General features: G+C 35.6%; 3 protein-coding genes across 8 annotated transcripts; 2 read left to right on the top strand and 1 right to left on the bottom strand.

Annotated features, from left to right (window-relative positions):
• The first annotated feature begins 14,017 nt into the window (after nt 1–14,017).
• On the top strand, nt 14,018–42,376 carry LOC138691611 (zinc finger protein 860-like). 5 transcript variants are annotated; one of them, XR_011329928.1, is made up of 6 exons: nt 14,018–14,155; nt 16,765–16,859; nt 21,622–21,780; nt 21,999–22,075; nt 32,616–38,400; nt 38,483–42,376. XR_011329928.1 is itself a non-coding variant. In XM_069813770.1 (5 exons), the coding sequence occupies exons 2-5, from the start codon at nt 16,767–16,769 to the stop codon at nt 33,259–33,261; spliced, it is 957 nt and encodes a 318-aa protein (XP_069669871.1). In that variant the 5' UTR covers nt 14,018–14,155; nt 16,765–16,766; the 3' UTR covers nt 33,262–42,376. The 5 variants fall into 5 exon arrangements, 4 of the variants coding, with proteins under 4 accessions (XP_069669871.1, XP_069669880.1, XP_069669890.1 ...); XM_069813770.1 differs by having other exon boundaries at nt 16,765–16,841; nt 32,616–42,376; XM_069813779.1 differs by lacking the exon at nt 32,616–38,400 and having other exon boundaries at nt 41,936–42,376.
• A 25,771-nt stretch (nt 42,377–68,147) lies between these two features.
• Nucleotides 68,148–226,273, top strand: LOC138691605 (uncharacterized). Its single transcript, XM_069813742.1, has 8 exons — nt 68,148–68,220; nt 179,418–179,495; nt 199,580–200,888; nt 203,509–203,678; nt 211,804–211,996; nt 215,614–215,891; nt 217,024–217,163; nt 221,221–226,273. The coding sequence occupies exons 1-8, from the start codon at nt 68,163–68,165 to the stop codon at nt 221,377–221,379; spliced, it is 2,385 nt and encodes a 794-aa protein (XP_069669843.1). The 5' UTR covers nt 68,148–68,162; the 3' UTR covers nt 221,380–226,273.
• LOC138691593 (glucose dehydrogenase [FAD, quinone]-like) lies at nt 111,535–159,913 on the bottom strand. Of its 2 annotated transcripts, none has more exons than XM_069813722.1 (3): nt 159,758–159,913; nt 115,969–117,474; nt 111,535–112,305 (listed from the first exon to the last, which is right to left on the bottom strand). In XM_069813722.1, the coding sequence occupies exons 2-3, from the start codon at nt 117,467–117,469 to the stop codon at nt 111,941–111,943; spliced, it is 1,866 nt and encodes a 621-aa protein (XP_069669823.1). In that variant the 5' UTR covers nt 117,470–117,474; nt 159,758–159,913; the 3' UTR covers nt 111,535–111,940. The 2 variants fall into 2 exon arrangements, with proteins under 2 accessions (XP_069669823.1, XP_069669829.1); XM_069813728.1 differs by lacking the exon at nt 159,758–159,913 and adding an exon at nt 134,107–134,206.
• Nucleotides 226,274–288,358: the final 62,085 nt, after the last annotated feature.

Below are 288,358 nucleotides of genomic sequence, written 5' to 3'. Positions count from 1 at the left end.
GATAAATCGTTGAACGTATACCAGGGAAAAGCTGACATAGTGCTGGGACGTGTAAATGAAGTGCATTGCCTCAATTTGGGTACAGAGGCGTCGAATTCTTTCTATTTTGATGAGTTGTACATTTACGTTCCATGTTCTTTGAAATACCCTAGATGGAGCGGCATCTTTAGGATATTTACCTTCGATATGTGGATTTGTCTGTTTTCTGCGATGGTCTTCGCCTCTCTCACGATGAAGGTAATGGCTCGCTTTGCGTACCGCGATTCAGATAGGATTGCGTATCAGAATTTCAATATCTCATTGACGAATATTTGGGCTGTGATTCTGGGAGTTTCCGTGTCTGTAATGCCTCGCACATTGTCACTTCGTTTGTTTTTCTTAATATGGGTGTGTTTCAGCCTGGCTGTGAACGTCGTGTTTCAATGTTTTCTCACAACGTACCTAGTGGAGCCAAGGTATGAACATCCAGTTGAGAGCTTAGATGAAATTATTGCCAGAAATTTAAAGATTTGTGTTACTCCTAAGCTTAAAGAATACATGATTAGTTTTGATGGAGTCTTCAAATCTAAACATGAAAGTCTCTTTCATGAAGCAGCCCATGGCAATGATTGTCTCAAAATGGCTGTTGTGCATCAGAATGTAACTTTAGTTCTTAGTAATTTGTTAGTTAATGTTCTGCGTTCTGTAGGACTGCATACGGATGAGAATAACAAATTAAAGTTTTGCAAACTGGATAATAATGTTCTGTTCTTCACACGTTTCTCCTTGTGTATGTCGCATGGCAATGCGCTCGTAATCAGGATAAATTACATCATCCGTAGAATTATGGAATCGGGGCTCTACTCGCGTTGGGTGAATAATGTGGCAAGTGAAATTCCTTGGGTCTGGAGAAATATTTCCAAGAAGGAAGAGTATTACAGCTACAGTGTGGAACATCTTCATGCCGTGTTCTACATATTCTTATTTTGTATTATTTCTACTTCAGTGGTTTTCGTTTGTGAATTTGTTGTTCATTATTACACACTCTGGCGTCTAAGATAATAGTACATTATGCAACGAGCCTATAATGATAGTAATTAAGACGCAATGATGTTTATGAAACGAGCGCAAGCGAGTTTCATCATTTTCATACGAACGTCTTAATTACTATTATAGGCAAGTTTCATACGACTTTTTATGCTCGACCATATTTCTAACTTGAAATTATTCATAAGTACCGGTATTCAAGTTATTCTTATGTGACTGGGGAGCGACCTGCCTTGTGCAATCTCGTAAATTGTGAGATGTACGCAGGCGCGAAAGTATTGATTTTTTCCGGGCAACGAATGTCGACGACTTTGATATAATCTAGTAAGATAAACGTTAAACTTGATATAACCTTGAAATTGAATTCGACATTGAAAAACGAGATGACAAATTGAATTTATTTGAATATTATTTACAATTAACGCTAATTATTATGGTAACAGAACATAACCTTCTGCGATATGTATTGGATTTCCAGCCTGCATGACGTTTTGCTAGTTCTCTTTCGATTGCATATCCGTGAATAATCGAAAACCTGAACTTTAATGAATAGGTGTACTTTAATGACATGCATTAAAGGACTGCTACCAGGTGCCTGTTCCACAATGTTTACAATCTTTGTAAATTGTAAACTTTGCTTGTAAATTGTAAACTTCCGTTTCACGATCTTTGTTTGTAATGTTGAACTATACAAAGGAAATCAAATCTTTACAAATTAAATTGTGCTCACTTTACAAGTATTCTGTTTCACAAAGAAGAGTAATTTTACAAACGTGTAAATTTTACTTGTGAAATTAGCACATTTTCTACAATACCTCTGAGATGTCTAAAGTTTGATATTGCAACAAATTATGAATAAAAACAATAAAGAAATACTTATTTAATTAATTTTTGAGTAACTGGATAATATTAAGAATTAAACTAAAGCAGTTTTGATGTTATTAAGGACTTCTAATGACTCAGACGAAGATATTGAATTTAGGCCTAATCAAACGAAGACGTATACGTAAAATTCTCCGGGCAAGAATTAAGAATACCGCGTAAGTATTTATATACGAAGAATGTATTTAATAAATACTCGCACTTAATAAAGAAGTTCCCTGCACCAAAAATTAATAATTCAATAATGCAATAGCGACACTACTAACGCGGTATTCTAAAGTCGTTTGGAGTCCCGTTTCGCTGAATCTCTCCTACAAGATATGGAACATTATATATCCAACATCCAAATGAGAAAAGTGATGCCCTAACCTCAAAGCGAGAACTGTATAGTTTTGCATTGGATGCAGTCAGTTCCGTGGGTTAGCAGATAAACACGGAATTTCTAAGATATCAGTGTGCAAAAGTGCCCACAGTGTAGTTGATGTTGTTAATAGAGTTGAATTTGGGGCAGGGTTTTGATCACCAAAATGTTATTTACTATAGCTCAGAATTTGTATGCTGCTGATGGGATCACTAATGTTTGTGAGGTTATGGATGCAACATTAATAAATACTGATGGATCAACACGAAAAATTAACCTAATTTTGTGGTTAGTCATCGTAATTATTTTATCAATTGCATATTTGAACGTGAACCAAATCTGTTGTTATTTACTTATTATGCTGAATTTTGTGCTAACTTTGGTCATTTTAAGTAACAGACGTATTGGTATACTCGACCAATCACATCACATGAAACTCCATTGTCGCCAATATATAAAAATCTAAATACTTTTAATTTTAATTTTTTAAAACAATACTTTATATTTTCTGTTGATGAAGTATGAATCAGCAAGCTTAGAATAATCTATTTTAGTACAAAATATAAACATATGTATCGATAGTAGTAAAAATACAGCGACTTTAGCTTTGCTCCTTAGCGATTTTTGTAAACTGTCGTTGGCGATCGTGTGTAACCAATAATGCGTATTTGTATATTTCCTTAGCTGATTTTGTGAAGTTCGTCAGACTTTACAAACTAATAAAATAGCATTGTGAAACACAATTTACAAGCATTTGTAATCTTTTACTTGTTATTCGTAAATTGTTAATTTGTAATTTGTAAGGATTGTGAAACGGGCCCCAGGTGTATAATTACTACATTTCGGCATGGTCGAGCATAAAATTTATTAATTATGAGGTTCCTGATTTAATGACCTAACATACTTAAAAGTGACTTAAAGGATGACATAATGACCTTGAAATCAATGAAAAATGACAAAAATGACTTAAGAATTATCTTTATTTTGATTTTCATACGCAATTATCTCTCAGTCTGTTGCATTTTCCTTTGTCCTTGTGCTTCAAGACCTCGCGTATGCTTTTCTCTATTTACATATTGGTCGATGGTGAACCTCTTCTCTGCTGCCATTATCACATCGAAAATTTTTCAGTACAGAATATTACCTTCACTTGAAGATACAGTGTCATCGTACGCGAAACAATCTGTTTTAATTTCGAAGAAGTATTTCTTTTTACTTTTTGGCATGATTTAATACTTGACTGAGACACGGTCTGTGAAATCTGACTCGCGGATGCAGAATGGAAAGTGACTGGGTTGTAAGACTCTCAAACGTTACGTAGCAGTTAGCGACACCCTCACACTCTGCACAGTGAAAGTTTTGTCTCTCACTTGTTGACAACAGGAATAACCCTTGCAGTTGGACTACTCCAAGGTCGATCAAAATATCGAGGGGTGAAGATTTTCGAAATTGATTTACACTAATATTTTGATAATAATGCATTAAAACTAGCTAAAAATAACAAATGCGTTAAGATTTACTTAAATATAACTTTAAAATTGCATAAACTGCAAAAGGTGCCTTATTCTAGAATAAGAGCAAACAATGCAAAAAAAAAAAAATGACCTATAACAAAACTTTAATTTCACTCAAGATGTTATGAGTCACGTTTATTTTCAACACAGCATCGTCCTTGTGTCATGAAAAAAGATGTAAAATCATTCAAATCCGAGCCCTATTAATTATATACGTGGGCTGTAAACAGAGCCTTCTTCAGTTACGAGCCGGAGCCATACGTTGGCAACACTGTAATTAACTGTCAACCGGAGGCCTACCACACAGAACACGTGTTTGTGCTAATGCCGATTTTCAATGTAAATTAATGTTACAATATAAGTGTGTGTCGATGGAATTATGTTCGCGATCATTCCAAACGTTAATTGTTGATGTATTATAAACTAAGTGCGTGTTGGCGATAAAAACAAGACAACAAATGAAAATATAGCTGCAGTCTTTGGCAATTTGTACGATTATCAATAATGACAAAATGATTGACAATTCTTTTAAATGTAAAATATTGTATAAACTACATTTTTATAGTCTTATTCGTGGTTTGTGGTGTATCAGAATTCTAGCCAAATTGTTGGGTCTCGCCTGCTATATCAATAAAGTTACGCCGTTGATTTTCAAGTTCATTGTAAACAGCTGTTTTGTGATCCCATAAATGTTGCAGTTTTGTTGAAGATTCGGAATGCCTGCTATACGTCTGAGCTGTGTATATTTGTAGATGCATACACTCAATTTGTTGGTTTTCAAGGTTTGTTGATTAATATTATTTCTTTTGTAATAAATTAGTTATAAACATGTTTCCTTTCACTTCGTATTTACAGGATTTAAAGTCCACTGAGTTTACGCTAATAATTGGCACATACTTAATAGATAATGATGTGTTTTGTTACATATTATGTTGAAGGTATGTTTCTACATTTTTTCATATGTGACCTAACTGTATTTACATCCTCATATTTTATTATATTATGTCAGTAGTTTCCTCTATTCACATTTTTATTTTAGTTACATAACTTACATTCTTAGCTTGTTTTCTGTAGTTATATTTATTTAAAATTGTATCTTACAAACTTTATAACAAATAATTTAGGATAACATTATTGTTATAGTGACTGGCTAGGTTGAAACTAAAACTGGCTTCCTGGGCATCTGAAATACGGTATTTACAGAAAAGCACGATATATAATCGCATAATATAATAAAATATATCGTAGACCTCTCACGTTACAGGTGAAACACCATAAAGTCGCAAAACATTGTCAATTTGCTGGCCCACAAATTTGTTAATTGAATGGAACTTATGAATACTGCGGAGGAACTTACGTCTTTATTACATTATTGATTTGATTATATTCGGTGCAAAGAATATCTTATTTATTTATTTATCTTTGTTCTATCAATAAAAAAACATGTTTTTTGTACTTATTTTAAGTGGCAGCCTTTGTATGTAAGCAGTCTACTTACGCCGTATTCTCAAGTATAGCTAATTGATTGCAATAAAACACTATTTTCGAATCTGTAATAATTTACATCACTACTCTGAATCTTGATCTTACCTTTGTACATAAAATAATATTGAAAAAACACACGTTACATATAACGAAAGCAATGAGCAAACACAATTACATGGATATCACTTTAGAATCTCCCGACTCCACTCAGAGTTGCCAAATCTGCCCATGATCCGGCTTGCAACGTCTTGCGCATTAGCATGTGTTACGAGACAACTGGTGATCGTAGTTGGAGATATGTCGATGTATATAATGATAAATGTTGTTATTGTGCGTGGTTAAATGTAGAGGACTATTTTAACTGCTCTAAAGCATGTTCACTAAACTTTATATTTATAATACTAGCCGTACCCGTGCGCTCCGCTGCACCCGTTAGAAATAAATATAAAGTAATTACATAATTAAAATAGGACATTTGATCCAGGGAACATTCGTGTTTGATAGAAGGATAAATCGTTTAATATGTCACTTAATTTAAATTGCATCCAAATAATTAAAATGCGATCATTTTGGTCCAGAGACACTCATTTGGTGCAATGACAATTCCTTTAACATGTTTCTTAATTTTTATTACATTCAACCATAGTTTAATGAAGATTGACATCATTTCGATTTAATGTGTATATTTTATTTTACTTGTTATAGGTTTCCATTTAATTATGGTAATAACTTAATTTTAACCATTGTTTTCTACGTATTCAGTAAATGGCGCTTGGCCCACTATGATTGTGAACCCTTCAAATAACTGAAATTATATTATATTATATTATATTATATTATATTATATTATATTATATTATATTATATTATATTATATTATATTATATTATATTGTATTATATTGTATATCAGAAGTTACTGTAATAACATTATAGCATTATGCCCATCTAGAGAAACTACACTTTCCAATGGTGAAATAATAATTAATTATACAAATCGGTTAATTTAGCTTCCGATATTACTTCATACAAACACAGAAACATTCTCTGTAGGCTATATTTCATAGTTTTCGATTGTTGCTGTCCAAGGCCCCTTATAGACGAAGACATTTGTTTTTTAATTCATTATACGGCCTTAAATGGCAGTTATTTTAAGATTAAAACTCATTTATCTCATTAAATATCAGTCCTATCAAAATTTTTCATGGAATAAAACTTATCGGAAATTATTGCTAAAGAAACTTTTGTTATGTAATATTTTTCATGAAAATTAATAATAAGGGAGATATTTCGATTTATTTAATTGAAACCCCCTTATAACCCCCCTTTTAAATAAAATATTTTGAATGCCATATAGCCTAAATTCTAAGCTACAAGGAACTTAATTTATATTCCAATTTTCATATAATTCGGTTCAGCCATTATCGCGTGGAAAGGTAACAAACTTCCAGACAGACAGACATACAAACAAAAATTTCAAAAAAGCGATTTTCGGTTTCAGGGTGGTTAATTATATAATTATGTTAGGACCAATCATTTTTGGAAAATCGAAAATTACCAGAAAAATTTCGGCTACAGATTTATTATTAGTATAGATTTTATAGCTGTTTATTTCATGTTACGGATGTAACACACATTTTGTCACGGATGTTACGGATGAGTTAATGTCCTTCATTTTTCCAGTTTCAAAACAACTGTGACATTTCAAAGTCAAAATATTCGCTTGAAGTGTAAGATTGCTAATTGTTATTAACCCAATCTATTTAAAATAAATGACAGAAAGAATATACCACAGAGTAAAATGTTCCTTAATCCTGGAGCTCTGGAATTAACAGTGCAGACTCTCAAAATATTTCGACAATAGCTCCTTGAAAAACATACATTAATTGCTGATCTCTCTATGAGTAACTGCTGCAAACTTTTGGGAAACAAAAATTACCCATTATCTAGCCAAGACTACTTAGATTCAATGCCCTTAAAACTTGTAAAATATTTTTCTTTTGAAAATAAAATATTGGAATATTTAAATTTAAAGTCTTATCTATGTCTTATACTGATAATAAACAAATATTTCTGAAAAAAACCCGCTTTTTCATTGGAATTCCCAGTTAATTATTTGTCACACCCGATCTCAAGAAATTTGTTTTTTCGAGTTTGTCTAAGTTATAACTTAGTAACAAGCTTACAACAAAATTGTAATATAATCCAAATAATTATAGTTTAAGTATGATTTGAAACCTTCACGGAAAGAAACGTGTACTTTTTTATGATTGTTGTATTGTGCTTTAGTGTTATATTTTATCTTTGATTATATAGTTGTATTATTGTATTATTTGAATTTCAATAAATCTCAAATCTAAATCCGAATCTGTTATTGTTCCTTAACATAAAGATAATCAGTTTGGAAAACTGTCACCAATCTCTATGTCAAAAACCGAATTTGATAGCGTTACTAATCCTTGGGTTTGGAGGCGAGAATACATGTCCGTGAGATCTTGAAGATTATCTAATCGTATTCCCCGAATAAATGTTGTCAAACACCGCAACAATCAGTCGTCGGAAGGCGCAAGTTCTGAACTGTTTGTTGTATGAAATAGAATTTATTATATTTCATGCACTTTCGGGTGGCACAACCTTCTTCCTTGAGCAGGAGCATTGCCAGTGGGATTCTTACCGGACGGGAATTTACACTGTCTGTGCGATCCTTACAGTGTTACCAACAAGACGGAAATTCCGTCAGCGGACGGGAAAAGAATGGCTTTGACGGGTGACGGATTTTCTGGCGGAAATTACGATTTACATCGTATTTCTTTTAAGCTGCTGTCATTTTTAATTGTTTAATTTTTGAGTGAGGGAGGGTAGACGAAGCCAGCACATCAACTGTAGAACAAGAGGCAGAAGAAGTGGATGTATTATAATTATTTTAATTAAGATTGGTAAGGAAGTTGCGTTAATATTTCCTTTTACTTGTATATACATAATTCAGTGAGTATTATCTATTTTTAATATTGACTGATTCTGACGGATTTACAGGTGTTTAGACTTACTTACGTGGATACAATATTGTGTTTTCCACACCTGTAGAGTAACGGCCAGCGCGTTTGGCCGCGAAGCCAGGTGGCACGGGTTCGATTCCCGATCGGGGCAAGTTGAGGTTTTTTCCGGGGTTTTCCCTCAACCCAATATGAGCAAATGCTGGGCAACTTTCGGTGCTGGACCCCGGAGTCATTTCACCGGCATTATCACCTTCATCTCATTCAGACGCTAAATAACCGAAGATGTTGATAAAACGTCGTAAAATAACCTACTAATATACAGTACCTGGCCGCATTATTATAATCACTCACATTTTTACTATACTTTACATATTACTTCCTCATTTGAACTCTGGTTTCCTTTCTTAAGCAGAATTCACATTACATATTTAATTCTTAAACAATATTAAGTAAAATTACAATTATAACAATGTTAATTCAAGAAATATTGTTAAATAACCAACCACATCTCATTTTTACAGAAATTTCAGTATTTCGTTCTACCTCGTTTGGCTTTAATTACAGCTTCAATTCTCTTTGGCATGCTTACAATACACTTCCGTATTAGTTCCTGGATCCTCTCATTGTGATTCCGAACATGGATCAGCCTTTCAATTACTGATAAAAACTCTAAATTTTGTATTTTTAAATACAGTATTTAATACTTAAAGACAAAATTTAGAGTTTTTATCAATTTCTTTGACAATTTTTAGGTTTGCTTCTCTTATGAATCAACTTTTCAGTGTTTGATGGACAAAACAATGTTTGTTCTTCGACGAAAGGGAGAAAAGTTTTTGCTCCTGGATGCCTGGTTAACACAGTTAAACACCCACTATCAGCCATTATATGGTCTGTGATATCAGGCAAAGGTTCAGGACGACTCTACATTGTTCAGGGAACAATGAAACAAGATGAATATATCCAGGTATTGGAAAACAGGCTTAGCCCTCAGCTGAACGAATGGTTCCCAAATGGGGAGAAATATATTTTTATGCAAGATGGTGCACCTTACCACACTGCTAGGAGAGTCAAAACGTTTCTGGCTTCCAAAAACATTCCACTTTTGCCATGGCCAGGAAACTCACAGGACTTGAATCCCATTGAGAACGTCTGGGCACTCGTAAAAAGAGAGATGGCATAATAATTTATTACTACCAGAGTTCGACTTATTGAAAGGCTGATACATGTTTGGAATCACAATGAGAGGATCCAGGAAATAATACAGAAGTGTATTGTAAGCATGCCAAAGAGAATTGAAGCTGTAATTAAAGCCAAAAGAGGTCGAACGAAATACTGAAATTTCTGTAAAAATGAGGTGTGGTTGGTTATTTATCAATATTTCTTGAATTAACATTGTTATAATTGTAATTTTACTTAATATTGTTTAAAAATTAAATATGTAATGTAAATTCTGCTTAAGAAAGCAAACCAGAGTTCAAATGAGGAAGTAATATAAAAAGTATAGTAAAAATGTGAGCGATTATAATAATATGGCCAGGTACTGTATATATGTTGGCAACACTGGATTCTTATCAAATTCATACGAGTAACTGGAATGTTATTATTCGAATTCTGTTTGTGTATATTTACGTGTGAATATAAGAATATGCCACGCAAATGTTGCGTACCTGTCTCTAAAAGCAATTATTTAACTGGTTCGAAAGTCAGTGTATTTTTATTCCCTAAGGACGAAGATTTACCCCGGAAATTAACACGGCGCTACATCGAGATAATTTTCTCCGAGGCTTACCTTGCATCTTTTTATAGGGTAGATAGTTATACTACTAGGTTCAAAAAGTTCCCGGAATTTTACTACCATTTTTCGTATTAATATATAACAAGGGATATTATACATTTGTTTTGTTGGTAACATTCATGATGTCATTTCCTTAAAGTTTGTTGATAATGGCAATTATTGCTTTTGAGTTGTAGGCAATTGTTTATCATAGTGTTTTGTTTGTTCGTCGCATTTTGTAATTATGTCCACAGAGCAAAGTACAAACATCAAGTTCTGTGTTTTGCTGGGGACATGATCAGTATGGCTGATGAAGATGGTGATTTCTTAAACAAAATGAAACTGGTGCTACTTGTACGACCCAGTCCCTAAACGACAGTCATCTGAGTGGAAATCGAAAACATCTCCTCGGAAGCAAAAATTTCCTAGGGACACTTCCAAAGGCAAAGTTATTTTAAATGTTATGTTTTATTTAACGACGCTCGCAACTGCAGAGGTTATATCAGCATCGCCGGATGTGCCGGAATTTTGTCCCGCAGGAGTTCTTTTACATGCCAGTAAATCTACTGACATGAGCCTGTCGCATTTAAGCACACTTAAAGCAAAGTTATGTTGGAAGTTTTCTTCGACTCTCAGGGTCTCATGCACCATGAGTTCATTCCAGAAGGTCGTACTGTAACGAAAGAATTGTACGTAGAAACCCTCCGTCGCCTCTGGGACGCAGTGAGAAGGAAACGTCCAGAAAAGTGGGTAGAAAACAACTGGTTCCTTATGCATGACAATGCACCTGCTCATCGCGCAATTATTGTAAAGAATTTTCTTGCCAGGCACAACATAACTGCTTTGGATCACCCACCATACTCTCCTGATCTCTCACCACCTGATTACTTTCTGTTTCCCCGTCTGAAAAGTCATCTGAAAGGACGGAGATTCAATGCTGAAGAGGTTATCGCAAACGCGACGAGAGCACTAAGACGGGTTTCAAAAAATGGCTTCCAGGCCTGCTTCCAGGAACTCTACACGCGTTGGCAAAAGTGTGTTGTTGCGGAAGGCAACTATTTTGAAGGGATTGGTGTAGAATAGTGTTTAAGGTACGTTGTTTCTATAATGCTAGCAAATTCCGGGAACTTTTTGAACCTAGTATGTATATATTGAAAACAAGCATCGGTGTATGAGTCGAAGACTGGGAGATTATGAACAACAATTATAACGTCCCCGCCTTAAGAAAGGTAAGTTGCAGTTTGTACAAAGAGACACTAGTTAGGCTAGATAAGCTATAATAGCTTAATTTGTGGTTAAACGAGCGTTGAGGGACTTCCGCCGATTTTGGAATAGATACCGACCCACTTAGGTTAATTTCAATTAAGCAACACGCCAAACGATTTTTTTTTTTTCCCCCATGGTAGTAGACCTAGCACTTCTCTCAGTATTGTCGTGGATAGATCACCCAGGGTGATATCGACGGCGCAGTTCGAAAGGAAAACAACTCAAAATTTAAAGTTTTGAGAAACTTGCATTTCAAAGCTTTATGTTGCTGTGGAAAATCAAAGGATCTTTCAAATTCCGTTAATGATGTTTTATATACTACAATTGAGAGACAACAGAATACATGGATTCTGCCAGAAACAATACATTATTTTGGAGTAAGTATATGGGATTTTCTTTAATAATTGCATTTATTTGTTTTATGAACATAAGTTACGAATTTATAAGCGCGTAAGCATGTCTTTCTTAATAGCATGTTCCGGTATCCAGCGTTGTCAATTTAGCCCTTTTGGAGCTAAATCTAGCCTTTTGTACTTCTCTTTTGGCCACCATTTCTTGAAAAGCCTCTTCGGGCATTCTAGCTCTGTAGGATAAAATCTGGTGTAAAACCTAGGGTTTTTGTAATCTAGCGTCCGACTGCTTAACATTTTTAACGTAATGTGAATTTGTATGGCTCTGTAACTTACGTAACAATTAACATTTCTTAATAGTAATTATAATCGCCGCGGCCTCATGCTTGACATGCCAGCTTCATACAATAACGTGCGGTGTGCTTTTAAAACACAATTTTGCCGACCGATTGATTGTTGCTCTGTAGGTTTTACTCTAAGCGTCACGTTGTCACGTCTACTTCCTCGATAAGAATAATATTGTTAAATTATATGAGTACGTTGACATTCTTAACTCTTGGTAATAACTCTATATTAATAATTTTTAATCACATACCTTAATGTTCGTACTCAGCACAAGACATTGTAACTTCGGTTTTAGTCCACGTGGATTAGATAAGTAGGTGTCATTTTATAATGGAAGAAGCTTATTGGTTGCGACATTGAAATTGAGGCGAGTGATTGAAGCGGCGACATAAGAAATTGAAAAGAATAATACAAGTAAATTTCAAAGACCTGCCGAATGTTACGCACGAGGCCGATCAAAGACCTGCCGAATGTTTTTCTAAGCATGAGGCCGCGGCGATAATACCACATTCGTCTTTGTATAAAAAAAATATGAATAGTGCACTGTTAGAGTGCTGAAGGGAGGGAAGGAATATTTTAAAATCCACTGATTAGCCAATAGCAGGCGCCACGCGCCAGACTCCAACAATGTAAAGTAAATTAAAAGTAAATGGTAAGTCGAGGCTCGTGCGAGTATTTAATTTTTTAGTTCGCTGTCAGCCTTTGCGGCTTCGTGAATTGTGATATCGACAGACGACAGTTCAAGATAGTTTCAATATTGATGCTATCAGAATTTCAATAGTGGGTGTTTACAAAACGAAGTGTATAACTGGCTAGCCCCGTAGAAGGTGATGCATTGAAGTGTTATTGTAAATGTTGTGTTTTGTGGATGCCAAGAAATCAGCTTTGGCTAGGCATATTGGCACTGAAAAACAAAAACGTTATAGATCGCATAGGAACGAGTGTTGTGTATCAAAGTGGGGATAAAGGATGTGAAGCTGGACCTTCAAGACAGATTGAAACAATAGACGAAGAGGAGGAAGACGACTACATGGCAATATAAACATTTTAGGAGGAATGATACGCTTAGAGATGCATCAATTGAAGGTAAATTATTATTATTGCTATTATTCTTATTGATGATAGTGTTGCTGCGAAGGGATGCCGATGATAGAAAATATTCAGCCCCCTTGAGATGAGAGGGACTACCCATTTTCTTTGCTTATTCTGAAACTTTGCTCAGTATTTGAAATTATAAAAGTAGATGCAAATCTAGTCTTTCAGGTGAAGCTCCCTGTAAAGCAGATTTGAATAATTACAAGGGAAAAATTGTTCCGGGGCCGGGTAGATTTGCATAATATATACGTTACTGTGTACGTTAACAGAAAACCACAATTCCAAGTCACACAGAGATTGTGTGCACTCGTTGTGGGTCTCTGGCGTTTCGTCAGCCGACGCGAGTTATGTGGATATAAAGGGAAAAGTTGAGACGGTGTCGGGTGGAGTTCCCGGGTAGCTCAGTGGTAGAGCGCTGGTACGTTCAATCAGAGGTCCCGGGATCGATACCCGGCCCCGGGACAATTTTTCCCTTGAAATTATAAAAGTAAAGCTTCATCTTCTTTTTATCCTCTCAGATTCCACCCTTTTATTTACGTAAGATTCCAAGAGGCCTATGATTCGCTCTTTTGACTCCGGCCCTAGAAGAGGTATAATATTATGATCTAGGATCTGGCAAACACTTCATGCGCTCCTGGCGGTGAATTGGAAATCTCTTCTTGTGCCCCTGGCGGTAAAAAGAAGAAATAGGGAATAGGAAACAAAATAATGACTAACAGATATATGAGAGCTGTATATTCAAACTCTTACTGGGACTATCCGTTTGCTTTCCATGCATATTCTGAAACTTTGGTCATTATTTGAAATTACGAAAGTAAAGCGCCACCGTTTTGTTTACGTCAGAGTCGCTCTTTTGACTCTGGTGAATGCATCTTGCGCCCCTGGCGGTGAATAAAAAAAGCATCTCATGTATCCCTGGCGGTAGAAAGGAGAAATAGGGAATAGGAGAGGAAACAAATGACTAACTGATATCGGAACCGAAAGTTGTATATTCAAACACTTGGGCTGCCCGGTTTTTCTCTGCACATTCTGGAACTTTGCTCAGTGATTGAAATTACGAAGGTAGTACATTCCTTGTAATTTAAATATTCAACACTTGACATTGTGCTAATAGTGAACATATTTCACTCTGTACTTATTTATTTTACCTTTTCTTTTCTGGAAACGGCATGTGGAAAGGCCATGTGTTGTAGTGCCATAATATGCCTAAATAATAGTAACAGGTACACTAATGTACTTCAGACGTTATTGCACGTTCTCAAAAGCACGTAATATATTGAGTTGTAAAATGTGTAGTTAAATGTAGGTACACAATAAATGTTGCGTCAATACTTAAATCCAAACCAAAATTCATTTACTATGATAGGTTAGGGCTTACTCTATGCAATTTTAAAGGCTATTCAGAGTAATTGTGTTATTTAATTGTTCTAAGTGGACGAGGTTATTCTCTAGAAGAATTGTACCAAAGGAGATATGTTTCAATGGTTTCTATGAGGTCTGTAAACCTAGCTATATGTGTTTAACCAATCTTGTGATTTTAGTTTGCATTCACATGTACCTTTAACATTACAAGAGAAAGAAAGGGTCAATATTACTTATGTCCCGCCCACTATAGAGACATAGGCCAATTTTACACATATTTAGTATAACTTGTTGCTTCTTTGACAGGTTAGGTTTGGTTAGGTTAGGTTTTTGTTATAGCCTACCTAGCATATACGATGATAGCGCAACATTGGCAGTGATAATAGTGAAATATTCGTTCAGTGGGCGTTGGATACTCTACATTCACCGGCAGTTCAAGTGCGTCGGTGTCTATTCCAAAATCTGCGGAAGTTCCTCAACGCTCGTTTCATCCTACATAACACACGGCAGGTGCTGGACGTATTAGGCTTACTATAGAAAGGGATCGTTTCCCTAGTAATTCGCCCTGGACCTCTCGGAAAAATGCAAGTCCAAGAAAAATTTATTTATTCATTCATTCATTGTTTTCTGCCCAAGGGCAGATCTTTCACTCAAACTAGTGTTCTCTAATCTTTTATATTTTCCGCCTTCCTTCTCCGCATACAATCCATATATCTTAATGTTTTCTGATATCTTGTCCCGAACTTTTCTTGCGTTCACCACTTCAGTTTGAAATACACATGATATAATTATATCGCTGGTAATGTTGAAAGTATATCTGAACATAAACAGAAAAAAAAGTGTTTAATAATGTATAGACATCGCAGAACCCATTGAAACAAAAAAAAGTACCGGTAATTTCATAGAAGACGGGCACTTGGTTGAATATAGTAAGTATTACCAACTTTTTTATTTCAGAGTTAAATGTTAGTGATCTTTTAGTGACTTTTACATGTTAGTTCTAGGGTTTTTTTATACTAGGTGTCGCCGTGATTTTCTTTTAATTTGATTGGTTATAGTTGTCATTTGTTCTAGAATTTTCGTTAATTTTGATTGGATAATGACGTTATCAGTTGTTCTTGGTTGTTTGACGTGAGTGGTGTTATGTTGTGTCTGATGGCTAAAGCTATTGAAAGTTTGTCATTTTATGATTTTTGTGATTTTCTTTCGATTTGATTGGTTATAGTTGTAATTTATTCTAGAATTTTCATTAATTTTGAATGGATAATGACGTTGTCAGTTGTTCTTGGTTGTTTGACGTGAGTGATATTACATTGTAGATTTGTCTGCATTTGTCGAATGCGCATCATCATGCTTACGAAAAGGCACTTTTCAGTGCCAATAATTTATTTTGTGTGCACAAGGTTGGATTTTGAAGTAAGAGGGAAAGGAAGGAATCCGTGTTCTGAAATTATTTATTAAATTTTGTGTCGATTTTGGTTTAGTTCTTTCGCTGGTGAATAAGGACTGTGTTGAATGTTGAGGAGAAAACTGTTTTTCTGTGGTTTAAAGGAATTATTTACGTTATTTTCTGTAGATGTTAAGGTGTAATAAGTGTTCGAAGAGAATTTCATTTAGTGTAAAGACGTGGTTTATTTATGCAAAGTTGACTGTACGACAAAGTGTTGGTTTAGTTCTTTGTTGCTTGTATGGTTTAAGTTTAGATTGCCTTAAAGCCTGTGTCATTTATACTGGAAGTGAAGTGGTTGTCGATGAAGACGTCAATGAGAATTGAATTTTATTTGATAAGATGATAAATTATGTTTTGCTTTGTGTTTTCGTGATTTTTGGGAGTAAAGTGCCGACGAAAACTGCCAGAAAAGTACTATCAACTATGAAGTTCGAATGCTACGAAACGCCAAAAAAAAAATCAAAGGCAAAAAATTAAATATATTTTCATTTTTTTTTTTTTTGGAGGGCTTGTTCTTCTTTAAAAATATGAATATATATTCGATTTTTCGATGTTTGGTGATATTTGGACTTCATAGTTGGCAGAACGTTTTTGGTAGTTTTCGTCAGCCATGTTGGATTTTGCCCGTCTTCTAGGAAATTACCAAAGTACCTACTGTGGTACACTTATAATGGAGAATTGCCAGAATTGAATATGTCGCGTAACTAATGCATCATTTTCTGCTTCATTGCTGTGTGTTCAATATCATTTTGGTTCAAGAAGTTTGTAATCTAAGCATATAGATTATTAATTGTTTTATGTAACTACTGTACATAGGCTATTTATTTCTTAAAGAAAAAGAATTGTTTATTTTTTTTAGGTATGATGGATCATATGAAAGTGGAACTTAATGTACCGGTACGGCCATGGGCTGTACCACAGGAAGACACAAATGCAGTTGAGTATTTATCTAAGGTAATGTATATCAATTCCATCATTGTGCTTTGTGCAGTGGAAGCCCTATTTTGGGTTTTCTAGGAGACTGAATTTTGAATATTGTTCATTGTTACAGTTATATTCCTGTCATGGTCCAATCCCCATATCCATCTCATTGCTGAAAATGTGTATTATGTTTATATACAAATCTTTATCATGTGCAGACCAATCTACCAACCGAGTCTTTGCCCAGAGTGCACTGTGGGATGCTGGTCTACGCTACACTCAAATGATGAGATGATAGAGATTTGTTGGGATGCCACAAGGGAACTGGTGCAAATACCTTACTATAATAATACCGGACAGCTATATACTAGCAGCATTGACGTGAGTGCGAAATATCGCGGACCTGACATCTAGCGGAGCGGCATGGAATTACTTCCACAAATACAAATATTAACATAACAGGATTCGGACTATTGTTTAAAACGTGAGTTACTAATGTGGAATAATACATGAAACACTTAAAGAAATGTTGAATAGTATTTAATGTAAAATTATTATCTTATATCAAAGCTGCATATTATGAGAAATATTGCATACTTCATATTACTTTCCGTAATTAATTGTTACATATTTTTTCTTTGGCTTAGTGAGACAAAATCAATCTGATATTAGGAATGAATTTATAATAATGCTTTATATACGCATTGCTGACAACTGCAAAGATAAAATTGATAGTAATCTGATGCTTGTAATAATTGGTAAAGTAGCCACGTTCAATTAGTAGGCTAGCGGTGTCAAAGAGGATGGAAGCTTTGTAGTTTCAATAATTTTAATTATGTCGCTGTCCATTGTCGTCAAGTCTTTTGAAGGCCGCTCCAATACTCCACGCGGAGTGTATGGACGGAAGCTTTGTAGTTTCAATAATTTTAATTATGTTGCGCTGTCCATTGTCGTCAAGTCTTTTGAAGGCCGCTCCAATACTCCACGCGGAGTGTATGGACGGAAGCTTTGTAGTTTCAATAATTTTAATTATGTTGCGCTGTCCGTTGTCGTCAAGTCTTTTGAAGGCCGCTCCAATACTTCACACGGAGTGTATATATAAACCAGAGTTGCAAATTTTAGCAGTGTGTCTTGTTTCATGTTATATTAATATATAGCAGCAACAAACAAGACGTGACAACGTCGCATTTTCATTTTATTATCGGTGCATGCAGTAAAGACCTACAAATCTTAAAAGGAATGCCGCTGCCTAATAATTAAACGAGGCTACTATAAAGGCATGTGAACAACAATAAAACTTAATTTTATAAAACCTTAAAATTTCCAATACATTTTAACTTCTATTCATTTATTAGGTGTAAATAAAAAAAAGCTAATTTGTATTTTTCTATCAACACAAAGACGAAGGAATTAGGCCTACTAAAGAATGTTGTTGACTCACGTTTTATGATCCCTCGGAAATCGAAAGTACGATTTGGAACAATTTGTAATGCTGTAATTTTGTAGCAATTATAAACAGCACATATACACCCTGACATTTTAACACAGTACTAATTAATAAAACTATTAACTAGCCCAGTTGATTACAGCTTGTTTTGCGAGTATCGCCACACCGGCCACCTAGGTAGCAGCACCAGCGTCGTTCGCGCGCAGAACTGCTAGCTGTCCAGTATTATTATAGTAAGGTATCTGACCAGAGCTTCCAGTGATACCTGGACTGTAGGCTTGTCCAATACAGGTTATAACTTCGAAATATGTATGATAAGAACTTTCTTGTGTTAAATTTTAACGTACCTTGTTAACATGTTTCGACCTATTTTCGGTCATCTTCGGAACTGGTCGTTGTTGGTCTTGGCGCCTCTTGTTTCCTGTGTGGGTGCGTTCGTAATGTAGAGTCAAAGAGTGTATGTGTTTTGAAATTGAGTTGTGTGTTGAGAATATCATTGGGGTGTGTTTTCGTGTGTCTGTATATTTCACATTGTTCTACTGTGTTGAGTTTCTGGCTTTTTGGTTGGATATGCAGTATTTCCATGTCTGTGTTGATGTCTCTGTAGGTGTGGTTGGCATTTGTGATGTGTTCTGCATATGTGGAAGTTTTTTGTAATTTTGTTATGGCTGTGATGTGTTTCTTGTAACGTGTTTGAAATGATCTGCCTGTCTGTCCTATGTAGAAGTTGTTGCAGGTCAAACACTTACAAATCCGTGTCCTGGAGTTTATCCCTGTTTTGATATTATATATTTTCATGCCGGTAAGCAATACATCTGATATGGCTGCTTCTGCTGAGATACTGTCTCTAGTTCATGTGCAGTCATAACCTCACTTTGAAAAGAGATCTCATAGCAGTAGGCCTATTTTGTTTTGCATTGTAGAAAAATTTGGCATTCAAAATATTCCTGAAGAGCAGGCAATAATGGAAACGAGAGAGAGAAAATAATAATAATAATAGCAGTAATAATGTGTTTATTTCATTCTTTTGACTTCTATTCACTATTCACGAAAAAGACAAAAATGAAAATAAAGGTAATAAAGCGATATATCAATGTAACAATATAAATGAAATACACACACACACACACACATGCACTCCCACGCGCGCGCACACACAGAATTTAACCTACTCAGTCCAACTTAACCTAACTATATAAACCAATAGAAGATATGTACAAAATCTAACCTAACTATATAAATCAGACAAACGGATACATACAAAACCTAACTTAATGATATAAATCAATGAAAAAGGTATATACAAAGCCTAATCTAACTATATAAATCAATGGATCTGCTATGTACTGTACAAAACCTAACCTAATTTCACCAGCAGTATCATTACCTATTTAATAAAATATTAATATCTGAACTGACTGAAATAATCTAAACTATCGGCAACAAAAACTAGAAACTGAAATAAAACAACTTTAAATATATATTTTCTTTCTCGCGCGCTCAATTAGGCTCCTAGCTCAATTCACAAGCATTATAATCTGTGGGTTACACATTAATTTGTTATTGTTTGTACACTTGTTTTGAAAGGCATTGTGGGACTTCTGTTACCAATCAAATTGTAACTCTACACCAGTGTTGCCATATTTAGCAATAAGTCGCTAAATCTAGGGAATTTTGAATCAGTTTTGGCGAAAAATTTTGTAAAATACGATTAGTGACTTTTCTGCTGATTTTTATATTCTTCCACTTTTTTATTTATTTGAAGTTAAAACATTCAACTGGTCACGCGTTTCTTAGTTGTAGAAGAGGCATGGGTGCAAGACTGAGTAGTCTAATGATTCTTACGTGAAAACCCTGATCACATATATTCTTCCACTTTTTTTATTCCTTTGAAATTAAAACATTCAACTTCTGCACATGACGAGTCGCAAACTCCAGCTAATGTAATTTTGGTTCTTCCCCGCAACGCAGAGATTTTCCACTCCGAACTGACCCTGGCAGTTGAGCTTTGAAATTTTGTGCCAAAGCAAATGAGTCTGTAGTTTTGTAGTTTTTCTCATTGTGCAACTCAAACCAAGAAATGGATTCGGAACACCTCAAAATCTGTGCTTCAGTGGCTGACCATGATAATATCTTTGAAAAATATTGGAGTGCAAGAGGTCAAATGACTTTATTGTCAAACGCCTGGCATTAGAAAACAACAACAACATATATTTTAACATATATTTGAAAAGTGTTAGATTTCACAAAAAGTTTGTGGTCAAAGGCTTAGGTGAAAATTTCCACACTTACAATTAGCCAGAAAGTGTAGTGTCAATGACTGGATCAAGTGCAGTGTATTCACAATCAGCTATTCCCACACCTACCAACTCAACATCACAGCTGTCAACAACACAATCAGATTTCACAGAAGAAGGTGATGACGAGGAAATTATATAACTAAAATGCTCTCTCAATTAATATCACTCAATAAAAGAATTGTAATCCAATGGATACCATCCCATTGTGGAATCCTGGGAAACGGGAATGCAGATGCTTTAGCAAAGAAGGGCAGCACTGCTACTTACAGACCTGTTACTAAATCTACGTATTACTTTGTGAAAAGATTTATTAAATCTACATAGTTAGGCTTCAACAACCAAAATTTGATAACACAATCACAAGGGAAAAAATGGAACTCTCTGCATCATAATCCACAGTTAATTCCCGATTTACCACGAAAATTGTCTGTAGCAGCATTTAGATTGGCAACAGGCCATGATTGTTTGGCCAAACACCTGCATAGAATTGGAATATATCAGTTCCCTAACTGCCCATTGTGCAACTCAAACCAAGAAATGGATTCGGAACATCTCAAAATCTGTGCTTCAGTGGCTGGCCATGATAATATCTTTGAAACATATTGGAATGCAAGAGGTCAAATGACTTTACTGTCAAACGCCTGGCATTAGAAAACAACAAACAACATATTTTTCTCTGCATATGTATGTTTTTCTTATTTTTATTTAGGGATGTTTATTATTAATTTTTAGCGACATTTCTGAAGACTTTTTAACAAACTTCGGAGAAATTAAGCTACTTTTTGCTGAAAAGTTAGCGAGATTGTAGGGCGATATGTTGGCAACAGTACTCTACACATTGCTGGCGTAAAGTGCACTTCTTTAATCGTTTATGAATAGCACTAATATGGAAGAACCACTGTCACTTTGCAAAGTGGTGATATAAAGTGTCGACTATGAATACCAGCCTTAGTGTCTTATGTACAGATGTGTAATTTAATTTATTGTAACTGTTCAATGCCTAGTTTCTTCCATTTTTAAATATATCTGTATTTTTCTTTCTCATCAGGGTGGAAATTTGTTGAATGGAATGAAGTTGGAGTTTGAGGACCCCACGTATGATTTAGTTTTTGCAGTGAAAAGTGAAACACCTCCAATATATTCTGCAGTGAAAAGTGAAACATCTCCAATTCCTATTTCATTTCCCACAATAAAGTGCGAACCTAAGGTGAGTAATATTTATCATAATTTGACTTTTTCTTGGTAGAATTTTTCTTCCAAAGCTTATGATCTGCTCTGCTCTCTTCTACATTGACTCTCAAGGTAAAGGCAAATAAATGTGCCAGTGGTGAAGATACAAACCTGCAGCCTCCTGTCTGTTATCAATCATTTCTATGTTAGTTTCTGTTATATTAACTAAATGATGACGGAACTTCTGTGTTGTAGGATGAATTTACTGATGTGGATATAGTGGAGGAGGAGTTGCTGGACGTGACAGCAGAGGATAATGACTCAACTAATAGGTGAGTACAGTGAAGAGTGGGTTTTCATCTTCAGTTTTTCTCTCATATCTCAGTAAGGACTATGTCACAAAGTCACAACATGTTGTCCATTCTCCTTTATGTAGGAGGACACGAAATGAGTGGGCTTTTCTTGAATTGAGATATGCTATTGCTTCAAGTGGGAAGCATAGCAGCTTATTGATGAATTTCTTTTTGAACTCCGCTGCACTCGTTAGAAATAAATATAAAGTAATTACATAATTAAAATAGGACATTTGATCCAGGCAACATTCGTGTTTGATAGAAGGATAAATCGTTTATTATGTTACTTAATTTAAATTGTGTTAAAAAATTAAAATGCGATCATTTTGATCCAGAGACCACTCATTTGGTCATAAAAATTATTTTAGGAAATATAGGAAACGAATGTGCAGAATAGCCTATCAACTTTTCTGTGCATAAGAAGCTATTTTAATCTTACCTTGAACCGTCGTTGGGTCTGGTATAACTTTTGATTGGTGGAATAAATGATAAATATCATAATTATACCAAATAACCCTGCCATGAAACGTTATGATCAGGATGGTAATCAGTTCGCCAAGGTAATTAAGTGACAACACACATTGCCCACGTTAAAGACAGACATTTATTTAAAATAAACCAAATAATAGCGTCACACAGACTATATATATGTCACAGCGTAATGTTAAACCCAACTGGTTACCTTACATGGATGGTAATTCCTCTTTGTTGGCATCCATCTTGTCGACTCACCTCACTCATAACCAATACTTAACACACATATAATCGTTACATTGAAAATGGACACCCCTCACACGTCACACAACAATGAAAACCTCCATTTTGAATTCCATACTCGTACAAAGTTTATTGGTGAAATCTCTAAGTAAACGTTCCAGAATAAGGCAATAAAACTTCTAGTAGCCCGTGGTTGACTGTTAATTACATCACAGCTTGAGAGACCAGAACAGCGAATAAAATACTGATCGGTATTTAAACAGAGTTGACTGCCCGATAGCTAAGCAGAAAATCGCATCCAGTTCAATATAGGTAGCACATCAAATGACTGAGTATAACTTCCCGGGAGTAAACATTACCATCCTCTATCAGTTTTTCTTCCACGATCCAATCGTAGGTTTCCGCAACAACGCTGTACACATCCAGCTTGGACGCCGCCCACCACCAGACAGACACACTCAAAAAAATCACGAAACTGCCGACACACTCCCGGCCTGTACGCTGCCCACCACCAGACAGACGCTACTCTCCAAAAAATCACTGGCCACACCGGCAAAATATCAACTGGCGCCACCGTCTTAACCAATCAGCAAGCGCTATTATAAAATATTAACTGCTCCCCCGTTTTCAACTCATCACAGGTTATAGGAACAGAACCAGAGAAAACGAAAAACAGAAAGATGAGAGAAGTAAGCCATTTATATAAAAGAAATAAGACTTAGATCAGAAAGGAACGAACTACAGGCCATCTATGAAGAGTAAGAAGAACGAGAACAAACAGAGAAAGGCATAAGGATAGAAGAAAAGGAAAGAAATGGAAAGGAGAAACTGACGTGCTGAAATATAAACGGCACAACCTGTCCTCAATTCACTCAGAAGTTACTGTAATAACATTGTAACATTATGTCCATCTAGAGAAACTACACTTTGAAATGGTGAATTAATAATTAATTATACAAGTCTGTTAATTTAGCTTCCGACATTACTTCATACAAACACAGAAACATTCTCTGTAGGCTATGTTTCATAGCTTTCGATTGTTGTTGTCCAAGGCCCCTTATAGACGAAGTCATTTGTTTTTTATTTCATTACACCGCCTTAGATGGCGTTATTTTAATTTTGAAACTCATTTATCTTATTAAATATCGGTCCTATCAAAATTTTGCATAGAATAAAACTTATCGGAAATTATTTTTAAATAAACTTTTGTTATGTAATATTTTTCATGAAAATTAATAATAATGGAGATATTTCGATTTATTTAATTCAAGCCCCCTTATAACCCCCCTTTTAAATAAAATATTTTGAATGCCATATAGCCTAAATTCTAAGTTACAACGAACTTAGTTTACATTCCAATTTTCATATAAATCGGTTCAGCCATTATCGCGTGAAAAGGTAACAAACATCTAGACAGACAGACAGATATACAAACAAAAATTAAAAAAAAAGCGATTTTCGGTTTCAGGGCGGTTAATTATATATGTTAGGATCAATTATTTTTGGAAAATCTAAAATTACCAGAAAAATTTCGGCTACAGATTTATTATTAGTATAGATGAGCCTTATTCCTTTGCTGTGGTCATGCCAGAGAATCAGTCCCATTCCGAGGCTTAATGCTAGGTTTCGTAACAAGCTGTTTTTTGCGGTGATGGGTTAGCCCTTCGCCCAACCCCCAAGCTGGAGGACCACCCCTTATCGGCTGTCCACGACTGCTTATTCAATATATTCATATACATAGGCCAAGTAGAAATGTTTGGGACGAAATTCAAATACAAACTGCTGAGCCATTTATACCGGAAACCACACTTTCTGAAGTCGAAATTGCGATAGAAAATCTGAAAAAGTACAAGTCTCCAGGTATTGATCAAATTCCAGTAGAATTAATACAAGAGGGTGGAAGCGTATTATCTAGCGAAATTTATAAACTTGTACTTGCAATTTGGGAAAAGCAAATTGTACCAGAACAATGGAAGGAGTCCATAATCGTACCTATTTTTAAAAAGGGGGACAGGACTAACTGTAGTAACTTTCGAGGAATATCACTTTTGTTGACGTCGTACAAAATTTTGTCGAATATCCTTTTGAGAAGATTAACTCCATATGTAGATGAAATTATTGGGGATCATCAGTGTGGTTTGAGGCGTAATAGATCGACTATTGATCAGATTTTTTTGTATTCGACAGATATTGGAGAAAAAATGGGAGTATAAGGGTACAGTACATCAGTTATTCATAGATTTCAAAAAGGCGTATGACTCGGTTAAGAGAGAAGTTTTATGTAATATTCTTATTGAATTTGGTATTCCCAAGAAACTAGTTCGATTAATTAAAATGTCTTAGTGAAACTTACAGCAGAGTCCGTATAGGCTAGTTTCTAGCTGATGCTTTTCCAATTCACTGCGGGCTAAAGCAGGGAGATGCACTATCACCTTTACTTTTCAACTTCGCTCTAGAATATGCCATTAGGAAAGTTCAGGATAACAGAGAGGGTTTGGAATTGAACGGGTTACATCAGCTTCTTGTCTATGCAGATGACGTGAATATGTTAGGAGAAAATCCACAAAGATTAGGGAAAACGCGGAAATTTTACTTGAAGCAAGTAAAGAGATAGGGTTGGTAGTAAATCCCGAAAAGACTAAGTATATGATTATGTCTCGTGATCAGAATATTGTACGAAATGGAACTATAAAAGTTGGAGATTTATCCTTCGAAGAGGTGGAAAAATTGAAATATCTTGAAGCAACAGTAACAAATGTAAATGACACTCGGGAGGAAATTAAACGCAGAATAAATATGGGCAATGCCTGTTATTATTCGGTTGAGAAACTTTTGTCATCTAGTCTGCTGTCAAAAAATCTGAAAGTTAGAATTTATAAAACAGTTATATTACCGGTTGTTCTGTATGGCTGTGAAACTTGGACTCTCACTTTGAGAGAGGAACAGAGATTGAGGGTTTTGAGAATAAGGTTCTTAGGAAAATATTTGGGGCTAAGAGGGATGAAGTTACAGGAGAATGGAGAAAGTTACACAACGCAGAGCTGCACGCATTGTATTCTTCACCTGACATAATTAGGAACATTAAATCCAGACGTTTTAGATGGGCAGGACATGTAGCACGTATGGGCGAATCCAGAAATGCATATAGAGTGTTAGTTGGGAGGCCAGAGGGGAAAAGACCTTTGGGAAGGCCGAGATGTAGATGGGAAGATAATATTAAAATGGATTTGAGGGAGGTGGGATATGATGGTAGGGACTGGATTAATCTTGCTCAGGATAGGGACCAATGGCAGGCTTATGTGAGGGTGGCAATGAACCTCCGGGTTCTTTAAAAGCCAGTAAGTATAGTATAGTAGTATACGAGGCCTGTCTAAAAAGTATCCGACCTTTAGCCAGAAAAAAATATTTCAAATACCTGACGGGGTTGGGACCCTAATCCCCTTCAAAGTAGGCCCCTTGTGCTTGCACACACTTAGCCCACCGATCCCTCCACTGCCGGAAACACCTATGGAAGTCTTCTTTTGGAATGGTGTTCAGCTCCGTCGTCGCGTTCCGCATTATCTCTTCTCTACTCTCAAAACAGGATCCTTTCAGTGGTGTCTTCAATTTTGGAAACAACCAGAAGTCGCAAGGAGCCAAGTCTGGAGCGTAGGGAGGTTGGCGAACGGTTGTAATTCCATGTTTGGCCAAGAAAGTGTGGATCAATTGGGATGAATGTGCGGGGTCGTTGTCGTGATGCAAGTGCCAGTTGTTCGCTGTCCACATGTCTGGTCTTTTGCGCCGAACTGCATCACGGAGTCGCCAGAGAACATCGTGATAGTACTTCTTTGTCACCGTTTGTCCTTCCGGTGCGTATTCGTGATGCACAATTCCACGGACATCAAAGAAAACAGTCAGCATCACCTTGATTTTGCTTCGCACCTGCCACGCTTTCTTCGGCCTTGGAGACTCGGGATGCTTCCATTGCGACGACTGTCTTTTTGTTTCTGGGTCGTACCCGTACACCCATGACTCATCTCCAGTTATCACGGTGTTCAGAAATCCAGGATCAGTGTTGGTGGTGTCCAGAAGGTCCTGTGCAATGTTACGACGGAGGTCTTTTTGTTCTGGGGACAACAACTTGGGCACGAATTTCGCAGCCACTCGGTTCATGTTCAAATCATCACGCAAAATTGCATGTGCAGAATCTTTACTCACTCCAACCTCTTCGGCAATCTCCCGCACGGTCAGACGACGATCTGCCATCACCAAATTTCGCACCCTCTCAACAACAGCTGCACTCCAAGCAGTTTGGGGCCTGCCACAACGCTGCTCACTCTCCGCTGATGTGCGGCCATCTTTGAATCGGTTGAACCACTCCTTAATTTGTGTTACACCCATCGCATTTTCCCCAAACACCTGCTGAATCTTACGAATTGTTTGACTTTGAGAATCACCAAGCTTTTGACAAAATTTGATGCAGTATCTTTGCTCAATTCATTCAGTCATCTTGCGAGAAAATTAAATCCGACAAACACTTAGAACAGCACCTTACTTGGCGACCACCAGCCAGTAACTGGCACAAGCGAATGCGGTGAAAAAATTCAAGCATGCGCTTTACGGTTCCTCCTTCCACCATGCACAGTGGCGCCGCCTTAGAATCACTACTTTGCGCGGGAAAATTAAAGGTCGGATACTTTTTAGACAGACCTCGTAGATGAGCCTGGAATATATTTCCCAACAAATTTCTCTATTCCATTCATGTCACTGGGACATGATCTCTACTGTGGGAAGCAATTCTGTTCATTCACGTATCAGTGAGCTCATTGATGCAATGGAGCTGTTTGAAACAAATTGAGTATTGGAAGCAAATAAAGTCAGACATTAAAAGCCCACTCCAATGAAAAATCAAGTTTCCAGAATATGGTTCATTCTAATAGTCTCCATTTTCCTATGAATAATGGTGAAAACTGCAGATCGATGTGGTGATTAGGGACGAAGTTTCAGCTGTGTTTATATCATGTCTTTGAAGCATGTGATGTCATGCTTGGCCAACTTGATCTGAGCGTTACAATAAACACTTCTGTTCAGTGACTTCTGTCTGCCAATTGCCTCAGTTCATGCCAGTCAGTCACCCACTGTCTTTATGAGTCAGTCATACCAGTTCGAATCTCAAGAAAGCAAGAATGTTCATCAGTGTGGAGTAACAGTTAGCATGTCTGACAATGAAAATAGCAGGCTCGGGTTCAAAACCTCGTTGGGACAAGTTACGTGGTTGAGGTTTTTCCGGGGTTTTCCCTCAACCCATTAAGAACAAATGCTGGGCAACTTCCGGTTCTGGACCCTGGACTCATTTCGCCGGCATTATCACCTTCATATCATTCAGACGCTAGGTAACCACAGCATTGATAAAGCGTCGTAAAATAACTCGCTAAAAAAAAGTAGTTATGATACTAATAATAAATCTGATAATGTGCATTCAAAAGCCTTAGATTCATCTTTGTCAGTGCGAAATAATACCAACAAACTAGGAATTTCAATGTTGTCATGAAAGTGAAATAATGAAAAATATAAGGAGTAATGTAGAAGGCATATTGAAATTATTATAAATAGAACCCGGATGTTTACAACCTATAAAATTTCCTTAAAATGACCTAAAACAATAAAAAAATGACCTACTGGAAATTATAAATTTTCGCCTGTGGTGTAGGCTAGTCATTACCTACAAGGGTCATTTCATGTCATGGTAACTATGTTATATTTTCCGAATAATCGAAAATGTGGTTAGTTCAGTATATATGTTTGAAAATCTGTTGTACTCTGTACGGGATGCCATTGCCAAATTGCATCTGTGTGCATTGGTGGCTAGTTGACAGTACACACAAAAGTTAGTGTGCTAGAGGCTGTGCTCCAAGGTGGATGTAAGTAAAGTTGAACAACGGTCATACATGAAAATTGCAGTTCTTCGTGGCAGAAATGCTCTTCAGTGTCATACTGAGCTACAAGAAGCATTGGCTGCGTTGGAACATTCTTCCTACTCGCCTGATCTGAGCCCATGCGACTTTGATCTCATTCCGCAATTGAAGAAACCACTGTGTGGGAAGCAGTTTGCAAACAGGGAGGACATCTTAACAGCATTTCGACAAAAGGTGGTACTCAGACGAATCGCACACAGCCAATAGTATTCAACACCTGCATCATCGTTGGCAAATATGTGTGGAACCCTTGGAGGATTATTTTGAAGGGTGTTAGCTGTGAGTAATGTACTTTGTTCCCTTTTGTGCATAATAAAACAATGATTTCTATTTACGCATATTTCAATTGAAGAGTGTTTTTGCAAAAGTCGATAGATGCAGAAATCAAGATTTTACAGAAATTACACTAAGTGACAGGATCTATCTCGTTCTGAAAAAAAACCTGGAAGGTTTGGTAGTCTCTACATACGGTATGAATCAAGTTTTGGTAAATCTGATTTCATAGATCGATTCCGGAGGTAGAAAATATACGATATCCATATGTAACTCACTTTCGAAAAATTCTGCATCTATCGACTTTTGCAAAAACACTCCTCAATTTCTCTTACCCATTGCCTCCTGTACCTGAACCCAATTTGGTACTAACATTGCAAAGCACATTCCAGTGACCTTTAATTGCATATAGTGAACTTCTATTCCTACAGCTTTATTGGCTGGTATAATATAGTTGCCATGACTTATGAAATGACCCTCTTACTTTTTAAGTAACTCTATTGTAAAACAAACTTTCGTAGTGGAATTACTGTATTATTTACTGAAATAATTATTATCACTAGGTAATTTCCATTAAAATAGTATGAAAAAAATAACTGAACTCATCACAGTTAGCATTGGAATACATGATCATAGTCATCCTCAAGTTATCAAAAGAAAAAGATGGGCGTTTGTAAGCCAATACTATTTTGTACTTAGAGAAATTTCTTCCTATTTCCATAGATGTAATGGGAGCATAATTGAAAAAACACTGTCACTGTCTGTTAAGTCCTCTTTAAAAATGTGAATTCTGAAGTCTTCTCCTAAAAAAAATACTGGCTATTTGGCACAATGTCTTATACCCTTTATTTTTATTCAATACAGATTTTATTTTCTATCTCCTTGTGTCCCCAATCTCACCTTTTACATTTTGTAAACAATCTTCAGCATTTCTCACTAACTATAGACGTATCCAATGCCATTGCACTGTCTTCTAGGCAGGTTATGATTTCTGGCAAAAAAAAAAAAATTGATTTAATGCAAGTCAATTTACCTTCCATTCGAGCATCAGAAAACAGGTCCTGTTGTACAAAAAAATAGTGTATGAAACTCACTACATTCATTTCACAACATATTTCTTAATCTTTTCACTTCAGTTTGAAATAAGCTTGTCTTATTGTCTGTGTTCTCTCAACATTTAATTGGGATTAGGTTTTAGAGTTTATTTTAAATTTTGCAAGATTTTGTTTAACGTGAAATGAACATTGTTCATTCTTTGTTCTCGAACACAGTTTAAACAAAAAAATTAAATGGTATATTGTCTGCATTTTTTCTTGCGCATTGAAAAACAATGACCTTCAACAAGCCAGGTGAAAAAGTTGTTGAAAGCAACACAACTTAATTTGTACTGCCTGCTGGTCGCAGCATTGCAAGATCTCGTAATTCATGTATTTTAATGTATTTTAAAATTCACGTTTTTTTTTGGAAAACTATTCAAAATGTTGCAAAATAATATTTGACTTCGTTTGTTGCCCTTTACTCAAGGAATCACCCACCAGAATTAATGACATTATACACAGGGTGAACCTTAAGTGTGTGTGTGTATATATATATATATATATATATATATATATATATATATATATATATGTATGTATATATTTATAGACACACACACACACATTGTGATTCACGAGGAGTTACCGGCACTTACGGAGCATAATTTCAGACATTTTGAGCAAAACATGTTATATAAACATTTGTCCTAATGTCAATATTTTCAGAGTTACACTTATTTGAAGTTGTTTGTAAAATACCATTATTCTTTAGTTTTAAGTGTAAAAGAATATTACAGATAAATAATGAACTATTCAGGAGTATCATTTGTTTAGTTAGCTAGTATTCTGAAGCTAAAAATGTGTTGTGAATTCTATAGTTGCTTTGTACAGAATTTTTTTTTTTTTAATTTTTAACTACAAAATTAAATTTTTCTTACCCACTTATCACAATATTGTTACAAAAACACACCACTCTTGTACATTCTTCAGGACTGTACATTAGGATGCATAATTAAACTGTAAAGAATCAAGTTCCTAAAGTCGTATGATTTGTAACAATTTTTGTGATAAGTGCGTAAGAATGATGTAATTTTTAGTTAAAAATTGAAAAACAAAATCTGTACAAAGCAATAATTAGCAACACATTTTTAGCTTCAGAACACTAACCAATTAAAGAAATGATACTTCTGAATAGTTCATTCTTTATCTGTAATTTTGTTTTACCTTTAAAACTAAAGAAAAAAAGTATTTTATTAACAAATTCAAGTGTGTGTGTGTGTATGTGTGTCTGCGTGCGTGCGTCCCCCCCCCCCCTTCCTAAAGAAACATAGCACACAGCACCCCTGACTTCTTAACAGGAACAATGATGATTGAAAATTTAGTGTTTAAATTTTAACCAGTCAAGATCGAGACCAGCAGACCACCAACCTTGAAGGAAACAACTACTTTAAAATCTACACACCTAACAGAATTTATCTTATGGTATGGTCACACATCGCTACTTTTGCAGTGCAACTTTTGTACTGCAGCTGCAAAAGTTGCGTGTCGTGTTCACACGTAAGCCAAAAGTAGCGCGCTGCACGCTACTTTTCGTGCTGCGCAACCCGAGTGCAGCAAAAGTTGCAACTGGAGGTTGCGAGTCTGTTCACACACAAGGCGCTACTTTTGCAGCCGCAGTCATGCTGCAGGTTTCCATCTCCGTGTTGACTTCTCAATATACATTTTGTGGTTATGTTCGCATTATTAAGAAACTCATGCGAAAGCTTCCTTATCTATTATTTGCTTTTCTGTCGTATCTAGTATTCAGAAATTGACATTTTTACTATAAAGCTTTTAAAAACGCCTGTATACTTAAATGATAACCAACAGTATATTCATGTAATCAATGTTGGCAACTCTCCTGTTTGGAACTACGCTACGGGAGGTTTAAAAAATGAATTATATCGTCAGCAATTATGCTCAGACTGTGTTGTGTATTTAATAACTGTTACAAATAATTTATTTTCATCACATTTAACATTTAAATATATCCAAACAAAAAAAGTATCATTCGCACATTTGGGTGGTAACACTGGTTGCAACCTCATCAAAAGTTTCAACAAAACCGATATCAAAAATGCTGCGGCTGCAACCCTGAAAACCCTGCTCACACGTCGCTACTTTTAAGCTGTGCGCAGCATGGAAAAGTAGTGGGCAGCAGGTTCGGCAGCCGCTACTTTTCAGGTTGCACCCTTGTTCACATGTCGCAGTACAAGAGTTGCGCAGTTTTTTTGTATTGCAGCGCTGCGAAAGTAGTGACGTGTGACCATACCTTTAGTTACTGAAAAGTCATATCAAACTTAAATATAATATTGGATAATTCCGGGCCACTTCCTAAATTCATCACTGTTCATTATATGCGTCTTGTTTCATTGTACAGAGGTTCGAGAGTATTACATCAAATTTCATTCACCTTAAATGTGTTTGGCAGTCTTTTGTGCCAATGGTTAGTTTGTTAATCTAGCCTCCATAGTTATTCACACGTCTTCGTGTTTACAGGCCTGTGAAGCAGCATTGCCGCTATGATATGAGAATTCGAGAAGGTGCCAAGCGAAATATTTCTGCACAACATATTGGCCCTGCTGACTACGTACAACCTATGGATAACTCTTCAGGGAACGAACAGTTACAATTTTTTGGCAATAGCTTTATCCCTACTGGAGATCTTAAGAATCCTGAATCCAACGACATACAATTCAAGTCTCTCTTATGTAACTATTGTGGGAAGAGTTTCATAGGAAAGGAGGCGTTTCTAAAACACACATTAACTCACAAGGAGGATAAACTGTACATGTGTGAAATGTGTGGAAGGAATTTTGAGGAAAAGAGGTTTCTTGCATCTCATATGTTGTCACACTCTGCCGATAAGCCCTTCAAATGTGATACATGTGAAATGGCTTGTAAAACAAGAAGCAATCTGATGCGACACAAATTAACTCATACAGGTGACAAGGCAAATAAAAGCCAAATTTGTGAGAAGCTTTCTAGTCAGAAACATAATCTTGTAGCAACCGAGGGACCTTACAGATGCGTCATATGTAATACGGGTTTTAAAGAAAAACAGAAACTCAGGGTACACACTTTAATGCACCTTCGTACGAGTTTCAAACGGAGGCACAATTTTTTACGACAAAAAGTCTCATAAATGCGACCCTGGGGAAAGTTTAAACAAAGATAGAATCTCGCCATGCACTCATTATTGCACACAGATAAGTTTTTTCAAGTCACTGAGTTTTTAAGAAGTGTTTCCTGTTCATTTCATGCCCACGGAATGGTTTCCTTTGACCACATTTCTTAAGGGGTTAGGTACAGCTTACAGCAGTAAAAGTTTTGGAAATATTCAACATTTTTTTCCTCCATTACTGTATCTTGTACAATAATGAAAATTGGTATATGTAAAACATTGTCCTTCTGCTATATGAAAAAAAAATATTTTTACGACTTAAAAAAAATTATATATAATTATATATATATATATTTTTTTTTTTCAAAATTCGGAACGGTGGCAGTTCACTGTGCAGTGATGAAGCGTTTCCCTCATAACTCATAACCTTGTTAACTTTTTCATGTTCTCTCTCTTTTATTTTATTGCTGAAACTCATGTTTACAAAATCATGCTCTTTCACCTACATTCCTTAATAAATAATATTTTTTTTTTTTACTCTGTGTTAGAAGAAAATGCTGATAATTGACCATTTTTTAAATGAATTTATTTTTTATCAGACAATCTAACAAAGTTAGAGAAGTGATCTTGCATCATATTGTAGATACGACATGCATAAATACATACAAAAAATTTCATCACAGAATGTAGGATAGTATTTGAGTTATGTAGGAAACGCTTCATCACTACACAGTGAAATGAATTGGGGGGGGGGGGGGAGTAAATATTTTTTTAATTGTAAAAATATATATATTTTTTTCATATAGCAGAAGGACAGTGTTTTACACATACTAAAATTCATTATTGTACAAGATACAGTAATGGAGGGAAAAAATGGTGAATATTTCCAAAATTTTACTCTGTAAGCTGTACCTAATCCCTTAAGGATGTGTAAGGGTATCTTGTATCTCATATGTTATCACACTGCCCAATAAGCCCTTCAAGTGCAATAAATGTAAAATGGCCTTTAAAACAAGAAGCAATCTGATATGACACACATTCACACATATGGGTGACATGCCAAATTTATGACAAGCTTTCTGGTCAGAAATGTAATCTCATAAGTCACACATTAATACACACAGCCAAGGGACCTTACAAATGCGTTGTCTGTAATATGGGTTTTAAAGAAAAACAGGAACTTAGGGTACACGCATTAATGCACCTTATATTAGGGTGAGCTTTGTTAGAAAAGTTTGAAATGGAGGTGGATTCTTGTATCACATTCATTAACACACGGAGACAAGAAGTCTTATAAATTATGGGAAGACTTAAACAAAGATAGACTCTCGCCATACACTCATTATTGCACACAGAGGATAAGTTTTTTTCAGGTCATTCAGTTTTAAGAGGTGTTTTCTGTTTGTTTCATGCACACAAAATGGTTTCTGTTGACCATATTAAGGGTATGTGCTGCTGAGTTGTAAATCTTCCAAAAATTTTATATGATTTCAATAAAATTTTAAACATTATTCTATCATTAAGATTAACACAAATTTGTTTTTAAATTTGATTAATGAAAAGAGATTAAATAGAAAAATACTTACCTTACCAATTAATCGGATTATACATGAATAAATAGAGGTTTTTTTTCCTAGTTTCATTGTTTATCATGAAGCTGCATAATTGAGTAAATAATAATAATAATAGTTTTATTTTCCATGGCAGAGTTACAGCCATTAGCTCTTCTCTTCCACACAACCAGGATCAAAGCACATACAGGAAAATACACACGGGTATAAAAGTCTTAACTTAAAAAAAAAAAAATAGAATGAATACATATATATATATATATATAATATATAATTCGAACTGGTAATGAAAATTACGGGAAAACGGCTGAATGGATTGTAATGAGTGACCCCTCATTTTGAAGCTTGGCAGCCAAAATTTTTCAGAAAGATAGTAGTTTTCAGTGAAATGCCAATTTTCCTACACAATTTTCCTATTTTCCAAAATCCATCTGTTGTCAGTTTTGAGAACTAATAAATAAAACAAAACACACACTAGTAAACAATATTACACAAGGCCATAACCTGCACGATTGCTGACATAGGTAGAGCAAATCAAAGAAAATTCTGTGACATCATAATGACAACAATATGTCAATCTTCATTTGTGTAATTTTTATAACATCTCTATAATTTGTTTTTAAAAACTTTCAAAGCTTACTAAAAATAATTTACAAGTCTGATTCTGTTGTGTGTAACTTTCTGAGTACAGCTGTGTATTGGATATTAAAAAGTACGAAACTTGAGGTCGTTTGTTGACATTATCACCATTAAAAATGAAATATTATTATAGTTAATGCCATGACGTATTTGTCACTAATATACATATTAAGGATATAGCCTATTGATGATATGAAACTCAAACCTTTTGGGGTTTTATATGTTTACGTAGAGAACATCTTAAATTAGATCTTCATTTCTATAATTTATTGAGTGACGGCTGTATAATATATACATTATATGTTACTAAAAACTACAAAACTTTCGTAAGTTAAAATTATTGTTATTAAAAATGAAATATTTTTATAGTTATTAATCAAGTGGTGTGGGTCTTTTTCATATATTTAATGGCGGTGTGGTGTGGATATTTGTATGCGTGATTCTTTGCAGTATTGTCTGGAGAGAGCACAAAAATTACAGTTCCTAAGAAAAGGCCAAAAGGTATTACTTACTGATAAAATAAGAGGCCTACAAGATTTTGTAGTCTCCCGATCATTTCAGCAAAATCTCGTAGCAGGATAAAATGATTCTACCCTCTACTTTTCAATGTAGTTCACGAAAAAATGCAGCAGCTATAAGATGCTATGTCTATTGTTGGAAAGCATAGCAAACGTGACATTTTCTTACATCTCACCTACAATCCACAGTGACCTGAAATAGCTACTATTGCTTTACTCCCACATGAAAAATCCACTGGTCGTCCTGACATTGTTACTTCCGTTTTCGCTTTTAAACTGAAAAACTGAAGATGGATAGGTTAAAAAAAGTATTTGGCATGAAAAACATTCAGAAAGAGTATGTTTCATTATTATGGACGCAAATAACTTTTAAAATGACTGGTAGGCCTATTCTTCATTGAAAATAAATCTGAAAAATTTTTATTTGAACTTCTAATGCACTTAGTTTGCAGCATTTGCTGCACAAGCCACTAGTATGAATATAATCACAAAACTAAAGGAAGAGCATAATTTGTATAATCAGTATGGGTTACATTGTAACAGTGACTACTACCTAGAAATTAATGTTAATGGAAACAACAAAGTAATAACTGTATTTGAAAAATATATAAGAAAAAGTAATTGTGTACATTTGTTTTTTGCTGTCATTTGTGGTTTGTAATAAAAATATTTGTTGAATATTTTTTTTAATTTCTTTCTTAAAATCACGCATAAAAATTATGCTGGCTGTATTTTTCAAGTGGCATAAAAAATAATACACATTTCCATAGAATTCAGTGTTTAAAAATCTAAAAAAAATTTCAGGTAGCTTACCTTTAAAATAATTAATATTTAGGTTACCTTCAATTCGAATAATGAAATGAAACTTTGCACAAATATTTATCATAGACCAAATGATTTTTTTGTACGAAAATTGAAAAATGATAAATATTGGAATGTTGTACTAGAATTCAGTAGTACATACCCTTATGAATACTTGTACGCTCATTTGGGACTATCTACACTGCACACTATGATACATTTCAACAACACCAAAATTTCTATCGCTAGATACCATGGAATGTGCAGATGGGCAAAGTCTTCCTGTGATTGATAATACTTAAAGCCATGATTGTTTGGTGCAGTTATCAGATGTAGCAATGAGAGTTTCACCTTTTATGTTACGTCCTCTTCTAAATACTTTCTTATACAGCTGCCAGTTTCTTCAGACCAATAACCAGCGACATCGTCTGTCCAGACAAAGAAATGATCACCAGAAAAATCGCAAAGATAAATGCTTAGGTTGTAAGTCCAAGTCTTTTGTTTATAAATATAATAGCTTCGGTATTGGTAAGACCTGTTTCAGGTCAAAAAGTTTGTGGTGAGGTTGTAAGTCCACGTCTTACGTTTATAAATATGATAACTTTGTATCTGTAAGGCCTGTTTCATGTCAAAGGTTGTGGCAAGGTCGTAAGTCAACGTCTTGCGTTTATAAATATGATAGCTTTGTATCTGTAAGGCCTGTTTCATGTCAAAGGTTGTGGCAAGGTCGTAAGTCAACGTCTTGCATTTATAAATATGATAGCTTTGGTATCGGAATGGCCTGATTCAGGTCAAAGGTTGTGGCAAGGTCGTAAGTCAACGTCTTGCGTTTATAAATATGGTAGCTTTGGTATCGGTAAGGCCTGTTTCATGTCAGAGGTTGTGGCAAGGTCGTAAGTCAACGTCTTGCGTTTATAAATATGGTAGCTTTGGTATTGGTAAGGCCTGTTTCATGTCAAAGGTTGTGGCAAGGTCGTAAGTCAACGTCTTGCGTTTATAAATATGGTAGCTTTGGTATTGGTAAGGCCTGTTTCATGTCAAAGGTTGTGGCAAGGTCGTAAGTCAACGTCTTGCGTTTATAAATATGGTAGCTTTGGTATCGGTAAGGCCTGTTTCATGTCAGAGGTTGTGGCAAGGTCGTAAGTCAACGTCTTGCGTTTATAAATATGGTAGCTTTGGTATTGGTAAGGCCTGTTTCATGTCAAAGGTTGTGGCAAGGTCGTAAGTCAACGTCTTGCGTTTATAAATATGGTAGCTTTGGTATCGGTAAGGCCTGTTTCATGTCAGAGGTTGTGGCAAGGTCGTAAGTCAACGTCTTGCGTTTATAAATATGGTAGCTTTGGTATTGGTAAGGCCTGTTTCATGTCAAAGGTTGTGGCAAGGTCGTAAGTCAACGTCTTGCGTTTATAAATATGGTAGCTTTGGTATCGGTAAGGCCTGTTTCATGTCAGAGGTTGTGGCAAGGTCGTAAGTCAACGTCTTGCGTTTATAAATATGATAGCTTTGATATCGGTAAGGCCTGTTTCATGTCGAAGGTTGTGGCAAGGTCGTAAGTCAACGTCTTGCGTTTATAATAATTATGATAGCTTTGGTATCTGTAAGGCCTGTTTCATGTCAAAGGTTGTGGCAAGGTCGTAAGTCAACGTCTTGCGTTTATAAATATGATAGCTTTGATATCCGTAAGGCCTGTTTCATGTCAAAGGTTGTGGCAAGGTCGTAAGTCAACGTCTTGCGTTTATAAATATGATAGCTTTGTATCGGTAAGGCCTGTTTCAGGTCAAAGGTTGTGGCGAGGTTGTAAGTCCACTTCTGGGTAACGTAGTTGGTATAGTCCTGGCCTTCTGTGCTCGAGGTTGTGGGTTCGATCCCGACTCAGGTCGATGAAGGGAAGGCCTGATGGCCTTATCTCTACCAGGTTAAATAAATAAATGAATAAATAAAATAAATAAATAATAATTTATTATTGAAGTCTGCCTACAGTATTGTTAAAACTGAAAATATGGTAAACTTTACACTTGAAGAAATACTACAATCGAATAAAATGGTAGCCACAAATTACAGCTAAAATAAAGGAATATTTGGGCAGTGTTATGCAAGAATACATCATTTATAAGCATAATTCGTGTAGTATTGCTTAACATTCATGTATTTATTTTACTTTGCAATATTTATCAACTGCTGATCTGTTATTAAAAATTGATTAACCCTTTTTATTATCATTTGTGATATTTTTAATGGTATGAAATAATCAGATTTACTTGAATGGTCAGTGTCCGGAAAACACATTTTTGTTAATTGGTATTTTATCAGCTATTATTTTAATGTTATATAGTGAATAATAATGAAATTAGAATGAATTATATTATATTTTATAAATACCACGGTACCATAAAAAGGGGTGAATCCGATCTGATATAGTGTTGTAAAATCAATCAGTTATTTTTTATAACAAAAAAAATGGTGCAGAGATGTTGCTGGTAATTTGAAAGCATTGCTGACAGTCATGTTTCTAAGAAAGAAAATTTATTTGTCAGCAACAATTGATATTTAAATCACACCCAACTCATTGTGTTCTGTAGCAAGAAAGGTACCGAGGTGTGCTACATTTTTGTATTGAAAAATTCTTCTAGTAAACTTGTACTACACTACAGTACATAGGAGTCCCTTAAGTGTCAAGTGTAAAGTATTAGAGATAAAATTATTTTCGTTTTTCTTTTATGCCCTTTTTATTGTAGTGTTGTTGTTTTGGAAGGTGACTCTGATCATGTGCGTATATAAGCAATAAGCTGGTAATTCATGATTGGGGTTAATTTTGTTACAAAGTTATGCTCCTTTACCTATTTTTCGTTACGTTGTAGGTTAAATTCAACAATGTGGTATGTGCAAAGAAGCTAGGACCAACATGGAAGTGCAGTTCCAACTCTGTGTACCTTTGTAATGTAGCGAAAGCTTTAAAATTAGGAAATATAAGCATTAGAAAGGCTTCAGAAGAATATGGCACTGAATAACACATTAAGCTATTAGAAAACAATTTCGTTATAAGATTCCCCACTAAGAAAAGAATGAAATATTCATTGGCAGAGTGAATAGGAAAATAGGAGAAGAAATTTCTCCTAAAAAAGTTGGGAAAGGGTAATACATTTTTTATACGAGGGAGAGTAAAAAAAAGTAACCTTAACTTGTTTTATTAATTGAATATGTACAACAAGACTACAAACACTTCATTACTTTTCAACATAGTTCCCACTACTTTCAATGCAAGTATTCCTGTTATACTATGCCAGCTCCCACATAAAGGCAAAGGTGTTTGTACATTTGAAGAATGCTCCAAAGCCAACTTCTGGATCTCCTCTAAAAAGTGTCTTTCGTCCTCGGAATACATCAATGCCATCAAGATGTCTTGCAACGTCACCGCAGTGAGATCTGTCCCTGGCAGAACCTTCAGTACTACCCGTTGTTGCCATCCCAGCTGCAGCGAGACTGAAACACTTGGCCACGTACTGGGGTTCTGTAAGAAGGGAGAGCTACTGCGTAACAACAGACACCATCTTGCCCGTACAGCAGTTGCCAACCTGCTAAGAAACAGAGGATGGAAAGTACATGAGGAGATTCATTGTGTGTCTGAAGATGATTCTCGTAGAAGAGTCGATATAATTGCCATCAATAGAAGAACCCAGAAAGCGATGGTCTTAGACCCTAAAATTTGTTTTGAACGAGACACAAATCAAGCACTGCAGATAAATGATGACAAGCGAGCTAAATATGTACCTTGTCTTCCATACCTCAGTGAAAAATATGGCATTTCGCCCTACAACTGGGATGTTACAGGCTTACTATTTGGAGTGAGGGGTTGTTTATCGAAATTTACATGTAATATTCTTAAATCCTTTCAAATTCCCTTTTATGAGGTTCAGAAGATTGTAATGGAAATTCTTAAGGCCTCTCTTCAAATTCTACACATCATATATATGTTAACACGTAAATTTTTGTTTTAATGTACAAATCGAATCATTATTTTGCTCGTTTCATTTCCCTTTATAATTTATGTTTGTTAATTCCGGATCCCAGTGGTCAACCTCACTTGAGGACAGATGATTTGTAATAAATCTTAGTAGTAAACCAATTATTAAGGTTACATTTTGACTGTCCCTCGTATATCCTGCCACAGAAGGACAAGAAAGGCAGATAGTTGAAAGGTGGTGCGACAAACCTTGCGAAATTGAAAAAATAATATTCTTTAATATTGAAGTTTACGATACTGATTAAGTAATTTATGATCTTGTTACAATTATATGTTGTTTTATATATATATATATATATATATATATATTGAAATATTCTTTAAAAACTCCTTTAAAACTTCAATTAGTGATTATTTTTCACACATTCAGTTGTATGCAGTGCCTTTCTTCTTGGAGAAAAAGGCGGTGGAACTCTGTGTAGAATATTTCATAGTGGACAGGGAGATGGTCGCTGTCCAGTGCATGGGAATTTTGTCGTTTTTAACTTTTTTTTTTTTGTCTAACTAAGAATTTCAAAGTATTAAGCAGTATTCAAAGAAAAATTATATTAAAAAAAACATAGTTGTTCCACATTTTTTGGTTCTATGATTAAAAAATACAACAAAATGGTACCAGAACGGCATTCCGGTGCATTCCACCAGAAAAAAAGCACTGTTTGTATGTATCTGGTTTTAAATGATGAAATAACATGTGAATGGATTACCCCTCCTATTCAGGTGACACCAGTGAACAATAAAAATTAAAAGAAATGAAGTTGAAAACAATATAGAATATTTGCATTTGGTAAATATGATTCTAAAAAATATAAGATTATAAAATTAAATCGGTGCTTTGCTAAGACGTAGCCTTTTATGGCTGATGCTTAGAAAACTGAACATTTTGATTGGATTCACCTCTTGTTACAGTACTTATAAGGTCCTGCAGAAATATAATGGTGAGCTTCGAGCATTGGAGTCATGCTTCAAAGCAAACTTTGCTTTTGACTACTGCTTTAATTTATAACTCTTTGAAATTATTTCAATATATTGCTCCATTTCTTGATGTTAATCCATGATGAATTTGTAAAACTTTGTATAACTTGGGATTTTGTTGGCTAGGCTTAAGGATTAAATTTTTGTAGCAGAATTTTTGGATGATTTTTCAGTGTCACTGTAAATGTTGGCTTTAAATTTTCCAAGAACTCTTGTGGCAGCCTTGAAAGTGTTCAATTAGTGGGACAGATGATGGAAGTGTCAGAACAAAAGGGTTTACCTGTTGTTGTCAAGTACAAAAGTGTAGTCCGTGCTAATGAAGACTTGGAAAAAATGTGATCTTCTTAAAGGTGCTAAATCTATTGATATGAGTGTAGTGAGTTTGTTTTATATATGCTCTAATTTCTTCATTTGAATTGTTAAGGTAATTTTCTATTGTGAAAAGTATCTTTTCTGATGGGCAACTGTAAGTATGAATGTTGAGAACTAAAAAAAAAAAAACATGAGCAGTAGTTATGAGCAATCAAATGTACAATTAAAAGTAAGATGTTTCATTTTGTAATTTTCTGTTTTCTTGTGAAGAAGTATATAAATACAAAGTTTTCTTAAGAGTTTATTTTATTTCATGGAATGTTTTTTATGTGGAATTGTTTATTTTGTCTGTTTCCCACCCTTTTTTAGTGATTATTTTTCATATTTTTTAATTAAATGCCTAAACTTCTGGACTCTAACTGTAGTTATTGATCTCATAATGCGAGGTGTGATCAAATAGTTTTCGGAAAGGCTTTAGAACGTTTTTCTCACTGAGTTTTCTTTTATTTCTCCCAAAACTATACATGCAGCATTCCCTTCTGTTTAAAATGATGGGTCACGTGACCTGTTCCGACCCTCCAATGCAGAGTTACAAACTGTGAAGTGAATATGTGTGGCGATTTCTGTGTCTAACAAAAATGCGGACTTACGAACAACAGGAAACATGCATGAAATGTTGCTTCAAACTCGGAAAATGTGCAACAGAAACCTATCAAATTCTAAGAACAGCTTATGAGGAGGAAGCAATTAGCAAATCTCAAGCATTTCAGTGGTTTTCTGAATTTAAAAGTGGTGTGACGTCAGTTTAGAAGACCCTGTTCAAGTAAAACTAATGAAAATATCACTAGGGTGAGGGAAATCGTGTTAAATGATAGGTGTGTAACAATATGAGAAATTTATGATGTATGTATTTATTCACACTGCAAATGGGTAGGCCTGTATACCCAGTGGCAGTGGTAACTAATTACACTGAATAATGACAATAATAATAATAATAATAATAATAATAATAATAATAACAATGGGTAGGCCTATATACCCAGTGGCAGTGGTAACTAATTACACTGAATAATGACAATAATAATAATAATAATAATAATAATAATAATAATAATAATAATAATAATAACAATGGGTAGGCCTATATACCCAGTGGCAGTGGTAACTAATTACACTGAATAATGACAATAATAATAATAATAATAATAATAATAATAATAATAATAACAATGGGTAGGCCTATATACCCAGTGGCAGTGGTAACTAATTACACTGAATAATGACAATAATAATAATAATAATAATAATAATAATAATAATAATAATAACAACAACAATAATAGCATCCTAAATTAAATGAAGCACAATCGCTTAAAATAACATTGAAAGTAAATCTGATTTGTATCTTAACCCTAAGTTTGAACTTTTTTTTTATAGTAGGTTATTTTACGACGCTTTATCAACATCTTTGGTTATTTAGCGTCTGAATGAGATTACGGTGGTAATGCCAGTGAAATGAGTCTGGGGTCCAGCACCGAAGTTACCCAGCATTTGCTCATATTGGGTTGAGGGAAAACCCCGGAAAAACCTCAATCAGGTAACTTGCTCCGACCGGGAATCGAACCCAGGCCACCTGGTTTCGCGGCCAGACGCACTGACCGTTACTCCACAGGTGTGGACAAGTTCGAACTAAAACTCACGAGTATGATATGTTCATACCTGCACAAGTACCTTTCAGCACTACACTCATTTCACTGTCAACTCACTCACTGCACTGGAACTACGACACATTTCACTGATACTATACTGATTTCACTAACACTTCAAAAACATTTCACTGTTCATATACTTTGCACTGCCACTATAAAGTATGAAACTTCACTGACAGAAACACACTTCACTTACACAACACACGTCCAGTAATGAAATATGATGCTGCATGTTGTGATCCTTACAGATTAGAACATATTAAGACACTGAAAAAGATTGGTGGTGGTGGTGGCGGTGGTGGCGGTGGCAGTAGTAGTAGTAGTAGTAATAGTAATAGTAGTAGTAGTAGTAGTAGTATTAGTAGTAGCAGTAGCAGCAGCAGTTTGCCTGACAGAGTTTAGGCCATAAGGCCTTCTCTTCCACTCAACCAGGTTTCAGTAATATACATGAAATACAAAATTATGTGATAGAATACAATGCAACACGAAAGAAGATACCTTAGAGATTGCATAAAATGTAGTAGAAAATTTCAAATAATCAAGATCATTTATATAATATAAGGAGAATAAAAAATAAAGTGGAAAATTTCATATAATCAAAATCAGTTACATAACATAAGGGGTAAATATACAATTTATAAGACATAAACTGCTCGAGATAAATTCGACGATTAATTCATTTGAGGTATAATATACTAATAGGAGAATATATGTGGGTTACAAGATATAAAAAGTTGAATAGCAAAAACATACTATATAGCATGCAGATACAAAGGATTAAGTAATATATGAGGAGTTGACAACCAGAGTGGACCAAGTCCTTCTGGAATAATTTTGAGAAATTGAGTCTTAAAGTTCCTGGCTCACACTTAGCAACCTTCACCTTCCATAGGAAATGCTGCGCTTTGTGGAGTAACAAATGAGTTATGGACTTTGTTATGGTAATGAATAAATCTAAGTTTTCTTCATCCGAGATTGTATTAATCCACAAACTGACCACTGGTGGACTTGGTCCAGTCTGGTTGTGAATCCCTCATATCAAGATAATAAAAAAGGTGGGGAAAAAAGCGAGAGGAGAAAAAATAATAATAACTTGGTCGTTTAAGATTATTTAAAACTTCCGCAAGAGTCTAGTTCTGTTCAATAAAAACATTTCTAAGTAGAGTGTACTTAAAAGATTTTAGACTCTGACTACTCCTGATTTCCTGTGACAAGGAATTCCAGGAACGGGCTCTGTGTGTTGTGAATTAGAATGTTAAAAAAAAAGGCACCTACCAAATTTGAAGTGATTAGGATACATTGTTTTAGATTTATTGTAAATTTAAAAACATGTTTTAATAATTTTTAAAAGGTTTCTAGTGTCCTAACTTTTTAGTTAACTGAAACTCTTTTAGAATAGACATATGAAATACATAATTAAGGTGCACTATAGGTTTTCTTTTTTGTATTGGTTTTTGTAGTTGGTTATTTTACTACTCTTTGTCAACTGCTATGGTTATCTAGCGTCTGAATGATATGAAGGTGATAATGCCAGCGAAATGAGTCCGGGGTCCAGCGTCGAAAGTTACCCAGCATTTGCTCTTAATGGGTTGAGGGAGAACCTCAACCAGATAACTTGTTCCAATCAGGTTTTGAACCTGGGATCTCTAGTTTCATGGCCAGACATGCTAACAGTTACTCCACAGTTGTGGACTTGGTTTAATTTTAATAAAAAACAAAAAAAAAAATATATATATATATATAGGGTATAAGTGATTCAACAGTACAGTTTGAAGGGGGGAATATAATGCATTAAAATAAATTTATGCTCTACCATGCCGAAATGTAGTAATTATACACCTGGTAGCAGTCCTTTAATGCATGTCATTAAAGTACACCTATTCATTAAAGTACAGGTGTTTTCAGCCAATGACAACTCAGCTTACAGGTATTCAGCCAATGACAACTCAGCTTACAGGTATTCAGCCAGTGACAAGTCAGCTTTGTACCGTTATAAAACCGCAAGTATCGATTATTCTCGGATATGCAATCGAAAGAGAATTAGCGAAAAGTCACGGAGGCTGGAAATCCAATACTGTCGCAGAAGGTTATGTTCTGTTACTATAATAATTAGCGTTAATTGTAAATAATATTCAAATAAATTTAATTTGTCATCTCGTTTTTCAATGTCGAATTCAATAATCAAGGTTATACCAAGTTTAACGGGATTACATCAAGGTCAGTGACATTATTGTTCCTCGGAAAAAATCAATACTTTTGCGTCTGCGCACATCTCACAATTCACGACCTAGAACAAGGCCACTTGCGATCTTGTCAGATACAAATAAAATGTATACATCTGAATAATTTCAAGTTAGAAATATGGTCGAGCATAAAAAGTCGTATGAAACTCGCCTATAATGGTAATTAAGAAGATCGTATGAAAATTATGAAACTCGCTTGCGCTCGTTTCATAAACATCCATACTCGCTTCTTAATTACTATCATTATAGGCTCGTTGTGTAATGTACTATTATTATGCGTTTTGTAATTAAGTGTATGATTTATTAGAAAAGTTAGACTGAAAGTCTGTGTAGTTCGGCAACAGCACATCGCCGGCTCACATACAAAAGCACATAATACACGGTCTGAACGGCAGTGTTCCGTCCCTTAGTCACTGCAGTAGAGTTTCAAGACTTCCTAATGGTAGGAAATAACGATACGCGTAAATTTTATTATGTCATTTGCAAGAAACACGGCTGGCAAAATACTGACATCCAAGTATTTGAAATACAAATGAAGGGTTCGGCTGTAAAACATGGTAACCCTAAACAAAGTGAAAAATTGAGATTTCGATATAGGAGGCCTTGGCCATCTGTTATAAAACTATTGAATTACTCAAGTAGTTCAATATGTCATTCAATATTTCAGTTTCAAACTGACCTAGGGTTGGAGATTCACCTTGAAAACATATGATGCCTAAACATATGATGCCTTTTTCTCAGAAGTTGTTCTCTGTGGGTTACCATCTTTTACAGCCGAACCCTTCAAATATAAAATACTTCAACAAATTGTATTTTAAATACAAATACAGAGTGATTTATATAGAACTAACACATTTCTTTCTTTATTTATTTCAAAACGAATGATGCTAGCCACAATTTGTTATACCTCAAATGTAGAGTATCTTTGGGAGATTAAAACCTCTATATGAAATGTTCAAAATTCCTTGTTTTTGGGCTGGAAATTCACTTGACCAGTTTTTCACGCAAAATTAAGCAGGAGTTTTGATTCCCTGTCACGAGATGCGCAGATGTTTATTCTTTATTCTGTATAAATATTGTCATCAAAATTATTATTCTTTTAGAGACCCAGTTGTTTCCAATTTGTTTACCAGTCCCAGTATTGTGTTTCTTTGGGGGGGGGGGGGGTCACGAACACCAAATTCCCTCTGTTATGCCCTTTGAGTAGCTGTAATTGAATTCGTAATCCAGTATTGCTTCACAAGGAAGAGCCGTTGATTTAATGTGTACTGCATTTTCAGTAACTAAAACAAAATGTCGAAAACAGCTGCCAACAATAAGGAATAAAGAATAAACATCTGCGCATCTCGTGACAGGGAATCAAAACTCCTGCTTAATTTGACGTTAAAAACTGGTCATTAAGTGAATTTCCAGCCGAATAAATAAAGAATTTTCAACATTTGCTATAGAGGTTAGTAATCTCCCAAAGATACTCTACATTTGAGGTATAACAAATTGTGGCTAGCATCATTCGTTTTGAAATAAATAAAGAAAGAAATGTGTTAGTTCTATATAAATCAGTCTGTACAAAATACTTTTAAAAAATTAACGAAAATACATTTGTGTTTAAAATACTCAAAATACATTTGTATTTGAAATACTCGATACAATACATAGGCCTAAAGAAATAAGAATATTACTGAAAATCTAAAATATTATATTAACATTAAAAGTATTTTTACCTCGAAATTTTATATAAACACTGTAACTGGACATTCTTCCTTTTCCCAGTCAGCAATGAAATTATGCTACATATGAATAATTACTGCTCCCTTAAAAAAAAAAAACAGTTTCTCAAGAAGTTTATCAGATAAGGATCCCCTTGCTTGTGAATGAATAAATCCTGCAAAACAGAACAGTCTTTCTACAGGTGCAGAGGTACACAAACTTGTATTATACTTTATAAAAGCTTGTTTCACTGTTGGGTAATTCTCTAGAGTGCACAGGGTTGTCCCTTTGCCAATGAAGATGAGATGGCTACCTGACACTGCCTCACCAAATGATAAGAAGAGGACACAGAATATGTGTGTGAAACCAGCTGAGCAGTTCTCTGTTACACCTGTTTATATCATGTTTGAATTGCAATATTTGAGAGACTCAGTCATAAAGAGAATTCCATCGAGTTGGAAACTTTGATGAATATTTCAAGACATCTGATATAATTTCTGAGGATTTGGGTCTCCTAGAACGCATTCCATAATGCTGAACATTTAGCAAGTGTTGGGTGATGGATCCTTGATGTTGTTATGCGACAAGCTCATGTCAGTAGATTTACTGGCATGTAAAAGAACTCCTGCGGGACAAAATTCTGGCACATCCGGCAACGCTGATATAACCTCTGCAGTTGCAAGCGTCGTTAAATAAAACATAACATTTTGATGTTGTTGGAGATTTCTTTATGGCGTTAAGGGGAATTGGACGTTATCGCATGCAAAGTAATGGTAAAAATAGCCTATCTTCAAGCAGTCATAAATGTAATACTATTTATCACAGCTATTTCATTTTTTTAGTGATATATGTATACACATTAAACTTTAAAATGATAAAATAATGGTTAATCTAGTGTAAATCTTACCCTTAAATTAATTTTTGAATTTAAACATATGTTTTATATAAATTCACTACATATCTGTGATTAGGTACACTCTATTCACTTATCATAGCACACATTGAATTAAAATTTTGGCCACTTACTGCTAACAGATACTAAAACATACCCTACTAAAATTATTAAAATATCTGTAATATTATGGGCATAGGGCTTATACTAATCTCCAATTTTTTTTTAATTTATTGACGGTGATGATTACTATAAGCCCTATGCCTATAATATTACAGATATATGAATAATTTTAGTAGGGTATGTTTTAGTATCTATTAGCAGTAAGTGATCAAATTTTCAATTCAATATGTGCTGTAATAAGTGAATAGAGTGTACCTAATCACAGACATGTAGTGAATTTATAAAAAAAAATTGTGCTTAATTAAAAAAATTAATTTAAGGATACAGATTTACTCTAGAGTCACCATTCTTTTTCATTTTAAAGCTTAATATGTATACACACATAGCTAACAAAAATGAAAAACCACTGATAAATAGTAGACTATTATATTTATGACTGCTAGAAGATAGGCTATTTTTACCATTATTTTGCATGCGATAATGACCAACTCCCCTTAAGGGAATCAGTTGTGGCAAGAAAACTAGCAGATCTGAAATGGATAGGCAAATGAGACAAAAGTTCATTTTTAAAATCCAAATCCGAAACTTGAAGGACAAGAAAAAAAAAAGTATTTTAAGTATTTGAAATACAAAATACTTTCGAAAATCCTTACAAATTACAAAATACAAATGTATTTCAAATACTTCCCAGCCCTGGCAAGAAAAACTCTCATTTTATTGAAAAACTGCAAAGGGATAAATCATCCCTTAAAAGTTTCTCTAATGATAAGAATAAAAACCAGAATCGTACAGATAATACTTACTGAGTAAAACAGTGTTAACATTTAGGGAAAATTATTATTATTTTTTTCCGAGTAAAATATTCATTTGGTACTAATATGGTATTAGAATTTTTTGGTGTACTCTATCCAAGGAATGAACTGTTAAAATCTTCGCAGTTATATATTACTGTAACTCTGTACATATTATATGAACTTTTTAACTTAATATTTTTCGCTTTTTCAGAGTTAGACACAATTTTTTTTCAAGTAATGCATATTTTTATATTCATATTGAATATTAAGAATTTTATTACGGATATTTCGTTTCCTATTCAGAATGTTTGATTAATGACATTTGATATAATCTGACATGCATACATGAGTATTCTGCCCATGGGCAGGTCTTTCTCTGCAAACCCAGCATTCTCCAATCTTTCCTATTTTCTGCTTTCCTCTTAGTCTCCATCATATGAAGTGGCGAAGCGTCAGGTTAGGCAGGTTAGAATTTAGTTAATTAAAAACGGGAGCGTTTCCACGTTTCGTTTACTTTTTAGCGACGTAAACCACGGCCTAGATCACCATGCCTTCAGCCCAGCTTACCCAAAAATTTTGTCACACTTCGCTACTGCGTTGATATGATCCATATATCTTAATGTCGTCTATCATCTGATATCTTCTTCTGCCCCGAACTCTTCTCCCGTTCACAGTTCCTTCCAGTGCATCCTTCAGTAGGTAGTTTCTTCTCAGCCAGTGACCCAGCCAATTCTTTTTTCTATTCCTGATCAGTTTCAGCATCATTCTTTCTTCGCCCATGCTTTCCAACACAGCTTTATTTCTTATTCTGTCTGTCCACTTCACACACGCCATTCTTCTCCATATCCACATTTCAAATGCTTATTTTCGTTTCTCTTCATTTCGTCGTAATGTTCATGTTTCTGACCCATACAATGCCACACTCCACACAAAGCAATTCACTAGTCTCTTCCTTAGTTCTTTTTCCAGATGTCCGCAGAAGATGCTCCTTTTTTTAATTAAAAGCTTCCTTTGCCATTGGCATCCTCCTTTTGACTTCCTGGCAGCAGCTCATGTTACTACTTATAATACACCCCAAGTATTTGAAGCTGTCCACTTGCTCTACTGCCTCGTTTGAAATTCGCAAGTTAATTGTAATAATTGTTACAGTTAATATTGAATATTAATAATTATACTTTATTGTACGTTTAGTAGAATGAGAATACAGTAGAACCTGGTTAATCCGAACAAAATTATTTTAAGAAAAACCAAATTTATTGTGATAGTATAAAGTAGCGAAAAGAAAAAATGTATAAATTCACTCAATTTCTTTTACTTAAAAAATTATGAAAATAGCACATTCAAGGGTACTTACAGCAATTAGTGTTTTCTGTACATATTTACACATCTGTCACGCTCATAAAATCAGTAATTTTCTGTTGTCGTAATGAAGTGAACCTGTTGGTTGTGGTTCTAAAAATAGCAACAGGGTACTCCACCATCGTCTCTCAGCGCTCGTGAATAGCATGCATTGCATTACAGGAAATATTTCGGTTAATCCGAATAGGTCTTGGTCCCAATTAGTTCGGATTAACGAGACTGTACTGTATTTTATTTTTTTTAATTACACTTTATGCACAACATATTATATGTGACCACCGGTTTGGCTCAGTCGGTTAAGGCGTTTGCCTGCCGGTCTCAAGTTGCGCTCGGGTGGGGTTCGATCCCCGCTTGGGCTGATTACCTGGTTGGGTTTTTTCCGAGGTTTTCCCCAACCGTAATGTGAATGCAAGGTATTCTATGGCGAATCCTCGGCCTCATCTCGCCAAATATCTCGCTATCATCAATCTCATCGACGCTAAATAACCTAGTAGTTGATACAGCGTCGTTAAGTAACCAAATAAAATAAATATTATACGTGTGTATGTATGTGTGTATATTTTCAAGAATATCGAAGCAAAACTGAAGCACTTGGAACATTTTGTATTGTAAAAGTGTTATTTTGAGAAAAAGTCACTCTAACTTCGAGAGAAAGCCTAAAGGGCAATGCGCATGTCATATGCTGCTGTGGTTCCTTTAAAAATGGTCCCGCGCGAAAAATAAAAATATCCCCGTGTGGCGGTAGGGTTGGTTTATGATTTTATACCAAAACTCCAATTTTGGTTTCGGGACCATTTTAGGCCTAAAAACTCGGTAGGGTTCCGCTTTAAGAAGGAACAGTACCTACCGTTGCATAGCAACATGATTCAGCGTATTGTCCTGTTAGCAGAGCCCACGAATGGAGCTCTTGTTGAGACCTGCTGAGACAGGAAACGTAACCTGGAGAGTTTCTACCAACGAGTTAGATACTATAGAGAGGACAAAGACCTCAGAAAGTTGAAGACAATTGAACATTGGTCCGCCATGTTTCGGTTAGTCAAAACAAAGGGGCGTGGCTCGGATGCTGTAGGAAATGACTGTGATGAAGTTAGTATTATTGTGAAATGAGTTACATATTAAGACTATGTTAATAAGTAAAAAGTAAAATACACACAAAACTTTACGTTTTATAACAGCTGTAGGCCTATGTTTTATTAGTTTCACTAAATATAGCCCAGATATTAAATGACAAGCTACAGTATACTCGATGCAACCAAAGCAAAGCACCTAAAGACGGATGAATTTAATCGGCAGAAGAAAAATAAATAATTTTTTGACTTTGTCACAAATTTAATTACCTTACAGCTAATCTAACCTAATATGAAATTATGTAATTCAGTGCTCACCAGGTGATTTCAAGAGAGACGACGTATGTAACTAATAGTAGTAAAATACAGGAAATGTAGTGGCGAAAATTAAAAAAAAAATATCCAGTAATTAAGTTATTGAGAAAAATTCATTTGAAATTGGAATTAACACAGAGAACTTTTGAAAACTGAAATTATTAAAACTACAAATAACCTCTTAGCATGCAACATAATAATTAAAGAATGACACTAATAGAAAGTTACTCGTGATCATAACTCACCACATTTATTGAAACGATAAGATATTTACGATTAACATTGTTATCAGAAACAACAGGAGCCACAGCTAGCTACACTTCTTTTCGCGTGATGGAGACATCGTGTAGTCTAATATAGTTTGAAACAAGCATTGATCTCACACGTGTCTCGCAACTAAGCAGAGGCTTTTGCAGAATAAAACTGTTCTTACATTATTTTGAACAATAATGACAAATTGTGTGTGATGCTAGTGCTAACTTTCCTCTTTGGTAACAAAAAGAGCCCTACGCATTAATAAAAAGAAAATTGGAGTAGGCCCTATAAACACAATAAATACTAAACTCTTGATGGTACAAACTTATTAATACAGATACTTCGCTTATGCTCAGTCCGTCTTATCTTATAATTCTCTGGGGCAATGGTACCTGTATTGAGAGGGTTTAATTATCCAGCAACGAATATTATGATTTACGGTACATTTCATTTAAATCCGAGGTAATGAGACATTTTTGGAATTTTGAAAGTCTTAATTATTACTTTTTCATTTATAAATCAGCTTTTTACAAAACCTATAGCGAAATGTTTAAATTAAATATTGATGTATCTGAAAAATATAATACATGTACCAACTCGTTACAATGTACCTTCGATAAGCACTCCTTGCGGAGGCTGGCGGTACTATAAACCGCCATGTTTTTTAGGGAACGATCCATAGTACTGTTGGCCTCCGCAGGGAGCGCTTATCAGAGGTCTTTAGCCTCTCTATAGTATCTAACTCGTTGGTTTCTACACATCTACAGTCTTACTAATAAACCGTGTATAGTTTTTATACGAGACTTATGCAGAGTTGAGACAGAAAACGTTACTAATAAACTGTGAATAAGCTATGGACGTATAAACAGGCTGTAACTATACAATGGGAATTGCTTTGCAGTAGTTGTATACACGAAACCCCTTGTTTAAGCGTTGTATATAGGTAAAAAATGGCCGCCCCTTTAACAGCTGTTCGTATCAACTGTCATTTTATGATGATGTTTACCTTGTAACCACAGAAGAACAAACCAAAGATCATTGAATTATTAGAATAATATTGCTGTAGCTTGTACTCTTTGACCAAAATGTAGTGTGGTAATCGATTAGAGCCAGTTGTACAATCGATATTTAACACGCCACACTAGAGCGCTCTACCGGATCCAGTAGAGAACCTCAGATATTCTATTACCTTTCGTAACGAAGTAATGACGAAGCTATGACGTTGCTGTGTAACAGTTATACTGTTATACACGACGTATGTAGTGATTATTAGTAAGGAATTTACACACGACTTATAAACGAGCTACTCATTGTATAAGTATAAGACAGTTAAACGTCTGTATATAGAGTTTTTATTAGTAAGACCGCTAGAAGATAAACCACTTGCCTATCATTATTTTGCAAGCTACCTGAGTATAAAATCCCGGACATCTCATTTGATGACTCAGTATAGGCCGACTATGGTTTGAGTGGATTGAGTCACATCTGTTGTTGGTCTCGGTTTTTCCTACTGAGCACAGATATTCCCGCGTGTGATCACGAAAATTCGGCGACCTCCTTTCATTTATTATTCACAGCATCCTCCTGACAATCAGCCTTTCGGACACTTTAGAATAATCGAGCTCGAACACTCGCAGTGATTTTTTTTACTAAAGTACCGGAAGGAAAATGACTTTGGGGGAGCCGAGACTCAGATGGAGGATAATATTAAAATAGATTTGAAGGTGGTGGGATATGATTGTAGAGGCTGGATTAATCTTGCTCAGGATAGGGACCGATGGCGGGCTTATGTTAGAGCGGCAATGAACTTCCTGGTTCCTTAAAAGCCATAAATAAGTACTATGTAAATCCTCAATGTTTATACTGGAAAAGAAATGCACACGCAAGGCTCATCCCTCAAAATACACGCGCGCTATCTGTTGATGCTAGTTCAGGATATCTCTATGTTCGTGATTGTTGTTAAGGGTTGCCAGATAAAGGAATCGCAACCGTCGTACGAACTTCTGAAAATTGTCGTACTTCAGCATAAAATTGTCGTACATTTCTTAGCTTCCTGATATATATAATTCCAATTCATCGCTGTATAGCAATGGTTAGCATGTCTGACTGTGAAACGAGCGGGCAGATGTTCAAATCCTGGTTGAGTTGTTTTCAGGGTTTTCCCTCAACCCATTAAGAGCAAAGCTGGGTAACAGTTCGACGCTGGAGTTATTTCGCTGGCGTCACGTTCATGTCACTCACGCCAGATAACCATCGCAGTTGATAAATAATTTTAAAATAAACTATATACGAGGCGCATCCAGGAAGTAAGTTTCCCGATTTTTTCCCCTTGAAAGTAAACGTAATTAGCCGTGTCAATTGCGCATGCGTAACAGATCTATGACGTATCAATCATATGCCAGCCCGACAGGTCCCGCCTGGTGCCAGTAGCGTGGCAGCAGTGGTCCGAAATGGAAGCTCTTATTCCTTCTCCCGCCGCCTGCGAGGTTCGGTCGGTGATAAAGTTCTTTAATGCACAAAGCATTGCGCCAATTGAAAATCATCGGCAGCTCTGTCAGGTCTATGGGCCGAACATCATGAGTAAGCAGATGGTGCGTCGCTGGTGTAGGCAGTTTTCCGAAGGTCGTCAAAGTGTCCATGATGAAGAGCGCAGTGGGCGACCGTCCCTCATCAATGATGATCGTGTTGAGCTGGTGCGGCAGTGCATCATGGAGAACTGTCGCTTCACGATTACGGAGCTGAGCAGCCATTTTCCGAAGATATCGCGATCCTTGTTGCATGAGATTGTCACTAAGCACCTGCTGTCCAAAAAAGTGTGTGCCAGGTGGGTGCCGAAAAACCTGACACCCGAACACAAAATGCAACGTTTAGGAGCAGCACTGACATTTCTGCAACGGTATCACGATGACGGCGATGAGTTCCTCGACAGGATCGTCACGGGCGATAAGACTTGGATTTCGCACTTCACCCCGGAAACCAAGCATCAGTCAATGCATTGGCGGCATAGTGGATCTCCGGTCAGGACGAAATTCAAACAGACGCTGTCGGTACGGAAAGTGATGTGCACGGTGTTCTGGGACAGGAAGGGCATTCTGCTCATTGACTTCCTTCCAAGAGGTGAAACAGTGAACGCTGACCGTTACTGTGAAACACTGCGAAAATTGCGACGTGCCATTCAAAACAAGAGGCGTGGAATGCTTACTGCAGGTGTTGTGCTCCTCCATGACAATGCTCGTCCACATACGGCTCGGCGCACAGCAGCTGCTTTGACGGAATTTGGCTGAGAGTTGTTTGATCATCCACCCTACAGTCCTGATCTTGCTCCCAGCGATTTTCACGTTTTCTTGCACCTCAAGAAATTCCTGTCCTCCGGTGAGCGTTTTGGCAACGACGAAGAGCTGAAGACGTCTGTCACAAGCTGGTTCCATTCACAGGCGGCAGAGTTCTACGACAGAGGAATACAAAAGTTGATCCCACGATACGACAAGTGTCTCAATTCTGATGGTGGCTATGTTGAAAAATAGCTGAAACATTGCTGTACCTGTTGCCAATAAATGTTTTCCTGAAAATGTGTGTTCTTTTTTTTTTAAATGGGGAAACTTACTTTCTGGATGCGCCTGGTATAATGTAGATGTCTGCCAATAAATTTTAGTTCCAATTAAGAATACTAATTATTCGATGAAAGAATAATGGAACGAAGAAAAATTCTCTCCGGCGCCGGGATTTGAACCCGGGTTTTCAGCTCTACGTGCTGATGCTTTATCCACTAAGCCACACCGGATACAACTCCGATGCCGGATAGAATCGTCTCAGATAAGCTCCAACTCTTGGGTTCCCTCTAGTGGCCGCCCTCTGCACTACGTCATAGATGTCTATGAACGCAGGATCGAAGTCCACACATGTGCTGAGGTGCACTCGTTATGAGTGACTAGTTGGCCGGGATCCGACGGAATAAGCGCCGTCTTAAATCACGAAGTGATTTACGCATATCATATATATTATTTGAATGTACCGAAGTACATATGATATTTCCATGCAGATATTCTGCGTCATCATACGATGAAATAGTAATGGAACGGAGAAAAATTCTCTCCGGCGCCGGGATTTGAACCCGGGTTTTCAGCTCTACGTGCTGATGCTTTATCCACTAAGCCACACCGGATACAACTCCGACGCCGGATAGAATCGTCTCAGATTAAGTTCCAACTCTTGGGTTCCCTCTAGTGGCCGCCCTCTGCACTGCGTCATAGATGTCTATGAACGCAGGACCGAAGTCCACACATGTGCTGAGGTGCACTCGATATGAGTGACTAGTTGGCCGGGATCCGACGGAATAAGCGTCGTCTTAAATCACGAAGTGATTTACGCATATCATATATATTATTTTAATGTACCGAAGTACATATGATATTTCCGTGCAGATATTCTGCGTCGTCCACACCTGTGGAGTAACGGTCAGCGCGTCTGGCTGCGAAACCAGGTGGCCCGGGTTCGAATCCCGGTCGGGACAAGTTACCTGGTTGAGGTTTTTTCCGGGGTTTTCCCTCAACCCAATACGAGCAAATGCTGGGTAACTTTCGGTGCTGGACCCCGGACTCATTTCACCGGCATTATCACCATATCATTCAGACGCTAAATAACCTAGATGTTGATATAGCGTCGTAAAATAACCCAATAAAAATAAAAATATTCTGCGTCATCATACGATGAAAGAGTAATGGAACGGAGAAAAATTCTGTCCGGAGAGAATTTTTCTCCGTTCCATTATTCTTTCATCGTATGATGACGCAGAATATCTGCATGGAAATATCATATGTACTTCGGTACATTAAAATAATATATATACTAATTATTGTTCACATCAACAACAACTTTAGTCATTTAGCAATGGAACAAATCATCACCCATTTCTTCATTGTCGTAAAGCTTGCACGATGACACTTGGTTAGAAACACCTTTGTTATGCTTAAAGTCAGCAGAAATTTGATATTGGCCGGAGAGGTGGCAGATATTTTAATATCAATCAATGTGGCGGCTGAAAATTATACCAAATTAATTCATTTACTACAGTTGACTCAAATCCGACACCTCTATAATGTCGGCGCGTTTAGACTGCTGTAGTATTTCATCGCACAAACAAGTACTACCGATTTTAACATAGGGATGAGCAATCAAAAGTGTATGCGTGTGTGTTACATATTAATTAATTTTGTGTAAAATGCCTCATACTAAGAGAACATTGAGATCATTATTTGTAGAATTAAAAGAGAAATTATTTTCAGTTGGATATATGAAAAAATGTGCTTACAAAGATAGGCGATCGACACCACATTTACATATTAAAATAGCGGATAGAGGAAGGTAGGCCTATAGAAATTTTAAATTTTCATGGTGTAAGAAATATCCTTGGCGAAAGGGTGCTCTGAGACAAATAAGTTATATTGTATTCTGTTTGGAGGTGGAAATGAGTGTCATCATCTTCTTGAGGGATGTATGTCACAAAAATTGATAGAAAAATCGATAAATATCTACCCTATAAAAAGATACAGCCTACCCAGTATTTACACCTTAGCTTCGTCACTGGTCCCTGTGCACAGTTACTCGTACAATTGTGAAGCATGTACAGTAGTGGCAGCCGACGGAATAATCAAAGTCCCCGAAATGAGCCACTGCGCATGCCACGCCCGCATTCACAAGATAGCGAGTAATCTATTGAAATTGTAGTTTCGACTGCTGACATAGCCCATTTCGAAAGCCATAAAAATAAGCTGGTAAAATTCATGTTCTGGGAATAATAAATTAATTAAAATATCGCTGCAATCGAAAAGTACTGGAAATAAATCTGAATAAGGAACAAAAAAAGTTAATACAAATCTGGCTTTCAGGTAGTAGCTCCCTGTAAAGCATGTTTGAATAATTTCAAGGAAAAATTGTTCCGGGGCCGATTATCGATCCCGGGACCCTTTGCTTAGCGCGCGAACGCTCTTCCGACTGAGCTACCCCAGGAACTATACACGACACCGTCAAAATTTTTCCTTTGTATCCACATGATTCAAATGAGCTGACAAGACGCCAGAACTCAACTATGAGTGACTTGAGGTACGTTAACAGAAAGCCACAATTTAAAGTCACGCACGTATTTGCGTGCGCTCATAGTTGAGTTCTGGCGTCTTCTCAGCAGTGGCGCGCGGTGCTATTTCTCGATGGGGAACAGGTCAGAAACAACACTACTACTACTACTACTACTACTACTAATAATAATCTGTATTATGATGTAGCAACATTATCAATTCTTTTTTTTTACTTCATTTACAACTTAATTAGAAAAAGATTATGTTAATATAAAACAAATTAATGATATTATATTATCGTTATTATTATTAGACCTAAATATATAACACCGTTAACTAAAAATAAATAAACCTAAATTAAACCTACAATTTACCGCTTGACGAGCACCCAGTTAACCATTTCACAAAATTACAGTAACTATTTTGAAAATGTCTTGTATAAGATTTTGTTTTAGTTTTAAGTTCTGTAAGGAGAGGAGTAGGTTTTCCATTCAAAATAACCGCGTGTTTCTCAGCAAAATTGATCGAACTAAACGCTCTCGACTTCTGCTGATCGATAACACAACACTCGCTGTCTTGGTTCGCATCATGACGCTCGCTCTCTCTCTCTTTGAAGTTGGAACAGGCAGGAGTCTCCTGTTCCATTGCCAGTATTTCGTCAGATTTAACTCAGGCCGCGAATATGTAAATCGTACGGATTTTTTTTAGGAACTATTGTATAATTTCACACACATTATTATGTCACACGAAAAACTCTTCGAACTTAATTGTTTTCCGAATTATCACTATATAAATAAACTAGCTTGATGAAACAGTATATTGCACACTTCTCAATACTCCGCGAGGGAAAAGGTAACTTCACAGCTTCCAGCGATACTCGGGTAAGTTCGTGTCCACTCGAGCCTGCTTCGGAGAAAACATTGCTTGAGACTCCCACTCACATCATCACGCACAGCAGACGAGAAGGGCTCGAGTCGTTTACACTTCGTTGCAATAAGCCTGCTAACGATAGCTGTTTTCGCTTTTCGAAAACTGCAAGTAGGTCTATCCATTAGAATGAAGACATATCTCACAATCTCAGTTAAGGGGGCAGGGAGGAAGGGAACGGCCTGTTCCCTCTGTTCCATGGAGGAACCGCCACTGCTTCTCAGCTCATTTGAGTCATGTGGATACAAAGGAAAAATTGTGACGGTGTCGTGTATAGTTCCTGGGGTAGTTCAGTCGGAAGAGCGTTCGCGCGCTAAGCGAAGGGTCTCGGGATCGATACCCGGCTCCGGAACAATTTTTCCTTGAAATCATCAAAAAAAAAGTTTCTTTCCCAGGGAGGATTCGAACTACGAAAGTCTTAGTTACCAATCTATCGTGCTCTGGAGTGAACAAGGCTCTGAAATCAGCTACAAGGGTCGGTCCGGTTTTTTTTGCCACTACTCTACAATCAGTAGCTCTAGTAAAAAAGTTAAATCAGTGAAGATGACATTTCTTCGTTCTATGACTGGATTTACACTACTGAAAAAAACAGAGAAATAGTCTTACTGTTATACATAACTAACTAAACATTTTCAACTTAATAAGCGATTAAAAGAAATATTTAAATCGTAGGAACACTTGCAGACAATGGAAGAGAACAGATTACCAAAAATGTTTCTACTTCTACATTTTAAACTTCAATGGAAATGAAATCCGCAAGGCCTACTTCTGGATAATGAAGAAGAAGAAGAAGAAGAAGAAGAAGAAGATGGCCACTCTTTAGTATAACTTACTGATTTATTATTACACTTTACTCTCTCTTGTAACTTGTAAGATAAAGCGCAGCCATAAAAATGTTTAGAAGAGCAAACATATACTACAAGATTTTATTATAGATTTATAGACTTTGAATAGGCCTACTTCCGGGCAGGTCGCAGTTCATGTGCAGGAAAGCCATCGAAACATTGTCTTGCAGCCAGACTGGAAAGGACGAAGCGAAAAGGGACAGGAAGTAAAAACCGATGTCTAAAATTATTACCAGTGCGTGTATGGTCAAGGTCCCACATCTCTTTTGCAGTTCAATAAGTAGGTTATTGTTGTGACGCTGCTGTGGATGAAGTCTTAGCGAGCTGGTCTCCTGTCCAGATGTTCCGTGTTCAATCCCAGGCTAGATCGTGATGGAATTTCTGGTGGACAAAGCAAAAGTGGCAGAGGGTTTTTCTTGGGGTACTTCCGTTTTCCTCTATAATTTCATCAACACTGCCCACTTTCCTATCATGATGATATCGATCACCTGCAGTAGTAAAAATAGGTAGGGGTGAATTCTTGGTTTCCGGTACTGATAGAGAGGAACGGCACTGAGACTTAACCCTTAACTTGGCAAAGCTTCATTTCTCACACTAATTTATTAAACCTTGTCGGACCGTAAAGAAAACAACTATCGAAATGTTCATATTTTTATATGTTGTACAATATTATAGTCAAATACCTTACTATAATAATACCGGACAGCTGTATACTAGCAGCATTGGCGTGAGTGCGAAATATCGCGGACCTGACATCTAGCGGAGAGGGATGGAATTACGTCCACATATACAAATATTAACATAGCGAGATTTGGACTATTGTTTAAAACGTGAGTTACTAATGTGGAATTATATATGAAACACTTAAGAAATGTTGAATAATATTTAATGTAAAATTATTATCTTACATCAAAGCTACATATTAAAAGAAATATTGCATAAGTACTTCATATTACTTTCCGTAATTAATTGTTACATATTTTTTCTTTGGTTTACCGAGACAAAATCAATATGATATTAGGAATGAATTTACAGTAATGCTTTATATACGCATTGCTGACAACTGCAAAGATAAAATTGATAGTAATCTGATGCTTGTAATAATTAGTAAAGGCATGTGGACAACAATAAAAACTTAATTTGATAAAACCTTAAGATCCAATACATTTTAACTTCTATTCATTTATTAGGTCTAAATAAAAAAAAATTATTTGCATTTTTCTATCAACACAAAGACGAAGGAATTAGGCCTACTAAAGAATGTTGTTGACTTATGTTTTATGATCCCACGGAAATCGAAAGTACGATTTGGAGCAATTTGTAATGCTGCAATTGTCACAATTATAAACAGCACATATACACCCTGACATTTTAACGCTAGTACTAATTCATAAAACTATTAACAAATTAACTAACCCAGCAACAATATACATTGCAGTTGATTACAGCTTGTTCTTGAGTATCTCCATCCCGGCAGGTAGGTAGCAGCACCATCGTCGTTCGCACGTAAAACTGCTAGCTGTCCGGTATTATTATAGTAAGGTATTTGACTTAACCCTTAACTTGGCAAAGCTTCATTTTTCACACTAATTTATTAAACCTTGTCGGACCGTAAAGAAAACAATTATCGCAATGTCCACATTTTTATATGTTGTACAATATTATAGCGGGGGTTTAGAGTCATAACGACGTATCTACAAAATTCATGTTTTGAGATAAATGCAAAAGAAGTTTTGCAACAACTGAAACACTATCACTGTTACCGCCTATGTTATTGTGTGCGACATATGTGATAACTGGTTGTTATTAGAGTATGTTTACATCCGCTCAACAATTTTTTTGTGTTTAAGCTAAGTGTTACATAAGAAAAAAAAAGACTGTGTTGTAGATACGTTGTTTTGACTTTAAATAAATTGTTCTTTTTGCAAGTTACACTTGATTTTAATATTGATGACAATAGAAATAATGCACTGAATTATTTATATATTGTTGTGTAATTACATCTAATTATTGTGAAACAAACAGTTTTGTAAGTCTTTCTTCTAATATTGATTAGCAAGGTGCTGGATAATATGCCAAAATGCTTAAAATATAAAACTGATGGCAATATACCATAATTCACCATAACAAAGTGCAGTGACTTTTACACAAACCTGTATCACTGAAATAATAGTAAAAAATTGTTATACTGAAGAAGGAATAGTCCTCAGTAATAATAATAATAATAATAATAATAATAATAATAATAATAATATTCGTAGCGCTACAGCACTTTAAGGGTCCAGACCGACCAGCCAGCTGCTGGCCTCAAGTACAGATGCTTAAGCAGAGGTGGAATCTAACTAGAATAGAGGTATCGTGTGATTAGCACGATGGTCCCCCTACTAGCCGTTATAGCTGGATTTCTTAACCGGATTTCTCTACTTATCATAGCTCTCCAAGTACATCACAATGCTGATTATCATCATCATCATCATCATCATCATCATCATCATCATCATCATAATCACCTTCATTAACTTTCGCTTCTTTCCCGTCTGTAACATCATTTATTAATTACTTATAGGATTGTGGTGATACTGGTCAGGAATAATCCCTATATTGCGTAGATCCAGAAGATCTTTAAGTTTTTGTTTCTGAATAGCAACTGGAGAAGAAAACAAAGGCTGAAGTGTGAAAGAATCTCGCATTCTTGTTTTAGTTCTGCGGATTAGTATTCTTCTAAACTCAAATTCTTGAGAAGTCCTGTTGCTGTATTTAAAATAAATATGTTCTAAGTCTTCTTTCCTGTACTGAAACCAGGCCATCTTGAGCCAATTGACATTATTTACATCACTGAAAACTTTTCTGTCCTTTCTCATGTAGCGCCTCAGTTCTGAAAAGTTCGGTACATGCTGAATTTCAATTATATGGTATCTTTTGTTTGTCATTCTGACAATAGTGAATCATCCCGATGTGAAATAATTTTGTTCTTTTCTCTACTGAGACATGATCAGAGTCGTACTCTATTTGTGGCCTGACTCAAAGGACATATCGTTGATTAAAGGGATGTCAAGATGCCCAACAGTATGCAGAAACATAACAGACATATTTTATATTTATGGTTTGTCCACCGCATGTTTTGAAAAAGGAATTCCAATCCTTACCATCTGCATTTTTTGTAGGAAATTAAAAAGACATGAAACAACTTCTGCAGATCCACGTTTGGCAGTTCTTTCACTCCACATAGCATGCGACTTCTCTACAGAAAATTTATTGTATACAGTTAAGTTGTGCACAGCCAATCTTCGCCCATAAAATAATGCTTTAGCATCTGTTTTGCGACAGTAGCAGACAGCCTCCAGATCAAATTCTGCTAAATGGATTTCCAGTTGCAGCTTCCGCATCAATGTTGTCTTTTCTAGCCCTCGCTAAACATTTCTGTTCATTGTGAGCATCCTGATCTTGACAATGAATTTCTTTGCCTGTGGCATTCATATGAGAAAATCTGTAGCATCTATCGCACAAATCATTTTAGGCAAATGGAAGGGCAAGTTAAATTCTGTGTTGTGAATATATTTCGACAAAATTATTCTTTTCAGTAGTTATGCCATCATTTTCACATTTTTCAACGTACAGTTTGAATATTTTCCTACGATTTAACTAATGAGGCAAGTACACTTTCTCTGAATATTTTCAGGCATAATGTGATATTATTTTTGGAAAATCATTAATATGAAATGTAATTCCTTCCATTACAACATCTGACTTAGACAAGCTATTTTGTGCTGACCTCTATGATCTCTCAAAATTATATAATGTTCATTCCTTTTATACATACAGCATTTCATGTGTGAACGATAAAGGCAAATCGAGCGTTGCAAGAAATTATGCCTGACAAACTTGCCATTTTTCACCATCTACTTTTGGTTAAAATCTAATTATCTGTGTCATTTAAATTCCAAAATTCTTCATGAATTGGTAGCCACTCAGCCTCCGTAAATTTGAAGCTGCATTTCCTTATACATTTTGAGCAATATTTCAGTTTAACTGACCGTCCAGTAATTGATTTGTCTTTGGTAGATATTCTGAACTTTCAGATTATGGAATATGGCCATAATTTTCTGAATGTGCATAAAGGGATAATTTTGATTTGAAGTATGTACGTAGTGACTAATTTTTAAGTAAAATGGTTTATAAGCAATTATAATGCACTTGACATCTGTTGATTTTATCAAATTTCTAAAATTGAATATTAACGACGAGTAATGAAACAACATTACCGGTATATAATCGTACCATTGCAGGCTTCAGTATTGATCCTTAATGGTGAAAAGGCATTGCGGAAGTTAACTGAATCTGAATTCTCTTCAGTAACACATTTTTCATTTTTCAGGAGGTCAAGAATTTTTATTCCTCTAAAAAACACATCGATTGCTCAGCACAAGTTCATTGAACGATATCTTTGCATGACTGAAAGTACCGATAATATGTATAAATGTTAAATGTTATGTTTTATTTAACGACGCTCGCAACTGCAGAGGTTATATCAGTGTCGCCGGATGTGCCAGAATTTTGTCCCGCCAGTAAATCTACTGACATGAACCTGTTGCATTTAAGCACACTTAAATGCCATCGACCTGGCCCGGGATCGAACCCGCAACCTTGGGCATAGAAGCCCAGCGCTATACCAACTCGGCAACCAGGTCGACAGTATGTATAATTGGAGTGCACTAGAGATAACAATAATTTTTAAAATCCTTTATTTCAAGGATTACGCCAACAGTTAGTGAATATAAGGATGCAGATACTCTGTACTACGATTTCGTATCTGAAAATAAGTGATACGCATTTAAAGACAAAACAACGGATCTACACATACGCTGTTCTGACATTCAACACCATAGCGTAATATATGGAGCCAAATTAACGTATAAGGTGATACGTTGTTCTGACATTAAATAATCACGTGCATTTGTAGATACGCAGCACACTATCTCCGTAACGGTTAATGATAGACGTTCCGCTGTTTTGTCATTAAATAGATTGGTTCCCCAAGTCAATAATGATGTAGATATGTCAAAATGGCCAATTTTGTAGATACGCTGTTATGACTCTAAACCCCCGATAGTATTGTGAAATTTTAATTTTCCTACCAGTTTTTTTTCTATTGTTCTATTAAAATTATAGTTTATAGCCTATTAACTTGTTGTATCCTATAGGATACTTTGTCAATTTAAGGGTTGACAGCTCCTCTTCTCGACATGGTACCTAGCTACCAGAATTGAGGCAGTATATCTCACCTGTCAGCATCTCCGAATTCACGAATTCAACCCAGGCCCAGTGTTGTCCAGTCATTCGGCGTAGGGATATTTTCCCCCGAAAGTGATTAATTCATTCACACTTTTCTGCCCAACGGCAGGTGTTTCACGACTAACCACTGTTTCCCCCTTTTCCGCCCTCCTCTTAGTCTCCTCACATGATCCATATAGCCTATCCAGGGGCAGGTATTAATGGTGATTAATTTTATCATTTGTGTTTTTTAATATTGGTGTCGGCGGAGATTGTTGGAGATTGATTTGTACTCTTGGCGGAGATTAATGGGCATTTTGGAAAATACAATACTCTTTTTTCTTCCGGTCTCCCAACTAACACTATACGCATTTCTGGATTCGCCCATATGTGCTACATGCCCTGCCCATCTCAAACGTCTGGATTTAGGAGAGAGTCGGGTAGTATCGGACAGTGCGTTTTTTTCATCTACCACCATATGGTAGTCCTGAATGACATGGTTACGTTTCTCTATGCGACATCACAGAAACGTAACCATGTCAATCAGGTACTATCATTGTGTGGTAGATGAAAGAAACTCACTGTCCAATATTACCCGATGTCCGATACTACCCGACTCTCCCCTAATGTTCCTAATTATTTCAGACCTTTGGGGAGGCCGAGACGTAGATGGGAGAATAATATTAAAATGAATTGGAGGGAAGTGGGATATGATGATAGAGAGTGGATTAATCTTGCACAGGATAGGGACCGATGGCGGGCTTATGTGAGGACGGCAATGAACCTGCGGATTCCTTAAAAGCCATTTATTATTATTATTATTATTATTATTATTATTATTATTATTATTATTATTATTATTATTATTATTACTAGCCGTACCCGTGCGCTCCGCTGCACCCGTTAGAAATAAATATAAAGTAATTACATAATTAAAATAGGACATTTGATCCAGGGAACATTCGTGTTTGATAGAAGGATAAATCGTTTAATATGTTACATAATTTAAATTGCATCCAAATAATTAAAATGCGATCATTTTAGTCCAGAGACACTCATTTGGTGCAATGACAATTCCTTTAACATGTTTCTAATTTTTATTACATGCAACCATAGTTTAATGAAGATTGACATCATTTAGATTTAATGTGTATACTTTATTTTACTTGTTATAGGTTTGCATTGAATTATGGTAATAACTTAATTTTAACCCTTGTTTTCTACGTATTCAGTAAATGGCGTTTGGCCCACTATGGTTTTGAACCCTTCAAATAACTTAAATTATATAATATAATATAATATAATATAATATAATATAATATAATATAATATAATATTATATTATATTATATTATATCAGAAGTTACTGTAATAACATTATAGCATTATGTCCATCTAGAGAAACTACACTTTCCAATGATGAAATAATAATTAATTATACAAATCGGTTAATTTAGCTTCCGATATTATTTCATACAAACACAGAAACATCCTCTGTAGGCTATCTTTCATAGCTTTCGATTGTTGCTGTCCAAGGCCCCTTATAGACGAAGTCATTTATTTTTTATTTCATTATACGGCCTTAGATGGCAGTTATTTTAATTTTAAAACTCATTTATCTCATTAAATATCAGTCCTATCAAAATTTTTCAAGGAATAAAAGTTATCGCAAATTGTTTTTAAAGAAACTTTTGTTATGTAACATTTTTCACAAAATTCTATAATAAGCGAGATATTTCGATTTATTTAATTCAGGCCCCCTTATAATCCCCCTTTTAAATAATGTATTTTGAATACCATATATCCTAAAATCTAAGTTACAACGAACATAATTTATATTCCAATTTTCATCGAAATCCGTTCATCCATTATCGCGTGAAAAGGTAACAAACAAACATACAGACAGACAGATAGACAGATATACAAACAAAATTGTCAAAAAAACGATTTTCGGTTTCTGGGTGGTTAATTATATATGTTAGGACAAATTATTTTTGGAAAATCGAAAATTACCAGAAAAATTTCGGCTACAGATTTATTATTAGTATAGATTATTATTATTATTATTATTATTATTATTATTATTATTATTATTATTATTATTATTATTATCGTTATTATTCGTTATTCATAGCTTATTTCATTCCGTTCTTTAGCCACGCTTAAATCTTACAGCAATTTGTCTTTATTTATCTTAATTTCAGTGTAGATGTTACACGCAATCATATGGATTTCCTCAAATCCTTGTCACTTTTTTCTATTAATGTAGGTCAAATGTTGAAGTCATAAGACACACGTAACAAATTAGGAATACACAGAGATGTGGTCAGGGTTTTTCCATCAGCCGTTCCCACCCTCCGCCTTGCAACCCTTCCAAGGTCGCGGGTCGCCGTGTTCTTGACGGAAGTGAGAGTTGGCGGGTTAGGGTGCGGTGCGCTGGGGTGGGGTGGGGGTATTTTCACTTTCCGAGCCACAAGTGGGTCACCAGAGAGCGGGTCCGTCAGTTCACAATGTGCGCCTCATCTCTCCGCACGCGTCCCGGCAGCCACCGAGCCTTCTTCACTTTCGGTGAGTCACACTGTGGGCCGCGGCCCATGGGCAGCGTCAATTGTGATTTGTTACTTGCTTTGCCATTTATTGGCTGGATTTTAAATATGAGTGACCTGCTACTGTGTTAGTTTTCTGTATTAGATTATATTAATACAGTAATTTCATCGATCGCCAAATTTTAACGGAAAAATACACAATACCGTAAACTGGGGTTACTTTGAACACAGAGGAAACTTTTAATATTTTTTCAGAAAATCCTGTTTAGGTTTCTACATGCTGCACTTGTTACAGATGGAGGTAAATTTGGTGTGAGAATGATTTTATGATAATTTACCTCCATCTCTAACAAGTGCAGCATGTAGACACCTAAATATGATTTCCTCTCTGTTCAAAGTAACCCCAGTTTACGGTAGGTTATTTATTACTGACGTTTCTCTGTATGTATTCATGTTCGTGTCCGTGTGTGCGTATGTGAGAGAGGGAATATAACATAAAGTAAACTTCACTAAAGTGGTAAATAATTATGGCCGCAATGAGTATATTCGTAAAACACTAGTTATTTTCTGTGGACCAATAAATAACACAAGGGCGTGTTTGAAGGAACGAAGAACAATACATGAACTGTCTCTTCAATGAAAGCAAATACCTTACTGTAATAATACCGGACAGCTGTATACTATTCTTGTTTTTTTGAAAGATGGGACATGACAGTTAAGTGGCCGAGCTTGGAACTACAGTACCATGTTGCCAATATGGACTACCACGCTGCCAGCTGATGGAAGCTAGCAGTTGTCGTTAAGATGACTGACGTTAGAACATTCATTGACAATTGACGCGAAGGTAAGAAAACAATACAAAAATCGACAGAGAATCGCAGACGAAACGTACCAATGCTAACATTGTGTGGACAATAAATGTCGCCAAAAGAGCTATTAAGCACTCACCACGTGGAAACTAAGTTTGGCAACTCAACCGTTGTTACCATAGCAACAGGCCTACCACGCTATGTGACATTCAGTTGTTTTTCCGATCGCAACGCTCCTGTCATGTCCCATCTTTAAAAAAAAAAAAACAAGCATAGCAGCATTGGCGTGAGTGCGAAATATCGCGGACCTGATATCTAGCGGAGAGGGATGGAATTATGTCCACATATACAAATATTAACATAGCGAGATTCGGACTATTGTTTAAAACGTGGGTTACTAATGTGGAATTATATATGAAACACTTAAGAAATGTTGAATAATATTTAATGTAAAATTATTATCTTATATCAAAGCTGCATATTATGATAAATATTGCATACTTCATATTACTTTCTGTAATTAATTGTTACATATTTTTTCTTTGGTTTACCGAGACAAAATCAATCTGATATCTATTAGGAATGAATTTACAGTAATGTTTTATATACGCATTGCTGACAACTGCAAAGATAAAATTGATAGTAATCTGATGCTTGTAATAATTAGTAAAGGCATGTGGACAACAATAAAACTTAATTTGATAAAACCTTAAAATCCAATACATTTTAACTTCTGTTCATTTATTAGGTCTAAATAAAAAAACTAATTTGTATTTTTCTATCAACATAAAGACGAAGAAATTAGGTCTACTAAAGAATGTTGTTGACTCACGTTTTATGAACTGTCGGAAATCGAAAGTACGATTTGGAGCAATTTGTAATGCTGCAATTGTCACAATTATAAACAGCACATATACACCCTGGCAATTTAACACAGCACTAATTAATAAAACTATTAACTAGTCCAGCAACAATATACATTGCAGTTGATTACAGCTTGTTTTGCGAGTATCTCCACACCGGTAGGTAGGTAGCAGCACCAGCGTCGTTCGCACGCAAAACTGCTAGCTGTCCGGTATTATTATAGTAAAGTATTTGATGAAAGTAGCGCTGAGGTAGTTCCTGTGATTATGGTTTATTTAACCCTTAACTTGGCAAATCTTAATTTCTGACAATACTGTAGTTTATTAAACCTTGTCGGACCGTAAAGAAAACAACTGTCGCAATGTCCATATTTTTATGTGTTGTGCAATATTATGGTACCGTGAAATTTTAATTTTCCTACCATTTTTTTCTATTGTTCTATTAAAATTATAGCATATAGCCTATTAACCTGTTGTATCGTATAGGATACATTGTCAATTTAAGGGTTAACGACGCTCGCAACTGTCGAGGTTATATCAGCGTAGCCACCGGCGTAGCTCTGTCGGCTAAGGCGCTTGCCTGCCGATCCGGAGTTGCGGTCGGACGCGGGTTCAATTTCCACTTGGACTGATTAGTCTACCTGGTTGGGTTTTTCCGAAGTTTTCCCCAACCGTAAGGCAAATGTCAGGTAATCTATGGTGAATTCTCGGCCTCATCTCACCAAATACCATCTCGCTATCACCAATGCCATCGACGTTAATTAACCTCGTAGTTGATACAGCGTCGCTAAATAACCAAGTAAAAAAGAAAATATATCAGCGTCGCCGGTGTGCCGGAATTTTGTCCCGCAGAAGTTCTTTTGCATGCCACTTAAATGCCATCGACCTGGGCCGGAATCGAACCCGCAACCTCGGGCACAATCGTCGAATTTATAGACGATTGTTTTGTGGAGATGCAGTTGATGGTATATGCAAGATCTAATAAACGCCTAAACTAACCAAACCTAACCTATCACAGATTCGTATATGCAAAGTGTATAAACAGAGTATGAAGGGAACCACCTCAGCGTTAGTGTAGCCGTGTCTTCTACAACGACTTGTCTGACGTACTTTGCAGTACACTCCTGACTCAGAGGCAGATTACATAGATCTATTTCTATATAAAATCTTTTCTTTTACTAATGGCGGGTACTTGACTGTTCGTCATACACACATATGAAGCCAGTTCTGTAGAAAAATTTACCGACAGAGTCGTTGCTCAGGGTGCGCCTTAGCAGGCTGGTCTACGTTACACCCGCGATGAGATGATTATGGAGTGGAAACTTGTTGCGATGCCAATGCTCCCCGAGAAGTTCCCTGTGTTAAGGCTAATTGACAATAAACCGGAAATGGAAACGAGAACGAGAACGGAAATATTTTTAAAATAAATGTATTTAAATGTGAGCATTCACAATTAACTCTTGTGAATGCCCACATTTAAATACATTTATTTTAACATTATTTCCGTTCTCGTTCTCGTTGTCGTTTCCGTTCCCGGTTTGTTGTGAACCAACCTTTAATGGAATCACGGGCTTTCCCAACACAAGTCACTACTGCAGCTACTACTGCTGCTACTGCTACTACCTGTACTACCACTACTACTGCTACCACTACTAACACTATTACTACTGCTACTAAGTCTACTACTACTGCTACTACTACCATTAATGCTACTACTACTACTACTACTGCTACTACTACTACTGCTGCTACTACTATTAGTACAACTACTGCTGCTACTACTACCATTAATGCTACTACTACTACCACTACTTCTACTACTGCTGCTACTAATACTATTAGTACTACTACTGCTGCTACTACTATTAGTACTACTACTGCTGCTACTACTACCATTAATGCTCTACTACTACCACTACTACTACTGCTGCTACTAATACTACGGTATTACTACTACTGCTGCTGCTACTACTATTAGTACTACTACTGCTGCTACTACCATTAATGCTACTACTACTACCACTACTACTACTACTACTGCTGCTGCTGCTAATACTATTAGTACTACTACTGCTTCTACTACTACCATTAATGCTCTACTACTACCACCACTACTACTGCTACTACTGCTGCTACTACTACTACTACTACTACTACTACCAACACTACTATTACTGCTTACTACCACTACTACTACTACCACTACTACTACTACTACTGCTGCTGCTGCTAATACTATTAGTACTACTACTGCTGCTACTACCATTAATGCTACTACTACTACTACTACTACTACCACTACTACTACTGCTGCTGCTACTACTACCATTAATGCTCTACTACTACCACCACTACTACTACTACTACTACTGCTACCACTGCTGCTGCTAATACTATTAGTACTACTACTGCTGCTACTACTACCATTAATGCTCTACTACTACCACTACTACTGCTACTACTACTACTATTACTACTACCAACACTACTATTACTGCTTACTACCACTACTGCTGCTACTACTATTAGTACTACTACTGCTGCTACTACTATTAGTACTACTACTGCTGCTACTACTACCATTAATGCTCTACTACTACCACCACTACTACTACTACTACTACTGCTACCACTGCTGCTGCTAATACTATTAGTACTACTACTGCTGCTACTACTACCATTAATGCTCTACTACTACCACTACTACTACTGCTACTACTGCTGCTACTACTACTACTACTACCAACACTACTATTACTGCTTACTACCACTACTGCTACTACTACTACCACCACTATTATTACTGCTACTACTACCACCACTAATGCTACTTACTACTACTACTACTACTATACTACCACCACCACCACCACCACCACCACCACTACTGGTACTATCACTACTACCGCTACCACCGCTACTGGTGCTATTACTACCATAGTACTACTACTGCTACTACCATTACCGTTACTAGTACTGCTAGTAATATAGTCATGTACTGTAGCTTCAGTGTTTCTATTCGCCGCAGTATTAATACTGATATTTAACTAATAAGAGATAGAATAAATTTAATAGATTGTTAGTTTTGTGACAAAGTGACGTCATGTTCAAGGTTGACGTGTTTTGTGTATTAACGGCCGAAAATCTCTTTGCTTGGTGAAGCGTCACATGTAATAGTTTACTTCTGCGGGTGTGCTGAGGCATTTCTTTGCGCGGGACGTGATGGGCCGTTTTCATGACCAGCCCGGCTGGTGGACTTGTTGCTTGGTTTCCGATGTTCTGGATATTCTCTCTGGCAACGATTTCACTTCTCTGAATTCACGACAAAACTGCAGCCTTTGTTCCATTCGTTGATTTTGCTGACACACGCCGTTGTCATTTTTTATTGTTACCGTCTGACTTGATCCATTCTAAAATATTGCAGTAAACGGTATCAAGGAAAAGACACACATCTTGTAGGCCTATGTTTTGTGAAGGAAATGAAACGACTATTTACGTAGAGACGTTCTTTTCAAACTCCTACAACCATTTTATTTTTCGTAGAAGAATATTGAAAACTCTGTCCCACATTGATTCTTCAATCAATAGGACACACATCAGAAGTGGTTCTGATGCCATTCGGCTGCACTCACGTGATCGGCTTTTAGAGAGTCGGGCGATAACAAAATTGCAATTTTAGGCTAATATTTTCAATTTAACGTTCGTTTTAAACAACAAAGTCTGTTTAAAAGCGATTATTGCAATTCTTAATTTAACTTTGTTTTTAAACTACAAACTCTATTTGTAAACAATGAAATGATACCTAACCAGTGTTGCCAAGTCAGTGGTTTTATAGCTAAATCTGGTGTTTTCAGGACTATGATCAGCTACAGAATTTTACCGTCAGCGGCTAGCTATTTATTTGGCGTTTTTGATGATTCCAGCAAAGGGAGACGATATTTTTATTTTTTTTTTTCTGTAAAGATGTTATTTTTTATATACAGGGTGTACCTAAATTGGTGTCAAATATTTCGGGGACGTGTTCTTAACATCAAAACAATTAAAAAAGTTAATAATAACATGGGTCTGAAAACCATTCGTTAGGGAGTTATTGAAGGATTTGTCCCTTCATTGACCACTGATTGTTTTATGGTTTTTTGTTTGTTTGTATTTTGTTGAGCAAAGAAATGAGAAGAAAATGTATTCTGTGAGTGAACAGAACGAAATGATTTGCATAATTTAATTGATGATGTGCTTCTGGATGTCATCCAACGAATGTGTTTTAACACGATGCTGCTCCAGCTCATTTCAGTCTGATAGTTCGTAATTTTTTTAATGATCGATTTCCCCAAAGATGTATTGGTCGAAGGGGATTCATTGCATGGCCTGCTCGATCGCCTGATTTGAATCCAATGGATTTCTTCGTCTGGTTTATGCGACTCCTGTACTTAATGTTGATATTCTGAGAGCGTATCCAAACTGGATTTCACGAAATACGAAACACTCCAGGAATTTTCAACAGAGCACGCCAGAGCATGTAACGCAGGTTTAGGGAACACATCGAAGGCAGGAGGAGGCCACTCCGAGCAAATTTTGTAACATTAAATTTTGTCTTGTAGCTCTGAAATAAATTATTTTGAGACCAATGTTCATATGAACTTTTTGTAATGTTTTGGTGTTAGGAACATGTCCCCGAAATATTTTACACCAATTTAGATACACCCTGTATACTTCCGGACAACAACATTGGTTAACCCTAAACCAGAGATTAATATGATATTATCACAATTTTTCATTGGGCGAGTATAAAATATCAATGGTATGTGGATAAGCTTCAGGGCTTCTACCGCGTTGTCTTGGTGTTACTGGCTGACGTTTCGACCGCTGTGTTGTGCCATCTTCAGAGCAGTTGTCAGCCAATAACACCAAGACAACGCTGTAGAAGCCCTGAAGCTTATCCACACACCATGTATACCAGCCGCGGAAGCCTATGCGAACACATAAAATATCAATGTTTTATGTTAACTCGATTTCGTACAACCATGTCCATTTCCTGTCTCATCCCTTATTGTACAAATAAGGTATGCCACATTTGTTAAACTCTCAGTCTAATCATGTAGGCATTGTTTTTGTAATGAATTGATATGTTTAATCATAAAGAGTAGATAATTAACTGAATTATTATTTTCATTTATGATAACTTATATTATCATTCATTCATTCATTCATTCATTCATTCATTCATTCATTCATTCATTCATTCATTCATTCATTCATTCATTCATTCTGTTCTGCCCATGGGAAGGTCTTTCACTGCAAACCAAGCATTCTTCAGCCTTCCGTACTTTCTGCCTTCCTCTTTGTCTCATATGATCCATATATCTTAATGTCGTCTTATATTATATATTATTTAATTTATCATTCCGTATTGTAGTTTATGTAACACAGACATACTTAAAACTTAAAAACCAGACTCATTGTTGGCAGGCACGTCTCCAGCTCAGTGTGAAATCAGATTTCGAACGGACTGGTGTGATTGTGAATGTGAGTGTCCAGTATATTATTCTTGATCTACTTCATTCAATTTTGAAGAAATATGCCGCTTAAAACTCCATACGTACAAAAGTTTAGAGATGTGAAAAAAAAAAAAAATGTGTTGAAAGATTGGGTGGAAGAAGTTGCCGGTGATAGTTCGAAAGCTCGATGAAAATGATGTAAGGTGATATTGAATGCAAAATATTCAGATTTAATTGTCCATACGATTTTGCATAGAACATGGAGCTTACGAAGTGATAAACACTTTCCATAATTTAGTCTACATTTTTATAAAATTCTCCAGTTCCTAAAACTGTATAGCTTGTATTTCAAATTTGGAAGCGATGTGTTAAGAAAAATCTGGAGTTTTTCAAGTACAGTTTAGCGGGGTTTTTAAGCACGAGCAGCGGTAAATGGAATTCTTAGTTGGCAACACTGTACCTAACTATAATTTTAATTATTAATTTAACGGTCTTTTTAAGCTACCGGTGCTATTTATGGACATTTAGATGATAATTGTAATGCTATAGTTCTTAATTTAACTTTCCTCTTAAACTATAGATGTTATTTATAGAGAAAAGTATGATAATATTATACAGTTATATAGTAGTTCATTATTCAAAGTTGCTTTTAAAATACAGAATCTGTCTGTAGACAATATAATGATAATTGTAATACTGTAATTATTTATTTAACAATTCTTTGAAATTAGAGACGCTATTATGTGACTATAATGTGGTAATTGTAGGCCTAATCGTAATTATTTTTAAACCACAGATGTTATTCAAAGATATTAACATGGTAAATGTAGTTCATTTCATTTAGTGTTCTGTCCAAGGGCAGGTCTTTCTCTGCAAACCCAGCTTTCTCCAATCTTTTATAATTTCTGCCTTCCTCTCCGTTTCCTCATATGATCCATATAATAATGTCGTCTATCATCTGATATCTTTTTCTACCATGAGCCCTTCTCCCGTTCACCCTTCCTTCAGTAGACAGTTTCTTTTCAACCAGCGACCCAGCAAATTCCTTTTTTCCTTCCTGATCAGTTTCAGCATCATTCTTTCTTCACCCAATCTTTCCAGCACAGCCTTATTTCATATTCTGTCTGTCCATTTCACACGCTCCATCCTTCTCCATATCCACATTTCAAATGCTTCTAGTCGCTTCTCTTCACGTCGTCGTAATGTCCATGTTTCTGGCCCATACAATGCCACACTCCATACAAAGCACTTCACTAGTTTCTTCCTTAGTTCTTTCTCCAGAAGTCCGCAGAAGATGTTCCTTTTTTCTATTAAAAGCTTCCTTGGCCATTGCTATCCTCCATTGTCTTCCTGGCAGCAGTTCATGTTACTGCTTATAGTACACTCCAAGTATTTGAAGCTGTCCACTTGCTCTGCTGTTTCATTTAGAATTCGCAAGTTTACCTTCTTTATTTTTGTTCCTATGACCTTGATCTTCGCCTTATTTGCATTTATCTTCATCCCATACTGCTTACAGATGTTATTTAGCTCCAGTAGCATATCCCTTAGTATGATCTCCTTTTCTGCTAACAACGCCATATCATCAGCAACTCTTATACTCTTTATTCTTCTTCCTCCTACTATCACTCTTCCCATGTTTTGAAAACAGTTCTTCACTAAATCGTCCAAGCAGATATTGAACAGGGTATGTGATAAAAGGCATCCTTGATGTACTCCTCTCCCAATTTCACTTCCTTCTGACATTTCTTCTCCTAGCCTGACTTTGACTCGTTTCATATAAAGATTAATGAACAGCCTTGTCTCTTTCCAATCCACGCCAATTTTGTTTAGGATCCCCATCAGTTTATTCCGATACATTCTGTCAAAAGCCTTTTTTAGGTACACAGGTACTACATAAACTTCTTTATTCGATAGGATGATAATTTTAATTGCAAATAGTTAATATTCCTTTTCAATTACGGTGCTATGATGAGATAACAGTACTACAAATATACTCGTAACTGTAATTTAAACTCTATAAAAACTCCTCTTAAACTAAAGAAGATATTCAAACAAATTCAAACACTACTACTTAATAATTAAAGCACTGCAAGGCCTATTTTTCACAGTTATATTAGGTATTTACTTTACCGTCCTACAAGCTTATTTTGGTTTCTATAATTCGTAGATATGGTAATGATTATTTTCAATCATATGTTATATTACAATGTTAAAATTCAATGTTAAAATTTTTAATATATTTAATTTTTTTATCAACAGTAATCTCACGAGAGGTTTTGATTTTATCGATTTATCTAGAGAAAATCAAAACTCGAGTGGGATTTAATTGACTATTACACGATTAGAAGAAAGTATATAAAGATTATAAGTAACAAAGTACTCCAATACAATAAAATATTAATTGACTTACGAAAATAAACCTGTCTTCAAATGTATTATTGCACCATTACGCTAGATGGCAGTTGTGCCAACTATGGAATCTTCATTGAACTCTGTAGACGGTTACTAGTCAAGAAAGCTTTGTTGATTCAGTTTCATTTTTATTAAGACAGTTGCATTCCACTTCAATTATCCGAATCCCAGTAATCAACGTCACTTGACAGATAATTTTCAATAAATCTTAATATTAAACAATCTCTGATACGTGACTATCCATAATATCATATAGTAGAAGCTATAACATAACCTAACTAATATACACAAGTGTTAGAAAAGTTTTAATTAACGACGACGACATAAAAAATAAACATGAATCATTTTAAAAGGAATAATTATTGAATGTACAATTTTCAAATTTGAATGTGGTTGGTGGTTCAATTGATATTATATTGGACGTGTGCGTAATAGAAGTGGAACTCGTTGATTTAGGCCTACATGGTGTATTCAACCTATTCAGGATTTCCGAATGGTGCTCTTCATTTATTTGTAAATCGGATTTCAGAAGATGGATAGGTATGATCAGTGATTTTTATTAATTCTTGTTCTTGAATGCCAATGCGAGTCATATTTGAAACTGCTGTGCATCGACTGGAGTGGTTTGTAATTGTATATATATTTTTGACGTCCAGACCAGCGCAGTTTCAAATGTTGGCAAACAAAGAAACAAATGCTAGGGACGCGATAAAATTAAACAAATGCTAGGGACGCGATAAAATTAAACAAATGCTAGGGACGCGATAAAATCGTGCGATAAGCAGCCATGATTGGTCGAAATACGTCCTTTCGTACCGTTTTATTGGTCAAAAGTAGTATGACGTAGTAAGAGTGTAATAGTCAGTATAATCAAATATTGGGGAAAAGAAAATACCTACAGGGTAAAAAACGGAGCAATACTCTAAAATGTCTACTTTTTCACTACGAATCTTTGTGACCAGTGCTTTTCTTCTGGAGAAAAAGATGCTGGTACTCTTTGTAGTATACGGGGGAGATCATACGGGATATTTGTCGTTTTTAATGTTCATTTCGTCCAACTATAAGACTTTAAAGGCCTGAGCGGATTTCTAAGAAAAATTATGTTTAAATCATAGTAGCCTGTATTATTAACACATTTCTCGGTTCCATGATCACAATACAACGGTGGGGAACGGCGTTCCGGCATGTTACGCACTGTCTGTGACACTGTCGAACTTTTATGTTTTTCTTTGTTTGATGACGGAAGAACTAATTTTTTGTTCTTCTGTGTAGTTTGGAATCTGTCATATGTTAATCCTGTTTTATTTGCTGAAGTTTTCTTATCACATCTTTGCAATAATTAACACGACACGCTCGGCAACTCTGACGATGAAGCGGAACAATTCACGACACAAAGCGCGTCATGTAGGACAACATTGTTGCGGCTGGTCGGAAGAGGCGCTGCTTCCCGCTTTCGTGAGTCACTTTCCTTGACCTTCAAAATCACTCACACGCCGTGGAATTCAAAGCAACAGCTGATTGTTCCATGGAAAGGTTTCATATTCTTCTTCACGACGTGTTGACGGTGCGTTCCGATAAACATTGGTTTGGTTTGATTTGGTTTCACTCATTTAGCCTCCTGGGTCCTGAGACATTTATTGTTTTATTTTTAATGCAGAACGCTCTGTTTGAAGTTCGAGACTGTATATACTAGGCTGTGGTATCAGTCTTTATCACTCTAATGCATTTTAAACATTCTATGAGTTCAAGTTTTGAATCATGAATATAACGTGACACGCGCCAAATATGACGTCACATCAATATAGTCTATGAACAGCTAACATTATCTCCGTACGCCCTGGGACAAAATACGGTCCCTAAGTATTATTATTATTATTATTATTATTATTATTATTATTATTATTATTATTATTATTATTATTATTGACTCTCACTTTGACAGAGGATCATAGGTTAACGGTATTTGAGAATAAAGTGCTTAGAAAAATATTTGGGGCTAAGAGAGATGAAGTTACAGGAGAATGGAGAAAGTTACACAACGCAGAACTGCATGCATTGTATTCTTCACCTGACATAATTAGGAACATTAAATCCAGACGTTTGAGATGGGCAGGACAAGTAGCACGTATGGGCGAATCAGAAATGCATATAGAGTGTTAGTTGGGAGACCGGAGGGAAAAAGACCTTTGGGGAGGCCGAGACGTAGATGGGAAGATAATATTAAAATGGATTTGAGGGAGGCGGGAATGATGATAGAGAGTGGATTAATCTTGCTCAGGATAGGGACCAATGGCGGGCTTATGTGAGGGCGGCAATGAACCTCCGGGTTCCTTAAAAGCCAGTGAGTAAGTATTATTATTATTATTATTATTATTATTATTATTATTATTATTATTATTATTATTATTGACTCTCACTTTGAGAGAGGATCATAGGTTAAGGGTATTTGAGAATAAAGTGCTTAGAAAAATATTTGGGGCTAAGAGAGATGAAGTTACAGGAGAATGGAGAAAGTTACACAACGCAGAACTGCACGCATTGTATTCTTCACCTGACATAATTAGGAACATTAAATCCAGACGTTTGAGATGGGCAGGACAAGTAGCACGTATGGGCGAATCAGAAATGCATATAGAGTGTTAGTTGGGAGACCGGAGGGAAAAAGACCTTTGGGGAGGCCGAGACGTAGATGGGAAGATAATATTAAAATGGATTTGAGGGAGGCGGGAATGATGATAGAGAGTGGATTAATCTTGCTCAGGATAGGGACCAATGGCGGGCTTATGTGAGGGCGGCAATGAACCTCCGGGTTCCTTAAAAGCCAGTGAGTAAGTATTATTATTATTATTATTATTATTATTATTATTATTATTATTATTATTATTGACTCTCACTTTGAGAGAGGATCATAGGTTAAGGGTGTTTGAGAATAAAGTGCTTAGGAAAATATTTGGGGCTAAGCGGGATGAAGTTACAGGAGAATGGAGAAAGTTACACAACGCAGAACTGCACGCATTGTATTCTTCACCTGACATAATTAGGAACATTAAATCCAGACGTTTGAGATGAGAAGGACATGTAGCACGTATGGGCGAATCCAGAAATGCATATAGAGTGTTAGTTGGGAGACCGGAGGGAAAAGACCTTTGGGGAGGCCGAGACGTAGATGGGAAGATAATATTAAAATGGATTTGAGGGAGGTGGGATATGATGGTAGAGAGTGGATTAATCTTGCTCAGGATAGGGACCAATGGCGGGCTTATGTGAGGGCGGCAATGAACCTTCGGGTTCCTTAAAAGCCAGTGAGTAAGTATTATTATTACTATTATTATTATTATTATTATTATTATTATTATTATTATTGTAGGAATATTATATATAGGCCTACACACACACACAAATTGTAAACAATGAAACATTCATGCACATTCGCTCAAATTTATTTCATAAATATGAATTAAGCAGATAGTAACACAGTTTAGGATGGACATTGCTTTCCGTTGTAGCAAGAAATGAAATTAATTCTGAGCTTTTTTTTTAGTGAAACTTTTCCAACGGTTAGCAACGAATTTAGAAACATAAATGGCTCTCGGAAGAATGTAACCATGAAAGAATGTTTTAATTCGTTTATAAATAAGCATTACTTTATTAGTTACAGCCAGGGAACGGATTTATATGGACTAAAAATATATGAAATATGTAAATATATATGTAGTTATTTTTACCAAAATATGGAATTAAATATGGATTTTTACCAAAATATGGAATTAAATATGGACTTAAAATTATAAAAAAATGACTATGTACGTTAAATATTGGTACATTTTAATCAAACTAAACAAAAAATATAATGGACGTACCTTATCTTCCAATGTAGTTTCAACAAAACACAATTTTTATTGTCTGTTACCATAACAATAGGTTAAAAACATTTCTTTCAAGTGCTGAAAAGTGAATCTTCTTCTATTGTCTCTGAGGATAGATTTATACTGACTAAAAGAGCGTTCGACGTCACAAGAAGTAACTGGTACATAATTCAATTTCACAATGTCTGCTGGGTATAAGTCCAAGTTAATCTTCACTGTTGATTCACCACTCATCACAGCAACAACCTTTTGTAGTTCTTCATATCCAGGGTTTTTTGAAAGTACAGTGTCCACCTTAGCTCTTACTGCATCTGCAACTTTACCTCTACCACGATTCAGTTGTTCCACAGTACTATTTATAATTTCAAAACTTTCAGATAGTGAAAGGTGCCTATTTTGGAGACTTTTGAGCGTTTTTATGATGCATGAAAATGTATGCTGAATGTGAGCTAAGTCATTCTTCACACTTATGTCACAGGTAACTGTTTTCGCAGTATCAATTGAGACTGCATCTTCAGAGTCCAATGCAAGGAGAACATTGTTAATAGAGTCTATATGTTCGGCATAATATTCAACTGCTTCTAGCCATGTACCCCATCTAGTTAAAATTGGCTTTGGTGGCAATGGAATTTCAGGGTACATTTCTTTCAACACGTTAACTCTACTGGGAGCTTTGAGAAATACTTTTTTCACTGATGAAATCAACAAATCTACTTTAGGGAAATTGTCTCTGACCACTTCTGCCACACGATGAAATGCATGCGCCACACAAGTAAAATGAGTCAATTTAGGATATACAACAGATAATGCTTGTCCAGCTTTGACCATATAAGGGGCAGCATCGCTAATAAAGAATAACACATTATCGTACATAATACCCTTTGGCCACAGGATACCCATAGCTTCGTTGAACAGTTTAACTATAGTTTTGTTATTGCACTTTTCTAGAACATCACAATGTAAAAGAATTCGTTCAGAATATTGTTCACTTAACAAACCGATAACTACATTACCAACAAGTCTACCTTCTTTGTCGGGAGTCTCATCAATGGAAACCCAAATTGAACTATCTTTAATTTCATCTCTTATCTTCTGTATTGTCTCATCGTAGATGGATGGAGCATACGTCTTCCTAAGTGTTGACTCATCCGGGATTGTATGTTGAGTATATTTTTCAAGGAATTCCCTGAAGACCTTATTCTTTAGTTTGTAGAGAGGAATATCAGCAGAGATGAGAGAACGGCACAGGTCGATGTTAAACTCAGATCTTACATTCGATGTTGTTGGTTGTGTTAAAAACAATTGTCTCTGCTTGGAATTTAGTTGTTTGTTGGCCTGATGTTTACTAGTTGTAATGTGTTGTTGCACCAGGAACTTTTGTGTAGATGATACTGCACACTGACACAAATTACAAAATAATATTTTATTGTCAGTTGATAAACCATCTTCTTTAAATTCTGAAATGTAACTTGTTAGTTTTGATTTTAAATTGACTGAATGACGTACTTTTGGCATATTTACCGTCTTTATAGTATGATTTACAAAACTGAACCTATGTGTACTCTGACTGGCATTTAACTGTTGAGCTGCACAACTGAAGTCTGTTAAAAATTTTAAATTAAATTAATACAGTTTTGTAACTTACTTTCCCATTGTTGATAGGACTGCTAATTTTCAAATAACTCTGATGTTAAAGGGATTACTGAACATGTGTTTAAATCTCTATTGTTGAAATGTATTTTTAAAAGTTAATGGAATTTTGTTTTGTTTTATTGTTAAACCTAATATAATATGGACTGTTTTATATGAAATATGGAAAATATATGGAAATTAACGAAAATATGTACTAAACTCTAAAATATGGAAAAATATGGAAAATAAAAGTAGGATTTTTCAACCCTACACATTGTGAAACATAAAGATAATGCAAAATATAAATTATATTAGCTTTATAAGTAAATATGTATTTACATATAAATCCTTTCCCTGGTTACAGCATATAACGTAAAATATGAAAGTATGTGTCTTTCCTCACCGCTTTCTTAGTTTGTTATGAATTCATGTCCAGACTCGTAGCGAAGACTGCAGGTGGTCGTGACTCCAAGTGACAGTCAGTGGAAGCTATCAGACTGTGAAATTCTTACAATGTGCCACATACGTCTGAATATTTCATATAATCCATCACTGTGTGACTTCATCACAAAGCTATACTTCTGTTCTTCTTTTCTGTAAATAACTGAATAACTACAAATCTGTCTGATGTTCATCTGTTTACATCTCATCTTTACTTCGCCGCTATATCTATATAAATAATTTGAATTGGTAATGGAAATTACGGGAAAACGGCTGAACGGATTTTAATAAATGGCCCCTCATTTTGAAGCTTGGAACCTAAGGTTTTTCGGAAAAATAGTAATTTTCACTGAAATGTCAATTTTCCTCATAATTTTCTTATTTTCCAAAATCCATCTGTCGTCACTTTTGAGAACTAGCTAATTGTATTCAAGAGAAGCGAAGCGAGCATCAAGTCGGCCGTGTTGCATTTCAGGTTAAAACAAAACACATTCTACAGTAAACAATATTACACGAAGTCCATGGTCTGCAAGAATGCCGACATATTTAGAGCTCAAATTAAATTGGTTATTAAAAACTTAACTTACTAAAAATAATTTACAGGTTCGATTCTGTGGTGTGTAATTTTCTGGCTACAGCTGTGTATTGGATATTAAAAACTACAAAACTTGAGGTGGTTTGATGACATTATTACTATTAGAAATGAAATATTATTGCAGTTAATGCCGTGATGTGACTATTTTTAATTAATTATACATATTAATGCTATATTGATGATGTGAAAGTGAAACGTTTTTGGGGTTATATAAGTAGATGTAGAGAATAACTTAAATTAGATTTTGATTTCTATATTTTACTGAGTGGCGGCTATATAGTATATATAGTATATGTTACCGAAAGCTATAAAACTTACGTAAGATAATAATATTATTAAAAATCAAATATTTTTATAGTTATTAATCAAGTGGGGTTGGGTCTTTTTCATATATTTAATGGCGGTGTGGTGTAAATATTTATATGTGTGGTTCTCTTCAGTATTGGCTCGAGAGAGAGTACCAATATCTTTCATTATTATGGAAGCAAATAACTTTCAGAATGTCTGGTATTCTTCATTGAAAATAAGTCTGAAAAATGTTTATTTGAACGTCTAATGGACTTAGTTTGCAGCATTTGCTGCACAAGCCACTAGTGTATAGTATAAAAAGGAAAGCAATTATTGCAATGCTATCGTCATCCGTTTTGAGTTCTCATTTTGTGAATACTGAGTCGCTTAATGAACGAAGACAAGATTTTCATTAAACATTTGCACCAATATGATAATTTATCTGCCCGTCAAATTGTAAGGAACTGCGCTCAGCGAGAATGGTCTGTTTCAAGTGTACAACGATTGATTAGCAAGATACGGACATGATATCCCTCCTGAGAGATTATTGCGTGAAAGATCGCATTTCTCAGATTCTCTGATGGTTTCCGCTGGAGTTTCAAACGAGATCTTAATCCTATGGACTATTTTGTCTTGAGTCAACTACAAAAAGCAGTTTATTACAAAACAAGAATACGTAATATAGAACATTTAAGACAACGCCTTCTTGAATGTTGGGACCGGCTTGTTCAAAGACAGATATCCAGTGCTATTGGACAATGGAGAAGACGCCTACAAATGGTTGTTCGGGCAAATGGCTGTCACATAGAGCATCATTTTTAATTTTGATTATTTGAAAGATCATTAATTATTAGGCCTATTAATTTTACCAACATTCAATTTCTGCATTTTGAAGTAATACATTGTCTTCAAAAACCACATTTTTCGCATCATTGTGTATTGATCTCCATAAGATTTTAATTGAGCCTCAAAAACATAATAAAAAGTCGTGCTCATCTTTAAAGTCGACTCTTTCCAGTAGCGTATTCATTATAAATTAATGTTATGTATTTCCGAAAATAGAGCATTTCTAATTTTGTGCCTTTTTTTTGGCCCACTGTGTAGTTATCAAAATTATTATGGATTTTACAGCCACAAAAGTATGAAAAAATATGAACATTAAAAATATGTTTTATTTCAGGGTGGAACTTTTTTCTGTTATATGAATATTCATAATGTGATGAAAATAGCGGCAAATATAGTATTGGAAATATGCTTAAATTTTTAGGAACCTGTAGTGCAAAGTGTTTCTGAGAAAAAATGTTCCTAAGCTACTCATGTTTTTAACTTGAATTTAATTAATATTTTACAGGTTTAATTTTTTTTTTTTTTATAAAATCGAGTATATGAGGTAGGAAGGTAATATAAAAACCAAAATATACCTGAAAATATTGTGTGTATGCTGCAAAAATAGTAAATTAATGGATTCAAAACTTGAAGAGTAAAGGTTGGTTCACAATAAAACGGAAACGAGAATCGGAACGAAAACGAAAATGGTAAAATTGATAAAATGTGAGCATTCACGATTAACGAAAAGCTTGCCGGAGCCCGGGATCGGGAACGGAGAGTTGGCCAAGTTTCAACTTTGGCGTTCACGTTTCCGATCACAGCCCACTATAGTCCCGACGCTGTTATTTCCGGCGTGACTCCGCCCCTTTGCTTACGTCTTAGAAAGTAAAGGCTCTATAAAGTCTACCACTAGTAGTAGGTAGGTAGTATCGTTCGCCATTTTTGTTCTCACATTGCCGAGCTACAATACGAGGAATCTATTTGCCACACCGTTAAACATTATCATGTCGTAGCTCCTATGATAATAAATCAAACGCACTGTAATTCAGCAAATAATTGAGCGGCAAATAACGTCTTCGTGTGCTTTCTGCGAACGCCAAAAAAAGAGCTAAAATGGCGGGCGATTATATTAAGTATTTATCGAGCCTTAAGAAATGAATCAGCGAATCACAAGACGCACACGTTTAAATGTAGCCGACCTGCAACGCGATTGGCTGCCGGAAATTAGAGCGACGGGCTATAGATTCATTCTATTGCCATCTAAAAGCTATTTTGCCGTCGTATATTTCGTAGCAAGAAGACCGTGACATAACCTATGCATTATTTTCTTCTGTGCTGTGCCTCATGGAGCAAGTTTTATTTGATGAGGTTCTAATATTGAGTGTTGAGGAAAATCCTCACGTTTACGATAAGCGGCGCGCCTCGTATAAAGATGAGAAAATGAAGGAGAATACGTGGCTTTCAGTAGCTGCATCTTTGAACACACTACATATTCATGCTTCAATTCAATAACTACTGTTGTGTTCATTTTTGTTTTGTTACAAATGTTTCTTCTCTAATTATTTTACGTTATGGTAGACTTAAAATAGGTTGTGATAATAAAGATCCATGAGCATATTTATAGTACCGTACCTAATGAAATGTTTCAGTTGAAATTTCGAAGTTGGTTAACCTGTGTTTATGTTGGCTGCCTTGTACTCATGAGAGAACGCCATTGGTCAATTATACACAAATAACATCAGAATGCGTAATATCGACTTTACATATCGTCATTGACATGCATATCGATATGCATAGTCGTCTACGTTCTCGGTTTATTGTGAATAAAAAAAATTCATATTCACGTCCTCTGCTTCTCGTTTTCATTCTGGTTCTCGTTCCCGGTTTATTGTGAACCAGCCTTAATAGTAAAATTTATTTACTCATACACAACAAGCATTCGTCGAGACTACCCAGCCCCCTTAATCAAATTCCAAATTTTGGTAATTTTAGGAACATGAAAATATTAAAGAAAAGTTTAATGCCTTGGTTAAACAGAATATAGATTAAGAAATTAGTATATCCTATACTCATAATTAAGTTTAAAACGCTACTTATCTGTATTATTTATGTAAATGTTATAAATTATTTTGTATAATTGTGTCTAAACTTACGATCATATTTATTTTCTTATATAAAATTTGTTATAAGATTAATTGTACTATATTGACGCCGACTGTCAAGCCATACTTAGCATGACCACAAACTACATATTCAATAAATTTCATTAAAAAATGGCGGGACAGGACAAAACCGCACACTCGAATATTTACTTCCTGATAAGCAGTAGTCCTCAACCTCACACTACACATAGCTGCAACGCTCTGACCAGAACCGTACACTTGCATAACAAGATAAAGAAAAGGTAAGAAACGGTACTTACCTAAAACTGAAGCCTGTAACCTACGAGCCTCAAAAACTTAGAGAGAAATTTCTTTCTGCACGTAGGAAGCATAAAAAGTTCTCGTTTCTTACTTTCTGATAGTTACGTCACAACATTCTTCCATCCACGGAAAGACTTCTTTTTAAGTTCTATTTCAGTCTGTATTTATCTTTAAATTCCTCAATTTTGCGTGCACTTTTCTCAGAAGCTACAAAAGATACAAATGTACAAAGAATAGGGTACATGTAACGTACCTTTATGTATACAAGCGGCTAAATAAACTTAAAATTGCACTGAGCGGTTGAAAAAAAATTCATTGACTATTACACTTTTACTACGTCATACTACTTTCGACCAATAAAACGGTACGAAAGGACGTGTTTCAACCAATCATGGCTGTTTATCGTTACAATTTTATCACATCCTTAGCATTTGTTTATTTTTATCACTACCCTACCATTTATTTCTTTGTTTGCCAACACTTTTGAAACTGAAAATTCTTTACGGTACTATAAAACATGCTTTGCGGTCGTCATTTGTTTCCCTCTTAGGCAGTCAGCTGAAAATGACGGTTTCGTTCAAATGTTTTGGTGAAGCTAACATTAGTGAAACAGAATTTTAGTAAGTCAATTAATACCTATTTTATTGAATTAGAGTACTTTATTTCTTCTAATCTTTATATACTTCTGTTTTTATCACCTACATACCATTTGTTTCTTTGTGTGCCAACATTTAAAAATGCAAATTTTTTACGATGGTGTGCGATCGTCATTTGTTTCCCTCTTAGGCATTCAGCTGAAAATGACGGCTTCGTTCAAACGTTTTGGTGAAGCTAACATAAGTGAAATAGAAATTTAGTAAGTCAATTAATACCTATTTTATTGAATTAGAGTACTTTATTTCTTCTAATCTTTATATACTTTCTTCTGTTTCTATCATCTCCCTACCATTTGTTTCTTTGTGTGCCAACATTTAAAACTGCAAATTCTTTACGGTACTATAAAACATGCTTTGCGGTCGTCATTTGTTTACCGAATAGATAGTCAACTGAAAATGACGGCTCCGTTCAAACGTTTTGGTGAAGCTAGCAGTGAAATAGAATTTTAGTAAGTCAATTAATATTTTATTGTATTACAGTACTTTATTTCTTCTAATCTTTATATACTTTCTTCTGTTTCTATCATCTCCCTACCATTTGTTTCTTTGTGTGCCAACATTTAAAACTGCAAATTCTTTACGGTACTATAAAACATGCTTTGCGGTCGTCATTTGTTTACCGAATAGATAGTCAACTGAAAATGACGGCTCCGTTCAAACGTTTTGGTGAAGCTAGCAGTGAAATAGAATTTTAGTAAGTCAATTAATATTTTATTGTATTACAGTACTTTATTTCTTCTAATCTTTATATAGCTTTCTTTTAATAATCGTGTAATAGACAATTAAATCCTACAGGAGTTTTGATTTTCTCTAGATACATCAAAACCTCAAGTGAAATTACTGTTGATAACATTTTTTGCATTAAGAATTAGTACAAAATATTTTTTGTTTTATTTTTCTTGTAAATAGGGCTAAAAGCTGACAATTAGAAGAAATAAAATCATATTGTTATCTTACACATATTATTAAACTACCGAAAAACGATAAAAACCAAAATTTCATTTTTTGTCAAAATTCGGTGTACAAATTCCCTTTAAAATGGTATATCACGTACGTATGACTATGGTTAAATTGTATCCTTCTTAGTTTTTAGATTTTCCGAGAAGCTGTTTAAATGTTTTAACTTTATTTACTTTTCAATTTTTTTTTCAATTTATTCTTTTGACATTTCCTATTTAAATGATATATCACATAATTGTACTAAAATTATATCCATGTTAACTTTTCGTTCTTCTGAGGGGTCGTAGTATACGTAGACAAGTCTTATTTTAACGCTTCTTTTCGCTATTTTACTTTTTCCATATAGAACGAACCTTTCCTGAACTCCTATTTAATCTAGAGAGCTGAAATATTCAGGAATTATTTATTTGGACGTGTTACACACACTGAAACAATGTTTGTGAAATTTCTTACATTTTGGAGAGGTTAAAAGGGGCAATGTACTGCAAATCGTTAAAAAAAATATTAGGTACGAATTGAGAAAAAGTTATTTCTCAATAAGGAAACAAATTAAACAAAAACTACTGTTTGAGTATAAAGTCAAGTTATGTGTTCATTTGCTGTGAAAGAATCAGCTGTCTCGCTTCAACAGTTTTTTTTTTTAGAAAAAGTTCCTTATGTAAGACATAATTTAACATTATCAAGATAGGCAAATCCATGTCCCATTAAAATATTTCGTACCAGAAACCCGGAAGGGGTTGCTGCATAAAAGTGAGAGTTAAATAGTGTATGAAAACTTTGTGTACTGTTTGTGGTTGATGTGGCTTCCCTGGTGGTTGAGCCCATATTTATGTAGGAAATAGAGAACTTTCATCATTTATATAATTCATTGTCTAAAACAGTAGTACCGGTATTCAATCTTTTTTGTTAGCGTACCTCCAAAATGTATTTGTACTCCTAGATTGTATTGCAATTATATAAAAATTAACAAAAGACTGTGATTGATGTAGTAGTAATAATAAATTATTATTATTATTATTATTATTATTATTATTATTGTTATTATCATCATCATTATCATACAGTAGTTATTGATGCAATAATAATAAAAATAATTATTTAGGCTACGTAAAATGGTATTCAAGCAAGGAAAAACAAGAGATGATGTTACAAAAGAAACTAAAATATAAGTAATGCAATAATTATCAACAGGTATAATAAAATAAATAAGTTAGCATTTTTACATACCTACGTACAGAGGTATGAAAATTATTAGAATAATCTTAATTTTAAAGGTTTTTTAATAGTTCCTTCACAAATATTAATTGAATTGATGAATATTGGTATATAATGTTACTATACTGATGTAGGATATATTTACTACTAACAATGCCGGAAAGCATTGTTGTACATTGGTATTTTTCTTATTTTACAATTGTTATGGGAATTCAGAAATTATTATATTATGTTGGCGGAATTGGAAACATAAAAAATTAATTAAGAAATGCTTTAAACAAATTGTTCTTTGCGTTTACATTGTTGTGAAGGTTCAAATGAACGTATATATCTGTTTTGTGCATATAATTTTTTATGTTTCCAGTTCCGCCAACATAATATAATAATTTCTGAATTCCCATAAAAATAGTAAAATAAGAAAAATACCAAAGTACAACAATGCTTTCCGGCATTGTTAGTAGTAAATATATGCTACATCAGTATAGTAATATATACCAATATTCATCAATTCAATTAATATTTGTGAAGGAACTATTAAAAAACCTTTAAAATTAAGATTATTCTAATAATTTTCACACCTCTGTAATTGGTGGAATGCGTACCCCTGGAGACAACCTCGCGTATTCCTGGAAGTAGCGTATCATAGATCGAATACTACTATTCGGAAGTAAATCCTGAAAAGACTAAGTATATGATTATGTCTCTGATCAGAACATAGTAGGAAATGGAAATATAAAAATTGGAAATTTATTCTTTGAAAAGGTGAGAAAGTTCAGATATCTTGGAGCAACAGTAACAAATATAAATGACACTCGGCAGGAAATTTAACACAGAATAAATATGGGAAATGCCTGATATTATTCGGTTGCGAAGCTTTTATCATCTAGTCTGCTGTCAAAAAACCTGAAAGTTAGAATTTATAAAACAGTTACATTACCGGTTGTTCTGCATGGTTTTGAAATTGGACTCTCACTTTGGGAAAGGAACAGAGGTTAAGGGCATTCGTGCTTAGGAAAATATTAAGTTACAGGAGAATGGAGAAAGTTATACAACTCAGAACTGCACGCATTGTATTCTTCACCTGACATAATTAGGAACATTAAATCCAGACGTTTGAGATGGGCAGGGCATGCAACACGCATGGGTGAATCCAGAAATGCATATAGAGTGTTAGTTGGGAGGCCGGAGGGAAAAAGACCTTTGGGGAGGTCGGGGCGTAGATGGAAGGATAATATTAAAATGGATTTGAGGGAGGTGGGATATGATGATAGAGACTGGATTAATCTTGCTCAGGATAGGGACCAATGGCGGGCTTATGTGAGGACGGCAATGAACCTCCGGGTTCTTTAAAAGCCATTTGTAAGTTGTAAGGTGTTTTCTAAATGGTTCAATAGTTTGTGAAAGAGTAAGCCTATATTTTTGCCCCTGAACCTCTCGCACATTATGTTGGTAACTGGTAGATTAGTATGATCTAATATTAAGATGTATTTTGTCTGACAATATGGAATTCATTGCTTTGACTAAACAGTTTATGACTCACGAGAATCCCTGATTTTTTTTCGGAGTCGAACGAGATTCACAAGCAAGAAAGTGTGGGAAACACTGTTGTAAGGGTCCAATACTGTCCAGTGTGCTATTGTGAGTCACAGAGCTCAGCATTACAACGGAAGGTCTACACGCAGCTACAGGTGTGGCTTCCCCACACGGATTTCCGAGATGTAGACGCAATTTCGTAATCCTACCGGAGAAAGTTGTACGTGCTGATTTGCTGATGTACGGGGACACCATGCCACGAGTGGGAAAGCTTCGAAAAGGAGAGGGAGGCTTACCAATTTAGACCGATGTCGATGCAATTCAACAGAAAGAACCTGTTTCTGTCAGTGTTGTTGTCAGTCAGATATTTTTATTCGTGAGGAAGACATACATCAACGGATATCGAATTGACAGTTATGTAGTGAAGTGAACGTATTGAAAAATCAGTAGTCATTTCCCATAACTATGGTCCTGGAACACAACTATGGTCCACGATACAACCATTCAAAGAACATTGTAGAAGTAACATAGACCGTTCGTAGATAGCTGCAGTGACTTGACTTCAAACTGCAGTACAGCAAAAATATAGATAAACGAGCTACTACGTTATGGAGTACAAAATTTGAATGGTTGTATCGTGGACCTTAGTTGTGTTCCAGTACCATAGCCATGAGAAATGCCGGTAGTCATTGCGGTGGTTGCGTGATCAGCCCATCACGCAGGAGGTCCGGGTTCGAGTCCCAATTAGACTTTGGATTTAGCACCCTTGTGGCGGACAAGATCGCAGTTGGGGATTTTCTCTGGGATCTCCCGTTTATCCATGTTAGTCATTAAGGGCCATATTCATAGACATTCTTAGCGCGGGCTTCCGGTGGATGATCAGCGAACTAACGTTTTTCGTATTCATAAACCAGTGTTAGCGATATGATATGATATGAATCCTGTACAAGTAATCAGTCGATAACCGGGGCTAGTTTAGCACGCTCGTAGCGCGGGCTAGCGAAATGTCTATGCATAGCATCCTTAGATAATTCCGGCCGATTTCGAGTCCATTATCATATTTATAGCATTTACCATATCACTGATCGATCCAGATCCAGGAACATTTGAGTTTGCTACATGAAATCTGAATGCATAACGAATTAACACAGTAGGATGGTGAGGATGAGAATGTACCGACCCGGGGTTTAGCGTAGTAGTTCCCTAGAGGTTCACCATTTCGATGGCTGACTGTTCTTAAGGTACGTTTTCCTCGGTGCGACTATTGCGGTGATCGTTCAACGATAATCGTTGAGCACTATTTCTTTGTATTTCCTATGGAGCTGTTTTCCTTCGTGCGACTGCCGCTAGAGTCGTTAACGACGATCGTACGTCTTGAATAGTGGTTCAGGAAAAGGTTGAATATAATCGTCAGTCGCTAACGTTTATTGTGAGAAAGACGTGCATCATGGCTCCTTCGTTTTCTGACGCGGATGATGAAATTCTTCTAGAGGAAATGGCGAATCATCCCTCACTGTGGCAGCTGTCACATGCGTCCTACAAGGATCAAAGGGTCAAGGACAATTTATGGGCTCAGTTTGTCAATAAAATTGGAAAATTAAGTTATTAATTAAGTTGTTTAAATTTTTGGTAGTCTCTCTTCATTATTGAGCTCAAGCAGACGGTGTTTTTTTTGGCTCTTTTCATCCCATACATATGGAGAAGTATTTCGTCGTCTTCCATCTCCTCAATCAAAGGCATTTAAATAATCTTTTACGTCTACTCATTAAACTCATTCTGTTAAACACAATCTTCCTCTAGAACGATGCGATTGCCGATGAAAACACGCGACTAGAGAAAATCAACAAATCGTAGACGCTCCGAGCAAAATGGTAACCAATGATTATCGTTCAACGTTTCATCGTTCAACAATAATCGTTGAACGATCATCGCAATAGTCGCACCGAGGAAAACGTATCTTTAGTCCAACTTTTTATAAGAAAGAAATTCGTGTTTCATTGTGTCCCTGTTCTTGTCTGCATATCGAACAAAATTGTAAATATTCCTCTCCATAAGGTTGTTATGAAGCTATTCCAATTTGTTTTATGAAGCTTTGAATGTCAGGAGCTTAAAATAGCTCTTCTGAAAAAAAAATAGTAAAATGGACTTGGAACAGTCTGGATCTGGGCCATCGATTTGTCTTCATGGTAATAATAACAGGAATTGAATAATCTAAAAAAATAAAAACACTTCACTAACATTTTTTCAGATAGGCCTATTTATTTATTTATTTATTCTAGTGTAGTTAAGGCCATCAGGCCTTCTCTTCCACAACACCAGGAATACAAATACAATAATAGAAATAAACAGAAAAAAATACACTATATACAAAGTAAAGCTACACAAGAAATAAAGAGAGAGAGAGAGAGAGAGAGAGAGAGAGAGAGAGAGAAAACGCTATAAACAAAGTAAAGCCACACAAAAATATACACTGGTTGCAGTCACACAAACTTTAAATGATTAATTAATTGTATCCTAACTAATTAACTAACATAAACAAGAAACTTGCAATTTTAATCTAGATTAAAAAAGAAAAAGAAAAAAAAAACAAATCAATACTTCTAGCAATACCAAAAAACATTAACTAAGACAAAATTTTCCGATTTAATTTTGAATTGTGATAAAATCCGGCAGTCCCTGACGTCATTAGGTAACGAATTCCAGAGGCGAGGTATTTCTACAGTATAGGAAGATGAGTATAAAGACGTTCTATGATGAGGGATAGAAAGAAGCGCTTGATGTCGGTTTCGAAGAGTTGTAAGAAATTGAAAACGTGATAACAGATAATTCGGAGTAGAAGTGTGCATGATTCTAAACAGAAGAGACAGTGAATGTATTGTTCTTCGTTCCTTCAGACGCACCCATGAAAGTAACTGGAGGGAAGGTGTTATATGGTCAAATTTACGAGTATTGCAGATGAATCGTATGCACACATTATGAACATGTTGTACGATCACACATCGCTACTTTTGCAGCGCAACTTTTGTACTGCAGCTGCAAAAGTTGCGTGTCGTGCTCACACGTAAGCCAAAAGTAGCGCGCTGCACGCTACTTTTCGTGCTGCGCAACCCGAGTGCTGCAAAAGTTGCAACTGGAGGTTGCGAGTCTGTTCACACACAAGGCGCTACTTTTGCAGCCGCAGTCATGCTGCAGGTTTCCATCTCCGTGTCGACTTCTCAATATACATTTTGTGGTTATGTTCGCATTATTAAGAAACTCATGCGAAAGCTTCCTTATCTATTATTTGCTTTTCTGTCGTATCTAGTATTCAGAAATTGGCATTATTTTTACTATAAAGCTTTTAAAAACGCCTATATACTTAAATGATAACCAACAGTATATTCACGTAATCAATGTTGGCAACCCTCCTGTTTGGAACTACGCTACGGAAAATTTAAAAAATGAATTATGTCGTCAGCAATTATGCTCGGACTGTGTTGTGTATTTACTAACTGTTACAAATAATTTATTTTCATCACATTTAACATTAAAATATATCCAAGCAATAAAAGTATCATTGGCACATTTGGGTGGTAACACTGGTTGCAACCGCAGCAAAAGTTTCAACAAAACCGATATCAAAAATGCTGCGGCTGCAACCCTGAGAACCCTGTTCACACGTCGCTACTTTTAAGCTGCGCGCAGCATGGAAAAGTAGCGGGCAGCAGGTTCGGCAGCCTCTACTTTTCGGGTTGCACCGTTGTTCACACGTCGCAATACGAGAGTTGCGCAGTTTTTTGTACTGCAGCGCTGCAAAAGTAGCGACGTGTGACCGTACCTTTACATTAGTTAGCAAGGAATCGCAATAATCAAAATGGGGCATTACAAGCGTCTGAATAAGATTCTTTTTTAGACTAAGTGGTAGAAATTCTTTCATGTGGAACAGGCCTATGTCAGGTGAATAAAAAGTGTGAACACTGCTTGTAGCTTTCCTATTTTCTGTTTTGTGAAGAAACTGTATAGAGTTAACCGTAAGTAATGTCATTAATTTCAGGGGTGTTTCTTTGAGATATTTGAAATAAAAACGTTAGATATAATTTTGCTCATTTTTGCTTCCTTTCCGAGGTAAAAATTGTTTCATATCAAACATTTCACAACGTATTTTGGGAAAGCCATTGATTTAAATTCGAATGTGCTCAGTCAATTTAAGAGAGCAGTCTATTATGATAATTAATGATTGAAAGAATTTTAGTCTTGTCCTTTAAATACGCAGAAATTTGATCCGAACAAATGCGGCGTTTTAAAAATGCCTTTTCACAACGAAAAGTTACATTCGTTTGGATCAAATTCCTGCACATATAAAGAAAAAAACTAAAATTATTTCAATCATTAATTGTCATAAAACACTTCTGTATTAAATTGACTGAGGATATTTGGATTTAAATCAATGGCTTTCCAACACACGCTGTTAAATGTTTCATATAAAACAATTTTTATATCGAAAATGAAGCAAAAACGAGCAAAATTGTATTAAACTTTTTTGTTTGAAGTCCACACCTGTGGAGTAACGATTAGCGCGTCTGGCCGCGAAACCAGGTGGCAAGGGTTCGAATCTCGGTCGGGCAAGTTACCTGGTTGAGGTTTTTTCTGGGGTTTTCCCTCAACCCAATACGAGAAAATGCTGGGTATCTATCGTTGCCGGACCCCGGACTCATTTCACCGGCATTATCATCATCTTCATTTCATTCAGACGCTAAATAACCTGAGATGTTGATACAACGTCGTAAAATAACCTACTGAAAAAAAATTGTTTGAAATATCTCAAAGAATAACAACCTCAAATTAATGGCATTACTTACGGTTCATCTTGTATACTGAAGCATTTCTCCTTGTTATGGGATCTTAAATTTTAGTCAGTTTTTACAATATAATAATTTATAAATAATAAAATAAAATGAAAAGATTTTGTGGGCTCTGAGACCTGAAGAATTAAAAAATGGAAAGATAAGTACATGATGCAATTAAAAGAAGCATGCCCTTTATAAACGAAGAAAATATTTTTTTTTAACAAGTTCAAAATATTCCTTTTTTCACCGCATATTATAAGTCTTGCATATATAGTTTCTTCACAGAATTAAACATAGGAAAGCTACATACAGTGTCCAGTAAATTTTACTCACAAGATATTTGTAGAAAACATGTTCCGAAGGCATATATTCGATTCCGTAAGCATACTATCCAGTATCAGATGCGAAAGGTAAGTCAGCAGTCTACCTGACGCCATGGATTAGTCGGTTAAGGAGTGCGTGCAGTCAATAACGATTAGGTTGCCTGTTGTTTTTATATGAGTGTTTTCTATTTCGAATTACGTTACCACTGCCACCGGGTGCTTGCCCACTTGCAGTGTAAATAAATATATACATTAAAATTAGCAGTACAACCTAACCTATTATAAGTTTTTCCTTCATTAGCGTTTTTAAAACAAAGCATAAAGTGTCTAATATAAATTTATTTATTTATTATTTTATTTATTTATTTATTTATTTATTTAACCTGGTAGAGATAAGGCCATCAGGCCTTCTCTTCCCCTCTACCAGGGGATTACAACTACAGTATTAAGAATACAATTACAATTATAATTACAATTAATATTGAATTTACAAATACAATAAAAATCAAAGTACTAAAAGATTAACAGACTAATAAAAGCTAGACAGTTCATTGTAAAAATTAAGAAGAGAGAAAAATTTTTTATTAATTAAGTAAAAATTAAACTTACTCTACGCAGTAAGAAAATGCTTAAAAAGTTTGCTTTTGAACGCTACTAAATTCCGACAGTCTCTGATGTCACTGGGTAGGTAGTATGAGGCTATTTTGCGTGCGTGTGAAGAGATTATGATATGATGACAGGTAACTGAAACGGGAGGCAAGGTAGGTAGTTGTAGAGGTGTGAATGAAAATTTCTAGGTTCGTTAAGCCGTAGTCAGCTTAGAGTTTGGAAGCGTGTGAAGAGATTATGATATGATGACAGGTAACTGAAACGGGAGGCAAGGTAGGTAGTTGTAGAGGTGTGAATGGAAATTTCTAGGTTCGTTAAGCCGTAGTCAGCTTAGAGTTTGGAAGCGTGTGAAGAGATTATGATATGATGACAGGTAACTGAAACGGGAGGCAAGGTAGGTAGTTGTAGAGGTGTGAATGAAAATTTCTAGGTTCGTTAAGCCGTAGTCAGCTTAGAGTTTGGAAGCGTGTGAAGAGATTATGATATGATGACAGGTAACTGAAACGGGAGGCAAGGTAGGTAGTTGTAGAGGTGTGAATGGAAATTTCTAGGTTCGTTAAGCCGTAGTCAGCTTAGAGTTTGGAAGCGTGTGAAGAGATTATGATATGATGACAGGTAACTGAAACGGGAGGCAAGGTAGGTAGTTGTAGAGGTGTGAATGAAAATTTCTAGGTTCGTTAAGCCGTAGTCAGCTTAGAGTTTGGAAGCGTGTGAAGAGATTATGATATGATGACAGGTAACTGAAACGGGAGGCAAGGTAGGTAGTTGTAGAGGTGTGAATGAAAATTTCTAGGTTCGTTAAGCCGTAGCCAGTTTAGAGTTTGGAAGGATGGGGTAATAGTGGTAATTTAGTGGCAATATAATACAGAGTTGCCTATTTTCAGTAAGAAAGACACAGATAACACAACTTCGAGATATAAAAGTTTCACACCTGACCTTGCGTTGAAATCTCCTGTAAAACGCTAGCACAATAAATGATTATCAGGAAATATTATAAAATGCAGGATTGCATAGAGCATGATATATAATATGGACTACAGTTTTTAATTCAATATCGTATATCCTTATTAAGGCGACCAAATTTTGGTCCGAAGAACTGAGGTTTAATCATTTCTGTCCGAATGTGAGTTTCTAAGGTATTTTCAGCTAGTTCCATCTAGTTGACATTTTTTTTTTTCAATTTATTGATCGATCAGCGCATTTAGCGCTATACAGATCACTTCTGAAAAATATAAATACAATACATGACACTGAATTGAGGGCAGCCTAGATTGGGTTCCTCACTGAACAAAAATAATTGTTAATAAGTAATTGTTTACATAGGTTGGTGTGATGATAAATTTTGATTATAATGTGAGGTCCACTGGAAGTGGGCTCTTGATTCTGGTGGGAAATGTGGACTTCTTTCCGAGAGAGTAATGGACGGCGCCTGGAACATTTTCTAGGTTTTCATAGAACTTCTTAGCTCGTGAATGAATAAACTGTTTGATTGTGTCAATACCAGTTTCTCTGTGTAGTTGGCTGTTACAGACAAACCAAGGAGAATTGAGTGAAATTCGTAGGACTTTATTTTGAAATGACTGGATGTGTTTAATTTCACTTATTGCAGCTCCTCCCCAGACAGGACAGGCATAAAGCAGTAGAGGTCGTAATAGAGATGTGTAAAGTAGCATGCAATTTTGTAGCTTCAGAGATGATTTCTTGTTGAGGAGCGGATATAATTTAGCGAGTCTTGAGTAGGCCAATTTAAGTTTGTTGTTGATGTGATGTTCCCATGACAGACGGCGATCTAAGTGCACTCCAAGATATTTTACAGCTTCATCCTTTGGTTTCCACGGTATCACGTTGGTTGAAAGATTTATGCATGGAGGATTAGCAGGACGACACAAAGTAAATATCATTGCTTCGCATTTATTGTAGTAGTTGACATTGGAGCATAATGTCTGTAGAAGTTTCTTCTTTCTTGCCTGATAACCTACATCCTTACATTATACCGGGTGTCAGAAAACCATTTGTGTCAAAATAATACAGATTATAAGAGAAGTCTATACTAAGTTTTGAAATAGGAAACCAATGGTCGGAAATGCCTACGGCAGGCGCCACGAGATCTTGATCGGGAAATACATTTGAGAAATAGTTTTGTAAGCTGCTTTGGTTTTCATAACAAACAACTGCCTACCGCATAAAGTTTTACAAAACAGTAACACAATCGCCGCAGGTAACGTGGACCTTCAAACGGTGTGGCAGGCGATAAGGTCTTGTTAGGTGATTCTGTTCAATTCCACCAACACGTTGATGAGAATCGTTGCTGGTGAAACAGACCTCATCTGTGAACCGTACACACTGTAGGAACTACGTAAAGTTTAATTTTTGGTCCTACAGAATATATTTGTTATGGTAACAATGGCTATCATCATCATCATCATCATCATCATGAGTCACATGGTTTAAGCCTTGTTTGGCTCGTTCCGGTCTCATGAAGTACATAAATTTTAAAATTGTTGAAGCCATCTTTTCCTGGCTCTACCTATGTTTCGTTTACCAGTTGGTCTGTAGTCGAATATTAATTTAGGAATACGGTCTTGAGTCATTCTTTCAACGTGTTGCTTCCATTTATTCCTATATTCTGTGAGTTTTTCAATTAAATTGAATATTATTCAGTTCTAGTCTGATGTCTTCATTGCGTTTCTTGTCTAAGAGAGTATAACCTGCTACACTCCTCAAAAATCTCATTTCTATCATCTCGATTCTTTTTTCTTCGGATTTAGTAAGAGTCCAGAATTCAGAGCCGTACAGCTATATAGGGACTGCCATAACTTTATAAAATTTTAAAATGGAATTTTATCAATATTTCTGTTTAATCCTGTAGGATTATTTGATCCTGTTCAATCTGTTTTTTGATAACATTGTTGCTATTATAATAATAATAATAATCGTTGATAATATAATAATTATGATAATAGAGTATCTTTTTATACTTTCTCATATGATCAAAATAAATATTAATACTCTCTTGTTTCTTTGCTAGTTTATTTTAAAGTTCTTTTTATTACCCTACAGAAATAATTAAATTTGTTTATTTTATTTGTAAAATATTCTTTTTTTGCATATGAGATATTGCAGCCCAGATAATTAAAAGTATTAAAACAATGACTATCTATTAGAGGAGAAAAATTCGCTCCGGCGCCGGGGATCTAACCCGGGTCCTTGGTTCTACGTACTAAATGCTCTAACCACTGAGATACGCCGAAGTTCAATCCACAACACCGGATCGAATCCCAGTCCTCTAGTGTTTTTCCCTTTGTGGGCTGACTCCGAGTTTGACATATATATTAAGTCGTTATGCAAGGAGCCACTCAATTGAGTGACTTGGTGGCCAGGATTCCACAGTAATATGCACTGTTGGGCGAAGAATCTACCTAGAAATTAATTTTTGGTCCTACAGAATATATCCGTTATGGTAACAAAGGGAAAAAACACTAGAGGAGGGGGATTTGATCCGGTGCTGTGGATTGAACTTCGGCGTAGCTCAGTAGTTAGAGCACTTGGTACGTAGAGCTAAGGACCGGGTTCGATCCCCGGCGCCGGAATGAATTTTTCTCCTCATAAACTGTAAAAGTTCGGTACAGCAGCACAGCGCTGAATAACCATTGTCAGAACTGAATTCTGGGTGCGAAATCATTTCGCCCCATTATTTGCACCCGTAATAGCTAATTGCTGATTCTCCAGTACTCGCCACAGTATCCTTCGAAGCATGAATTTCATGAGTAAATTGATTCGTCTGAAAGGTCCATGTTACCTGCGGCGATTGTGTTATTGTTTTGCAAGCTAGCTCCACCAAACGTCGACGCGGTAGGCAGATATTTGTTATGAAATCCAAAGAATCTTACAGAAACGTTTCTCAAATATATTTCTCATTGTGAAATCTGAAGTAGACATTTTTCTATCTCAAAATATTCTATTTAGTCTCCTTTTATTTTTTTACTAGCCGTACCCGTGCGTTCCGCTGCACCCGTTAGAAATAAATATAAAGTAATTACATAATTAAAATAGGACATTTGATCCAGGTAACATTCGTGTTTGATAGAAGGATAAATCGTTCATTATGTTACTTAATTTAAATTGTGTTAATAAAATTAAAATGCGATCACTTTGATCCAGAGACCACTCATTTGGTCATAAAAATTATTTTAGGAAATACAGGAAACGAATGTACAGAATAGCCTATCACGTTTTCTGTGCATAAGAAGCTATTTTAATCTTACATGTCCTCGATTCACTCAGAAGTTACTGTAATAACATTATAGCATTATGTCCATCTAGAGAAACTACACTTTCCAATGGTGAATTAATAAATAATTAATTATACAAATCGGTTAATCCGATATTACTTCATACAAACACAGAAACATTCTCTGTAGGCTATGTGTCATAGCTTTCGATTGTTGTTGTCCTAGGCCTCTTATAGACGAAGTCATTTGTTTTTTATTTCATTACACCGCCTTAGATGGCGTTATTATTGTAATTTTGAAACTCATTTATCTCATTAAATATCAGTCCTATCAAAATTTTGCATAGAATAAAACTTATCGGAAATTATTTTTAAAGAAACTTTAGTTATGTAATATTTTTCATGAAAATTAATAATAAGGGAGATATTTCGATTTATTTAATTCAAGCCCCCTTGTAACCCCCCTTTTAAATAAGATATTTTGAATGCCATATAGCCTAAAATCTAAGTTACAACGAACTTAATTTATATTCCAATTTTCATATAAATCGGTTCAGCCATTATCACGTGAAAAGGTAACAAACATACAAACATCCAGACAGAACTTAATTTATATTCCAATTTTCATATAAATCGGTTCAGCCATTATCACGTGAAAAGGTAACAAACATACAAACATCCAGACAGACAGACAGACATACAAACAAAAATTTCAAAAAAGCGATTTTCTGTTTCAGGACGGTTAATTATATATGTTAGGACCAATTATTTTTGGAAAATCGAAAATTACCAGAAAAATTTCGGCTACAGATTTATTATTAGTATAGATTTTGACCCAAGAGGTTTCTGAAAAACTTATTTATCAAAAGTCTTTTCTAAGTCAGTGAGACATTAGGAATGACACTACATCACTTTAATGGCTTCCTTTATGTGTCGTACAATAAATACTGTATCTCAAGTAGACGTCATATTTATGCGATATCCGTGTTGTCCTTCACTTTTCCCTGAAGTCTATATAGCCTACCTACATAAAGCTGAACAACAATGTGTGCTAAGGTCGGTAGCGGCGATTGTGGTGAGCTGTACTGCAAATAACTACGAGGAATGTAGCCTGCAAGATAATTAAACTAACAACAATTTTACTTTCAGATAAATACGTGCATCCCATGCTGTCACTTTCTCTGAATGAAATGTTTGACCCACTTTTTTTAAAGCCAAGTAGCAAGAGAAATTGATTAGAATGTAAACACCTATTGTCAAGGTCTGTATCAGGATTCACTCATGTCTATATTAATTCATGTTGTTTAAAGTTCGGGGATCCACTCCCGTCTAGAACAATGATTTTCTTTACCATTACCCAGATCGTCCCCATGCAGTTATCAGGAGAATCGTTTCTGAGCACCCATGGTCTTTCTGCTTATTAAGCTGCCATATTTCATATATTTGCTTTTGCGTATTTTATTTTTTTTCTCTCTCTTGCGTATCCCAACATATGCAAGTAACTTTGGAACACATTTGCAATTTATCGCTTCTTATTAATCCCAGTGGCTTAAAAGAGGAGCTAAATAAAAAAATTACAATTATAGTTATCGTTCCCTTTCTGAATATCCTCTGTATTTTCAAAATTATCGTTAAATAAAGAATTACAATTATAATTATCATTTTTCGCCTATGAATAGCCTCTGGGTACTTCAAAAGAGACTTCATATAAAAAATTTCGATTATAAATATTATAATTTCGTCTATGAATATTCATTGTAGTGTACTTTAAAAATTATCGTTAAATAAAGAATTACAATTATAATTATCATTTTTCGCCTATGAATAGCCTCTGGGTACTTCAAAAGAGACTTCATATAAAAAATTTCGATTATAAATATTATAATTTCGTCTATGAATATTCTTTGTAGTGTACTTTAAAAATCATCGTTAAATAAAGAATTACAATTATAATTATCATTTTTCGCCTATGAATAGCCTCTGGGTACTTCAAAAGAGACTTCATATAAAAAATTTCGATTATAAATATTATAATTTCGTCTATGAATATTCTTTGTAGTGTACTTTAAAAATTATCGTTAAATAAAGAATTATAATTATAATTATCATTTTTCGTCTATGAATAGCCTCTGTACTTCGAAAGAAACTTCATATAAAGAATTCTAATTATAAATATCGTATTTCATCTATGAATGAATATCCTTTGTAGTGTAGTTTAAAAATTATCATTCAATAAAGGATTACAATTATAATTATCATTTTTCGCTTATGAATAGCCTCTGTATTTGAAAAGAGACTTACTTACTTACTTACTGGCTTTTAAGGAACCCGGAGGTTCATTGCCACCCTCATATAAGCCCGCCATTGGTTCCTATCCTGAGCAAGATTAATCCAGTCTCTACCATCATATGCCACCTCCCTCAAATCCATTTTAATATTATCTTCCCATCTTCCCATCGGCTTCCCCAAAGGTCTTTTTCCCTCCGGCCTCCCAACTAACCCTCTATATGCATTTCTGGATTCGCCCATACATGCTACATGTCCTGCCCATCTCAAACGTCTGGATTTTATGTTCCTAATTATGTCAGTTGAAAAGAATACAATGCGTGCAGCTCTCCGTTGTGTAACTTTCTCCATTCTCCTGTAACTTCATCCCGCTTAGCCCCAAAAAATTTTCCTAAGAACCTTATTCTCAAACATCCTTAATCTCTGTTCCTCTCTCAAAGTGAGAGTCCAAGTTTCACAACCATACAGAACAACCGGTAATATAACTGTTTTGTAAATTCTAACTTTCAGATTTTTTGACAGCAGACTAGATGACAAAAGCTTCTCAACCGAATAATAACACGCATTTCCCATATTTACAGACGTGGACAAATTATTAGCAAAATTTAAGATTTTTATTATATATTTTTACAAAATATGATTCTTCAATTTAGACTACAGTTGACATTTTTGTATATTTCCAAATTATTAGCAAAATTGAAGATTTGTATTGTATATTTTTCAAAATTTAACTCCTCAATTTGGACTGCAGTTGATATTTTTGCATATTTACAAATTATTAGCAAAACTGAAGGTTTTTGTTGTATATTTTTACAAAATTCGATTCTTCAATTTGTACTACAGTTGACATTTTGGATATTTCGAAATTATTAGCAAAACTGAAGATTTTTGTTTTATATTTTTACAAAATTTGACTCTTCAATGCAGTTGACAATTTTGCTAATTTACAAATTATTAGCAAAATTGAAGACTTTTATTATATATTTTTACAAAACTTGACTCTTCAATTTAAACTACAGTTGACATTTTTGCATATTTCTGTCTACTGTAATGATGGAAATATCCAAAATTGTCAAATGTAGTCTAAATTGAAAAGTCAAATTTTGTAACCAGAATTATCATAAAAATCGTCCATTTTGTTAATAATTTGTCCACGTCTGTATTCTGCGTTTAATTTCCTTCCGAGTGTCATTTATATTTGTGACTGTTGCTCCAAGATATTGAATTTTTCCACCTCTTCGAAAGATAGATCTCCAATTTTTATAGTTCCATTTCGTACAATATTCTGGTCACGAGACATAATCATATACTCAGTCTTTTCGGGATTTACTTCCAACCCTATCGCTTTACTTGCTTCAACTAGAATTTCCGCGTTTTCCCTAATCGTTTGTGGATTTTCTCCTAGCATATTCACGTCATCCGCATAGACAAGAAGCTGATGTAACCCATTCAACTCCAAACCCTGTCTATTATCCTGAACGTTCCTAATGGCATATTCTAGAGTGAAGTTAAAAAGTAAAGGTGATAGAGACTTCATATATAAAATTCTAATTATAAATATCATCATTTCGTCTATGAATATCCTTTGTAGTGTAGTTTAAAAATTATCGTTAAATAAAGAATTACAATTATAATGATCATTTTTCGTCTATGAATAGCCTCTGTACTTCGAAAGAAACTTCATATAAAAAATTCCAATTATACATATTATAATTTCGTCTATTAATATCCTTTGTAATGTAGTTTAAAATTATCGTTAAATAAAGAATTACAATTATAATTATCATTTTTCGCTTATGAATAGCCTCTGTATTTGAAAAGAGACGTCATATAAAGTATTCCAATTATAAATATCATTTTTCGTCTATGAATGAATATCCTTTGTAGTGTAGCTTAAAAATTATCGTTAAATAAAGAATTACAATTATTATCATTTTTCGTTTATGACTAGCCTCTGTATTTGAAAAGAGACTTCATATAAAGAATTCCAATTACAAATTTTATAATTTCGTCTATTAATAGCCTTTGTAGTGTAGTTTAAAAATTATCGTTAAATAGAGAATTACAATTATAATTATAGTTTTCCGCCTATGAGTAGCCAAAATAGGACCAAAAAATAATAATCTCCACGTAGACTCTTCCAGCAACGGTGCATATTACTGTACAGATTACTGTGCATATTACTGTGGAATCCCGGCCACCAAGTCACTCAACTGAGTGCGTTCCTTGTATAATGGCAGTTGATTTAATATAAAAATGTCAACATACATGCCTAACTTGGAGTCAGGCCACAAAGGGAAAAACACTGGAGGAGAGGGTTCGATTCGATGCTGTGGCTTGGACGTCGGCGTAGCTCAATGGTGAGAGCGCTTGGTACGTAGAACCAAGGATCCCGGTTCGATCCCCGGCGTCGAAGCGAATTTTTCTCCTCTAATATTAATATTAAATCTCACTAGAGGTTTTGATTTATCTAGAGAAAATCAAAACTCGAGTGGGATTTTAATTGACTATTACACGATTAGAAGAAAGTATATAAAAATGAGAAGAAATAAAGTACTCTAATACAATAAAATATTAATTGACTTACTGAAATTCTATTTCACTAATGTTAGCTTCACCAAAACGTTTGAACGGAGCCGCCATTCTCAGTTGACTATCTATGCGGGAAACAAATGACGATCGCAAAGCATATTTTATAATATCGTAAAGAATTTGAAGTTTGAAATGTTGGCAAACAAAGAAAGAAATGCTAGGGAAGTGATAAAACAAAAAAAGCTAGGAAAGTGATAAAATTGTAGCGATAAAAAGCCGTGATTGATTGAAACACGTCCTTTCGTACCGATTTATTGATCAAAAGTAGTATGACGTAGTAAAAGTATAATAGTCATTTTATGCTCGACCATGCCGAAATGTAGTAATTATACACCTGGTAGCAGTCCTTTAATGCATGTCATTAAAGTACACCTCATTAAAGTACAGGTGTTCAGCCAATGACAAGTCAGCTTACAGGTGTTCAGCCAATTACAAGTCAGCTTTGTACCGTTATAAAACCGCAAGTATCGATTATTCTCGGATATGCAATAGAAAGAGAATTAGCGAAAAGTCACGGAGGCTGGAAATCCAATACTGTCGCAGAAGGTCATGTTCTGTTACTATAATAATTAGAATTAATTGTAAATAATATTCAAATAAATTCAATTTGTCATCTCGTTTTTCAATTCTAAATCAATTTTCAGGTTATACCAGAGTCAAGATGAATGAAATTCGGCCTCGGAAAAAATCAGTACTTTCGCGTCTGTGCACATCTCATAATTCAGGTCAGTTCGCACATAACCATAATTTTGAATACTTTGAAGTTAGAAATATGGTCGAGCATAAAAAGTCGTATGAAACTTGCCTATAATGGTAATTAAGACGCTCGTATGAAAATTATGAAACTCGCTTGCGCTCGTTTCATAAACAATCATACTTGCGTCTTAATTACTACCATTATAGGCTCGTTGCATAATGTACTATTAAAGCGTTGTTTTCTTCACATACTTGAAAATTCGTATAGATGTTTCAACATTTTTATATCCTTTTTAAAATTGTTTTACGTCCGTATGGTGAAGAATTTGAACGTTTTGAAATATTTAATTTATAGATTGCCTAAATCTTACCAACTTTTGTGAAAGGTTTCAAGACGCTCTGACGTAGTATGGTTTCCAAAATATGTATTTTTAAATTCTATAAATATTATAACTTAAACTTATTTTTATATTAACTATTCAATAAAATATTAATGTGACTTAATATGTTAATGTAATTTCTACATTCATGAACTGTAGCAGAAATTTAGTGTTTATCGGTAGACATCATGCATGAAGTTTGTAAATTTCGATAAATAACCCCACTTAGACGGATATCTATTACTGGAGACACTTTCACCGTCTGAATCATCCACATGCTTAACACATGAAGAGCGCTGTTGGCTTGTTAGAATGCACTTTCTTCTGAGTAAGTCAACAGTTGAAAGTGTTCACGCGTATGTCATGAATAATTTACTCGTCGCTATGGTGATTTCAGCAGCTCCAACCGTTAACAACCAAATACCTCGGAAGATAATGTATTAACTAATGTGAATATGTGTTGCAAAACGCTTTTGTACCAAACTCAATAAACTGTTGTAACTTAAGTACTGCATACTGGATATTTAAGACCTGCACGCGTGGTCAAGGACATCATTCATTGGATTAGCCATGCGAAATGAGATCTTCTTAGAATCTTTACGAGGAAAGAAATTTTATCGAGAGACCGGTGTCCACCAGGCATCGTTAGGAATATGGGTATCGTAATCCAGTTTTCCAGCCATCTAGTTCCTATCGATCTAGTGTACAGCATCTTAAGCTTATAGCTCGTTTGGGAATGTTATCATCCATTCCTTCCACGTGCTCTTTCTATGGCTGATATCACACTATCAAAGTTCTTTGACAAAGAATATGATAAAATATTTTATCAAAGGTCTGTAATGAAAGGTAGAATTTTGCGTATATAACAGAATATTAAATACTGCGTGTTCAGTTCAAAGTGTGTCATGGCTCGCTGTATGACGTCATGTGGCTATCCGATGAGCCTAGACAATTCAATCTTCCTACACTTCCGCAGAGACGTATTACCTATGTGCCAGAGAAGTTGCCTATCAAGTACGGCGTTCATTCTGAAGAGTACTTACTGCCACGCACGGTAACTCCAGTAGTGGCAGGAATGTGAACTGTTTGGAAACACGTACTGGGGTGAGTTTTTTTCTTACTGTCGGGTTATGGGGAGAGGGTTAAGACGATTACTTACGTACAGTATTTGTTGACATTAACTTCGACGGTAAACATGGACACGGAGCATTTGATTTGTATTGTGGAACGTTGCCGTAAGCAACCGATGGTAACAAATACCCAGCGTACGACTTGCCCGCGCAAAACACAGTTCGAAAGAGGTTATGGTAGCACACAGACCGTACAGACCGTCATGTTGCTACGACGTTCAAGTTATACGCTACACGTTCTCCAGTTCAGATTGAACGCCTTGATTAATAGGCAACTTCTCTGACATAAAAGCTGAAACTCGCTTCAAATCGCTGACCCACAACAGTGACGTCATGACACACTTTGAAATGAACACCCAGTATTTTATCAAAGATAACCTAAAATTACTCTGATTTGAGTTTCTCTTTCCATTGATACTATTTTCATGCACCTCAGATTCATAGAACGTAAATTACCTGTGTTCGAAACCGGAAAGGTCTTTTGTAGGAGCCCTGTATATTATTATACAATTGTTCAATCTTATACATTTAGAATTCATTAAAGGATTAGGTACAGCTTACAGCAGTAAAATTTTGGAAATATTCAACTTTTTTTTCCCCTCCATTACTGTATCTTGTACAATAATGAAAATTAGTATGTGTGAAACACTGTCCTCTATATGAAAAAAAAAAAATATTTTACGATTTAAAAAAAATATTTACATTTTTTAAACATTCAGTTCACTGTGCAATGATGAAGCGTTTCCCACATAACTCAAAAACTATCCAACATTCTGTGATGAAATTTCTTTTGTGTATTAATGCATATCATATCTACTATATGATGCAAGACCACTTCTCTACCTTAGAGAGATTGTGTGATAAAAATAAATGAATTATACAAAATGGTCAGATATCAGTATTTTCTTCTAACACACAAAAAAAAAAATTATTTATTAAGAAATGTAGTTAAAAGAGCATGATATTGTAAACATGAGTTTCAGCAATAAAATAAAAGAGAGAGAACATGAAAAAGTTAACAAGTTTATGAGTTATGAAGGAAACGCTTCATCACTGCACAGTGAACTTCACATTTTGAATTAAAAAATATATATTATATAAATATTTTTTTTTTAAATCGTAGACATATTTTTTTCATATAGCAGAAGGACAGTGTTTTGCACATACCAATTTTCGTTATTGTACAAGATACAATAATGCAAGAAAAAATGTTGAATATTTCCAAAAATTTTACTGCTGTAAGCTGTACCTAACCCCTTAAAAGTAGGTTTAGGAGGGTAATCAATAGGTTTTTAAGTAGATTTTGATTATACGTTTTTTCGTAAAGCATTTACAGGATATAAGGAAATTTTTTAAGTTCCGTCCTACGCAATATGCATATTGGATGGTGGACTGAAAAACGTAAAATATTGGTGGGTGAAATACGACGAAGAATGACAGATCTATAAATTGTTTTACGTAATCTGCTGCATAGGTAAGAAATATAAGAATACCATTTCAGATGCTCACTAATGACGATACCCAGATATTTCACAACCACAGCTTCTTTCAAAGGAAGACGTTTATAATTAAAAACAGATGAAGTACGATTATATGTTACTAAACTTAAATTATTATGGTGATTCAAAGATTGTTGACCAATAGATGTTTTTTATACCTAACGAAAAAAAAATTAAAACCGAAATCAAGACTTAAAATAAATAATTTTTCCATTTAAGGGGATAAAATAGACATGGTGAAAAACCGATAAATTAAAATATCCTTATAATCTTTGATATGTATGTAAAAAATATATTCAGCAAATGTGATACAATTTTTAAAACTCTGGTGCACACGGTTTTTAAAATACATTAGACTTAGAATGCAATTTACAATATCTTCAATTTTTGTCTTTATTCCACACAAAACGTTATATATCTTAGGAACTATGAATGCTACATACATACACATATTCTTTAGGCTGTTAGGAAACTTTTCTCTGTAATAGAAATGTATCATTTTGTTGTATGTGATAAATATGCCTCCACATTTCTATAAAAGTATCTCTAAAATTCATTCTTAAAATGCCATTGTTTTTCTTAAAATGTTGATAGCAAATATCAACATCGTGCTGCAGATATTTTAGAGGGCGTGCGTTTAGGCGTAATATTTCGTAGACTTTTTAATTCATCTTCAAAAATTGCTGAGATATATTCATGTTAGTGAATTACTGTGTTAGGATATTTCTTTAAAAATTTGAGCTCAAAATTCTTTTTTTTAACTAACCTCGAATTGAAGGGTTCAGAACCATAGTGGGCTAAGCGCCATTTACTAAAACCGTAGAAAACAAGGGTTAAAATGAAGTTATTACCATAATTCAATGGAAACATATAGCAAGTAATATAAAGTATACGTAGTAAAACTAAATGATGTGTCAATCTCATTAAACTATGGTTTTCACTTAACTTTAATCCTTGCTTCCTCCATTTTTAATAAATGGCGCTTGGCCCACTATGGCTCTGAACCCTTCAATTTAAGTTGTTGCAGTAAATTACATTTCTATGGGTACATACAAAAAAAATAAAAACTGTGCAAATTTCAAACACTTATCTTTTACAGAATCATAATATTTTCTCTTCCTTAATATAATGAGAAGAAATAAGAAATGACCTGGTCACTCATCGATCAGCCATTCAGTCCTGATCATGTCTGCCGCCTTCTCGCCTATCATGATACATGCCGCGTTCGTGTTACCGGTAATAATTTTCGGCATGATGGACGCGTCTGCAACTCTCAGCCCTCTGATGCCGTGAACTTTCAAATGAGGGTCCACAACTGCGTCGGGGTCTGAAGCAGGTCCCATCTTGCAGGTGCCGACGGGATGGTACACCGTCGTCCCTATTTCCCTCACTGCACACTCCCAGTATTGCCTCGACTTCCATTCCAGATCCTTACAGGCTTCGATGTCAAGTTTCCTCTGCTCTGATTCCAAGGCTCGCATCGTTGAAGTATTCATCAAGTCCAAAGTGAACTGAATGCCTGCAAGCATTGTGAAAACAACGCCTGAACTATCTTCGGATAATGATAGTACCGATTTAAGGGGAGAGGATGGAATTTTTTTAAACTTTTTTCCTGTTTGGTGTACAATATTAATTTTTTGTATGTAGAGAGCTCATAGCTGTGGTAACTCAACCAAATAAAAATATTTTGAAATAAAAAATTATTTGGGGGCTCAATACTGAGGGATATGCTACTGGAGCTAAATGATAGCTGTGAGCAGTATGAGATGAAGATAAATGCCAACAAGACGAAAATCATGGTTCGTGAATGAAAAATAAAGGTAAATGTATGAATTCGAAATGAGACAATAGAACAAGTGGATAACTTCATATAGTTGGGTTGTAACATGAATAGTAACATGAACTGATGCCAAGAAGTCAAAAGGAGGATAAATTTAAAAGCCATGAGGGCCGATAAGCTGATACAGTAACAATAAGAGTTTTGCAGTGTAGGCTTTCACGGCCGGAGTCTATAGATGTAGATTCATTTTCCGGGCTGAGAGGCCGTGGTCTATTAGTTGGTTTTATACCAGACGTTTCGTCTGCAACTGCGGCAGACATCTTCAGTGGAGTGGTATCCGAGGTCGCAAGACTCTTCTCGGCGTACCTGAGGCAACTGATCCTGTGTCTGGTTGTGCGGGCCCGCACAACCAATCTATATAACAAATATTATTAGTTTACAATATTTGTCACATTTATTTAGTTTTTAAAGTTTTCGGCTTAATTAAGCCATCTTCAGAAAAGTTTAAGCCTATATACATGAAACAGTTGTCTTCCTACCTTCAATGTCTACAGGGATGTCTCCACATTACTTATGATATTGATTCACCCTATTTCAGTCAGATCTGGACATCACTACAGATGAACCAACCTGTTTCAATTGCAACTGCATCGCACATGTTTTAATTTAATTTTAGTATTTAATAACTTTTAATAACTTTGATTATGGCTCACACAGCCCTGTTTTAATACAGTAATGTTTTAATTCATTGTATGTTCACCTACTTCTACAGAGATTTATTTTAAGTTAATTGGTTTATTTATTTGTATCGCATACACATGTACTACTTTCATGTATATAGGCATACACTTTTCTGAAGATGGCTTAATTAAGCCGAAAACGTTAAAAACTAAATAAATGTGACAAATATTGTAAACTAATAATATTTGTTATATAGATAAGCACAGACGGATCCTGACAAAACTTCTATTGTTAAAAGGAGGATAGCAATAGCAAAGGAAGGTTTTGATAGAAAAAGGAGTTTCTTCTGCAGATCTGTGGAAAAAGAAGTAAGGAAGAGAGCAGTGAAGTGCTTCGTATTGAGTGTGGATTGTTTGTGGGGCAGAAAAATGGGATTACGATGAAGTGAAGAGAAGCGAATAGAAACATTTGAAATGTGGATTTGGAGAAGAATGGAACGTGTGAAATGGACAGACAGAATAAGAAATGAAGCTGCTCTAGAAAGAGTTTGTGAAGAAAGAATAATGCTTGGGAAAGTTACACTGGAAGAAAAGATGAAAGGGAGAAAAGTTCGGAGCATAAGAAGATATCAGATGATCGACAACATTAATTAAGATGTGTGGACTTACGCGGAGGCGAAGAGGAAGGCGGGGAGGGAAAAATTGGAGAATGCTATCTTTGCTATGAAAGGTCTGACCTTGGGAAGAAAGCTATGAATGGAAAAGTGTATTTTCCCTTGTATTGATATTTTGAAGACTCGAAATTTCTCTCCAGGTGAGAGACTTTTGGGCTTTTGCATCGAGTCATGAGTATATAAATTCAACGATTGAGAGTTACGTATCCCTGCCTAAGGTTTTTCCGTGGTTTTCCTAAGGCGCTAAGACAAATGTCGGGATGAGCCCTAAAAGAAATGGGCCACGGACCTGCACTCATATCCCCATGAATCTCCCTAATTACTCTAAATTAATTAACAATTACATCTCTCCCCCCCTCTTCGTAATTGAGCCATCATATAGCCAAATGGCTGGTCTCTAAATTGAGACGATTCAACAAGGCTCATGACAACAATCACCTCCTACATAATAGCCAAATTGGCTAGTCTCTTATATATGAGACAACTCATCCTGCCTAAGGTATTCCGTGCTTTTCCTAAGGCGTAAGACAAATGTCGGGATGAGCCCTATAAGAAATGGGCCACGGACCTATATGCCCTTCCCCATATATATTCCCCTTTAATATAAACGACGTATCCCCTAGTTCAGAACCTATAAATTGTCTATTAAATGTATGAGGTCACTCAACTAGTCGCAATTTGAAAGGACAGGGACCTCTCAAATTGCAGAATTAGATTTCACGGCGCTTCTTCCGACGGCCTTCACATGCTTTGTCATCGAACAACAGATGACAGCGTCTCGCCATCCTAACGGCAAACACCAGCCATCTCCTCCTCGCCCCGTTCCATGATCACTTGATCAAATCTCAGTCCCCCTCGCGTGTGTGGTACCTAAGAGGTTACGTCCAATTTCGGCTTCCCCTTCAAAATTTTCCAGAGCTCTTTCAGTGGAGCAGCGTAACCCGGAGTGAGACTAGTGGCCAACAGGCTTGGAGCTCACATATTTAGTTTTTTTATATATTTTTTTATTTTATTGGGTTATTTTACGACGCTGTATCAACATCTAGGTTATTTAGCGTCTGAATGATATGAAGATAATAATGCCGGTGAAATGAGTCCGGGGTCCAGCACCGAAAGTTACCCAGCATTTGCTCGTATTGGGTTGAAGGAAAACCCCGGAAAAAACCTCAACCAGGTAACTTGCCCCGACCGGGATTCGAACCCGGGCCACCTGGTTTCGCAGCCAGACGCGCTGACCGTTACTCCACAGGTGTGGACCATATTTAGTTTTGTACAGCCCCCAACCCCTTGCAAGGACGCGTTTTGCGTACCTTTTAAATTTGTCCTCCCAATTCTCTTTCGATTTTCGATTTTTCGAGTTACGTATCGATTCCTTCATCTGGAAGACTGGGAAACAAACGATAACCTCTCTGTTGAATCCGTTACCAAGAACTGTTTTCCACAGTTTAGATTCTTCTTTCTTTTCCAGCCTTCCTGATAATGGAGTCGATGCGTTAAGTGCAGTAAGGTACATTCGCATCCCATCGCACCTCCTCATACTCATCCTCTTTCAAAATAGCCCTGCCAAGACTCTGGAATTCGTTACCTGCTAGCATCAGGGACTGTCGAAATAAAACTGAATTCAAACGCAAACTTACTAGGCACTTGGTCAGTAATTGAGACTCGTTCAGACATGGTTTCTTGTAAATAGTTCTCTTAATCTATCACAAAATATCTCAATATATGGTAATTTCATTACTATAGATTTTTGTTATTGTAGGTTTAAGTTGTAATTCAGTAAATACAAAAATATTCTTTGTTCTTAACTTCTATGATAAAATGTCTAGCTTTCATTAATCAGGTAATCTTGTCGTATTTTAATTTTTATTGTAATTGTAATTGTAAATTTAATGTTAATTGTAATTTTATTGTTCATATTATAGTTGTAATCCCCTGGTAGAGGGGCAGAGAAGGCCTGACAGGTTAAATAAATAAATAAATAAGTAAATAAATAAATAAATAAATACATAAATAAATAAATACTTCGTTGTACTATGCATTACAAATACCTGCAATAATAGTGTCCATATCGTCAGGATGACTCAAGTATCCTGGGTTGATTACGGGTGCATCTTCTGGATATATAGATTTGAGTAAGATCCTGCCTCTACTCTTGGGTTGAGAAACAGTTGGGATTATCAGCGAAACGTGTGATTTTTGCGCAAAACTCTGGAGCGATTTTGTAACTTTTTCTGGGTAACCAAGCAAGTCTGCTATTTTTTGAGCACCTCGTGAATGTTTAGCGGGAATTCCCAAACAATGGAATTGAATATCCGGAGATGTGTTCTCTGTAGATTTTCCAAGATAGGATTTAGAGTTGATGAACCCACTGAAAGTGGCACAGCCAATCCCAGATAATTCCCCAGTTCTTCTGGTGATGTATTCATAGGCAGAATCTGGAAATGACAGATTCGTGAATTTGCGTATTGAGCTCTTAATTTTGAACAGAGAACCTGGGAACATGAAATGATCTTGAAGGTTTTCCCCAACATTCAAACTTTGTATCACTGGCTTGATTCCGAGTTCTCCTAGATGCTCCTCTTTCCCTATTCCTGATAGCATCAGTAACTGAGGTGAGCCGATAGCTCCGGCGGACAGGATGACTTCTTTCTTCACTTTGATTGTTCGTATGCCCTTATTGTGTAAAAATTGTACTCCTTTGACTGATTTGTTGTCAGGATCAATGATTATTCTGCTCACTTGAGCATGCTTTGCAATATGAAGGTTTTCCCTGCCTGTGGCAGTACTCAGAAAAGCCTTTGCTGAGCTGCATCGTGTTCCGTTTTTCAGTGTCCCATAAACAGGGAAAAATCCTAATTTTTCCTCACCATTTATGTCTTTTAGTATCGGATATCCCATTTCTTCAGCTGCTTTAAAGAGGTTGCTGGTAACATCAATTTCTGGAAATTTCTCTACTGTTAGAAGACCTCCTTTCCCATGATGGATATCATCAAAAATTTCTTCAGATCTCATATCTTCTGATTTCTTGAAGTAAGGAAGAACGTCATCAAATCCCCACCCTGTGTTCCCGGCTTTAGCCCAATTATCGTAGTCTTCTCGTGTTCCTCTGACGTACATCATTGCGTTGATAATGCTGGAGCCTCCGAGAACTTTCCCACGCGGCCATTTGCATACGCCACCTCTGAGCCCCCTGCATGCACCTTCTTGGTGTTCGGTTCTGTATTTCCAGTCAATTTCGGAGTCGACTAATTGAAGGAAGGCGTACGGGACTTCGGATAAGATTGGTGGGTCACCGCCTGCTTCGAGCAGCAACACCTTCCATTGTTGAACCTCACTCAGTCTGCTAGCCACTACGGATCCCGCAGATCCGGCACCGATTACGATGAAGTCGTACTCGTCTAGAAGGCGGTGGGAAGCGTCTTCCGGATATTCAGTACTAGCCAGCTGACGGTGTGAAGTCATGATGGTGGAGAGGAGGCTTGTCAGAAGCAAGGAAGTTGGCCCCGCCGCACAGGACTGGAAATCGCCTTCCGCACATGCTTGCTCCATTATACCTGCAACGTGGAGGAAATATTTCCTCTGTATCAATGCTGACTCAGTACAAAAAACTAACATTAAATTCTGAAGGTTTTATTAATTTTCAATGTAGAATGAGAAATGTATGGATTATTTTGCCCTGGACCGTGCGCTGTATTTTTAAATTGGGGAGATCTTTTGAAATCCGAAAAGCATACAGTAATTTGTTCATTATGGGGGCAGATACACCATTGGCCTGTGAAAATTGAGTGAAATTCATTTTCTTTATGTATGTATGTATGTATGTATGTATGTATGTATGTATGTATGTATGTATGTATGTACGTATGTAGGCCTATGTATGTATGTATGCATGCACGTATGTATGTATGTATGTATGTATGTATGTATGTATGTATGTACGTATGTAGGCCTATGTATGTATGTATGCATGCACGTATCTATGTATGTATGTATGTATGTATGTATGTACGTATGTACGTATGTATGTATGTACGTATGTAGGCCTATGTATGTATGTATGCACGTATGTATGTATGTATGTATGTATGTATGTATGTACGTACGTATGTATGTATGTAGGCCTATGTATGTATGTACGTATGTATGTATGTAGGCCTATGTATGTACGTATGTATGTATATAGGCCTATGCATGTATGTACGTATGTATGTATGTATGTATGTAGGCCTATGTATGTATGTATGTGTGTATATATGTATTTTTTTATTGAACAACATGCTCCATTATAGAGTAATACTACATGTTTAGATTTTCCCTTTTCTACGATTACATTTGGATTTGTATTGGTGAATACTCCCGATTTAGTCTATTTTGCCTATTTACATTGATCATACCTAAGCAAGATACAGAATTAATACACACACATATATATATGGCTTAACCTAAATAAAAAGAAAAGAAAGTATATATATACATGATTGGAATATATTGCAATTGTGAGTTTTTTAAACAAACTATTAATTTTATAAAGATTGAATGATAAGTATGTGTAACCTAACAATAATTGCATTCCTACAATTGTTCAAAATCATGTATGTATGTATGTAGGCCTATGTATGTATGTATGTATGTATGTATGTATGTATGTATGTATGTATGCCTATTTATGTATGTATGTATTCACACTGAAAATGGGTAAATACCCGGTGGCAGTGGTAACTAATTACACTCAATAATGATAATTAATAATAATAATAATAATAATAATAATAATAATAATAATAATAATAATAATAATAATAATAATAATCATAATCATAATAATGAAATAATAACAATAGTATAATAATTTTAACAAGGAACATCCTAAATTAAATGAAGCACGATCACGTAAAGTAACTTACTTATGGCTTTTAAGGAACCCGTTGGTTCATTGCCGCCCTCACATAAGCCTGCCATTGGTCCCTATCCTGAGCAAGATTAATCCAGTCTCTATCATCATATCCCACCTCTATCAAATCCATTTTAATATTATCTTCCCATCTACGTCTCGGCCTCCCTAAAGGTCTTTTTCCCTCCAATCTCCCAACTAACACTCTATATGCATTTCTGGATTCGCCCATACGTGCTACATGCCCTGCCCATCTCAAACGTCTGGATTTAATGTTCCTAATTATGTCAGGTGAAGAATACAATGCGTGCAGTTCTGTGTTTGTAACTTTCTCCATTCTCCTGTAACTTCATCCCTCTTAGCCTCAAATATTTTCCTAAGCACCTTATTCTCGAACACCCTTAATCTCTGTTCCTCTCTCAAAGTGAGAGTCCAAGTTTCACACCCATACAGAACAACCGATAATATGACTGTTTTATAAATTCTTACTTTCAGATTTTTCGACAGCAGACTGGTTGATATGCCATTCCCATCTAACCTAACCTCCTGTACTCCCACAAAGTCTATTCTGTATCTAGCTAGTTCTTTTGCTACTAATCTTGATACAAGTGTAATTACAAATTAAAAATGGAAAAGAGAAGAAAAAAAAACAAATAGATACCACCTAAATAAAAGACACAGATACAGATATAAATGAAAAACACCAAATAAAAACAAATCAAAAAGAGCCAAGTACAGACATCACAGCCAAAAATGAAAAATGTAGGCGTAGCTATAATTGGCAAATTGCAGAGCAAATACAACACCATGTTAATAAATTCAATATACAGCACTACACAGCAGGCCCAATAGACTCAATTCATTTATTAAAAAAACTCACCAACACAGAACATGTGTTTCACGTAATGCTTTACATAACTTTTCTTGTACATATTGTACGATAACGAAAAATCTAAATCCTGTTTATTTTATAGATGACTGTAAGTTCGAAGCATTAATAAAAGTGGAGACATTTTATGAGATAAGTGTTTTTGTTGTCTGTAAATAAAATAGAGATCACTTTCTCAAATTTGATTTACCAATATTGTACGTATGTGTGTGTATGTATGTATGTATGTATGTATGTATGTATGTATGTATGTATGTATGTATGTATGTATGTATGTATGTATGTATGTATGTATGTATGTATGTATGTATGTATGTATTTATTCTCACTGCAAATGGGTAAATACTCGGTATCAGTGGTAACTAATTACACTCAATAATGACAATTAATAATTAATTATAATTAATAATAATAATAATAATGAAATAATAACAATAGTATAATAATTTTAACAAGGAACACCCTAAATTAAATGAAGCACGGTCACGTGAAGTAACTTACTTACAAATGGCTTTTAAGGAACCCGCAGGTTCATTGCCGTCCTCACATAAGCCCGCCATCGGTCCCTAGCCTGTGCAAGATTAATCCAGTCTCTATCATCGTATCTCACCTCCCTCAAACCCATTTTAATATTAACCTCCCATCTACGTCTCGGCCACCCAAAAGGTCTTTTTCTCTCCGGACTCCCAACTAACACTCTATACGCATTTATGGATTCGCCCATATGTGCTACATGCCCTGCCCATCTCAAACGTCTGGATTTAATGTTCATAATTATGTCAGGTGAAGAATACAATGCGTGCAGTTCTGCGTTGTGTAACTTTCTCCATTCTCCTGTAACTTCATCCCTCTTAGCCCCAAATATTTCCCTAGGAACCCTATTCTCAAACACCCTTAATCTCTGTTCCTCTCTTAAAGTGAGACTCCAAGTTTCACAACCGTACAGAACAACCGGTAATATAACTGTTTTATAAATTCTAACTTTGAGGTGTTTTAACATTTAAAGTAAATCTAATTTGTATCTTAACCCTGAGTTCGAACTTAAACCCAAATACTATATACTATATACTATATATATATACTATATATACTATATAATATATATATATATATATATATATATATATATATATATATATACATATTATATGTTCATACATGCACAAGTTCGTTTCCGTACTATACTCCTTTCCCTGTCAACTCTCTCATGACACATTTCATTGACACTACCCTGATTTCACTAACACTTCAAAACATTTCACTGTTCAGATAATTTGCACTACCACTATAAACTATAAAACTTCACTGACACAACGACTTCTTCATTGATATAACACTTCAAAATATAACAAAACATCAATAATTGCACCCTTTTTATTCCATAGAATTGTACTTACTATATTCACCTCATTTAGCCTAGATCCTATTACAAGCTATTTCAGCACGTTCAGTATAATTCAAACGCTATGTCCCAACTACTATAAAAGCTAAATAAACAAACATTTTCATACTTAATATACATACATTACACTTTATAAAACACTATTCAGAATATTAAAATAGCTAATAATTGCCTGTAAAAATAATATCAAAGTTGTAATTTTTTTACAATCGTAAAGCAGCTACATAATAAAATATACAATTAATTAAATATCTGCATGATGCATTTACTGGAATGTTTTAAAGACCTATATCAACAATATAGTCTAGGATATTTTACCTATTCCTTCAAGAAATATTTTTTTCTTAATCGTTACCTTCAATATTAAATTTTCTAGAATTTTTTATTAAGAAAAAAGTGTTTCTTGAAGGAACAGGTAAAAGATTCTAGACAAAGTTGTTGATGTAGGTCTTTAAAACATTTCAGTAAATGAATCATTTAGACCAGGGGTCGTCAGCACAGAGCACGCTGGGGCTAGCCTCTCTTACCCGCGGAAAACGCAGTGCACTATAGTGCTCTCGTAGCTGCTAGCGGGTATGCTCTCTATCTCTCCCTGTTGCACGACAGTGCACACGGGACAGCACCGCTTACCCTTTGCACATTTCAGCGAGTGCTGACGACCACTGATTTAGATATTTAATTAATTGAAGCGTCGGCTGGAACAACGTTATAAGTTACATTTGGTAAAATTTACAGGAGCTGCAAAAATGTGTACACGTACAACGTTGTTCTTATAGGGTAGCAAACTTTTGAGTGGACAAATTTTACGTAGTACTGCATTGATGGACAGTTGCAAGCCAAGGAGTATAGCAAGGTAACATGACATACAACATTATTACACAGAAACACGCCGAATGAAAATTTTGTAACTTACAACGTTGTTCCAGCCGACGCTTCAATTGTAGATTTTATTATGTAAATCCTTTACGGTTGCAAAAATAATTAAGAACATTTCATATTATTTATATAGGTAATTATTAGCCATTGATTAGTGTTTTCTAAAATGTAATGTATGTAGACCTATATTAGGCATGAAAAGTTTTCTTCGTTTAGCTTTTATAGTAGCTGAGATATAAAAAAAAAAGAATTTCATTAAATTTTTCCAGGCCAATGGTGTACCTCCCTCCGTAAGTTATTTATTATGAACTTTTTCTACCCCCCCATAGATATACTAAAAATACAGATTAATTTATTTAGCAAGGTTATATGTTGGTGATATTGGCGATCTCCAATTAAATTTATTTAAACAATTTACATTGTTCAGATGTTGCTAAAAATACGAGGGTTGGATAAGAAGTCATAGCAACAGTGCAATAATCGCCCCCCCCCCATGTTTACCACATTCTACCACACTTCTGGAAGGCGTCGTGCACCATCAGCAATGCGTGTGCTTTTAATCACGTAAATGGAAACGTTATGAATTTAAAGACGAGCGCATTTAAATGTATGAGAAATATGCTAGCTGTTCAGTGAATAAAGAGGGTTGAGAAGGCGGTTTAAAAGTAATAAACTGTGTTTGCAGGTCATGTTACACACTCTTCCTCCTCCTAGCGTACTTGTGTGTGGGAACAGAAAGTAAAACAAATGACACTAGAATCAAGGTCCCATAGTTATCAAGATGGAAGGCGTCAGAACATGGCTGTCCAACTGATAACTCTCGGATCACATGCGGCCAATACTTGTTAGCCCGCGGAAATTTGCAGAACATTTAGCTGTTCATTTTAAACAAAAATGCTCTCAGGTGAATTATAAGTTTAAGAAATATCTAGTTTATTAAATACTTTAAAATGGGATAATACCTACAGATATTTAAGGAAATATATTCTGTCCACCTGTAGGCCTAAATACAGGGAGCTGTTATTGTCATTTCGGCAATAAACATTCTATATTAGTCGGCCTGGATAGCGTAGTCGGTATAACGCTGACTTTCTGTGCTAGAGGTTACGGGTTCGATCGCGGCCCAGGTCGATGGCATTTAAGTGTCTTTAAATGCGACAGGCTCATGTCAGTAGATTTACTGGCATGTAAAAAACTTCTGCGGGAAAAATTGCGGCATATCGGCGACGCTGATATAACCTCTGCAGTTGCGAGCGTCGTTAAATAAACCATATATATATTATATATATTGCTGGCATGTAAAAGAACTCCTGCGAGACAAAATTCCGACACACCGACAACGCTGATATAACCTCTGCAGTTGCGAGCGTCGTTAAATAAACCACATATATTATATATAAGTATATATATATATATATATATATATATATATATATATATATATTGCTGGCATGTAAAAGAACTCCTGCGAGACAAAATTCCGACACACCGACGACGCTGATATAACCTCTGCAGTTGCGAGCGTCGTTATAAAATATATATTCTATACGAGGATAGCAATGGCAAAGGAAGCTTTTAATAGAAAAAGGTGCAATTTCTGCTGTCTTACGGAAAAAGAACTAAGGAAGAGACTAGTGAAGTGCTTTATATGGCGTGACATTGTATGGGAGCAGAAACATAGAAATTACGACGAAGTGAAGAGAAACGACTGAAAGCATTTGAAATGTAGATATGAAGAAGAATGGAGCGTGTGAAATGGACAGACAGAATAAGAAATGAAGCTGTGTTGGAAAGAGTGGGTGAAGAAATAAAAATGGTGAAGCTAATCAGGAAGAGGAAAAGGAATTGGCTGGGTCACTGGCTAAGAAGAAACTGCCTACTGAAGGCTGCACTGGAAGAAATGGTGAACGGGAGAAAATTTCAGGATAGAAAAAGAAATCAGATGATAGACATTTTATGGTTCTTATGCGGAGACTACTATTAGAGGAATATGTAAAATAGGGAAGATTGAAGAATGTTGGGTTTGCAATGAATGACCTGCCCATGGGCATAAAACTAGGAATGAATGGCCCTTCAGCCTATGTTATCTGTCTATACTACGCAATATAAAACCTTTCTACACTCGATCCTGGGAAACTGAATTGAATTTCTGGCAGAGGGCACCACGACCTAGAAAATTTATTGCGTCAACCCAAACTGAATTCACTGAAGTTCGCGCTGCGCACCCAGATTTCGAACAGGCAACCCCAGTCATCCCTAGACCAGCCCTCTCCGTGCGTCGCCAGCTAGCATTCGGGAATTGCTTGTGAATATTTGTGGCCGAACGGTTGCGCTGTTTTATGAATAGAGCACATTGCACTATAAACTTAATTCAGACTATGGCAATGATGACAATAATAAGTAAACAAATGAAGGCGAAATAGTCCGACGTTCAACATCGAAAGTTACCAAGCAATTTCGCTTCGATTTGTTGAGGGAACATCCCAACCAGAACTGTTACTTAGGTGAAATGTACACACTATTTCGTCGGAAGTCGCGTTCGATCTCTAATAGTAAAGATCGACGGTATTTACTCTAGCGAAACATATTTACTGACTAACTTCCTATTTTACCTTTATAATCGCGAAGATGTTAATCTTAACCAAGATTAGAAATTATAAGCATCTCTTACAGTTTCGTGCCTTAAAAAGCACATCACTTTATTTTCACCAACATTTTTAACATTAACCTGGCTATACTCGGAAACACTGTTACCCCCTTCCATTACAGGAGTTTGGTGTTACGAGTGCAATATGTAAACAAACCATTTTACTAGCTGTAGGAGGAGAGAAAAGTAGTGTATCCATTTATGTTACAGGGAAATACGATATTACGATTTCCAGTTATGTTTATTACTTTTACGGTGTTTTATCAAAATGCAGTAGAGTAGTAACAGTTTTTTTTTGTCACAAACTCAACTCTTCAGACGATTGTATTCATTATATAATGGCTACTTTATTCAGCATATTACCGTACTTTCTGTAACTCTAATCTTCACCTCTGCTCAGTCCACACAGATAAAGTTATTCAGTTATGCTGTACACAGTACCTGTGCGAAATAAGCAGGGCCAGGTGTTTATGGAGATCGCGAAAATCATGACATAATAGATATACAATAGATTTTTACTAATCTTTACGAATTAAGGGATTCTGATTAATAATATGCGGATAAAACAATCGCGACAAATCGTGAAAAAGAGTTCTAATAGCGAAATATGAACACATTAGCGAATTATTACTATTGCGTCGTTTTATAGCGAATTTCATATTCTGAGTTCTTTTTTAGGACTTTTTTTCTTTTGAATTTGTTATACATTCAAGTAGGTTACATTACATGGTATTCCAGGTGTTCTGATTACAATAGTGAACTCAAAGGTATTCCAGGTGTTCTGATTACATTAGTGAACTCAAAAGACGGAGAATTCACCATTTCACCAATAATTTGAAAGTGTGAATTTGAGGGCTGCAAGTTTTTTTCGTGTTTAATGAATGTGTGTTAAATACAGTCTCAATCCAACAAATATTGTCAATTGGCCATACCGCACCTTTACCAGATTCCAACGAACCTTTCATGTTAATTATTTGGAAAGTAATATTCATACTGAGTTAATACTCCAATTTCAAAATAATTGTATTTTCCAAAATTTCCATTAATACCTGCCAAGAGTACAAATCAATCTCCAACAATCTCCGCCGACACCAATATTAAAAAACACAAATGATAAAATTAATCTCCATAAATATCTGCCCCTGGAAATAAGCTTCAATAATATAAACTCTTTCTTCTATAGAAAACGCAACCATATTTCTGAAACACACTATATTCTGTACTATTTACTTCACTGCTAGCAGACTTCGAATGCAACAGCGGCCGTAAGTTTGTGTGGCTGACGGGAGCAGAGACATTAGTGAAAGGGGTGGGAGTCAAGTACATTCAGAAACGAAGGTACAATAAAAATGCAAGTAAAAATAAAGTGATGTCCCTGTACAATGCTAACCTTTTCAGGACACTATTCTAATTTGTAAATTTACAGGCATAGGCCTATTATATTGGTCGTATCTAACAAAGTAACCTCATGCAAGAACGACATGTGCACGAGATTAAAACTAATATGTTAGCTTAAATACCTTATAACCAGTTCTGAACATGATGATATAGAAAAATCATGAGAATAGACCAGCTTTTCTTACCGAGAATAATCTATGAACATACTAATCTCAATGATTATTAGAGGAAAAAAATTCTCTCCGGCGCCGGGGATCGAACCCGGGTTCTTGGTTCTACGTACCAAGCAAGTGCTGTAACCACTGAGCTACGCCGAAGTTCAATCCACAGCACCGGATCGAATCCTTCTCCATACTGTTTCCCTTTGTGGTCTGACTCCAAGTTCGACATATCACCATCATACTTAGCAACACCATCATACTTAGGAAGGGCTGATCATATTAGGAAGTTTAAATGTAGAAAACAAAGAACGGACGTGGCAAAATTTTCCTTTGATAACCGCACAATAGTAGACTGGAACAGGTTACCTGCGGCAATCTTTCAGGGTGGTCCTCTTAAAATCAATACATTTAAGGAAAGGTTGAGAAGATTAGACTGAAAATGTAATTGGAGGTGCAGTGTAATTATTTAAGTTTGTCATGTAACTAATTGAGTTGATATATAATTAATTAAGTCGATATGTAATTAATTAAGATGATATGTAATTTAGTTGATATGTAAATAAATTAGGGTGATATATAATTAATTAAGGTGATATGTAATTAAGTTGGTATGTAATTAATTAAGGTGCTATGTAATTATTTAAAGTGGTAATAGTTGGGTGAAATAGAAGTACTTATAAGTTAGATTTACTTTTGCTTATCGTAGGCGTTATTATAGAATAGTTTTTATTTATAGTCCTAGGTTTATTGCGTCTAATATTTATAGATTTACGTTTATTTTATTTTATTTTATTTTATTTTATTTACGTTTATTTTATTTTATTTCTGTAATTGTAATTATTGTATATTATATATCACTGCCACCGGGTGTATACCCAATTGTAGTGTTAATAAATACATACATACATACATACATACATATTGTTGGCATAATACAGGGTGGGCAAAATAAAACTGGCCCGCGAAAAGTACAGTATATATGAAATATATTAATTTATATGTATAAGACTAATGCGGAAATGGTCCTGAAACCGTGATTTCGTTGCATCTTCTATGATGTTCATTAACAAAGATCAATCTTAAACAGTCTTATAACTATAAATATATATAAATGTAAATATTACAGATTTTCCTTGCCAGTTTCATTTTGCCCACTCTGTATATTAAGTCATCTGCCATTATACAAGGAGCGCACTCAACTGAGTGACTTGGTGGTCGGGATTGCACAGTAATATGCACTGTCGGGCGAAGAATCTACGTAAATTTTTGGTCCTACAGAATATATCTGTTATGGTAACAATTATTATTAGAGGAAAAAAATGCGCTCCGGCGCCGGGGATCGAACTCGGGTCCTTGAGGAGAGGGATTTGATCCGGTGCTGTGGATTGAACTTCGGCGTAGCTCAGTGTTAGAGTACTTGGTAGAACCAAGGACCCGGGTTCGATCTCCGGCGCCGTAGCGAATTTTTCTGCTCTAATTGTTACCATAACAGATATATTCTGTAGGACCAAAAGTTAATCGTAGGGGAGAGTCGGGTAGTATCGGACAGTGAGTTTCTTTATTCTACCACACGATGATAGTACCTGATTGACATGCTTACGTTTCTGTGATGTCGCATAGAGAAACGTAACCATGTCATTCAGGTACTACCATATGGTGGTAGATGAAAGAAACGCACTGTCCGATACTACCCGACTCTCCCCTATAATATGGAATCTCGTCAATTTTTAGTTATATTGTTTCTAATCTCTAATATGTTTCACACCTGAACGTAGGTACTCCCAAACAGTGTTGGTAACTTGGTTGTTTTTCGACTAAACTTTTTTTTCAATGCCAGTTTAGTTTGGAAAATAGCTATTTAGTTGCTGGTGGAAAATATGTCTTTTTAAAATATTGTCTAGTTGAAATCTATTTCTTTGTGTTTGTTTTTAGGTAACAACTCTATCAGTTTTTGGTGAAAGGTACTGTATTTAATTACCGTGATGTTAGTGACAAAATAGTATATTGCGATAGAAGTATGGTAAGCGTATTATAAGAGAATCGAGGAAACAGTTTGAAAAAAAACGAGACGAAGCAATTCCCTAGATTCTGTTAAGAACTTACCTCATGTGTATCGCACATTATTTTCTGGACGATCGTCATTTAAATAAATTTGTTCTTAAGTTTAAATATTGCATACATTTGTTTGATAAGTAAACATTTCTCTATAAGGAAGTTATGAACGTCGTTGCCAAGGCAGTGTGTAGGCATTTGTTTTTATTTACCGCACATTTGTGCAATAAGTACTATATTTAACCAGAGCTCGGAACTTTGTACCGATCACTATCGCTCTATACAGGGTACGACCAGCCAAGTGCGACGTCATCAACGCATCAAAACAGCTACTCGTAGAAATAGGAAGGTAAAGTGGAAAGGAAAACAAACTCGCCGTCAAGGCAATATTCCCCTTTCCGGAAAAGAAAACCTGTAGAACATTCGTAAATGCACAGCTAGTTACATATTATGTTTATGTACAACTACACAAATTGTTACATACATATAGACTGACATTGATACAATATTTCTCTTTACATATTTACATTTATGAAATATAACACAGGGTGTAACATTTACTGAAATTATGCAAAACAATAGGTTAATAAAAAAATAATACATTTCTTCAATACAGAGTGTAAGGGGTATAAGTGCCGTCCTTTTCACAGTCGTCTGGGTCGGTCTACAGGATCAAAAAATGTCCATACAACATAGGGTCGAAACTCGATAGTTTTCCCAGAAAAATATTTCTTTTCTTATTTTAATTGCGTTATACTGCTTATTTTTCCACCTCTTCGAAGGATAAATCTCCAATTTTTATAGTTCCATTTCGTACTATATTCTGGTCACGAGACAATCATATACTTAGTCTTCCCGAAAAGACTAAGTACCGGTATATGATTATGTCTCGTGACCAGAATGTAGTACGAAATGGAACTATAAAAATTGGAGATTTATCCTTCGAAGAGGTGGAAAAATTCAAATATCTTGGAGCAACAGTAACAAATATAAATGACACTCGGGAGGAAATTAAACGCAGAATAAATATGGAAAATGCCTGTTATTATTCGGTTGAGAAGCTTTTGTCATCTAGTCTGCTGTCAAAAAATTTGAAAGTTAGAATTTATAAAACAGTTATATTACCGGTTGTTCTGTACGGCTGTGAAACTTGGACTCTCACTTTGAGAGAGGAACAGAGATTAAGGGTGTTTGAGAATAAGGTTCTTAGGAAAATATTTGGGGCTAAGACGGATGAAGTTACAGGAGAATGGAGAAAGTTACACAACGCAGAGCTTCACGCATTGTATACTTCATTTGACATAATTAGGACCATAAAATCCAGACGTTTGAAATGGGCAGGACATGTAGCACGTATGGGCGAATCCAGAAATGCATATGGAGTGTTAGTTAGGAGGCCGGAGGGCAAAAGACCTTTGGGGAGGCCGAGACTTAGATGGGATATGATGGTAGAGACTGGATTAATCTTGATCAGGATAGGGACCAATGGCGGGCTTATGTGAGGGCGGCAATGAGCCTCCGGGTTCCTTAAAAGCCAGTAAGTAAGTATACTGCTTATAGGCCTATCGTTAGTAAAATTACGAAAACAATTGCATCAGTAGTTATATCTAGCAAAGAGTTAATATTAATGTAAATAAATATTTGTGTTCTACGTTTTCGTGAAAGTAAATAATAACGTATGCTTAAATTTGTTAATATTCTGGCGTGAGAGACGTGGCAACATATTGATTGAGCAAGCAGTACTCTGCACAGATGTACGTATGTATGTATTTATTCACACTGCAATGGGTATATACCCGGTGGCAGTGGTAACTAATTACACTCAATAATGACAATAATAAACTTATTAATTAAAAATACAATTAATGATAATACTAATAATTAATACTACTACTACTACTACTACTACTACTACTACTACTACTACTACTACTACTACTACTACTACTACTACTAATAATAATAATAATAATAATAACAACAGGGAATATACTAAATTAAATGAAACGATCACTGTCAACTGAGTTCAAGCTCCCTGTCCATAGGTCTACTGACGAGCGGATGACAGTTCAGTACAGGTATTCGATAAATAACTCACAATGTCGTTCACAGTTTAGTAATATCATTATGTGTTATTAATTTATGGGAAAAGTCGTCGTAATTGGGTTGGATCCCCCTTTGGTTGGGTTGGATCCCCCTTTGGACTTTGGTTTCTTCGGAAGTTTTCCCCAGCCGTGGGACTCAAGCCGGATGGTCTATGGCGAGTCCTTGGCATCAACCCCCTTGATTTGATTACCCCCTTTGATTTGATTACCTGGTTGGGTTTTTCCGAGGTTTCCCCCACCGAAAAGGCAAATGCCGGGTAATATTTTGGCGAATCCTCGGACCTCATCTCATCTCACTACATCTCGCCAAAATGTAAAAAAAAAAAAAATATATAAAAAAATTGTACAAAATTGTAAAAATGGTAGAAAATTACTAAATTGTAAAACTATAAAAATTTGTAAAAATTGTAATTGTAATATTGTAAAATGTTGACATGTTCCACATCTTAAAGCTTCATTGCTCATGTAAGATCTATGGAATAAAATAAATGAATGAAATGAATGAATGAATGCATGAATGAATGAATGAAATTCAAGTGAGGCAAGAAGGATGTACTGTCAACTTTTTCCGCAAAGAAGGTTACCTAATCGGTGAACTTTTGTAGCAGTTTCTCAACGATTGTTAGAATGTAGGAATCTCTTACCCCGTTTCGAAAATCATAGAACCAGAAATTTGTTTTAAAATGATATTGCTTTATAGAAGCGGGAGGGATAAAAATGTTGCATTAGAAAAATAGTTCGTATGATTTTGTGCAGTAAATCATTATTATTTCCCTTTCAGACGTATCTAACATACAAATTTATTTTTAATGTGCATTACATAATGCATTAGCATATTAAAATACAATTGCATTTATAATAAATGTTAAAATATGCAACTATATGCAACATAAAACCTGTAACTTTCAAATTTATATTTTGTGTATATAATTTATCAACACATTCAGCTCCGAATTTATAAATATTATGAACTCATGCGCTCTAGTTTATGATGTTTAAAGAAGGTTGCTTCAAACAAACATTGCCGATTACTTCCATAAAAACCACAATAAATTTAAATTTGATCCTCACGAATACCATACCAGACAAAATTACAGTTTCTTTCTAAATATTCCGAAATGCCACACAACTGCCGGATTAAAACACAGCAGAAGTTTTGGACCCAAAATATATAATGAATTAATTAGAGCTTAACCTGAGCTAAGTACACTTAACACACATAAATTTAAGAAACAAATCAGATTAATTATTTAATTGTTTAAGCTAATTGAGTTAAAAACTGATACTCTAATATTTATGTACTTTTGTATTTTCTATTTGTATATAGACCCTAGTATTACATGCTGTATTATTTTACCATTTATTAATGTTATTGTGCTCAATGAACTCTTAATTTTGTGATATATTTTGTATAACTGATCTGAACTGCGCCCGAGCACGAGCTTCTGCTCTTTCATGCTGCAATGCCTAATGTAGCTCAAGTGTAAAGTATTAAATTTATTATTATTATTATTATTATTATTATTTTTATTATTATTATTATTATTATAAACATAACCTAAAATTATTTTAAACACCAGAAAAATGACGTAAAATTTTATTATTTACTCAGAATCAATGTAGACAACTTTGTTCTTGTTTGTTTCCCTAACATAAGAAATAATGACAATTTAAACGGTATGGGCCGTTGAAAAGAGCATCGTTGTGAATTGGACAGCCTGACATTAAACAATGGAAAGGGAATTGCTGGTTATGCTTTTGTTTTTACATGTAAATAGAACGTAGTGTGAACTTGAGAGCGAGTAAGTGTGCGGTGCTTTCGTTTGGAACTATAACCGGTTCTTGTAACTGCTATGTGTTGGGAGAGGTTGTAAAGTTTACCTCAGTTTAATTGCTCGTTTACAAACATATAGCATCATTACTGGAATACTTTTCGCAGTTATATATGCAGTTTCATACCTTAAACACACAACCACCATCAGTACAGTAAACACCTATACAAATTTATTCACTACACCACCGTAACCAAATCATCCTATAACCACAATCATCGCCAAAACCACCAACAGAGCCACAAACGCGGCATTGAACACCATCACTATATCACTACTAAATCAAATTACTACCACTATCAAAATCACCATTACTACAATCATCACTAATTATTGCCATTACCAAAATCACCAGCATTACAATAATGATTTCCAATTACCAAAATCACCATCACCACAATAATCATCATCACTAAAATCATCGCCACTACAATCATCACCAAATACTACCCTTATTAAAATCATCATCAAACTAATCACCAGTTCACCGCTGTGGAGGTTAGAATGCCTGACCTTTAACGAGCGGGTCCGGGTTCAAATTCTGGTTGGGACAAGTTTCGTGGTTGAGGTTTTTTACGGGGTTTTCTCTCAATCAATTGGCATCATCTAATTCAGATGTTATATAACCATAGCAGTTGAAAAAGCGTCGTAAAATAACCAATTAAATAAACAACCACCACGAATTGCTACCATTACCAAAATCATCACAATAATCAATTCATCCACAATTACTATCATTACCAAAACCACCATCACCACTACTTATCATTACCAAAACCACGATCACCACTACCATTACCAAAACCACCATCATCACTACCATTACAAAAACCACCTTCACCACTACTTATCATTACCAAAACCACCATCGCCACTACTTATCATTACCAAAACCACCATCACCACTACTTATCATTACCAAAACCACCATCACCACTAACATTACCAAAATCACCATCATCACTACCATAACCAAAACCAACTTCACCACTACTTATCATTACGAAAACCACCATCACCAAAATCACCATCACCACTACCATTACCAAAACCACCATCATCACTACCATTACCAAAACCACCATCACCACTACCATTACCAAAATCACCATCACCACTACCATTACCAAAATCACCATTACCACTACCATTACCAAAACTACCATCATCACTACCATTACCAAAACCATCATCATCACTACCATTACCAAAATCACCCCCACCTCTACTTATCATTATTAAAACCACCATCATCACTACCATTATCAAAACCACCATCACAACTACTTATCATTACCAAAATCACTATCACCACTACCATTACCAAAACCATCACCACTACCATTACCATAATCACCATCACCACTACCATTACCAAAACCATCACCACTACCATTACCAAAATCACCTTCATCACTACCATTACCAAAATCACCATCACCACTACCATTACCAAAACCACCATCATTACTACCATTACCAAAACCACCATCATCACTACCATTACCAAAACCATCATCATCACTACCATTACCAAAATCACCGCCACCTCTACTTATCATTATTAAAACCACCATCATCACTACCATTACCAATACCACCATCACAACTACTTATCATTACCAAAATCACTATCACCACTACCATTACCAAAACCATCACCACTACCATTACCAAAATCACTTTCATCACTACTCATTACCAAAATCATTACAACAATCTTTACTAGTTATTACCACTACCAAATTCACCATGTCCATAATCATCAAATACTACCACTACCAAAGTCACTATCACCACAATCACCATCTCCTATTGCTGCCACTACCACAGTCAGCACCATGGACTATAATATATACCAATTTTTTATTCGACATTGTAATTAATTGCAGCGATTTGGATGCGACGGTGTAGGCTACATAATACGGATTACCTTTCTGTCTGGTACGGCTGGCAGAACGACCCACACCGCTGCGATCAACCGCGGAAAACGAAGTGCTGTCGAGTTCAGTGAGCAAGAACTAACCTGTTATGTGGGGAGCTGATTACTGTACTTTTACAGTTACCACAAGTCCATCATACACGAAACTACGTTCACACATATGTACATACATACACACACAGATGAGGAGGCGAGATCAGGCAATCAAGCGAGAGGGAAAAGAATAAGCCATCAGAAAGACAGTTTGTTTCATGATGGCTAATATGATACGAATCTACAGACACAGAAACTCATCTCAGACTAAAACCTACCTCGACCTAATTACATAAATGACGCTATAACTAAAGTTAATGATGACTTGAATTCAATATCCATATGGTCGAAAACGCACGGACTTAATTTAAATGCAAGTAAATCGCAGGCAATCGTAATAGAACATCAAAGATCGAAGTGTGACAAGCAAAATTTGCCACCGATAATTGTAAATAATACTACTATTCCATACAGCTCGACTGTGAAGGTATTTATATGGATTGTCACCTGGAATGGAATGAACAAGTGAATCACACTTCTAAAAAAATATTTTCTATTATTCACTCATTAAAGCGACTGAAGCATTTTCTTCCCGATAAATTAAACACTCGTGATGCCACACTTCGACTACTGCGATGTTATATTAAGTAACCTAAATGCAAATTTGAGCAGCAGGCTACAACGTGTGTATAATGCGTGCGTCCGTTATATTTGTAATATTCGTAAGTATGATCATGTTTCCCCGTCTTTCCAAACTCTGTCTCGGCTAAGGCTAAGCGATCGACGAGCCCTGCATTCTCTTGTTCTCTTATTTCAAATTCTGCGCACCGCTACCCCAATCTATTTGGCTTCTCGTTTTCAAAATTTATCCGCATATCATCAGCTAAGTACAAGATCTCATCAGAACAATTTACTCATCATACCCTACCACAAGACATCTTTATATTCTTCATCTTATACAGTTTCAGTTGCTAGAAATTGGAACTCGCTTCCGAGTGATGTAAGGGGTTGTTGGACAATAACTTCATTTAGGTCAAAATTACATAAATTCTTACTTAACAGATTAATTGCTGATTAATATTTGTTACTTATAATGAAACTAACATCTGTCCATTGTTATTATTATCATTAATTTCTCTAAATAGATTACAAAACCTCTAATGGCAAAATTTCATTACGTTAATATGAGAATATTATTATTATTATTATTATTATTATTATTATTATTATTATTAATTATAGAAATATATTTTAGATTTATATTTTTTGTTTCTGTAACGTAGTTCTAGTAAGTTTATATTAAATTAATTTTCGTTATTTTACTAGCTATCCCAAATATTAAATTAATTATAATTGATTGAATTAAGTTAGCTCATAAATTAAGTTACTACTTTACCTTATAGGTTTATCTAAATTTAAATAAATATGTAGTCTACTAGTCGTTAAAATTGAAGAATATTGCTGGAGAACCTTTTAAGTGTAGTGTAAATATTTGTAATTTAAATGTGTATTGTATTGATTAAGCCTGGTTGAGTGGAAGAGAAGGCCTTATGGCCTTAACTCTGCCAGCGAAAATAAAACATTATTATTATCATTATTATTATTATTATTATTATTATTATTATTACCTTCCCCCTCCATACCCATTGGTGATACAGCCTAGCCACGCAAACGTAAAGCATTACAGAAATACAGTGAAGTCCTGTATTTGGACATCCCTGAATGTTAGACACCTCATTATATTGGACATATTTTCTTGGAATTTCTATGCTTTTACATGTCCAATATATTCCTTTATGTTGGACACCCTTCAATCCTGGAAGCTGGACATACCTTATAGTTCTATCGTGGACGGTTGTCTTGATGTATTGTGTATTTCTGCTACCTGTTTAGAGCTGAGCTTCATTGAACCCTTGTGTTTTACTAGGGTCGTGACATCGGTATATTTGTATTAGCACAGTATACAGGGTGTTTAAAAAATACGAGGCATAAATTCAGGTATGTATTTCCCACATGTAGACAATCAAAATAGTTCATTACAACATGTGTCCGGAAATGCTTTATTTCCGAGTTATGGCCTTCACAACATTGAAATTCACCGGAACGTTTTTCTTTCTGCAGGTCGTTGCCGTCAAAGGAGGCATTAAGAGGGCACTCTGACAGTTCATTCCGAGGCGAAGGTTACATTCAGTGTTGTGTAGGCGTTAGACTGTGCGACATGTATTCAAATCGAATTGTGGCATGTTCTGAGGATATACGCAATACTCCTGGAGTTTGGGATCGTGTTCGCAGGTCAATGAGACATCGATGTGAGGTCTGTATTCAAGCAGGAGGTGGACATTTTGAACATCTTCTGTAATGACAACGACCTGCGGAAATAAAAACGTTCCGGTGAATTTCAATGTTGTGAAGGCCATAACTCGGAAATGAAGCATTTCCGGACACATGTTGTAATGAACTATTTTGATTGTCTACGTGTGGGAAATACATACCTGAAATTATGCCCCGTATTTTTTAAACACTCTGTATATTAGACTGTGGTATTAGTCTGAGGTGAACATAACACGCCGGACAGAATGTAGTCGGCGTGTTTCAAGTACAGGTAGCGGAAGGGAATTTGACACACGCCTAAGCAAGCACGTTCCGTGGTTTGTATACGATTATTGCATGCTATAAAATCAAGACAATACAATTATTGTATACTAGCCGTACCCGTGCGCTCCGCTGCACCTGTTAGAAATAAATATAAAGTAATTACATAATTAAAATAGACATTTTTGATCCAGGGAACATTCGTGTTTGATAGAAGGATAAATCGTTTAATATGTTACTTAATTTAAGTTATATTTAAATAATTAAAGTGCGGTCATTTTGGTCCAGAGAGCAATCATTTGGTGCAATGACAATTCCTTTAACATGTTTCTTAATTGTTATTACATGCAACCATAGTTTAATGAAGATTGACATATCATTTAGTTTTAATGTGTATACTTTATATTACTTGCTATATGTTTCAGAAGTTACTGTAATAACATTGTACAATTATGTCCATCTAGAGAAACTACACTTTCCAATGGTGAAATAATAATTAAACAATTAATTAGCTTCCGATATTACTTCATACAAACACAGGAACATTCTCTTAGGCTATGTTTAATAGCTTTCGATTGTTGTTGTCCAAGGCCCCTTATAGACGAAGTCATTTGTTTTTATTTCAGTACAGCGCCTTAGATGGCGTTGTTATTGTAATTTTAAAACTCATTTATCTCATTAAATATCAGTCCTATCAAAATTTTGTGTAGAATAAAACTTATTGGAAATTATTTTTAAAGAAACGTTTGTTATGTAATATTTTTCATGAAAATCAATAATAAGCGAGATATTTCGATTTATTTAATTTTGAATGCCATATAGCCTAAAATCTAAGTTACAACGAACTTAATTTATATTCCAATTTTCATATAAATCGGTTCAGCCATTATCGCGTGAAAAGGTAACAAACATCCAGACAGACATACAAACAAAAATTTCAGAAAAGCGATTTTCGGTTTCAGGATGGTTAATTATACATGTTAATACCAATTATTTTTTGAAAATCGAAAATTACCAGAACAATTTTGGCTACAGATTTATTATTAGTATAGATAAGGGCTGATATCAGAAAGGTCTAAACTGTTGGTGAGGTTGAGAAATCATACTTAAATTGTCACAAATGTGGTAAAACATAAGTCTGAAAAGATATATATATATATATATATATATATATATATATATATATATATAGAGTTTTACATTACAGTTTTAGAAATCCGAAAACGTAGCTATATGGCGTACAATTTTGCTTTCTCTATATTTAACTGTTGCATTAATTTATCACATCAATTCCGTATCTTACTTTTCTTGCATGTTGTTCGCTTAGTTTCGGTTCCTGCTGCAATAAACAACAACATTCACTTTCAAAGTTCAAATGAAAATGACCGCCGAGTGTCGGATAGTATAACCTTGTTTGCGGAAAAACTGCGTTCTTACATCGGCTGAAACCAAGGGCGCATATGTAAAATATTTCATATTATCAATTTCGTTTCTACATCACACAGTAATACACAAAAAAAAAAAAAATCGTGGTTTCAATTCATTATGCAAAATTACAAAAGTTTTGTCAGATGCCAAGTGCGATTGTTATAAACTTGATGTAGAAATGAAATTGATATTATGAAATATTTTACATATGCGCCCTTGGTTTCAGCCAATTTTGAACGCAGTTTTTCCGCATACAAGGTTATACCAGCGAATAGGGATTATAAAGAATGGACACTTCGCGTCGGTACCTTTGATGTAGCCGAACTGATTTCAGTGACCTTCAAGCCAGCTAAAGCGTCAGATTCTGCTTTCTCCCTAGAGTTGGCGCTGACATCACACCAGCTAGCAGTCGTCACAGCGGAAATATAACACATACAATTAATACATCTAGGTACATTATGTACTCAAATAAAATAAATTGGATCCATAAAATCATAAATCCTTCATTAACTGCAATGTCTAGACTCTAGAGTTCCTTTATAATGAGAGTTGAGACGTTGACCCCAACAACAATTAAAATATATAATGATTTGATAGCCCTGAAAATGGAAAAACAAAACTCTTACGAGAAGTAAAACCATATACCTATATTATATTATTATACAAATATTAAACGAATTCGATACTTAATTTTATATTGTATTATGTTATTTTATAATATAAAGTATTATATCTGAAATATAAAATATTATTATTACAACTAGTTTGTCACTGAGAAATAAGGAAAAGCTGTTAACTTGAATTTATTTGAAGCAAAGCGTTATGGATTATGCAATAAGGTAGGCGATGTTTGGATCCTGTGTCTCAAATCTGTTCTCAATTATTATCTTAGCGTATGCTCGATTACACTAACCTCTAGCGCTTGAAAGTGGAACTAACCGCTGGCGCACAGAGAAACAAAACACAGGAAAATTCGCTCAGTGTCCATTCTTTATAATCCCTATTCGCTGGTTATACTATCCGACACTCGGCTTCATTTTCATTTGAAACTTTGAAAATGAATGTTGTTGTTCATTGCAGCAGGAACCGAAACTAAGCGAACAACATGCAAAAAATGTAAGATACAGAATAGGTGTGATAAATAAATTAATGTAACAGTTAAATATAGGGAAAGTAAAATTGTACGCCATATACGTTTTCAGCATTATAAAACTGTAATGCAAAACTCTAAATATAAAGAAAAACATTTTTTCATACTTATGCTTTACTACTTTGTGACAATTTAAGTATGATTTCCAACAATTTATTTTCTACCTCACCAGCATTTTAGACCTTTCCGATATTAATCCTTACTTACTTACTGGCTTTTAAGGAACCCGGAGGTTCATTGCCGCCCTCACATAAGCCCGCCATTGGTCCCTATCCTAAGCAAGATTAATCCAGTCTCTATCATCATATCCCACCTCCCTCAAATCCATTTTAATATTATCTTCCCATCTACGTCTCGGCCTCCCCAAAGGTCTTTTCCCCTCTGGCCTCCCAACTAACACTCTATATGCATTTCTGGATTCGCCCATACGTGCTACATGCCCTGCCCATCTCAAACGTCTGGATTTAATGTTCCTAATTATGTCAGGTGAAGGATATAATGCGTGCAGCTCTGCGTTGTGTAACTTTCTCCATTTTCCTGTAACCTCATCCCTTTTAGCCCCAAATATTTTCCTAAGAACCTTATTCTCAAAAACCCTCAATCTCTGTTCCTCTCTCAAAGTGAGAGTCCAAGTTTCACAGCCGTACAGAACAACCGGTATATAACTGTTTTATAAATTCTAACTTTCAGATTTTTTGACAGCAGACTAGATGACAAAAGCTTCTCAACCGAATAATAACAGGCATTTCCCATATTTATTCTGCGTTTAATTTCCTCCCGAGTGTCATTTATTTTTGTTACTGTTGCTCCAAGATAATTGAATTTTTCCACCTCTTCGAAGGATAAATCTCCAACTTTTATAGTTCCATTTCGTACAATATTCTGATTACGAGACATAATCATATACTTAGTCATTTCGGGATTTACTTCCAAACCTATCTCTTTACTTGCTTCAAGTAGAATTTCCGCATTTTCCCTAATCGTTTGAGGATTTTCTCCTAACATATTCACGTCATCCGCATAGACAAGAAGCTGATGTAACCCGTTCAATTCCAAACCCTCTCTGTTATCCTGAACTTTCCTAATGGCATATTCTAGAGCGAAGTTGAAAAGTAAAGGTGATAGTGCATCTCCCTGCTTTAGCCCGCAGTGAATTGGAAAAGCAACAGATAGAAACTGGCCTATAGGGACTCTGCTGTAAGTTTCACTAAGACACATTTTAATTAATCGAACTAGTTTCTTGGGAATACCAAATTCAATAAGAATATTACATAAAACTTCTCTCTTAACCGAGTCATACGCCTTTTTGAAATCTATGAATAACTGATGTACTGTACCCTTATACTCCCATTTTTTCTCCAATATCTGTCGAATTCAGAAAATCTGATCAATAGTCGATCTATTACGCCTGATACCACACTGATGATCACCAATAATTTCATCTACATATGGAGTTAATCTTCTCGAGAGTTTTTTTGCCATTTCCATTTAACCTAACCTCTTGTACTCCCACGAAGTCTATTCTATATCTAGCTAGTTCTTTTGCTACTAATGTTAGCCCTCGTGTTCTATAAAGACTAGTTACGTTCCATGTACCAAATCTTATAACATTATTCCTTTGCTGTGGTCGTGCCGGAGAATCAGTCCCATTCCGAGGCTTATTGTTAGGTTTCGTAACAAGCTGTTTTTTACGGTGATGGGTTGTTAGCCCTTCGCCCAATCCCCAAGCTGGAGGACCACCCCTTATCGGCTGTCCACGACTGCTTATTCAATATATTCGCAGCTACCCTCCATATCTGGAGGCCGTTTCCTCTATCCGCAACCTGAGGACGCGCCATGCCATAATAATTGTATTGTCTTGATTTTATAACACGCAATAATCGTATACAAAACACGGAACGCGCTTGCTTAGGCGTGTGTCAAATTCGCTTCCGCTGTCTGTACTTGAAACACGCCGACTACATTCTGTCCGGCGTGTTATGTTCACCTCAGACTAATACAAATATATCGATGTCACGGCCCTGATCATTACACAGTGGAATGAGAGGGGTTTTCCTTGTACAACACAGCAACCGTGAATCTCTTTCTACATTCCTGGAATTATCCACTTTGTCCTTTTTGTAACTGAACTGTGGCTAAATTTGAGTATGGAGTGAAGGGGTATTATTTTTAATAACATTGAACTTTAAGATGTGAAATTATTTCAGTAGGCCTGCAGTGTTGAAATCAGTGTCTGTTGAGGTGTTTATCTCTGAGAGTCAGTTTGTAATGTGCGTCGATATGAGTAAGGTTAAGGGTATATGTGCGTGAACGACTACAAATATTATCAGAAAATATAGGCTTTAAATTTCTAAAATTTTATAAGAAAATTAACTCACAATCGGACAAAAATTACAAGGTACCACAACAAGACTTATTAGAACTTAAGTATCTGATGAAAGTATAAAAAAAATGTTACTAATATTTTTCAAACCAGTTTTATCAAAGTATAGAAAAAAAAATTCTGCAGTTACACTATTTGGTAACCATAACATTGTTATGGTCTCTCTGACATCTTTAATATTTTTCCTGCATGTAATAAACACTTATTTCTGAAATGTAGACTACTGTCAGGCATGTAGAGGTGTTTATTTTAATACAATTAATTTTTTACTTGTCCTGTATAAAATATATTAAAATTTACATAATGTTTTGTGACCTAATTTTTATATTTTCAAAGAAATGGGCATTATTATAGTCTACCTTTTGCATAAATGTATGTTAAATCAGTGTACAAAATTTCAGAATTCTATCCCTAATGGTTCTGAAGTTATGAAATATGTGTGAAAATTTTCAAATTTTGGAAATTTTAATTTAAAATAAAAAGTGAATTCTAAAAAATATTATTAGTTACCTTTTTTATACTTTTAACAGATATTTAAGTTCTAATAAGTCTTGTTGTGGTACCTTGTATTTTTTTTTTCCAATTGTGAGTTCATTTCCTTATAAAATTTTAGAAATTTAGAGCCTGCATTTTCTGATATTATTTGTGGTCGTTCACGTACAGTCGTACATATACCCTTAAGTTGGTGGAATTAACCGTTGAAAGGAAGTAAGAAGTTATTGATCGTTTCTGTTATGGTGTTAGTTGTAGGAAAATTACAGAAGAGTTTGGAATTTCTAAATCAACAGTTTCAGACATTAGCAGCAATAGGACCTCAATATTAAATGCATGGGAACAAAACTGCAGTGGGGGAAGAAAAAAAGTTCGCAAAACTGTTAATAACGAACTAAATGACAAAGCCCCGGTTTTTTCAATCTTTGTTAAAATGCATCTAACATAGCGTTAATTAACTGTAAGTTAAAAGTATGAATTGCTGTTAAAAATATTGCGTTTCTTCAACTTTACATTTCACATTTTAACATTCTGTTTGTTAACTCTCTGTTAGGACCAGAGATCCTAGAGTTTAACCATAACCTATAACCAACTATAGCCTCACTTCTGTTTTCTGAACTCTGACAATTGCGATTCTCGCTTGTTTCCGTTGTTTGATTCAGATAGAATAGAAGTCTTTCTATTCTCTCAGGTTTGATTTCTGCTTCTTTCCTCGTCTGTATCACAATAGCGTGGAGTGCCGTATTGGTATTGCTGTTATGAAATGGAAAACACTGGAACAAAAAGAAATCATGGGACTAATTTCTCTTCGTTCTAGAGAAGTCTTGTGCTGGAAATTATTTCACAGTATAAATCAACTAATGAGAATAAACAAACAAACGGATCTAAGTTGAAAGCGAAAAGTGAGGCTTGGCAGAAAATAGCCTACACCTTTGTATGAAGTTCTGGTCTGTCAAATCACAGAAATCATTCGCTCTGTTTATGTATTCATGGATATCATTTTCTAAATAATCCAGATATATCTGTCAGTGACACAGTTCATCTGCCCTGGAAGGAATGCAGAGTTGGGGTAGTACTTTCGCACTAATAGTGGATGGAGTGGATGGAGAGAAAGTTAGAAATACAATGTAGCATGCATTATAAAAACATTGATTTAGCAATTCCGCGCCACGTTACTATGGAGTACACTACATATGAAAATTATATTGCTGCGTCGTAACTTTGAATATATATTTATACCAGCAATTCTATTAAGCAAACGTTCACCTTCGTCTTCCAAGTACAAATGAAGAGAGAGAAATGTTTTTTTGAAGAAAATAGAAAGGGAATTAAGCAGAGGGTATTCACACCAAAAGTACCGTTAGCCAGCGGCTTGCTCCAAAGTTAGCCTCACACCCCTCTAAACAACACCCCTAACTTCCCCAAGGTTCAGGGCAGATGAGCTGTGTCATCGACAGTATAAGTTCAGCACCTAACGCACCAGCCATATTGGATACTTCTATGCTAACAGAGAGTTAAATGATTTAACTGCATGAAATTGGACAGTAAATTAACATGGGTTTTAACAGCCTATTACTACTAACAGTAGTTGAAGAAATGCTTCAACTGTTAAGTTTACAGTTAAAATGGAATAACACAGTATTATAATTTAACAAAGGTTGAAGAAACCGGGCCAAAGTGTTTGAATACAGCAGTTCCTTAACATTATGTGCAGTAATTTCCTTTCCATTGCATGTCAAAAAGATCTCTACTTCCCTCTACCTTGGACAGCCCGTTAGGTTGGACAATTTTTTATTGAACCATACGTGTTCGGGTCAGAGAGGTTTCACTGTAGTAACATTTTTCCCAAAGAGTTGTCTCCTTGAACGTTCCAGGTTAACGTACTGTATAAATGTATTCATAAATACAGGCCACGAATGCCCATAAGATAGCAGACGATTAAGGCTCTTACCTTTGTGCGCTTACTTGATAATAGGGCCTGTTTCGATTATCATACTACAGCGATAGTTTTTACACCTACGTGTAACTATTTTAGTTCAAGGAGGCCAAGTTTTTTCTTCATATTGTTGGCTTTCGAGGAAAAAAAAAAAAATATAACGAAAGAAAACTTTGTGAGATTGAGAACACAGAATTTTTTAAACATAAAATGTCGTAATTGATAATTTTACACAAACGGACACAAAAAGAAGGAAAGCAATAATTTGAAATCAAATTTTATAATTTCATATTGAAAGACATTACGAGATTCAAGAAGAAGAAAAAATTATGCAAGCTCATATTATGTTTTCTAATAAAATTGTGATATTTCATTGATCATAATCTATAACAATAATGAAACTGTAACCTGAATTTTTATAGTAATTTTCGCTTTCTCATTAATAATTAAATGGCGTAAAGATGTACTCCCTTTGTTCCAAAATATGGTATAGAAAGATGTCATTTATTCCGTTCCAAAATATCTATATATATAATTTGAACTGGTAATGGAAATTACGGGAAAAAGGCTGAACGGATTTTAATAAATGACCCCTCATTTGGAAGCTTGGAACTCAAAGTTTTTCAGAAAAATAGTAGTTTTCAGTGAAATGTCAATTTTTCAACATAATTTTCCTATTTTCCAAAATCCATCTGTCGTCAGTTTTGAGAACTAGCTAAACTAGCTAATTGCATTTCAGAATAAAACAAGACACACATTACAGTAAACAATATTACACGAAGGCCATGATCTGCAAGAATGCTGACATATTTAGAGCTCAAATTAAATTGGTTATTAAAAATTTAACTTACTAAAAATAATTTACAGGTTCGATTCTGTGGTGTGTAATTTTCTGGATGCAGCTGTGTATTGGATATTAAAATTTACAAAACTTGAGGTGGTTTGATGACATTATTACCATTAGAAATGAAATATTACTGTAGTTGATGCCATGATGTGACTATTTTTCCATTAATTATACATATTAATGCTATATTGATGATATAAAATTGAAACGTTTTGGGGTTATATAAGTAGATGTAGAGAATAACTTAAATTAGATTTTGATTTCTATATTTTACTGAGTGGCGGCTATGTAGTATATATAGTATATGTTACTGAAAGCTATAAAACTTACGTAAGATAATAATATTATTAAAAATCAAATATTTTTATAGTTATTAATCAAGTGGGATTGGGTCTTTTTCATATATTTATTGGCGGTGTGGTGTAGACATTTATATGCATGGTTCTCTTCAGTATTGGCTCGAGAGAGAGAGAGAGAGAGTATCTTTCATTATTATGGAAGCAAATAACTTTCAGAATGTCTGGTATTCTTCATTGAAAATAAATCTGAAAAATGTTTATTTGAATGTTTAATGAACTTAGTTTGCAGCATTTGCTGCACAAGACACTAATGGTATATATTTGTTAAAGTTCTCGGTAATATAATGTAACTTTAATGCTTCTTCTAGATATTTGTATGATAAATTAACATAAGAAAAACTAATAAATAAAGTACATTTCATTCTGTGTGATGTCAAATTAATAAAAGGAAAAAAAAAATACGAACATTGTTTTGAGAGAGACAAATTAACATAAAAACTGCAATAAATTACAACCCGTTTTTGTACGACTGTTGTGCCTTAGATGTTCTATTCAAAATTGGCGTTACATTTTCTGCAACAGGAACACCACAGCAGGTGCCCATTTGATTTCTGTCCATAATGAACTATTTAAATAATACATTTAGCTTCCCTTATGAAAAGGTTGCCAGATTTGACAAAGCGTATTACATATAATTTGGAAACACACCTAAAAGGTAAAATGATACACATTTGAAACGATTAGGGCAGACGTCTCCAAAAAGCGTATCATCATTCGTGCTCTCGATGCTGCCTGCCGAACACAGTGTGCTGTAAGGCTAGAGAAGGGGGAGATACTCGTACCTCAACAGATGGGAGCGATCAGTGGGGGATCGCGGCAACGATCTGCTTATGTTTACAAATAATAACATCAAAAGAATAAGAAATATCATAGTTTGTATATTATTTTGACATACTATGAAGCTGGAGCCCCGTCTGTTGATATTGACACAGGTCATTGCAAATTCAACCTCTTCTGTTCTATGGTGCCTTTCAGTGCCTGGAAAAGATCTTCTCCAGTTGTATTTTGTAATTACATCTAGAGGACGTTCAGTCACAGTAAAATGTTCGTTAACTCCTCGGATGAAAATGGCTAGGTGAGGTTTGTCATTTCTATCTGTGCTTTCGTCCAATGCAAGTGAGTAAGCTGCAAACTGGTTAATTGTGGTTTCGCCTTCAGATTCAATTACATTTACAATCTTGAAATTCCTTCTCTGAACTGAAATTGGAAACAATTTAATTTTCTTAAACTTTGACTTTGTTCTGGACACAGTATTTTAGTAACGTCCTGTATGCACTATTTTACAAATGATGCTTCTGTAAAGGGCTTCATTGATTTTCCAATATTCCAAGCTAGAACATAGCTAGCAAGAAGCTTTTTCTGTTTAAGACTGAGGACACGTGTGTGATTTGTGTTTGTATTTTCTTGTTTTATATTTATCAAAATATTTGTGGGCCTACGCATTTCACCCAAAATGAAACTAAAAACATATGTTTGTCATGCGGAACTGAGTGTAAACGTATTGTAATATACTGATTATTATGTATTGTATGATATTCTTTCTGAAGAGTCGAGTATTGTGGTTGCATGTTGAATTTCAACAGACGCTTAAGAATTTTCGAACAAATTAAGCATTTCACATTCTCCCCACTAACACAAAAAATTTCTCTTCCTATTCATCCTTAAATGTACTATGTTCATGATTAGAAGACATTGTGAAATGTTGGAACACTCCGACCAACACAGTGATAATGGCAGTCCGCCACTGCTCTTCGTTTGCGCATAAACATTAAGTACAGAATAGGTGGGGATGGGTGAGGCGGAGCGCGCTCGTTACGTACTGGCTTCGGTTCCGTTCAGGGGCTTACTCGCGAGTACACTTTTGGAGACGTCTGGGTTAGAGAATCGAATTTACAAAATGTCAGAAAAATTTACACCCAAGTAGCGTTTGTGCTCATTTACAGTGAAGCAAGGGGGAAAAAATATCATCAGCTAGGTTATAATGATTTGAATGCCATATACCGCGAGAAAAATAATAGTAGGCCTACGGATTTACTCGCATTGATATCTAAACCAATCAATAACCATCGGTTAAGATAACTTGAAATTTCCATTATCACTCCCATAACAATTGATTTCTCAATATCTGAACCGATCCTTTGAGGGCACTAATGGCTATTTCCTTCACAATGCTGTGTGTTAGCCCCAGGTTTTTACATTTGTTGGCAAAGAAGGAGGGTATGGTACCTCGTGCTCCCATCATCAGACCTATTACATAACTGTGGGACAGGCTATACTGTATTTATCTTTATAGAACGGGATTGTTGGTTCATAGATCCGTTTCTTTTCACTGTCCACCTCATGCGGTTGATCTGCATGTGTCTCAAATCTGATGGTGGGATCGAGAATGTATGCCGAGTTGTTTTAAATGGCAATGATATCAATTCGCCGAACACTTCCTTGTGTGGCTAGTCCCTGCACCTCTTGATGGACTGTAAACCCTACCTCCTTCAATGCCTCGGCCAGCATAGAACGGGCAGCATGGTGACGGATGTTGCGAAGGACCTCACTATAGGGGCAGAAGCCAAGGATATGGGGAAGAGTTTCAATCTCGCTGAGACAGCGCCTACAGCGGGTACCATATTATAGTTTGATGCACTACAGAAGACTAGAAACATTCACATCTGCACTGTCTGATGCTCCCTTCACTACTGAACAGAATACCACACCGCGAAACATTTCGTGCACGCATGCGCAATAATCAAACTTGTTTTGTTTGTTACTATGCCGTATTTTGGAACAAAGGGAATATTTATTAGCTATCCCAAAGGAGGGCAAAATGTAAGGAGCAATTGATGCAACCTGCATGACAACAAAATGGCAAGGTGGGGAGAACAAGAAATACGGCATTGATATCTCCTGTTGGTTTTATTTTTCGCTTGGGGATAACCTAACTTCACGGCGATCAGAGTTTGTTTTGTGTTGCAACACACATTTTGTCCGCCTGTGAGCTATCCTGTGACCGAAAATAGCATTTTTTAAATTTTTGTTTGTATGTCTGTCTGTTTGTACTGATACTCGGGAGGAAATTAAACACAGAATAAATGTGGGAAATGCCTGTTATTATTCGGTTGAGAAGCTTTTATCATCCAGTCGGCTGTCAAAAAATCTGAAAGTTAGAATTTATAAAACAGGTATATTACCGGTTGTTCTGTATGGTTGTGAAACTTGGACCCTCACTTTGAGAGAGGAACATAGGTTAAGGGTGTTTGAGAATAAGGTTCTTAGAAAATATTTGGGGCTAAGAGGGATGAAGTTACAGGAGAATGGAGAAAGTTACACAACACAGAACTGCACACATTGTATTCTTCACCTGGCATAATTAGGAACATTAAATCCAGACGTTTGAGATGGGCAGGGCATGTAGCACGTATGGGCGAATCCAGAAATGCATATAGAGTGTTAGTTGGGAGGCCGGAGGGAAAAAGACCTCTAGGGAGGCCGAGACGTAGATGGGAAGATAATATAAATATGGATTTGAGGGAGGTGGGATATGATGATAGAGAATGGATTAATCTTGCTCAGGAGAGGGACCGTTGGCGGGCTTATGTGAGGGCGGCAATGAACCTCCGGGTTCCTTAAAAGCCAGTAAGTAAGTAAGTAAGTAAGTAAGTATGTCTGTCTGTTTGTATGTTTGTTACCTTTCCATTCAAAAATGGCTGAACCTGTTTCTATGAAAATTAGTATGTAAGGTAAGTAAGTTCCTACTTAGATTTTACACTATATGGCATTCAAAATACTTTCTTTAAAATGGGGTTGTAAGGGGGCCTGAAACAAATAAATCGAAATACCGCGCTTACTATTGACTTCTAGTAGAATGTTACATAACTAAAGTTGCTTTAAAATGTTTCCGACAGGTTTTGTTCTGTGCAAAACTTTGATAGGACTTACATTTAACAGGATATGAGTTTCAAAGTAACATAATTTGTATATCAGTTCCGCCTCAGTCAGACTAATGTGTACTAGTAGTCTAATAAAGATAAAACAAATGACTCTGCATGTATTTAAGGCGAACTTATATAACAATCGGAAAATATTCATTGAACAACGCTTTTTATACGGATGAATGTGTTTATCTACACTAAATATTATTACTAGCCGTACCCGTGCGCTCCGCTGCACCCGTTAGAAATAAATATAAAGTAATTACATAATTAAAATAGAACATTTTGATCCAATGAACATTCGTGTTTGATAGAAGGATAAATCGTTTAATATGTTACTTAATTTAAATTGCATCCAAATAATTAAAATGCGATCATATTTGTCCAGAGACCACTCATTTGGTGCAATGACAATTCCTTTAACATGTTTCTTAATTTTTATTACATACAACCATAGTTTAATGAACATTGACATCATTTAGATTTAATGTGTATAGCCTACTTTATTTTACTTGTTATATGTTTCCATTTAATTATGGTAATAACTTCATTTTAACCCTTGTTTTCTACATATTCAGTAAATGGCGCTTGACCCATTATGATTCTGAACCCTTCAAATAACTTAAATTATATTATATAATATCACATTACATTATAAATTATATTATATTATATTATATTACATTACATTACATTACATTATATTATATCAGAAGTTACTGTAATAGCATTATAGTATTATGTCCATCTAGAGAAACTACACTTTCCAATGGTGAAATAATAATTAATTATACAAATCGGTTAATTTAGCTTCCGATATTACTTCATACAAACACAGAAACATTCTCTGTAGGCTATCTTTCATAGCTTTCGATTGTTGCTGTCCAAGGCCCCTTATAGACGAAGTCATTTGTTTTTTATTTCATTATACGGCCTTAGATGGCAGTTATTTTAATTTTAAAACTCATTTATCTCATTAAATATCAGTCCTATCAAAATTTTTCAAGGAATAAACCTTATCGCAAATTATTTTTGAAGAAACTTTTGATATGTAATATTTTTCACAAAAATCAATAATAAGCGAGATATTTCGATTTATTTAATTCAGGCCCCCTTATAACCCCCCCCTTTTAAATAATGTATTTTGAATGCCATACAGCCTAAAATCTAAGTTACAACGAACATAATTTATATTCCAATTTTCATCGAAATCCGTTCATCCATTATCGCTTGAAAAGGTAACAAACAAACATACAGAGACAGACAGACAGACATACAAACAAAAATTAAAAAAAAAAGCGATTTTTGGTTTCAGGGTGGTTAATTATATATGTCAGGACCAATTATTTTTGGAAAATCGAAAATTACCAGAAAAATTTCGGCTACAGATTTATTATTAGTATAGATAAAGAAAGGGATTTTGTGTGTTTGTATGAGGCAATCTCAGAAACCATTTAACCGATTTGGATAGTTCTTTTATCATTGGAAAGTGTAGTTCCTTTAGGTGGACATAGGCTTTATGTGATCACAGAAGCTCCTGAGTGAATCGAGGACTGGCCACAAATGCATCGTAAGGTAGGATTAAAACATATCCTTACGCACAGAAAACTTGATATAGTAGTGTCGAAACTAATGATCAATGAGCGATACGTAATTAAATTTAATGCTATTAAGGTAATAAAACTTGATGTCTGATTTGTGTTGTGTTTATTTATGAACGAATTAAAGGCAGAGATGGAATCATTTTACAAATATCTATGCGGCACATATTAAGTATTAATTAGTATATTCGTTACATATTTTTATTGATTAATTACATATTTGGATGAGGTACGGTAATGTATACTTAAAATTTATTCGGTCCACATAAATACTAATTTTTAATATATTTTATTATTATTATTATTATTTTTGTCTATGAAACATAATCGTATATTTACGAATGTTGTCGTTTTTAAGACGAGTATTTCCCCTGGACCAAAAATAAAATTGAAATCGAGTAAAAATTAATATTTTACCTTGAAACTCACTGGAGCTGTTCATTTTCTAGATCAGGCATGTCAATTAATGCCCACAGGAGCAAGCGCGCTCTTTAGAGCCCAGGAGATCATGAGCGCTTTACAGCGGAAAGGAAAGAGACAGACGAAAGAGGTGGTATATGTTGCTTGGTCGAGCTATATTCAGGGATGGCCAGCACTGATTCAATAGATAAAGGGAAGAGAACTTATTAAAACTGTATCCATGTTAATTTTTAAATTTGCCTGAGGAGTATAAGTGCATTATAAGAATGTAAGTTTTAATTTTAATGTTCATTTTTGACAAGTTTGATTTTTTTATTCAAAAGAAATATTTTCTCAACTTTTCAGGTATAGGCCTATTTATTTAGTAGCCTTACAGAATGTTTTCGTAAATCTAATCTAATATACCGTATATACATATTACTAAAGATAGTGTATCGAAAATTTTGAAAATATTCGCATGGAAATTGTGTGTAAGGAAATGAATTAACAAAGCAACTACTGTTACATCATAAGCAAAAGATACGTGCCCATGTGTTGTAAAAATGTCAGCTCTATAGCTTCAGCAGATTTCGAGAAAATAATTTAATATTCTGATGATAGGAAGTTGCTCACAAATATCACCTTAAAAGCATAATGCGATAAGAGTTTTGTTATGTAATATTAATTACACTTAAAACAGATACAGTACCTAGGTAACCTTGCTTTGTACTGTGATATTGTTCTGATTAGTTTATTGATTACTTTTGTAAGGCTAAAGATACCATCAATATAAATTCCAACTTATCATATTATAGGCTACTCAATCTCTTTCTTTGGAATATCACTTTCTTTATGAATGATGTGTTTCATTCACTTAATACAGGATAATATTGTACTACTATGGAATTTAAGTGAATATTCCTTCTTAACTCTCTATTATGTTATTAAGATTTAGAACACAAGTGCAATATTAAGAAATCAGTGTTAGTACTTTTGTTTCAGAGACAATATAGATAATATTAAACAGAAAGAAGTCATATAAAAATAACGACATAAAATTTCACGTTCCGTTTGAAGTTTGTGCACCACTGTTTTCTTAATCCAACAGGTTGCTTATTCATATATACAACCCTTTCTCTTTCCATACTTAACGCTTGCTGCCCGCGCACGACGTCAAGGTCAGAAAAATGCTCTTGCTTTGACATCACTGTTCTAGATTATCCGAGTCATTTAACAAACTGCCATGAAATGGCGTTCTTGTGCTCATCATTTACCCACATTTGTTTCCTGTGGATCTTAAAATAATATTTATGTACTGTGTTAATTTTAATGTGCTTTTATTTACGTAAACAAAGATGCGAAATGGAGCCAACACAAAAAATTGCCTTCGTACACAATCCACGCTATATTCATAGGTTTGGAATGAAATTTAGAAACATGTTAAAAGAATTATTCTTGCACCAAAAACGGAAGCTCCCTGGACCAAATAGTCGTATTTTAATTATGTACTTCAGTGATGTCAACTGATGCCCATAGGAGCAAGCGCGCGCTTTAGAGCCCAGGAGAGCCTGAGCGCTTTACAGCGGAAAGGAAAGAGTCAGACGAAAGAGGTAGTATATGCCGCTTGGTCGAGCTATATTCAGGGATGGCCAGCACTGATTCAATGGATAAAGGGAAGAGAACTTATTAAAAATGTATCTATGTTAATTTTTATATTTGTCTGAGAAGTATAAGTGCATTATAAGAATGTAAGTTTTAATTTTAATGTTCATTTTTCACAAGTTTGCTTTTTTATTCAAAAGGAATATTTTCTCAACTTTTTTTTACAGAGAAGTGAAATTTTCAGATATGTTTGTTTAGTAGCCTTACAGGTACTAAAACAATGTTTTCGTAAATCTAATACATCGTAAATACGTATTACTGAAGATAGTCTATTAAAATGTTTGAAAATATTCGCATGGAAAATGTCTGTAAGGAAATGAATTAACAAAGCAAATACTCTTACATCACAAACAAACGATATGTGCCCATGTGTTAGTAAAACGTTAGCTCTATAGCTTCAGCAGATTTCGAGATAATTTAATATTCTGATAACAGAAAGTTGCGCACCAATATCACCTAAAAGCATAATGCGATAAGAGTTTTATTATGTAATATTTGTTACAGTTAAAACATATACCTAGACAACTTTTCTTTGTACTATAATATTGTTTTGATTACTTTTATAAGGCTAAAGATACCATCAATATCAATTTCAACTTATCGTATCATATTCAGTGACTTTCTTTGGGATAACACTTTCTTTATGAATGATGTGTTTAATTCACTTAGTACAGTATAGTTGTAGTTATTATGGAATTTGTGTGAATATTCCTTCTTTATTCTTTATTATGTTATTAACGTTTAAAACACAACTGCAATATTAGGCTAAGAAATAGGTGTTAGTACTTTTGTTTTACAGACAATAACAAACAGAAAGAAGCCATATAAAAATAACGACATAAAATTTCACGTTCCGTTTGAAGTTTGTGCACCAATGTTTTCTTAATCCAACAGGCTGCTTATTCCTCCTAGCATATCTAGCGCTTAATGCCCGCGCACGACGTCAAGGTCAGAAAAGTGCGCTTGCTTTGACATCACTGATGTACTTCATAGTTTCATCTGGTATTATATGACGTTATGGCTGAGATACCTATTGTTATTTGTTTTTATTTGTAACATTAGGCCATAACTGACCGAGTACATATAAGATATCGCGCTCAGAGGAGTGGAGTTCGGGGTTTGGGGTGGCCTACAAACCACAAGTCTCGCTAAAGATGTTGCTTTGCTAATTAGTCAGTATGGATTCTTGTGAACTACACAGAACTGTTACCTATTAAGTATATAAACTTCTCAGTGGTTACATCGTGTGTCTAGAGTGATGTGTTATAATTGTGAAGTTATTTTCATTCATTTAAGTAGGTACGTTTTTCCTCCCTGTGTGGTGTGGGAGGTTATCTAAGCTTCACTTTATTTTGTAATGTAGGTTGCACATTAAAATAATGCGTTCAGTTATATATGCTATGTTAGTCAGAACGCGAAATCCGTCAAAATCCGAAGTTTCTAGGAAATTCTAGTTCTGACAAAGCTCTTTAGGAAATTCTAGTTTTCGCTAACGTAATTCAGTTATATCTAGAAATAACTGTGGTTCATAATTGTTAGTAAAAACCCGTTGTAACGATTTTAGAACGCGAAATCCGTCAAAACCCGAAGTTTTTAGGAAATTCTAGTTCTGACAAAGCTCTTTAGGAAATTCTAGTTTTCGCTAACGTAATTCAGTTATATCTAGAAATAACTGTGGTTCATAATTGTTAGTAAAAACCCGTTGTAACGATTTCAGAACGCGAAATCCGTCAAAACCCGAAGTTTCTAGGAAATTCTAGTTCTGACAAAGCTCTTTAGGAAATTCTAGTTTTCGCTAACGTAATTCAGTTATATCTAGAAATAACTGTGGTTCATAATTGTTAGTAAAAACCCGTTGTAACGATTTCAGAACGCGAAATCCGTCAAAACCCGAAGTTTTTAGGAAATTCTAGTTCTGACAAAGCTCTTTAGGAAATTTTAGTTTTCGCTAACGTAATTCAGTTATATCTAGAAATAACTGTGGTTCATAATTGTTAGTAAAAACCCGTTGTAACGATTTCAGAACGCGAAATCCGTCAAAACTGGAGGAAATCTAGTTTTCTCTTACATAATTCAGTTACATCTAGAAATAACTTATTACCAGAAAGACTTAGGAAATCGATACTTGTATATGAACATTATTATTACTATTGTCCTTGTCGTTGTTGTTGAAACATAAAATAGTTTTATTACTGAAATAATAATAATATGTTATGGGATGCTTAAACATCATTATTGTTTTTGTTATTCAATTACGAATAATTATGTTACAGAACTCAATATTATTATTTTTGTCTCACAAATCACTTGTTGCGACAAGGCATGCTATTGTGACATTTATAGTCGCGACGCTGTTATTCCCGGCGTGACTCCTCCTCTTTGCTTACGTCTTAGGAAACCAAGGCTCTATAAAGTCTAGGTAGGTAGTATCGTTCGCCATGTTTGTTCTTTTGTTGCCGAACTACCAGACGAGGGATCTATTTGCCACACCGTTAAACATTATCATGTCGTAGCTCCTATTATAATAAATCAAACGCACTGTAATTCAGCAAATAATTGAGCGGCAAATAACGTCCTCATGTGCTTTCTGCGAACACCAACGAAAGAGCCAAAATGGCGGGCGATTATATTAAGTATTTATCCGGCCTTAGGAAGTGCATGAGGTCTTCTTCAGCGAATCACAAGACGGACACGTTTAAATGTAGCCGACCTGCAACGTGATTGGCTGCCGGAAATTAGAGCGACGGGACTTTTTTTATAGTGTGCAGACAATTTTATTTTTCACACACAAACACCACTTCGAAACACAGTTTTTTGAGGAATGCAGAGTAGAGTTGAATGAAAGTATTCAGTAATATAGCACCTACGAAAATACTGCATGCTGATCTCTGAATGCCATTAAGGCGTTTAGTTGGCGTTTGTGGACTTATGCCCATACTTGACAAAAGTGTAGATCATAAAGTATTTAACAAATGAAATAAGAGCTTGAATTGTACACGAATCTGGCTTTCGAAACTAAGATAAAAGAACACAAATCTCTGAAATACCGGTGTTTGTTTTCAATAAGTAGAGTGATTTGTGTCAGAGAATGTGGATGACACCACCGTCATATGACATCCGCCCGCTTCTCTCTTCACTGAGAACAATGTGGGAAGGCGTTGACCGTACAGACACGGCCCATTGCTATCACACTGCATGGCTAGTGAAGGGAAAACAGTGTAGGCCTATCATGGATTGCTGCTGTAACCTACTTGAGTACTTTCTTTACATGTATACATTGTTAAGAAGTTGTTGTCCATTACTGAATGACACTTTTAGACTGCGGAAGACATATACTAAATACGATGTGATGGTGATTGGCGATAATGAAGGCGTGGTGGAGTGACAAATTGAGAAAGTGCAATTGTTAAAATAAAATGTACTTCATAGCTGCTTTTCGTTTCAACGGAAACGAAGAATAAGAAAAGGAATGTGGCACAGAAGAGAACAACATGAAGGAGGCAACAAAGAACAGCAAGACGAAGAAAACAACAAAGAATAACAAAAAATCAACAAAGAACAAGACGAAAAAACCAACAAACAATAACAAGATGAAAAAGCAACAAAAAACAAGACGAAGAAAACAACAAAGAATAACAAAAAATCAACAAAGAACAAGACGAAGAAAACAACAAAGAATAACAAGACGAAAAAAGCAACAAAAAACAAGACGAAGAAAACAACAAAGAATAACAAGACGAAAAAGCAACAAAAAACAAGACGAAGAAAACAACAAAGAATAACAAAAAATCAACAAAGAACAAGACGAAGAAAACAACAAAGAATAACAAGACGAAAAAGCAACAAAAAACAAGACGAAGAAAACAACAAAGAATAACAAAAAATCAACAAAGAACAAGACGAAGAAAACAACAAAGAATAACAAGACGAAGAAAGCAACAAAGAACATGATGAAAAGGCAATTAAGAACAAAATTAAGAAGAAGGCAACAAAGAACAACATGATGAAGAACACAACTAAGAACAACATGAATAAGAAGGCAACAAAGAACAACATGATGAAGAAGGTAGCAAGACGAAGAAAACAACAAAGGATAACAAGAAAAAGTAAAAAAAGAACAACATGACGAAGAAGACGGCAAGACGAAAAAGGCAACAAATAACAAGACGAAGAAGACAACAAAGAATAACAAGAAAAAGGCAACAAAAAAACAGCATGATGAAGAAGGCAGCAAGACGAAAAAGGCAACAAATAACAAGACGAAGAAGGCAACAAAGAATAACAAGAAAAAGGCAACAAAAACCATCATGATGAAGAAGACAACTAAGAACAACACGAAAAAGGCAACTAAGAAAAACATGATGAAGACGACAACTAAGAACAACATAAGGAAGGCAACAAAGAACAACATGACGAAGAAGGCAGCAAGACGAAAACAATAAAGAATAAGAAGAAAAAGGCAACAAAGAACAACATTATGAAGAAGACAACTAAGAACAACATGAAGAAGAAGACAACAAAGAACAACATTATGAAGAAGACAACTAAGAACAACATGACGAAGACAGCAAAGAACAAAATGACGAAGAAGGCAACAAAGAACAGCATGACGAAGAAGGCAGCAAGACGAAGAAAACAAAGAACAACATGAAGAAGACAACAAAGAACAACATGAAGAAGAAGGCAACAAAGAACAACGTGACGAAGAAGGCAGCAAGACGAAAAAGGCAACAAATAACAAGACGAAGAAAACAAAGAATAACAAGAAAAAAGCAAAAAAGAACATGATGAAGAAGACAACAAAGAACAACGTGAAGAAAAAGGAAACTAAGAAAAACAAGACGAAGATTGCAACGAAGAACAAGAAAACGAATAGGATAGCAAAAACAAGACAAAAAAGGCAACAAAAACAATACGAAGAAGGAAACAAAGAACAAGAAGACAAAGAAGCAACAAAAGACGAGAGGAAGGTGGCATCGAAAAATAAGACAAAGAAGGCAACAAAGAAAAACAAAACGAATGAGGCAGCAAAGAACAAGACGAATAGGGCAGCAAAACAATACGAAAAAGACAACAAAGGACAAGATGAAGAAGGCAACAAGCTCTAAAAGATGGAGACAATGAATACGAAGACGAAGAAGGTGACAAAAACCAAGAACACGACAGAGACGACGAGAAGAATAGCAAATATATTTCATGGAGAACGTTACGGTGCACAGCGCGAACAGTTGTGAGAAATAATGACGTGCAGGGGTACACGCCTTGGAACAAGAAAGCTGCAGAGCATCACGCTCCGTAAATTCACACTTTTTCGATCGTCACCCCTCGAGGTGACCTCCATCGTGTGAGGTCACACCGTCACGCTGTAACTTACTGAACCCGTGCGGCACTTCTTGTGTACAGCGGCGGAGGAGAAAGTTTTGACATGAAGGGAAGTGCGAGTCTCAAGATTTTGGCGGAAGTGTACATTTTTAACATTCCTGACTCCAAACAACATACAGTGAAACCTGTCTAAAGCGGCCATCTGAAGTTACCTCGTAAAATGGCCGTTTTATCAGGTGGCCGCTTGATTAAGGTTGCGGTTTTTTATGAATACTGAATTTCACTGACTTTTTAGTACTGTGCGCGTACAACACTCGTGCATATTAATGTCAGCCTCTTCCATTCTTGCAACTAGCCTTTTCAAAACTCAATTTCTTCGCCCTCGCACACTTGAATCATTCGTACACCGGGGACAAAACAACTAGAGGCTTCAGTGACGTCACTACAGAAGAGCCCACTCACAACAGAATTGTTCGTTTCAATACAAACTGAAAATGTTGACCACTTACTTTCACTGATCCACCTGCGCTCTCACAATACAATAACTCCCGTTCAGAAAATGTTTTGCAGCTGAATGGTACCGTACCTGCTAGTGCGGGAGGAGGGGTGGTCGGACCGCTTAAAAGTAACGGCCTCCAAGCTTCTAGATGTTCTGTCTCCAGTGTAAACGAAATCGTTCACATTACTAAACACAGATTCTCTCTTCTTTTTTGGCCACCATGCATATTTTCCTCCCATTCTTTTAATATTTCATCTTAATTATACAGTGTATTTGTGTCCTTCCACATTTGAATATTTCTGCAATTTTTTTCGCAGATGTTCCTTCTCACTCTCTTCAATCATTTTTCGTCTCACCTCTAAACTTAATACCACTCTAGATTTATTGTTAGGCATGATTTCTCTCTCAAACTAACGTCACAGTTCCTCTGAATCAACTGAATGAAAAGAAGAAAAATTCGTAAAAGCTGGTCCAAATAGAAAAAGATGGAAAGAGGAGAAAAAAAATTCGAATGGTTAACTACTGACCTAAAACATACTGTGACATTTTCGATAGAAAACGTCCGGTGTTTCAATCCTTTAAAAACGAGTAAGAATTTATAGCTGTGCAAGGCCGGAGTGGAAAGTGACAAAAGAGTCATAAAACAGTAACCAACTAACCCCAAGATATGGAGGGTGTACTGTTGTACACTTAGCTATTGTACTCGTGATATTGCTCCTTGTCCTCCAACCATCGAAAAAATAGGTCAGACAGTATCCGTGAAAAAAATTTTTGTTGGACAGTGACCGTTATAGTCAGGTTCCAATCCAAACAGACTTCGGCCGCTGGCCGAAGCATGAGGTGGCCACTAAATAAAGAGACAATTTGTATTGATCTTATGGCAAATCCAATTGGTTCCAGAGAAAATTGGCCTTTTGGCCAGGTGGCCGTTTAAATGAAGTGACCGCAAAGGCAGGTTTCACTTTAATCTAAAACCATTAGATCATCGAGAACTGTAAAGAATGCATTGTACTCACCTTTCCGTAAAATGAGCGTTTAATGAGGTGCAACTTGATAATGAACTGATGTCGAAACCTCCTTTCAAAGTACTCACAAAGATCTTGACTGCAGAAGCATAAATGCAAAAAAATTAGCTGCTCGCACGTAGGCTTCTACAAGGTTGAGGAAATGAACTTGCTTCTTGTTAGAATATTATCGCAAAATTGAGTAGTGCCTAGCCTTGAATAGATAATGCTGAGTTGTCGAAGTGTGTCAAGTACACGACATAATAATAATAATAATAATAATAATAATAATAATAATAATAATAATAATAATGTTTTTTTCTGGCAGAGTTAAGGCCATGAGGCCTTCTCTTCCACTCAACCAGAGGATAAACAGGAAATAAGATAGGTGTCCGTGATATGACCATGCTAAGGTTTGAGAATTTTTCTAGCCGCCATTTTGAAAAAAAATGTAAACCACTTTTTTCTTACTCGTTCTCAGTCTAATGGACTTTCTTAAAACAATTTCCTTTCCCCATAAAAATAGCTTTAATTGTCCAAGAAGTCCCAAATTCCAAAAGTCTACCTAGTGGCCATATCAGGAACATGTGCACATGATATGGCCACCCCTTGTTCCATGTTCTACAAATCGTGATTGTGTTCACTTTGATAGCGCATTTGTGCTAAAATTAAATAATTTTGGTGTAAAATGAATAAACATGACACTTAATATTCTTTTTTATAATTCAAAAGTGTAGTCAAAACAGGTTTTTACATAAAAAAATAAGTTTTTTTTCTTAAAGTATAAAATTTTTGCGTAATCCCAGCTATAAGGCATGTAAATTTGTCTGGTGAAAAAATAAAAGTGAAATGAACTTGATATGACCATGGTGCATTTGATATGGCCATATCAGGAGCAGGTAAGCTTTCACGAAAATCGTTTGATTATGAACAACTCGTAAAAGATACGCCATCATCGACAACACCAATCAACAGAGCATTAAAAACTGAATGGAGTACTATGGTTTTCATGAGACAAGTCTTTGAAAAACATGCATAAAACAAAGGAGACTTACCAGAGTAAAATAAGAAAAAGAGGTCACATGAAAACCGCAAAACAGGCAACTGACGCCATATTGCTCAACCTGACTGGATGGAAAACGATCAAGTGACATACCAGGATGCCCTTTCACTGGATGCTGCTGCAATTTAGCGGTTTTTTTTGGTTAACTAACTCACAATAGGGGGGTGGCCATATCAGGAACATGGCCGTTACAGGAGCACCCACCTTACATGGTAATATGATGTTAGTACAACAGAAAGTTATAGGTATACCTAAGACAAGATCTAAACTGAAAAAATATGCATAAGCCAGAAGATTTTTCGAACTTAAATACCTACTTAAACGAATTTGACAGACATTGTTGTTTTTAGATAAGTTACTAGTAAATTAGGTTACTTTTTATTCTACACTTATCACTTTTAAAACAATGAATTATTAGTATTAGTATTTAGTATTTATTTATTTAACTTGGTAGAGATAAGGCCGTCAGGCCTTCTCTGCCCCTCTACAAAGAGATTCCAACTACAATATGAACAATAAAATTACAATTAGTATTACATTTATAATTACAATTACAAATAACATTACAATTAGTATTAAATTTACAATTACAATTACAATAAAATCAAAATACGAAACATATGTATATTATTTTATTTTATGACGAGCGTTTTCGCTTTGCGGCATGATCAGGTTTCATGTGAACATAACAGGAACACATTATAGAATATCTGGTTGACAACATACAATATGCATAAATTAAAACACTGCGACATAGACTAGAAACTCTGGTGATTTTTAGGAGCATGTCAAAATTTAGGCCTATATGTGATTTATGAGGATTTGCTCATCTTTGTTCAATATGGAAAAGTAGAAATATAGAAAATATTATACACAGTGAATATGTATTAAATGTTTGATAAAAAGTTAAAATACAATTAAAAACAGTTTTAAGAACACATACTGAATAAATTAATTGTAGTACATGGTTGTTAAAATTACATCTGTGTTAATGCTGACAATTGCTATCAGTTGTCTACAGTCAGAGATCTAGTGTATATCGTTGTTGTTCCTGCAATAACTCCTGTGACATATTTATCGATTTTCATATTTTTGCTCTATTAAATAACTTAAATAGTGATACAGCAAATAATCAAATCTCCTATAAGTAATTATATTTCTTTGTTTCAAAAATGTAAGAATTCACAGTCTCCTATGTACGGCAGCCATACGATGTTAATAGTAATATGCGTTACACGAGCGGTATGTTGAAGTTTTCATGTTCGAGGAAAAGTTTGAAAAAGCGAAACGTAGTTGAGCTTTTTAATTTCCGGGAATTGAAAGAAAACATACCGCTCGTGTATCGTACATTATTTTGTGCGAAGATCGTTTATTACATACCTGAAAGAGGAATTTCTAATTAGTTGCAATGAAATCTCTTGGTTTCTGTTCAATGACGACAAATTTGCAAAACAAAAATATCTATCTTCAACATTGTTGCTTTAAAGTGTTTTCTGTGTTTACTATACTCCAGCATCCCGTGATATACGTCTGTCCTTTTTTCCCCCAGTCTATAAATGCGAACTTAAAACAAACGGTAAGGTTATGTAATGATTTAGAGTTTACTTAATTTTGCAAATATTTAAAAACAATAATTAACATTGCAATTTAGGTGAAATTGCAGTGGTAAGTTTCCAATTTATAATTATTACTATATTGAACGTCTCTAAAAATAATATTGTGACAGCGACGTGAGAATCGAACTCACGACCAGCGTCCCGCATGAAAGCAGATCGCACAGGCTGCACGGAACATTGAGTGACGTCGCGCGGTGGAGAGAAGAGAGAGGGTGTATTACGTCACGCGACGAGTTTGCGCGCGCATCTGGTGCTGGTAGAGAGGAGAGGGCTCTGGATTTCTCTGGAATGCCATCTCTAGAGACGGATGGAACCTTCGAGGTTACGTCACTGTGGTTATAAATTACGGTCGCGAAGGAACGACAGCAGTTTTTTTTCTGAGTTTTCAGTTATTCAGTCAGTGAGAAAGCCAGAGCAAGGAAGCCAGTCTTGTGTACCGGAGTTCGACTCGAGTGTGCGTCCGCATCTGCGTCAGCATCCGAAGGCCTGAGTTCGAGTGCAGTGGACCGCAGTTGGAGGGACCTGAGTTCGAGTGCAGTGGACCGCAGTTGGAGGGACCCGAGTTCGAGTACAGTGAACTGTCTCTGAAGGTCTGTGGTTCGAGATACTGTGAACTCGAGTGACTGAGATAGAAGAACTGTGAACTGAGAACTGGTAGTTCTGATTTGTAAATAGTGCTTTGTAAATATTAGTTAAGATTAACAGTTCATTGTTGTGCGTAATAGTCCAAGTAAATTATCATTGTCGTCGGTGGAGTGCTATAACGAATACTGTGTTGAGTGAGGATCCAATTGTTGACGAGAGCGTTTAAGGCGAATTGTAGAAAGGAATTATTGTTGTGACGAATAAATTACATTGTTGTTACTAATAAAAGTCACAATATGTTAAAAGCCTAAAGGAGTAAAATCAATATGTCACTTAAGCGGTAAGAAGAGGGAAATTGTTATGTTTGTTAGGTTGGGAATACTGAATGTGGAATTTTAGATTTTCCGCGGATTGGTTTTGTGCGGAAACCAAGCAAATACGCACGATCTCGCACACATGTGTTTTTCTTCCTACTGTAAAATTGTATATTTTGTACGTAGGAGTTATTGCAGGAACGACGACGATATGTATTTTAAAATTGTCAACATTAACACAGATGTAATTTTAACAACTACTACCTACTACAATTAATTTATTCAACATATGTTTTTAAAACTCTTTCTAATTATATTTTAACTTTTTATCCAACATTTAAGACATATTCACTATGTATAATATTGTGTATATTCATAGTTTTTCCATATTGAAAGTGATGAGCAAATACCTCATGAATCACATATAGGCCTATATTCTGATATGCTTCTAAAAATCACCAGAGTTTCTAGTCTATGTCGCAGTGTTTTAATTTATGCATATTGTATGTTGTCAACCAGATATTCTATAATGTGTTCCTGTTATGCTCACATGAAACCTGATAATGCCGCAAGGCGAAAACGCTCGTCATAAAATAATATACCGGTATATTTGAAGGGTTCAGAGCCATAGTGGGCCAAGCGCCATTTATTAAAAACGGAGAAAGCAAGGGTTAAAGTTAAATGAATACCATAGTTTAATGAAGATTGACATATCATTTAGTTTGAATGTGTATACTTTATATTACTTGTTATATGTTTCCATTGAATTATGGTGACTGTTACACTTTTACTACGTCATACTACTTTTGACCAATAAAACGGTACGAAAGGACCTCTTTCAACCAATCATGGCTGCTTATCGCACAATTTTATCGCGTCCCTAGCATTTGTTTAATTTTATCGCGTCCCTAGCATTTGTTTCTTTGTTTGCCAACATTTCAAACTGCGCTGGTCTGGAAGTCAAAAAAAAAAAAAAAAAAATTACAAACCACTCCAGTCGATGCTCAGCAGTTTCAAATATGACTCGCATTGGCATTCAAGAACAAGAATTAATAAAGATCACTGGTCATACCTATGCATCTTCCCTGAAATCCTATTTACAAATAAATGAAGAGCACCATTCGGAAATCCTGAATAAGTTGAGGAATACACCATGTAGGCCTACATCAACGAGTTCCACTTCTTTTACGCACACGTCCAATATAACACCAACTGAACCACCAACCATTAAAACATTCAAATTTGAAAATTGTACATTCAATAATTATTCCTTTTAAAATTATTCATGTTTATTTTTTATGTCATCGTCGTTAATTAAAACTTTTCTAATACTTGTATATATTATTTAGGTTATGTTATAGCTTCTGCTATATGATATTATGGATAGTCACGTATCAGTGATTGTTTAATATTAAGATTTATTGAAAATCATCTGTCAAGTGACGTTGATTAGCTGGGATTCGGATAACTGAAGTGGAATGCAACTGTTTTAATAAAAATGAAACTGAATCAACAAAGCCTTCTTGACTAGTAACACTGCCATCGTGATCTAGATCAAGAAGGCATTGCTAGTAATCGTCTACAGAGTTCAATGAAGATTCCATAGTTGGCACAACTGATAGCAAGATAACAGCTAATCATAACACACTACTGCCATCTAGCATGCATCTAGCGTAATATTTGTAATGTTGAGATGGTACAATAATACATTTGAAGACAGTTGTATTTTCGTAAGTCAATTAATATTTTAGTGTAATGGAGTACTTCGTTACTTCTAATCTTTATATACTTTGTTCTAATCGTGTAATAGTCATTTAAATCCCACTCATGTTCCACTCGCAGATTTATCGATAAAATCAAAACCTCTAGTGATATTACTGTTGATAACTTCATTTTAACCCTTGTTTTAGTAAATGGCGCTTGGCCCACTATGGTGCTGAACCCTTCATTTATACTCAGTGATATAATTCATTGTTTTAAAAGTGATAAGTGTAGACTGAACAGTAAACTAATATAATTAATCTACTTAAACTAGGTGACAAATTAAATTACATGATTACTTTATAAACTAGTTACAATTGTGAATTTTAATTATAATCTGGGACATTGTGCGTTCTAAAATAAGATGTTTTACTTTGGATTTGAAAGCGTTTAAGGTCGGGTAGCCCCTAACATCTGTAGGTAATGAATTCCAAGAACGGATAGTGTCTATTGTAAAAGACGAAGAATACGCGGAAGTTTTGTGGAAAGGGACTGGCAATAGAGTATCGCATCGTGACCGGATATACAGATTATGAAATCGTGATGCGAGGTATTCGGGGGGGGGGGAAGTTGGGGACAACTCGCCACAGAAAATTGGCCACAGAGGCAACTAGCCACATAATTGAAAGGCAATTGGCCATGTACTAAAATTCGCCACAGCTTGTAATATATGAAGGCAATACTCAAATTCGCAACAATTTATATATATATATATATATATATATATATATATATATATATACGTGTATATATTTCTGTGGTAACACAAGACAAATCCAGAAGCTGTAAACTAATTCGGAACTATGGCGGAAGAAATTCGCTTCACAAAATCAGAAAGAGGCTCTGACAAATTAATATATCTTGGCTACATGTACACGAGACTTAGAGAAAATAAGAATGGAGTTGTTTGGCGCTGTGACATGCGTGGCGGGTGTAATTCAACAGTCCCATTATCAGAAGATGGCAGCAGTGTATTCAAAGAACCGTCTGAACACAAGAATCATTCTGCAGACTGGGGAAGGATTAAGGCAAAGGAATGTGTAGAGAACATGAGCAAGGGCGGGGACTTCCCGAGAATCAACTTCTGTCATTATTCAAAATGAGTTGCAGCGTATTGCAAGCGAAGACAATGTGAATCTACCGAAGAAACCATCTGTTAAAAAAACTGTGCGCCGTGCCAGGAAGCTGCACCTACCACCTGAACCAAGGAATATTGACGAACTGAACGTTATAGCCGACAGATACACTAAGACCGTACAAGGAGGAAGGTGGTTGTATTTTGAACCTGAGGACAACGTGAAAGTTATCATATTTGCCACTAATTCACATTTAAATAAATTGTTACGGTCCCATTTTTTCATAATGGACGGGACCTTTATGTCCGCTCCTTCAATCATGCTGCAACTTTACACTATACATGTCAATGGAATGGATGCTTGTAGTAATGACGATGATGGAACGGAATACCAGGGAGGCGTATGAAACACTCTTTCGAGTATTGAAACGAGAAGTAGGGCGACGTTTTGAAAATCAATTAAACCCAAGATTCATATCTATTGATTACGAAGTAACTGTTATAAACGTAATCAAAAGTGTATTTGACGGAGTTAAGGTAGCTGATTGTCTTTTCCACTTAGCCCAGTCTTTCTGGAGACGGCTTCAGACCGAAGGATTGGTGCAGCAACATAGTGTTGAAGAAAATTCAGAATTGAGGCACAGTTCCTCTCAGTCGTGGTAAATTGTCTATTTGTAGCGAATTGTCTATTTGTAACGAATTGTGTATTTGTGGCGAATCGTCTATATGTGACGAACTGTCCCTATTACCAATTTTCTGTGGCCAATTGTCCGCAACCGAGGGGTTGATGGGTCCAAAATCTGATACAGAAGAGAAAGCCAATGCAAACTGCGTCTGTCAGCCAGCCGGGGCCAAGACAATTCATTGAAAGACGGTGAAATATGACCACAGAGACGGTTATTACATATAAACCGAACACAGGCTTTATGGACACGCTGTCATTTTTGGGTCAAGTCATAGCTGAGATTACTTAATAGAACGTCACAGCAGTCGAACTGCGGCACGATAAGTGTCTGGACTAAGATTTGTTTTAATTTAAAACGAAGAAAACTTCTTTATTTTGTCAAAGTGAATGCAGTATAGAAAATACTTTTTTACATACATGTTTATTCTGTGTGGCCCAGTTTAAGTGTTAATCGATATGAACACCCAGATTTTTCACAGTTGCACTAAACGGGATTTCAATGTTATTTACAACTACGACGGGGAGAACAGATTTGTAAAATTTCGGTAGGAGTCTCTGAATTCCTAGTAAGATAGCCTGTGATTTTTCAGGTTTCAGAATCAATCCAAATTTCAGTGATCAGGAGGTTAGAGATTTTAAATCCGAATTTGATTTACTTGTACTGTCTTTCATCGAATCAGGATTGGCGTGGATTTACAGTTGTACATCGTCCACATAAAGATGGTAACGACAGTGTGGTATTGCTTCTGAGACAATGTTTATGTATATTGAAAACAGAAGAGGCCCTAAAACAGAACCTTGGGGAATCCCAGTCTCCAAGATGCGCCATGCTGAAAGCCTATCATTAAGAGAAACCCTCTGACATAATAATATGTCAAGTGACAATGTAGCATTTCGGCAGGATAACAACTGAACTACTTTCTTCAATTTTGCTCGCGTTTTACATAGAGAGAATCGAAACCCGGTATTTTTAACGAGAAGAAAGAACTCTATCGCAAAGCCATAAAGGCTTCGTAGGGAATATTTCGTTCCGTGGCATATAGATACGTCGCTGCTACGACTTGACTTCATCCTCGGACCTCGATTGTTTATTATTTACCCGTGTGAATCTCACGTTAATCCTATCCCGAACGACACAGACAAATTCACGCTACAGGAGAGCGACCATTTTCCGTGTCAAAGGGTGTACAGTGTAGACTGCCAACAACAGTTCTTTACTTGTCTTTTTAAGAGACACTGGAACTGATTTTGAAATTTTCACAGTTTTTATTAATTTCTTTCAAATTCGGCGGGTTTGTTGTGTCTGTACATTTAAATAGCAGTAGGCCTACCAAATTTCATCAAGTTCCATTCATTAGTTCCTTAGGGCCGTATTCATAGACATTATTAGCTCGGGCTTCCGGTGGATGATCAACGAACTAACGTGTTTAGTATTCATAAACGAGTGTTATAGGGGTACCACTTTGTAAATGCAGTTGTAATGCGCATGCGCTAATCTCCCCTCCTACAGTTCTTGTTCATGGCGAGCGCTGAATTCGTAGGGAGTACAGTTGCGCCAAAGTGAAGTGAAGTGGTAGTATAAAATAAATAAATGAATACTAGTAATAGTGCTGTGTGTTTAAGTTATAACCAGAGTATTGACATGTCTTTACGTGAGTAATATTGCTTGATCATAAACTCATGGATGAATGTTCCCCAGAAAAATAGACGAAATTATGCGAGCATGTGCGGAAATCAGAGGACAAATATTTTGACCAGAAGTGTACAGTTGAAGCGGAAGTAAAGAACACAATCCAATAAGAGTCTCGATAATAGCGACTTAGCACCGCCAACTTCGGTTAAGACACAGATTCTGATTGGTGATCGACGTCGGGGAATGCACAGAGGGGAACACGCAGCGAGTATGGGAGACGGAAATGATTTAGGTTTCCGCCATAGCTGCCTTTTCTAAGTGGTCTAGCTATAGCATATGATGTGATATGAATCCTGTACAAGTAATCAGTCGATAGCCGGGGCTAGTTTAGCATGCTCGTAGCGCGGGCTAGCGAAATGTCTATGAATAGCACCCTAAGATATTAATTTTCACTTATTTTAATGATATTAAATTATGCGTAAATTCGAAACATCCCTGACGGCTTCAGAATTGTTTTTGCTTTTAAAACATTTCTGTGAAGGACTTAAATTTAATGATTAAGAAAATTGCTCATGGATTTTTAAATTTGAGAATATGTTCATGAGAAAAAAAATTTCCTTATGAACCATAATTTTTGCTTGATAATTTTCCTTAATTTTTAAAAGTTAAAAATGTATATCATGAAAAGTTTTCAGTGAATATCCGATTCCATGTACAGCTTTGTGTTTTGGAGTATGCTGAGCATTCTTGCAAAGTTTCATGTAAATCGGAGCAAATGAAAACTTCTAGAAATTTTATTATTGACCAAAAACGTAGTTTTGTAAAAAAATTAATTTTTAGTGGGTGTGGCAGGTTTAAAAGAACTGCGCGTAGTATTTAAAAATCATCGCCAGACCTTCAAATATAGGGATAAATATAGGACAGAATGTTAAACAAATGTGTAACATATTTATGTAAAAATAAATACAAACTTATTTATTTTTACCATTTTGGCCAAAAACTGAGTCCCAGTGTCCCTTAATAGGCCTAGTACATTCTGTTTAATGCATTATTATTATTATTATTATTATTATTATTATTATTATTATTATTATTATTACTAGCCGTACCCGTGCGCTCCGCTGCACCCGTTAGAAATAAATATAAAGTAATTACATAATTAAAATAGGACATTTGATCCAGGGAACATTCGTGTTTGATAGAAGGATAAATCGTTTATTAGGTTACTTAATTTAAATTGTATTAAAAAATTAAAATGCGATCATTTTGATCCAGGGACCACTCATTTGGTCATAAAAATTATTTTAGGAAATACAGGAAACGAATGTACAAAGTAGCCTATCAAGTTTTCTGTGCATAAGAATCTATTTTAATCTTACCTGTCCTCGATTCACTCAGAAGTTACTGTAATAACATTATAGCATTATGTCCATCTAGAGAAACTACACTTTCCAATGGTGAATTAATAATTAATTATACAAATCGGTTAATTTAGCTTCCGATATTATTTCATACAAACACAGAAACATTCTCTGTAGGCTATGTTTCATAGCTTTCGATTGTTGTTGTCCAAGGTCCCTTAGAGACGAAGTCATTTGTTTTTTATTTTTTATTACACTGCCTTAGATGGCGTTGTTATTGTAATTTTGAAACTCATTTATCTCATTAAATATCAGTCCTATCAAAATTTTGCATAGAATAAAACTTATCGGCAATTATTTTTAAAGAAACTTTTGTTATGTAATATGTTTCATGAAAATTAATAATAAGGGAGATATTTCGATTTATTTAATTCAGGCCCCCTTATAACCCCCCTTTTAAATAAAATATTTTGAATGCCATATAACCTAAATTCTAAGCTACAACGAACTTAATTTATATTCCAATTTTCATATAAATCGGTGCAGCCATTATCGCGTGAAAAGGTAACAAACATCCAGACAGACATACATACAAACAAAAATTTCAAAAAAGCGATTTTCGGTTTCAGGGCGGTTAATTATATATGTTAGAACCAATTATTTTTGGGAAATCAAAAGTTACCAGAAAAATTTCGGCTACAGATTTATTATTAGTATAGATTATTATTATTATTATTATTATTATTATTATTATTATTATTATTATTATTATTATTATTATTATTATTATTTAAGGATTGACTGTTAATCCTTAGCTTATTTCATCCCATTCATTAGTTACACTTAAATCTTACAGCAAATTGTATTTGTTTATCCTAATTCCTGTGCAGCCGTTGTACGCAATCATATGGATTCTCTCAAGAATCTTGTTACTTTTTTTTTCTTACTTCATCTGCGTGAAGCCCTTGCAATGTATTCAATTTTAGGGGAGGTTTCGACATAAGCTCTTTAAAAGTTCCCTTCTGAGTGTGTAGAAAGCACACGCCGTTAATTTTATTCCTATTACAGCGCACCGTGGGTCCCTTTCACAGAGACGGACTCTGTAATGAAAATATTGCGTGGACGTTCCGTTCCGTTCCGGAACTTTACTGCTTCGGTTCCTTTCTCGCTCTAGTGGAGCCGAGATGGAGGTGACAGCAGCGCCACGGTGAAAGCTGCCGTGACCCTCCTCCCACATATCACACCGCCTGCATATCAGCCAGGTCAAGGTCGCGCAGCTATTCATTTGTCAGCGTTGTTCATTTGTCGGCGCTGTTCATTTGTCAATGAATAACAATAACGCATGTAATTGTATATGAATAAAAATGGCCAACAAATGGCTACATCTGTGCTGTTAAGATTAAAAATGGGTTCCATTGAAAAGACACGTACTTTCTCATCAGATATGTTACGCAGTTATTAAAATAATAAATAGTCCCTATGAAATTTAGGTCGTAACAAATTATTAAGATCATATTTCACACTGCCACAAGCAGCGTTCCTATTCTGTTTGGTAATTACGCAGTTGAATACTAGATGGCAAGTGCTTAGTTTTCCCTTGACCTATTACCATAAGTTTTAGAGTAGAGTGGGAAAAGTTGTTATTTCCTCGTTAAGGTACGGTCACACGTCGCTACTTTTGCAGCGCTACTGTTATACTGCAGCTGCAAAAGTTGTGTGTCGTGTTCACACGTAAGCCAAAAGTAGCGCGCTGCACGCTACTTTTCGTGCTGCGCAACCCGAGTGCTGCAAAAGTTGCAACTGGAGGTTGCGAGTCTGTTCACACACAAGGCGCTACTTTTGCAGCCGCAGTCATGCTGCAGGTTTCCATCTCCGTGTTGACTTCTCAATATACATTTTGTGGTTATGTTCGCATTATTAAGAAACTCATGCGAAAGCTTCCTTATCTATTATTTGCTTTTCTGTCGTATCTAGTATTCAGAAATTTACATTATTTTTACTATAAAGCTTTTAAAAACGCCTATATACTTAAATAATAACCAACAGCATATTCACATAATCAATGTTGGCAACCCTCCTGTTTGGAACTACGCTACGGAAAATTTAAAAAATGAATTATATCGTCACCAATTATGCTCAGACTGTGTTGTGTATTTAATAACTGTTACAAATAATTTATTTTCATCACATTTAACATTAAAATATATCCAAGCAATAAAAGTATCATTGGCACATTTGGGTGGTAACACTGGTTGCAACCGCAGCAAAAGTTTCAACAAAACCGATATCAAAAATGCTGCGGCTGCAACCCTGAGAACCCTGTTCACACGTCGCTACTTTTAAGCTGCGCGCAGCATGGAAAAGTAGCGGGCAGCAGGTTCGGCAGCCGCTACTTTTCGGGTGGCACCGTTGTTCACACGTCGCAGTACAAGAGTTGCGCAGTTTTTTGTACTGCAGCGCTGCAAAAGTAGCGACGTGTGATCGTACCTTAACGGTTCCAACTGTTCCAGTTCCTTGAAAATACTAGGTTCCAAATAACAGTTCCGAAATAACAGTAGGGCCTACCATATTACGTAACTACAAGGTGCACAGTGGTATCTTGGAACCGCACGGTTGACTAGTATCTGATGGAACAGTAGTATTTTTAAAACAGGTACGTACTACTAGTATGTAATATAACAGTGGTAGTTGGGACACTAAATGATTACATACTTCCCTGTATGCCATGTGTTGCAGTATTGATGTCATAGTGAGCCGAGATGTGAATTCGTAGAACAGAAATGTTTTCTAATGCCAAATTGAATTCGTTGATCAGGTTTGTTCGAAGCAGGAAATATAATGCAATTTTAAATTATTTGTAAATTTTATTGGTCACGAAATCGAAGTGGATCCCAATTGTAAATAAAACCTAACCTATTCCTTCCCTTCTGCTCAGCTCAAGTTTACAATAGTGTTCAATTTCTCCAAAAATTAGTAAATAAAAGCTATAATCATTTCGGCAGTGCTAAAATTCATATGAATACCGCCATGAAGGGTAATAATCTCACTGTAACGAAATATGAAAACTTACCGTTGTATTTTCGTAAATGAAAAACTTCGACAACTTCTGTTTCAACATAATTTAGTTTAATTTCAAGAACTAGTAGGGGAAAGGTCCCTATATTGAACCGTATCTTAAATTGAAACACTCTGTTATTTCCCAAACTGTTCGACAGAGTGCACCACAATTTAAGTAGAAGAGTACTATGTAGCGCAGTGAATGCTGGGTACAGTTGACCTTGCGTTCGGAGCAATGGTTTCAGCTGTAATAAGTGTTTCGTGTTTATGGTGCTTCTGATGTAATATTTGACTCTCCTAGCTAAGCTTGTACGACAAATCAGGCAAGATTGTGATAATCTTAATCTATTGCATGTTGTTAAGTGTTTACATAGCAACAATATTCATGCGTAAACTTTTTCAATCAACACGTTTCCGTGTTTTACAGTTGCTAAATAATCTGAAATGGTTTTGCCCGTAATTTGAACCACCGTTTAAACCCTATATTGAACCGGTCCAATTTAGGAAACATTGTTTTGTTTTATGAGCTTCCAACTCGTGCAAATAGATATACCTGACAAGTGGTGAAAGAGGCACCAACACAACCTAAGTGTGTTGCATGAGTGTCACAAGGACTTACGTTCTTCCCATGTTGATTTTCAAATGGCTGACATTTAAGGGTGAACTGAACACCGGTACACCACCAGGTGCAATATGCACATGTTCTGAAAGTGGATGGATTACTAGCAAGTTATTTCTTAAGTGGTTACAATGTGTCATCACCATTGTGAAGCCCAGCACTAATAACAAAGTGTTACTTATACTTGATGGCCATTCCACCTACACCAAGCTATCATTCTTGCTCGGGAAAATGGTGTTGTAATGCTTTCTTTGCCGGCACATACTACAACGCACAGGCTTCAACCATGTGACGTGTCTTTCTTCAAGCCCTTGTCATCATACTACAATCAGGCTGCAGACAAATAGCTTCGAAGTAACCCATCTCGAAATATAACTCAGTTCAGGTGTCAGCTTTAATAGGAGAAGCTTATGGTAAAGCTGCTACAGTGGTAAATGCAACGAGTGGATTTGCGAAAATTGGAATTTGGCCACTCAACAGAAACAGCGACTTCACTCCTACTGCCGTCAACCATGAGAATGAGCCTAACACAAGTGTTCCAAACTCATCTTTACAAAATTCACTTCCCTCTTTTCAATCTAGTAGGCCTTATACTTCTGAAGACATTTCTACTACCAAACCTCACTGTCCATAAAAATCTCCAAACATGACCAGGCGTAGGCCTAACACTGTTTGCTGAAATAGCTTCTATTCCTGAACTTACCACATCAAGGAAACAAAAACCACGTCAGTTGAAATCGTCACAAGCAGTTCACACAAGAATGAGTTGTAGGAAAACAAACAAGAAAGTAGCAGGTAGGCCTACATCGACACCAAGAAATAAACCATTAAAGAAAAAGCTACAATATGGTCAACCAGGAAATGAAGACAAGAATTGGTACTGCAAAATCTGTGAATTGTCGGAAATGATGGATATGATCCAGTGTATGAAATGTAGGATATGGCTTCACTAAAAATGTGCAAACGTTAGTCCTAAACAGAAAGTGTGTTACTGTGAAGACTGTGGATAATGGACTCTTTTATATAACAATGAAAGCCCTATATTTGTAATTCATGTTCTAAAAGGAAAGTGTTTTTTTATTATTATCTAAAAACTCCAGTTTTCAAGGAAATTGACATTATAATCACAAACTTCTTCTGTACTTTTGTTGTTAATTAAATAATTTCTTTAAGTATAGGACAAAAATATTTATATTTTATATTAATAAAAATGTTTCTGAATTTAAAATGATGTGGTTCATTTTAAGATAAGGCTGGTCCAATTTAAGGACCATGTTCCTAATTTGGACCATTTCGCACCTTCTCAGTTTTATTTTTTTATTTAAATAATGACAACATTAATTAGCAATTGTGTTGAGGCTATGTATAGCCAAAGAGTCTGCAAATGTAATGCAAATTTTCCTGATGACTTTGATGTGAGATTATTGCCACAATTTAGTGTTAAAGGCTAAGTGGTTCAATATAGGGGCCTTTCCCCTAATGAAACTAAAATTGTAAAATATTTGTAAATAAAACATAACCTATATATTTTCATCTTCCTTGATAAAATTCACAATGTAGTTACTATACTCTAATACAGGCATTATGCTAAAAATTGAGGAGCGTTTTTGCAAAAGTCGATAGATGCAGAAATTTTCGATAGCGAGTTGCATATGGATATCGTATGTTTTCTACCTCCGGAATCGATCTATGAAATCAGATTTACCAAAACCTGATTCATACTATATGTAGAGACTACCAAGCCTTCCAGGTTTTTTCAAAACTCGATAGATCCTGTCACTTAGTGTAATTTCTGTAAAATCTTGATTTCTGCATCTATCGACTTTTGCAAAAACGCTCCTCAATTGTTTGATTGGATCCTATACTCAGTAACATTAGTTTCAAGATAATGTGCACATTTTTTAAAGAGGCTCTTCATATCTTTACTATTTTATCTTTCACTTTAGATTCCAACATTTCTTTCAATGCGACGAAAGGATTCCCAATTCTGCTCTCAAACAGAGCGCCAACTTATATGGGCTAATAATTGTTTGATAGAACCCTATACTCAGTAACATTCGTTTCAAGATAATGTGCACATTTTTTTTAAAGAGGCTGTTCATATCTTTACTATTTTATCTTTCACTTTAGATTGCAACATTTCTTTCAGTGCGACGAAAGGGTTCCCAATTCTGCTCTCAAACAGAGCGCCAACTTATATGGGCTAATAATTGTTTGATAGAACCCTATACTCAGTAACATTAGTTTCAAGATAATGTGCACATTTTTTTTAAAGAGGCTGTTCATATCTTTACTATTTTATCTTTCACTTTAGATTCCAACATTTCTTTCAGTGCGACGAAAGGATTCCCAATTCTGCTTTCAAACAGTGGCACCAACTTATATTGGCTCGTGGGATCCGAGCCCACCCAATAATTTATCGTGTTATCATTATGACATTTATTTAACTTATACCTCAAATATTTGAGCCCACCCAGTGTTTTCTAAAAGTTGGCGCCACTGCTTTCAATAGTGCCAAACACGTTCCGTTCTGTAGAACAGGCGTTGTCATAATGTAGTTCCAAAGTGAAACGAGTATTTTGTAACAGCAAGTATTTCATACTAGCGTATTTTGGAACATAATATTCCAAAGTGCTGTTACGTTTTGGAACAGTTCCAAGTAAGGAACTGTTCGAAAATAACCGTTACGTTATTTTTTCTCCACCTCTAGTTAAGAGGCAGACTGATAACTTATTTAACTTATGTCACAATTTAACTAGATCAGTATTTACTGCGAACTGTATATTGTACTACCTGCAAATAGTAATCCTGTTTGATAATGAAGGTGGAACGGGGGCTTTACATGAACTCTACCGGGCCAGTTGATGATCACGGAGAACCTTACCAAGTTGGCGTGCTCTAATAGCCTGACAAAAATGTCTATTCAGATTCAGGTTTTAATTTATTTTGAAACCCTTTATTGTATGTTATGCTTCGCATTGTGTTTTGTGATTAAACTTTTCTTCTACCGTGCACCATATTCCAAGAAGAAGCTTCACCTCAGGAGTTTGAATGTTCCCTTGTTTTTTATTTGAATGTTCGTTTTTGTACATACATCTTGATTACACAACTTTTAACACTGTATCACTTCGGAATATGTATGATAAGACTTTCTTGTGTTAAATTTTAACGTACCTCGTTTACATGTTTCGACCTATTTATGGGTCATCTTCAGAACTGGTCGTTGTTGGTCTTGGCGCCTCTTGTTCTGTTTCCTGTGAGGATGTGTTCGTGTGGTATAGTGTAGAGTCAAAGAGTGTATGTGTTTTGAAATTGAGTTGTGTGTTGAGAATATCATTGAGGTGTGTTTTCGTGTGTCTGTATATTTCATATTGTTCTAGTGTGTTGAGTTTCTGGCTTTTTGGCTGGATGTGCAGTATTTCCATGTCTGTGTTGATGTCTCTGTAGGTGTGGTTGGCATTTGTGATGTGTTCTGCATATGTGGATGTGTTTTGTAATTTTGTTATGGTTGTGATGTGTTCTTTGTAACGTGTTTGAAATGATCTGCCTGTCTGTCCTATGTAGAAGTTGTTGCAGGTGTTACATTTGAGTTTGTATACGCCTATGTGGTTGTATTTCTTTGTTTGTGTGTTGAGATGTTTTTGTAGAGTGTTATTTGTTCTGTATGCGATGTTGTAATTTAATTTCTTGAATGAGGTTGCAATTTTATGTGTGTTTTTGTTTTCGTATGTTAGTGTGATGTATTTTTTGTGTTCTTGTCTTTGTGTTGTATTCTTCTGTTTTTTGTGGTTTTGTTTTGTCTTACTTATTATGTTGTCTATTATGTTAGGGTTGTATCCGTTTTCTTGTGCTATGTATTTGATTGTGTTTAGCTCTTCGTTGTAATCTTGTTAGTTCATTGGTATGTTGAGTAGTCTGTGTACCATTGTTCGGAATGCAGCTTGTTTGTGTTGTGTGGGGTGGTTGGATGTGTTGTGTATGTGTGTTGTTGTTATTGTTGTTGTTGTGGGTTTTCTGTATACTTTGAATGTGTGTTTGTTGTCTACTTTTGTTATTGTGATGTCTAGAAAATTTATGTATTTGTTGTTTTCAATTTATAATGTGTAGTGTAGCTTTGGGTGTATTTGGTTTATGTGTTGATGTAGGTTTTGGATCTGTCTTTTGTTTCCTTTGTATAGTATTAGTATGTCATCTACGTATCTGTGCCAATATATGATGTTGTCTGCGTGTTTGTTGTTGTCTTTGTTTAGTATGTATGTCTGTTCTATGTAGTGTATGAATATTTCTGCTAGTATGCTGGAAATGGGTGATCCCCTGGGTAGGCCTTCGGTTTGTGTGTAATATTTGTTATTGTATGTGAAGTTTTTGGTTTTTAGTTGGACTGTAAGGAAGGTGTGAATAAGCTAGAAGAAAGTCTCCTCGGCCCACGCATGGCCATCACGCACAACAGCGCGATTTCTTCATTGAATCCTTTCCTGTAACCTGATTCCAGATATGGTGCGTCCCAAAAAGAAATCACCTCGGAGTATCCTATGGCACACTTCGTAATTATTATAGCCGTCAGTATTAGGTGTCGAAATAGATCCTACGTTATGTTCCAAGTGGCATCGTGTGGAGAGAACTTCTGTTCGAATCTCAAAAAGACGAGTGGAGATTAATTTATCTGCTTTCCGAAATTGTTGGTCTTACCTTGTCTTTTTTTACAATCAATCAATCAATCAATCAATCAATCAATCAATCAATCAATCAATCAATCAATCAATCAATCAATCAATCAATCAATCAAACTCCTGTATCTCCTCATGAGGAGCATAAGGCATTCACAAAGTGCCTCCATCGGACCCTATTTGTAGCCAACTTCTTCACTTCGCTCCATGTTTTCCCCTTTCTAGCAATTTCCTCCAAAACTGTTCTCTTCCATGTATTTTTTGGCCTTCCTCTTGTTCTACTACCCTGGGGGTTCCAATCCAAAGCCATTCTTCCTACTGCTCCATCTTCTTTCCTGATTGTGTGCCCTGTCCAATTCCACTTTCGTCTTTTGATTTCTATTGTGATTTCTTTCTGATTTGTTATCTTCCATAGTTCTGAGTTTGTGATTATATCTGGCCATCTAATTTTTTTAATTCTTCGTAAACATCTATTAACAAATGTTTGCAGTTTATTTTGTATAATTTTACTTGTTTTCTATGTCTCACAGCCACATAATAAGACTGATTTTTTTACATACAGGGTGATTCAAAAGTCCAGTGACGTAGACAAACTCCGTTATTAGTGCAGGTAGAGAAAAATGAAAAGAGGGGGAAGCTGTTAGAAATGTGTAGTTTCCAATCGAATGTGTTTGAATATTTAACGTAGAATACACATAGAGCCTGTACACTAGTACGACATATCCGCCAATCCAATGCTGCCAAATTAGTAGCTTTTCCTCATCCCATTAGATTTTTACCTTTGGGGTCACTTAAAGGCTATGCAACATCAGTGAATGATGCAGAGGCGCTATTGCAACGTGTTGAAAATGCATGCCAATTGCTCCGTGATGACGACATGGTGTTTGAGCGAACTCGCCAGTCGTGTGTACGTCGTGCTCAGGCATGTGTAAACAATGGAGGGGGACACATTGAGCACCTTTTGTAAACTTTAAATGGCAATATTTTCCAAACATGTACTTGTGACACAACAAAAAAAGAACAAGAACAAAGTATGACCACTTCTCCAATAAATTAGCATTTTCCGTCAAATTTTCGTAGGCCTATATGGAATTATTATTCTAGGAGCACGCTCACGCGTTTTTCAATGACTGACCCTGTATATACAGAAGAGTTTTACAATATAGTCTACTAGTACAACACAGAGTTTTGTATTTTACATTAGAAAAATTATATTATGTGTGTTTATTTTTACAGGATACAGAACATGGTGGCTGTGCTGCGTTGTGGTGGTTACATTTTCACATGCGACAGCGCATAGAACTTCCAGACAAGGTAAGTGTATGTATTTTGAATGTTTTTTAAAGTAATCCTGATTATATTACCTCTCCTTCAAGATGTCCTATGATACCAAGACACAAATCCTTCTTGTACAATATATCCAATCATGTTCCCCAGACTCTATTAATTTGTTTAGGCCTAATCTGATTAAAGTTCTTAACTAAACTAGAAACTAGACTGCACACTAGTCATTGTAATTCTTGAACTGTGAACTCCAGAAAGAACCGTAACTACCTTCACAATTCTTCGCTATTCTTCTCTGTCTTCTGCCTTCCTTAGGGGAGAGTCGGGTAGTATCGGACATCGGGTAATATCGGACAGTGAGTTTCTTTCATGTACCACACGATGATAGTACCTGATTGACATGGTTACGTTTCTGTGATGTCGCATAGAGAAACGTAACCATGTCATTCAGGTACTACCATATGGTGGTAGATGAAAGAAACGCACTGTTCGATATTACCCGATATCCGACACTACCCGACTCTCCCCTACTTACTTACTGGCTTTTAAGGAACCTGGAGGTTCATTGCCGCCCTCACATAAGCCCACCATTGGTCCCTATCCTGAGCAAGGTTAATCCATTCTCTATCATCATATCCCACCTCCCTCCAATCCATTTTAATATTATCTTCCCATCTACATCTCGGCCTCCCTAAAAGTCTTTTTCCCTCTATAACACTCTATATGCATTTCTGGATTCGTCCATACGTGCTACATGTCCTGCCCATCTCAAACGTCTGGATTTAATGTTCCTAATTATGTCAGGTGAAGAATACAATGCGTGCAGTTCTGTGTTGTGTAACTTTCTCCATTCTCCTGTAACTTCATCCCTCTTAGCCCCAAATATTTTCCTAAGCACCTTATTCTCAAACACCCTTAACCTATGAATAATTTCAAGGGAAAAATTGTTCCGGGGCCGGGTATCGATCCCGGGACCTCTGGTTGAACGTACCAGCGCTCCACCACTGAGCTACCCGGGAACTCCACCCGACACCGTCTCAACTTTTCCCTTTATATCCACACAACTCGCGTGGGCTGACGAAACGCCAGAGACCCACAACGAGTGCACACAATCTCTGTGTGACTTGGAATTGTGGTTTTCTGTTAACGTACACAGTAACGTATATATTATGCAAATCTAGTCTTTCAGGTGAAGCTCCCTGTAAAGCAGATTTGAATAATTTCAAGGGAAAAGTTGAGACGGTGTCGGGTGGAGTTCCCGGGTAGCTCAGTGGTGGAGCGCTGGTACGTTCAACCAGAGGTCCCGGGATCGATACCCGGCCCCGGAACAATTTTTCCCTTGAAATTATTCAAATCTGCTTTACAGGGAGCTTCACCTGAAAGACTAGATTTACCCTTAACCTATGTTCCTCTCTCAAAGTGAGAGTCCAAGTTTCACAACCATAAAGAACAATCGGTAATATAACTGTTTTATAAATTCTAACTTTCAGATTTTTTGACAGCAGACTGGATGATAAAAGCTTCTCAACCGAATAATACAGGTATTGCCCATATTTATTCTGTGTTTAATTTCCTCTCGAGTATCATTTATATTTGTTACTGTTGCTCCAAGATATTTGAACTTCTCCACCTCTTCAAAAGATAAATTTTCAATTTTTATATTTCCATTTCGTACAATATTCTCGTCACGAGACATAATCATATACTTTGTGTTTTCGGGATTTACTTCCAAACCTATCTCTTTACTTGCTTCCAGTAAAATTCCCGTGTTTTCCCTAATCGTTTGTGGATTTTCTCATAACGTATTCACGTCATCCGCATAGACAAGAAGCTGATGTAACCCGTTCAATTCCAAACCCTCTCTGTTATCCTGGATTTTCCTAATGGCATACTCTAGAGCAAAGTTAAAAAGTAAAGGTGATAGTGCATCTCCTTGCTTTAGTCCGCAGTGAATTGGAAATGCATCTGACAGAAACTGACCTATACGGACTCTGCTGTACGTTTCACTGAGACACATTTTAATTAATCGAACTAGTTTCTTGGGAATACCAAATCCAATAAGAATATCATATAAAACTTCTCTATTAACCGAGTCATACGCCTTTTTGAAATCTATGAATAACTGATGCACTGTACCCTTATACTCCCATTTTTCTCCATTATCGGTCGAATACAAAATATCTAATCAATAGTTGATCTATTACGCCTAAAACCACACTGATGTTCCCCAATAATTTCATCTACATATGGAGTTAATCTTCTCAAAAGAATATTGGACAAAATTTTGTACAACGTCAACAAAAGTGATATTCCTCGAAAGTTACTACAGTTAGTCTTGTCCCTCTTCTTAAAGATAGGTACTATTATGGACTCCTTCCATTGTTCTGTCTCTGTCTTCTGCCACTTTTATTTATCTTATTAAACACAAAACTCAGATGATGTCCTACTCCTCTCCAGCGTAGCCTTCATTTGCCTACCCCTTACTCCCGCTCCGTAAGGTTTCCGATAGTCTGTTCCATGTTGTAAACCAAATTCATGTTCCATTACTATTGTATTGTATTTATTAACATTCCATGATATTCATACATTGCTTCACAGCTAGAATATGGAACAAGTGAAAAAACTTAATACTATTATAAAGTCTTAATTTATAGTCACAGTCTAGATGAAATATATACAGACGAGATTTACAATATAGTCTACTAGTACAACACAAAGTTTTAGTATAAATTTCATGAAGCGATGTTGAATGTCATGAATTCACCTACAGAATAGAAGGCGTGAGAAATTAGGTACTTCTTTAATTTGGCCCTAAATAATCTTATGTTTTGAGTTTCATTTTTTCATACGGAGGCTATTAAAATTGTTACTGCCATATAACGCACTCCTTTTTGATAGAACGATAGACTTACCGATGGAGTATAAAAGTCGCTTGTTGACTCGTATTTATGCTATGAACTGTTAAATTAGTTACAAAGTTTTCACGATTACATACAAGGAAGATTATTAATGACAAAATATAGGCCATGGGCATTATTTGTAGTTTTTTTGAAAATAGTCCTACACGATTGCCTAGATTTGGCACCTACTATTATTCTAATAATTACTCTTTTTTGTAGTAGGAATATACTGTTACTATCTGTGGAATTTCCCCAGAATATTATTCTAAGTCCACACTTGTGGAGTAACGGTCAGCGCGTCTGGCCGCGAAACCAGGTGACCCGGGTTCGAATCCCGGTCGGGGCAAGTTACCTGGTTGAGGTTTTTTCCGGGGTTTTCTCTCAACCTAATTTGAGCAAATGCTGGGTAACTTTCGGTGCTGGACGTCGGACTCATTTCACCGGCATTATCACCTTCATCTCATTCAGACGCTAAATAACCTGAGATGTTGATACAGCGTCGTAAAATAACCCAATAAAAAATTATTCCAAAACTCATTACCGAGTGGAAGTATACAAAGTATATTGTTTTTAAGGTATTGATATTTACTATCTTTTGCATAGATCTGATAGCAAAACATGCTGAATTTAGTTGCTTCGCCAGTGGTTGCTAGATTACTGAATATAAACAAAATCCCCTCAATAATTAATAGAAATCGCTGTACAAACAGTACTAAAATTATTAGCCCTAATGTTTCATCATTCCAAAAATTTACGGTGAAAGGAGGGAGGTTAGGGATACTTGCAATTCTGCCATGGTTGGTAGTACTTTATGAGGGCTAATGTGTGCAGAAATAAAAATAATCTATTAAATACTTATCTTGACCGTTTAATTGTGTTCTATTTGTTGTTATAAGTTATGTTAACAAAGATTACAATTCAATCTTAAGCTGAAAATATATTTGAAATTAGGGATTTTTTATTGGAATCTAGGGGAAAAAATTGGAAAGATTCTAGGAATTTTTAGTGTAAACAGGTTGAAAAACCCTAGGACACATTCACGTTGTCTCTGGACACGAGATATTATCACTTCCCTGCAGCTAGTCGAACCTGGCAGTATGTAACCGGAAATGTGTAGCGTCGTTCAGGAAACAAATGATGCCTGGCAGCGCACCTTCGTTGCTACGCGACAAGAGTGCGGGCGGCCTCGATTCCTGCGACAGGACGGCAGCGTCGCGCTGCACACGGATCCCAGTTAAGAAAGAGAAAGTGTCTGACAGACGGGAATCCCGTATCACTTTCTCGGCTCCGAGATGGCCCATCCCCATATTACGTCAAGTGGGGCGCTTGTCCGCGTAACATCACACCCCGCAGAAATCCCCATGACGACGCCACCGAACGCCGAAAGACATGGCTTTGGTTGGATATAGCCTATAGTCTACTCCAAATAACAGCAAAAAAATAGTCCCTTTCTGCCTAGGATTACGATTAAAGAAACTCATGATGAAATCTTAGGAAGCTTACAGACATATAGCCCAAGTGCACTGTGTAAAACCGTAAGTTTTCTTCCTAATATCAACAAATAATCGTTTATTGTCTTCATTCTTTCTATTGTTTTCAGGAATATTTCCTTTTGAGTTTTGTCAGTTTCGTTCCATTTTCATTTTTATTTTCTTCGTTTTCATTCATTCATTCATTCATTCATTCATTCATTCATTCATTCATTCATTCATTCAGTCATTTATATCAGAGGTCTCCAAAAAGAGTATAGTCATTCGTGCTCTCGACGCTGCCCGCCGAACACAGTGTGCTGTAAGGCTAGAGCAGGGGAAGAGACTCGTACCTCAACAGATAGAAGCGATCAATGGGGGATCGCGGCAACGGTCTGCTTATGTTTATAAATAATATAACATCAAAAGAATAAGAAATATCATACGTTTGTATATTATTTTGACATACTATGAAGCTGGAGCCCCGTCTGTTGCTATTGACACAAGACATTGCAAATTCAACCTCTTCTGTTCTATGGTGCCTTTAGTGCCTGGAAAAGATCTTCTCCAGTTGTATTTTGTAATTACATCTAGAAGACATTCAGACACAGTAAGATGTTCGTTAACTCCTCGGATGAAAATGGCTAGGTGAGCTTTGTCATTTCTATCTGTGCTTTCGTCCAATGCAAGTGAGTAAGCTACAAACTGGTTAATTGTGGTTTCGACTTCAGATTCAATTACGTTTACAATCTTGAAACTCCTTCTCTGAACTGAAATTGGAAACATTTTATTTTTCTTAAACTTTGACTTTGTTCTGGACACGGTATTTTAGTAACGTCCTGTATGCACTATTTTACAAATGATGCTTCTGTAAAGGGCTTCATTGATTTTCCAATATTCCAAGTTAGAACATAGTTAGCAAAAAGCTTTTTGTGTTTAAGACTGAGGACACGTGCGTGATTTGTGTTTTTATTTTCTTGTTTTATATTTATCAAAATATTTGTAGGCCTACGCATTTCACTTAAAATTAAATGAAAAACTATATGTTTGTCATGCGGAACTGAGTGTAAACGTATTGTAATATACTGATTATTATGTATAACCAAGAGTTATATAGATAGCCCCAAAATAAATTATTTTCACATGTCCAGCATACCTGTAATTGTATGATATTCTTTGTGAAGAGTCGAGTATTGTCGTGGCATGTTCAATTTTAACACACCCTTAAGAATTTTCGAACAAATTAAGCATTTCACATTCTCCCCACTAACACAAAAAATGTCTCTTCCTATTCATCCTAGAATGTACTACGTCCATGATTAGAAGACATTGTGAAACGGTGGAACACTCCTACCAACACAATGATAATGGCAGTCCGCCACTGCTCTTCGTTTGCGCATAAACATTCAGTGCATTACAGATGGGGATGGGTGAGGCGGAGCGCGCTCATTATGTACTGGCTTCGGTTCCGTTCAGGGGCTTACTCGCGAGTAGGCTTTTGGAGACGTCTGATTTATATATTGATTTATTAATTATTCTTTTATTCATTCCTTCTTTTGTTTATTCAGCCAAAAATTCATTCATTCATTTCTTTATGCATTTATTAATGTATTCATTTAGGTATTCATTCTTTCGTTTATTTATTAACTCGTCATTTCGTTTATCCATTCATTCGTTCATCTATTCATTCATTAATCTATTCAATTATTCATTCTTTCGTTTCTTTAGTAAGTCATTCTTTCGTTTATTCATTAATTTATTAATCACTCATTTATCCATCCATCCATTCACTCATTCATTCATTCATATATTGATTTATTAACTATTCTTTTATTCATTCCTTCTTTCGTTTATTCCGCCAAAAATTCATTCATCATTCGTTTGTTTATGCTTTAATTAATGTATTAAGTTAGGTATTCATTCTTTCGTTTATTTATTAACTCATCCTTTCGTTTATCCATTCATTCGTTTATCTCTTCATTCATTAATCTATTCAATTACCCATTCTTTCGTTTCTTTAGTAAATCTTGCTTTCATTTATTCATTAATTTATTAATCACTCTTTTATCCATTCATTCATTATTTCATTCATTCATTCATTCATTCATTCATTCATTCATTCATTCATTCATTCATTCATTCATTCATTCATTCATTCATTCATTCATTCAGTTTTTCTTTCCTTAATTCATTCATACAATTATTCATTTTTCGTTTATCATTCATTCCTTAATCTTAATATATTCATTTATTCATCTTTATTTTATTTAGTACTTCATTTTTTTGTTCATTCATCCATTAATTTATTCATTTTTCGTTTATTTAGTAATTTATTCCTTCGTTTGTTCATTCATTCACTTATTCATTAATTCACCTATTTATTTAGTCATTCCTTCTTTTACTTAGTAATTCATTCTTTCGTTTAATCATTTATTTATTCATTCATTCTTGTTCATTCACTGGAATTTTCATTTATTCTTTCTTCCACGTATTCATTCATTTATTCATTGATTCTTACATTTGAATACTCATTGATTCTTGCACTTGAATCCTCATTGATTCTTGCATTTGAATACTCATATATTCTTGCATTTGAATGGTCGTTGATTCTTGCATTTCAATGCTCATTGATTCTTGCACTTGAATATTCGTTGATTCTTGCATTTGAATACTCATAGATTCTTGAATTTGAATACTCATTGATTCTTTCATTTGAATACTCATAGATTCTTGCATTTAAATACTCATTGATTTTTGTATTTGTCAATTCATTGATTCTTGCATTTGAACACTCATAGATTTTTGTATTAATATGTTCATTGATTCTTGCATTTCTTTATTCACTCTTTGATGTATTTATTGATTCCTCATTTAAATTACTTCTTCGTAGTTGCACTCTTTCATTTGCCAATTCTGTCATATTTTCTTTTATCCATTAAACTTCTCATACCTTTTACTTCCTTCATCTCTTATTAAATAATTAGTTCTTTATTTCTCAACTCCTTTAATCATTTTCCTTGTTTTATCTCTTTATTAACTTTCCTCTCTTCCTTTACATTATTCTTTCTTCCCTTATTTCTTTTGTTTCTTCTTGCATTTCCCCGTTCCTCAGTCGCTTCATTTTACATTTTTCTTCTTTGTATATTCTTACTGCTTTCTCCTTTCTCGCCACTCCCTCATGTTTGTCTCCTCACTTAGTTCTTGTTATTTCTTCTTTTTCATCGCGTTTTTCCTCACTTTATTCCCTTTCATTCGTCGCTTATTCATCTCCTTTCCCTTTTTCCCCAATCTCTTTCTTTTCCCAAGTCTCTCTACTTTTTATTAAATTCCTCGTCTATTTCTTTTCCAGTTTTCCACTTTGCTTCATACTCCTCTCCTGCACTTGCTCTTCTCTTCACGGCAGACACTTGCCGGTCTGTTTACTTTAAAGATCACTTCATTTTCTTCTGTCACTCAAGACTTCTTTACAGTTTATAAGCTAAAATTGCTTTATGAACCTGGAACCGTTACTTCCGGTTAATTCCGAAGGGTATATTCATCTTATTTCTAATGCTGTGCGATTTTTTACACTCCTCCGAAGGAAATACCCAGACGGATTCATCTGTTTTACTTTCTCATTAAACAAAGAGAAAGTGTTATGGCGCTACAGTTTACATTCCATGCATCATATATCAGTCACGTGTTGTAAGAATCCGATTTCCATTCCTTAGAAATTATTATTATTATTATTATTATTATTATTACTACTATTATTATCATTTTATTATGTTATCATTATTCTGTCATATTATTTTATTTAATTATCATTATTTTTATTGCCATCATAATTATTATTTGATAATTATCACAATAATCAACGCCATTAGAATCGCCATCACAATTCAATTTTGTTTTTCTTTCATTTTTGGTAAAGTTACAAACCTATTTCTTTCACTTTTGATACAGTGGAATCAAAGTATATATATATATATATATATATATATATATATATATATTTAGTTATTTATTTATTCATTTATTTGTTCGTTCGTTTGTTTGTTTGTTTAAGGGGGAGGTACTCCTTTATGGATAAAAAATTGCATTCCTAAGTTCATTTTTTATACAGGGTGGAAGTAAAATAACCTTGCAGATTGAAAGAGCCGATAGAGTAGCAACGATAACGATGAGAGTGAGGACGTTGTGAAGTACAATTGCTGCAATAACCGAGCAACTACGAACATCAGGTTAGGAACGACACTAAAATTCGATTTCTGAATACTTTTCCTAACCTTTCTCTACTAACGTTCGTTTTTACTACAACTCAGATTTCGAAATACAAGTTTCTCAACTCTTCTTTAATCCATTGTAGATAAAAGGATGAAAGAATCAATACATTATTAAGAAATTAAAATTATTTATTTAATTCATTGATTGATTGAATACAAAATGAATGCGTAAATAAAAGAAATAATGAATGACTGAATAAAAGAAAGGATGAATGAATGAATGAATAGAAGATAGGATGGATGAATGAATGAATGAATAAAAAAATGGTTGAATGAATGAATGAATGAGTGAAGTAAAGGATGAACAAGTGTAACTAAAAGAATTATTTCGTAAATAATGAAAAATAAAATAATGCTTATATGAATGAATGAGTGAATGAATGAATGAGAGAGTGAATGAATAAATAAGTGAATGAATGAGAGAATGAATAAGTAAATGAAAGAATGAATAAGTGAATGAAATAATGAATGAGTGAATGAATGAATGAATGAGTGAGTGAATTAATAAATAAGTGAATGAATAAATAAGTGAATGAATGAGAGAATGAATAAGAGAATGAATGAATGAAAAAATGAATGAGTGAATGAATGAATGAATGAATGAATGATTGAATGAAGAATGAATGATTGAATGAAGAATGAATGAATGAGTGAGTGAATGAATAAATAAGTGAATGAATGAGAGAATGAATAAGTGAATGAAAGAATGAATAAGTGAATGAAAGAATGAATGAGTGAATGAATGAAAGAATGAATGAGTGAATGATGAATGAAAGAATGAAAGAATGAATTAGTGAAAGAATGGATAAGGGAGTTAATGAGTGAGCGAATGATTGAGTGAATGAATGAATGAAAGAATGATTGAGTGAATGAATGAATGAATGAATGAGTGAGTGAATGAATAAATAAGTGAATAAATGAGAGAATAAATGAGTGAATGAAAGAATGAATAAGTGAATGAGTGAATGAAAAAATGAATGAGTGAATGAATGAATGAAAGAATGAATGAGTGACTGAATGAATGAAAGAATGAATGAGTGAAAGAATGGATAAGGGAGTTAATGAGTGAACGAATGATTGAGTGAATGAATGATTGAGTGATTGAGTGAACGAATGATTGAGTGAATGAATGAATTAATGAGCGAATGAATGAATGAATATGCCTCACATCCACATATCTTAGCAGAAGTGAACGATCATCAAGTCAGAATGGGAGTATCGTATGGTCAGCCAACAGTTGGTTGGTCGACCTTGGCCCTTCATGGGTTGTCGTGCCACGAATTAAAATAATAAATACAAGTAATTTAATTAACTAACATTTAAATTAAATAATGAAGAAATTAATGTGTAAATGAACATATATCGTCAAATAGTAGTAATCACTGTATACCATTAAATTCAGTTTAAGAATATTGAGTCCACACCTGTGGAGTAACGGTTAGCGCGTCTGGCCGAGAAACCAGGTGGCCCGGGTTCGAATCCCGGTTTACCAGGTTGAGGTTATTCCGGGGTTTTCCCTCAACCCAATATGAGCAAATGTTGGGTTGATAAAGCGTCGTAAAATAACCTACTAAAAACATATTTTCAAATTTCAAATTTTCAAATTTATTCACAATTTAACATTTGAAATGATACATATGAAATAGATACCCGAAATGAGCATATGCTCGTGCTCGGGTACAGTCCATAGTCTACATAAATTTTACAGAGATCAATGATAATGTTGATGATAGAAATAATAGTAATAATAGTAATAATAATAATAATAATAATAATAATAATAATAATAATAATAAAACAAAAATATTTACAATAATAAAATAAATACTAAGACGGATAAAATATAATATAAAACCACTTAGCGAGAGTTAACACAACTTAAATAACCATATAATAACCAGAAAAAAATGAACTCGAAAATCAACAGAAAAGTTCGTTGCATCGCAGACGACAGCAACCGCCGTATTGACATTGTGTTATGCATTATTGGTGGTAGGGGAGAGCCGAAGGTCTACGTAACTGCCATTCTCTTCGAATCTTCTCATACAATCTTGGGAAGTTAATGCTGAAAAACAAAATGTCTACGAGTCAAACTGTTCATTATTACCAGGATAAATACAAATAATACTGAAATATATTAATAAAGTTTCAGTTATAGATCTCCCCTTTTGTGCAAGAGGTATCATATCAAAATATTTTATGAATGGCGGGGAAAATATAAATTTTAAGAACTCTCTAGTGACAAGAGATAGTGACAAGTACAATCAAGTGTAGGCCCTATCTGTGGCGATGCTAAGAAATCATTTATTGGAGATATACACTGTTATTAATTAAGAAAATGATCTATTTATATTTATTATAATGTTTTATCTTTATTATTACAATGTTTTATCTTATAGGTTACATGCATCAGATAAATACAATAATTATTAGTAATATATAATGCTAGTAACACTTAATAGTACATTATGCAACGAGCCTATAATGATAGTAATTAAGAAGCGAGTATGGATGTTTATGAAACGAGCGCAAGCGAGTATAAGTATTCAGATGTATACATTTTATTTGTATCTGACAAGATCAGAAGTGACCTTGTTCTAGGTCGTGAATTGTGAGATGCGCGCAGACGCGAAAGTATTGATTTTTTTCCGAGGAAGAATAATGTCATTGACCTTGTGTAATCCGTTAAACTTGGTATAACTTTGATTATTGAATTCGACATTGAAAAACGAGGTGACAAATTGAATTTATTTGAATATTATTTACAATTAACGCTAATTATTATAGTAACAGAACATAACCTTCTGCGACAGTATTGGATTTCCAGCGTCCGTGACTTTTCGCTAATTCTCTTTCGATTGCATATCCGAGAATAATCGATACTTGCGGTTTTATAACGGTACAAAGCTGACTCGTTATTGGCTGAACACCTGTAAGCTGAGTTGTATTGGCTGAAAACACCTGTACTTTAATGAGTAGGTGTACTTTAATGACATGCATTAAAGGACTGCTACCAGGTGTATAATTACTACATTTCGGCATGGTCGAGCATAAAATAATAATAAAATTTATCAAATATCATACAAACATTTTCACTTTATTTTTAAACTTAAGAATGTGTAAATTGCTTAGGTCTGGATTATTTTTCAATACTGAATTGTATAGTCTTGGTCCATAATTTCTACTGTGTCTTAATCCAGCTGTAGTGTGACATTTAGGTTCTGCCGAAAGAGTTGGGACATTTCTTCTGGTGTTATGTATATGTTTTTCAGTTATCAAATTCATTCGATTTTTGTGAAAATAAATTAGTACTGTATTGAGGCCACGTATTTTCTAGGCACTCCATGCACAACACGTCGGCATCATAATTATCTGCCACCATACTAGAAAGTTCTACGACATTTGTATAATAAGTTTACTTCATCCAGAATACTCGAGGCGGCTAGCTGTGCGTTAAATACTTCCTCCACAGTTTGACGTAGGCATCTCCAGGTTATTTAACGTCGCGTTGTTGTGTGGTTAATAGCTTCATGGAATTGACAGAAGCGGATTGAGCAAGCTGTACAGATTATTACGGATGAAGACAATTTATTTCAGACAAAGAAATGAGCAGAAAATCCAGATTGTTCAAATAATGGTTGAAACAATAGAAATGTTCTGCATTTGTCAGTCACTGTGTTGCAATTGGTGCTTTCTTCGTCGGCAAGAAACTATGTTCATTTCTTGCATAAGCTATATCAGCGGTTTCACCAACGTTTGTAAGTTTCTGATGTGAAAACATGTGATGCTGCCGCTATATTGTAACTCTTTAAGATAATGACAGAGTCTAGTATATACAGTCACGAAGCTCAATACGTGGGAAATATGCATCCATAGATAGTTGCTAACCACTAGGATCGCTGCTATCGCCTCATCACAGACAATGCGAAATAGTACCGGCACAGTATATTAATGCATTAAATGAACAATTGTTATGAAAGAGTGTCATTTTCTTTAGATACAATGGACATGGAATTAGAAGCTGAAGATGTAGATGTGGAAGTAGGATTTCGCATTTTATTTAGTACAATGGATTTATGCTCATCGATTTACGTGGAAACAGTTGGCGACACTGACTAAACAAAGAAAGGACCATGCGATAAATTGATGGTGATAAATCGAGCTGCAGAAATTATCGCCATGTATGACTGTGATTGGTTGCAATTCAAAATTTCATTACATTTCATCTGTCGAAAATGGAATGACGTCATATAAACGAAATAACCTTATTAATTCCATAAGTATTTAATTTCTCACTTCATTCATGGACAGTGACTAGTGCCAGCACTGCAGACTATCTCGTGATTTCGTGTGTACTGAACTCTTCGTTAATCCCAAGTAAAAGTCGATAACATCCACTTTCTTCTCTTCGTCACGCATTAGCCCTCATCTAACTCTCGCCTTGGCCGTGTATCACCACTTTTCCACTCTCTTGAATCCGTAAATTGATTACAAATGACCGACATTTTTTGCTTTCAATTTCGTTGCAGTGTTTTCAAGCTGTTCATATGTCATTTGTTTAGCGATTTTCAAGGATTTGTAAATCACACTCTACGATTATACTTTGTTTCTCTAAAGTGAGATTACGATTGTCTATAATATAATTTACATATCGCTGAATGTGGCAGTTAGAAAAAAGAGCATTGAGACAATATATTGGGAGTTACCACCAGATGTCGTATTACGCGTCTGTTTTTTTTTAGCAAATCTCAAGCGGTAAAATATAGAAAAACTGAACATATCTCGAACGGTGAATCCATAAGGAAGACCTTAGTGAGACAGTTTTATTTCCAGCATTTAAAATATAATTCAGTACAGTTCGTAGTTTTTTAGTTCGTAATCATTAGTGCGCTCTAACTTAGATACTCATATATGTGGTATATGACCTTCAAAATAAAATAATACAAAAATGATAAGTTGTCATACGTAAAAGAGTTCTTATCACAAAACCTAGACTTAGTAGGGAAATATACATAAAAACATAGACTCAAAATCAGCACCGTCAGTACCATGACTGTCGTCATAATCGTCATAATCATCATCATCATCATCGTCGTAATCATAATGAAAAACAATTTTAACTCTTGACTTCAAATATAAATCTTATTTCAGTATTCTTTCATTGCTTCTTCCGCGTACTAAGTTCTTTTTTGTCATCATGAATTGGCAAGTTCTTCACGATTTCCTTTATACCTAATATTGTCTGGTTTTCCCCACTTAATGTCTGTGACTGTTTTTAAACATGCCATTCCTATCAACCATACATTGAGATAATGCTTCATATTTTCCACTTATTTTTTTTTCATTTTTATTTAAATTTAGATTATCCCTTCTCATTTTGTTCATTAATCAGTGAACTACATGGTACTACATTATACTGATGCTTTATTAGTTCATTAATTTATTGCTCCTTTAATTTATTATTCCATTAATTTGTCAATTCCTTAATTTGTTACCTTTTGAGTTGTCGTTTTCTTAATTTGTTAAGTTGTTAATTTTTTACTTCCTTGATTTGTTACTCTATTAATTTGTTATTTTCTTAAGTTGTTACTTCACTAATTTATTATTTGTCCAGTTTGTCACTCCATTAGTTTACTTCTTTAATTTGTTACTTTCTTATTATGTTACATATTACATTAATTTGTCGATTCCTTACGGTACTATATTACTCCATTAGTTTGTCCTTTCTTGACTATACTACTCCATTAGTTTGCCCTTTCCTTACCATATTATTTCATTAGTTTGTCCTTTCTTGACTATATTACTCCATTAATTTGTCCTTTTCTTACTATATTACTCCATTACTTTGTCCTTTTTTACTGTATTACTCCATTAGTTTGTCCTTTTTTACTATGTTACTCCATTAGTTTGTCCTTTTCTTACTATATTACTCCATTAGTTTGTCCTTTCTTTCTTGCTATATTACTCCATTAGTTTGTCCTTTTTTACTATGTTACTCCATTAGTTTGTCCTTTCTTGACTATACTACTCCATTAGTTTGTCCTTTCTTACTATATTACTCCATTAGTTTGTCCTTTCTTGAGTATTTTACTCCATTACTTTGTCATTTTCTTACTATATTGCTCCATTAGTTTGTTCTTTCTTGACTATATTACTGTACTAGTCCTTTTCTTACTATATTACTGCATTAGTTTGTCCTTTCCTTACTATATTACTCCATTACTTTGTCCTTTTCTTACTATATTACTCCATTAGTTTCTCCTTTTCTTACAATTATACTCCATTTGTTTGTCCTTTTCTTACTATATTACTCCATTACTTTGTCCTTTTTTACTATATTATTCCATTAGTTTGTCTTTTCTTGAGTATATTACTCCATTAGGTTGTCTTTTTCTTGCTATATTACCCCATTAGTTAGTCATTTTCTTACTATATTGCTCCATTACTTTGTCCTTTTCTTACAATTATACTCCATTTGTTTGTCCTTTTCTTACTATATTACTCAATTAGTTTGTCCTTTTCTTACAATTATACTCCATTTGTTTGTCCTTTTCTTACTATATTACTCAATTAGTTTGTCCTTTTCTTACAATTATACTCCATTTTTTTTGTCCTTTTATTACTATATTGCTCCATTACTTTGTCCTTTTCTTACTATATTACTCCATTACTTTGTCCTTTTCTTACTATATTGCTCCATTACTTTGTTCTTTTCTTGCTATATTACTCCATTAGTTTCTTAATTCCTTAATGTGTTACTTTATTAATAAAAAATGTTAATGCCTTAATTTGTTTTCCTATTACTTTTTTACGTTACTTCTTATTTTATTATTTTATACCTTTATTAAATTATTACTTAATTAATTTTTATTTCACTAACTTATTATTTACTTAATTCCTTACTTTATTAATTCCTCGAATCATCGATCTGTTTTATTAATTCAGTAAGTTTTTAATTTTTTATTTTATTAATTTCCTAATCTGAGATGGTAATAGGGGTTAAAGTTGAGAAACTATAAGGGAAGAGGATATAAATGTACGAGTTATAGGAGAAACACAAATGAAGTGTTAAAATGATAGTAATCTAAATGTAAATAAATGGTGGTGCCATCATATACTGAAATGTAAGAGCCATCATTACATATAGATAGATGTAACACCTGTTGACAATAAAATATTTATATTGTATGTATGTATTTATTCACACTGCAATGGGTATATACCCGGTGGCAGTGGTAACTAATTACACTCAATAATGACAATAATAAACACAATTAATAAAAAAGACAAGGAATAATAATACTAATAATTAATACTAACAATAATTTATAATAATAATGTTAATAATAATAATAATGATAATAATAATAATAATAATAATAATAATAATAATAATAATAGGGAATATCCTAAATTAAATGAAGCACGATCACTTAAAATAACATTTAAAATAAATCTAATTTGTATCTTAAACCTAAGTTCGAACTAAAACCCACGAGTATGATATGTTCATATCTGCACAAGTACCTTTCCACATTACACTCATTTCGCTGTCAACTCACTCACTGCACTGGAACTACGACACATTTCACTGATTCTATCCTATTCATATTAATCATAAAATTGTTATGGACATACAATTACTGTGAACTAAAATCTCAACTGGACGAAAATTTCTGGTGGGCGTAAATACTGTGGACATAATGTCACTGGACAATCAGTCTGGGAATCGGTAGTTCTACCTGATTTTTATTGCGTAATTTCGTTACTTACGCCTATTTGTTCTGTTACTTCATTATTTCGCCATTTAATTCATTCGTTTATCTCTTCATTAATTGTATCGTTCATTTCTTCCCCTCTCTTCCTGATTAATGAACCCATATGCATGCTTGTTGCACTTGGCCTGATTTCACTCATTACGCTGGACAGCATTGGCACGCCGTCACGTATCTCGCGCGGCTTTTGTTTATTCTGCCCCTCGCCAAGCCGCTCTCTTTGCTGTCGCGTTCCAATTCTGATGAACGTATAAGAAATCCCACCCCTTCCTGTATCCCATGTGAACTGGTCGTACCAACGTACATTTTTCGCTCATTATAAGGGAAATAGAGCTTCTTCCAGAACGTTGACATTGTTACAAACTCTTTTCAAATCTACCAGAACGGTGTCGAAATATTAAACCCTTTATATTTATTCTGTATAATTTTTTATTTTGGATAACATATTGTAAATTTATTTCAACTCAACAATAATAATTCCTTTCTACAATTCACATTAAACGCTCTCGGCAACAATGGGATTTGCTCTTCGCACAGCAACACAGCGTTTGTTATTGCACTCTACAAACGACAATGACAATTTACTTGGACTGTTACGAACAACAATGAACTGTTAATCTTAACTAATATTTACAAAGCACTATTTACAAATCAGAACTGTCAGTTCTCAGTTCACAGTTCTTCTAGCTCAGTCACTCGAGTTCACAGTATCTCGAACCACAGACCTTCAGAGACAGTCCACTGTACTCGAACTCAGGTCCCAACTGCGGTCCACTGCACTCGAACTCAGGTCCCTCCAACTGCGGCCCACTGCACTCGAACTCAGGCCTTCGGATGCTGACACAGTTGCGGACGCACACTCAAGTCGAACTCCGGTACACAAGACTGTCTGGCTTGCTCTGTTCACTGGCTTACTGACTGAACTAATCAACTGAAAAACTGTTCAAGTTCGCTCGCGTTTCTTCTTTTATAGCAAAATCATCGTTGCGAGAAATTTCTACGGGTGTGCAGAGATAGCTCTCTCGAATTATCTGGATATCTCCACTTCGACGGACTTCTGGAAGAGTCGGGAGGGTCCGTCCCCCCTTCACTCCGCACGCAGCAGTTGCGCGCGCACCCTCCCCTCGTCGCGTTGACGTAATACACCCCCTCTGCCCTTCAGCATGCAGATGCTCCCCGTACCAGCGTTTCGTCTGCCGCGCGCCCTGTCGGACGCGTGTTCAAACCCCGTTGCAGCTGTCACAATATAATATCTCAGTCTGTGTTAATATTAATGTAATTATATGGAGAATTTAAACGGAATGCGTGAACTGAAGTCACTGACATACTGGCCGACTAACTGAGCGATACGATGATAATTATTATAATTCTAATTCCATATTTAACTTTACTTTTAAACTACAGATGCTATTAAAATGTTATGTTTTATTTAACGACGCTCGCAACTGCAGAGGTTATATCAGCATCGCCGGATGTGCCGGAATTTTGTCCCGCAGGAGTTCTTTTACATGCCAGTAAATGTACTGACATGAGCCTGTCGCATTTAAGCACACTTAAATGCCATCGGCCTGGCCCGGGATCGAACCCTTGGCAACCTTGGGCATAGAAGGCCAGCGGTGATGGTATTCATAGACGATAAGGTGATAAATGTAATTTTAATTCTTTATTGAACGTTTCTTTTAAACTACGAAATACGAAAAGCCTGAAATCCCATAAGGGCAACGGCCTCCTATAGGAGAGTGTAGGGTGAGCTGAAGGTCTACTACACTTGGGGAGCCAGTCCAAGAGAGCTTACACTATACACTTACAAACTAAACACATAAACAAATTATACCAACTAAACACGAAAAACTATACAGACTAAACACATAAATTATGCAAACTAAACACACAAATTATAATCTGAACACAACTATCCACACTGAACACACGATAAAAAAAGAAAAAAAAATACACAAACTGAACCATACATAGTCTTAACTCACACACAAACTAAATACACAAAAACCTATACAAATTCCACACATAAATTGTACAGCCTAAACACACAAATTATCCAAACTAAACGCACAAAAACGATACAATTGAACACAAAAATTATACTAACTAAATACATGAATTATACCAACTGTACACGGAATCAAACTATCCAAACTGACACACACAAAAATAACTATATAAACAATACACAACTATACACAGTTTACATAGTGTTCGTAATTTCTTCCAGTCTTTTCCATGCCTGCCTGTCCCTCGCTGTTCTCGTCCACTGCGCTCCAATCTCTCTCCGGAACACGTCCGACCACCTTCTCCTTGGACGTTTTCTGCTTCTTTTCCCAATGCGTGGGTCCCACATGGTCGAGGCATACGTCCACCTGCTGCAGTCCATCCTACTCACGTGTCAGCCCCATTTCCATTTGAGACGTAGCACCAGACTCACTGCATCTTTTAAACTACACAAACATAAATAGATGATATGATAATAATTAAAATTATAATAATTTTTGCTCGTCCATACCATAAAACGCTCGTCACATGTGATGTAACTGTATCTTAATGACATACATTAAAAATATTGATGTTAATTATGTTATTGTAACTATCGATTTACAACTAAGCATATGCGGTATTGATTAATATCTTACGCGTAACATCCCGCAAGCCTTGAGAGCACCATCCAAAATGGCAGGCACGAATTTTGTAAGTGACATTGATCGAATCACTAAAATAAATAGTAACCCAACTTCAAACATGTCACTGAGAGTCATTCCCCAGATAAATTGCACAAACTGCACAAACAACATATATTTAAAATAAAATAAGTTCTCTTTATGTTAATTTTAATATTTTTATAAATTGAGTTCATTCCATGCGTTTTAATGTGTGTTGCTTTAAGGTTAAAACCTCCATACCAAGCCTTGCAAAAAATCAATAAATACGGCGTACACGCCTGCCATCTGTTGCACTACTCGGAAACATGCTAAAAAGACACTCACACTCGTGCCATCTGTTGCAATAGTCGAGAACGCGCTGAAAATACACGCATGTTCACTATTTTATTATCACTAAAGTAAGAAGATAAGATATTTGTAAAGACCCAAAACTGAGACATTTAATTATGGTCGAACAAAAACAGTCGTATACATCTTGCCTATAATGATAATTAAGACGCTCGTATGAAAATTGTGAAACTCGCTTACGCTGGTTTCATAGTCAATTTAAAATACAGAGGCTAATTAATTATAGACGATAAGTTGATAATTGTAATTGTAATTCTTTATTTAACGTTTCTCTTAAGCTACAGAGGCTATTCGTAGACAATACCAAAGCTGATAATTGTAATTCTTTGCTTAACGTTTCTCTTAAGCTACAGAAGCTGTTCATAGACAATAATATGATAATTTATTGCAGTTCTTCATTTAACATTCCTCTTAAGTTACAGTGACTGTTTATGGACGACAAGATGATAATTGTAATTGAATTTTTTTTTATTTGAGGTTCCTTTCAAACTACAGAAAATATTCAAAGACGATAAGATGGTAATACTAAAATTGATTTTTATTTAACGTCCTATTTTAAACTAGAAAGGCAGTTCGGAGTCTGTATTTAATAAGACAATGATTACGAAAGGATATTTGAAACCCTTACATTTTCAGGAAAAATCTTTGTTGACAAACGACACTGACAGACGTTTTCTTCTTTTAGTGCGCTGGTCATCAACTGGCAGTAACTTGGGACAGACGCCAGAAGAATCGCAGCAATGGCAGCATTCTGTGGCATCGCAGACATTACGAGTTCCCAGACAAGACGCTTCTCGTTCAGAGGAAAGCCCCTTCCGACGACAGGGAGTCCCTTGGAGGACGCCTGACTCCACGTCATCTCCTACGACTGATAGAGACCCTACTTCATTTTGGAGACCTCCAGAGACTATAAAGCACTCAAGTTCATCATCGAATACATTCTTTCAATCCAGAAATACACAGAGACATCTATCAGAGTCAGATAGAGGCTACATACAGCCTGAAGATCAGGGAACAAACTTCCGTTCGGTTTCCAAGGAGACGTTCACATTTGAAGATGGCCAGGTTCGTACTCCAATTCAAGATGCTTCACAGAGGCATCTGTTAGAAAGCGATAGAAACTCTCAGAAGTATGAAAATCAGGGATCAGACATTCGTTTTGCCTCCAAAGACACGTTGAAAACATTTGAAGGCAGTCGTGAAGCCAATCGTGATGTAAATAGGGGACATGAAGATTTTGTCGCCTATAAACCACAATTAAGGAACGTAGAATCGTCTTCAGTAGCATTCAGGAACAATGACTTTCCAGACAGTGGTTTTCGTGCGCAAATTGGAAGTCAGGAAGCAAGAAACTCCCGTTTGCAAGCTGATGATTTCTTCAGCGAATCCCAAGAGCGAAATGCAAATCTGAGGAATGGTCATATATATAATTCAGGAAACATCAGAGGCGATTCTGTGCATCGCCCGATGTATTTTCGAAAAGCTAGGGTGCCAAAATTTGATCAAGCTGTTTTTGATCCAGGAGAATTTTCCATTGAGGAAGAAGATGAATCTGGGAGAGATCTCTTCGGCCCAGGAAGACGCGAGACGTTAGCTACCATCAGCGAGACTTTGGGAGCAATCAACACGGTGGGACGTTATCTAGTGAACATCACGAGGGGAGCAGACCGCGAGAACGAGGAGCTTCCAGGCGCCATCTACACCATAAGCAAGAACGTGCTCGGTCGCAACGTTACTGATACAATTGCTCCTCTTGTTCGGGGAGCTCTGCCCCCTGTAGTGTCCATCAACTCCGGGACGGTGACGCTGAATACGAAAGCTGACGATGCGGCCGGCAGACCGTGCACCACGCCAGACGGCCTTCAAGGCTCTTGCGATGACTTGAGCAGCTGTCCACAGCTGCTGCTGGATCTTAGCAATCTTCGACAGTCCATTTGCTTCAAGAGCCTCTTCGTGCCGGGAGTCTGCTGTCCGAAACGAGGTAGCTCCCCCACGTGAGTACAAAATTTTGTCTTCCAATTTCTCAATGCAGGTGTTATGATGTTTAAAAGTATCATTTTTAGCATTCCTGATAAACAAAAAGTTATTTGGGCAAGCTCTCTGTCTGTCTACATGTATTTTTCTGAAGTTTTGAGTGGATTTTGTTTATATTTTGTGTTTACGAAGCAATTTATTTATTTTAAAATTTTTCGGAAACACACCGTATATCATTATCCATTTCGAGTTCAGGCACAACGGCCTTTTACCAAGTTCAACAAAATATGTCAGTTATTTTTCCACAGAATGATCAGATATCTCTATATTGGCATGGTTTATAATTAACGATTCTTCTGGAGGTAAGATGATCTGTCAGTATTTGGTTTACAAACCGACCAGGCCACCTGTCCAATTTGAAACTACGAAGGCGATAAGATGATACTTGAATTGTAATTATTTAACATTCCCTTTAAACTACAGATAATACTTAAAGATGATAAGATGATAATTGTAATTGCAATTCTTCATTTAAAGGTTCTTTCAAACCTCCATAGATGATAAAATTATAACTGGAATCGTAATTCTTTATTTAACGTTACGTATAAAGCGCAGAGACTATTCATAGATAAGACGTATTTGTAATTGTGATTATTTAATTAACCTTTATTATGAACTGCAAAGGCTATTCATAGATGATTTGATGATAATCGTATTAATAGTTCATCATTTAATGATCCTTTTAAAATACAGAGGCTATTCGTAAGCGATGAGATGATAATTATAATTATAATTCTTTACTTAACGTTTCTTTTACACTATAGACCCTGTTGATGGACAATAAGATGATACTTGTAATTCTTTATTTAACTTTCTCTTCAAAATTCAGACGCTATTTGTATACAATAAAATTATAATTATAATTCCTTACTCAACGTTTCTTTTAAACTACAGACGCTGTTGTTGGACAGTAATATGATACTTGTAATTCTTTAACTTTCTTTTCAAAATTCAGACGCTATTCATATACAATAAAATTATGATTATAATTCTTTATTCAACGTTTCTTTTAAACTACAGACGCTGTTGATGGACAATAATATGATACTTGTAATTCTTTATTTAACTTTCTCTTCAAATTCAGACGCTATTCATATACAATAAAATTATAATTATAATTCCTTACTCAACGTTTCTTTTAAACTACAGACGCTGTTGTTGGACAGTAATATGATACTTGTAATTCTTTAACTTTCTTTTCAAAATTCAGACGCTATTCATATACAATGATATTATGATTATAATTCTTTATTCAACGTTTCTTTTAAACTACAGACGCTATTGATGGACAATAATATGATACTTGTAATTCTTTATTTAACTTTCTCTTCAAAATTCAGACGCTATTCATATACAATAAAATTATAATTATAATTCTTTACTCAACGTTTCTTTTAAACTACAGACGCTGTTGATGGACAATAGTATGATACTTGTAATTCTTTATTTAACTTTCTTTTCAAAATTCAGACGCTATTTGTATACAATAAAATTATAATTATAATTCTTTACTCAACGTTTCTTTTAAACTGTAGGCGCTGTTGATGGACAATAATATGATACTTGTAATTCTTTATTTAACTTTCTCTTCAAAATTCAGACGCTATTCGTATACAATAAAATTATGATTATAATTCTTTATTTAACTTTTCTTTTAAACCACAGACGCTGTTGATGGACAATAATATGATACTTGTAATTCTTTATTTAACTTTCTCTTCAAAATTCAGACGCTATTCATATACAATAAAATTATAATTATAATTCTTTATTTAACGTTTCTTTTAAACTACAGACGCTGTTGATGGACAATAATATGATACTTGTAATTCTTTATTTAACTTTCTTTTCAAAATTCAGACGCTATTCATATACAATAAAATAATTATAATTATAATTCTTTACTGAACGTTTCTTTTAAACTACAGACGCTGTTAATGGACAATAATATGATACTTGTAATTTTGTAATTTTTTATTTAACGTTATTTTAAACTACATCGGCTATTCATAGACGATAAGTCGATAATTGTAATTGTCGCAGGTCCTCTTTGCAATGATATTATGTATAATTACATTACTTGATGCTGTGCTAAGCAGAGTTGGCAGGACAATGTGAAGGCAGACAACACAATGAAAATGTTTGCGGAGTTACAGCAACCCGGAACAGATAACATCAAAATGAATGCAGTATTCATTCATCATTAACACAGAACGTATCTTAGTGCTTGTTACTTCTGAAAGTCTCTTTGTTGTATATTTCTTTACCTGTCGAGACTTTACGAAAATCAGCAAGATGTTTAACAGAATAATTCTACTTCGTTATTTTGCAAATACGGGGCTATGTTCCTTCCTGTAACGAATAATTTTGACTAGGGAGGTGAACTTCAGGATATAAGGCGTATTAGTAAGACCGGGTTACACTTTTAAATACTTCCGATTCCTTTGGTAATAAAAGTAACAACGGTATACAAAAATAAAAATTAAAAAATTCTAGCGAAATAATCCCATAAGCTGCAATGTACCCAGAAATGGATAATAGACTTGAATATTTTATTCAATATATTTTTTTTTGTTGAAGGTATGTGACACCCAGACCAGAAGTTACGACGGTAGCGACAACGGTGAGGACGACTACAACACGACGACCCACCACCACTACGACGACGAGGAGGCCCTCTGTGGTGATTCCAGACAGCAGCGTGGTCAATGTGGGCCCCACGCAGCGCCCTACCGTGGCGCCCAGCGAAGGTGAGTTCATTTAGCCTATCATATGCTGTTACTTGTTTCACCGGTTTCTATAATTATTTCGTATTTTCCTTGTTACACGCTGTTCTTTACTTCCTTCTCTTTTTCAGCCATTCTGTCACTCATTTCTTTTTCCAGCCGATATTTATTTATTTACTTGTATATTTGTTTATTTACTTATTTTATTTCGGAATATGTATGCTAAGACTTTCCTGTGTTAAATTTCAACGTACCTCGTTTACAAATTTCAACCTATTTATGGGTCATCTTCAGAACTGGTCGTTGTTGGTCTTGGCGCCACTTGTTCTGTTTCCTGTGAGGGTGTGTTCCTGTGGTATAGTGTAGAGTCAAAGAGTGTGTGTGTTTTGAAGTAGAGTTGTGTGTTGAGAATTTCGTTGAGGTGTGTTTTTGTGTGTCTGTATATTTCATATTGTTCTAGTGTGTTTAGTTTCTGGGTTTTTGCTTGGATGTGTGGTATTTCCATGTCTGTGTTGATGTCTCTGTGGGTGTGGTTAGCATTTGTGATATGTTCTGCATATGTGGAGGTGTCTCCACATCACACTAACATACGAAAACAAAAACGCACACAAAATTGCAACCTCATTCAAGAAATCAAATTACAACATCGCATACAGAACAAATAATAATCTACAAAATAACTCAACACACAAACAACACAAACAAACAAATACAACCACACAGGCAACAAATGTAACACCTGCAACAACTTCTACATAGGACAGACAGGCAGATCGTTTCAAACACGTTACAAAGAACACATCACAACCATAACAAAATTACAAAACACCTCCACATATGCAGAACACATCACAAATGCTAACCACACCCACAGAGACGTCAACACAGACATGGAAATACTACACATCCAACCAAAAACCCAGAAACTAAACACACTAGAACAATATGAAATATACAGACATACAAAAACACACCTCAACGAAATTCTCAACACACAACTCTACTTCAAAACACACACACACTCTTTGACTCTACACTATACCACAGGAACACACCCTCACAGGAAACAGAACAAGTGGCGCCAAGACCAACAACGACCAGTTTTGAAGATGACCCATAAATAGGTCGAAACATGTAAACGAGGTACGTTGAAATTTAACACAGGAAAGTCTTACCATACATATTCCGAAGTGATACAGTGTTAAAAGTTGTGTAATCAAGATGTATTATTTTATTTATTTATTTACATACCTATTTATTATTTTATTTATTTGATTACTTACTTACTTATATATATTTATTTTCTTACCTATTTACGTACTTATTTCATTTATTTAATTATTTATTTACTTACTACCTACTTATTTTCATTTGAGAATAAATTCATTGTCACATATCCAGAGCGCAGTGAATGGGAGAGTCAGGTTAAACCTGAGGACAATAATGGTCCAGTCTGGTGCACTGATGGTTCCAAAACCAAGTCAGGAACTGGTGCTGGATTATTTGGAAATGGTATCAAGCTTTCTTTTAGCTTGGGTCAATACGCCACAGTCTCTCAGGTTGAGATTTTTGCTATCTTAGCCAGCATTAGGGAAAGTATTAAGAAGGGCTACAGTCGTAGACATATTCTTATACTTTCAGATAGCCAAGCGGCACTTCAGGACTTGAAGCCCCCTTGGTTAAGTCGAAACTGGTCTCAGAATGTCGCGAGTCCCACATGATACTGGCTGAACATAACACAGTTCAACTGAAATGGGTGCCAGGACATGCAGGGATTCGAGATAATGAGAGAGCAGATGAGGCTGCCAAAGAGGGAACCGAGATCCCATTCATAGGACCTGAATCTGTGCTGGGACTATCTCTAAGACCAGTAAAGCAGGTTATCAGGAACTGGACTCTCAAGAAACACAAAAACTACTGGAATTCAAGTGAGGGCTGTAGACACTCTAAGGCCCTCATAAGAGATTTTAATAAAAGCAGGTCAAGTGACCTGTTAAAGTTAAGCAAGAAACAGCTCTGCTGGGCAGTCGGATTCGGACGTACTTGAATTGGTTCCCAAATCTGTGAATTAGTTCCCAGTTCGACATAGAGCTATACCTGAGTTGGTTCCAGGTTGATTTCATCTGTGTACTGCAATTTGTTCCCGCGCTAGATCAAGCCAGAAAACATTTCCCTTCCCATTTTTTACAGACTTAAGACTGCCAACTACACGGTAGTAGGTAGGTTAAAAATGTTTTGTGCTTGGCGGACACGCTGCGTCGAATAACTTCATACTTTTATTTAAAGTTGCAATATCACAAGTGTCGTGGTTATGTTCGACGTTGCATTTCATTATAATACCTGAATCAGAAAGTTTCACGAAACATTTACGTCTTACATCCTCTTTCAACACAAGTATATCTTTCCACATCACCAGATAAGGTTTTCTGAAAATCGAACTTGTGATCATTGACCACTAAGAGTTTTTTCCTCTTTTCATTGAGCATAGTAGTGAAATCCATCATTATGTGCAATACGGCTGCCCTGTACTTCCACTGCCAATACTCTGCTAATCACTGAAACTTATGATCGGTATTTATATTTTAACGTAGATGGAGCCACGGGTCATGATCGATTATAGGTAGCGTTACAGGCAATAAAAACTACCTCATTCCAGTTGTTGATATTTGAACACTGTGTTACATGATCGATTAATATCCCCTTCCCACACAACCTTGGAACCTACTCACGTTGTTGATATTTGAACACTGGGTTGCATGATCGATTGATATCCCCTTCCCACACAACCTTGGAACCTACTCACGTTGTTGATATTTGAACACTGTGTTACATGATCGATTGATATCCCCTTCCCACACAACCTTGGAACCTACTCACGTTGTTGATATTTGAACACTGTGTTACATGATCGATTGATATCCCCTTCCCACACAACCTTGGAACCTACTCACGTTGTTGATATTTGAACACTGTGTTACATGATCGATTAATATCCCCTTCCCACACAACCTTGGAACCTACTCACGTTGTTGATATTTGAACACTGTGTTACATGATCGATTGATATCCCCTTCCCACACAACCTTGGAACCTACTCACGTTGTTGATATTTGAACACTGTGTTACATGATCGATTGATATCCCCTTCCCACACAACCTTGGAACCTACTCACGTTGTTGATATTTGAACACTGTGTTACATGATCGATTGATATCCCCTTCCCACACAACCTTGGAACCTACTCACGTTGTTGATATTTGAACACTGTGTTACACGATCGATTGATATCCCCTTCCCACACAACCTTGGAACCTACTCACGTTGTTGATATTTGAACACTGTGTTACATGATCGATTGATATCCCCTTCCCACACAACCTTGGAACCTACTCACGTTGTTGAAATTTTGCTTGGGAACCAACTGAAGAACAGAGTCGGATTCCTTACAGGACACTGTGCCCTCAAGAGGAACCTGTACAGGATGGGACAAGATATCAATCCAACCTGTGCTCGTTCACAGGGTGATGAGTCTGTAGCTCATCCATTGTGCGACTGCAATACATGACGGGGATGCACAATAGATCTTTCAGGTCGCAGTGCTAGGGCTATGATAGCCCATAAATTCAGTTCATTTAAATAATACTTATTTATTTACTTAATTACTTTATTTATTTACTTGTTTATTTGCTTACGTACTTAATTATTAATTAATCTATTTATTTACTTATTTAAATTACTAATTATTTATTTGTTTATTTATTTGTTTGTTTATTTCATTTCTTTATTTATGTCTAAAACCGTTTTCTCATTGTCAGGGGCTATTTCACCTTTAAACTTTGGACTTTGCGACTTCACAACATTTTATTTTTCATTTGTTAAAAGTTGCAACTCCGTGTTTTTGGTTCTAAAATACGTAGGTCTATTTCTTTCAAGAATACAGCCTACTTGAGTTAGAGTGATTCGAAAACATTCGGAGAATTGAGAAAAACTTAGGGTATGGAAATGTATTAGATTTTTATATTCATCTTTTTAGTTCTTCGTCACTTGAATCACTTAATAGTAAATATTTTAGTATCATATTTCTTCTCTAAATTATTTTGAATCCAAAACAAAAATACATATTTATTACCGGTAATAAAAAGTTGGTGGACCTATAGCACATGGGATTACATTAATGATTTATTTCGTACTTTTAATATGTTCAAATTTCACCCGTAACAGTTTATGCTGGAGTATAATAATGATATCCAAAGGCGTGCGTATAGTCTAAACTGACAGGCGTTTCCTAGTAGTACTATCATTCATAAAACATCATACCGTAAAATATATGTCACATTGTTGGAAAAACTATAAGGGCAAGGGGAAAAGCAAATAGGACGTTAGTTCACTTGCATTTTTCTTAAAGAAATTACAAAATATTTGCACTATATCCCTCCCACTCTGTAGATATATATATATATATATATATATATATATATATGTATATATACATATGTAGGCTATTTACTGCCTGTCCAGTTCAAAGTGTGTCATGGCTTGCTGTATGCCGTCTTGTGGCTAGCCGATGAGCCTAGGGAATTCAATCTTCCTACATTTCCGCAGAGGTGTATTACCTATGTGCTAGAGAAGTTGCCTGTCAAGTACGGCGTTCATTCAGAAGAGTACTTACCGATATGTACCGTAACGCCGGTAGTGGCAGGAATGTGAACTGTTTGGAAACATGTAGCCTACTGAAGTGAGTTTTTTTCTTACTGTCGGGATATGGGGAGAGGGTTAAGACCATTACTTACGTACAGTATTTGTTGACATTAACTTCGACTGTCAACATGGACACGGAGCTTTTGATTTGTGTTGTGGAATGTTGCCGTACGCAACCGATGATAACAAATACTCTGGGTACGACTTGCCCGCGCAAAACACAGTTCGAAAGAGGTTATGGTAGCACACAGACCGTACAAACCTCCATCTGTTGCTACGACGTTCAAGTTATACCGTACACGTTCTCAAGTTCAGATTGAACGCCTTGATTAACAAGCAACTTCTCCGACATAAAAGCTGAAACTCGCTTCAAATCGCTGACTCACCAACAGTGACGTCATGACACACTTTGAAATGAACATCCAGTATAATGTCCCAAAATTCATGCCCAAAGACGGGAAGTGTGCATTTTAGATGAAAGTGAAGACGAAAATGTTTGTGACAAAATTTCGTCTGAAGAATTTTAATTACACAATGTATCAACAATGTATTTTCCAAGTGAATGTTAGATTACCCTGTGGCCGTAGCTCAAATTGTTCGTGCGTTGCTTAAAACTAAACGTTCATAGTACAAACCATCTTCTACGGTTTTTATTTTTTATTTATATTTTCATTATCCTTCTGTAATATACGAATTATTTCTGTGTTGCAATATGTTCCTTCATAACTTCGTAATAAATTATTGTTTATCCATTTCTGTCATTTTACTGTTTGTTGCAATCATAAACACTAAATTACAGTAGACTACTACGGTGTAACGTTGGTAGCGAGAGGTGCGACGTTGCCACAATGATCACTTCACAAGAACTGACTTAACTTATGCGAAATTTGCTATCCTGCTCCATTAATTCGAAGGGTAATTATTATGTAATAATAATAGTAATAATAATAATAATAATAATAATAATAATAATAATAATAATAATAATAATGGTAATAAAGTATTTATATAACTTAAATATTATATTTTATATACATATATTTCATACGAAGGGCTGCCAACGCAACGACTGCCAAGTGCAGGGTACAACGACCTGGGTATAATAAAATACTCTATGTTGTACAGTGTTGCTACTTTCTGAAATTAAAAATTCTTGGAACGAAATTTTTTCACTAACATTTTAGTCTTCATTTTCCTTCAGGATTCACACGATGTAACCCGTATGCGCGAATTTCTGTGTAGGAAAATTATTATTACTACTATGGGTATTTGTGCCCTTCATCACTTTCTTAAAAACCTACATTTTGCGAGGGTTTGCTTAACTTCATCTACTTCTTCTTCAGTCATCGCACCATACGAAAAGGTTACATTGCGTTTGTACAGCTCTCCTGCCTACATAACCTCACATCTTCTGCTAACTCGGCCGTGACGCTGAAACAAAAGCCATTGTCTACATGAAGTGTGTCGCCACAGTCGCATTGTTAAGCCGCGGTATCTACGGATCTGCTTGTCATCACAATCGAGAAGTTTATGTTCGTAATTTTGGTACATACGCGTTTCATTTATTTTCCAGAACAATTGACACTCAGTGTAACACTTGAACGCTTAACCAACATCCGAGCGGTGCAGACTTTGACGACGGCAAAACACTGCCATAGCAACCTGACTGGTGGATACCCATTACATAGTCATGTAATTATACAGGGTGTTAAAAAAGTATCCGATATTTTAGGAGGTGCTAGTATGCACGAAAACAAGAAAATAATGTCTAATGCATTCCTCTGCTCTTCGACGTAAGGAATCACGCACTCCTTGAGACTGACCTGGTTGTTATTGATAACCAAAAGTCTAGGGGATTTAGATTTGAGGAACGAGCAGGCCAAGGTGTGGGCCTCCCCGATCAATCCAGCGGTCCTGAAATGTCAGCGTCAGGTGTTCAAGCTCATTGCGGAAAAAATGTGCTGGTGTGCCATCATGCATGAACCACATCTGTAGTGTTTGCTGACATGGGACATACTCCAGTAAGATAGGCAATACATTAATAAAAAAGTCCTGATAACGATACCAGTTAATCTCTGTGGTAGCACGTATGGCCCTTAATATATCGCCAAGAACGTCTGCCCATACGTTGATTGAGAATCGGTGCTGATGTCTTATTTCTTCAACTGCATGGAGATTTTCATCAGCCCACACATGCTGATTACGAAAATTCACAACACCATCTCTGCCGAACCCCGCTCATATCCGCAACGAAACTTTTGTTTTCAGTATTCCTTGCGACGTATCATTATTCCATCAACTACGGTATGATTATCTGGTAGTCTGTTGTATTGTAGGGCAGAGGAATGCATTGCCATGAATGGACGTCACACTGAGCACCTCCTATGAACAAGTGTTCAGATCTCAGAAAGTATGTGTTGTAGGACCCATGTTTATTAGACATTATTTTCTTGTTTTGATGCATACTATCACCTCCTAAAATATTGGATACTTTTTTTTTAACACCTTGTATTATTGGCTCTAACAAGATCAGTAACTTACTGAGTTTTCACTTCAAAGTGTGTCATGACTCGCTGTATGCCGTCATGTGGCTAGTCGATGAGCCTAGAGAATTCAATCTTCCTACACTTCCGCAGAGGCGTATTACTTATGTGCCAGAGAAGTTGCCTAGCAAGTACGGTGTTTATTCAGAAGAGTACTTACCGATACGTACGGTAACGCCGGTAGTGGCAGGAATGTGAACTGTTTCGAAACATGTACTGAGGTGAGTTTTTTCTTACTGTCGGGATATGTGGAGAGGGTTAAGACGATTACTTACGCATTTGTTGACATTAATTTCGACGGTCAACATGGACACGGAGCATTTGATTTGTGTTTTGGAATGTTGCCGATGATAACAAATACCCTGCGTACGACTTGGCCGCGCAAAACACAGTTCGAAAGAGGTTATGGTAGCACACAGACCGTACAGACCGCCATCTGTTGCTACGACGTTCAAGTTATACCGTACACGTTCTCAAGTTCAGATTGAACGCCTTGATTAATAGGCAACTTCTCTGACACAAAAGCTGAAACTCGCTTCAAATCGCTGACTCATCAACAGTGACGTCATGACACACTTTGAAATGAACACCCAGTATTTCTTCTCTATGCCGGATTTCTTTTAATATTTTACATCAATGAGATCGAAAGTCTGGGACTGGAAGAGTGGGAAATAAATTTTTATGAGATGTTTGTTAAAATGGAGAAGTATAGTGGAAGAACAGTTGCTGTTTTGAAAAAGAAAATAAAATAAAAAACATGTGAAAAAATTAAAATCAAGTCTCAAAACTATTTAAGGTTCCTTTATGAGCAAAGTTTTAGTGGTGCCTAACATTTTTTATGTGTGTATTTGAAACTAAGAGCAATCCAGTAAGTTTTATTGGCTGACGAATCTGTTTGTGTATGCAGAATGTGGCCAGCCTGAAGTACCAGGTTTTCGTGTAGTAGGCGGTGAAGAGTCCCTGCCAGGCAGGTGGCCATGGATGGCCGCCATCTTCCTGCATGGCGCTCGGCGCACGGAGTTCTGGTGTGGAGGCTCTCTGGTTGGCCCCAGGCATATTCTCACCGCAGCGCATTGCACCCGTGACTCCAGGCAAAGGCCGTGAGTAAACCTTGATAGTATTTATATTATTTCATTTATGCAGTAAAATATAATTATTGAAGTTTTTTGTAATGGCATCTGTTTCTATGACACCTCGTCTATAGTGTCAGTTAACCTCATATGGCACTTGTTTTTCTTTCTTTTTTTTTTTCTTTTAATGACAAACAAAAACGCATCTACTTCATATATAACGTTATTTCCAGACTTCACTTTTACCAAGAAACAGACTATTTTATGATTTCAACACACACACAAGTTCTTGAGAAGACAATTATTTTCATCTTACGATGTTTGGTGACGTATATACGTCCGTTGATGTGATATATTAATGAATTTAAATACCATCATGCTATGGTATGAGAGAAAAATTTCACAACCTCGAGCGGGAATTGAACCTGTGAAATTTTTCTTTCATACCATGGCATGATTGTGACTATAATAGTATTTAAATTCATGAAAATTATTTGTCTATCCAGATAAGTTCCCCATTCTCAATTCTACTTAATATAGTAAACATAGACACTATACCTGCAAAATTTTGTGGCAAATTATGGGCACAGAACATAATTATTCTGAAAGTGTGTACGAATATTGGGCAAGAATAAGGAGGGAGAACAAAATTGCAGACTTCGAATGGCGTTATAGGCAAGTTATACTGCATATATTATTCCTTCATGACTTTCTTATTGTACGAGTTAAGAAGAGAAAATGTTACGGTGAGTTTCCATTATCCATGATATAGAAAAAGACATTGTTCTGTTTCTATGCCCAGCATCTCATCCCAAACTATTGGACGCATTTTTATAGGCCTATATCTTACATTCTACTGTATTTTTAATTTTTGTTTCTTATTTTTATTGTGTAATCGTCCTTATTTATCACTTAACACCAATATGCATCCCACTGTGTTTATTATTATTATCATTATTAATCTATTTTTATTGTATACATTTTATTAAATTGTCGGTTTCTGGTTTAATTATGTGAATCCTACTTACTTGTAATATAATACTAATATGTATTCCAATGTGTTTATTTTTATTTTTACTGCGTACAGATTTTATTGAATTATCGACCTCTATTTTTGGTGATTTGTATTTGATTCTAACAACATTAATGTGTATTCCACTATGTTTATTTTTTGTTTTATGAGGTAAATATTTTGTAACTATCTCTTTTGATCTCATTATGTACTTGAATCGTATCAGTTTGTAATTACTTAATTCCGATCGAGTTATGTGTCCAACTATGTAAGCAAGTTTTAATCCTGGTTGAGTGTAAGAGAAGGCCTTACGGCCTTAACTCTGCCAGGTTAAATAAAGCCATTATTATTATTATTATTATTATTATTATTATTATTATTATTATTATTATTATTATTATTACTTACTTACTTACTTACAAATGGCTTTTAAGGAACCCGAAGGTTCATTGCTGCCCTCACATAAGCCCGCCAGCGGTCCCTATCCTGTGCAAGATTAATCCAGTCTCTATCATCATACCCCACCTCCCTCAAATCCATTTTAATATTATCCTCCCATCTACGTCTCGGCCTCCCTATTATTATTATTATTATTATTATTATTATTATTATTATATTATATTATATTATGTTATATTAATATAGTTATTGAATGTTACAATGTGCAGTAATTTTGGCACAAATATACATACATCAGTCAAGATTGTTAGTTGACTCGCTTCTAGTGCTCGGGAATTTTGCCATAATACCGCCTACTGAGTTCGCAACTCGCAGCACTGATGTGTCGGAGATGTTGCCATTTAAGCAAGGCGTATTGCATTTACATTAAATACTTACAGTATGCAGGTACATTCTAAAATTAAACTTTACGGGTACTTCCTTACTTGCTTACAAATGGCGGAGGTTCATTGCCGCCCTCACATAAGCCCGCCATCGGTCCCTATCCTGAGCAAGATTAATCCAGTCTCTACCATCATATCCCACCTCCCTCAAATCCATTTTAATATCCTGCCATCTACGTTTTGGCCTCCCCAAAGGTCTTTTTCCCTCAGATCTCAAACTAATACTCTTAACCTCTGTTCTTCTCTCAAAGTGAGAGTCCCAGTTTCATAACCATACAAAACAACCGGTAATATAACTGTTTTATAAACTCTAACTTTCAGTTTTTTTTTTTTTTAAGCAGACTAGATCACAAAAGCTTCTCAACCGAATAGTAACAGACATTTCCCATATTTATTCTGCGTTTAATTTCCTCTCGAGTGTCATTTATATTTATTACTGTTGCCTTAAGATATTTGAATTTCTCCAGCCCTTTAAAGGATAAATTTCCAGTTTTTATATTTCCATTAAGTACAGTGTTGTGGTCACGAGACATAATGATATACTTAGGTTTGGAATTAAGTTCCGAAAAAAATGTCATTAATAACATTTTTCCTAATCGGTTGTGGATTTTGTCCTAACATAAAGAAGCAACTGATGTAACCTGTCCAATTCCAAACCCTCTTTGTTTCCCTGGACTTTCCTAAATTATGTACAATATGTTAAATTATAACTAGTTCGATTAATTAAAATGTGTCTCAGTGAAACGTACAGCAGAGTTCGTATAGGTCAGTTTCTGTCAGATACGTTTCCAATTCACTGTGGGCTAAAGCAAGGAGATGCACTATCACCTTTACTTTTTAACTTTGCTCTAGAATATGCCATTAGGAAAGTCCAGGATAACAGAGAGGGTTTGGAATTGAACGGGTTACATCAGCTGCTTGTCTATGCGTATGACGTGAATATGTTAGGAGAAAAATCCACAAACGATTAGGGAAAACACGGGAATTTTACTGGAAGCAAGTAAAGGGATAGGTTTGGGAGTAAATCCCGAAAACACAAAGTATATGATTATGTCTCGTGACGAGAATATTCTACGAAATGGAAATATAAAAATTGGATATTTATCTTTTGAAGAGGTGGAGAAATTCAAATATTTGGGAGCAACAGTAACAAATATAAATGATACTCGGGAGGAAATTAAACATAGAATAAATATGGGAAATGCCTGTTATTATTCGGTTGAGAAACTTTTATCATCCAGTCTGCTGTCGAAAAATCTGTAAATTAAAATTTATAAAACAGTTATATTACCGGTTGTTCTTTATGGTTGTGAAACTTGGACTCTCACTTTGAGAGAGGAACAGAGATTAAGGGGGCTAAGAGGGATGAAGTTACAGGAGAATGGAGAAAGTTACACAACACAGAACTGCACGCTTTGTATTTTTCACCTGACATAATTAGGAACATTAAATCCAGACGTTTGAGATGGGCAGGGCATGTAGCACGTATGGGCGAATCCAGAAATGCATATAGAGTGTTAGTTGGGAGGCCGGAGGGAAAAAGACCTTTAGGGAGGCCGAGACGTAGATGGGAAGATAATATTAAAATGGATTTGTGGGAGGTGGGATATGATGATAGAGACTGGATTAATCTTGCTCAGGATAGGGACCGATGGCAGGCTTATGTGAGGGCGGCAATGAACCTCCGGGTTCCTTAAAAGCCAGTAAGTAAGTAAGTTAATGTTAAATTATAGTTTAATAAAAATTTAATCGATCTTTATTGGGAATCAAAACACGCAATTTACTGTTCGCAGGTTTAGCCCCCGGCAGTTCACGGTTCGTCTCGGGGACGTGGACCTCAAGAGGGACGACGAGCCGTCCTCCCCTCAGACCTATCAGGTGGTTGAGGTGCGAGCCCACCCGAGGTTCAGCAGAGTCGGCTTCTACAACGACATCGCCCTGCTGGTGCTCGAACGGGCGGCCAGGAAGTCCCGCTACGTGATTCCGCTGTGCCTGCCACCCGCCAAGTACCGGCACGATTCCTTCGTCGGCCAGAAACCGACGGTCGTAGGCTGGGGCACCACGTATTACGGTGTGTTCACCTTCTGCAGTCTCACACTCAAACTTGTTTAAGTCCCTTATTACTAGAGCTCGAATTTGATGTAATATGAGAGTAAGAAATATGTAGCTAAAATTGGCAAAATATGTAGCTGAAATTGACAAAATATGTAGCTAAAATTGGCAAAATATGTAGCTAAAATTGGCGAAATATGTAGCTAAAATTGGCGAAATATGTAGCTAAAATTGGCGAAATTTGTAGCTGAAATTGACAAAATATGTAGCTAAAATTTGTAAAATATGTAGCTAGCTAAAATTGGCAAAATCTGTAACTAAAATTGGCGAAATATGTAGCTAAAATTGACAAAATATGTAGCTAAAATTGGCGAAATATGTAGCTAAAATTTGTAAAATATGTAGCTAGCTAAAATTGGCAAAATCTGTAGCTAAAATTGACAAAATATGTAGTTAAAATTGGCGAAATATGTAGCTAAAATTGACAAAATATGTAGCTAAAATTGGCGAAATATGTAGCTAAAATTGACAAAATATGTAGCTAAAATTAACAAAATATGTAGCTAAAATTGGCGAAATATGTAGCTAAAATTGACAAAATATATAGCTAAAATTTGTAAAATATGTAACTAGCTAAAATTGGCATAATATGTAGCTACATAGGAAATGTTAGTTGAAAAGACGAATGTCACATAATGTAGCAGCCTTCGACAGTCAGACATAGATAAATGTGATCCAACCAGTTCCGACACCCATTCTACAACGTGTCCAGCATCACATGATGACAGACGTCGATGATACATGCCTGCAAATGGTGTAAGTTCCGGATTTTCTGCTAGTAGATCTGCGACTTAAAGTAACCCTAGAGGTAAAAATCAAGAGGTGTGAGATCTGGAAAGTGGGTTAGCCACATTCAGCACATTATGTGACATTTCTATTTGAAACTGACATTCTGTATGTATGGAGACTTTTGGCACATCCTGTATAGGAACAGAATATGTAATTACATAAAATCCGTGCTCTACTTATTACCAAGAGTTATTCCTTAGGACTAGATCAGACTTCAGCACATTACAATACATATACAGGGTGTTTGAAAGCATCCGTGTCACCCTCTTTTCTCGAAAAGCTGTATAATATATTATTTACAGGTGGCAAGGAGAGCACGGTGCAGCGCCAGGCGCAGTTGCCGGTGTGGCGCAACGACGACTGCGATCAAACCTACTTCCAGCCCATAACGTCCAACTTCATCTGCGCCGGCTACCCCGAAGGAGGCAAGGACGCCTGTCAGGTGTGTACCATGCCAGTCATCTCGACTTGTGGTAACAGGGCGAGCTAGAAATTTCCAACAAATATTACCAGCGAACGTAACCCTCGGGTTTATTTTCCTTCTAACGAAAAATTTATGGAGGAAGTAACAGTGTTATATCGTCCTTGAATAGGTTTGAATCGAGAACTTTAAATAAAGACAATCATAACAGTTACTAAACCACCGAATATGTTATAAAGGCGCACCAAAGATATGTAATAAAATAATAATACATACTAGGTTCAAAAAGTTCCCGGAATTTGCTAGTATCATATAAACAACGTACCTTAAACATTATTCTACAGCATTCCCTTCAAAATAGTTGCCTTCCGCAACAACACACTTTTGCCAACGTGTGTAGAGTTCCTGGAAGCGGGCCTGGAAACCATTTTGTGAAACCCTTCTTAGTGCTCTCGTCGCGTTTGCGATAACCTCTTCAGCATTGAATCTCCATCCTTTCAGATGACTTTTCAGACGGGGAAACAGAAAGTAATCAGGTGGTGAGAGATCAGGAGAGTATGGTGGGTGATCCAAAGCAGTTATGTTGTGCCTGGCTGGAAAATTCTTTACAATAATTGCGCGATGAGCAGGTGCATTGTCATGCATGAGGAACCAGTTGTTTTCTACCCACTTTTCTGGACGTTTCCTTCTCACTGCGTCCCGGAGGCGACGGAGGATTTCTACGTACAATTCTTTCGTTACAGTACGACTTTCTGGAATGAACACATGGTGGATGAGACCCTGAGAGTCGAAGAAAACTTCCAACATAACTTTGCCTTTGGAAGTGTCCCTAGGAAATTTTTGCTTCCGAGGAGATTTTTCGATTTCCACTCAGACGACTGTCGTTTAGGGACTGGGTCGTACAAATAGCACAAAGTTTCATCACCAGCAATAATTTTGTTTAAGAAATCACCATCTTCATCAGCCATACTGATCATATCCCCAGCAAGAGTCATTCTTGTTTCTTTCTGTTCTGCCGACAACATTTTCGGAACTAACTTCTGAGACACGTAATGCACGTTGAGATGCTTGTGAAGAACATTGTGTACACTTCCGACTGATATTCCGACCTCTGCTGCTATCTCTTTTATGGTTTTACGTCGGTCGTCCCTCACAACATTATGCACACGCTGAGCGATTTCTTCATTTGTTGCAGTTGTTGGTCGGCCGCTGCGTACTGTACGTCACTTTGATGCTATCGCGGCCACCAGAAAAGCGTTTATGCCAGGCATACACTTGAGTTTTTTTCATTGCTGCTTCGCCATATGCTTCTTCCAACAATCTTAATTCTCTGCAGGAGTTTTGTGTAACAAAACACAGAACTTGATGTTTGCACGTTGCTCTGTGGACATAATTACAAAATGCGACGAACAAACAAAACACTATGATAAACAATTACCTACAACTCAAAACCAACAATCGCCATTATCAATAAACTTTAGGGAAATGACATCATGAATGTTACCAACAAAACAAATGTATAATATCCCTTGTTATATATTAATACGAAAAATGGTAGTAAAATTCCGGGAACTTTTTGAACCCAGTAGTATAACGACAATAATGATAAAAATTCGCTACTTAAATAATAGTTACAGCAATAGTAATAAGCTAATGACTAGGGCTAAGAATTGTATGCCGTTACATTGTGCTTCATGTGCCTCTGACTTTAGGTACCAGTACGTAATTGTGTTGGGGTGGGGGATTTCAGTGTGTTTCGTTCAGCAGTGAACTTCAGTTGATCGGTTACATTACGACCGAATACTGCTATTCGTAACAGGTAACATTCAAAGTCTTGTATAGAAGAATAATAGCACAGTCTACTATATACAGTCACGAAGCTTGAGTTTTGAGGGTGCTAGAAACAATAGACTGTGACGGTACTATTTTGCATTGCCTGTAATGAGGCGATATTAACGATCCTAGTGGTGAGCAACTATCTAATGTTTGCATATTTACTACGTATTGAGCTTCGCGACTGTATATACTGGACTGTGCTAATAGCAAGTTGCCGAGAACGAAATTTGTGACTTAATTTCAAATGAGGAAATTTGTAATAATGATACAGATTTTGAGATAAATAATGCTTATGTAAAATATTTCAAATATTCCCCCATTGTTTCTGCAGAAATGGAACGAAGTTTCTCTAGATATAAGGCTGTGTTTTCTAGCAAAAAGGAATCATTCTCCTTTGAAAATTTGGAAATGTGGTTTGTTATTCACTGCAACAATATATGAAATGAAAAATTATGTAAAACAAAAACGTAATGCACCATCATTTTAACATAGTGAAATAAGAAGGCTGATACTTATCAGTGTTATATTAAGTGTATTTTCCACAGACAGAAAATAAAATTTGTCTTTAAAATAGTGCAATTTTTCTTTAACAAAGAAAGTGATGCCTTTAAATTTTTCTTTAGCAGATAGCTGTGTTTCGAAGTCAAAGGAGTGGCGTTCAACCACTCAAATGCTGAGGACTAACTTACCGTGATGATAAGCATGAGTTCAAACGAATGAAAGACACTGCGTTAACTCTCCCCAACTCTGAGACGTACTCAAAGTTAGAGGTGCACGAAGCGCACTGGTAGTATAACGGCATATATTGCTCAGGCCTACTAATAACCCTAATTTACGTTCATATCGCTCTCTATATTTTCATCATGATGATGATGAAGAAGAAGATTAGTTAGTTAGTGGGGTTTAAAAAGGGCGCGTCAGCTTGATGATGAAGAAGAAGAAGAAGAAGAAGAAGATGATGATGATGATGATGATGATGATGATGATGATGATGATGATGATGATGATTGAAACAGTGGTACTTCTGGAAATTGTAAAAAATATTGGTATGGAAATACTTTTAATTGTTAATAGAGGTTTGGAAAAAAGGTTCTATGGAGTTTATGTCAATTGGAAGAAGAGGTTTGAAGAAAAAAAGTTTGGAACAAGTGTTCCCCAACCATAATAAGCTATTCAAACTGTAGCAGTCAGAGTCATAATTATGATGTTAATTTTATTCCATACTGTTCCCCAAATAAAAACAGTAGGCCTAATAGTTATTATTATTATTATTATTATTATTATTATTATTATTATTATTATTATTATTGTCCCGCGCTGTGGCATCGCGGTCTAAGGCATGCTGCCTAGGATTCGCGTTACGGAATGCGCGCTGGTTCGAGTCCTCATATGGGAATAAATTTTCTCAAGAAATTTCGGCCAGTGTATGGGACCGGTGCCCACCCAGCATCGTGATGCACTTGGGAAGCTACGATAAGTAGCGAAAATCCGGTTCAGCAAACCATCTGTAATGGCTGGGGGGATCATCATGCTAACCACACAATACCTCCATTCTGGTTGGATGATCGTCCACCTCGGCATGTGAATGTGAGGCCAGCAGCCGGCTGGTCGGACTTAGCCCTTCAGGGCTGTAGTGCCATGGATTTACTTTTTTACTTACTTACTTTACTTTATTATTATTATTATTATTATTATTATTATTATTATTATTGTTACTATTATTATTACTTTAGTTAGTTATTTAACGACACTGTATCAACTATTAGTTTATTTAGCATCGATGGAATTGGTGATAGCGAGATTGTATTTGGTGAGATGAGGCTCAGAATTCGCCATAGATTACCTAACATTCGCCTTAATTTTGGGGAAAATCTCGGAAAAAACCCAACCAGGCAATCAGTCCAAGCAGGAATCGAACGTACGCCCTAACGCAGTTCCAGATCAGCCGGCAAGTGTGCTACCACCTGAGCTATGCCGACGGCTGTGATTATTATGGTGATGATGATTATGATAGTGGTGATGATTATGATAGTGGCGATGATAATGATAACCTTGATAATATTCAGGATATCCAGCTGCTACTGGTACCTCATGCTCGTTATCTGTACTGCTAGTTTTGCAAAATTAGTTATTACTCCAGGTCACGACCTGTCTCGTGAGTTGTTTTCCGTAAGCTGGAATTTTAATGTTGTCTTGTAATGTTCTGTTTCTTTTTACATTTCTTTTGTACTAATATTTTCAGGGGGACTCTGGCGGTCCACTAATGCTGAAGGCTGATGCCCATTGGATACAGATTGGTATCGTGTCCTTTGGCAACAAATGTGGGGAACCTGGATACCCCGGGGTTTACACCCGGGTTACAGAGTACACAGACTGGATTCGAGAGAACATGGTCAAGTAACAGTGCCTTAACAGCCGCATGATAACGGAAAAGTCGAGGGAAAGACCTTTGACAAGCTGTCCGGCTCAGGATGCAGTATCGAGGCTAGTGGAAAGAGTATTTAGATCTGTTTGTGGCAACTTGTTGTTCATGTGCAATTTAAATTGTTGTCTTATATTGGTTACCAATTGTAATCAATATTTAGATCTGTTTGTGACAACTTGTTGTTCATGTGTAATTTAAATTGTTGTCTTACATTGGTTACCAATTGTAATCAATATTTAGATCTGTTAGTGGCAACTTGTTGTTCATGTGTAATTTAAATTGTTGTCTTACATTGGTTACCAATTGTAATCAATATTTAGATCTGTTAGTGGCAACTTGTTGTTCATGTGCAATTTAAATTGTTGTCTTACCAATTGTAATCAATATTTAGATATGTTTGTGGCAACTTGTTGTTCATGTGCAATTTAAATTGTTGTCTTACATTGGTTACCAATTGTAATCAATATTTAGATCTGTTAGTGGCAACTTGTTGTTCATGTGCAATTTAAATTGTTGTCTTACCAATTGTAATCAATATTTAGATATGTTTGTGGCAACTTGTTGTTCATGTGCAATTTAAATTGTTGTCTTACATTGGTTACCAATTGTAATCAATATTTAGATCTGTTAGTGGCAACTTGTTGTTCATGTGCAATTTAAATTGTTGTCTTACCAATTGTAATCAATATTTAGATATGTTTGTGGCAACTTGTTGTTCATGTGCAATTTAAATTGTTGTCTTACATTGGTTATCAATTGTAATCAATATTTAGATCTGTTTGTGGCAACTTGTTGTTCATGTGCAATTTAAATTGTTGTCTTACATTGGTTGCCAATTGTAATCAATACTACAACTTGTTATAACTGCAACTTAATTTAAATTGCTATTTTGCATTGGTTATTAATTGTTGTTAATATTACCACTTCTTGACAAACTTGCAATTTAAATTAAATTTCCCTACTCCATTGATTACCGATTGTTGTTAAACTTATTTATATCGTATACAGTATTATTTTATATTGACATATGAGAACCTCGCTCTATAGCAGTGGTTAACAATTGAAGATCTCCCCTGAATAAGGGTGTAACCAACAAAACTGTAATTCAAGTTTCAGGAGAAAGGAAAATAATTTCAGGGGCATATTTCATTAAGTCTATATTTACTATCACAACTATCTGACTAAACAAAGATGCAAGTTTATTCAGCCATCGAACGCAATAATTTATTGCTATAAACAAATGCTTTAAAATTACTTTTCCCGCATACATAACATATGTTAAGAATTTCATATTAATAGTGTACGAAAGATTCAACATGAATTTCATATTACATCCTTTTTCCGGGTTGAAGATCTTCCCCGAATAAGGGTGTAACCAACATCAAATCTATAATACATGTTGCAGGATAAAGGAAAATGATTTCAGGAGCATATTTCGTTAGGCCTATATTTATTAGTGTGGATATGGAGAAGGATGGAAAGTGTGAAATGGACAAACAGAGTAAGAAACGAAGCTGTGTTGGAAAGAGTGGATTAAGAAAGAATGACGGTCAAACTGATCAGGAAGAAGAAAAAGAATTCATTCATTCATTCATTCATTTATTTTATTCCATAGATCTTACATGAGCAATGAAGCTTTAAGATGTGGAACATGTCAACATTTTACAATATTACAATTACAATTTTTACAAATTTTTATAGTTTTACAATTTAGTAATTTTCTACAATTTTTACAATGTTGTATAATTTTTTTACATTTTGGCGAGATGTAGTGAGATGAAATGAGGTCCGAGGATTCGCCAAAATATTACCCGGCATTTGCCTTTTCGGTGGGGGAAACCTCGGAAAAACCCAACCAGGTAATCAAATCAAAGGTGTTGATGCCAAGGACTCGCCATAGACCATCCGGTTTCAGTCCCACGGCTGTTTTCAGTCCCACGGCTGGGTGGCTGGGTCACTGGTTGAGAAGAAACTGCCTACTGAAGGATGCACTGGAAGGAATGGTGAACGGGAGAAGAGTTCAGGGCAGAAGAGGATATCAGATGATAGACGACATTAAGATATATGGATCATATGAGGAAACAAAGAGGAAGGCAGAAAATAGGAAAGACTGGAGAATGCTGGGTTTGCAGTGAAATACCAGCAGTTGGGCGGAACACAATGAATGAATATTTATTAGCAGAACATATTTTGATTAATCAAGGATACAAGTTTATTCAGTTATTGGATGCTTCAAAATTACTTTTTCCACCGAAGTTACATATTTCATTAACTGATGTTACACCTTTTTTTCGAGTAAATCTTCAATTGTTGCCAGTATTATAAATTGTCGTTTCACCAGCAATTTAATATAGATTTGATTTAATTTAATTTACAATAGTTACCAGTTGTAAATATGACAGCAATATGTAGAACGCACATAACACGAAGTAATTTACAAATAATGAAGAAACCTTAAAATACATTTATAGTTCGAAATACAAAATAAATAGACACTTTTAGCTTTCTATAAATCCAGAACTATTAGATGCCCTCATATAATATACATACATTCATAACAAAACTATTAGTGCTATCAGAAATCAGTTTACAGTTTTATAAGGTAATTCTTTAAGTTTACTTCGAGAACTCACATATATTCAATAGGTGTTCCTTTTGTCTCACAGCACATATCAAAGCGATAGTGTCGACCTGGTTGGCGAGTTGGTATAGCGCTGGCCTTCTATGCCCAAGGTTGCGGGTTCGGTCCCGGGCCAGGTCGATGGCATTTAAGTGTGCTTAAATGCGCAGGCTCATGTCAGTAGATTTACTGGCATGTAAAAGAACTCCTGCGGGACAAAATTCCGGCACATCCGGCGACGCTGATATAACCTCGGCAGTTGCGAGCGTCGTTAAATAAAACATAACATTTACAGCGATAGTCGAGTTCATCCCAAACCCCATGTAACGTACCGGTATTGACACTTCCCACAGTTCTCGTGATGCGTCGTTTAAACTCATCTAAACACAATCCATATCTTCCAGAAATCCCCAAAGAAAAAAATTGCACAATGTGAGATCGGGGCTTCTTGGTGGCCACTATGCGAGTGCGCAGTTGTCTGTTGCACTGCCTACCCAGCACTGTGGAAGTGTTTCGTCCAGGTAATTTCTAATACTCCGGTTTCAGCGGGGCAGTGCTCTATTGCATTGAAAAATGAAGTCCCCTCCCCGTCAACAGTTCCCCAAAGATAGCCAATATTTCACCATTATTTTATAGTAAGTTACTCCAAATCCCTTGCCCTCATAAGTGTCACTATAGATTCAGGGTTGACCGGGTCTGGAACCTGGACTGCCTGCATGACAGGCTGGAACGTAGCTACAGATTAATTACAACCATCTTTCTCCCGCACAACTATTGACAACTGAAATGTCACTAACAAAGTATCAGGTTTGCCAATATTAACTCAATGGACACACTTCCCATAGAGCATATAATCGTTCTGCATGGAAAAATTACTTTTACAAAAAAAATTAGTGTTACAACATTTTTGTCCGCAGGTATCAAAATATTAAATATGGTCGTATAGCTTACACTTTAACAGAACAAATTCTGGTGTAATAATAGTGGCTAATATACGCACACTTAAAAAAAAAAAAGTGTTGGTGAAAGTATTGTTCTTTTGAGTTCATATTTTATTTTTCAAAAGAATCATTTTACTTCATAACACATCAGTAATTTCCCTCTAATGGACTCATATATTCTCGATGAGGAAAATGTCTGAATACATCGCTGATATAAGATATGAAATTTGTATTTTTTTAAGACAATTGAAGCGGTGAGAACAATAACCATTCAAGTCATTTTTTGCAAATTTGAAATTAAATTTTGGATATTTCCACAAGTGTTACGACTTTAAAAGTTGCTGTACTACTTTGTCTTGATCTCTAAAACAACCAGAAATATTAATACGTGAAAGAAATAATAATTAGGTAAGAAAAAAAAGAAAAGTTTTTTGCATTTTTCTCGAAACTTGTGTAAATGGACTTGAATGGTTATTGATCTCACCGCTTCAATTAGGACTTGGAAAGAATATTGTCGGCTAACTTTATGCCTTATAATCTTTGTTCCGAGGACTGCAAGTCATCCCGGAGATGGAGTTTAATAGATCGATTGCAAAGCTATTGTAGTAAAATATTAATTTATTTAAATATTGTATTGTAGCTATTTAATTTAAAATGATCGATTTTAATAAAGTGAGCAACTTTATATGATGTGAATGTTTATGCGAATTGATTTGGAGAATCTGTGTCATAAGAGATCAACAATTTATAGTTATTTACGAATACCCTGCAATTATATGAAGTGGTTCTTACTAAAAAAAAACAATTTAGAAACGCTGAACATTATAGGTTTGTTCCAACAAGCAATTCAGAACTAATATCGAACATCCTTCGACGCATGCGCTAGTTGAGTACGTTCTCAAAACTAGTTCGGGAATTTACATTGTTGGAACATTTATTGAACTGTTCTTTCACGGCCTTCGGAGTTTCTCGTCTTCAAATATATCACTGTCATCTTTGAAATTACTCATAATCGACTCTTTTTTTTTTCATACCAATTTTCTTAGAAACAAAAGTGCGTCTTATCGTCAGCAAATCGACAATTGAACAAAACAGACTGATCAGTGCCTAAAATATGAGTTAATTGACTAAAAATTCCAATTGCACTCTGAAGAATCTTAATTTAGAACTTCACTATGAATAATCAATACTCTAGCCATGGCTAACGATATAACTATCGATTTTTCCCTTGAAATTATTCGAGTCAGCTTTTTACCTGAAAAGCCAGATTTGAATATAACGGTATCACTTTACTATACATGTACCTTAATAGTACATTATGCAACCAGCCTATAATGATAGTAATTAAGACGCGAGTATGTTTTTTTATGAAACGAGCGCAAGCGAGTTTCATAACTTTCATACGAGCGTCTTAATTACCATTACAGGCAAGTTTCATACGACTTTTTATGCTCGACCATATTTCAAACTTGAAATTATTCAGAAATATTCATTTTATTCGCATCTGTATGAAGAGCGGAAGTGACCTTGTGCATAGCTCGTAAATTGTGAGATGTGCGCAGACGCGAAAGTATTGATTTTTTCCGAGGAACAATAATGTCATTGACGTTGATATAATCCAGAGAATAACATGAACTGATTTTTATATAACCTGGAAATTGATTTAGAATTGAAAAACGAGATGACAAATTGAATTTATTTGAATATTATTTACAATTAACGCTAATTATTATAGTAACAGAACATAACCTTCTGCGACAGTATTGGATTTCCAGCCTCCGTGACGTTTCCCTCGTTGTCTTTCGATTGCATATTCGAGAATAATCGAAAACCTGAACTTTAATGAATAGGTGTACTTTAATGACATGCATTAAAGGACAGCTACCAGGTGTATAATTACTACATTTCGGTATGGTCGAGCATAAAATAAATATACAAACAAGTCCAATATTGATGAAGAAGAGTGTGTTAAAATATACAGAAGAGCAAATTTATATATTTTTTTACTGAAGTTGCTAACTTCGAGAGTATGTTTTCCAGCGCATGATACCATTGGTTTGTTCCCAGATCTCCACTTTCAGAAGTCAGAAGACATAAATCCTAATCAGTCTTAAGCAAACGTTGGATGCATCCACAGTTAATTGTTTATGTATATAATAATACTATTCACGTATATAACTCCTATCACAAGTTAAATTAAGTTTTATATTATATTATTATTTATGATAAGCGAATGTTGTTATTATATCACAAATAATTAATGTTGTGTTAAGTTCTATGATTCTAGAATTTGAATAAATATTTATTGACTATGTAAAGCAATGACATGAACACTAAGTGAACATACAACATGTGTTAATAATAATGGAAAACTAAAAACATACAAAGATACAAATGTTCATTTATGTGAAAAAAGAAGAGTGTAAATAATGATGTAAAAAGAAAATAAAATAAATTATATTAAAAAAAAAGTGAAACCTAATTATATTCTGGGTGAAATATAACAAGCACGCTTGAAATGTTTCCATTGAATTATCTTTAACTTTTTATTTACATATTTCTGTTTGTAATAGGTTTATTTTATGACGCTTTATCAACTGCTATGATTATCTAGCATCTGAGTGAAATGAAGGTGCTATTGTAACCGAAATGAATCCGAAGTTAAGTACATCTACATCTGTAGCCGAAATTTTTCTGGTAATTTTAGATTTTCCAAAAATAATTGGTCCTAACATATATAATTAACCGCCCTGAAACCGAAAATCGCTTTTTTGAAATTTTTGTATGTCTGTCTGCCTGTCTGGATGTTTGTTACCTTTTCACGTGATAATGGCTGAATCGATTTATATAAAAATTGGAATATAAATTAAGTTCGTTGTAACTTAGAATTTAGGCTATATGGCATTCAAAATATTTTATTTAAAAGGGGGGGTTATATGGGGGCTTGAATTAAATAAATCGAAATATCTCCCTTAGTATTAATTTTCATGCAAAATATTACATAACAAACGTTTCTTTAAAAATAATTTCCGATAAGTTTTATTCCACGCAAAATTTTGATAGGACTGTTATTTAATGAGATAAATGAGTTTCAAAATTACAATAACAACGCCATCTAAGGCGGTGTAATGATATAAAAAACAAATGACTTCGTCTATAAGGGGCCTTGGACAACAACAATCGAAAGCTATTAAACATAGCCTACAGAGAATGTTTCTGTGTTTGTATGAAGTAATATCGGAAGCTAAATTAACAGATTTGTATAATTAATTATTTATTAATTCACCATTGGAAAGTGTAGTTTCTCTAGATGGACATAATGCTATAATGTTATTACAGTAACTTCTGAGTGAATCGAGGAGAGGTAAGATTAAAATAGCTTCTTATGCACAGAAAACTTGATAGGCATTCGTTTCCTGTATTTCCTAAAATAATTTTTATGACCAAGTGAGTGGTCTCTGGATCAAAATGATAGCATTTTAATTTTTTAATACTATTTAAGTAACATAATAAACGATTTATCCTTCTATCAAACACGAATGTTCCCTGGATCAAACGTCCTATTCTAATTATGTGATTACTTTATATTTATTTCTAACGTGTGCAGCGGAGCGCACGGGTACGACTAGTAGGTGTAATAAAATTGGATGTGCTCTTCAGTTTCCATAGTGATTACGCGTTTCTCTTGCTGTAACGAAAATAATGTTTGATTGTTATTTTTAGTTAGTTACGTAACGACGCTATATCAACTACTCCCTCCGTTCCAGAAGATGGTATAGTAACAAACAAAACAAGTTTGATTATTGCGCATGCGCGCACGAGATGTTTCGCGGTGTGGTATTCTGTTCAGTAGTGAAGGGACTATCAGACAGTGCAGTTGTGAATGTTTCTAGTCTTCTGTAGTGCATCAAACTATAATATTTAAATAGTTCATTATGGACAGAAATCAAATGGGCACCTGGTGTGGTGTTCCTGTTGGAGAAAACGTAACGCCAACCCAGTCAATTTTGAATAGAGCATCTAAGGCTCAGCAGTCGTACGGAAAGGGGTTGTAATTTATTGCATCTTTTATGTTAATTTCCCTCTCTCAAAACAATGTTTGTTTTTTATTTTATTAATTTGACATCACACAGATGAAATGTACGTAATTTTTATGTTTTTCTTATGTAAATTTATCACATAAATAAGATCTAGAAGACGTATTAAAGTTATAATATATTGCTGAGAACTTTAACAAATGCACACCATATTTTGGAACAGAGGGAGTATTAGGTTATTTAGCGTTGATGGAATTGGTGATAGCGAGATGGTATTTGGCGAGATGAAGCCGAGGAATCGCCGTAGATTACCTGACATTCGCCTTACGGTTGGCGAAAACCTTTGAAAAAACCCAACCAGGTAAGCGGGAATCGAACCCGCGCGCGAGCGCAACTCTTGATCGGTATGCAAGCGCCTTAGCCGACTGAGCTACGCCGGTGGCGTTTGATTGTTAGGCTGAGATTACGATCTACATTCGTTTGCGGTTACGCTACATTAGTCCGTACGTTGTCGTATTTCCACCGAACGTTCAGAGCTTGTGTATTATGATTAGGGCTAGGATTTTGATGACCTATAAATCATGAAAAAATGTCCTAAAAACAATGCATTTATGACCTAAATTTTTTTCAAAAATGTCCTTAAAATGCCCTAAAAATTGAACTTACACAATTGCGATGAAAGAGTAATGGAATGGAGAAAAATTCTCTCCGGCGCCGAGATTTGAACCCGGGTTTTCAGCTCTACGTGCTGACGCTTTATCCACTAAGCCACACCGGATTCCACCCCGGCGTCGGAAGAATCGTCTCACTTTTAAGTTCCAACTCTTGGATTCCCTCTTTCATCGTATGATGACGCAGAATATCTGCATGGAAATATCATATGTACTTCGGTACATTATAATAATATATTACACAATTGGCTTAGTAGGAAAAGAGGATTTTGTATTACCGTACTTAATATTTAGACTAGTAATTAAATTACATTTTACATATTTTTTTCTAAGTAATACACTTTAATTAATTATTTTACCTCATGTAGTTTCCATATATGATCGTTCACCTTTGCGTCGGCATGTGGACGTGAGGTCAGCAGTCGGCTGGTCGGTCTTGGCCCTTCATGGGCTGTAGCACCATGGATTTACTTTGCTTTTAGTTTTCATGTAGTCTACCACAAGGCCACTCTTATCCGGAATTAGCATGTATAGAAGAGTTTATATTGAAGGGGTGGTTGGACTGATCCATTACATGGAGTGTACTACGTTAAAATGGCAATATTTGTGTAGAAAAACGATTAAAATGTCATACAAAATAATGGGTAATAATGGACAAAATGTGTAAAGAAAATGTCAAAGGAAATAAACATTATTTTACGTTAATAAAGGGGATTTATAGCCAAAATTAAATGAAAATGCACATTTTAAGGACAAAATTATAATTCTTTCAATAATTTATTATCATAATACACTGCTCTCTTAAAGTAACTGAGCTTATTGGGAATTAAATCAATGGCTTTCCCAAAACACAATATGAAATATGTCATATAAAACACGTTTTATCTCGAAAAGGAAGCAAAATCGAGCAAAATTGTATTTTGCTTGAAATATTTAAAAGAATTGCCACCTGAAATTAATGACATTACTTACGGTTCATCCTGTAGATATTTAATATTTAAAGGGAAAAGCAAAGCTAATGTTTCGTCAACATATGACCGAAAACTTTCGGCTCGGAGCATGCGCAGTGAGACATTCTCTGACTTAGGATAAACTCGAATCTTCCCTCAGTGTACATTTTTTTTATTTTCAACGTACTAACACTGAACTGTAACAGCACGCTAATAGCGATAATAATAATAATAATAATAATAATAATAATAATAATAATGATTCGTCAGGAGTTAAAAGGATAGCCGTTCTCTTCGATGGGCAGCGAGTCCCAGAACTGCATTCGTTGTTTGTGGAGATCCTCCGCCATGTTGAGCTTCACGACACCCAGCCCGTGGTTCAAGTACCCCACGTGGCTAGGCGACGTAACGACCTGCCCAACGTTGAGGTAGCGTAAGTGCGTGGAGTCTGATCCAGGGTCCACCACTGGCAGCCACTGCAGCTCGTCCACCAGGTACAGGCCGGTGGTGTTAGGCGTCGGATTCCTACCACAACAGTACGAGTCACGTTTCAGTTATTACCAGCATTACCAACCTTCAAACACAAAATTATGGAATTATGGACTATAAATTATCGGATTTTTCATAAAATTATCGTAAATATACTAATGTAGGCTCTACAGCAGCCGTGGGAAAATGTGACTCGCGAGCAAATTGTGGCTTGCAATGATAGCTATGCATTTCTCTTGCTTCCTGCCTCCCCTAATCCCCACCCTCTCACTCACTGGAGTCAGACTCCGTTCCATTTGTATTTGTCTCTGACCTGCGAGTGGCGTATCATCGCAATGTCTCTCTCGAAACCATGTACCTCTACAAAAACGAAAGTTTCAAGTAGGATGGGAGGACTCTCTTCTTTTTTTTTTTTTTTTTTTTTTTTTTTCCCCAATATGATGAGAATATTAAATGTATGATTTGTTCACAAGTATTACGAGGAAACGGTTCTATAACATAAAACGGAATTATACTACATGTCACTCATGAAAAATTAAAAAGTTAAGCGTTATTATTATTATTATTATTATTATTATTATTATTATTATTATTATTATTATTATTATTATGTTACAATATATTTATTAATTTTATACAATGTTCTAATAGAATTCTAATTCATGAATATCCTTATCAATTCTTTGAAACGTAATTTTCTCACAGCCATCCAATGTTTTAACAAACAAGTTAAATTTCTTATTGTGTCCGCTTCATTTTATTACAAGCTTGATATACAGGCGGTAGGTCTCTCCAGGGTACGAATTAACAGGGGGATGGGGAGATTTTCCCCCTGTTGGAAAATTACCCCCTCTCATGGATTCATATTAACATCCCTGCCAGGGATACTTTTATCCCCTCTCACCCCTCACAAAACATAATTGTTTCAATACGAATATACTTTATAAAGTACAGTATAAAGTAAGCAAAGAAAATAATATTGATGTATTATCATCACCGGCAAGCTGACAACAATCAATAACTTAGGAATTACACATCTTATCTTAAGCCTGCTCATGGATATAATTATTATTATGATCAAGATGCAAGACAAGCAACTCAGTGCGACCAAGCGTTGAGCCGTATCGAATGAGGATAATAATTTTATGTATGGTATTCTCTATCTAGGATTCTATCCCCCTCCCCCATCAGAAATCTTAATTCGCACCCTGGGTGTCTCTATAATAAAGGTACCATTGTTATAATTCGAACGTGCCGCAGCACCAAGTACAGGGATTATAATGAAGGAGGGATAGGAGGGCTATGCCTAATGTCGATGTAGATTTTGTTACTCTGACAGTGAAAAATTGAGAAGGGGAAACGATTATGGATAAAACAAATATTCAAGTCTAAATATGCCATTTTTTTACAGTTCAAGGGGAGGGATTCAAATTCGGTAACCCTCCCTTGCGTACTCCCTTGTCCGTCAATATGATTTACCAAGTAGGTTTCAATTTTTATGTCGAATTTTTTCTTTCTCAAGATCAAGGCTCGTGTTATGTTGTCCAAACGTCTGTATTGACTAAATTTTGCTGTGCATCGTGTTTCTTTTTAATGTAGGAGTTTTGTTAGCAGTATCAATGAATGCAAGTTTATTTTATACATTTTTACTCCTGTGAGTGATTGTATAGGCAGGGCAATGCTTTGCCCTGGGGGGGGGGGCTATAATGATATTAAGACGGCCCTGCGTCCTATCCCTTACTAAGAATAGTATGCTTACTCTTTAAGGACGGCAGGCATCGAATCCTACAGCCAGTTTATCTTCTTCGATTCTCTGATGACGGTGCTAAACCCAAGAATCTTGCACCAGTGTAAATGTTATGAAAGTAATATTTAAAATAAAGAGCCTAGACTATGATAACTTACCCATACTTAGCGAAATTCGTTACAGCCGATGTCCAAAATTCCCTTACTTCTAAATCGGGGTGGTTGGGTGGATAGGGAAGACGACCTCCAAAGACCCGGAATATATACATTATCTCATCACCATGAGAAATGCCTGAAAAGTTAAAAAAAAGGCTCATTAAGAAATACATAGCTGAAATATTTAGTACATCATTAAAATATTTAGTGTAAGTTTTAATGCATCATTTCTAATATTAAAATTTGAAAATCTAGTCAAAAATAATTTTAATATGAGTATAATAATATCCTATAAGCATGGATAAATATCTATATATATAATTTGAACTGGTAATGGAAATTACGGGAAAACGGCTGAACGGATTTTAATAAATGGCCCCTCATTTTGAAGCTTGGAACCCAAAGTTTTTCGGAAAAGTAGTAGTTTTCAGTGAAATGTCAATTTTCCTACATAATTTTCCTATTTTCCAAAATCCATCTGTTGTCAGTTTTGAGAACTAATTTTATCGAATCACGGCCGACTTGATTGAATTTCAGAACAAAACACAAACTACAATAAACAATAGGCTATTACACGAAGGCCATGACCTGCAGGATTGCCGACATATTTAGAGCTCAATTCAATTTGTTATTAAAAGCTGATTCTGCAGTGTATAACAATTTTCTGAGTACAGCTGTGTATTGGATATTCAAATTTACGAAACTTGAGGTGGTTTGATGACATTATTACCATTATAAATTAAATATTATTATAGTTAATATCATGATGCATCTATTTTTCATTAATTGTACATAATATTGATGCTATATTGATGACATGAAAGTGAAACGTTTTGAGGTTATGTAAGTAAATGTAGAGAATATCTTAATTTAGATCTTCATTTCTATAATTTACTGAGTGTCTGCTATATATAACTACAAAACTTCAGTAAGATAATAATATTGTTATTAAAAATCAAATATTTTTGTACTTATTAGCCCAGTGGGGTTGGGTCTTTTTCATATACTTAATGGCGATGTAGTGTAGATATTGATATGCGTCATTGTCTTCAGTATTGGCTCGAGAGAGCGCAAAAATTACAGTTCCTAAGGAAAGATCAAAAGGTTATTACTTACTGATAAAATAAGAGGCCTAGAAAATTTTGTAGTCTCCAGATCATTTCGGCAAGATCTCTTAGTAGGATAAAATGATTTTACGCTCTACATTTCAAATTCTACATGCAGCAGCTATACGAAAATGCTATTGTTCGAAAGCTTAGCAAACCTGACATTTTTTTAAACTTTTGCCTACAATCCACAATGACCTGAAATAGCTACTGCTATCGTCCTGACATTGATACTTGCGTTTTCGCGTCGAAACTCAAAAACTGAAGTTGGATAGGTTCAAGAAAAAGTATTTGGCCTAAAAAAATCCATTCAGAGGGAGTATGTTTCATTATTATGGAAGCAAATAACTATCAAAAAGACAAGTATTCTTCATTGAAAGTAAATCTGAAAAATTTTTATTTGAACGTCTAACGAACTTAGTTTGCAGCAGCATTTGCTGCACAAGCCACTAGTATAATAGGATGCGAACCTGCGGTCAGCAACATCTGGCGGCGGGGGGCTGAAATAAGATGATCAGCGCCCAACGTCGTAGGTTGTGCACATTAGAACTACGTGTTGGGTACATTACCCAGAGTTCTCTATTTATCCCGTTGCTTACGAGATTATGATCTCACTGCACCAAGAATTGGGAATTCTTCCACTAGAACAGTACATCCATTCAATGTCAAAATCTCTCTTCAACAAACTTCCTGGTGTTCCTGGAGCTGTGACATATAACATTGGAGCAAGATCTTGTCAGCCATCTCGACTTAAAAGGAAACTCCCTCAAGACATCCTTCTTAGTGATACTGACGACTCTTCATAAATTTAACACAGAAAATCATCATATTTTTATTCACATAATTCACAAAATTAATTAGAGGAGCCCTTAGAGCCAACCTCAGCATGATATTCTGCATGTGATATTCCATACCAGTGGTCTGTATAGCAAGTTTGCTGGTCGACCAATATTAAACATAAAATAATAAAAAAAAAAGATTATAATCTCGTAAGCAACGATTTATCCATTCGAGATATTGTTCGAGGAGACAAGATGGCAGACGGAAACTTGCTAACAAGTGAACGTAAAGTGATACTACGTGTGTGTATAAGCAGTGTATGTTAAACAGTGATGTTTATGGACGTTGTAAAATAGTGTTGTTGAATGTACTGTAAAGTAATAGTAATATAATAAATAATTGAACTATCTAAGTAGTTCTTGCAGACTTTTCCATTGCACTGTACAATAAATACCCAAAGAATACAATCCCAATTATCTAACCTTTTGCTTTATTTTCTGTCTCTGTCTGGTTATATTTTAATCGGATAGTGTAAAATAGAGCGTCTCTTTTATCTTCCTGTTGGCTCCGGTAAGAATTTTCAGTAGAAGATGCTGTGAGGAATAAAAATATAAATGTTTTATTTTAAATTGGGTTAGTTTTGAATATTGATGAGGGTGGGAGGGAATACTTTCTGCACAGTTTAACATTTTCGTCACCAGGTACGCTGCTAAATGCATGGAGTAATTAGTTACTCTTTTCGCTACTTGGTGCGCTGCTAGATGTAATAACGCCCCTCCCCCCAACAGGTGGCAGCAAGATCAATTTCTACAACAGCGCCTCTAGTATGTGTTACGGGAAACTCTGTAAGTTTCGCATCCTATTATATATTCACCCATGCCATAAGTTTATAAAAGTATGACATGTTTATTATTTATTTGTCTGTTTGTGTGTTCGCATGTCTATCTCTCTCTATGTTTGTTTATTTGTTTATCACATCTCACATATTATCCAAAGTTAAAGAAAAGTTACAAACACGCACCCTTGTACGATTCTTCGGCGAAAATAAAGATAATTTCCTATTTGCATAAACTCCTAGAGTCGACGGCAATTCGGAAGGCGGTAGTCTGCTAGCGTTTGCGTCGAGAGAGACAGATAGAGAGAGCAAGGCAGCGTACAACATTGCCACATCGTACTTCACGAGCACGTGCAATACAAATAGCACAGGAGAGAATTTAAATTATCAGAAGACAATAATGACCTTAGCCGTTGATTACTGTAAGCATGACACCAAACAAACCCTCTTTCCTTCACTAACAATATTCTTTGCACGTTTCTCAATCCCACACCACATGCTTCCACAGTCGTTTGTTGCGCGTTGGCAACGTTGCAGTCAGCATCAAGATGGCTGGCAGCGTTCTGCTCGTCAACGTTTTTAAAATAATTATATAGACTACCTTAAACACTATTTTCCACGCCTGTCTGTGCAATATTTGTCTTTTTACAGTCTCTTCTTCCCTTTATTTATCCTACACATACACAGTAAATGTTAGTTTTACTTACTCAATGTATTGAAACACTCACACGTGAACAAACGCACTCTGGAAGTACTTGTTATAGACTGATTCTGATTGGTTCTAGCGTACAAGTTTGTGACGTGACATACCAGAAATGCTACGGTGCATATAGCAGCTGACCGCCTTCCGAAATACCGTCTAGTCTAGTCATGCACATTTATTCGTCTACTAACCATAATTCCTGGTTGTAGCAACCAGGCTGGTCGAGTACATGCCCTTATATGCGAAGTTGTATCTGTAGATCTGCTTGTGACCTGCTTGTACGTGCAGTTGAACTGATTTGTGATATCCATGGAACAGCAGTCGGTCAGACATCATCTACAAGCCAATGTCGCTCTTTAATAACAATGGGTGGTAGTAGTGCGTTGTATGTGGAACTTTATCAAATTATGCGGCCAATTTATTTTATTAGGCGGCCCATTTATTTACCTTTTTTTTGGAACTGTACATGGATTTTGCTTAAGTAAGGTAGGTGTCCCTGATATGGCCATGCTAAGGTTTGAGAATTTTTCTAGCCGCCATTTTGAAAAAAAAATGTAAACCGCTTTTTTCTTACTCGTTCTCAGTCTAATGGACTTTCTTAAAACAATCTCCTTTCCCCATAAAAATAGCTTTAATTATCCAAAAAGTCCCAAATTCCAAAAGTCTACGTAGTGGCCATATCAGGAACATGTGCACATGATATGGCCACCCTTGTTCCATGTTCTGCAAATCGTGATTGTTTTCAGTTTGATAGCGCAGTTGTCTTAAAATTAAATAATTTTGGTGTAAAATGAATAAAAATGACACTTAATAATCTTTTTTATAATTCAAAAGTGTAGTCAAAACAGGTTTTTCCATAAAAAAATTAAGTTGTTTTTCTTAAAATACAAAATTTTTGCGTAATCCCAGCTATAAGGCATGTAAATTTGTCAGGTGAAAAAATAAAAGTGAAATGAACTTGATATGGCAATGGTGCATTTGATATGGCTATGGTGCATTTGATATGGCCATATCAGGAGCAGGTAAGCTTTCACGAAAATCGTTTGATTATGAACAACTCGTAAAAGATACGCCATCAACAACAACACCAATCAACAGAACATTAAAAACTGAATGGAGTACAATGGTTTTGATGAAACAAGTCTTTGAAAAACATGCATAAAACAAAGGAGACTTACCAGAGAAAAATAAGAAGAGGTCACATGAAAACCGCAAAACAGGCAACTGACGCCATATTGCTCAACCTGACTGGATGGAAAACGATCAAGTGACATACCAGGATGCCCTTTCACTGGATGCTGCTGCAATTTAGCGGATTTTTTGGTTAACTAACTCACAATAGGGGGGGGGGCATACCAGGAACATGGCCGTAACAGGAGCACCCACCTTAATCATAGTAAATAAATTTTGGATGTACCAGTTTATGCATCAAGCTGTTAGTTACATGCTCATGCATATTATACTTTCAAGAACAACCATGTTCACCTACTTGCAAAATCTGTGAGCATTTTCTTTCCCGTATCTTTACATCCGTCCCCATGTAATGACGCAGTATTTTCGTTGTGACGCTCTTTAATCTGTCATCTGGTACACTCACGTTCATTAACAACATGCGCGGGATGTCCAGGTGTTCGTTCAATTGCAGTGTGTACAGCCAGCGATGACAGATCTCTGCGAACAAGAAAGATTTTTTCTGTCCGTCTTATTCCGAAGTTCTACAATTCTAATACACACGAATTTATTCACATAAAATTTATTTCAAATTCACTTCTACACTAAAAAGTAATAAGTTGTCGTAATTACTGGTACTACCACTAGAGCGCAGCAACGGTTTGTCTGTAATCAAAGAGTACAATGAAATGTGTTCTATAGTGTCAGTGAAATGTGTGCTAAAGTGTCAGCGAAATGCGTCATAGTGCCACTACAGTGAGTGAGATGAGAGTAAAGTGAAAGACTATTGCAACTTATGTAGGACCTATACATAATTATGTAGGTTGTAATGTAAAATTAGGTATTTTATTTATGTTTCATTATTATTGCGTTAAATTATATTGTGTATTCTTATTGTATTGTGTATTGTAAATTTATTGTGTATTGCTTATCATTTTATTGTGTATTGTTTATATTGTGTATACCACTGCCACCGGGTGCTTGCCCACTTGCAGTGTAAATAAATACATATAAATACATACAGGATGACTCAGGAGGAAGAATAAATTTTAGGTAGTCGTAATATGGACATATAAACATGTCTCCAATTTTCACTAGATGTTCCGATACAGCTATTTGAGTGTTATGAATAACAAATCTTACAAATGGTATGAAGGAAAGACAAATGACTACGTACAAAGGAAGCGTAGATACGGAATTATATCGTTTTCGCAGGACTTTAGCAAACATGGCGAGGTGGAAAGCTATTTTCCTGAGATTCGCTCTTAAAAACATGTGTAGTGAAAATATTTGTAATTTAAATTTATGTATTGTATTGATTAAGGCTGGTTGAGTGGAAGAGAAGGCCTTATGGCCTTAACTCTGCCAGCGAAAATAAAACATTATTATTATTATTCACGTTATTATTTCATATGAACTGATAGAAATTATTCATAGGCTATACTCTTTTTTACAACGTTAATAAGAATACCAGCTACACGAAAATAGTGAAACTACAGTTTATATGGTATTCCACAGCCTTATATTTTTATATTATATTTATATTAAATGTGTTTATCTCTTTTTTTGCTCTTGTGTGTTATTTATCGGTTTGAATTAAGATAATTACTGTATTTAGTAAATTGTCTTTGTAAATTTTATGTTATTGGCTAGGACCACACCGTACACGAGCCTGGCTCTTGCGGTAGTGGCTAGAAACATTTTTGTTTCATAGTTTGGTTTGTAATCACTTTGCCTATTAGCTAGCTAGCTAAATAAATAAATAAAACTGATTTTAGATATTGGTTAATGTTTATTATAGCCTATTGGTGACTAGGCGATGATGAATCATGGCATGTAAATTTCCAATCCGGCATTTGCCTTTGTGACTGAAACCATGGAAAACCCTAATCAGATTGTCCGGTCACGGAGTTTGAACCTGGGTCTTCCATAATACGAGTCGCAAACGCTACCGTCTGAGCCAACTCTCTCGGTTGCTTTTGTATCGTGGCTGTGACTGCTTATTTTGCGTAATCTTTTAGTGTGACGTAAATTAAATAATGAAAATTGAAGTACTTACCTGAAACAGACATACAAAGGCCATTGTTAGAGCCTCCCATCATCCACGGAACTCGCTCGAAGGATCCCTCTTGTAAGAGGATTAATGGATTCTTGGTCAGGAAAGGTTCGGGATTGCGTTCTGTTTTACGCTCTACCACTGGGGCGTAACCTGAAGCCGGCAAATCCATGTAAACCTGTGTGGTCAACATTAAATTGATGTTAAAGAAGTTGAACATATCTAGCCACAACTTCAAATAAAATTACAAGTTTACAGTTATATACGGATAATATAATATATTTGCATAGATGTCGTTTATTATAAAGGTACCGAATATAGTTTGCACAAATACTGGGTGAACAATCCTTGGCGCGTCCGCGATTTCACGGCTTACGGCTAGTCGGCGGTATCATCTGCCAAGCCTCCCGCCTCCACCGCGCTGAAGGTCTCGTCAGACGTCAGTGTGAGTTATACTCTTACAAGATAAGCACGTGTTCTTTAGGCGACGTGATACAGTGTGTTAATAAAGTTAATATGGCTCAATTTAGGTATTCTATTCCCCAAAAAGTATTCATGTATGATTCATAGGTAGCCCTACATTTTTAAGTGTTTATTAGTAATTTACGCAGCAAACAGTAGATAGATTTTTGAGAATTTATTAGTAAGAACTAGAGGTGTGATTTCATGGTGATTGATTTATTTTTCGGTGAATATTTCATTAAAAAAAAAAAACAATTTTGCGCATATTTCGCACCCTAAGGAAACTTTAAAAAACGATAAAAAACATTTTTTAAATTGTTATTGAAACAATCCCTTTGAAACTAATAGTAAATTATTTGCATCATTAATTAAATTCATAACTCAATTTCATTTGCCTTTGAGGGGGTGACGGCACTGCCTTCTTGATCTCACGAAGGTAGTTGTTGCGGGAAAGAGAAATAACCGTTACCTGTTTGCGCTGCTCCCTGGAAGTAGTCGTTGCCAGATGTTACATGCATACAATGGTGAACGATTATAGAAATGTTCATGTATATTTTATAACGAAAGTTTCACGTTTCATTTGGAAGAAAGGATCTTTTTTTGTGCGAATTCTCCATAAAACTTGTTTTTTGTTCAAAATATCGCGATTATGAAGTAATTTTGTGGACTTCTATCAATTTCACGAAAATTCGCATATGTTTTTCACTTAATTTTGGACTTTCATTAAGGAATTTTCATTTTCCATGCATAAATCGAGTTCTTAACACATTTCACGTATACCTATCGTTAATACCAAAATTCACACCCCTAGTAATAACTTAGGCGACAAACTAGGTAGATTTACCGCGGGCTTCCTGACACCCGTTCACCGCGGTTATCGACTTGACTCGCCGAAGATCCGCAAATATTGGAAGCGGGCGCGCGGAGGATTGTTCAGCTGTTCACTCAGTATATAGAATGATTTGAAGAGTACGTACTATCTTCCATCAACATTAATACACTTTTGCCAGTGACTTTAAATAATACTATAATACCATTCAGTACTACGGTTAAAAACTTAGGTTTCCATTTCGACTCGAATCTCAGCTGGAATGCACAGGTGAAATATGTCTGTAAGAAAACTTTCTCAATCTTGCATTCTCTGAAAAGACTGAAAAAATTCTTTCCTTCTAAACTGAAACAGATCTTGATACAGACCCTGGTGATGCCTTACTTTGACTATTGCGACGTTTTGTATAGTGATCTTAGTGTTGAATTGTCACTGAGGCGTCAGCGTGTTCACAATGCTTGTGTCCGTTTCATTTTTAACAGCCGTCGCTATGATCATGTCTCCGAGTATTTCTTTCAATTATCTTGGCTTCGTTTACGGGAGAGACGTTCAGTTCATTCACTGTGTTTGCTGTATCAGATTTTAAATAATTCCACACCTATTTACCTAGTTCCTCGCTTCACACTTTTAGCATCCCACCACAACCGTGATACACGTTCACAGCATAACAATGTTCTATCAATTCCATTCCATCAAACATCTCTCTACTCTGCTTCCTTCACAATACACACAGCTCGTTCCTGGAATTCCTTGTCACAGGAAATCAGGAGCAGTCGGAGTCTAAAATCTTTTAAGTACACTCTACTTAGAAATGTCTTTAATGAACAGAACTAGACTCTTGCGGAAGTTTCTAAATAGTCTTAAATGACCAAGTTGTTATTTTTTTTCCTCCTCTCTCTTCTTCTTTTTTTTTTTCTCTTTCTTTTCTTTTTTTTATTATCTTCATATATTACTTAATCATTTGTGTTTGTATGCCATTTGGTAGGACTTTACTAATCAACATTTTATGTCTTGTCACCCATATGTATTCTCCAATTAGTATATTAACTGAATAATATATCTCAAGTAAATTAATCGTCCAATTTGTCTCGGGCATTTTAGATCTTATAAATTGTGTGTTTGTGTGTGTGTGTGTGTGTGTGTGTGTGTGTGTGTATTCCCCTTATGTTATGTAACTGATTTTGATTACGTGTAATTTTCTAATTTATTTTATATATTATGTAACTGATCTTGCCTATTGTAATTTCCTATTATATTTTATGTAATTTCTGTCATTTTCTTTTGTGTTGTTTTGTAATCAAATTTTGTATCTCATGTATTTGTATTATTGAAACCTGGTTGAGTGGAAGAGAAGGCCTCATGGCCTTAACTCTGCCAGGCAAAATAAACCTACTACTACTACCTAAATGTATTAGGACATTTTGTGGTAATTTTGGGTAACTTAGCAATAATTCCTATCAGAATTAGATAAATGCAAATAAGACGAAGAGCATGGTCATAGGAAGAAAAACGAATTCTAAATGAAGCAGTAGAGCAAGTGGACAGCTTCAAATACTTGGGGTGTATTATAAGCAGTAACATGAGCTGCTGCCAGGAAGTCAAAAGGAGGATAGCAATGGCGAAGGAAGCTTTTAATAGAAAAAGGAGCATCTTCTGCGGACCTCTGGAAAAAGAAGGAAGAGACTACTAAAGTGCTTTGTATGGAGTGTGGCATTGCGTGGGGCAGAAATATGGACATTAAGACGAAGTGAAGAGAAGCAAATAGAAGCATTTGAAATGTGGATATGGAGAAGAATGGAGCGTGTGAAGTGGACAGACAGAATAAGAAATGAAGCTGTGTTGGAAAGCGTGGGTGAAGAAAGAATGATGCTGAAAGTGATCAGGAAGAGCAAAAGGAATTGGTTGGGTCACTGGCTGAGAAGAAACTGCCTTCTGAAGGATGCACTGGAAGGAATGGTGAACGGGAGAAGAGTTCGGGGTAGAAGAAGATATCAGATGATAGACGACATTAAGACATATGGATCATATGACGAAACGAAGAGGAAGGCAGAAAATAGGAAAGATTGGTGAAAGCTGGGTTTGCAGTGAAAGACCTGCCCTTGGGCGAACATTAAATGAATAATATAATAGTAATAATAATAATAATAATAATAATAATAATAATAATAATAATAATAATTCATTCATTCATAGTGTTCTGCCCAAAGGCAGGTTTTTCACTGCAAACCCAGCATTCTCCAGTCTTTCTTATTTTCTGCCTTCCTCTTAGTCTCCGCATATGATCCATAGCCTATATCTTAATGTCGTCTATCATCTGTTATTTTCTTCTGCCCCGAACTCTTCTCCCGTATAATAATAATAATAATAATAATAATAATAATAATTATTATTATTATTATTATTCATTCATTCATTCATTCATTCATAGTATTCTGCCCAAAGGCAGGTCTTTCACTGCAAACCCAGCATTCTCCAATCTTTCCTATTTTCTGCCTTCCTCTTAGTCCCCGCATATGATTCATGTATCTTAATGTCGTCAATCATCTGTTATCTTCTTCTGCCTCGAACTCTTCTCCCGTATAATAATAATGATAATAATAATAATAATAATTATTATTATTATTATTATTATTATTATTTTATTACCAAGAAAATACAGTACAGATAAATTATTATTGTTATTATTATTATTATTATTATTATTATTATTATTATTTTATTACCAAGAAAATACAATACAGATAAATAATAATAATAATAATAATAATTATTATTATTATTATTATTATTAATTTATTATCAAGAAAATACAATACAGATAAATTGTAAATTAACAAAATTCTAGCACTCCCCTGAAAGAGTGTTCTCATGCTCGGGGAGGATTCGAAACCACTTTGAAGATTGAACTTCGGAATAGAGTAATACGCAATGGCTTTGTACTTACAAACATCGGTTTGATGGCCTCTGCCAACACCACAGCGTCTACTTCCTTGAGGCACTGCACCAAGCAGGTGGTGTTGTCTGTGGGACACCCCAGTACACGGGCTTGCTTCTGTGCTTGTTTAAGAGGGTTGTGAGATCGTGCCCAGGGATTGATGGCTGTTCCTTCCAAGGACATGGCTCGATGAAATAATCCTTCAATCAAGAGCAAACGCATTTATGTATGCAGGAGTTGATTCATTTCTCACAAACTTCTGACAGAGGCATCCGTATGGTAGTTGAATAGCGAGATTATGCACGATATAGGTTTCCGAATTCTATGAAAACTAGTGGCTTGTGCAGCAAATGCTGCAAACTAAGTCCATTAGACATTCAAATAAAAATTTTCCAGATTTATTTTCAATGAAGAATACCAGACATTTTGAAAGTTATTTGCTTCCATAATAATGAAACATACTCCTTCTGAATGATTTTTTTATGGCAAATACTTTTTCTTGAACCTATGCACCTTCAGTTTTTGAGTTTCAACGCGAAAATGCAAATAACAATGTCAGGACGATCAGTGGGCTTTTCATGTGGGAGTAAAGCAATAGCTATTTCAGGTCATTGTGGATTGTAGGCAAAAGTTAAAAAAATGTCAGGTTTGCTATGCTTTCGAACAATAGATATAGCATCTTGGTATAGCTGCTGCATGTAGAGCTTGAAATGTAGAGGGTAAAATCATTTTATCCTGCTAAGAGATCTCGCTGAAATGATCGGAAGACTACAAAATTTTGTAGGCTTCTTATTTTATCAGTACCGGTAAGTAATACCTTTTGGTCTTTACTCAGGAACTGTAATTTTTGCGCTCTCTCGGGTCAATAATGAAGAGAATGACGCATATAAGTATCTACACCACACTGCCATTAAGTATATGAAAAAGACCCAACCACTTGATTAATAACTATAAAAATATTTCATTTTAATAACAATATTATCTTATGTAAGTTTTTCATATTCAATACATCTACGTATATAACCCCAAAATGTTTCCCTTTCGTGTCATTAATATAGCATTAATATGTATAATTAATGAAAAATAGTCACATTATGACATTAACTATAATACTGTTTCATTTCTAATGATAATGTCATAAAATCGCCTCAAGGTTTGTAGATTATAATATCCAATACACAGCTGTATTCAGAAAATTACACACCGCAGAATCAGACCTGTAAATTATTTTAGTAAGTCTTGAAGTTTTTAATAACCAATTGAATTTAGACTCTAAATATGTCAGTAATCCTGCAGGTCATGGCCTTCGTGAAATAGCCTATTGTTTATTGTAATGTGTGTTTTGTTTTATTCTGAAATGCAATTAGTTCTCAAAACTGACGAAAGATGGATTTTGGAAAATAAGAAAATTATGTAGAAAAAACAATGCTTCACTGAAAGTTATTATTTTTCTGAAAATCCTTGGATGCCAAGCTTCAAAATGAGGGATCATTTATTAAAAACCGTTCAGCCGTTTTCCCGTAATTTCCATTACCAGTTCAAATTATATATAGAGATTGGTATATGAATAAAATTATGTTGGACCCCACATAAAATTTAGGCTATGTGCATTCAAAATATTTTCTTTAAAAGGGGAGTTATAATGGGGCCTGAAGTTAATAAATCAAAGTATCTCGCTTATTATTATTGATTTTTTAGAAAAAGTTTCAATTAAAAAAGTTTCTTTAAAAAATGTTTCCGACAAGTTTTAGTCTCTGCTAAATTTTAATAGGACTGATATTGAACGAGATATTTGAATTTCAAAATAACAAAGTCTTTTATATCAGTGCTGCCTCAATCAAATACCACAGTCTAGTAAGTATATACAGTCATGAAGCTCAAGACGTTGGGAATATGCATACATAGATAGTTGCTAACCACTAGGATCGCTACTATCGCCTCATCACAGACAATGCAAAATAATGTCGGCACAGTCTATTGTTCTTAGTACTCTCCGCTGCAAAAAATCACCTCAAGCTTCGTGACTGTAATGATGATGATGATAATTTGTAGAAACAAAAGCCGCCCTAAATAAGGGTTCGAAAGATCGGCCTACTAATCAATTCATAAAGAATAATAAGTAAACAAAACAATTTACTAGACTGTGCTAATACAATGAAGTGAAAACAAATGACTCTGCGTTTATTTAAGGCGGCCTTGGAAAACAAACGAAATGTATTCAATTAAGACTACTGTTATATTGGCATCATTGTATTCTATACACATATAAATGGTTATCAATTTTAATATGTAAAGAATGTGTGCTTGTATGAAGTAATATAAGAAGATACTTAACCGATTTGGATAATTCTTTCACCATTGAACAGTGTAGCTCCTCTAGATGGACATAGAGTGAATCAAAGACTGAGCACAAATGCGTAATATGGTAGGATTAAAACATATCCTTACGCACAGAAAACGTGATATATTGCCGAAACATTTTTATTATTTAATTACGTACCTATTTGAGTGAGCCACGGTAATCTATAATCATACATAAACTTCATTTAGTCCACATAAAGTGCTGATTTTATACTACGTAATATTATTTACTTCATTTCATTATTTTTTATTTTACTTTCATCTTTTATTTCTCCGAAAACAAATCGTACTTTATTATCAAAATATCATTGTGTTGTATTCTCTCCGCAAATCATATTGTACTTTATTTTTAATTTAACCTCTGCTTTGTATTCCGGATCCTAGTGGTCAGCCGTAGATGTAGGCCAGATGTCCCAAATTGTGGACAGTCCAAGTAACATTAAAGATTTATCCTTTTACTAATAATAAAACTGTAACCTGAATATTTCCTTTAACAAGTGCAGCGCAGCTAGCTAGATTTTTAATAAAGATTCAGCAATTTCAAAACTACCTTCACTTGCGCATAGTCTTATTTTAGGCCTTTGTCTAGAGGCGGTAGATTTTCGCAAACACGACAAATACGAGTTTTTTAATCCGCGATAAAATGCGAAATTGAGTACAAAATGTGATTTTTTTGTGTTTCTGCAAAATAAGAACGAAATTGCATTTTGAGAGACATTTTTGTGTTTTTGTGAAAAAAAAAAAAAAAAAAAGATTCTATCTAAAGCCCCCGCCACATATCTACAAGTTCTTACATTTTTTCAAACAGTTTGGTCACCCCCTCCATGTTAGCTTTTACAGTAAGAATATCAGAACATTGTGACCTTCTTTCTTGTTAGCTGTACCGTTATCTCGAGTTTTCAGTTAATCTGTCTGGTGCTGGTGGTAGAATATTGGCTGCCTATGCTATCTCTTTAGTTCCAGTGTTCACTCACAAACAAGTTGCATGTGGTAGCGAGTGATTGTGGTTGAGTAACAAAATTGGTCCGGATAAAATCATACCGTATCTTCTGGAATGGTTCTTAATGTTTACAATTTCACTGTAACTTTACGTTGTTCCAGTATTTATTATTTTCAAGAATTTTAACTAGAGAATCTAGAAAATGCACATGTTAACACATTGATAACATTTGAGGAATTTGTTATCAAAGTTGGACAACTCCACTTTTGCTTTTTTACAGGAGTGGCAAAAAACTAGATCCTTGGAAACCAATCTTACCGTTATATGTACATTTTTTTAAACATTCTCATGGGCGATAGAAATATTTTTTTTCAGTCTCAAAAGTGATTAAAATTAATATTCATGATGAAATTTGAGTTTAAAAAGTGGAGCTGTCCATCTCTGAAACTAAGTCATGGAGTGTCTATTTTTGAAACCAAATGAAGCCATATTTAAAGTGGAGTTGTCTTTTCTTGAAACCAAACGAAGTCATATTTAAAGTGAAATTGTCTATTTTTGAATCTAAGTCTCTTCTAACTTGGTTTCAAAGCAAATTTACGTAAAATATTACTTATTCATCCACAAACCGATTATATAAACAATCAGTCGTGTTGGATTCGCGATGAATGATGATAAAAAATGGTAGCCTACGAATTTGGACTTCTCATTGGCTTTGAAGGAATTGTCCAAATTTGAAACCAAGCCACAGTGGAGTTGTCTACATTTTGATTCTAAAGCGCACAATTAAGTGCTATTTCAGCTTTGTTCTGTCCGTTTTTGAACCTAAACAGTTCCAGAACCGCATTCAGCACACAAAATTCTATGAGAAACAGTCGATATCTCGAAATCTAAAAAAATGGAGTTGTCTAACTTTGATGCTATGCTCCTCATTAATTTATATTACCGATCTTTTCATAAAAAATGTTCCAATCCAAAACGCTGCAAAATGCAAAATTCTAACATTAAGGGAACGCACAGGTGAAATTACTAAATCTTACAGTTTTCATTTTTTTTTCTCAAAGACCAACGACACCAGAATAAAATTATGTGACACGTTTCCTTATTAAGATGCAATAAAGGGCAGGAATTTTTTTCAACGTGATTTTCTTTAATTTTCGACGTGAGGAACCATTTATATATCAATTAATTAAATTAATATATGAATGGTTCCACACGTCGAAAATTAAAGAAAATCACGTTGAAAAAAATTCCTGCCATTTATTTCATCTTAATAAGGAAACGTGTCACATAATTTTATTCTAGTGTCCTTGATCTTTGAGAAAAAAATGAAAACTGTAAGATTCAGTAATTTCACCTGTGCGTTCCCTTAAAAGTGCTATAAAATTCCAAACTTGATTTTTAAATTGTGAAGATTTTAATTTTAAGTTGCTAAACTCTATATTATCTCTAATTATGCCTTACCCTTCGATAGTGGCGACATCATGTGAAAATGGACACTAGCCGCCCCGGAGCTTACTCCAAAAATTGTGACGCCACTTGCATTGCCTCCAAAAGCTGCGATATTTTCTTGCACCCAGCGCAGTGCTGCCACCTGGTCTTTCAAGCCGTAGTTACCAGGCGCCTCATCATCTCCGGTGCTCAGGAAGCCTGCAAAAGCCTAAAGCGGTGTTGGTGAACATTTTCATGTGACATTATCTGAGACGAATATTTCTGTTTCTCTTTCATCATTTTGCAGACGCGGGCAGTGTTTCTAAGATCTGTCTGAATGACAGTATTACTGCATTTTAAAAGAAAGAGTTATGCCTAGAATGCCATTATAAACCACCATAATATTTCCCCTGACATCTGCACCACAAAGGCCTACAAATTTTCTTCAAGAGAAAGATAATACGAAGCATTGTTATAGTATTTTGTATGTTATGCATGTAATAATTTGTCATTATTGTCGAGAAACAGTTGCTGGAAATCAAACTCCACATTAATTGAAATTATTCAAGTCTGCTTCACAGGGAGCTATACCTGAAAGCCAGATTTCCATATTTATTATTTATTGCTCTGACAATGCGTCTGTTTTATAATGCTTATATACGATCAAAATTCACCTATGGATGTGAAATATGGGGAGGACCATCAGAAACTCATCTACAAAAAATTTCTGTTCTTCAAAACTCAGCCTTAAGATTATGCCTAGGAGTACCAAAAACCACATCAACTGTTGCCCTAGAAATTGAATGTAATATTCAACCACTCAGACACTATATATTACAAAAGGATCTAAAAATACATTTAAAATTGCAAGCCTCATCCAGATCTCAGATGTTCTTCTGTGTAATTTCTGTGTAATTTCTATAAAATAAAAAAGAAGAAATACCAATCTATATCACAGACACACTCATTGCTGAAACTCCAGTTGTGAACGAAATTCCTCCATGGAAATGGGTGATTCCAGAACATAGCATACATTCCAGGAAATCATTCCAAAAATGATCTTGCATACATTCTTAAGTTAGATTCCATGGAACTACTCTGCAGCACATATAAGGATCACCTTCAAATTTATACAGATGGATCTCTAAATCCTAATAATGGGACATCAGGAGCAGGATATTATATTCCGAAATATCAAGATAGTTATTTCATACCATGTTCATCCTCCTCCAGTCTTGACACTGAATTGCTAGCTATTGATGCTGCTCTTCAGTGTGTTACTCAAATTTCTGAAAAATCTATTTGCATACTTACCGACTGCAAGGGGGCTGTATTTAATATAATTAAATATGTACCACACCTATATTCTCATAGAATTATTCAATTCAGAAACAACCAAGTAAACTAAAAGAACTCCAAAAGGAAATAACATTTCAATGGATATCTAGTCACTGTGGTATACCTGAAAACGACAAAGTCGATAATATTGCAAAACAGGCAACATATTTGCAACCAAGACCTCTTCAAGTGATATCTCTATCCAGTGCTTTTGCTTCAGTAAAGTCTCATTTTACAAACCTATGGGTCAACAATTGGCTCTCTTCTGACAAAGGAAACATTTTACAGTCTGTACAAAAGAAACCAAATGACCTGGAAATGTACAAAAACTTGCCCAGACATGTTTAAACATTTTTAACAAGAACCTGAACAGGTCACATTGTCACACAATTGTACGTACACCGATTTCACATTTCTGATAATCCTACTTGTCTGTGGTGTAATAATCATGATGAAGATCTGGAACACATTCTTCAATACTGTCCATCCATAAACCACAAAAGAAGTAAATTAAAATCATCAGTACCAGTTGCAGAAGACACAGCCCTGCAGTATATATTGACTACACCCCAACTCTGGCTACTAGCAACAGGCATCTATAATGAACACCGATCAAAATACCCCTCATTTCTCGTGAAAAACAACAACTGAATAGACTACAGTGGACTATAGTGGACTTTATGTTGTCAGCAAACAGCTGGGTATATTAAGAAGATTGATTTATTGCTCTGAATAAGGTATAGGGTTGTCAGGTTTTTAGAATGTAAGTAGGGGACAGTTACAACATTTAACTAGAGGAAAATACGTGGGTAAAGGCTTTTCTAATTCTGGCAGTATTGTTCAACGTTATCATGGTAACAGACTACTCTTGCACAGCAATAGTCATCTGTTTAAAAGCGACGCTAGCGCTTCTGTCAAACTCAAACTCTCGTTGGAATTGTTATAGTTCAGTCTTACCGAAAGCTCCAACTCTGTGGTTGGGCATCACAAGGAGGATGTCCCGGTCCATGAGGTAGTGAGGCTGGAACTCCAAGTTTGACCCGAAATAGAAGACTCCTGGGTATAACCATACCATCACATCCAGAAGCTTTCCGTCCAGTGGCTTCAGCTGCATGAAATAGAGTTGGAGAACGAATTTTCAGTATCAGCACTCATTTCGCTGGCATTATCACCTTCAACTCAATCAAACACTAGATAACCATAACAGTTGATAAAATAACCAATAAAAAAGACTTAAGGCTCATTCACAATGAAAATTAAACATAACGTAAGCGTTGACTTAAGAATGTAAACGTTACGGTAAAATCAAGAACATTCACGATGGGAACATAAACATAACCGCAAACATACTTGGTAACCATGGAAACATAACAACGACGCCATTTCCTCATATTCTGTCGTATACTTCAGCGCTTCACGATTCTGTTCTGTTTGCAAATCACGTAAGCATAAGCATGAAAGTTTGGAGTTTGCAAACTTTCATGTTAACGTCTTACGGTAATGTTTATGTCAATGCTTATGTGAATCATTGTGAATGATCGCATTTGGTAGCCTGGGCGCAAACTCCTGTGTTTATGTTACGGTTATGTTTAATTTTCATTGTGAATGGGTTACAGTTTATCTTTCAGCACGCTCGTATATTAGTTTATGTATGTACAAGAATGTAATTTTCTGAAAGTGACTGGCTGGCATTTTGAACTCACCCTTGTTGTGTACACATTTAGATACAGGCAGTCTTCTTGTCCGAAAGGGAACATCTTGGTGAGTTTAACTTGTTTGCAGACTGGGGGTTCGTCTGTAGCGTGCAAAATACCGCTCCATGGCTTTGGTGGTTGTGGAGGCTAAGCAAGGAAAAAAAACATTTTATTGCAGCAACGAATAATAATTATGGACAGTGATTTCATCTATGCATTTCAGACCACAAATTTGTAGCACATTTCAAATTATTATTATTATTATTATTATTATTATTATTATTATTATTATTATTATTATTATTGATTCTAAATTGTACTTTCATGACCATGTTGATCATTTATTTAATCATTCACTAAGAATGCTTGTGTTCATTAGGTCTATTACTTATTCCTTTCATTATATTATGCTTTAGTAAGGTCTAAATTAGAATATACATCGGTTGCGTGGAACTCTATTACTTCTACTGATTCGGCTAAACTAGAAAATATCCAAAGAAAATTCATTTCTCTTTGTGCGTTCAGATTTGTACCCAATTCCTCTTCTTTAAATTATGAACTGTCTAGTAAATATTTTAACTGTACCAGTCTGTATTCGAGACGTCAGGATATTAATTACACTTTCTTTAATAATGCTATTAATGGTGCCATTGATTGTGATTCTTTTATACATAACACCTACCTTAGAATTCCCGTGAAAGGTTTTCGTGGTCAAAGAATTTTCTTCACTAAATTATTTAAATCCCTTTCTCCAATAGCCAAGTGTATTAAAAGTGCTAATTTGTAAGATCTGGTTTGATTTTACTTATGCATGAAAGGCTGTATCCTTACTTGTTATTTAATATATTTTATTATTTGTTAGATATTGTCATTTATTTTGTTGCATTTGGTGAATGATTAATGTTGATTGATTGTATTCCATCTCACTGCCATTTTCTGTCATTCATTCATAATCATTTGTTCTGTTCTGTTTTGTTTTTTATTTTGTGCTAAACTGTAATTGGCTTTGTGCTGTTGTTTTGCACATTAATATTCGAAATAAATAAATAAATAAATAATAATAATAATAATAATAATAATAATTATTATTATTATTATTGCTAAACATTTAAATAAGGTAAAATGTACCACAAAATTAATCTTTCCAAGCTTTGTTAATATTTACAAATTCGCAATTTTTGTTCCTTCTCCTTTAACATATGTGGTTTAAATGAATTTAACTATTATTAAACCTGACATTTCTGCGATCAGTGGAAATTCCGAAATACATACAGTTCCAGTCATTGCCTTTGAGAGAATAAAGCCTCTGAAGGACGGCCCGCTATACAAGAAAGACGGAATTCCCTGTTAACCATTTTATCCAAAACAACAAAAGACTGAAGGGGTTAAGATCGCAGTTTGGGTCGCTTTCTCCAGTGCGAAAGTGAATAAAAATTATAAAATGTACTGAAATTTATAAATATATTTATATAAAACGCAGTAAATATAGAAAAATACATATTAATTATGATTTAAGTTTTTTTAAGGTCCAAGTTAGATTTTTTAGTTTGTTAAACATAATTTACATAATATGTGACTCTTATGACCATGATTCGGAAAATTATCTAAGAAATTATGAGTTTAGAAGTGAGGAAAAAAAAGGCAACTTAAAAACTTATAAATTCGGTCTTTCATCATCATAATCATCCTTCACGAATTAGGCCTCTGTAGACCTGTTTCCGCCCCATCTAGCAGTCTTCTAAAAGATCTTCCTCGTCGACGATGTCCTCTAGGTTTATACTGCATCATAATTTTTGGGATTCTTGAATTTTCCATTCTTCTTACATTATCTAGCCAATTGAATTTGTATCTGCTAACTTTTTCTTCTACTGACTGTACTTCTAATTGTTCCAAAATTTCTTCACTCCTTTTTCGGTCTAAGAGAGTATATCCTGCTGTCCTCCTGAAAAATTTCATTTCCGTTGCTTTGATTCTGTTCATGTCTTTTTTACTTTATGTCCAAATCTCGCTTCCGTATAAAAGGGAAGGTAATGCTAGTGTATTATATATTTTTATTCTTGTAGATTTTTGTACTAATTTAGCTTTTAATGTATTGTTTATTATTCCTAGAATTTGTGTAAATTTGGTAATTTTCTTGTTCACATCTTTTTCATTTTGATAAGATATTTCACAACCCAGATAATTGAAATTTTGTACTTGTTCGAGGCATTGGTTATTGTGTATTATCTTACTTCTCACTGGGTCTTGTCCTAAAAATGCCATTACTTTTGATTTTTGTGCTGAAATTTCCATTCCAAAATCTTTTAATATTTTATTTAATGTATACAATCCTCTTTGTAAATTATCCTCTGAATTGGAAATTATGACTTGATCATCGGCATAGAGTAAGGTATTTAATGTTAGAGCACTGGTTATTTTGATTCCTGATGTGTAGATTTGGTTCCATTTTAAAATAATTTCATTTATATAAATATTAAATAAAGTTGGTGATAGTGGACAACCTTGTCGAACTCCATTATTAACTAATTTTCTTTCGGATATACAGTTATTTATTTTGACACTTATTTTGCTGTCTGTGTAGATTTCTATTATATTTTGTAATAGCAAATTTGGAATATTTTTATCTTGTAATATGTCGAATAAAAGGTCTCTTCGGACTTTATCAAAAGCTTTCACAAAATCAATAAAAGCTATATGGGTTTCTAAATTAAATTCTCTTCTTTTTTCTAACAATAGTTTGATACTAAATAATGGATCTACACATGATCTTCCTTTTCTAAAGCCATTTTGACACTCCAGAAGGAAAGTTTCAGCATATATTTTTTTTTTTTAATTTTTCATTTAAAATCCTACTAAATATCTTATAACATGTGTTGAGGATACTAATCCCTCGGTCCTTGATGTTGATATTACCCATAAAACATTTTTTTTTGTTGAAATATCTAACTTACATATGCTCATATGTCACAGAGAATAATATAGTACGAAAAATGAAAAAATGTCAACAATGCAGCTCCACCTGAAAACGTAAACGTCCGACAGGTGGCAGGGCGAATGGTATAGCTCGGAATGCACAGAATGGCTTTCCTTTCTCGGAGATCATCGTGGAACCTCTCAGTACGCCCTGCTCGATAGTCACCAACTTCTTCTGCAATCGTCCGCATCCCTCAGCACTGAATAGTTGCTGAAAGTAAAAATTTTTTAGTCTTTACATAAAACAGTTGACATTTTTGTTTAATGTTATCGGTACTCACTTTAAAAACGCGCCCCGTATATGTCTGTGATATCACTTTTGTTTGCAATTTTTGAAACCGGTGTTGAAAAGAAAGAAGGCAAAGCTTTCCAATAGGATGGTAGGGAAGTCTTCGCTAATACTTCATCCAGGCGTTCCCTCTCCCTTCAACACACTAAATATTTGCCGAGAAGTTAACAGCAACGATGCGCGCAAGTGAGAAGGCATTTCCTTCTCTTTGTAAACCATACCTGTTTTTTTTTTTTTTTTTTTTTAAGATGGGACATGACATTAGCGCTGCGATCGAAGAGACAACTGAATGTCAAATAGCGTGGTAGGCCTGTTGCTATGGTTACAACGGTTGAGTTGCAAAACTTACAGTTCCCACGTGGCGAGTGCTTAATAGCTCTCTTGGCAACATTTATTGTGCACACAATGTTAGCTTTGATATGTTTCGTCTTTCATTCTCTGTCGATTTTTGTATTGTTCTTTTGCCTTCGCGTCAATTGTTAATTAATGTTTTAACGTCAGTCATGTAACGTCAATTGCTAGCTTCCATCAGCTGACAGCATGGTAGTCCATATTGGCAACATAGCGCTATAGTTCCAAGCTCGGCCGCTTAACTGTCATGTCTCATCTTAAAAAAAAATATATATAAGGTTACCAGGGTTAAACTATAAAACGTATTTGGTTACCAGACGTCCCTGTTATCTGAGGACAGCTCTTAAATTTTGTTCTTTGTCTCCGGACAGAATTCGTCTCCGGAATGTTCCTGATTTAAAAATTTGTCCCCAAATATCCCCGACTTTTCGGTGTTAATTATTATAGTTTTATAGAAATTGTGTTGAATATCTGGGTGCCTGGGGTATTCAGTCACAAGATAAGGTACCGTATATGGTATTTATGGAATATAGGGTAAAGGTTGGTAATATCGTGATATGAGTAATATTGTGATAGTACTTTTTGAGAATTTATTACAATTTTACTGAGCGAGAGGGAGATCGTTTTTTTGCGTCAACGTACTAAGGGAATGTTCATGGACAAGTTGCTGCACAAAACCGGTCCTTCTCTCGCTCAGTAAAATTGTAATAAATTCTCAAATAGAACTATCACAATATTACTCGTATCACGGTATTACCAACCTTTAACCTATATTGCTGGGATCTGCTTCAGAAAGAAAAATTTTGAAGAGAGAGCCCAATATTTTTCTTCATATGTAGATGTACTTTGATGAAGTTTCTTGCTTGAAGAATTATGTGACTTCAGAGAAAATGACGAAGTGCAATGAAGAACATGCGTCTCAATTCTTAAAATTGAATGACATTTAAAATGTTTTCTCTGAGAAGGTGGTTTCATGTGCAGAACTCCAGACGTTGATTGAACTATCTCTGTGTTTTCATGGGAGTAATGCTTCAGTGAAAAGCGTTTTTTCTTCAGTGAACATGATGTGGGCATTCCAAAAATCCAGAACGAAACTGTTCTAGCCATACTTGCTGTCTTAACCAACTTCTACATAGCCTGTCAGGAATTTTCTGCAAAATTGGGGTCCAGAGAAGATCTGGTTAAAAATATTCACCCTTCTCAAAAGTAGCAGTAGTTTAAGTAATAGACAAATATATTTTTTTAATGTGATCTTTTTATTAATCCCCAAAATTAATGCTTTAAATAAACTATTCTCTGACATCTATATATATATATATATATATATATATATATATATATATATATATATAATTTGAACTGGTAATGGAAATTACAGGAAAACGGTTGAACGGATTTTAATAAACGACCCCTCATTTTGAAGCTTGGAACCCAAAGTTTTTTTACAAAATTAGTAGTTTTCAGTGAAATGTCAATTTTCCTACATAATTTTTCTTTTTTCCAAAATCCATCTTTCGTCAGTTTTGAGAACTAATTAATTGCATTTCAGAATAAAACAAAACACACACTACAATAAACAATAGACTATTACACGAAGGCCATGACCTGCAGGATTGCTGACATATTTAGAGCTCAAATTCAATTGGTTATTAAAAACTTCAAGACTTCTCAAAATAATTTACAGGTCTGATTCTGCGGTGTGTAATTTTCTGAGTACAGCTGTGTAATCTACAAAACTTGAGGTGGTTTGAGGACATTATTACCATTAGAAATGAAATATTGTTATAGTTAATGCCATGATGCGACTATTTTTCATTAAATGCTATATTGATGATATTAAAGTGAAACGTTTTGGGGTTATGTAACCAGATGTAGAGAATATCTTAAATTAGATCTTCATTTCTATAATAATTTACTGAGTGGCGGCTATATAACTACAAAACTTACGTAAGATAGTAATATTGTTACTAAAAATCAAGTTGTTAATCAAGTGGGATTGGGTCTTTTTCTTATACTTAATAGCGGTGTGGTGTAGATATTTATATGCGTTCTCTTCAGTATTGGCTCGAGAGAGCGCAAAAATTAAGTTCCTAAGGAAAGACCAAAAGGTTTTAATTACTGATAAAATAAGAAGCCTACAAAATTATGTAGTCTCCCGATCATTTTAGGAAGATTTCTTAGCAGGATAAAATGATTTTACTCTCTACATTTCAAGCTCTACATGCAGTAGCTATACCAAGATGCTATGTCTATTGTTCGAAAGCATAGAAAACCTGACTTTTTTTAACTTTCATCTCCAATCCACAATGACCTGAAATAGCTATTTCTTTACTCCCACATGAAAACCCCACTGATCGTCCTGACATTGTTACTTGCGTTTTCGCGCTGAAACTCAAAAACTGAAGGTGGATAGGTTCAAGAAAAAGTATTTGGCATAAAAAAAACGTTCAAAGGAAGTATATTTCATCATCATGGAAGCAAATAACTTTCAAAATGTCTGGTATTCTTCATTGAAAATAAATCTGGAAAATTTTTATTTGAATGTCTAATGGACTTAGTTTGCAGCATTTGCTGCACAAGCCACTAGTTAAAAATATAATTTTAATTACAAAATAGATTGAGTAACGTATTTTAATTATTTGAAGTGTGTTAAAACAATATAACTCAACGACAAACTAACAGAAATGTTAGAAGTAGTTTTTTGGAATGTCTATATCTGTCCGCGGAAATTGTGTAAAAAAATCTGGTAACTTTATTCCGAACATTCTGCGTCAATATAGGCCCTAAACCAACTGGACTTTAAGATCCTTAGGATCAGAGACTCGATTTGACAGTGTTGCACACCGACGTGTCTTGACACCCCAGAAGCCAAAATTATGATTTCACATCCTCCTTCGTACATGGAGGTCGCTATATATTCTTTTATGTCATACGTGTGCTATAAAATAAATTCCGACAAAGTAATAAGTAGGAGATATGAATATCTTCTTTACCTTGAAGAAGCTGGCATCCACAGTAAATGTGGACATAATTACAGTCAAAAGTATGACATCTATCAAAAAGCAGGACGCCATTTTCTTCCTGGAGATTGAGTCTTCTGTACTGTGTGTTTCAGAGGTAACCTGCGAGAAAAGTAACACTGATCAACAGTTATTTTGTTAAATGTACAATTTCTGCTGTTTCTTATGTAATTTCATCTGCTGATTCCAAAAATGAAGTCAGATTTTTCTACCTCCCACAATTTTTTGTAATTTTAGAAAAATTGATTTATTTTTATTGCTACAGTAAATAGTCCTAACTTGCTAATATTTCAAATATTTCATTTTATAAAAATTGACCTTCAACTTTAGATCACTGTTGCCTGTGAAGCTCATAGGCCTATTCCAAATTCAAAGATTCCGTTTAAACGTATGACACTGTTCCCACCAAAATTGTAACGCTCGTACTTCGACTACAAAGACTTACTGTAAAGAACAACCACATTATTGCTTCAGATGGAAAGTACCTTTCCTACCGTACCTACTACTTCATTATCATTCCGATCCAGTGACTCACAAAGTTTGTGTGGGGGAGACCGGGGAAGTAACTTCTTCTAGATCAAGTACACGAGAAGGCAAAGTTACAAAATGTTAATGTTCCTCTTTTTGCACGTACTGTATGTGCTAGGTTATTTACAGTAGATCTACTTCATTATTATCCCATGAACAATCAATCAATCAATCAATCAATCAATCAATCACGTATTTTCAGCCATTCTGTATAATACAATAGAATAGACCAGTGATGTCAACTGATGCCCATAGGAGCAAGCGCGCGCTTTAGAGCCCAGGAGAGCCTGAGCGCTTTACAACGGAAAGGAAAGAGACAGACGAAAGAGATAGTATATGCTGCTTGGTCGAACTATGTATACAGGGATGGCCAGCACTGATTCAATGGATAAAGGGAAGAGAACTTATTAAAACTGTATCCATGTTAATTTTTAGATTTGTCCGAGAAGTATAAGTGCATTATAAGAATGTAAGTTTTAATTTTAATGTTCATTTTTCACAAGTTTGCTTTTTTTATTCAAAAGGAATATTTTCTCAACATTTTTACAGAGAAGTGAAATTTTCAGATATGTTTGTTTAGTAGCCTTACAGGTACTAAAACAATGTTTTCGTAAATCTAATACATCGTAAATACGTATTACTGAAGATAGTGTATTGAAATGTTTGAAAATATTCGCATGGGAAATGTTTGTAAGAAAATGAATTAACAAAGCAAATACTGTTACATTACAAACAAACGATATGTGCCTATGTGTTGGTAAAACGTCAGCTTTATAGCTTCAGCAGATTTCGAGATAATTTAATATTCTTTTTGTATTTAAAGCTTCCTTGGCCATTGCTATCCTCCTTTTGACTTCCTGGCAGCAGCTCATGTTACTGCTTATAGTACATCCCAAGTATTTGAAGCTGCCCACTTGCTCTACTGCCTCATTTAGAATTCGCAAGTTTACCTTCTTTTATTTTCCTTCCTATGTCCATGGTCTTCATCTTGTTTGCATTTATCTTGATTCCATACTGCTCACAGCTAAATAGTCTAATAGTTTATAAATAAAGAATTAAAAAATAACAAAAAAGTACATGGTGGCATTAAAAGTAACAGACTCTCTATCATAGTCATTATACATGAAGAAGAAACTTTTTCAAAGCATGTTCAAAATTTGTCTTCTTTCACAGCCTGTAACTTTTGTGAAAATAATAACTTCGTAACACCCATAGGCACTATTTTCCCAGTTCTCCCCTAAAATTTCTGTCATAAACTCGTACTTAAGTGAGAGGTCAAGCGGTACAGTGAATAGTATGGAATCATGTCGAGAGATAACTACAAACGGTCGCCGTAAATAATTGTCAAAAAAATATAAATGTTATCTCTTACAATTTACACATTGGCACACTGTTTCAAGACGGCTAGAAGTGATTTCCAACTCGTCATTTTCAAACATCGGACAGCTTTTCATCTCGTATAACTAAGACAACGGAAGTGTTAATGCTATTATGTCGAAACCTTCACCCAGACTTTGCAGATTGTTAGATCTCCACAGCAAATAGATAAAAAATGGCTCTAAGGTTTCGATAATGATAGACACTATCGAATAAAAAAATTGAATTATTCGATAGTCATCGACTACAGCTTAATTCGATAGTTCTTTTAATTCGTTAGTCATCGACTACGGATTCGTTCGATAGTTTCGTAATTCGATAGCCACCGACACCGTTTCAATCTATATTTTCACAATTTAATAGTCACTGACTACTGTTTCATTCGATAATTATTTTCATACTTCACAATCACCGAATACCGTTTCATTCCATATTTTCATAATTTCACAATCACCGACTGCCGTTTCATTCGATATTTTCATAATTTCGCAATCACCGAATACCGTTTCATTCGATATTTTCATGATTTGATAGTCACTAACTACCGTTTCATTCGATATTTTCATAATTTCACAATCACCGAATACCGTTTCAGTCGATATTTTCATAATTTCACAATCACCGAATACCGTTTCAGTCGATATTTTCATAATTTCACAATCACCGAATACCGTTTCAGTCGATATTTTCATAATTTCACAATCACCGAATACCGTTTTATTCGGTATTTTCATGATTTGATAATCACTAACTACCGTTTCATTCGATATTTTCATAATTTCACAATCAGCGAGTACCGTTTCATTCGATATTTTCATGATTTGATAGTCACTAACTACCGTTTCATTCGATATTTTCATAATTTCACAATCACCGACTGCCGTTTCATTCGATATTTCCATAATTTGATAGTCACTAACTATCATTTCATTCGATATTTTCATGATTTGATAGTCACCGACTACCGTTTCTTTCGATAATTATTTTTATAATTTGATAATTACTTACTATCGTTTCGTTCGATAATTATTTTCATAATTTGATAATTACTTACTACCGTTTCATTCGATAGTTTAGTAAAGTATTGGATATTTATTAATTTGCCAATTAGCCGTTCAGAAAACAAAAACAATTGAAGTGCTACTTGCATTCCCGAATACAAAGACTAATGATTCATTCGTATTTTAACCAATAGGGAATTATATCACTGTTACTGGCAAAATATGGCCTACTACATGGCAGTCTTTTTAACTGTTATGTTGTCAGCATCGTTTGTATTTGAAGAATCTGCCAACGTTCATGAACGAAAGTTACGAACAAGTGTTATTTGAAGTTTCAACGCTATTAGTAATTAATATTAATAAATGAACTATATATCAATTATTGGGGATCATCAGTGTGGTTTTAGGTGTAATAGATCGACTATTGATCAGATTTTTTGTATTCGACAGATATTGGAGAAAAAATGGGGAGTATAAGGGTACAGTATATCAGTTATTCATAGATTTCAAAAAGGCATATGACTCGGTTAAGAGAGAAGTTTTATGTAATATTCTTATTGAATTTGGTATTCCCAAGAAACTAGTTCGATTAATTAAAATGTGTCTTAGTGAAACATACAGCAGAGTCCGTATAGGCCAATTTCTATCTGACGCTTTTCCAATTCACTGCGGGCTAAAGCAGGGAGATGCACTATCACCTTTACTTTTTAACTTCGCTCTAGAATATGCCATTAGGAAAGTTCAGGATAACACAGAGGGTTTGAAATTGAACGGGTCACATCAGCTGCTTGTCTATGCGGATGACGTGAATATGTTAGGAGAAAATACACAAACGATTAGGGGAAACGCGGAAATTCTAGTTGAAGCAAGTAAAGCGATTGGGTTGGAAGTAAATCCCGAAAAAACTAAGTAGGGGCCTATATGATTATGTCTCGTGAACAGAATATAGTACGAAATGGAACTATAAAAATTGGAGATTTATCCTTCGAAGAGGTGGAAAAATTCAAATATCTTGGAGCAACAGTAACAAACATAAATGACACTCGGGAGGAAATTAAACGCAGAATAAATATGGGAAATGCCTGTTATTATTCGGTTGAGAAGCTTTTGTCATCTAGTCTTCTGTCAAAAAATCTGAAAGTTAGAATTTATAAAACAATTATATTACCGGTTGTTCTGTATGGTTGTGAAACTTGGACTCTCACTTTGAGAGAGGAACAGAGATTAAGGATGCTTGAGAATAAGGTTCTTAGGAAAATATTTGGGGCTAAGAGGGATGAAGTTACAGGAGAATGGAGAAAGTTACACAACACAAAACTGCACGCATTGTATTCTTCACCTGACATAATTAGGACCGTAAAATCCAGACGTTTGAGATGGGCAGGACATGTAGCACGTATGGGCGAATCCAGAAATGCATATAGAGTGTTAGTTGGGAAACCGGAGGGCAAAAGACCTTTAGGGAGGCCGAGACGTAAATGGGAAGATAATATTAAAATGGATTTGAGGGAGGTGGGATATGATGGTAGAGACTGGATTAATCTTGCTCAGGATAGGGGCCAATGGCGGGCTTATGTGAGGGCGGCAATGAACCTCCGGGTTCCTTAAAAGCCAGTAATTAAGTAAGTAAGTAAATAAACTATATATCGGTATCGCTACATTTGAACCAGTCTTACATGTTTCAATCCTTATTTCACATTCCCTTCAGAAATTGCCGCGCAATTGCTGATAAGTTTGGCAACAGTGTGCAGCGTTCTATTTCCGAAGGAAATAAAAGCTTTGTTTCTTTAGTTTACGACTTTCGTTTCCTTGCCTATTATATGACCGCCATGAACTGTATGAACTTTTCCTTGAGAAGGATGTGGAAAAGAATTAAATATCACGTATCGCTCTCAGTTTAGCACACTCTAGAATGTTACAGTGTGTCTGGCATCATGTGCCTGCCTCATGGATGAAAAATTATTTTTTTAGTTGGTTATTTTACGACGCTTTATCAACTGCTGTGGTTATCTAGCGTGAGTGAGATGAACGTGATAATTCTAGCGAGTTGAGTCCAGGGTCCAATGCCGAAAGTTACCCAGAATTTGCTCTTAGGGCCGTATTCATAAACGAGACTTTGGATGAAGACTTCCCAAAGTCGACTTTCGTAGTAAAGTTTAACTTTGTTGAAAGTCCTATTCATAGACAACACTTCTGAGACTTTGACTTTGACTTTGGTAAGTCGAGATTTGACAATCTTGTTCTAATGTTGGCAATCACAATCACTGCCTTCTAAACGAATTAATTTAACAGATACTTGAAATAGAGTAGGCAATGCCACAATCAAAGCCATCTTTTGAGACACAATCAATGAAACAATTGAACATCGGTACATGTTAAGCAATTGTTAGCCGTTCTTGCAGCTTTACATAAGAATAATTATTCGTGGGCTTAGTGTGAAACTAACGTAAGTACAAAAATTGATATTTTTATATCTTTACACCAATAGATAATAATTGTTCTTCTACTTGGTCACAAAAAATCGCAACTCAGTTGAACATTCTTGTACTCGTATATAATACAATAAAATACGTAACTACAAAACATCATGGTAGAGTTCATCTAAAATAGTATTGCCTGTTAAGAATTTTGTTGTGAATAAAACATCGATTGCAATGACGTTAGGTTCACATTAAGCCCTCGAATTATTCCATTATAAAATAATTTTATTCTGAAAATATGGAAGATAAGAAGATGCCACCAATGACAAACTACTTAAAAATTAATTGAAATAAATATTCAGAAAACATTATTATAACGACCGCAGGATTAAAAATTAACTGCTTATCCAACTGTATAACATATTCTCTATAGAATTAAACAGTCAAATCAGTATTAAGCCATCAATTACCTGTAGCGTAAAATCGCGCTGAAATAAGAAACTGAATCATTGGTGGAATAGATAATCCTCTTTGATTATTATTCATCAGTGAATGTTGAAACATGACGAGGATATCAAATCTGTACCTTGATTTGAATTTATTATCTATATCTAAAAATACGCTAAGGAACATTAACAGCTTTAATAATTCGCTAGATGTCCTTAATACTCATGGCAAATTCAACAGTTTCCCAAATATCAGCCATTTATCTTACGTCCACGAACGAAAGTCAAAGTCAAAGTCTAGATTTTCGGCGACTTCGAAGTAAAGCCACAATTGAAGTTTACTTTCGTCAAAGTGTCGACTGTGAATAGGAAAATGGTGACTTTGTATTTTCCAAAGTCAACTTTGGTCCAAAGTCTTGTCTATGAATACGACCTTTGACTTTCGTTCGTGGACATAAGAAAAATGGCTGATATTTCGATAATTGTTGAATTTTCCGAGAATATTGAGGACATCTAGAGGATTACTAAAGCTGTTCATGTTCCTTAGCGTATTATTAGATATAAATAATAAATCCATATCAAGGTACAGATTTGGTAAACAGAAAATAGGCCTACTAGATATCCTTGTCATGCTTCAACATTCATTGATCAATAATAATCAAAGAGGATTATCTGTTCCACCAATGATTGAATTTCTTATTTCATCGCTATTTTACGCTACAGGTAATTGATGGCTTAATATGGATTTGACTGTTTAATTCTATAGAGAATATCTTATACAGTTGGATATGCAGTTAATTTTTAATCCTGCGGTCATCATAATAATGTTTTCTGAATATTGATTTCAATTAATTTTTAAGCAGTCTGCCATTAGTGACATCTACTTATCTTCCATATTTTCAGAATAAAATTATTTTATAATGGAATAATTCGAGGGCTTAATGTGAACCTAACGTCATTACAATCGATGTTTTATTCACAACAAAATTCTTAACAGGCAATACTATTTCAGATGAACTACACCATCATGTTTCGTAGTTACGAATTTTATTGTATTATATACGAGTGCAAGACTGTTTGGAATTGAGTTTCAATTTTTTGTGACCAAGTAGAAGAACGAATTATTATCTATTGGTGTAAAGATCTAAAAATGCCAATTTTTGTACTTACGTTAGTTCCACACTAAGCCCACGAATAATTATTCTTATGTAAAGCTGCAAGAACGGCTAACAATCGCTTAACATGTACCGATGTTCAATTGTTTCATTGATTTGTGCCTCAAAATGGCTTTGATTGTGGCAATGCCTACTCTATTGCAACTATATATTAATTTAATTCGTTTAGAAAGCAGTAATTCTGATTGCCAACATTAGAACAAGATCGTCAAATCTCGACTTACCAAAGTCAAAGTCAAAGTCTCAGAAGTATTGTCTATGAATAGGACTTTCAACAAAGCTAAACTTTACTACGAAAGTCGACTTTGGGAAGTCTTCATCCAAAGTCTCGTTTATGAATACGGCCCTAAGACACAAAAGCTCTGAATTTTTTACTTTGGTCTTACGAAAACCTCTGTGAATGTGTGTGCACAGAAAATAAATTATTCGGTCATCTCCAGGAAAATATATGGAAGAACATAGATATGAAAAGAAAGAGAGTCACAACCGGGAATCAAACACAGAATATTTTTGTGGAAGACTAACATGCTCAGCCTGTTCCCTCTAGAATAGTTGTAATATCTGTACAATTGCACCAGTTCTAAAGTAAAATAGGCCTATTTTGTAATTGTAATTTGTTTTATATCATGTGTACTTATATTTTGTGTCTTCATTCAATGCTTTTAATGTGCACCAGTCTTTCCTAGAGTAGATTATTTTGCTATTGTATAATTATTGTCTTGAACTTTAATATCTAGCTACATTGTGTTTGTTTGTTATATTATTATTTGAAGTGAAATACATTCATACTCAGAAAGGAAGTAAAACAATTTTTTTCGAGGCATTATTACATCTTTAAATAAATATAACAAATAAATTTAGCTTCCCTTATGAAAAGGTTGCCAGATTTGACAAAGCGTATTACATATAATTTGGAAACATACCTAAAAGGTAAAATGATATACATTAGAAACGGTTAGGGAATCAGATATGCAAAATGTCAGAAAAATTTATACCTAAGTAGCGTTTGTGCTCATTCACAGTTAAGAAAAGGGGGGGGGGGATATCATCAGATAGGTTAGAATGATTTGAATGCCGCGAGAAAAATAATAGTACGGATTGATTGGCATTGATATCTAAACCAATCAACAGCCATCGGTTAAGATAACTTGAAATTTCCATTATCACTCCCATACAAATGATTTCTCAATATCTGAACCGATCCCTTGAGGGCACTAATGGCTATTTCCTTCACAATGCTGTGTGTTAGGCCCAGGTTTTTACATTTGCTGGCAAAGAAGGAGGGTATGGTAACTCGTGCTCCCACCATCAGACCTATTACATCAATGTGGGACAGGCTATATATATCTTTATAGAACGGGATTGTTGGTTCATAGATCCGTTTCTTTTCACTGTCCACCTCATGCGGTTGATCTGCATGTGTCTCAAATCTGATGGTGGGATCGAGAATGTATGCCGAGTTGTTCTTAATGGCAATGATATCAATTCGCCGAACACTTCCTTGTGTGGCTAGTCCCTGCACCTCTTGATGGACTGTAAATCCTACTTCCTTCAGTGCCTCGGCCAGCATAGAACGGACAGCATGGTGACGGATGTTGCGAAGGCCTCACTATAGGGGCAGAAGCCAAGGATATGGGGAAGAGTTTCAATCTCGCTGAGATAGCGCCTACAGCGGGTACCATCCCGACTTCTACCCGGTACAGCTCGGACCGGAGCGACATAGCCTACCATTTTAAGGGCGTCTATCCATTCCGAGAGGGTTAGACCTTTGTGATTTCTTATCCAGCTGTTTGCTGGGGGGAACTCTTTGTTAAGAATCACTCCTTTACCCTTTTGTTGCAATGTACACCAATTTTCAATACCAATATTTATTTTTAAAGAGTGGGATAAGAAAAATCAAATACTTTTTAGGGTTAAACAAATTGGTAAGCGCTGTAGAAATCAGTCAATCTAACTAATAAACTTTTAAAATAGCAAGAAGCTAATTTTTGTTCTTAGTGGAATTCTGAACAACATTGTTCAGACTTTTCTGTTTTGTATTACTATTTCTTACAGGTTTTTATGAAACCAAACTCCGAGAATAAATTGTGCTTTATGCTTTATTTTGGTAAATTATGCCTCATTATGACTTAAAAATCATATTTCTCAACCCTCATAAGTCATAACCATCATGCTCAAAGTTGAGGTATGAGCCATATTGTAAAATTTCAGAACTAGAATGTTAAAATGTTTTTTTTTATATTTAATACATTATTGTTGCCCTAAATAGCCTCATACTAGCCATACCAACACATAAGACATCATCGTATTCATCATCATACACAATCTCGCTTTCGCGCTTGTGGAATACCCTACCCAGTGACATCAGAGATTGTCGGAATTTAGTAGCGTTCAAAAGCAAACTTATTAAGCATTTTCTTACTGCGTAGAGTAGGTTTAATTTTTACTTAGTTAATAATTTTTTTTTCTCTCTCTTCTTAATTTTTACAATGAACTGTCTAGCTTTTATTGGTCTGTTAATTCTTTTACTACTTTGATTTTTATTGTATTTGTAAATTCAATATTAATTGTAATTATAATTGTAATTGTATTCTTAATATTGTAGTTGTAATCCCCTGGTAGAGGGGAATAGAAGACCTGATGGCCTTATCTCTACCAGGTTAAATAAATAAAATAAAAAAATAAATAACAGACTTATTTTATGTTTATTCTCTACTCCATGAATAATATCACTCTTGTGTTAAATAACTAAATTTATATATCACTACTTGATAACAATTGTAAAGATTTTAGCAATAACAACTATCTTCCTTCATAAGAATTGGTGACGTACATGGTGTTTACTTTGGTCTGGTATTCATACTATCTGTCTTTCGACTTCACGTCGATTAATAAAATTAGAACATGAGAATATTGTACTGCTCTGGTAATTATATATGTAAGTTATAGGGTACAACTATTATGTACAATGAATTGCATATTTCATAATTGTGAGCAAATAAATGTTAATACAATAATATGGTGTAATAGTAATATGCGTTACAAGAGCGGTATGTTGACGTTTTCATGTTCGAGGAAAAGATTGAAAAAGCGAAACGTAGTTGAGCTTTTTTAATTTCCGAGAACATGAAAACAAACACCGCTCGTGTATCGTACATTATTTTGTGCGAAGATCGTTTATTACATACCTGAAAGACGAATTTCTAATTAGTTGCAATGAAATCTCCATCTTGGTTTCTGTTTAATGACGGCAACTTCGGAAACCCAAAATATCTTTCTTCAACATTGTTGCTATAAAATGTTTTCTGTGTTTACTATACTCCAGCAGGCCGTGATATACGTCTGTCTTTTTTTTCCCCCAATCTATAAATGCGAACTTAAAACAAACGGTAAGGTTATGTAATGATTTATTTTTCATTTTAATATTTTAACACTATTATTTATATAACGTATTGCAATAATAGCATCGGCATCTGGAATCTTGTTGATTTTTTCACGGCTTCCTTAATGTTACTTGTATCAGGAATGCAATAAGTTTAGTGGCGTAGTAGACTTCACTTAATTTTTGCAAATATTTAAAAACAATAATTAACATTGCAATTTAGGTGAAATTGCAGTGGTAAGTTTCCAATTTATAATTATTACTATGTTAAACGTCTCTAAAAATAATATGTTAAAAGCCTAAAGCAGTAAAATGAATGTCGCGCTTAAGCGGTAAGAAGAGGGAAATTATTATGTGTGTTACGTTGGGAATACTGAATGTGGTATTTCACACTTACCGCTTATTGGTTCTGTGCGCAAAACAAGCAAATACGCACGATCTCGCACAAATATATTTTCTGCATCGTTATCATCATCTGTAAAATTATCATATCAAGGGTGCTTTATTTCTTGAGAAATTTAAAACTTATGTTCCACATCAATGTCTTAGAACAGCTTACTTTGCATATTTTCAGAGCATTATGAAATATGGTTTACTAATATGGGGTAATAGTTGTCATATACGGAAGACATTTTTAGTTCAAAAAAGTGCAATAAGAGCCATAACTGGTTTGTCTTCTACGGCTCACAGTAAACCATTATTTATAAAAAAAATAATTATGACTACTGGGTGTTCATTTCAAAGTGTGTCGTGACGTCACTGTTGTGAGTCATGGATTTGAAGCGAGTTTCAGCTTTTATGTCAGAGAAGTTGCATATTAATCAAGGCGTTCTATCTGAATTTGAGAACGTGTACGGTATAACTTGAACGTCGTAGCAACAGATGGCGGCCTGTACGGTCTGTGTGCTACCATAACCTCTTTCGAACTGTGTTTTGCGCGGGCAAGTGGTACGCAGGGTATTTGTTATCATCGGTTGCGTACGGCAACATTCCACAACACAAATCAAACGCTCCGTGTCCATGTTGACCGTCGAAGTTAATGTCAACAAATACGTAAGTAATCGTCTTAACCCTCTCCCCATATCCCGGCAGTAAGAAGAAAACTCACCTCAGTACATGTTTCCAAACAGTTCACATTCCTGTCACTACTGGAGCTACCGTACGTATCGGTAAGTACTCTTCAGAATGAACGCCGTACTTGTTAAGCAACTTCTCTGGCACATAGGTAATACGCCTCTGCGGATGTGTAGGAAGATTGAATTATCTAGGCTCATCGGCTAGCCACATGACGTCATACAGCGAGCCATGACACACTTTGAATTGAACACGCAGTATAACTGAATTATATTGATGCTGTTCGGTAAAGGTGGTTAGGTCATTTTTTGTGCAAATCGAGTTTTGTTTCGCAGGGGAATACACGAGTTGAATTCTACAAGTGTGTGTCCAAAAACAAAAGAATACTAGTAATTTAAGTGTTTTAGTTGTGTAGAGAATTATTTGAAATAAGGTTCCGAAGTTTAATTTTCATTTAACTCAAAACTCATTTTTGTGACTTGTCATCCTTTATCCAAACACCGTCGATATATCCTTGAACCAATTATGTATGGCTATGAAAAGAGAAATTCTAATGAGGCTACAAGTTATAGGTCTACACTTTTTTATGATCTTAGAAAAAAGGATTACTTTGACATTCCTAAATGTAGACTGCCAAAGACAGTGAATAATTGAGGATCTTATTTTCAAAACGACCTTTGTCCATTTCCATAACTTTGTGGGAAATTAAGAAAAACGTTTTTAAGTCTAAAATTTCTTACCAGCTAGGCAAGAGATATGAAGCCAAAGAGGTTGGATGCATTTAGAATCAAATGGAAGCCTGAGACTCTTTAATTCCAAAAGTTGGAACTAACATTTTGTTGCAATTTTGCTGTGGACAAGAGTCAGTTTGATTCCAATAGTCACTTTTAACACAAGATTTTAGTGGTTTAGAGGACGTTCTGAAGCAAATAATGACAGTTGTATGGATGCATGGACACAGGAAGCTCATTTTCGTTATAAGATGGACAAGAAACGTTATGAAAATGAGCTCTTCAGTTATTCGATTAGTGGTCTTAGAATATGCAATAAGTTGCCTAGTGACATTTTTTATCTTGAAAAGAATGTCTTTAAACAAATTGTCTCTGGTTGACTGACACAGAAGGCATTTTACAATATTAATTAATCTTATGATTTAGGTAATAAAGTGTTTTAGTTTTTTTAATTGTTATTGTTTTCCTTGTTTTTACCTGTTACTGTTGACTTTGTCGATACCTAGTCTTTGCAATCTATGACATAATAATGAATATCAAATATCATCATCAGCAACAGCATAATCTTCATAATCATCATTAGCATAATCACACCTCAACACCAAATTACCTTTCGTCTCGTTTCTCCTATCTATACTCTAACCACGACCTGTGGCACGCTAAGTATACCTCTTCATAGAACATCTTGTTATTCATCATCTTTTACAATATCCACCTCGCGTCAATGGAATTCCTTGTCACAAAGTATTAGGGGCTGCAAGACAATAAACACCTTTAAAAACAGCTTAAAAGATAACCTTATTAGCATTTCACTCCAATCTTACTGATTTAAACTATCACTGACTACATTGTTACTTCATTCTTTAGACATCATCCTGATAGTGCTGTATTTTCAAAATTGTCTCATAAAAATCTCTTTCTATTATCTAATATTATTTGAAATGTATTAACATTCTGTGTATTTTAGCATAATTCTGCTACACAGTTTATTTCAGTGTCTAATTAATAGTTCATAGTATTTTGTTGTTTAATTCGTATATAACTCTCATATACATGTAACTCTCACTTAATCAAATTGTTGAATTCTTTGTAAGTTCATGCAAATGTATATACACTTTTTGCTAGTTGAGTGGAAGAGAAGGCCTTAAGGCCTTAACTCTGCCAGCTAAAATAAATTATTATTATTATTATTATTATTATTATTATTATTATTATTATTATTATTAATCATCATCATCAACCTCCAAGCAAAGAAAAGCATGTAAGGACGAAAGAAAATTAGATACCATAGAATAGAGTAGATCAAATAAAATATGCCGTTTTCAACTCATGCTGAGTTCTTGGCAATAAATTCATCAACTCTCTTGCTTCTCAGTATTTCTCACACATAGAGGGTTGTTTCGAGGAAAGAGCAGAACCAGCGATTTCACTGTTCCATCAAAAATGAAGGAAATGCCATTTTAGCATGCTGACCAGCCATGGCATGCATAAACGTCCCCTAAATAGTGAAAAGGGGATATGGTCGGTGGAGTTGTCTCACTGGTCCCTAACCCAACATCGTGATGAACGTGGAGAACTACGATAGATAGCGAAATCCGGTTCTGCAAGCCAATAATAATGGCTAGTGGGATCATCGTGCTAATCACACGATACCGTCGTTATAGTTGGATGATCGTTGACCTCTGCTGAGGCATGTGGACGTGACGACAGCAGCCATGGCCCTTCATGGGGTGTTGCTCCTCGGATTTCAGAGAGGATTAATCGACATTCGTCTAACAGTTGGCGAAACCGTCTGAAAATTCCAACAACGCAATCAGTCCAACAGGGATTTACTCCCACGCCAGAGTGCAGTCTTGTAGCATATACCCCATTTGCTACACTTAGACCACAGTCTAGTATATACAGTCGCGAAGCTCAATACGTAGTAAATATGCAAACATTAGATAGTTGCTCACCACTAGGATCGCTAATATCGCCTCATTACAGGCAATGCAAAATAGTACCGTCACAGTCTATTGTTTCTAGCACCCTCAAAACTCAAGCTTCGTGACTGTATATAGTAGACTGTGCTTAGACGATACAGGTGGCATAAAGATTAGGGATGGTCCAGTTACTTTGTCACTGTTACTTGCTAGGCACTTGGTCAGTAATTGATATTCGTTCAGCCATGGCTTCTTGTAAATAGTTATCTTATTCTAGAATAAAATACTTCAATTTCCGGTAATTTTATCCCTATATAATTATTATTCTACGTTTAATTTTTACTTAAGTAAAAAAAAATGATTTTTTGTTCTTTATTTCTACAATAAATTGTCTAATCTTTATTAATAATGTAATTTTTAGTACAATGGCTTTCAAAGATATCTGACCTAGAATTGCCTGATCGTGTAAGCGAAATTTCTAATCACGGGATAAGCCAGAACCAAGATATAAAAAATTGACAATCTTTAAAATAGTTCCGCTACTTCGCAGTAGGTGATCCTATTATTGGGACTGGTAAAAATTGTGTTTGGGGAAAATGGTAAAGTAGATTAAGTATACCTAAATTATTCTCATAGTTGACAGTATCAGAGGATTCCCGTTGCCCTAGTGCTTTTTACTATTACAGGGGGTGGCGGAGGTGAATTTTTAACGCTATAATGCGGTTATAGGTCTATTTATGTACGGTTGGCGACACTGAATGTTATCTTCGCCATCTATTCATAGAAAAAAGTAATAACTAAAGAAACCACATAAGCGAACAACCAGCCTATTTATATTTCAATTTGTGTAATCATATTTTTGTAAAAGGCAAGGGTCCAAGAAACCTGGTACTTTTGATAAAAAAAACATCTAAAAAAAAAGCGAACGTACAACGGGATAAGTCAAAACCAAAGATATAACAAATTGACAGGCTTCGAAATAGTTCCTCTAGTTGTCAATAGGCGGCACCATTATTTCCCCGACACATTTCTCGACTAGTAGGATTATATATTTTGAACGCCAGTGTACTATGATTTTTATTGTAATTGTAGTTGTAAACGTAATAATCCTTGTGGCATAATTATAGTTTTATTGTATTCTTAATATTGTAGTTGTAATTCCCTGGTAGAGGGGAAGAAAAGGCCTGATGACCTTATCTCTATCAAGTTAAATAAATAAATAAATACTAAATAGGCTACTAATGCCTAATTGTAACGTTTAAAAAATAATTGAGACACAAAATAATTAGTTGCTCGCTGTTAGACGCTTACTTTTGGAAAAGTAACTCAGAAATTAGTTACAGGAACGTCATTACATACTGTTCAACACCTCCACAAGAGATCGCGGCATTATTAATGCGTTACACCATCTGGCAACAAAAGTATCAATTAAGTCCGTTGCCTTAGGAACCTAGATAAAAATCATCCTGAGGACTTTTCAATAAACATTTAATTTTTTGTACATAATTAAGTTAATGTACAATTTCTGTATTTAAGTGCTCCCTTTCTTCTGGTTTTACAGAAGTAAGCAAACCCTTAAGAAGAGCCATGGTTGGCCTCTGGAGTCATGACTCACAATATCCAAAAAAATTACTTATTCTTTAATAATTCATAAACTTATATAGAACAAACCATTTTACTATAAAACAGTTGTTAATATTTTAGAATAACAGTAGACGGGATATTTAAAATAATTATGCCAAATGGTAATTAGTGAGATGTAAGGTTTTGCTTAACTGCCAAAAAACAAGTTTTTGGATATTGAGAACTCCACTATTTATTGCACAATAGGCGAAAGGTCAGTAGATTATTATCTCGGTATCGGGTTCTACAATTAATGGAAAACAAGAAAACACCTAGGCCTAGATGAAAAAGATTAGAGCTGAGAATGTGCCAATACTGTGTGATATTTAAGAATTATTGTTATTCAATCTAAACACTGTAAGAAAATTTGTTACACTAGGGGGCTATGGTCTGATATGAAATGTAGTTTCATTTATAATTTCCTCGCTTCCTTCATCAAAAATCCCCCCCCCCCAGAAGTGGAATGTGTATATGCAAATAAGTGAGCATAATATAATAAGTCACAATGGACATATTAGTATTTTAGATGTTCTTGAAAACAGTTTCAGTGAAGCTGAAAAAATGTACACTGACGTTCAAAGACATCTGACACTACTAATCGATTGTGATCGATAATTTGTTGGTGTAAGTGTGGATTCTTTAGTTATTACTTCTATGAACAGATGGCGAAGATAATAGTCTGTGTTGTCAATCGTAGATAAATATACCCGTGTTATAGAATTCAATTTTTCATTCCACTCTATTGATTGTAAACAGTAATGAGTTTGGCTGGAAACCGCTGATATTGTCTATTAGAAGAATAATTTATGCTTAATCTACATAATCATTTTCCCTGACACTTTTTAACGTCTCCCAATAATGGTGCCACCTATTGAAAACTAGCGGAACTGTTTCAAAGTTTGTCAATTTTTCATATCTCTGGTTCTTACTTATCCCGTGGTTAGAAAGTTCGCTTACACGATCATAAAATCATAGGTCGGATACCTTTCAACGTGTGTACCTTATATTTCACTAAAGAAAACTTATAACAATATGGTAGCAATCTTTGTTAACTAAGAACGTAGTAAAGCAAAGTTCATGTTGCACTGATACTATTACATTGTACGTACTCATATAATTTCAAATGTTTAAATTAAAAGTAATCCTATTTGTTTCTAAATCTAATATTAATAGTATGAATAGATTTGTGCACCCCTGAGTGCGTTCAGGAGTTGGGGCTAGTAAATTTCCCTACTATGCGAGAGGGTCGAATGCAAAGGAGTGGATATTAGAATTGGGTCAACTTCCGCATTAATATTTTATTACGATTATTTGTATGTATGTGGAATTTCGAAGGCATACAGACAGAAATGTTGAATAGTTGCATTAGAAATTATTTTCAACAACATATACACATTTAAAGCTATTCATCACCCTATATTATACGAAACGTTTGTTAAAGTTCGTGAACAGCGATATCTACGTAATTTCCGTCTGCAATCTCATTGGCTAAACCGAATGACGCCGTTACTACGTGTTGCTGAACGCTGGACTCCATTTAGTCCAACGTACGTCGTACAGTAGAGCGGACGGTCATGGGTTTGGTAAGGTGGCTGTTGAGTTTCCAGATTGTAACAGTGTTTCGGTCAGGTGGAGTTAAAGTATTATTTGTAAGTGAAATCTAATTTTTAATTAAACAAAAATAAGTAGAAGGCAATAATAGTCGTAACTTTGAATCGCGCCAGATATTTTCTGTTATAAGTTAAATGAAGTTCTTGATAGTTGCGGTAACGATAGTTTAACAGAATAAAATATTAAAATTATGTACGATATTAATAAGCTACCTATTTGAAATATGTCTTTAAAGTAATTTCTCATTACATAAGAATACGTGCGTTTATTGTAGAGAACCACTGGACTTTAGACTATTCTGGAAAATCGTGTTATCTCGACATGCAATATTTTACTCGTGGACTCCATTTTGTTGAACTACATTTTCTGCAGCCATATCAGTTTTTTTGTATTCGGACTCAAAGCAAATCGACGCTAGTTAAATACGCCATTAAAGAATGTCCGTTATAGGCTTGTATTTCATACTGTTCGGGTAGGATTCTGGTAAATATCTTAGCCTCGAACGTCTTTTCATTAATACGACGCATGGAAAGAGGAAGCAAGTAAATGAAATTGATTAAAGAGATTGGTCTTAAATGTTTGAATGCAACTGGAAGTTTTATCACGGTGCTTAAATAGTTAAAATGTCCACCATTTTGTGCAAATGGTAAAAGTGCAGTAAAATGGTTGGAAAAATGTATGTAGCATATAGAAACTAATTTGGTGAAGGTATTCTGAATGTTAGCCATTTTGTGTTCGTGTGTTGGGTAAAATTAACCGTAGTATGTGGAGGTTTAGTAAGTTGAAAAAAAAAAAACTTGGTGATGGAGAAATTACAACCTACTGTACTTCTGCCATTATAAAATTTGCGTTCAAATTTTTTGACTTAATGATTAGTTTTCTTTTTCGTTATTGTTAAATGATAATGCACATAAAATTAAATATAAATCATAGCCAATCTTTTTTTTTTTTAATTTTTGCACTCGTCGATTTCTAAATTTGAAATTAAATTTAAATTTTTAATTTATCGGGTTTTCCAATATTTGTCGTCGGTTCCAGGCAGGAAACCAGTGACCTATTTAAAGTACAAATATTGGAGCAAAATTAAAGGCATTTAGTCGTACTTTCTACAGAAAATGTTTTAATTACTGCAAAATTTTTGCCAGGACGCATTTGACTACTCTTGGTGTATTTCCTGGACGCAATGTTGGACGTCTCTAAATTCCCCTCGTCTTCGAGAGATGGACAGCTGAAACCAAAATCGTTAGCAATTCATGTACAGCTTTCTCTTCATTATATTGAATGAGGGATAAAATACAATCATGAAATAAAATCGATTAGAATGTTTTAAGCACGTCATAGGAATAGCAGTAGTCTGATATGGCCAACCAACGTGTTGTAGAATATTGGGACTTAAAAAAACCTTCATATTGAAATAAAGACTTTAGGAAAAATTCACAGGCTGAATTCCCGAGGTAGTACATTTCAGTACGCCCCGGCTTCTCCGTTTGCAATTAAAAAGAATACAGTATGGGTATCAAACCCCAATTCTCTGGTTTGGTTTCTTTGTCGCACCTTCGACAGCAGGATTCACAAAGGAGTATTTTAACTCTTAAATAAACTTTTTTTCTGGGATCATAGTTTTTAGTTGATTATTTAACGACGCTGTATCAACTAGGTTATTTAGCGTCGATGAGATTGGTGATAGCGAGGTGGTATTTGGCGAGATGAGGCCGAAGATTCGTCATATTACGGTTGGAGAAAACCTCGGAAAAAACCTCTTGGTTCTAACCTTCCCCTTTTCTCATGGAATCGAGAACAATCGAGACGATCAGAATCGTTCTGCGTCGTTCTGTTCCCCAGATCGAAGTCTTCGTATTTTCTAAGTACCATCATTGAATATCTTGTTTTGTAAAGAAAGTGGGGTTGTGTCAACTCGTGTACTCTTAAATTTAATTTAGAGAACATTTAATTCTTTATTGATCCATGACATCTTTAACAGAAAGGGTCTGCATACCTGAATGCGTTCAAACCATGGGTTTGAGTATATCCGCATTTCCGGACTTCTGAGGAGTTGAGTAGGCAAAAGTGACCAGTTGTATTTCGTAGCGTACGTGATGAAATTGAGCAATCACATGATAAAAGTGTGTAATCTGGACTAAAACTTGATCCGTGGCCACCCGAAAGCCAACAGCGTGGTATAGTGGTTACTAAAACATTTAAGACGTTAACAGGTGGTTCTGTATGTGGCCACTCTTGTGTGCCTCACTTTTCACTTCTATCCCTTAGTAAGAGATGAATTACAATGAAATTATTGGAAGTGAATTTGCTAGTCTGAGATTCAGTTCTTACTAATACTCGAAGTGCCTACGTGTTTGTTCATAGCATGTACTTCACGTCTGCAGGCTCTGGTTGAAGTACGTGGCCTGCCGTTAGTGCAGTTGCTGAAATGTGTTGGTGCACGTACCCAGTGGAGCAGAGCGTGAGGTCCGGAGTTTAGTAAGGTAAGGACTTGATAATATCTTTAGGTTTGTTTCTATATTTAAATGTAAATTATGAATCTTTCAAGAAGACATGTTCTCTACAGTAATCTCACTAGAGGTTTTGTTTTATCTAGAGAAAATCAAAACTTCGGTGGGATTTTAATTGACTATCACACGATTAAAAGAAAGTATATATAAAGATTAGAAGACATAAAGTAGGCCTACTCTAATACAATAAAACATTGACTTACTAAAATACTAAATTGTCTTAAAATGTAATATTATACCATCTCATAAGTATTCCGCTAGATGGCAGTGGTATGCTATGAGCTGTTCTCTTGTTACCAGTTGTGTCAAGTACAGTGAACTCTATGGACGATTACTGATTCAGTTCCATTTTTATTAAGAGTTGCATCCCACTTCAATTATCAGTATATATAAAACAATCTCTGATACGTGACTATCCATAATCTCATATAGCAGAAGCTATAACATAACCTAAATAATATAAACAAGATAAATGATAGAAAAGTTTCAATTAAAGACGATGAAATAAACCTGAATAATTTTAAAGGATACAATTATTGAAAGTACATGTTGGTAAATAAAGGAACTATGTTAGGGATCTGATAAAAGCAGATGTTAGGGAGGTGGTAAAAATTGTAGGATAAGCAGTCATGATTGGTTGACACACATGGGTACATACCGTTTATTGGTCAAAAGTAGTATGAAGTAGTAAAAGTGTAAGTCGAAATAAATTGCAAAATTATAATGTATATTGCAAGGATATGTCTGATTTAGAAACTTAGAATCTAACAATTTTTTGGTGAATAATGAGCTAGGTTACACCGTATGATAGCACGTCTATAGTCACCAGGATAGTCTAGAAAATGAGGGCACTCTTAGAAACGGGATGTGAACAATCTCCAAGCTATGTCGGCAGCTAGTCCAAATTCTCTTTTGTTTCATAGCATAATGTCGACTAGCAGATTTCTATGCCAACAGTACAAAACATTCTCGTTATTTAGTCCATATTTCGGCGCTACAAACGTAGGGATGGGATTTGTCATCACGTGAACAAGGATTGCTAAACAGTTCACCTTCATCTCTGAGAAAGGGGCTAAGCACCTCTGACTTCTGGTGCTTGACCTAGTGACCTCAGTCACTGGCCCTGTCTTTTACCTAAATAATCAGTCACCAAACCCTCCCCAACCTTATACAAATCTTTGGTATATTCCTATTACAGATAATGCTGTAATATTCCTATTCCTTTTGTACCAGTCATTGATTTGCTCTTTTCGCCTTTCAGATGTTGCCACTACTTCCGCGCCTGTTACGAAGAAGCCCAAAGGGAAACTTCTCAGCTCGTTGACGTAAGTCATTAGTGATTTATAATGGAGCAGTAGAACTCATCATTCAGTAATTTTTCTCGTTCTGTAACCAAATGAACATCAGGGTAAATGTGAGATGGATTGGTCTTAATAAATAACCAATATTACAGCTTGAACATTTGGAACCCATACGATTGAGGTGATATATCATATCGGAAGTATAAAGTTATATCCAAAATTATTGATTTTTTTTTTTTTGTAGATTTATTTCTACTCTCAGAATTAAGGCCATAAAGCTCTCTCCCTCCACTCAGCCAGTATTAGAAAAATAACAATAAAATAGCAGAAATACTGGAACAATATACAATAATAATAATAATAATAATAATAATAATAATAATAATAATAATATGGAAACAAGTTTAGTTACATGTAATTCTAAGAATGGAACAATTATAGTAATGTGAATTGAATTAATTGTTATAATAATGAAAATTGATATGTTAAAAATAAAAATCATATACTACAAAAAAATATATTTTAGGAACGCTCACAGTCTAATCAGTCTATTTGACAACAGGGTTTTGAAATTAGTAAATGTCTGACAGCCCCTTAAGGTATGAGGTAGGGAGTTCCAATGACGAGAAATTGAAATGGTGAATAATGAAGAGTGTCGGGAAGCGTTGTAATGAGGTAGACACAATGTACCAGTGATCTGAGATCGAGTATTTAGGTTATGGTTGGAGCATAAATACACAAGACGAGACAACAGATAACTTGGGGTTGAGGTGCGCAGAATTTTAAACAGAAGAGAAAGACAGCGTAAAGTTCTGCGATCGTTGAGCTGGAGCCAAGACAAAGATTCGAAAAATGGTAAAATGGTATCGTCGGACATTGCATACGTATCTTATACACATATTATGAACACGTTGTAATTTGTTCGAGAGTTAGTTGCTTATGAAACCAGTTCAAATTTAGATATCTACGCGTTGACGTGAATTGAGGTAAATGAATTTGCATCTACTAAAAGATTATCGATGATGAATTAGAAAGCAGTGTTGCTATATCTGCATTATTTCTTATAGACTTGGGTTACGATCTCGGAGACGTGCTGCTCTGGCTACAGGTACATACGCTACTGACCGCCGGTGTTTACGCCACTGACAACTCGGTTAAGACACAGTTCCTATCTTCGCTATACTCTATACTTTACAGACGCTGACTTCACAGGACAAACGTCTCTGACCGCTGGTAAGTGCGCCAATGGCCGTAGTGACGTGCGCCATCCTTCGGGACGTGCGCCAATGTCCGTCGTGAATATGCGCCCCTGACCCTTTGGCTATGCGCCTCTATTCCGCCGGTGTATGCGTCACTGGTCACGCGGTTATGAGACGCTGACGACAGGTACATATGCCGCTGTCTGCTGACATGGGCCTCTGTCCGCCGGTGTATGGCCACTGACTGACGGCTATGAGTCACTTATTACTGGCTCAAATGCCTTTGACTTTCGGAGACAGGCCCCCTGTCCGCTGGGTGCTTACATCGTGGTTTAGCAAACAAGGGCGTCCAACCTTTAAGGTGTGTCACTGTTCGCAGTGTGTTTGTGCCGTTGAGCGGATAAGCGCCCCAGATTCCTGTCTTCCCTGTCCGTCAGAGACGTCGAGGTTATGCGCCACTGGCCTCGCGGCTATAATCCTCTTTTCCTTATCCTTGGACAACGCATTACAGACGGGGTTATGCGCTGCAGAATGCCCGGACATGAACCACTGACCTTCAGGACACGCGCCTCTGCCCCTCGCCACTCACCTGACAATGACAACGCGACTGTAAGCTACTGATCACACAGTTATGAACCACTGATCTCTGGGGTGGACATCGGTACCGTACATGCGTCGCTGACTTTCTGGTTATGAATAACTGACTTCACAGGACAAACGTCTCTGACTGCTGGTAAGGGCGCCAATGGCCGTAGTGACGGCGCCATCCTTCGGGACGTGCGCCAATGTCCGTCGTGAATAAGCGCCCCTGACCCTTTGGCTATGCGCCTCTATTCCGCCGGTGTATGCGTCGCTGATCACGCGGTTATGAGACACCGACTACAGGTGCATACGCCGCTGTCTGCTGACATGGGCCTCTGTCCACCGGTTTATGCACCACTGACTGACGGCTATGAGCCACTTATTTCTGGTTCAAAGTCTTCGACTTTCGTAGACAGGACCCCTGTCCGCTTGGTGCTTACATCGTTATTAGCAAACAAGGGCGTCCAACCTTTAAGGTGTGTCAAGGTTCGCAGTGTGTTTGCGCCGTTAAGCGGTTAAGTGCCACACATCCTGTCTTCCCTGTCCTTCAGAGACGTCGAGGTTATGCGCCACTGACCTTGGGATATGCGCCTCTGTCCCCCGGTACACGCGCCACTGACCTCGCGCCTATCCACTTCTCTTATCCCTAGACAAGGCATCAGGCGTCGGGGTCATGCCTTTGACTACGACCCGCGCAACTCTGACGTTGGGACGATGAGGCTAAGCGCCTCTGACGATGGCAATACGCGTCTTTGACGATGGGGATACGAACCTTCGACTTGGGGCTACGGGCCGCTGACCTTGTTCGTAAGCGCCGCTGTATCACGGGCTATGCGGCTGAGACCCGGGACTATGTAGCGCCTCTGGTCACGGTGGATGGCGTTTCGCCTCACAAACACCGGGTAAGCGCGGGGTACCCGGGAGAAGCGCATCTAGCATTCGGAACAAGCGCCTCTGGGTTCAAGGACAAGCCCCTCTGGCTCTGGGTCATGGGCTCCACTCCTGGTTCATACGCCTCCTACTCTTTGTGCGCGCGACTCTGACGTGGTGTACGCAACGCTGACGTGGTGCACGCGACTCTGACATGGTGCACACGACTCAGACATCGTCTCTGACATGGTGCACGACCTCAACTATGCATGTACAAGTCTCGCCCCGCTGACCTTGGGACAACGCGTTTCTGATGATGGTGCTAAGAGCCCCTACACGCCCCCTACGAACAACTGACTTTTGGACTACACGACATTGCTTTGTAAGTCATTAGTGATTAATAACGGAGCAGTAAAACTTATCATTCAATCATTTTTCTCGTTCTGTATCCAAATGAACATCAGGGTAAATGTGAGATGGATTGGTCTTAACAATAAATAACCAATATCACAACTTGAACTTTAGGAACCCATATGATTGGGGTGATATATTATAAAATCGGAAGTATAAAGTTCTATCCAAAATTATTTATTTATTTAGTAGATTTATTTCTACTCGCAGAATTAATGCCACAAAGCTCTCTTCCACTCAGCCAGTATTAGAAGAATAGCAACAAAATAGCAGAAATACAGGAACACCAAACAATAATAATAATAATAATAATAATAATAATAATAATAATAATAATAATAATAATAGTAATAAAATGGAAACCAGTTTAGTTACATGTAATTCTAAGAATGAACAATTATAGTAATGTGAATTGAATTAATTGTTAAAATTAATTGTTAAAATAAAGAAAATTGATATGTTAAAAATAAAAATCGTATACTAAAAAAAATTATATTTTAGAAAAGCTCAGCCTAAGCAGTCTGACAACCGGGTTTTGAAATTAGTAAATGTCTGACAGCCCCTTAAGGTATGAGGTAGGGAGTTCCAATGACGAGAAATTGAAATGGTGAATAATGAAGAGTGTCGGGAAGCGTTGTAATGAGGTAGACACAATGTACCGGTGATCTGAGATCGAGTATTTAGGTTATGGTTGTAGCATAAATACACAAGACGAGACAACAGATAACTTGGGGTTGAGGTGCGCAGAATTTTAAACAGAAGAGAAAGACAGCGTAAAGTTCTGCGATCGTTGAGCTGGAGCCAAGACAAAGATTCGAAAAATGGTAAAATGGTATCGTCGGACATTGCATACGTATCTTATACACATATTATGAACACGTTGTAATTTGTTCGAGAGTTAGTTGCTTATGAAACCAGTTCAAATTTAGATATCTACGCGTTGACGTGAATTGAGGTAAATGAATTTGCATCTACTAAAAGATTATCGATGATGAATTAGAAAGCAGTGTTGCTATATCTGCATTATTTCTTATAGACTTGGGTTACGATCTCGGAGACGTGCTGCTCTGGCTACAGGTACATACGCTACTGACCGCCGGTGTTTACGCCACTGACAACTCGGTTAAGACACAGTTCCTATCTTCGCTATACTCTATACTTTACAGACGCTGACTTCACAGGACAAACGTCTCTGACCGCTGGTAAGTGCGCCAATGGCCGTAGTGACGTGCGCCATCCTTCGGGACGTGCGCCAATGTCCGTCGTGAATATGCGCCCCTGACCCTTTGGCTATGCGCCTCTATTCCGCCGGTGTATGCGTCACTGGTCACGCGGTTATGAGACGCTGACGACAGGTACATATGCCGCTGTCTGCTGACATGGGCCTCTGTCCGCCGGTGTATGGCCACTGACTGACGGCTATGAGTCACTTATTACTGGCTCAAATGCCTTTGACTTTCGGAGACAGGCCCCCTGTCCGCTGGGTGCTTACATCGTGGTTTAGCAAACAAGGGCGTCCAACCTTTAAGGTGTGTCACTGTTCGCAGTGTGTTTGTGCCGTTGAGCGGATAAGCGCCCCAGATTCCTGTCTTCCCTGTCCGTCAGAGACGTCGAGGTTATGCGCCACTGGCCTCGCGGCTATAATCCTCTTTTCCTTATCCTTGGACAACGCATTACAGACGGGGTTATGCGCTGCAGAATGCCCGGACATGAACCACTGACCTTCAGGACACGCGCCTCTGCCCCTCGCCACTCACCTGACAATGACAACGCGACTGTAAGCTACTGATCACACAGTTATGAACCACTGATCTCTGGGGTGGACATCGGTACCGTACATGCGTCGCTGACTTTCTGGTTATGAATAACTGACTTCACAGGACAAACGTCTCTGACTGCTGGTAAGGGCGCCAATGGCCGTAGTGACGGCGCCATCCTTCGGGACGTGCGCCAATGTCCGTCGTGAATAAGCGCCCCTGACCCTTTGGCTATGCGCCTCTATTCCGCCGGTGTATGCGTCGCTGATCACGCGGTTATGAGACACCGACTACAGGTGCATACGCCGCTGTCTGCTGACATGGGCCTCTGTCCACCGGTTTATGCACCACTGACTGACGGCTATGAGCCACTTATTTCTGGTTCAAAGTCTTCGACTTTCGTAGACAGGACCCCTGTCCGCTTGGTGCTTACATCGTTATTAGCAAACAAGGGCGTCCAACCTTTAAGGTGTGTCAAGGTTCGCAGTGTGTTTGCGCCGTTAAGCGGTTAAGTGCCACACATCCTGTCTTCCCTGTCCTTCAGAGACGTCGAGGTTATGCGCCACTGACCTTGGGATATGCGCCTCTGTCCCCTGGTACACGCGCCACTGACCTCGCGCCTATCCACTTCTCTTATCCCTAGACAAGGCATCAGGCGTCGGTGTCATGCCTTTGACTACGACCCGCGCACCTCTGACGTTGGGACGATGAGGCTAAGCGCCTCTGACGATGGCAATACGCGTCTTTGACGATGGGGATACGAACCTTTGACTTGGGGCTACGGGCCGCTGACCTTGTTCGTAAGCGCCGCTGTATCACGGGCTATGCGGCTGAGACCCGGGACTATGTAGCGCCTCTGGTCACGGTGGATGGCGTTTCGCCTCACAAACACCGGGTAAGCGCGGGGTACCCGGGAGAAGCGCATCTAGCATTCGGAACAAGCGCCTCTGGGTTCAAGGACAAGCCCCTCTGGCTCTGGGTCATCGGCTCCACTCCTGGTTCATACGCCTCCTACTCTTTGTGCGCGCGACTCTGACGTCGTGTACGCAACGCTGACGTGGTGCACGCGACTCTGACATGGTGCACGCGACTCTGACATGGTGCACACGACTCTGACATCGACTCTGACATGGTGCACGCGACTCTAACATGGTGCACACGACTCTGACATCGACTCTGACATGGTGCACGCGACTCTGACATGGTGCACGACCTCAACTATGCATGTACAAGTCTCGCCCCGCTGACCTTGGGACAACGCGTTTCTGACGATGGTGCCAAGAGCCCCTACACGCCCCCTACGAACAACTGACTTTGGACTACACGACATTGCTTTGTAAGTCATTAGTGATTTATAATGGAGCAGTAAAACTTATCATTCAATCATTTTTCTCATTCTGTATCCAAATGAACATAAGGATAAATGTGAGATAAACTGATATTAACAATTATAACCCTCTCAGATCTTGAACATTTCGAATCCATATGGTAGAAGTAAAATAACATAAAACCCAAAATTATAAAACCAGTTCAAATTGTGATATCTGGATGTTCACACGAATTCATGTAAACGAATTTGAATCTACTGAAAGATTGTCGATTATGAATTATAAAGCACAGCGTTGTTGAGTCTACATGAATTTTATCGACCTGGCTTGCTTGGGTTAAGTTCGTCGTTGACCTCGGAGACGTGCTGCTCTGGCTACAGGTACAGACATAGCCGCTATCTGCTGACATCTGTTACATTACGAGTGTTGTTGACATTTAAAAATGTAATTTACGTGTAAACGTACGCTCTGGGTTACGGTGAAAGACGGCGATAGAGTTGTAACACAATACTTCCTACACAAAATGAACGCTGCACATAGTCACTTGTATATCACATATTACGTGCATAATGGGGGGGGGGGGAAGAGTGAAAGAACTTGGAAATAAAAACAGAAGAAAACGAAGGCAAAAAATCCAGTTACGTTCCTATGAAAATGGGGGCACAAGACCGCACGAACTGAGGAGGGGGAACCCGTGTTTGTGCCCCACGGCCGGGGTTTAAGTACCTGTAATAATCTACTACCCCCAAGTCACCCTTTTTAACGCGTTAAAGTCACTTGCGTGGAGAGTCGCGTCCACTTCTGTTCTGTTGCTGTAGAATATTTTTCGTTATCTTAAAGTTTGTTTTGATTAACTGTCACTCTTGGCTAACTTTTTAATGCATAACCTTCCATTTATAACGAATAATGAAAACCAAGTATGAAATTTAAATATTAATTTTTAATTATTCGTATTTTAATTTAATTGATTATTTAAGTATACAGAATATAATTACAAAATTGAAATAAATAAAATACTACAATCAATATAAAAGAGGATACAATAATATTAACAAAATTTGAGGACCCGATGAGCAGCGCTCTTGTTCGGTCGCAGTTCAGATATATTATTATGAATATAAGAGGAATGTAGAAAATAAAATAGGAACTAAAATTAAAATTACAGCTACAGTGAAATTATATAATATATTATTATAAGAGGAATATAGAAAATGAAATAAAATGGGAACTAAAATTAAAATTACAGCTACAGTGAAATTACATAATACAATATATTAATATAAGATGAATATAGAAAATAAAATAAAATAGGAACTAAAATTAAAATTACAGCTACAGTGAAATTACATAATGCAATATATTAATATAAGAGGAATATATAAAATAAAATAAAATAAAATAGGGACTAAAATTAAAATTACAGTTACAATGAAATTATATAATATAAAATTAACATAAAGAAGAATAATATTGTACTTGAATAAAGTAGGATAATTTATGAAAAAATATATATTCCGAAATTATAGAATACAAATATAATATAGGCTGATTAATTCATACACATAGGCTATAAATTTATTTAATCAAATTGAAAACATTAACACGTTTCTAATTTTCTTGTTACATGTTTGAAGTTCTGGGTGTAATTTAGCTGAAGAATTATAGAAGAATTTAAATAAACTTCTGAAAATCAATTGGCCACATTTCTTTGTCAGTATGACTCGAGGAAAATACGGAAGAGGTTTATTATTTCATTGTGGGTATAGAGGGGACTTGACGACAAATTTATAGTTCCGTTAACTTTTTAGACAACTATAAAAAATAAATTGGTCCACACTTCACATTTGTCAATGATAAAAGTGCAGTAGATTAGTCTGTGCATGACAAAACTTTTCTGGCCAATTGGTGTACAGTGTCTTAATGTTAGTCAATGTCTGTGCGGTGTGTCAGTGTTCTAGTTATGGTTGAGCAGTGTTGTTAAAATATTGGTGATGGAAGTTATTCTAGAAATAGATTTTGAAAATCAGCTGAGTTGTAAATGTGATTCATATCTTCATGGTAATTAAATGTTTGGTGGTGGGTGGTGGTGGTGGTGGTGGTGGTGGTGGTGTTGGTGTTGGTGGTGGTTGTAGTAGTGAAAAATACTTACCATATTGCACTTTTATCATTATGAAATGTGACTTTTAAATTTTAAGTAAATATAGCCCACGTATATGCGACTGTTAAATTTTTTGTTTACGGAAACTTGAGTTTACACTTAAATTCTGCTGGAATGTATGTATTCACTGCAAATGGGTAAATACCCGACGGCAGTGGTAATTAATTACGCTCAATAGTGACAATTAATAATAAATTAATCATGATACTAATAATAATAAATACTAATAATAACTAATAGTAATAATAATAATAATTATCCTAAATTAAATGAAGCACGATCACTTAAAATAACATTTAAAGCAAATCTAATTTATATCTTAACCCTAAGTTCGAACTAAACCCACGAGTATGATAAGTTCATACTTGCATAAGTACCTTTCAGCACTACACTCATTTCACTGTCAACTCACTCACTGCACTGGAACTACGACACATTTCACTGATACTGTCCTGATTTCACTAACACTTCAAAAACATTTCACTGTTCAAATACTTTACACTGCCACTATAAAATATAAAACTTCACTGACACAAACACACTTCACTGATACAACACTTCAAATAACAAAGCATCAATTACACCCTTTAATTAGTGTGTATAATATAATACCGTCTATTAGTATAGTAAAATCCTTAAGCCTATTTTAAATACATTTTTGGTTATTGG

Source organism: Periplaneta americana, chromosome 2 (assembly GCF_040183065.1).
Source record: "Periplaneta americana isolate PAMFEO1 chromosome 2, P.americana_PAMFEO1_priV1, whole genome shotgun sequence".
Lineage (NCBI taxonomy): Eukaryota > Metazoa > Arthropoda > Insecta > Blattodea > Blattidae > Periplaneta > Periplaneta americana.
The sequence above is the reverse complement of the archived record's forward strand: the minus strand, read 5'-3'. Positions and strand labels throughout refer to the sequence as shown.

What these genes read in the sequence shown, in the direction of transcription:
- LOC138691611 (XM_069813755.1), top strand. Translation starts at nt 16,767, where the DNA reads ATGATGGATCATATGAAAGTGGAACTTAATGTACCGGTACGGCCATGG. An exon ending in CAGTTGAGTATTTATCTAAG is followed by an intron (nt 16,860 to 21,621) that starts GTAATGTATATC and finishes CTTTCTCATCAG; the next exon opens with GGTGGAAATTTGTTGAATGG. An exon ending in GATAATGACTCAACTAATAG is followed by an intron (nt 22,076 to 32,615) that starts GTGAGTACAGTG and finishes TCGTGTTTACAG; the next exon opens with GCCTGTGAAGCAGCATTGCC.
- LOC138691593 (XM_069813722.1), bottom strand. Translation starts at nt 117,469, where the DNA reads ATGGAGCAAGCATGTGCGGAAGGCGATTTCCAGTCCTGTGCGGCGGGG. An exon ending in TATGGACACTATTATTGCAG is followed by an intron (nt 112,306 to 115,968) that starts GTATTTGTAATG and finishes CAATGCTTGCAG; the next exon opens with GCATTCAGTTCACTTTGGAC.
- LOC138691605 (XM_069813742.1), top strand. Translation starts at nt 68,163, where the DNA reads ATGTGCGCCTCATCTCTCCGCACGCGTCCCGGCAGCCACCGAGCCTTC. An exon ending in GCATAGAACTTCCAGACAAG is followed by an intron (nt 179,496 to 199,579) that starts GTAAGTGTATGT and finishes TTCTTCTTTTAG; the next exon opens with TGCGCTGGTCATCAACTGGC. An exon ending in AAACGAGGTAGCTCCCCCAC is followed by an intron (nt 200,889 to 203,508) that starts GTGAGTACAAAA and finishes TTTTTGTTGAAG; the next exon opens with GTATGTGACACCCAGACCAG.